Here is a 244,522-nt window from a genome sequence, read left to right as displayed (position 1 = left end):
TTTCTGCAACTTCCTCTCCAAAATTTCGAACAGTTCAGAGTTCTGTTAATCTATAGAATTTTTTTTTCACACAGTGAAGCCCATTCTGATGTTAGACCGGCCTCAGGCATAAGAGTCACTCCATGTTTTTGTCTGACTTTTTGATTATACTTTATACTACAGTGCATGTTTATCTATGTTAACACTGCCAACTTTGTTCTGTGTTTGCTTTAAAACACGTTCTGCTACTGTAACTGAACCTCTTACTGCGTTTTGTGTGTCTGCCTGCCGACAGTAATACTACCACGTCACTGTTCAAACTCTGTCTGCAAGATTTACTGTAAATGCACCACACAGCTGCTCGCTGTAGCTGTGTTTACCATCACCTCTGATGGTCCCAGACAGGTGACATATTTAAGGAAAATCCTGAACCTTGACATCCAATGGGTTTCCCTTCATTTCTCACCCATCTGCATATCTGTCTCAAGAGAGTTTAATGCATAATAACTTGCTGTTTGTGCTTACATTCGAGTTTCACTGGTCCCCTACTGTGGATATCTGATTCTTGTTCACATTTTGACACTTATTTTACAAAGATTTCCAAGAAGCTTAGGGAGATCACGTGCATTGACATTCACAATATACTCTTTTCTTTTTATTGCAGTTGAGTGTTCCTAAATGTATTGAGTTTTATTGGATGTTGAGCACATACACTGAGATGCTTTATCACTGGTAAAATATTCTCATGTTTGAGTAATGAGCTCCTGATTTAGGAATCTAAAATCTAACTCTCTTGATCAGAGCCCACTCACAATTCTTTCTGGCATATGGGAGGCTCAGTCATGCTTTTGTATACTCTGGTGTTTCTGTCACTCTCCAAATATTGAGAAGAATTGTTTAGAGACTGAACTTGAGCCAGAAGAGATATGAAAAACAATAAGGAACAGAGGCAAACTACAAAGGACCCCAGCTGCACAGAAATGGCCGGGGTCCTGCCCAGACACTCCTTAGTCTCTGCTGTGCACAGCTTGATGTATGGCTGCACCGAGTGACTGGATCACCACCAAAACACTGACTCTCAGTCATTTATTCACTTAAATATCTAAGTACCCCCTATATACTTGCGCAGGTGTTACTGCTGGAATTTCAATTTCAAGTCTTCCTAGGCAGAACTACTCAGCAGAGCAGAAAAAAAAAATCATCTTTTTATTTTGGAAAAAGGCTTCACTGTTCTTTTACAAAAACACAATACATTTCCAGCTACACAATTTCTATAATTTAACCAAACATCACAATCCAACACCATTTTACAAAGCGCTCTCTGTGTCGCAGATCTTCATTTCTGTGATAGGAATCAAAACCTGATGTCCCTTAGCAGAAAAGAAGAAAACATACAGGTATAAAAATATCTCCAGGTAACTGGCATGTCTGCCGACTGAAGCCTGTGTGGAGGAATGAGGGAGGGCGACCTGATATGACATGGCATTTTCACATGAATAAACACCTATTAATAAATTAAATTCGAATCACGTGACAACACATTTTCATTTGACACACGGAACATAACGCATGAGTAACAGTTCTTGCTTGGCACGAGAGGTGTGACGACTCAGCACAAGCTTTGGCACTGCTGACAAGGTTTCTCTTGAGCTGTTTTCAGTATTTTTTTTCAGTCAAAAATGTTTATAATGCACTAAGTACAAACAATCCCCAGTGAGTCAGACAACAAAACGAGACTGGCTATGCGTAATGCATCTTTGTGGACCATTGTACTGTACAACACTGTATCAGAAAGTAGGGCCAAAAGATGTGCACTGGCATTCTTTTAATGTTTTGCTATTCTTAGACATCTTCAACTTAAGAAGGACAGTTAAGCAATGGCAGCTCCTTTTTTCCTTTTATCACCTGGGGCCTACATCACCTATCATGCAACTTAACCAGCTCTGATTCAGTCAGTTTTGTCCCTGAAGTGATGAATATGGCCTCGAGCTGCCAGCCTAAAGCAGAGGTGCTACAGGATGTTTGGTCAGCTCTGAATTTTCAGCCCCAAACAGCAAATAGGCCTTCCATTAATTTAATTGTAGTTCTCCCAGAGACTTGTAAGCTGACTTTGATGTCTAAATTGTTGGTGTTTACCTCATTCATATTAAGTGCTTCACATATGCCCAAGATTTAAGTTAAAGTTAAATAATAAGTATTTCTGGGGACTCCGCTGTTTAAAATTTCATTTAAAGGAATACAGTTGTAGTTGTAGTAATCTGAACCACCATTTGGCACAAGTGGTACCTGGCAGAACCTGTCCACAAAACCCAAAACATACCAAGCCTTGAACTGTCTTTAAAAGCATCACAGGCCTAAAGAAAGTATCCCTACACAGAGACTTTTAGTCTCCAGCTCTTTTACTATCCTGTTCCTTTCTCTGAGGAAATGGCGGCGCAACTTAAAGGTCGCCTTTCTGCGTCCCGAGCACATGCTTAGTCCTGAGTCCCTGCCGCTCCATGATGTTCCACAGCTTGCGCAGGTTGGACTGGGTAATGACATCGTCTGGTTTCAGCTGGAGAGCTCGCAGGTAGTTAGATTCCGCTTCCGGATGTTTTCCATTCAGGTGGAGGATGGCGCCGAGGTTCATCAGAGCAGCTGGGTACTGGGGAAAAGAAACAAGAGGAAAAGGGATGAAGCGGCATAATGGACGACAAAGCAGTGCCTGACTAAATAAGAGTGACTTGCGAGGTGTTATGTTACAGGATTACCGTGCTTATTTGGGAAAACTATGTTTTGAATGTGTATTAAACTACCCATAGTGCAATGTCACGGTAGCAAGCATGGCCAAAGATGAAAGCATGTCCTTTGACAGTGCCACACTGAAACAAAAGGTGGCTGCAGATTGCCTGTAAGGCCACTGCTCAATATAGTTCATGATGTGGATGAACAAACCCTTTTACAGGAGTGTTTCTGTGGTCTCATTCATCAAAGGACCATCTTTTTTTTAAGTTGCAAAGTGAAACCATCTGGTCCTAAATATGGGTGAGTGGTGGGAATCTACAAATCCAAGTCAGAGAAAGCCGTAACTATCAAACACACCCAAATCTCATCCTAGAAGTCGTCTGCACCTCATCCCCCAGACCTGGCCTCGTTCCCAGCCCGCGTCCTCTCCGCATGACGTATGGTCAGCGACTTGGCAACTAGTTCAGTGAATTTTCTTTCCCCAAACACAACTTTTGGTCTCACTCATAAATGATATTTTACTGGTTTACATTCCACTTTTCAAGATGACTGATTATGAGAGCTGTTTTTCTCACCTAATATAACAAATGAAGTTGGGCAGCGCTAGAATATTTCAAAGGTAAACTCCAATTTTTCTCACCTGCTCCATCAAATTGATTCAAGTAGAACATATTATGGAAAAATCCCTTTTTCTGTGCTTGAGAGCATATATTTGGATGTCTGAAGTCACTACCAACTCAAAAATTGGGAAAATAAATAAATGAGCTATTCATGATCTACTTTGTTTAATATTTTATATTCCAACAAGGGGTCCATATGTCTAATTGGCGCTTTTTAAGTTTTTACATGTCAGAACTTAGAGATTGTGATTTCCCATTTGTCATAAATGCAAAATCAGTACATGGCCAGTAGCTGCTATTACACAAGCAAACATCAGTGAAAGATTGCCCATATAAGTGACACTTCTAGATGTTAGCTGCTTAAGATAAAAACTAAACACAGAAAAACTGAGCAACAGTGAAGTCCAGAATTTATACAGACGAAAAGCTGAAGGAGAAATTCTGACCTATGGTCAATGGTGTTATTAGCAGGCCAGCAGTCATTATGTTTGGTGTTGCATGTTTTAAAAACCTCTCCATTTAAAACATTTGCAATAAGACCTAAAATGATTGGTACCCTGCCGACTGTCCATGACCTAACTGCAGGTGGGGGAAATGCCAGTATTTGGATATAAAAATGCCAGTTAAATATCAGTTTGGTGTGTGATTGGGCTCTCAGGCTATTTACTGTATGCTCTTATACCATAATAATGTGCTCCAAAGATTATTAGGCAGTATTGATCTTAGAGGAAGACAGGGGCGGAGTGGAGTTCGGTGAAAAAACGCTTGAATTCAGGTGTAAATCAATGGAAGGAAAAGGAGCTGCTCTGTCTCTTTGTGATATTTAAACCAAAGCATCTCATACAAGTCTCATACAAGACAGGAAATTGTGTCAGCTTGCGAAAAAAAAAAAAATGGCATAATATGTCTTCCTTAACATGCAGTGAAACAGCTTGTTCTGTTTTATGTTTTAGTGAGAGCTATGTACAAAAGGTGACACATGCAGGGCCAAGCCAGATAAATGAGGATCCCTCTGTATTTTTAAACAACGGAAGATTGATCAGGTGAACATAAGCGATGGAACTGTTTTTACATAAGAGTTGCTGTTGTATCAAAAATCTGTGTCATGTGTGGCATGAAAGCAGATTAATGGCACAACTTAGTTTGGCTGCTCTGTGAGCGGATAACCCCGTTGCTCTTCGGTGGCTGCGCAAGGAATGTTTTCTGTATAAAAAAAAAACCTTGCTGTTGCTACGGAAACCACAAATGTAGCCATATGAACTACCATGAAGGAGCACAACCTTAAGATTTCTGAGAGAAATCGCAAAATAAGCTCATTTTGATCTGCAGGAAACAACTGGTAAACCCTTCCACAGTCAGTAAACATCACCCGCTCTGCTCATTCTAATTAGAATTAGAATTAGAAATCCCAGAGTGGGTAAATAAAGTAGTTTAGTGAGTAAAATGAAAAAGTCACAAATCCATTGCCTTTCTCAGCACGTAGAGGAAAAGCTGAATCTTTCATGACCTGAAAGCCACTGGATTAAGGTGATATTTGAGAGAGAGTCAGCAGATGTGTGCAGGGAAAATGTCAAAGACAAGAGGCACTCTGATGCTGACAAATGACGAGAGAAGCCGTCATCGTGTCTGAAAGTGCAGATGAAGGATTTCAGACTTTATGACTTTGAGGCAACAACTCCCACAACACAATCCAATATATACATAATTTTCCTAATTCAAACACACAAACACTATTCTTCTCTTCTTTCTGCTTTTAAGGCTTCAACAGAATATAAACGGGAGCAAAGGTTGAGGAGCAGCAATTACCCGCTTGAGCTCAGGGTCATTCAGAAAAATCGTACGGCAGTTTAGTTTTGATAAAAAAGCTGCCAGAAATCAGATAATCAGTTTAAATAAGTTAAGCCCCAAGTCCTACATAATGAATCTCCCGATTCAATTTTGTGTAAAAATATTTCATTATCAATTCAAAGAAATAAATTTGAGAGCAACATGTGGCGTAGATTGGAGGGGTGGGGTACTTGAGCTCATCTAACAGTCTGTAAGGTTATTTTGGACAAGAAAGGTTTGAAGAAACTGCAATATAAGACTGGTTAATACAATAGAGACATTAAGGTCTAACCCTGTTTCATTGGGACCGTTCATAAGTCAATGAGCAGAGCCTCGCAAAGGAGCCAAGCATAACAGATCACTGCAGGGAGCTCCCGCCAGGTCTTATTCCAATAATTCTAAATGACCTCTCTTGCAACGCACCTCCACACACCATTCCCCTTTGAAGTGAGACTGATGCACACGAGGCAGAAACAGGATATAATAGCTCCCAACCTCCTCAGCTGTGTGTGCTGACACTGAGAGACATGATATCCCCCAAAGGCTCGTCTGTTTAACTACACTGAGATGATCGAGTGTGTACTCTGAAGCTTGGTGTGTGACTTCAGCATCAGGCAACAACGCCCACTGAACTCTGTTTTTTGTGTTTGCTGAAGCACATCCAGGCAAAGTTTCCATTTTATATCGAGCTTTAACACTGTTTACCAGGAACAGTGCTATTACATGATGTCAGGATGATGGGTGATATGTTGCATGTCGTAAATTGCATTTACACTGCAGGCATGTGTGCCCATTTCCATGATAAGTGCAAACAGTCGCAGGTACTTACATCTGGTCTGAGGCTGGCTGCACGTTCATATTGCCTCTCTGCTGCCTCGTTTAGATTGGCCTGTCTGTGGAAGAAGACGAACAATGAGTAAAAAATGTGCACATAATAACATCATTTATATTAGCACTAATGTCGTTTTAATGGAAAACGGTGCTTATGATGGTATTCATTCATTGTAAAAAGTGCTTATCATGTAAATTGCTGTAATTACTGCTTGTCATTAATTAACAGTAAGTAAGGAGGAACTTAAACTAACCCAATTCAACTTATAATTTCAGAGATATATTCAGGGACTTTGCATGTTACATTTAGACAGGTTACCCTCACTGTTTTCTAGGAATGATGTACGAAGTTCGGACTTTTTTTTAACACAATGTACTAGCGTCATTCACACTGTGCCAGAGTTGAAGTAAAAGGCATAATGATGCTAAAACCAAAAACATTTCACACTGTTCTGCACAAACAACTTCCCAGAGTGAAAGTAAGTAGGCCAGAAAGTAAAACTGCATTTGAGTTACATAGATTTAGGGAAAGCAAGTCTGTAATATTAGGATTTGAAGGTTTTTTAGGTTGTTGAAGGCAATAATTGACTGTGAGCCACTTTGATGGGTCCAACACACCAATTAAGGAAAGAATTACAGTGTAAGAAATTATAATTCATAATCTTAAGATCACATGGATGTGTCTTACAATTCCTTAAGTGTGATGATGATGTTGCAGTAATAGACAGCCATAGTTGTTATGTACCAAAATAACAGACAGCTGTGCATAAACTGACCTTCTCAAAGAGATGAAAACATGAACAGGCGATGTGAATTTAGAATAGGTAGAAGCAGAAATGTGGCATGTTGGGGGTTAATCAAAACATTTGCATAAGTTAATCAAAATGCAGTAACAAACTGTATCGTAATAGCTCTGTCATTACTTTTTGGAAAAATAAATGACAAGTCTGAGAAGACAGATATGTTCCTTATCCAGCCAGAAAGTAATAAAAGGATACATCTGTTTGAGAAAAAAATGAATAATATATACCCTAATAAATAACAGCAGAATCTGTTGCATAACTTTCTTCAAATCCAGCAGCATTGAATACTTTATAGATGAGTATTTGAAATACTTAAGGTTAAAAAAATATATAAATATAACAAAATATAGTAAAATGTAGTAAGGGGACAGGTTTTTACTTTGGTATGTGAGCTTTAAACAACTGAGAAAATGTAACTTGCTCTTTGTGTTGTTACACTAATTTGACTTACTTTAAAGGTGACTGTATAGTTATTATTCAGAGTTTAATCAAAGACAGATAAGGAGCAATGAAACTTGTTGATTCCCAGAGTCCTCCCTCGCGTTTTATAGCATTAAGCAGCAACAGTTAATCTGCTCCATACATAGAAGTGAAGAGTACATGTACCGGACTTTGCTGTGCCAAAGTTAATAAATTTGAAGAGACCATTCCTTCCTGACATGGTAATTCATATTTATAAGGTTGTAATTTAAGTAAAATATGCCTTCAGAATACCGGGTTCACTCAGGTTTAGGGTCTGATATCATAGTCTTTTAGTATCCTTCCTTGGTTTTTGTTATGTTTGGGAAAGTAGAGAGCTGTTAAATGGCAGATAAAAATTGAGGAAGTCAGGTTTAAGGGAAATATTGTTATCAGGTGGGAGAGGTCTCTCTTTTTCTGAAAAAGAAAAATAATAATAAAAAAACAATAAAAAGGATGCTAAATTCTGTCACACTGCTCCCCCTGTGTGACTCAGATGAAGGTGTAGTGCACATATATCCGTTTGGTAAAACTGTCATCAAACTGGATTGTTTTGTAATTACTATCCTGCTAATGGTCAGCAAACAGCTGCACAGAAAGCAAGCCAAGACTTTCTGGTTGATCTTCATTATCAGCTGAGCAGCTTCAGTTTAAACTTTTTTAGATTTATAAGCTGCCTGTACATATTCTTGCCAAAGTTTGAGGGAAAACTCTTCCGTGGCCTCTTTACGAGCCCTCGACTGAAACCTCACCACAGTGGACTGAAACTGTATTGCTGTTTATATGCATATTATATAATAACGTCTGTGGCAGCTTTACCATTGAAAGGACATTTACCATTCTACAAAGCTGGTACAATTCATATTACACAGACTCTCATTAAAAGGAAATGGTTTGAAGGGAACCCACAAATGTTGAAGCAGCATGGCAGCAAAGTCAGTAAATGCAAGCTTTCCATAACGTTTCTTGAAATGTTTTTGCAAGTCATTTTTCTGTACTGCCACATTCTGAGGTGGTGTTGCCATGTGTCAGCAGTTCAGCCAACCTGAGCATGTGGGCAGCACTGAAGACCACGTCAAACTCAGAGTTGTCCAGCTCTGCAGCTCTCTCTGCCATCTCCGCAGCCTCGGCAAGACGAGAATGTTCCAACAGGAACTGACCTGTAGATAAAGAAAGGGAATACTTATTTTAAGGATCGTTTAGACACAAAATGATGCTGGTTTTCAGGACAAAACCTACTCGTCCTTACTGAAACGTCTGAAAGAATAAAGGACAGAAGATTTACTCAAAGGGCTAATGTGATTTCTTAACTTTTTCTTCTGCGATCAACTAGCGCTTTACTGTTAAAGTTTGAATAGATGATTAAATCAGTTCATAAATAAGTGAAAAATGGACAGCTGGACTACAGCAAAAATTTTTGATCATCAATCATGATCAATGATCAATCTTTAGTGCTGTCTTTTTGTTGCCGTGACTGAACAATGTCATGATATTTAGCACCCACATTGAAGTTATCATGAACTGTAAAACCTTAACACCATCATGAGGTCAAAATGTTAATTTTCTCCAAATACTGGTTAATGGGAAAATAACGACATTGCACGGTAGTAATCTCTGACTTTTGTTTTACTGATTGCTTCCTTTTCTTGATAAATGTAACGCTGAGGGTTTTGTCATAAGGGCCTCGCCTCTCAATGGCATGACGCACATCACTTTAGTTCACTCTAATGGAGTGACTAGAGCTAAATCCAGCAAATAAAGTAGAGTCAGATGACCCTCACTCCTAAGGAGGAGAACAATAACGATGTTCCCTCACAGGCACAAAGGGGATTCCTCTCTGTTTGATGCACTGAAAATAACTGTACAGCATTAAAGTTGACTAAAATTATTCATTTTTATACCATCTATTTTGGTATGTCATGTTTATTTGAATCCAGGTGCTCTCTCGCACAAAATCCTCTCGATCCTTCGACACAATCATTTATTTCGAAATAAACTTAATCAAGTCATCATGGGATAATTCTATTATCTATTGCCAGAACATAAATTGGTCCACTATAGTGCAGCCCTGTTGCATGATACCTGATTACTGATAAAAAGCTCTTTCATCTGGTTTCCTTCCTTGAGGGTTTAAAAAAAAAAAGATGATGAAAGCTAGTAGAGGAACACTGACGTACAAAGATGGACAATGGTTGAGAAAGAACAAAGATGACCATGAAAAGAGAAGTGTCGCAGGACAAAGAGCCCGCAAAAAATGATGAGATGGAGGTAATTCATGCATTGCCCTGTGGGAATTTGACCTCTTGGTATGGCACTCTTGGTATGTTTTTGAATTTTTGAAAAAGATGCTACAACTATATCTCTTTTTTTGTTGCTTTGCTTTCCAACTGCATCTGAATGAGTGTAGCACACTCCGGTTCATGTGAAGGACAGTTTATATAGAAATGTGTTACTGAGAACAATGGCCGGAAAGAGGACCTTGTCTTGGCTTTCACCCTCTATGTCCTCCTTTCCACGTGCTCTCCCACATGTGTGTCTTTGTCGTGTGGATCCCTTGTGTTATGATGTGGACAGATAGCATCACTCCTTACACACTCATACATGGAGACCATCCAGTGACCCAGAACAGCTAAAGCAGACAGATTTGAGATAAATGAAGGGAGCAGCCCAAATAAACATCACCTATACCAAGAGGCAACAAGATAACACAGAAAAAAGAAAATAGAGAAAAGATTTCAAAAGGGGAAACAGCTTGGTCCAAAGTCAGCAACAGTGCGCTTACCCCTGACCAAGCTAAACCAAAAGATACCAATGTAGAGAAAGCGCCAGGAGGAATTGAGAGAGATAAGGACGGGGAGAAAGGGACAATGCACAATGGCGTTTTCAGTGGAGCAAGACAGATTTCATTTCCTTTGAATATCCTGGAGATATTAATATGGAGCAGTAAGGCGCCTGTTCCTCCGAACTGATATGAAATGCTGCCCCAACGGCAGAACAGGGGGGACTCTGTGTCATGTTTTACTCCGTTATGAATAGTAAACACTGATCCTGTCTCCTCACTCAGATAAACAAAGCATGCATGTCTGTTTGCATGCATGTGTTCGCACCATCTGCAAAACCTCAAACAGTTCAAATCGAAACATCGAAAGCAACAGTAACGTAAAAGCAATGATAAAAGTAGAGCGGAATTAGACACATAATTACAGCCGTGCTTTGGTTCTTATCAGGATACTTGAGCAGCGAGCTTGGTCTCTGCAGGGGGTTCATGAAACTAATACTAAAGGGGCATTGCATGCGCATTTTTTGTCTTTTGAAAAAACACGGCAAGTTCTAATGAGAACAGCTCCACAATTGTGCAGCCAAAATTAAATTGTACACATGATTAAGGGACATTTGGTAAATAAAAAGTCTCTGTCCAAACATCAGGCCAGAAAGTGCCATTTGAGAAAGTCTGCTTCTGTCTAATACAATTCAAAAATTGAGTGTCAAAAAAGTAATGTAACAGTTATTTAGCTCAATTTATTTAAATACACTGAATTCATATCCATTTACATTTTGTGCTTTTGCAGATACTTTAATCCAAAGGGACCTACACCACAAATCACTTCACAGCAAAGCACATCTCAGGGCACTTCTACATAGAGAAACAACTAACAAAGTACTTGACAACAGTGGGGAGAAAAACAAAACACCATCAGGAATAAACCTGTCACAGACACAATAATGGTAATACTAACACACCGATTCAACATACTGCCAATGATTATCCTTAGGCATCAGTTTCAAATTAATTTGCAATGATTTAGGACTATATTTCCTACAAACTGTAATCGAGCCTGCCTGCCTTCCCAGCTGCTCTGTAAGAGCAGACGTTACACTATGCTACCCTCACACCAGCTGCTGGGGCTTGACTGTGACAACCACAGCTAATAGGTTTTTTTCAACAATGCAGAAACTGGATTTCCTAGTCAGGATATAAAACATTAGGGCATTATTAGCTATTTTTTTCCGATGTGAACGATAGAACAGCTGCTGAAACTTTGTTGTTAACAGCAAAGCAAAAAGCTAGAAAATTGTTAACACTTTGAAAGGAGATTGACTGCAGCATTATTTGAAATTAAAGTTGGTGGAAATAAAGATGGTGATGCTGGATAACTTTACACAGAGCTGGTGGTGTTACATAACATAGCCCCACAAATCTGAAGCGCTTACGGAGTGAGGTATTGCATTTGACAGCCCCAAACAAAGCGAGGAGGTTGTTTTATTGAACTTTTTGAGTTGAGTACTGAAAAGGATTTATTTTCAATTAGAAAAAAATAGATGCTTGAAACCTAGAAAAAAAAGAAAGAAAAGAAGTTCCAAGAGTCAAGAAAGATACATTTTCTTACCATAATGCATGTAGCAGTTTCCTTTTGTCGGGTCCAGTTGAATTGCTCTCAGATAGTATTTCTCTGCCTCTGTCTTCTGCCCCTATGAAGAACACAGAATGAAAATCACGGATTACACCTGATATCTTATTTATTAATTAATCTATTTCTTGTTTCTTTTTCATGATCAAGATGGTATAGCAATCACTGAGAAGGATCTACTGTTGTACTAGAATATAAAAATGTGATGATAGAAATTTAATACATTGTATATTTTTGCAATTAAAAAAAAAATAAAAAATTCTAAACTTAACACGAAAAATGACAAGATAGTAAGATGATAGTAAAATCTTCCAAGTATCTGTGTATGTGTATGCAGTATAACTACAGTATAAAGCATACCTCATGTGTAACTGGCCACCATGCCTTATGAATGCATATACAAATTAAACAAGATCTGCTCTGCAAGCAACCAGCAGGAAAAGGATGCTAATGAAGAACCCTCTATCACCCCTAACCATTCAAGGAAAACCTCCTAGGTGTTTGAGTGTGCGTGTGTGTAGACATGCAACCAAACTGAGGAAAATATTGCTTCCGCATCTCTACCACTTCTGTTTCATGCTTCAGCACTGATTACTTCCATATTGCCAGTGGAGCTGGCATGCAACGAGAAATGAGAGGGCCGGGTATATTAGCGTTGCCTCATTAGCTTCTTCCCATGTCTGTTGTTGCTCTAAATGATTGGGTGACTATAAGACTTGGATAGCTTATTTCATATTTTATTTGGCTCCTTCCCCTTTGCATTCAATTAGACCTCTTCTCCAAGCATCCATCAGAAGTGAAAGAAAGTTGTCATCGAGCGTATTTATGAAAAGTTTCAGGAGAACTTTATTTTATGCGCGCCACTCTACACTGACTCCAGCACAATAGCAGGAATAACATTACATCAAATAACTCTGACCCTGGCAAGAATGGGCCAAATGGTATGTGGAGAGATCCAGGACCATCGAGTTTTTACCTATTATCACACGGAAAAATGGAGCAGAAGGTCAATTTGAAAGTGTCGTACTCTGGGAAATACAGTCAAGGTTTCGCAGCATGATAGCACATGTTTGGGTGAACCAAAGTACAAGACTTCAGTTTAACCTTTCCTTCCCTTGTCTGTACTGTTGATTGACTTCGGCAGGTCAGCCGAAACTGAAGTGATTCAATAAGGAAGCAGAGTAATTGCATTATAAGCCCGTCCACTAGCCTATTGTCCAGAGTCCATCCAATCTCCTGTTTCTTAAGCCCTGTAGTCGTGGAGGTGGCCTCTCTGCGCGTCTGGGCTTTGTGTGAATCTGTTGTCCTCAGCCAAGAGGAGCACAGCAGATGTCCAGCCACACTGGGCGACTCAAATTTGGACCTATTTTATGTGTGTGTGCATGTGCTATGTATTGAATATCCTCAAATCTTTCAAACGAGAGAGGAACTATGGGTTAAAACCCAGAAGGATTGCAGCTGCAGGTGCGTTTCAGCTTGTGTGCACTCATATAGGTTGGTTGTGTCTTCACTCGGCACCCGGGGCTGTGGAAGGGAAGAGGTCAAGCATCTTCAGGAGGGTTACAAAGGGCACATAGTTCAGCTCCCACAGCTAAACTTGACTCAGCTGTGAACACATCTGGTGTCATGTGTGTTTTTGTTGTTATAGAATGGGAGTTGCGGTGGAAGCACAGGAAGTCTGAGGAAGTTCAGCAGGAAAAGCCGATTAGAAATGCAAGGTAAGATTTGTGAGAGGCTGGGTAAGTTTGTTTGGTCTTAGATGTCTTTTAACACTCAAATGTATATACAGATAACCATTCAGAGGGGAACAGAAAAACAAAACACAAAGATGACCTGGCACTCATTCACTCACAGAGAAACAGCTTTTATCCACACTAGGCAAACTCACAGAGATCTTCAGAGATCTTATGCAGTTTATCAATATAACAGCGAAACCGTCAATCACCTGAAAGGCCATAACCAAAAAAATGTCTGTCTTGATTTCTTCTATCACTACTTAGACTTACTTTACTTTTTTTGCCCTCAAATTTATCGTTGTGGAGGCCAAACACAATATTCACGAACGCATTAGAATTCCACCTTGGCTTCTCATCGGGGGAGGAGTATTTATTTAGCATTCACATTTCTTAGCCCGATACTTGCACCTAATAACAATTATCATACGTTCTCAGTCTCTGCAGAGGGATCAATAGGATGTGTTCGCCTTGCTTCAATGTCCCATAACTCACTCACTATACATTATTCATCACTACGCTCCGCCACTCCATGCCGTTTAATTACATTTTGCCACATGGTTAACCACTGCAGTCACGACTTTAGACGCTGCTTTGTCTAAAGCTTTTTCCATGTATGCTGGTGTGTGCGTTTGTGTGTCTGTTTTGGTACATACGATGATGGACAGGAGTTTGCCATAAGTGAGATGGGCAGGGATGTGGTCGGGCTTGGCTCTGAGGGACTCTCTGTACCAATGTCCTGCTTCCTCGAGCCTGTTCAGCCTCACGTAGGCCTCTCCTGAAACACAGAAGGACTTCACACTTTAGGGGCATGAAAGTGATTAACAAGTATAAAAACTTCAAAAAATGGCAAAAAACACATTCTTTCAACAATTCTATTTTTAACTGATAATTTCATCAATAAATGCAGAGATGAATTGCATTCATCTGACAATAGATGATCTAATTTGACCAGATAATCTCATTGCCTGCTACGGTCAACTGAGTCATATTACTTTCTGTTTAAAATACAACCACTTACTTTTATAGTTAATACTTTTCTTTATTGGTTTATCATCTTTGTACATTGTTATTCATTTTTTCTATTTAACAAAACCTATCATTTATTTATTTTTCTTAATCATTCAAATGATTCCTGATAAATCATGGTTATCATTATCATTATGTGCACATTATCTACTTCCATTTTGGACACCTTGTTCCTTTTCATGCAGTCTTATTTGCTAGTGTTTTTCTACTCTATGATTATTATGCCACTTCTGCTACAACATCCATTTTTCTTTCAGGATAAACAAATCTATCCACCCAACCATCCACCATCCCGGCCTTATCCAAATGCACAGTACACGTGTATTCTTTAAAATGTGGCTTTTGCTACGCATTTTGGCTTTAAGAAAGCTCATTAAGGAAGATCTGTTCCAACTCGCCTTCTCATATCTGAGGGTTTATTAGCCGCTCCCCGCTACTTTTTTTGCCACTGCTGTCTTCACATGCTTTCAAACTTGCCTCATTCATAATTCTGTCGCTGCTCTCATCCAAAGCTTTTGAGTGAGCCAATCAGTCGCTTCACCGAGATACATAAGAGTCTAATCACCAAAAAAAAAAGAAAAAAAAGTTTTACATTCATTCAATTTTGTTCCTTTCTTTTCTTTTGACCTCTCATTACTGAACATCTTCAGAAAGTTGGGTTGACGGGCAAAACAGAATTGAATGGCTTGATGCTAATTGCATGTCGTGAGGAGTCCTTTGCATCTCAAATCAGTTTAGAATATTTTTGATTGTACTGGGATTTATGTTTTCAAGTGGATGGGAGTTTTTTTTTTTAAAAAGGAGGAAAAATACTTAATAAATATAATAAAACACCTGTGTGCATGTGGAGTATTCATTTGTATTATTCATTTTTTCATGTGTGGCCATAGCATCAATAGCCCCGGCGGTTTAAAGCCGGGGCAGATCATGGCAGAAAGCATAGAAATGTGCTCCTATGTGTAGATCAAACTGAAAATACTTTCAGAGAACAGTTGTTTTTCAAATTTTTGATTTTGTTGGATCTCAGGACATACCGTTGGGCCCTGGGGTAATAAGATAGGTAGATGACATCAGTTTTTATAAAGTATCCTTTAGCCATCAGCACACTAATACAAATACTCGCCTTCCTTAACCCCTCCCTGCAACTGATTAAACATACTTCCTATTTTCATTCAGCCTGTCCCAGGAATTCATGCCGACATTCATCTGCAATCCCAACTATGTCATGAGGATGAGCCTCCAATAATGTAATTAGTGATAAAATAACAAAGAGGGGGATGAGATTTACGATGCGGATGAGCTTTTATCCTTCTCAAAAGGACAAAAAGTCTCTGCACACATTTTAAAAGCCTCATGGGTGGAAACAAACAGGTGGTTGAAGTCATTACTTTGGCAGTGAGCACCAGTCTATTTGTTATACTGCATTCTAAGCTCAGATAAAACGAATGACCAACTTTTGGAATAAGAAAACAAACATGTAAAATTAATCACTGAAATTTTTACAGACTTCATGGAACAATGAGATCATTGTTAATACAAATTTAACGGAAGTGCATCAAATGCTAATGTTGTCTTAGCAAAAAAAAGATAGTAATGAAGTTCTACTCGTGTCATTTCAGCTGCTGCGTTTTTAACAAAGATTCAGTTTGAAAAATGCTTTGACTCTGTAACTCACCCATCATGTTGAAAAGGCTGTGTGGTGCAAACTGTCTGGGCATTTTCTGCACTGCTTCTCTATAAACAGACAGGGCCTCCTACGGCAGAACAAGAAAAGTTCATTTTTAATTTGAATCACTGAAGCGGCTGAACCATTAGTTTTACTCCATGGATGATAACTAGATCATAAATGGTACTTAAAAGTAATAAAATCCAGAAAAAAGTTCAGACAATTTTTGGTCCAAGCCCTATTATTCACATTTAAACGAGTGAGTCACACGATTTGGCACAATTTAAATGTTTCTTTTTTTTTTTACCGCAAACTAGATACACTAACCTCCTGCTGCCCTTGTTCATGGAGCAGTTTTCCAAGGTTGTACAAGCAGCTTGTGACGGAGCTCTTGTGGGCGTGCGGATCCTTTAAGTTTTCATCGGGAATGTCAGCACAAGTAAGGAAAGTGCGTTTGGCCTCTTCCAGGTTACCCTGGTTCATTAAGATTATTCCCGTGTTCAAGTAAGCCGCTGTGAGTAACAGGTAAGAGAAAGAAGGCACAAGTTAATGAAGCCACCTGTACTTAAAACATAAAAGAATACAAAACATATTATCAGAATCTGCTGTCAGTTGTACTTACACCGATCTTTTAAAAGATCAGACAAAGGAGACTAAATCTAGTCTTTATTAATTAGTCTTTATTAATGAATTATTAGTTTTTATTAAACAGTTTTTTAAAATCACTCTTAACACTGTAAATCCTAAAGAAAAAGAACAAAATGAGGGAAAAAGAAGATGTGGCAGATCTACAAAGACATGCAATAAAGGCAAATACAATAAGCATGACAAAAGTAAGTTTTGTTCTCTATCATAAAGCCATCCCTTGGACAGTAAAAGATGGGCACTCATCTCTCATGCGAGTACTCAGGTGTGAGATTGAATCTCGTAATTTGTCTGTCAAGCGGAAATTGGCCCTTAGAACAACCATGTGGTCCAAGTACATCCAATTCAGCACAAAAATTAGAGTCTGATGGCAATCGGACAGATAATTAGACTGGATCTAATTAGCTAAAACAATGGCTCAGCTTAATTAAAAAAGTGAATGAAACATTTAACTGCTGACAGCTTTCCCCCTGACGCAGCTTAGTCAAACCCACTATTTACTGTCAAAAGAACAAGATTATACTTACATGCCAGAGTTGGCCGACTCGCAATAGCAAGTTTGTAATAATGCAGGGCCTCTGAAAAACGATCATTCTCTTGCAGCAGCAAACCCCTGGTGGAAAGGAGAATGTGGAAGACATTTCAAAATGCGGCAAACTGCTTTATACTTTCTTTTAAGTCTGAGAATAAAGTAACTGGGACGGTAGCTCATTAAAGTGATGGTGGGTGAAAGTTAAAGAAATAAACACACCGCAAATAGTGAGGCAGCTTTTGGCATAGCTTACCCAGTATATACTAATGATTAACCCCAATATATCCAAGCATTCATCATGTTCAAATAGCAACTCTCTCTTTAAGAATGACAAATTCGATTTGGTTTTCCCCACTCCCTTAGTTGCTTTGCCAGTTTCCTTGAGCCCATAACTTGAAAGTAGAAAGGGAGAACAAGAGAAGTGGATCTGCTGGAATTTTGGCACCTTTGACACCTGGCATTGCAGGAATAGAAAAAGCTGTGTGTTCTTCCACCAGCCCTACAAACCATGTCTAATCAAATCAGTGGAAGAAGGTACAAAGAGCCTCAAGGGACACGCAAAGTTATTTCCTTTTTTCGTCACACTCTTGCTCCCCGTCTCACCTACTTCTTCCCTGCTGTATAAGATCTATTTTTGTTTGCCTTCTGTAATTTATTTCAGTCTGCCGCGCAGCTTTTATTCCGTATCCCCTCTTCCTTTCTTGCGCTGCTGCTGCTGCTATTCTCAAGTGATGGATGGGAGGACTCAGAACTCGTCCGTGTCATGACTGTGCAAGCAGGGGAGGTGGAACGGGAGTCTTTAACACTCACAGGTTATAAAGCATGTCAGCCATGTTCCCCCGATAGTGAAGAGCATTTCTGTACGCCCTCTCAGCCTCCGCCATCTTGCCCTGGTTCTTAAGAACGTTTCCCAAGTTTCCCCAGGCTACAGGAGACATGTGTCAGTCAAAGGTTACAAAATAGAAGAACAGAACATTGGCATTTACTTAAACATAATCAAAATTGCTCCATAGCTCTTCTGCTGGTCAAACACTCTATAAGGTAGATTCAAGCTCGAAAAACAAAGTCCTTCAACTATGGAGGCTTAATATTCAGTTCAAACGATAACTGGCAGTCATCTCACCTTTTGCAGGGTTCACATTAATTCCAGACTTGTAGAGATTTTCCTCATTGCTCCAGTCTTTGTTTCTTTGAACAGTTCTGAGCCCATTTAGCAGCACTAGTCCCATGCAGAGACACAACAATACGGCTCTGCAGCCTCTAGTCCTCAGCCTGATGTACAAGGCTCTTGCTCCAGCAGCAACCAGTATACAAAAGCCTATACTGGGGATGTAAAGTACCCTCTCTGCAATAACAAAACCCACATAAAAGAACAGGTTGGTGGCTGGGATGAAAGGCATTGCAAGGATGCCTAATGAAAATAGTACAAGGCTTTCTGTAGGAGGAAGGGATGGCTGTGGGGAACAGGGGTTGAGTCCAGCTGACCCATTCAGATTAGTCTTTATCAACCCCTGATCTGTGTTATGGTTTGTATCAGTTGCATGGTAACCATTCCCATTTGTGATAGATTTCCCATTAGTTACATGGGCTTTCCCATTGGTCTCCTTGGCTTTGAAAGCAGGACCTCGAAGGCTAAACACAGCCAGAAGGATAAATCCACCATAAAAGGCAACAGTGTGAATGTTCCTCCAGTCAGCCAAAGACCTGACCAAGGGCACGGCGTCCATGGACCAATCGAAACTGAGCTTGTCAGGGCAGAGAAGGAGCCAGGCATTGGCAACGGGCAAGTGAAGGAACGTTAGTGTTCTCGTGAGAAAATGCGGCGAGTCAGCTGCTGGGTTGTCAGAGTTGGAGAAGTTAGGAGGTTTGTTTCCCATCCAGTAGAGGCGGGCTGAAAGTAGAATCACTCCCCAGGACGCCAGCACGCAGACACTCAGCCAAACACTGGTGTTCTTTTTCTGGAAAATAGGAGAAAAATCGCTGAAACAAAACAGATAAAATCAACATTTAGGTCAAAGCCACAGCATTTTGTCAGTTCTCCAGAGAACCTCAAGCATTTTCCACCCAGATACTTATCCTTGATTTATGTCAAATCTTTGATGATTAGGTCTGAATCACACCAACAAAAAAAAAAGTCTTATAAATGTATTTTTGATAATAGATCTCAGTATGAGTTTTTATGCTTTGATTTATATATCCGCAGGTGCAAAATAAAAACTTGACAAATTCCTTCCTTTGTCAATTGACTGGTAAATTATGAAGAAAAAATATTTATACCAAAGCACAAAAAAAATAAAAATGCACCAAAAGCAGAAGAAAATACTACCCTGACATAAAAAAAGTGAAAGACATTCTCGGGCATCTTTACGCTATAATGAATGTAATTTTATATAGGATGCCATAATTACGTCAAACTGAGTATGTGTAGACTTAATGTAGGTAGTGAAAGATTATGACTGATTTCACATTCGGCTTGCCAGTAAATTCTTCAACATCAATGAGATTTTTTGTAGGGATAAAAAGAGAAAATCCTAAAGTCCAAAATCAAAGAGAAGAAGAAAATCAAAACCCCTGACTAGCTTTCCACATATCAGTAATCCACACTCAGTTTTGACCTAGTTGTGGTCAACTTTGAAGAAAATTTGCAGCATTACTGCAGGCTCCGGTTGAATTGAGATTTTTCTGGAGTCTTTCCTTGTTTCCTGTCAGAGCTGCGGTAAATGTGACTGGTAATCAGCTTAAAAACTATTGTGTTGGTATGTACTGTAGATGCCGTTTACATCTTGTAAGAGCATTAATTCTGCAGCAGGATCACAATTAGTCTCTCTGTCACGCAACACCTTTCAGTGTCACACTGAAAATGGGCACTGTCAAGCTCTGTCAATAGCAGTACTGATACATCACACACTTGAAGGGAAACGGAGAGAACATTTGGTGAACGACTCAAAATTGGAGGAAAATATATTTTATCAATAAATTAGATTTAAATCGTGGGTCTGCTCCACGGGGCTAAAAGCAAAAGTGATGTCAGTTGCTGCACAATGAGTTGTACAGATTTCTTGAAGCCTACAGTTTGGGTCACAACCTTAACTTCTCAATTACGAATTAGTTAAATTAGAGTTATCGGCGGCATTAGGGGGGAGCCAACCAACTGACAACACCAACACGCTTTGTTTGCTTTTCTGTCAAATCTGACCCTAGACTTCTTCAATATAACCATTTCATATGATGCTCTCTAAATAAATTATTGCTCAAACTTGTGTTATTATGTTTTCTCCAAATAAATCGGATTTAATTCAACCCATTAAACAGTGATTAAAAAAACTCAACTGTCATATTGACACAGACAACCTGGTGCAGGCTTGAGCCAGAAGTGCTTCTTATTAATTTTGCTCCCCTCCAAGTTGTGTAAACACTAAATAACATAATGAGCGATGATCACAGAGATGCTGCTCACTTCCAATTTCTCAGTGTAATATGAACTCTACTTGAACTTGTCTTGGGGGAACTGGTGCTCTCTGTGTGCACACAAATGAACGCTAACGTGCTATAAGTTCTGCTCATACTGTGTGATATCACAGTCAGGGAATATAGAGCTTTGCATACTTTTAGTGTAGCAATTGAGATGTCAGTTTTGCCTTTGATATAATTGATATTTACTATCACAGTCTCACAGTGTTTCATTTTTTGCTTTTTACTCAATCGTATTAACAGTTTGCCCTCTGTGTAACTCACTCCACTGTGTCACGCACAATTCAATTGATTCTTTTGCTGTGAGCAAGCTTAAGTTAACTCACCACCCCATGCCAGGATTAGAGTAAGAGCATTACCATTGACTTTCTTGACCTACTTGGTGCCAGTTCAATGGTTTATTAAAAGAGATTCGGAATAGAAAAGCATGCTGTTGGAGGAGTTAGTTTACACAGAATGCATATAATGTATATAATTCCAGAAAGTCACCTGTTTACATGTGGGTTTATTGTACACAAACATTACTGCATGCATGTGCATCCAGTTTGAGAAAAACATTTTCATTGTCTGTGATCTTTCCAGAATATTTCATATCAGCATTATGGCCGTGAAGTGAGTTTCACTGGGCTCAATTATTTTCATGGCAGTTTATAGCCTACTTTAATAATAAGAAGAAGAATAATAATCATATATTTTTATTTTACTATAATAAATTTTACTAATATATTAATATACTTTACAATTTGCCACATTTTAACAGAACTGAACAAACCATCTTGACAGGAATAGAGACAGGATCTAAATTTCTCTGCATATTCAATTCAAGATTCCTTTATTGTCATTATATTAAGATATAGCAAAATTTCCAGCACCTCATGATAACATATTTATTGTGTAGCACAATCCAAAGTAACGATGTATTCTATTCAGTACCAGCCACTCACTCAGACTGAGCTAGTTTCTAAGAGAATGATTGCTTAATCATTTTATCATTGGGAATGTTAAACCGAAGGTAAATATTCAGTAAGTTTAGGAACTCGACTGTGAACATCAAAGCGGGCCGAGTGCCGCTTTCTGCCGCCTAGTTGCAGGTGTACTTCTGTGATGACATTGCACAGAAACCTATCAATAGTAAGTCAAAAGTCAAATAGTCAATAGTGCCAGCTCCAAGAGTTCAACATTTTGGAAGCTGTGAAGAACTGACTGTGGAAGAAAAGAAATGGATATTGACCCAGAGGCTCAAAAGTGGCACATAAAGACTAAGAGGGAGCGCCTTGTACACAAAAAGAGGGATGTGGTTATTGATGGATGAGCCCATATTGGCTGTCAAAGGAAGAATCTGTCTGAGAAATCCAATTCTGCTCGGAATTGGAAGATAAGCCGATTCCCGAAAGAGAGTCATTTGTGGTATTTTGGTGAATGAGCTTCATTCCTAGCTGCCTTGTCTATTTCAAAATCGTTCCTTAATTGACTTTGCGATCAATCACACAAACACAACTCAAGCTGCAAAGCAGCTTCACTTTTCTGGGATGAATGGTTATGAATTCACAATCTCACCATAACTGTACTTCTATAGTCAACTTAACCAAATTTCCTGATTGCTCTGTTACATCTACAACCACTACTTCTGACGTCTGGTATAACTTGCCTCACCACTCAATTAATTTCTCCTCAGCAGCCGAATCATTTCCTTTATTATGATTGAAAGATATGATTAAAACACCATTTTACAAAGCTGATGTTTTATTGATTTCCCAAATAATTCCAGCTTTTTCCTATTCTAAGGACACCATTCGGCATATTACACCCTTAGTCTAATCCATTTTGTGATTTTTGCTTTAAACTGCACAATTTCCCCAATGCTACTTTAATTATGTGCAAGAATATGTGAACAACCTAAAATGAAAAATCAGCCTCATCTTTAAGTATGTCTCTGCATGTTTTACTCAAATGAATCATATGAAACAGTTATAAAATACCTTCATATAACTTTGAATCTAATTTTCACTCCACACACTCAGGTGTAGCTGACTGCATTAATGACCTACATCAATGCCACATTAAAGTGTACCAATCAGACGTCTTCCTAATTAGGGTTATGGATTACAGCTGTGTGGTCATTAGCCTTCCCACTTTACATGCATGGAGCTACATGGTGGTGTGGGTTTAGTGCTGTGGCCTCACAGCAAGTAGGTTCCTGGTTCAGATCCCACTTGGGGCCTTTCTTTTTGGAGTTTGCTTGTTCTCCCAAATTATCCAAAAAGATTTATGTTAAGTTTAGTAGTTATTCTAATTGACCTTAGGAGTGAGTATAAGTGTGTGGTTGTTTGTCCCTGCGTGGCCCTGTGATGGACTGACGAACAGTCCAAGAATTACTCTCGACTGGTGGACCCTGAATTTGATTACGTGGGCAAACAAATTGCATTGCTGGAGTTTACACTCATTATCTCCAACAAGTAAAGTATGTTTAAGTCAGACTTTTTAAATGATTTTAAGAAAGAGGACATTTTGAGGACATCATCAGTGGTGAACAATTCTCCCACTCATGGTCACAATTTTGAAGCAGTAGCAGTAACGGAAGGATCGCAATTTTAAGCAATTAAGAGGATGCGTCGTCATTGTCAATGCTAATGCTCCTTTGTTAGTTAACAGTGGTGAGTAGCTAGTATGAACATTACATAATGTAATATGCATGAACATTACATGCATTATGGTAGGGTTTATTGTTTATTCCTATTAAACTGTATTAGATTATTGGTCTAAGATCCGAAAAATCTTTAAAAAAAAAAAAAATTAGCTTTATAGATTCAAAAGCTTGAGATTAGCAGTTAAATGTTCTCAAAAAATCCGCTAAATAGCCACCTTGGCTACATCGATCCTGTTAAAAATAATGCAATAAGTAGATTGCAAACAGTACATGCAAGTGGACTAACAAAAGTATCTGAATTTATACACTCAGGTAGGGAACTATAACTATCAAAAAGAATGATTTATGACCCACAATCCCTGTGAAAGTCAGTTGCCGCTGACATGAAATGAGAACCTTATGTGGCCTGCCTAAGGGCGGCCTACAGGGCATGGCCAGTGTCTCTGTTAACTTTAATAGCTTCCTGTTAGATCCTTCATGGGGGTTCACAACAACCAAAAAATCTCTGATGCTCTTGAAATTAAACAGAAAGTTTAGCTGGCCAAAGGATCCAGATACTTGGCAACTTGCTGCTTAATAAATTCCTTTTTGATGCCACTTCACGTGTGAGCCTCTACCTTGGGGAATAGTGCAAAGTTAGCACGGCCAAAAATGGGAATAACCAAAACATATATGGATTTTCCATAAAAATCAAAAGCCATGAATGTATGGGCTACCTGCAACAGTTTAAAATATCAAGTGTTGTAACTTCTGGACATCTTACATTACAATTTGTAAAGTTATGTATGCTGGATCAACATTTCCTCTTGATCCCAGCAAGAAAATGAAGAATTATTGGCAAAGAAGGGAATTAAAAACATTCTGATCATCAAAATTGTAAATTTCTCTTTTGGTTTCATCATTTTTGTATCGTCTTTCCCAAATTCCCGGGAAGTGGGTCCAACAATGACTGAATAGTGTTCATGAGATTTGAGCGTCGTCCATGACAGAAGGCTGGCATAATCCCCAGCCAACTGTCAAACGTATCATCCCACTCATTGAACCTATAAAGCTAGTTCATGTCTTACCATCTCCTCCACTTTGGAACTTCTTTTGGAAATTCTGCCTCAGTTGTGGTGTCTTTCCCTCTTTACTTTTCATTTTCCCAGTCTATCCGCTTTCTCTCCTGAGTTAACCCTTCTCTTGTTTTGTATCCAACTTTCTCACTCTCAAAAATGAACATAGAGTGTAAAACTCCTAAGCCTTCATCTTTAAAGTGTGTCATGCATTATTAGCTTTCACTTTATTGATCCCAGTGGTGTGTGGTCCACCTGTTGACACTGTAGCGTGGAGAACGTTTCAAACATGTCAGAAGAAACAGCGGGATACGGCTGACTTCATGCGTTTACTGTTTAAAGCTGCCGTGAACTGACGCAACGCAGCAGGGGAGCAATCTTCCGGACTTTTCTTGTTAAAGTCCTGTCCAATTTAAACTGCTCGTAACTTGTTCCAACATACTGGGCTAATCATTGAAAGCATTTTTGGACTGTTTGTTTGAGAAGTGTGAAAAAGAAATCCTACCTTGTCATCTTATGTACGATTAGAAAACTTTACGTTGAATACCAATATTGCCATAGAGGTCTGAGTGGATTCAAAATAAGAGACAAAACTAAATAATAACTTACAGTACACATTCGAAACATTTGATGTTTTGGACATAGTTTTTATACCACACATACTGCAACACTCACCGCGTTAGCAGTTACATGCAAAGTTGTGATGAAAAGAACAGTGAGGCATGCATCCAGTTCTTTTTCCCGCACTTTAATGTGGTTTGGATTGTGCTGACTTGGCACAAATCATCCAAGTCATCAGGCAGCAGAATAGTTAGCACTGAAAGGCATCACTTGGATAGAGCAACCCAATTACACCGTAGTTATCATCCTGAAAGCAATGCTCTTGCTAGCAGAGACCTGCAATCGATGCTACTAAGATGTCAAGATTTTTTTTCTAAATTTAGTCAACAAAAACACTTGTTGACTGAAGCTGGTGATGAATAGCTTACATTCCGCTTTTGTACAAATATTGCTACTGGCCTCTTGCAAAAAAAACACTACAAACTGAATAAAAATTGAGAGTCTTATACGTGTTTCAGGCACCATTTGCAAGTCAAATGCTTTCCATCTGCATAAAATGTCATTGAGATCTTTTATTTACACATGGCTACATATAATGTCTCCACTTGGTTTTCGACATGCGAAATGCAAATCAGTATGGACTCAATCCCAACTGGAACTAGAACCTGAAGCTGTTTGATGACATGACTGGAAAATGCAAGAGGATTCATTTGTGTACTATGGCAGTAGCATCGAGCAAGCAAACAAATATCAGCTCAAAGATATTGATATGGTAGGTTTTATCACGTAAATGTGCTCCATAATGCTATCTCATCCATACAGATTATTTGACGGAATAATAATCATATAAATGCTAACATTCTACATTCTGTCAGATCATATATCAAAAAACATCTTTCTTAACAGGCCACATCGGAATTTCAGCTGCCATATCATTCAGCTGAAACACAGTAAGCGCAATTTCCTCAGACCACTGACGATCACAATTATTTGTGAGTTTTAAAAAGCGATAGCTCTGTCAGCAAGCCACCAGGGAAATTTAGTCCAAATGAACCAGTAGTCACATTCCAAAGATAAAAAGGCCACTAGTCTTGAGCACTTTAATGTACTTGTCATAAGTTTGAGCTGTAATGAATGTTGAGAGGCATCTCATCCCCTTTTAACATTGACAGCAAGGATTACTGACACAGTAACTGGGGCATAACTACATAAAGTGCTTAGCTTCATCCCTCTTATTAAACAAAGTCTTGTGCTTGTCAAAATGTAGGTGTATTTCTACAGCATACATTATGGTGTATATTTCGTTTTTGCAGAGCCATATTTTACCCTCAAAAACTCAACAACTTAATTTTACACATAAGCAAACGGGAAGATAGAAGCAGCTAGTCGGCTTTAAGGCGAGCATTCCTTATTAGACATCTACAGCGACCCATGTAAGCAGCATATCCTTGGTTTGGGAATTTAAGTGCCGATTGCACGCATCATTGCATCAGCAAAACTACACCCAAGTGACTCTGTCCACACAGGGAAGAGGACGGGAAGGCATTTGTTTGCTAAAGTTTTTTTAGAGATTTTTTTTTGTACTTTTTAAGTAAGCACACACATCAGTGAAATCACAAACACAGACGGAATTCACATTTCTAATGTGAAATAACATAAAAATCAAGTAACTGATTTTTATTTATATAAATAAGAGTTTTATTTCACTACGAGTCATCAAATGAGTTATAAATTCAAGTCCTAATTGTTAATGTGTGACACAGATTTGGTTTCGTTTTGTTGTCTTTGATTTACTGCATCTCATAAGGTTTCGATTTGAAGCAATGAGTGTGTCATCGCAGAGGGGCTGCCGTTTGTAAACTCTTCTTCTGTGAGAGTGGAGCTCACATGCATACCAATGGCATCTAGTGATGAAGTGAAATATAATATCATGATGTTTAGTAATAGCAGCCATAACAATCACATAGTTTAACCTTCTTTGTAACGGTAATTACGTTGTGTTCACAATCAGAAACTTTCTCAATTTTAAATTCAAAAGCCAAAAAATACTCTAGACTATTTCAATTTTGCAACAGTATATTCATGATGAGTGCTGAGTCCATTCTGAGATAGTAGTTTCAGAAATGTTATGCAAACTGGAGTTGACCAGTTTACCTACGAAAAAGGGGTTTGCTGTAGTCTGATTTTACACAGCAGTACCTTTAGCTTTGAGACTTTTCAAATATTCGTCAAGCAAGAGTGTTATGGCATGTTTGTACGATCAAGATAATTATTAGAATCAGACATCAAACACTCTCAGGAGTAAGAATCCAAAGCTATTTTTGGCTCGCCACCATCCATAGTAATGCCAGCTAAATAAAGAGCATGCAGCAGAACTTGCAAAAAAGAACATCATTTCACAGCTGAATGCTTCTGCTGCAGGATAAGTGGCCCGACATTCATCAAGCCGTCAGCTAGTAACAATGAATTTAATCTGTGTGTCTGCAGTGCTCATTGAGACAAATGTAGGAGTAGGAGTCCATGATATTCAAACTGTAAACTGGTAAGAACACCCTCAAATCCCTTAATTGTCCGTGTGTCTCAGCTAAAACACTATATGTCACCTTTTATTTGGCTCAAGGTGCACGGCACTACAGTTGCAGTGTGAGATTCAAAGGGTGTAGACTAAAAAGGTATTTGGGAGGGTGGGAAAGTGGTTGTCTTTTCTTTGAGGTAGGATAGTTTTTTTTTAGCACCTTGGATTTAGAAGCTTTTCATGCAGGACTTCATCTGAAGAGGAATAATGACTGACATCTGCGCTCCTCAATGTAGTAACTGCTTAACATTCCAGCTCAACATTAAAACAAACACATGCATGCCAGAAGCTTAACAGATCAGTCTTGGCAGAGAAATCTTAATTTTTTTTCCTAATACCAACAAAACCAAACTGTTTTCCTGGGCCCTGTCTAATGCCTGGAGCTTCATTAATCAACAGGCTTGTTTATGCCACTGACAAACCAAAAGTGCAATGAACAAGGACACTATGCTCTTACTATCCTGGGACACTTATTATCCTGTTGTTTTCTCAACAGGCCGCTGTGCTAACATCCCACCTTCCTTTGTTTCCATCTATCACTTTCCAACTCCCCCACCATCTTAACCCGTCTCATTTGAAATCTCATCTCAGTGTGATTAGGGAGCTAATAAGATGAGAAAAAATGGAGAACTAGTGGGAAAACATCTGTCCTTTCTGAACACTGCAGCAGATTTACATTTCTCATTTGTGGTTGCACAAAGGCAGCAGTCAGGTGATGTCATTTTGAGAAGAAACTGTCATCTGCAGCAATCTATTGCATCTCAGTGTTGGCATACAAAACAGGTGAATACAAAGCCTTGAGTCCCAAAAAGTCCTCTGGGCAACAAGGGTGACAGACTAGGAGAAGATAGAGGAAAGGAAGTGAGAGCATAGTTTCCCTCGCCTCTGCGCAATATCTCTCTCGATATCCCTGTCCCTTTTGTTCTCCCATGCGTCCCGAGACGTCTGGCTCATAATCGAGGAGACGATTGGCCCCATGACTGGCCCCAGCATGTAATGAGCTCCCTGCCAAGATAACCAGGAGTGGGGCAGTAGAGGAGGGCACTGCCTGAGTGATAAATGTGCCAGATGTGCTGGCAGCAATGGTGGGAGGAGCTGGAGGATGTTGGCATTAAAGGGGAACTCCGGGGCATTTGAAGCGCATTTCCATTGCTAGAGGTTGTCAAATACTGATAGTAGGACACAGACAGGTGCAAATCTGCGCTCCCTGTGTGGAGATCGCGCTGTTCGCGCAGCCTGTCATGCGAGGCTAATACGTGGTGGCTAGGGGCAAGCGCTAACCCTTCCACGTAAAACAACAACTTGCACACTGCAGAAACGTCACACCACTTTATAAACCATCCGACAATAAAGTCACAAGCCTTACCATCAAAACCATATGCATGGTTCTCACATTACTGGCATGGGGACGTTACAAAACAACTTTATAAACAGCATGTAACTCACCGGTTAGTTGTACGCTCGCGCATGTGAAAGCCCAAAAGAGTCAATGGACGATAATCACATATACAAAACAATTATCTTCTCTAGAAAAACTGTGTTCAAGTATTTTAAAACATTACAACAATACATGCCCAGTAATATTGTTACAGATTCATAGAGTTTTCATAATGGGTTTTGAGAAGCGTGTTGGAATGAGTGTTGCGTAAATGTGCAAGACCAAATTATGATGGACCAGAACAAGTAGTTCATGATGCCTGTCAGGTGGTTTAATTTCCATGGCTATGTCTTAAGTTTCTTTTTTTTATACAGCAGCGAAAAAAATGGCATGTCGAACAAATACTGAGGGAATTGCTCTCCCGAGCTATTTCAGACTTTTTAACATCTGTTTTTTTTTTTTCCCAGACAGTGTTGGTAACATGGATTTTATACGCTAGGTCAGAAATCTCAACTATATAACACACTATGCTGTGACTCAGTACAATTTGAAAGGCAGGAGTTGTATTTGTTAAGGTCTCATGGTTGGGAAAGCACACATGCAAAGGCACACACTTAAGTCGCTCCTGCCAAGTAGAGAAACAGTAAAGAAATAGCATAATTGTAACTCTTTTTGTCTCGCCTTTCTGATGTCTCTGAGCCAGTCATGGCTAACACTAGCTGTTGGTTTTTATTCTGCCAAACAACTACTGCAGAAGCTGCCTCACAGGTATGGCAAAGCTTCATGTGCTTACAGGCAGAACGTATTTTCAAGATGTCTGAGACCAGCTGCACAAGGTTACATATATGCAAAGCCTGCAGCAAACAGAGGTATTTATAGATGTTTCCACAAGAAGAAATTACTATAAAAAGATGCTCTTGTACGCTCAGACCCAGACTGTCCTTGCTCAATAAACCCAAGGGGACTTTTTATCACACTAGTTATGCATTTTACAGCCCATCATGCTGACGGAGGAGCCATTTCTAGAATCAAATGTTAAGTGCGTGTCTAAGGAAGTTTTCCAGTCAAATACAATTCCGCATAATCAGATGAGTCACTGCATCGTGGTTGTCCTCCTTAAATAACTTGAGTTTGGAAGGGCAAAATGTGGCCCTGAAGAGCTTGCCTGCAGACACTGCACTCAATATGTTTGTGTGGGTGTGTCCGCATTTGTTTATTTTTGGACAACTCACTCTACAGGGGAGCCAACTTGAGAGGCATGTGTTGTTGTTTGTCTGCGCATACCTGTTGTCACCTTAAAATGAGAATACAAATCTCCCACAGAATAGCTTTGCCTACCCAAGTTCTGTTTCCACAATTGTACACACACACACACACACACACACACACACACACATTGTGGCTCAGATCCTAATTTAGATTTCCTTGCCAGAATGTTTATCTATTTACTGCAGAAAATGGAAGTAGTGGCAGCACAGCTAGGAAGTTGAAAACTTCCCTTTCAGAAACATCTTTTTCCTGTTTAGTTGAATCTAATGAGAAAGACTTTTTTTCATGCACCAACTGTGAGTCTGCGCAAGCAAATAGCTTTCTTAATTCCTCCTTGTAATGAAAGCAAAAAGAAAAAATGTACATAATCAAAAAAACTCTGCTACGTAAACACACAAAAGTGGAACTTAATCCAACGTAGATTCAACTCCAACAATTAACAGCTGACTGGCTCAGGATTGTGGGGAAGGAAGAGGAAACTGGATATGTAAAGATGCCAAGAAAAGAGCCAGTGAACACACACACACACACACACACACAAGCAGCATGCATTAATTTACCTTTCCTAACAGGAGGAGCAGTGCTTGGCGAAACCGGAGTCTCTGGAACACAAAAAGGTCGTACAAGGCTGACACAGCCAGCACAGTCACCCCCTGCTCCTTCCACAACATACTGGCAGCTGCACACCACAGGCTGCCCAACATCCACCCCCAGCATCTGGTGGCTGAGCTGCCACCACATTGCCTACTCAGAAAGGCCGCATGTGGGTCCCTCCGGAGTCCACAGTGTCTCACATAGCAGAGAAGAGACAGCAAGAAAAACAAAGCAGCGCCAACGTCCGCCCTCCCCACCACACCGGCGACCGCTTCAGTGTGCACTGGATGACAGGCAAAAAGCAGGCCTGCCAAAAGGCTCCACGGTCCCCCGCCAAGTAGTGGTCGACTGAAGGCAGTGACGAGGGCGGTGACCAGGCCGTGCAGGACAACGTTCAGCAGATGGTAGCCCCACGGACGCAGGCCATGCAGAGTGTAGTTGAGGCGGAAGGAGAGGGTGCAGAGTGGACGGAAGGATTTGTGGCTGCCGCTGTGCGTGAGCAGGGTGCCCCAGAAGTCATCATACAGGATGTTGGTCCACGGAGTCGCGGGGAGAAGGTCCTGGTTGGTTTTGATGGCTCGACTGAAAGAGCAAAAGAAAAAAAAAAATTGTTTCTACCAAACGAATGGCATATTTTCTATACTTATTGGGTGTATAGGTTGAGGGAGCATTTTGTATTTTTCCTCACAACAAGACACCATGCTCCACAAACAAGAAATCCTGCCCTCATTTGTGAGAGCGAAAAAAATAAGAAAATAAAAAAAATGTTAGAGCAAGTATTTTAATGTGCGACTGAACACATGATTTGCAGATGTCATCAACATGTATCATGTGTCTGTACAGTTTAGCTTCACTTGAAGTAATTTATTTTCCATCAAGCTAATAATCCATTCATAAGTAAAATTTAACAGACAAATGCCGTATGGATGCCAAATATAATGAACTTGCTCCGGGGCGTGAAGATAAATTACTGACATGTGCACAGTCCCAGCATGTGCACGTCACAGGTACCTGCACACAGACATGTGGTTTCACACCCTAAGGCTGCAGAACCTTCTCGTAATTAGCGGATCATTACAGAACATTTGTTTACACACAGACTGCAGCAAATGAGGCTCACAGCAGGGATGAAGAGTGATAAACTGAATGGCTGTGAGCAGTTTGGAAAGTTCCTATTGGAAAGGGAAATTTATAGGAACACGATAGAACTACAATAGGTACTGACTGATGGTACTTCAAAGTACACAGTCTGTTGGAGATGAGGGTTGGGAAAGATAAAGTGGAAGTGGTCATAGAAGGGTGTTTCCAACACATTCATAATGTCAGGAGTTCAACTTTTAAACTGATCTCTTTCTAAAGCTTAAAACTGTGCTGGTGCTGTTAACAGTAATACAATCAGAGAGAAGAAACTGAATATTGCTTTGTAATTCACTTTAAAATATATGTATATATATATATTAAGGGACTCCAATGTCAGTGAAAGTTGGTGTCACTGAGCCGCTTAATGATTACAGACTGTGGCTTCAGGTCTACATAAAAACTACACCCAGCTGTAGGCAATGCTGGTTAACGAGCAAGCACAGACTTGAGTGCAACAGCAGGCTGAAATGACTTTCAGTTGATCAATCAATTCCAGTCCCTACAATTGTTTCTTACATTTGTAAAAACACTGCAGGATTAACATTTAACTGTTAAGCTGTTGACTGGCAGATTCAGTCAGTTTCTAGCAGGTATAATGGTTGTTAAGAGCAGCCATTATGACGCAACATGTTAGGTGTTACTGGTGAAATCAACAATTTTGTTTTATTTAGGTACTGATATTCTTCATAACCGATCATCATTACAAAAAATAGGGGGCTAAAGGTATTGGGAAGTATCGGATGTGCTGAAGGACTTAGCTCTTTCACTGAGGTGGAAACCAGGCTAAAAGCAAAAAATAGCCTTTTCAAAAAACAGCGTTTGAATGACACTTCTTCTCAGCACAAGTACCCTTAAAGAAGCCAACGATTGTGCTCAAAAAGGAAAAAAAACAAGGGTTATGGAACCGCCTGGATGAAAATAAACATACAACAACAAAACAAGGCTATAAAATTATTTCAAAAGATGGTTGAAATGGTGCGATGGCGAGCTAATTAAAAGCAGCTGAAGGAAAGACAATGAGCAGTCGGAGCAGCCCGTCCTATCCTCTGAGGAAAACACAACCTCACAGATTTTCTGTTTAAACGAGGCCTCACGATTTCCTTGCATGCTTCATGAAATATGTGTGAGGCAAGCACGAAAGGCGTCAGCTTCGTATTTCCAGGATTTGATCACACTGACCAATCAAACTTTCTCAGGGTTTGATTAACATCGGCAGCGTTTCTTTCTTTGTCGGTAGTGCACCAGAGGGGTGGGAAGGACAGCAAAAAGGGGGCCAGCCAGGGACTTCCTTTGTCTGGAGACTGTAACTCAGAGCTGAGCGCATAAAGAAAAGAGATAGATTGAGCTGCCACTGCATGAGTGCAGACAAAATAAAAGACTGACAGTAAAGCTAAAAATAAAAAGATGGAGAGCTGCACATTATCCTGCTGCTTCTGTGTCAAAGTAATAACTGCTAAATGAATTAATCCAAGTGTGTTTTTGTCTTTTTTCCTACACGCCTACAGGCCTGTCATCGCGTGAGCCCCATTTCCCAGGATTGTTCTGCTGGGGAAAAAGCAAGCGTGTGTTTCTCAGGCTACAGCAAGCCGAAGTGGAACCCTTCCTTTGCTGATATTTCTAAGCACCCACAGCATTACATCATTCAGTTTACTTACACTCTCCCTCAGCTCACTGTTAACTCCACAGTGAGACATTATTCATAAAAATGTTTCACAAAGCGGAGTATAATGTGAGAGCAGGAGGACTCAGGATGCAAGAACAATAATCAACACTGAAGGTTTTATAAATGCTGGATGTACATTTAGTGCATTGTCCTAAAAGACAATAACAGTCTGGCATTAAAACCAGTTAAAACAGGTATATAATGCCAAAACTGAAACTGTGTCTCGTCCCTGCAGGCATCAATTTAGTACACTATCAAAGCCAAACACAGCTTGATTCGCCCCCTCCCAATTCCCATGTGTCCCTGTCCATGTGCTGGGTCTCCGTCCTCTGTGGCAATAAATAATTTAAATATTCAAATCAGCACCAACCACTCATCTCCCTCCCTGCTTCTGCACAGCACTGGAGGATGAAAAGAATGTATTGGCCATGAGGTTTTTGGAACAAGACAGTGCTTGTGCCTGTAAAGGCAAAAGAAATAAACGGTTTCGTGCAATGCATCCGTCTTTGTGTTTGGGAGTGTGTGCGCACACACACCCTGCGCTGATGGCTTCATTGAGGCCTGTCGCTGCAGTGGTGCAGATAGAGTGGCCTCCCGTAGTGACTGCTCTTACAGAAGGGGGTCTTTTGTATTCAGCCACCGTATGTGGGGCAGGCAGGCAGGCAGGCTGCAGGGCAATCTATTCACAATTCGCTAAGTACAGGATGGGTTCAGTCTTTTCAATTTCACTTTTTTTTTTTTTAATTGCTCCTTGGTGGAGGTAAAAATCTGAGGAACATCCATCATGTCAGAAATGACAGACAGGATCTTTTATTTATTTATTTTTTGCAAATGTCCATTGTGATGGAGTGAGGTCTTCCCTCACCTGTCTGCTGCTTTAAGTGAAAAGCAAATTGTGTTTCAGCGTTTGGGTGTGTGTCTTTTCAGTATGCAAATGAAGCACTCCACAGCCTCCTAAGCAATGATCCCAACCCTCATCTCTTTGCTTGTTAGTGGGCTGTGGCTACCAGACACACTAGGCCCTTTTTAAGAGAATACATGCTATTTAATTTTACATAGATTTAAAATATATATATATGATTGAGATATTATTGTGACTTTAAAGCAATCAATTGTTTCGTCCAAAATTGTTGGAATTATCAATAAAGCTGATTGAAATACATTTTTTGTAAAAATCAAAAGATAGAAAAAGATAATAGAAAAAATGTCTGTTGCTACCAAATGCTTTTGACATATTGTCTTCTTGATATATCTCTTTGAGGTGTTCTGTTGTTAATTTTTCTGTTAAAAGAATTCTAAAAAAAAAATTCTACGCTGGTTTGGATGTCATGGTGCTGGAAAGATTTCTGCTGGTAATACTGGCACTTTTTTAACGCCTGGAAAAAAACCCTGAATACAGATGAGTTGAAGAGGAAACGTCCAGGATGCAAAGCAGGAACAAAATGGAAAGAAAGGAGGAGGAAGTTTAAAACTTCATAAAAATCACCGTCATAGCAAATGCAAAATCACTGTCAGATAAAATATGCGCACCAATGAGGTTCCAGTGGGAATACTGGACAGGTAATAATAATCGTTTCACCAACACATGGCTGCAGGGTGGACTCGTATCACCTCTCTGAACAGATTTTAAACTAGATGCGCACAGAAGGGCTGCAGGGAGGTAGTATACACATGGACATGTAGCCGAGAAGGATCGCCTCTGCACACCAAGTGTTGAATTGTTGGCTGTGATGAAACCAACAGTTAAACCAGTGTTACCTTCCAAAGCTGCAGGTAAAAAAAAAAAAAAAAAACTAAAAAAAACACCACAATATCTGAAAATTTCAACCACACCTCTCTTTCTGATACACTTCAACTTTCCAGAAGTTTGTCAGTTGATTAAAATCTAAAAGGTGTGTATTCTATCAATTAAGCTTTTTTCCATGACAATTTGTAAAGCAGCAATATCCCCTTATTTTTAGTAGTATTTTTGTGCAGCAAGGCCAAAAGTAGTCTGCACAATTCCAAACACAATATTTTGTGTTCAGAACAGAACACAGCAGATTAAGTTACGCAGATGTTTCAGTAAAGCCTTCCTCAGCCTTTGGATTGAGTTCAACTAGACACTAACGAGCAGAGTTAATTAGCTCATCTGCAGCAGCTGCAATAAGTTGCATCACTGAAACCTTTTCACCAGAAACTTCTCACTAAGCCTCTAAATGCAGTTCTTGGCATATTGGTTTTTGTGGCTGCTGGGTGATCAAGTATTTCTATGAATCAATCAGGTAGCACTTTTGCAATCAGATGGGAGACGCTGTGCTGTTACGGTATTCAAAGCTGATGAAATCCTAACCCTCACAGTCCAGATGAAGTAAAGAGTGAATAAGCTACATCTGAAAACAATAAGCTCGTAAAACACTTAAAAATAACTTTTCACACAAGTTTTTGAGTGTTGCTGATGTAGATATGAGAAATGATGTACAAATACTAGTGCTATATTATGCCTGTTGTGTTTTTTCCTTACTTCGGTGTTATGCATTTAGCCTTCTAAGTCATTTTCAAGATATTTTCCATGCCAATGCGAATTACATTGTATGTCCCAATGCGGATCCCATTTCTCATATTAATGTACAATGACTACACTGGCTGTTTAACAATTTAAGTATTTACACAAAGCGGATAAAAAACAACAAAAGATATGTATATTTGGGGATTTCGAATCACAAAACCTGTAAAAAAAATCACCATATATTCCTGTAATGCTGTAAAATGTCCCAATATTAACCATATAGCCAAATGCTTCAAGTGTATTCCAAATAGTTGGGTTTTCACCCCCAACCTGTCCGTCTGCATTGTGTGCACTGGCCACTGAGATTCACTTTAATGAAAATCGAGTACAAACTGCCATCCCTTAACATAACCAGTCTGACTGAATAACCGCCTTTTGCAGCAGAGTGCATCCTCCTGGTCCCTGATGGCACTAATGGGATTGGATTAGCCAATCATCCTAAAACCACACTGTTAATGTATACTGGCCTGGCCATTATTTCATGGAAATCATCACCTCTTGGTTCATTTTCCCTTTCACTTCTCATTCATTTACTTTTATCATTGGCTAGCATTCATCCATTCCCCCGCCTCCATTTATTCCTTTATCTTCGTTTCGACTTCATATGAAGTTGGATGTCCTCCATCCATCTCTCTTTCTGTCTCCCTGCGTCTTTCTTCCTTTGTGCGACCATCCTCATGAACCATATCTGAACTGGTAGTTTGCTTCAGTGCCAGGCCTTTTACAATACCCCCCGTCTGGCCAAGATCTATTAAAGCTCCATCTACTTAATGAGCAAACTGAGTTCTAATTAAACAGACAAGACAGAAAGCGCCAGCAGACAGTTCGATTTACACAGTGATAACCACTGACGCTGAATGCTTTGTGTAGAAGTAGGAGGCACGTAGATAATGAAAACTCTATCCAAATCACAGAAAAGGGTGGAGTGTATCAATACAGAGCTGACAACCTTTACAAACCAGTAAGATCTGAATTGACAATTATCTGTTCCTTTGAACTCAGGAGACATCAACAGGAGTAAGATGAGTTTTCAAAGGCAAAAATTGAAAGGACATCCTGATTAGCTTACTGTTTCAGTGTCCTTCATCATTATCGTTTCATAAAAAGAAATGTATGTCACATTGTTTGACCCGATCTGTTAAATTTAAGATGGAAAGCTGGGTTTCGATCCAAAGGAATTGTTTCCATAAAACTGTAAAATAGTGAATTTCTGCTTTGCTTCCATTTACTACTGTTCTGTGATTGATTTTAAGAGTTTGTGTACCAAGGTGAGATAAAGGTGGCACGAGCTTTCCCACCAAATGGCAGATTAAGAGGGCGCAGCAAGTCCGTGTAATAGAAAGAGCGCCAGCCAAACACGCGTGACGGAATGCCTGTTGACAGAGAGCACAGTGGATAATGGAACATTTGGAATCTTTTGAACATCTAATTGAAGACTCTTGAAGAGTTTTCATAACAGCTCCGTGTACATTCCCAAGTCATGTGCCTTTTGTAGTGAATTCATTTGCTGAACCAGTGTCCTCTGTACTTAGTCATACTTACTGTATCTTTTTATATATACCGAGTTTTCCAGTTGTCTTGGAAGTGGAATTTTTTTTTATGATATTTCAAGATTTTGTGCAATGCATTTCCATCCAGCTGTTTTGATGCATGTTTTCAACCTGTGCATCACAAGAGCTGGAAAACAGATGGAACCACAACTACAGTCTGTAGTGCTGTGTGCTTTTGGAATCCGATTTGAAAACTTTAACATATCCCTTTAGTTTTATCTATAAATAAAACAGATGATGCTGTAGGCCCATATCACAGTCAATATCCTCAGACCTTCAAAATATCTTCAGTCAGTTGAGCTAAAAACTGAAAGATGATGGACGTGCACCACAGTTTAACATTCCTTGTTTCTGGCTCCCTTTAAAAAAAATCTAATCATGTTTCTCTCACTGTTGTCAATTCTGTCTGCTTCAGGGAAAATAAAAAATTTTATGAAGTACTCTGCAAACAGTAAAACTATAGATGGGGATGAACATTAAACTAATGCAAAACATCTGAAAACATAAGCCTGGATTTCAGTCCCCTGCAGTTTATATCTGCTTATCTGCTCCAGAAAAACTCAAATTTATTACGCCTCTGATGACGCAACTGAGTCAAAAGACAAACATTGTTGTCAGTAAATAGCAGAGAGCGATTCAGACACCCAGTTTTTCCTCAATTCTCAAACACGATTTGCATTGGAAGAGGACTGCTACTGATTATTGATTTAGTCTCCATTTAGATCCAGTGTCACATGCTGGGAGATAAACGCCAGTGTATCAAGGCGACTGAGTGTGGGTGAGGGCAGGGCAGATCTGGTGCAGATCACCTCTGTGTTAATCCAATACTACGAAGATTAGAGTGATCATACAGTGCAGAGTTTTTTTTTCCAAACATGCATAGAGGTCAGGGGGCGACAAGTAATCTGATAAGTGGCTGTGTGTCGGTGTGCTCACGTCTCTACTCGTATGACCACATGTGTAGTATGTGTAAGCCATGCAGTGTAGTGTCCTAATCCAATGTGGAGTTGCAGTTGGCAGGAAAACACTGCACAGGGCTTTGTTCCCAACTAAAGCCACAACTGGTTGAGGATGGAAATCGTATAAATTTCACCTCAGCATGAGGCAGCTGAGCACATGGAGATGGTGATCTGGGCTTTGTTTGTCCTTAAAATCCAAGGTACTTACCCATTCATTACAGTGCAAGGTTAAACACTCATACATTAAGGCATAATGCTTGCTGGCTGGACCTGAGTGATTCATTCACTGGCTCATAATCAGCTGCTACGATCCTGTCAGTGAATAGCCAAAGCAAGATGACAGGAAACGAGGAGATGGTGATGAAAATGAAAGAGTGAGATGCTCAGGGGAAGGAGACACCAGAACTCAAGTTATGATTTAATGTTCCCATCATTGTTTTTTTCCATCTTCATAAACACACATTGCTTCTTGCTCATTAAGTGATTGTGCTGCAGAAACAATGAAGTCATTCATAAAACATTTGTTTTTTTTCTTCAAAATCAACTCTCTGTATCTGTTTAGTTTGTGTATCTGACGGGTCAGGAAGTGATCGTTAAGGGTGTGTTCAAACATCCCACGTCATCTATACCGCTGGCAGAACAATACCCCAAGCAGCAGTGGCACCGCTACTTTCCCACACTCCGTCCCACGCAACCACGGCACGAAAACGCGAGGAGAGGGAAAATGAATAAATGTCCAGATAGCATTCACAAAACTCTGTCGTGCTGCCAGCGGCCTGGTTGTGAAAGATTTATACTCAGCTTTGCAGAGGCTCTTCCTTTTCGTGGTGTGCAAGATGAAGTTTGACATTAGCTTGGCAGATTTAATGCCCTGCTCACATGCAATTATTACCTTCTCTCCCTCGTTTGAAATGTGTGAGTGGTGATAAACTGCTGTTGGACGACGTCCCACATAGCCGGGCACTGATGACTTGACAAAATGAGAGAAAACTGGCAAGATTTTCAACTGTTTTTATACATAATTGGGTATTATATATAGTCATGAGAGACAGGATTAAGCTTACTTTGTATTCCAGTGTAATAAAAGCCTTTTTTCTCTCTTCCGCTCAGTTTGCTGGTTCCATTTTTTCATTGATTAAAAATAGCCCACCCCGGAGCTCCTAGCAGTTTTCCTGTGGGTGCAGAAAAACCAGTTGGGAGTTTGGAATGAACGGACAAGCTAAAGGACTTTAGCTTAGTTTGTTTATGAGCAAATGTGAAATAGCCGCGTCTTTACATTTACAAGTCCATGCACCGATGCACGTCAGCCTCTGAAGAAATGCTCGCTGATTTTAGTGTTTATCCTTGGAAAAAAATGTTTACTGCAAAAAGGTTACTGAAGTACCTACTGGTGGTGTGTATATACAAATCTTCCACAAACATGTCAAAGAAAACGGTGAATCACACGGTCTCTTCTGCATTCTGATAAATACTAAAGCACTGAACTCGAGTGACCCCCAAAAAAGAAGTACTGGCAGTGCAAAGACGCACAAGGACTAGATGCACAGTATGTTTCAGGTCTTAAAAAAAACATTTGTGTTCCTGTCTGCATTTGTATATTTTTCACTGGCAGAAATGTACTAAACTGATTATTTGTTGTTTCAACTTGGCATTTGTAGCATAGCTGCTCGCAAAAGCAACATACTGTTTGACCCTGTGTCTAAATGAGTCAAATACTTAAAGGATAAGACCGGTTTTTTGACATTGGGCCCTTGATTTCACATTATAACATGATGTTCTACTCACCCCTGCTTGTTGTTGGTCATTTGGAGCTGTTCCGAAGATATTCGCGAGGCGTCCGGCTGCTCTCTTGAGATATTCGGCCATGAAACGGTTTCCTATGGGCAAGCTTATACAGGTACAAACTATGCTGTTTATAATTTATTAATTACTCTACACCAGCACTGATAACGTGGAGGTGCGTCGCTTACTTAAAAAAATCCGGGTTACTAATTTTGAATTTTAGCCGAATGAATAAATAGGCAGCAGGTCTGTGGGCTGTCTGTGGCAGTAGCACGACGATGACGTCAGTAACACCCACTTTACGACAAAAAAATCAAAATTACAATAACCCGGATTTTTTTAAGTAAGCGACGCACCTCCACGTTATCAGTGCTAGTGTAGAGTAATTAATAAATTATAAACAGCATAGTTTGTGCCTGTATGAGCTTGCCCATAGGAAACCGTTTCATGGCCGAATATCTCAAGAGAGCAGCCAGACGCCTCGCGAATATCTTCGGAACAGCTCCAAATGACAAACAACAAGCAGGGGTGAGTAGAACATCATGCTATAATGTGAAATCAAGGGCCCAATGTCAAAAAACCGGTCTTATCCTTTAAGCAGGATTTGTATGTGAACCCCAATCATAGAAAAACAGTGTAATTGCTAATGGCCCCAGTGGAAATAGAGCAGGACACAAGTCAAACTTTCACTGGACTGTAATGCATCAGTATTCCATTAAAAAAACGGGCATGCTGTGAATATGATTTCTATAAAACTGTGTGCAAAGTGGGCATCACAAGTTTCTTAAATGTATTTGTTCACTTCCTTGAAACACAGATTCCCAATCTGGCAATCAAGTTCTACTAGTTCTTTTATGTTACTTGATGCAAAAGTTTTTAAACTCGATGAAAGACCGAGGATAATTACAAAATTGTCAGTAGTCCAATAAGTATTCATAGATGTATCTACACACTTCTGAGTAGTTACTCATCACTTAAGTCCAATTACTTTGGTTTCATCACCATTGGGTCCAACAGGTCGGCTCATAGCTGATTAAGATAAAGTCTCCCCTACATCCTCAGTCTGTCCGAGCCAGACAGCCAGGGCGAGCAGATTTCTTCCGGTGACTCCCGGCTTCAAAGAAGCAGAAACAGTCTGAGCTAAACGTCAGGAAGTTGGCTGCCTCTCTTTTTTTTTTTTTTTTCAGGCAACAGACCTGCTTTCATGTCCCGTGTGAAGCTGTTTCCTGATTAGCAGATGAACTGACTCCAAATAGGCCGGAGCTGGCTTACTGTGGTTAGCGTGAATGTATGCTATGCACTCGAATAGGCTTTGAACATAAACTGAGATGTATACGGATCAAATTAATTCGATATACAGTATTAAGGCCTGTTTCTTAAGTTCCATTGGTGAATATCAAACATTAAACATCAAGGCTTAATGAGAGAAGTTTCAAGCAGCCAAATCACACTTTGGTAAGGGACAGGCCAAAGGGCTGGTTTGCAGAACAGCTGATCAGACTTCACTAAATCTACTGAGTATATTCACTCGGAGTTAAGCCCCTGCTTAGACAAAGAGAAATAAGCCACTGTGAATGGAGTTCTGATTCTATGATTTACTATGGCAACATGTTAAAAAAAAAGAAAAATGCATCCAGACATATCCTGATGGGACAAAATGCAGATGACAGCAGCTTAAGACAAAAGGTATGGACCAAACATGTGTGACATGGTTTAATAATGGACCTCTGACTGCGGAATCTCTTGATTCACATTTAAAATCTTGCTCCACAGCATTAAAAGACTACACAGCAGGAAAAATTATTTTTCAGACTCATGTGCGCCTACAGCTCCATACGTGCTAGGTTACCATGGTAACTGACAACTGTGGGCTCACTGTTCACAGGGTCAGTTTTCACTCAACCCGCAGTCTTTATAGTAGGTTCAGCTTTTCCTCTTTCTAGTTTCACACTTAGAGGTCAGATAAGAGACCTTTTCTAGGTTTTGGATACTCAACTGAATCTCATATTCACTTTAAAGCCTTAGTGTACAAACTCTGCAATAAAAGCCACTTTTAACATACTGCAGTTCCACTGTAGTGGTTAAAAAATCATGAGCGGAATCATTAAGAGTGTGACTCCCTCATCTATTTTTCACCAGACTAATTGCAAAGCTTCTGTGTCCATCTAATTGACTGATTGATCGTTTCCCATTAGTTGGTCGCGCAAAATTCGAGGTGATGTGGAACCACTGCCACCTCAGCTAAAACGGAGACCTGGCCCTGCTGCTGCACTTCCTGAGTGATGTTGTCAATAAAAGGCTTTGATGAATCCTCAGCCTGGTAGATCAATTACTAATAAAGCAAATGCTTTGCACTCCCTCGGGGCAGGGGAGTCAGTGGGGGGTACTTGGTATAGATTTAAGAGAGTGAAACTTCAGACAATTTTGTATGGCAGGCTGAGCATAATACCCAGTAAAAAAAATGATGATTTGATTCAACAAGAAGTTACAGTTTCACACCTTTATCAACACCACAAAGACCCCCAGGAGCCCATTATGGAAAAAGGCTGCTACATAGAATTGTTTTTATTCCTCACACATCAAGATGGGAGCCCTTCTAACAAAATTTATAGGTTTTTGAGAAGTCTCACCCTATAAATACCCCATATATCTCAAAAACAGTACGTGGCCCAACAGTATTCACTGTGTATTTAAATGAGCTAATGTTCAGGATCACTGAGAGCTAAGACTTTTAGCTTTAGGTTTTCCCACACAGCCAACACCTATCAATGAAGAGAGGCCAACTTTAACACCCTCCAACCCTCCATCCAGTGAGATCCAACAAGAACAACCTCCAGCATGTTGCAAAAAAACAAATGAGCAGCCAATCAGTTCTCAATTTTCCATCGAGTATGGGTCTGACAGTTAATTACAGTGTCTGACTGCAGACGGGTAATTAGGGCGGCCTCCACGAGTCGCCTGCACATGCGGTGATAAATGTGACGCTTGATTAAAAACGGACAGAGAAACAATAAATAAATCATGGCTGTCTACAAGCTGGGGATAGAATTTAAAATGCCAGACATGTGCTGATAACACCTTGTTGCTTCTGCTGGAATCCATGCAGGAATGTATACACCCTTTAACTTGGTTCTTGAGTTACTGCTTTTCATTTTCCCATCTCCTAACAAAACATGTGACATATATATAACAGGGCAACCGCTTCTTTTCCTCATAAGTCAAATTAGTATTTGAAAGACACTTACATGTTTATGCTGAATACAATCTAAAGACTATGGTAATTCCCAGCAAGGGATGCTTTCCAGTTTACTGGATGTAAAATGTATAAAGAGATAAGGCTGCTTTTTAGCATCTGCCTTCTTCGATTATAAAGTACATTCATAGTGTAGTCTTAGTAAATCCTCCGTATCCATTACACACATAATAATACACTGTAATATGGCTGAAAACTAAGATTTCCTGTCAGCCACAAAACATTCTGTCGTATCTAAATGAGGGCAAAAGTGTTATAAGAGGCAACAATTTCTCCATGAAAACTATCCTTGTTCAAACTATTCCATCTCAACAGTGTCTTCTTTAATTACATGGCACAACTTCCTTTCCCTCTCTTCTCACCCTCTTAATTAATTTTACCTTCTGCTTCTACTATCAATTCCACTGGCCTAGTTCCAAAGAGTGGGTGTTGGCTCAGTGACCTACAAAAAAAATGCTCCCGCAACCACCTAAACTCATCATTATGAGACCCCCTCTCTCCTTACACACTCGGGTCCTCCGACGTCAGGGACAAATGTGCTGTCTGGCATTGATTTTTTCTTTTTCTTTTTAATCTAGAGGGAGTACATGTTGACAGGTCATGTAGAGTGATGGCTCAGAAAAAAAACTCGACTCAGTTTTCACCTCAGTGCAGCTGTTTAATTTGTTAGCGCATATGTTATAATTCACTCTCGCACATGCAGAGCACCAGGTGGACGTAAAGCCTCAACAACGGGCTCTCCAGAGTGTTGCAGGCCCACGTTATTATCAGGAGTCCACAGCCTGGCAGACCCTGGCAATGTCCAGCTGAGATTACTTCCCTTTGCCAAGGAAGAGGTTCCTCTACAACAAGAATGGGAAGTGCTGAATCGTTGTATTATGATGGGGTGCTGATCAAAAATGGATAAGAAGAGTCCATTTTTTCCTGGTACAGCAGAGAGAGGGAACTTCTGCTAAGACTTTAAGAACACTTCTGCTCACTTTTGATCTCCTGCAGAGATAATAATGAGGACAAGTTTAATTGCTGATGACAAATTACGGAGCCAGTGGATGGTCTGAGGGCTGCATTTCTGCCAAGGGAGCAGCTGGAGAAACAAAGAAGCATTCTGTTTCTGCTCAAAAGCTTTCTGTCTCTGATTAGGGGAAAGAACGGCACTTTAATGCTCCACCAGAATTGGTTTGTAATCCGAAGGCAGCGAAAAATGCAGCTACTTTGAAAATGTAAAGGATTGTAATCCTTACATTTGACATTCAGACGCAGTGAAGCTATATTTTCCTGCTTTGACAGCTTTCAGTGGTCAGATTCATACACAGCTTTTGTAATGGCCGATTAAAGCCACCACACTAACAGACCTTACAGGACTGTATCCAATCCAGAATAGGCCCTCCTTTCTTCCGCCGTGACCAGTTGTCACATTCCAGCATTAGCTGAAGAGAAGGAGTAGCTAAAGAGGGGTACCACAGGGGCCAACCCAAACCAAATCAGTCTTCTTTTCAAGGAGCTGTGCTAATTATCTGAGATCTTTTCAAATACTGAGCAGTGATCTGTTAAACAAGGCTAGTACAACGAAACCATTTGCCTTAACGCAACTTTAACATTGCAACCAGTGAAGTTATCCCAAAAAAAGCAGCCCTGTCCGTTTGACCCTTAACTACAGGCAAATTTAACTGAAGTAGTTCAAAGGTAACTTGGCGAAAGCCATGTTTTTATTCAGCTCTAAGATACCTTTGCAATGCAAATTCTATCAAAGGCCCTTAAGCAGAATTACCATTGAAATCCAGTGTCTTAAAAATATGTCAGAAGCAATCCCGTCCAAAACATAGCGCCTCGTTTAAATAAAGCAGGGAAAAAAATCAATAAAAAAACATAAAACGTATTGTATATAACAAAAAATACCACATTTCATTTTGAAATGGACTGGAGGAACAAGCAGGCATGATGTCATGGAACAACCTGAGGAGTACTGGGTTACAAGTGATTGTAACCAAATTTTTGCTTTTATTTTCATTGAAAACAGAAACGGTTGGACAGAAACTAAACATGACAAAGAACTGGCACGAAACTCTGCTTAAAGGTAAAAGGTTAGCCTGGCTTAGCATAACGCCTGGAAGCAAGCATTCTGAGAGTGTCTGAAAGTGACAAATTCCACCGAGTAACAAATTGTCTAATCCCAGACCTTTGAAGCGTTGTTACTTTCAGACAGAGCAAGGAAACTGCTGACTTCCTTTAGTAAACTTTGTGCTTCAACTCAATCATTTTGAACAGGCTTGAAGTTACTCTACTCATCTAAATCCATCACATTTCTATGTAAAAATATCTCTAATGTATAAAATGAAGACACCAAAATCTGAAAGGTTACTCTTTTGTCCCGTATCACAACAATCACAAAAAACAACCAAGGACATTGGGAGGACAAAAAAACAACAACCAGAATGGCTCATTTGACTTCCTGGACAAACATGTTTACCGTCTGTAACAAGGATGCGATATGGTAAGTTACTTCGACTGATAACGGCAACTTAGAGTAGTAATGGATTGACTCGATGCCGTGTCACAGTCATGAGCGAGCCTTGTGAGAATCACTATCTTTAGATGCAATGTCAGGGATAAGCAGGCACAGCCATACTCTGTGGCGACCTCTAACGTGTCTGCTCTTCACAGCAGAGATGCAAATTTACAACAATGGGGCTTCTTTGTCACTTTAGCTCACATTCACGAGAAAAAAAGGATTGAGTGCTTTGGATAGTGAATGTCTTTTAGAGCCGGGGCAACCAGTAATAGTATCGATGCAGTACAAGCTCACAGTGAAAGTGAATAATGTTCTCATCAAAAGCAAAAACACTCAAAATTCAGGCCTTCAACAGAGGGTCATTTGATCTAACAATGAAAAAAACACAATCAAATTGTGCAGTGTCATAGATTCCCTGCAAGTTGTATCAAAAACAAATTACAGCGTTGTCAGAGATCATCATGAAAGCCTTACCACCTTTCTCATAACCACTGATGCATGAATATCAAAATGACATTCCAACCAAAGATATGGTGATACACAATACAGAGACTGGTTCATCTGGCAAAAACCCATTATCAAATGCAGATTGTGCGAGTTCTCTGCAGGTCAAACTGACAGGTTTACTTAAAAAGCAATTAAACCATATATTCAGCAGGCTTACAGAACCCCCACCATGAGAATAGCTGCATAGATTTAAGGATCTCAGTTTCTCTCTGTGAAGTGGGCGAGCAGACGATTGAACAGTGCTTAAAAAAGCTTCACAACAGAAAAATGGCTCAAAATGGCCCCTGGTTTTACTTGAAGAATGATGTAATTCAAGCCTGAGTGACTGTGTTTCGAAGAAGATGCTGTACCACAAAACCCATGACTTTGGCTATATGGCGAAACAGGACACTACAATCTACTTTCTGGGTACGGCAGCATTTTAAACTACAATGGCCAGCACTTTCTATTTCAAAAGTGTCTACAATTATCACCCCATCTCCCTTCCTAAGACTTGTCTTCACTCCTCCAAACGGCCCTCTATTGTATCATAATGAGAGAACAGCTAAACAACACAACTGAACTGAGACCCCTGCCCTTCCTCTATCTGTATCATCTAGTGTGCTTCTCCAGTTTTGGTTGCTTACCAGAAGGAAGTGGGAAATGGAGACAGGTTATCTCCCTCTGCAGAGTACATGAAGTAGATGGAAATGATAACAACTTGCTATGTTGCTTCTAAACATTTATCCATCAAGCATGTGCTAACACAATGAAGATAGATGATAAAGACAATCTAAAATCCCTCTGGATTTCATGATGATCTTACAAAGGCTCCGCTTCAGAAACATTCTGAAAACAAGCTAAAAAATACACAGACTTCACACCACTGCAGAACACTTGATCCTCAAGAAACATCACTTCACTGCTGCTTCATCTCACGACCAAACACTTACCACTACAGCTGTACCTTTGGGTGAAGGTAGCAGAAGTGTCATGTGATATCTCCTGAGCCTTAAATACCTCCAGCCCTCAGCGCTCTCATTTTCCCCCTCTCAGGTTTTTATGAGGTGAGAATCAAAAACTGATTTTTCTTACTGCACACACCATGTATTCTGAAGTTGGCCCAGTTCTGACCCAAAATTCTTCATGCATATTGGTATATTTTACAAGCTAGGGTAGCCATGCGTGAAGATGGAAAGAGTTTGTGCGGCGCTCAGCTGAGGTTCAGTGCCAACGTTGCAGAGCTAATGATTCTCTATTGGTTTTGTGAGGCACTTGGCACCTAGAATAATAATTAAGGCACAGCACAGTCTCAGCAGCCCGCACTGAGATGAATGGGAGTTTCAGCACAGCTTGAATGGAATAAAGATTTTTGTCTCATCACATTTTAGTTTAAAAACATTTGGCAGTCAAAAGCCTTTCTCACTGTTTTCAGGAGCAAGTTCTCACAGCCCAGATTAATGCGGGAGGTGTCGGCAGGGGAGGGGGGTTAAATGCCTAAGTTAATCGTAACACCAGGCAGCTTTAAATATTCATCTCAACTTTATGTGCGGGCTTTATTGGTACCAAAATTCACTATCCAAAAGGTTGTAGGTCTTATTGAGTAAAACTCTTAACAGAATGATATATAAGCTTTATTTTTGGGAGAAGGGTGTTGAATTTTTTTTTTTTAGTTGCCTCCCACCACGCATTGTTTGGATATGGCTGTGGCATTTCTGTACAGAGTGTGCATGTTCTTCCTGTTCCTGGGTGCTTAGGTTTCTGCCCACAGTCCTAAGGCATGTATACTTGTTATTTAGTGATTCTAAATTGACAGCAGGTATGGTATGGTTGAGAAAATAAAATGTCTGTTTGATTTTGTCTGAAAAACTTCCTGTAAATGTTTCCCTATTGCTCTCATTCTAAGTTAAAACTCAACACAACTCATATCAGATGTTCTCACCCTCCGATCGTCTCACCTAACTAAAACCTCCCACCAAATCAAAAGAAAAAACCTCCACACACAGCTCAAATATCATACCAACCACAAAATTTAGACTGATCCATCAACCTGATCATTTTACACTGACAGCTTCACCATCGTCGGGGAAATTCTGTCAGCGGTCAGCACACACGAAAAACGCTTCCACATTCAGAAACCGATCCTTTCACATTGAGAGGAACTGGCTGCTGGACATCAGGACTTTCCCAGTCAGACCTGATGCTGTGTGGTGAAACATGAGTGCTTGTCAAGTGTGGCATGTTTGAGTTTCCGTTCTGACAGCTGTTCTGGGCTAAAGGGGGAAAAAAAACAAAAAAACAACTCTGCACTCACTGAAAGTCGATACTCAATGGCTATTGATTACAAAAGACAGAGAGGGTAGCTGCTCACGATTCGTGTGATCCCCGGCTTGGGTTTGGTTTTGTATTACGCCACAACTGCTGTAAGTTGTTTTGGAGGTCCACCTTGCTGTTTGAAGAGGGAAAGTGGATCCCAGCTTCTAAGTGAAATCCAATGCCACAAAAAGCGTTTTACTTTCAAAGTCACTTTTAGTGCACTGTAGTGGAAATCCAACCCAGTGTTGAACACAATTATGAAGGGCTTCAGTAAAAGAAGAGCATGGTAAACAAGCGTACAGCCGGCCAGATTAGAAATTCATACAACCCTTTATCTGCGGCTTGGAGGTTTCATCCTCCGAAATCTATAAAACAAATCTAGGGCTTTGGAATGTGTACGTTATGGAGTGCTGGCAAACTTATAAGTCCTGGATACCACTGTTTAGGGATACACATATGGTGTGTATACAGGGAGGGTCGCGACTGAGGTTTGGCGGTTGTGTTTTGGCAGCCGGGCGGGGTGACTGCGGCCTGCACAGCGCGAGGGCCAGCCAAAGGTTAGCAGCCCGCCTCAACCAGCCTCATGTGCCAATGAGATCCGAGGGGACAAGCAGGCACAACCTAAAAATAAACAAACTCATTCCCTCTGCTTGGTGGTGGAACCAAAGGCAAGGATGGTGCAATTTATTACATACATTTGCTTTACAATGTATCATACTAGTTTCTTAAAAGGAGTTCAGTTGCACTAAATCATATTAGTATACCATGATGAATCACGCAAAAGCTGATGTTAATTTTGACATTTTTACCAAATCAGTACAAACCTGTATTTCATGGGTTGAATATGGCTCAACACAGCGTTTTTAATCCATAACTGTTTTGCATCACCCTGATTCTTGCGAAACCATCGATGAAAAAGAGAGAGGCGTCTAAGACGTCTCTGCATCATGACCTTTACATAGAAAGGAAGTCCAGTGCCCTTTGATCACAGTTCGTTGGCCCTGCCTCAAACAGATGCTGATCTAAAAAAAGAGACTCATCGGTGGTCTTGAATTCTGGTCTCATTTTAAGGAATGCTTTTGTCTACCATCATAACAAGGGTACGGGATTACAAAAGTTTCGGAAACGCTCTGAAAGTAAAGGTGTAAAAAAAACTGGGACACTTAAGTAGAAGGAAAACCTCAGTTCAGCATGCTCCAGAGTCAGATGTTGAAGTTGGCACTCCTTGGAATGAAGATGATTCAGCTTATTACTGGAATACCTTTCATAGATGTTCCTGACTTCTCTGAAAGAAAACTCCTTGCACATGCCCCATTACCACTTTGTTATGAAGAACAAGCCATGCAAGGCCTCTGTTTGCCAGAGAACCATTTTCCTGCCACTGGAAGCTGGAACCTATTACGGCAGATGAAGATGGGCTTTAACATTCTGTCTTCGGCAGGCAGCGCTGCAGCCATTTACTACCAATAATGTACAGAAATTCTTATACACCCCCTTCAACACATACATGGTTGCTCAAACCTTCCTTTGGGACTTGAAAGCTATCTCAAAGCCACAATATCTACAGAGTTGACGACATAGTGCTTATGTTGACTGAATCTGCCTGTAATCAAGATGAGACTCTTTGTTCCCGCCTTGCTATTGTTTCAGTGATACTCAGAGCCATCCACCGTGAATGCGAGGAGGCCCACAGATGGCAGAACAAGACTTCAATAGTAACACTTCTTTTACCCAGAGAGTAAAAACACATGTTATTGCTTAAATATATTGGGACGGCGAATCGATGGTGACGCATCACAAGAGAAACTTTTTCAACACTAGACCGCACTTTTTATGGGGTCTGCCTCCTTCTCCTTGAAGACACATAATCCTATGCAAATCTGATTTAAAGCTTCTCGCCTCAAAACCATCTCAAATTACTATTCATAGACACTTTTCTCATCAGTTATCCTCGCCACACTGTTCATTTTAATTCTATCTTCGGGCAATCTGCAGTATAAAGCTCGGAGTGAAAACTCCTCCTGATAGACTCATGCCTTCGCACCCCAGCCGTTTTACTGCACACACAATGTTCTCAAAGAGATTCTGCTCACTCATTTCATTAGCCTACTTCTTCTCCCAATATTTATCTGCTCTGAGCGTATGCTGGAAATCAAACAGCCTCAATATAATAAGAGCATATGTATAACTGTTCCAAAAAAAAAAGAGCACTAGCACTCCTGGCACCATTTATTGCAGTCAACTGAAAGTGATAACAGTGAGCATTGGGGGTGCCAACCCATAAGAGATGATGATTATAAGCTGTTAAGAGATAATCAGACTGAGAGGTGACATATGCCCCTTTAGTTAGAGTGCTAATATTAAAGCAGCACTCTACCAATAACATTAAAGAACTGTATTCCAAAGAATTAGGGTCAAGCTTCAATTAGGGATTTTTTAGGAGCATTAATACAGTTGTGTTTTCAGTCAAAGTCAACGTTAGGCGTTGGTGCACTACTTAAAGATGTGTTGCACTTATGAGCAGTTGTAAATATTACAATCTGAAGTTTAGTAATTGTATCATACGTCTTCTTTCTTACTAAAAGCTGGCTGAAGCATTTGTTTCGTCAGTGCATTCAGTATGTAGTAGTGGTAGCTCAGTGCAGGAGGAGGTTTCTGCCGAGAAGCACACCTGACATTAAAGGAACATTCAGGCTGTGAGCTTTGTGATATTTCCAGTGTGGCCTAATGGAGAGCCTACAGTCGGGGTTGAGAAAAAAAAGCCTAGACATAGCTATGCGGTCATCCCCATTTGTTGATTTTCCTGTTAAAAGCTTAAATTTGCCATTTAGCCATTGTCACCTTGGATTTTTAGATTATTACCACCTAGAGAGTATAAAATAGATGGACGCAGTGGGCTGTTTGAGAGCTTAGTTCATCTCAAAACAAAAGTTGCGCATGACAAAAAACTGTGGAGACGAAGCACTGGTGGAGAACAGTGCAAGTGGTACTCATTCATGAACAAGAGGGTAAAGCAGGAAAGTGATGCTCGAAACTTAATTGTACAAACAACTTTTGAGGTATCTCAGATACTTTGAGGCTCAATATGTTTTTTTTAAGGATGGAATAATGTTCAAAATGACCTACAGCACACTTTTTAGTGTTTTAGAGGATGTGAATTCAATTCAAGACACCTTGACTTGTAAGACAAATACTCAAATTATTCAAAGAATAAAAAAAAAATACAGTGACCCAAAAAAACGGATTAAAACAACTGAACAAGGCAAAACTGTGTGGTATTGCCTATTGCTGCACCAATAACTGATGGCCGAATAAAAGTCATGAATCAAAGCAACGAGCCTGCAATTTGACTTGATCAGTGACGCAGACTCCCTGGCATTTCTGTCGAGACAGTCATGCCCCTGAACGTACCTCTCTATGATGCATTATACCAACTTAATTATGGAATTGTTTCCAGAAAACCACAGCATAATGATCCCAGGGAGTGAAATTGACTGATGACAGCATATCAGCTCGGAGGAACAATGTTTACTTAGCACTTATTGAAAGAAATTGATGGAAATAAAATGGGATTTAAAGCCAACACAGTTTGACACAGAGTAATTTTGCACTTTAAGATACTTCCTTTTTAGCTTTAATTTCCATACTGGGTGTCAATGTCCATTTTTTGATCCACAGTCTGTAAGTGAACACTTAAGGACAGTTGCCTATCAAAATATCAGCATATATGATGCAACATTGACATTATTTCCATTGGTGTTTAGCTCTGCTTTAGTCTCCATCAGCTCCCAAGGTGCATCCGAACAACAGATGTATTCACTGCTATTAGTGAAGAAATGCAATTACCTTTTAGATGAAGACAAATTGGTGGCCAAAAGCAGAAAAAACAGCCACGAAAACTGGCCTCCTGCTTTAAATTGATTGAATTTACTGCTTCTCTTATCTCAGTCGCTGCTGGTAGAAGCATACAGGCATTCCTGAAACAGCAATGCTTTTATGAACTGAGTATACGTGACAAAATGAGGGAAGCAAAGGAGGCTTTTTTTCATTTCATTGTGTGTTTTTATGGTCAAACAAAAAGAAATGCTGTTTATATTTGTACATTTTCAGAGGGCGCTAAGCAATGAGCACCCAATTAGCGTATATAAAGGCAATATATCAGCGCTCAGAGTCAAGGCACTCTGGTTTGAACTATGATTAAAAGGCACCTCTTGGAGACAGTCTCATCTTGATGCACTTATCGGCTAACCTCAAAAACCAAGCTAGAAAAGGAACAGATGCAGCAACCAACAAACTCTCTGATCAACTGCTTCCATTGTGCCGCTTCTCTCAAGTCACTACTCTGTCACCTCTGTTATATGTTTGCCATATTTAATTGTTTAAATGCATGCTTTACAGTGCATATAAAAAGACCCATTATGTGCCAGTCAATGAAATCCAATCCCCATCAAACCCCTTCAAACCGAGAGATGAAAATGTTTTCCTCCTCTGGGACAAAGAGGGAAGATATTTTCACCCAAATCCCCTGGGGAACCATAATGCAATTCTGAGTTGAGCTGTGACTGTGGACTGATGTTCCAGGGGTCACAGATGTTTCTGGAGACACAACTCTGAATGCTGAAAGCCACTCATAGGATGTGTTTCATTTCACAGCATTTATCTCCTCTTTTCTTAAATTGTGTCGACCTAATAATACTCTTGTTTGCCAAGTAGATATATCCATTCATCTACCGACTTCATTTATTAAAAATGTGGCAGTGGTTAAAAACCATGACCATTGGGGTCCATTATTAACCTGTCAAAAGCCTCACTGATATGTATTAAAAGGAGGGTTCAAAAGCTATGGTAAATATATTCCCCAGTCTATGACCACAACTCTCAAGCAAACAGTCAAACAAAAACATCAGCGCTGTGACTGACTTGTTTAAATTACGATAATAAAAAACTGTAAACCAGCAGACCATGTCTTGATTTTCTTTCCCTAGATCAAAAAACGGCCTGGCCCAAGTCTACTCCCAGCTCCCGTAAAACTTAGTCATTTCACACGCCGTGGCTTTTCATTGGGATTACGGTTGGCCCAGAGAGTGCTTGGCCAGACCCAGAGCAATGCCCAGGAAAAACACTTGACGTGATTGAATTAGCAGAGACCAGCCAGAACATCTCCACAACTTCCAGCGCCTGGACAAAGATTTATCTGCTTCACCGTCTAGTCTAGGACATTGAGCACTGCATGTGACATGTAACAAGGATTTGATTATGAAGTGAAAGGTCAGATAAGATCGCCTCAACCCACTGTAAGGGACAAATGCGGGAAAAAAAGTGGGTCAAGAAGCGAGTCCATTTTTTCGGACCAGAGCAGATTGATAAGTTGAACTCTCTTGCACTTCAATCTGTCTCTTGCCTTAACCTTTAGCTCATAACTCTCCTCAAATCCCAGAGGGAAGAGACAGGGAGCACACAACTCTTGACCCCAAGCGGGGACGTTGTTTGATGAACGACCATGGAAGGTCAGGCTTCTGATTGGTATTCAGCCTCCTCCATCCGAGAGCGCTCAACCAAAACACCAGTGTCTGTCCCCTGGAGTGTAAATTACCACGGTGACTTTGATAGATACAGCGCGCCGGTGGATTCTGAACTTTCTCAGAGGGGAAGGAGAGCGAGCCTGGGCTGGAACGGGCAGAGCATCACCCCCCAGTAATCTGTCACTGACTGGCTTTTTGACAACAGAGTCGTGGGGACAAATTTGATGGATGCATAACCCCTGGGCGTGTTACAGGGTCATTCACTGAGGTGTGATGTAACTGAAGACGCACACAGACCTTTCTTCTACCACCATCCCTGCTACTCCTCCTGCACACAAACACTTTCAGTGGGGTCACCGGTGGTGCAGAAAGGGAAAGTGAGGGAATATTTGACCTTTAAAGGGTGTCTAGAGATGCTAACCAGACAGCTTCCTCCGACTGAGCCGTGGACGAATAAGGGAGGCAACCTGTTCCTTGTCAGTTCATTCATCTAATGCAAAGAGAAATCTGCCACATACCTTGTGTATTAGTGGTTTCAACCCATGATTTAATTCTTGAGGATTTACAGCATTTTAAAATTTTTTTTGTTAGAGCAAAACCTCATTATGCCCATATTCAGTCTTTCAAGTCACTGAAAAACTACTTGTGCATGGACAATGGTTATTTTACGAAACGCATATGAATGACTAGAACACTTGTACTCTGAAATCTACCACAGTAGTTTTCTCTTTTCCTAACCTCTGTTTGTGGAATAAATCGTTGCCATGATGCACAGATCTGTCTTTGTCAGTGCTTCTCAAGCCTTCAAGGCATTTACCTACTCAGTCCAAGTTAGTCTCACTCAGATTTACTCTTGTGGATGATCTTAAATTGAATATTTAACAAGAAAGTGAAAGCATTTTTTCAAATCAAAGCTGATATTCTCAAGATTGTCCGTCTTTTTTTCTGTTTTCCAGCACATTAAACTGAACGTATTTTGGCTTTGGACAGAATAAGACCTCTGAAGAAACCTAGATGGATGCTTTACATCTGTTTATTTTTAGACTAGTCATATGAGCTAGATAATTGATCAGCAATAAAAAAAAAAAACAGAACTCAGAATACTGATTTAATATGAATGGGTACACACTGTGGTAAAAATCTCAAGCATAAAGTTAGTTAGTTAGTTAGAGCTTTATTTGTCCCCGTGGGGCAATTGTACTTGCATTACACTCGCTGGCACCAGACATGAGACACGATCAGGCATATCAAAAAACACACAAACATTGAACATAGAACACAAAACAGCTACTAGTACACACTACATTGGGTGGCTGGATAAACTACTGACCTCATTTAGTGCCTTTATCGCTTGGGGAATAAAAGAGAACTTTGACCTGTTTTTGGACAGGAGGGGGAGACAAAAACGACGTCCAGAGGGCAGGAGTTTAAAAGAGGAGGACAGTGGATGCTTATATTGAGCGATGATGTTGTCAGCCTTTTTAACAAGCCTCTCCCTATAAATACTCTCCATACTTGGCAGAGTGACACCAAGTAGTTTGCTAGCCGTAGTGACTGTCCTCCTGACCACCTTTTTTTGTGCCTCAGTGGCATTGCCAAACCAACAAATAATACAAAATGTTAAAACACTTTCAATAAAAGCAGAATAAAACATATGAAGCATCCGGTTGTCTACATTAAAAGCAAGCAGTTTCTTTAAAAAATACATTCTCTGCTTAAATGCATTTAAGCTGAGATAGACATCAGGGAAAAAGCACGAATCCTTGCGACAATCCGCAATTCAGCTCCTGTTTTGTTCACCTTTACTACTACAGAAGCATGCGATACCTTCCTGCCCACCAAGGCAGCACGAGTTTTCTCTGACCGGCCCTCCACAACCAGAAAATGTCAACAGCTTTTTGCAGCTGTCTGCAAAACAACTGCCAGTTTAAATTAGCTTTAGTCCCCAGAGTGCAGGGCATTGTTAGAACAGGCATGAGTGCTTCATCAACACAAAGAGCTTCAGGTGTACTTCATGGGCAGTAGGTGGTGGAAGGGAGATGCTCACAGTTCTAAACATGTTGAGCCTACCTCACCTTTTAAGGTGTAAGTGGGTCCTACTGTAAAAATCTCTCTGAGGGTTTTCATGAAAAGAAATTAAATGATTATTGTCAAAAGAAGCAAGCGCATGAAAGGATATAGATGTGAAGAATATAGGATGTATTACAATTCTCTAATAAACGTTTCTCAGGAGCACCAAAAGAGGGGACCAAGTTAGAATGATACACTTGTACAGATACATCTATTTGAGTATTATTTTTATAATTAGAGCTCATGTTTTAGTGCACTCCCAATCCTTCTCCATGTTTTCGTGCCTTTGACGAGAAGCGAAAAATAAGCTGTGATTTATTAGTCTACAGACAAAAGCACATGTAAGCAAAAGGGCAGGCGCAGCGACCCGTGCGCCCCCCCCCCCTACGTTTCCGCGCCGCGGTAACAAGCTAGGGTGACAAGTGGAGGAGCGGACAGTGATGCGCTCTGCGGGAGAAACCTACCTGTCATCGTAGCAGAAATCTGCGTCCAGCGTGTTCAGATACAGACCCACAGCCACGGCGGTGCTCACCAGCTCCGTGATCATCTCTCAACGCCAAAGTAGGAGAGGATAGAAATAGACTGTAATCGGGTCCCCTGCTGTCTCTCTCAAGCCTATTTTGTGCTCTCGATTCAGCCGCTCGGTAGCACAGCCCTCCAGTCAACGCAGGGCATTCCCCGTGTCATGCAAAGTGTGACAAAGTTTGCCATATCCCCTCTAACCCACTGCGGTCAGGGCTGATGAAGGGGAGGCGAAGCTATCGCCGGGTCGAGCTCGGAGCTGTGCGCATTTCTGAGCTGCGATGTCCTCAGTGTGCGCATCTCTCTCGCTTTGGCACTGAGGAGCCTGGAGAGAGAAAACGCATGTGGCTTTCAGATAGACTGAGCATGCGCATTGGGCTGTGCTCTGAAAAAGAGGGTATAGTGTAGGAAATACAGAGCTGTGGTTTTATGCGCTGCTGATGGGATGGAATAGGCTGTGAATCCATTTTAACTGGAAAACTGGGATAAAACAATAGTTGCCATGGCAACAATTTGTTTTAGCCATCGGCTGGTTCATTAATATAGAATGATGTGAGCTTTAAAGACGATGACTTGGAGTGTAGCCTATCTGTAATGATTGTGGTTTTGGGGTAAGTTTGTTGCTTTTTGTTGTCAGTCCAGGTCTCTGTTGCATTTATTTGGATATTTCATTGGGCATCTCCTTCATATTTATTTTGATTGTTCAGCCCTTTTTCTTCGCACTGTGCTCATTTCATGCATTTTTTTTCTCTTTACGCGGTAATTTTTTGTCTTTTCATTTGCGTTTCTGTGCTAATATTGTGTCACTCTTTGTTTTTCTTATTTTTATTTTTTGTCTTTGCTTTCAGCTCTTTGTTTTCACTTTGTGTCTTTTTGTGGTCATGCTGCGTTTTAAAAGTAATTTGGTATCTCCTAGGAATTTTGCATCTCCTTGTGATTATTTTCACTTCTTTTTTTTCCGTTTTTTTCCGTTTAGTATCCTTTTTTGTGTCTCTGTAGTCTCTTTATGTCAGTCTTTGGTAATTTTGCATGTCTTTAGTCAGTTTGCATCTCGTATGATTAGTTTGTTTATTTATTTTTTTGTTTATTTTCAGTCTGTATAGGATTTTGTTTCTCTTTGTGTTATTTTTTTATCTTTACATATTAAATTTGTCTCTCTTCGTCGTCATTTTATTAATCTATATGTCTTTTCTCTTTAAAAATTGCAAAATTTCTAGTCTTTTAATTGACTTTCTGACTCTAGGTTAGAGGCCCAGGGGCTCGTGGGTTTAGGGGACACTGACACATTTGGCCCTACGGTCATCCATCCGTTTATTTCATGTGACATCATGGATGTTGTAACAGTTACAGGTATGACATCCAAAGAGAGTTTGTTTGTACTTATGTGTAGGGGTGGCTGTAACTCAGGAGGGATGGGGCTTGTTTGCCAGTCAGAAGGCCGTTGATTTGATCCCTGGTTTCTCTGGACAAAATGTTGAAGTGTCCTTGGGAAAGATACTGAACCTGCCTCTGATGCATCTATCAGTGTTTGAATGTGTGTGATGGACAGAAAAAAGCAATGGATAGCCTGTAACACTGTATAGACTAAGACGTGCTGTATGTATGTGTGTGTGTATGTGTGTGTCTGAATGAGATGAATGTGGACTTTGGTGTAAAAGCGTTCTGAGTGGTAGACTAGAAGAGTGATATTCTTTTACAGTCCATTTACCTTTGACATACCTTGTATATATTGTGTAACACAACTATGATTTTCCTCATTTCTCCATATGCTTCTTCTTCTGTGATATTTAAACAATATCCAAAACAGCTACATGCTCATCACTTAATGGATAATTCATTTTCAACATTATGAGGTAGGTATCCAGCAGACCCTGCTGATTTTTGCTCGATAATCAATTTAGATTAAATCCTGAGAAACATGATGTGAGGATGCATCCTGCTGAAGGTCTCACATTATCATATTCTTACCCCAAATTGAAAATATTGATTAATTTCCCTTCAACAACCCCCACTGCCTCTGTGAAGAGGCTAAACTGAAGGAGTAGCGAGTGTGATCAATGAACTCTTGCACCTCACCCTATGGCGAGCATGCATATGGGCACCAGTTTGGAAATGCGCAGCCCGGTCCCGCTGACTACCAGCTGGGCCAACGCCTGTCCCACAGTTGGGGCTCTAGCAGGATAAATGCAGTGCAGAACAGCAGAGAAAGAAAAACAGATGGCTGGAGAAGGATGTATAGAGCATAAGGGCATTGGTTCACAATGGCAGAGACATTGACAAAGCATTGCAGGCTGAGGATCGAGAGTCATTTGTAACATTGACCCTGATTCAGAACAGAACATGACCTCAACCTCTAAGAACCTGTTGGATAATTCAGCAGGGAAGGCTTCTGTCTTTTTGTACCTGAGACTTATTTTAAGGTCCCTCTTCTTCTACAACATTCATCATTGTCTAAGGGTAACATATGTCTCTGTGTGCGTTGTTCATTCCTCTCAACACTTTAGCTTTTAAGTCTGTTTAATAACCTAAGATTATGGCCTCTTATCATCAATTGGAGGAGAATGGTGGCTTACGACTGTCACAACATGTAGTCAGATGAATCCATACTCTAAAACAATTACAGAGACAAATACTGTCCCCTTAGTCTGTCTCTTGAGGACATGGGTGATGTGTCTGGCTGCAGCCTGCTGAAGTGATTAAGACATTAGTGAGAGAAATCCGGAAAAATATTCCAATGGAGAGTATAAACAGGCTCAGAGCCAAACAAACACATACCAGGAAAAAAGCGTTTACTCTATTTGACTGATTTTCTGCTACATACTCACTACAGAGCCATGTAATGAACTTGTAACTTGCTCTTTACTTGAAGACAGGCAACAGTCTCCAATTAAAACAGTCATGAGTCATGCAGTTTTAATCATTAAGGGGTTAAGTAAGATGGGCTGCAAGGAATCTTTGAGCTGCAATGTTTGTAATTATGATTTCGAAATTTCCAAAAGTCTAATATTTGTCACTTTTGATTAATGTATTTTTCTTTTTTCATTTCCTCGTTGGTTTTTGTTGTTTCGGGAAGTGGCAATCACTTATAAAGCCTGTAATTTAAAGCACATGGGTTCGCTAAGTTAAAACACATTTTGTTTTGCTCATGGGCGAAGCTGCTTACATATTTGATTTGTGTCCCAGCTGGTTTTTTTCTTTTTTTTCTAAACAATATCCTCAATATGCACATATATGCTTTAAATATTAGCAGCCACTTTGCTCCGGATAAAGATTGGAAACACTGTCTTCCATGCAAAAAAAATAGCCTATCAGCACCTCTAACAGTCATGGACAAATTACCAAAGTAGGCTGCCAGGTGCAGGCCCAGAGTCATGAGGGCCTTGACCTTATCCCTTAAATATAATTTATATATGCCAGAAAGAGATAGGAAACAATCTAATTGAGATGCAGAGGAGACATAAAATTGAAAAAAAAAAAAGATAAATGACCACAAACAGCAGCAAAGAGGATCAAAATGATCACAGATCTATTCAAATTAAATGTTAGCAATGGCAGAAAGATGCAAACATAACCAATAACACATTCAAATAGACTTGAAGGAAAGCAGCAGCAGTATAATTTAGACAAATACCACAAAATAACCAAAATCAGACACAAAATAACCACAGATTAATGTAAATGTGACATACAATGACCAAAAAAGCAACAATAAAGAGATATAAAATGACTTGGCATTGACACTAAAAGAACAATGTGACAAAAATGACCATCAAAATCCGTGACATAAATTGATTTGCATAATACACAAAAGTCAGAGTCGGAGACACTCAGACAAACACATTGAATATATTTATGGTTTGTGCTTTTCAGTCGGGGTGTTTTCAAAGTCACAAAAAAGCATGCCATCTCTTGGTATGGTCAGCAAACCAAGTTTCACAACCTGCAGTATGAACTGAACTATTTGATGTCTGACAGCATGCACAAAACCAGCAGGGCAATCCTCAGCAACAACTGGCTTTCACTGATGCTCTTCATAACAGGCGTTCTCACCACTACAAGCCAAACAAAGTGAGTGACGGTCATTTCCACATGCTGTTGACTCCGGAACCACCGCCTCTTCACCCCGGCAGATAAACATCACACAGGAAACACACAATCACAGCTGGAAGGGGCAGGCTGGGCTGTGCCTTCACAGAAATGGATGCTATTAATATTAACACTGAAGCGGAGCAATCTAAAATCAGTCTCCATCCTCATTTATGGAACATCCGCATAGGGGACGCCACCTAGTTCTGTTCGGAAAGATCAGAAATCTAACTTTGTCTCCATTAAGCAGGAGTATGATGATTGTTTGGGTTTTGGAGCTTGAGTGCTTGTTATTATACGTTTACTGTTAAAACACACTAATGATGATGAATAGTGGTTGAAAGGGCTGACTATTGTTTCAGAAAACAAGATAAAACTGTGAAGATCGAATACAAAAACAAGGGAAAGATATATCAAAATACGTCCTGTCTAATATGAATCAAACTATGAAAGAAACTTCCAACTCAAGTTTCTATAAAGTAGGGCAAATATAAGAGACAAGATCCTAAACCTGACTGGGAATATTGATATGGAGCCTTTTCTGTTACCCTAACACTACTGAGAAAGCCTCATATCAATTTTTAATCTGAGTTGCGCTCCACTTCAAATCCGACCATCCAGAGGTCACATTCACCCACAACTTCAGGACAAAGTTTATAAATCTTGAATTTCAACGATTTATTCTGCCCACGTCTATAAACCATGCAAACGTTTCAGCCTGGTGGCCTTCATCAGTGCACTTCAGTTTCCTTCTGTCACATCCATTAAACAGTTTGTGCCAACATGTTGTGGCTGCCATAACAAAAAAATGTGTTTTACAGACGAATTTTGCATTCATATTTTCCAAACAAGTTGTCAAACATGTCAGTTAAACTCACAAAAAACAAAGCAGCTTGGACTTGACATGAATTTGTTTTCCAAATTCATGAGTTCGAAGTAGTGTTTTCCGTTGGCAGATGTATCTGATTGATCAAATATGATGGTTAAAAGGACATTCTGGACTGATGGAAAGATGAATCAGAGGGACAAGAATTGCTTCTGAAAATATGTGGTCTGCGTTTTATGTTGAAAACAGCAGATGTCAGTCCTCAAGTCAAGTGGTTCCCCTCTGTGCGACACCATTAAGGCTCAAAGTCAAACACAGCTTCATATGCCTGTTTACACTTCTATAGATACTGTGACAGGTGTAAAATGCATTTTGAATAAGTCTTCAGAGACAATGTGATATTAGGGTTTTTAATCTTGAACATGCTGGTTGAATCCCAATCCATCCGACAGAGGACCGATGTTGGACTGTTGGTGGAAGGGCAGGAAAAAGGCAGACTGGGCACCCTCCTCTCAGACGGCTGTCTGTCCTCACGTCCCTCCAAAAGTGCCACTCGGTGTTGGGACCGCTGAAACTGGCCAACATGATGAATACAGAAGAAATTGGGTCGAGAGCAGAGAACATTAAAAGGCAGATCTCTTTGGCTTCCTGACATTTTACAAATGATCACTTAAAGTGGCCCATGTCCTTCTCCTTTTCCTCATTTCTAAGTTGTGTTTACGTCTGATAAAGCCTGACACTTCCCTTCTAAAGTGTATCCTGTGTAACTGTGGAGACGTATGCACAAAATTAGATGAAGCTTCATCTCTACATATTCAGGCCTCCTAATATTCAGTAAGTTTATGGGACCCTAAGATGATTTTAGTATGGAAGAGGGGCCATCGTGAGAAACTTTGATCAAAGATAAAAGCCAAAGTGTTGACGCACTCCCCTCACTTCCTCTCCACTTCCTCCCATTCCTACCTTGCTGTGAAAAGTCACTGAAGGTGGGAATGCCTTCTTCAAGCTGGCTATTTGTGTCTCTGAAGCATTGGCCACATCCTGAAGGCCCTTTTCCTGTCTTCTGTGAAGTGCAAAGTCAGGAAATTGAAGTTTACCTACCCAGCTGCTTCACACTTCCACACATGAATGCACTGGCCTTTTGTCATGCAATTCTTTTTCTTTTTTTCCTGTCTTCTATCTGTACTAAAAAAAAAAAAAGAGACTGGGCCAGGATGAGCGTTTATATATACTTACATGCATGCAAACATGCGTGCAAGCATCAAGAATGAGGCAGGTCCAGAGGACATGACTCACTTGGCCACAACAAAACCCGGCAGTGTTTAAATCCCAAACAAGGCTCATTCACATCTTTGATTTGCTTGCATTCATGTCAGTCCAGTTTGGCCAATAAGGTCGGCTGTCAAGAATGAAACATGGTGCTGGATCCAAACAGGTCCCAGACACAGCCGAGAGCCCCACCATTTGTCTACACCAAGATAAAAATAAAAGCTTTGGGACACAGTTTGGCCACAGCAACGTTGACAGGACTATGAATGGGCTGCAGATGTGCCGACTGCTGCAGCTACAGCGACAAAGAGACGCACTGGAAGATCTGATGAGAAGAAATGCTTTGTGCCAGAGAACAGCATGTTCCGGTCATTCAGGTTCAGACTAATTTAGTTCACGATCGCAATAATTTAAAAAAAAAGAAATATTTCAATGACTTATGTTATTCTTAGCTAAATAGGTCAACTACTCAACAACCACCACCGCTTCCAAAAAAGTTGGAATGCTCTATAAAAAGTCAATAAAAGCAGATGCAGCTACTTGCAAATAGTTGACTTCCTAACCTTGACAGAAAATAGAACAGAGACAAAAAATCAAATGTTGAAACAGGGATATTTTGTTGCTTTTCTTTTCAGAATATTTGCTTGTGATATATTTTACGGCAGCTACATGTTAAAAAAAGTGTTTTTTTTTCATTAAACAACACTGTGTTTGGGGACTGAGGGGACTACTTGCTTTAGTTTTAAATGTCAAATGATGCAGTTCTATCTTGATATTCAGCTGCCCAACATGTTCTCCTTAAGCCTGATTTTTTTTTTTTGTCATTTTCTCACAATAATATATCAAATGTTTTCAGTGGGTGACTGCAAACAGGCCTGCTTAGACTCTTACCTCAGAGCAGGGCTATTGTAACACTCAGAATGTGGTTTGGCGTGGTCTGACTGACATGAAAAAGTCGTCGTCTGGATGGCAGCATATGTTGCGCCATAATCTGCATGTAATAGTTACACAAACAGTGTGCACCAGTGAACCCCCGTATAATCACGGCTGCTGCCTTTCAAACTTTAGTATTGAACTTTACAACTCGTGCGTTGCTTTTTTACGTCAGCAGTTCATTCTTTATGATTGGAAGCTGGTTTTCTTTTCAGTTATTCATCTCTCCTCCTTCACCTTGCTCTTGCTCTTATTTACCCCACGATCACACACCGATGAGCATTCTGGGGACAATGTGGGGTTCAGTGTTTTGTCTGAGCCACAGGCACAACATTTTCTTGGCCAACATTGTGTCAAAAGCTGAATTATGAGGGTCTATTTTCTGAACCAGATGTAGCTGCTCTTGCTGCACATATATATAAAGGCGCAAGGAAGCACACATCTCAGCTATCTCCTTGTAATAAAAAAGCACAGCGTGAACATCTGGTCTTAAAATGTTACACACGGAGATGAGCATTAAGCCTTTAACAGTGTATCTGTATGGTAAAAGAAAAACATGTTTGGATACTTCGAATCATGTATTTCTATTTGTCAAAAATACTGTGGAAGTAGTATTAGTTGAGGCCAAAATACAAAACTTCCTTCCTTACAACCTGAACTTGCTTTGTCTCGACGAGTCTTTTTCCAAACATTGGAAACAATGCAAGCTAAAAACCAAAAAAATAACTTAAACAAAACAGAGGTAAAGATTGGAAAAGGGCACCTCTTGGCTTGCCCCCACTTTCTTTAGTGTAGTAGACTTGAAATGGGCTTTCCAGACATGCTGAGGTGATCCAAGCCTCCTTAAATCCCACAATGCCCCTGGTTTCCCCGAAGGCTCCTTAAAAACAAGTGTTTTCTTAAAAATCACTCAAACATAAAGTCAGAAGGCTGCAATAAGATATAATTCAATCAGGCCAGGCAGTTTTTCCAGCTGTATTGAGTTGATCTCAAGGACTGAGAACTGGAAATGCTTCAGACCTTTTTTTCCCGGTAGAAAGAGTATTTACAAAAAAAAAAAAAAAGAGAGAGCGAGAGTTTACTAAAAAAAGAGACAAATGTGAACAAATTCTACAATCAGATAAAATCATTTATACGATTAAAACAAGCAGGTAAGAAGGCAGCATAATACAGTCTCGTTTAAATGAATGGTTTCACGTGTATTAAAGCATAAAACGGGCACAGCATCAGTGTGTTATCGTCATAAGCTCTTTAGCTTGTCATTCTCTTTGTAAGACTCTTGAGTCCGACGACTGCGTAACATCTCGGTGAGAGCAGGGGGTCAAACAGTTGCACCAGTGCAGAGAATGACACATCCTCCTGCAGAAAACAGAGAGACACAATGAGAAAATAAAGAGGTAGACAACAAAAACAAACCATGGGCATAAAAATGTTGATGTTCTCTCTAAAAAAAAGATTTCGTTGGAGAGGAAATATCTGTAGACATGTTGTCCAGGGCAGCCTCCTGCTCTGAGGCAAAACAACTTTGTCATCCTCTGTAATCGTTTGGTAGCACACCAACAACAAAGCAACATACAGAATTCTCCACCTGACCTGCATGTGTTCACGTGATTGAGGCTGAACATGCTTCAGCATATTCATCATCACATGGATCGCATGAACACACACCCGACGCAAACTTTTTCCCCCCTTGGGGGAGAGAGCTCTGAAAGCTGGCCAGTGTTGCTGATGTTACGTAGTTTGATTACAGGACCCTCATAAGGAAGTCCATCTGACATACAATCACATGTAATTGTAACTTCAAAGCTTTCCGTTTGCACTCATCTCATTACAATGACTCGAAGCAAAGATTAGCCTGTTGTCTTTGGCTGCAGAAGCACATGTCGGTAAATTGCAGGCTGGATTCAATTAAGCCGACACCTATATTAGAGTCAGTGATTCTGATTTCAGCTGACATGTCTGTGTGTTCGCTTTAATCATCCGGGATGAAAAACTCCAATCCCAATCAACGGCCTGTGAGACTCAATCAAAACGATGATTCCAGCTCAAGCACAGCGTAGATGGTACATCTGGGCCAAACCGTTTTGTTAGCTGGCGTCAGCTGATTCAGTCTTCTCGTGTTTAATTCTGGGATTGTGTTTCAGAGGATTTACTTTACGTTTCCATTTAAATCATGATCACTAAAGTTCAGGAAAGAAGCTTAAAAAAAACTCCATCTCCATCTACACGACTGCACGGAATTCAGGAGTTTGGGCACCCAAGTCCAACCCCATTTTTCCCTGAAAGGAAAGGTGTAGTGGTGACAGTTTCTTTTCACCATCTTCGATGCTTTTATAGTTTATCTATCTACCGTGTGTCTACACCTGCACAGCACAGCAGCTCACCACCACTCCACAGTCAGCCAAACTTCCCTGAAGGTCTTTTGCAATAAAGGTTTTGAATTGCCACTCCAACGAGCTGTTCTCTCAGGATGTTTTATTGACCTTCACCTTTCTGTTAAATGCCATTCCCTAATTATACTCTAATATAAGCTGAAAAAGTCATTCCTATCTATTTATAGACTTCTCTTGTTTTATTAATGTCAAATATTTTTGCTCGGCAGCAGTTAAGAAGATTTTCCGAGGAGTCAAAGCATTAAAAAAAGAACTGCCAATTACAGAGAAAAAGTCAAGGAACTAATTAAAAAGCTGATTAAGTTATGACACCGGCAACAAAAACTACTGTGGGCTGAAACTTCAGGTTACATTCTACTCACTTAACTATTCAGAGTTTCAGATATTTAGATCATGGATGCCTAAACTTTCATATAAACACAGTGATTTTACCTCCTCCTTCAGGTAGCAGAGGCGATCGAGCAGGATCAAACCTTCAATACAGGGAGCAAGGGTCACCTTCAGCTGCACAGAGGGTGACATGAGGAAAACAAGTTCATATTCATTTTGAATCATTTTTATCCACAATCAAAGTGCAAACTGCTATTGGAAGTCCTCCCTTTTGGACCACTTGCTGTTCTGGGACTTCATAAAAAGGAACCCGCCGTGACTTGTGTCCGCCCAGTAGCTTGTGGGAACTCCCCGAAAAGCCATTTTACTGCTTTATGTCAGAAAAGAAATGTTGTATGCTGGCTGACAGCACAATTAACAGCCCCAGAAGAAACCATTGGCTGTCTTTTTTCTTCTTCACTCTCCGTACGATCATTATCACGTTATTTCCCCACAGACGACAATAATCTCACTTAATGGCCAGTAATTTATTAGCATTTTGCTGGAAGTACAACTTAAAAGGCTTGCTGGGCAGGATGTTATGTCAACTATAAGATGAGGATGAAAACAAAGTTGCGGTGCAGGCTTGGGCGATGGGACTCACCATGTTAAAGGCACGCATCTCGTCCATTCGCACTCTGTACGTGTCATAGTAGTCCTGGATGTCGCAGTCAGAGAGCTGGAAAGGGAGAGCGTGGTGTTGTGTGTGTGTGAGTCAAAAGATGAGAACATTGGATACGCATCCAGGAGAATCAAACTGAAAGTTAACATGAAACGATGGAGGAAAATATGAAAACGGTCCATGTGCTTTTAAGAGTTAAGAGAAACATAACACAGACAGCAGTACGTCATCCCATTTCTGTGATTAGCCAGGGCTCATCATGACTGCGCCTGGCAACACCATGAGCCATGACCGCATCTGGAGAGTTTGCTGCAGTTACATTTGGAGTTTATAAATACAAATCTGATGATCTGCTGGTGAACATGCAAAAGGAGGTATGACACATGATCAAACCTGGGCTTCTCCCAGAGTTTTCAACAGTTTCTGGAAGGTGTTGCGAGAGAAATGCAATATTTTTGCTCCTGACCTTTGATTCATCCAGTTCCAGTCGGCGCAGAGCTCGGCGAACGTAGTCCACAAAGGATTTTGCCTTGGAATAAACATTTCCAACTCGCTTCTCACTGCGAATCAAGCACGTATCATTTCTCAGTTTCTGCACAGTGAAATAAACAGCCTGTCACTCAACCCCTCTCATGATGCGTCTCTCTTTTGCTTTTTTTTTTTTTTTTTTTTTAAATCAATAAATACATTTCCAAAGGACTCAAAAGTAATGAATGGGCTCTTTTAGATGGAAACTGATGGAAGCTCACTGCTAATGCTAGTCATTAAACAGAAGGTCAGAGGTCAAGCGGCTCTTAGTGTCCTTTAAGAATCTTTAATCGTGTCAGCAGTGCAAACATTTCATTTAACATTTAAGGGCCGATCTGAGCTCTGCTGCATTTCCTACTATTATTCTGTTCAGTCAGGCAGGTGAAATCCTTCACTGAGGAGCTGCAGAAATTGAACTCTATTGCTCAGAAATGAGCCGTTACTCATGTTTGGAAAGCAATGCTGGTCAGATGCTTCCATACCCTACCTTCGTTTGTAACACATGAGCTGAAAACAATTTTCAGATTTTCGATTTGATTGGTTTTTGAAAAATATCAAACCGAAAACAAACAGATCCACATGGGAACAACAAGGGAGATGTTCAGGACCGTTACAAAATCTAATGCAATCATCTGTGCACAAATAAACATAGAAAGACGCCGTCTGAGCATGAGCACCAAGCTTGGAACACACAATCCAGGCAATCTGAAGCTTTTTCTGTGTTCTTTATGAGATTTAATTCCTACATTTGTGCCCACATTTTTCAGACAACAGCTCATATGAAGAATTAAGAACTGACAACCCTAAATGGTCCATTCTGAAGTAGCTTAAAGCTGCTTGACTGAGTGCGCGGGGATTTTATATCCCTAGTTTGGAATACCAACAGCGCCACTAACAGCCTGATATATTTAGTTGTTATCCACACTTAGCGGCTCTTAGAGCGGCTGCTGTGCAATTTGGAACATTTATATTCCCCTCGGGTAGGCCTGCCACATTTCTGACATTTCACTTGACGTTTAACTGTTATACCAGTAATCAACAAGCAATTACTAATTTAATTTCCTCTCTGTTCATGTTTATGCTACAAACTCCAAGCATAAGCCCACTTGTAACAATACAGCTGAAACTTTAAGGGAATAACAGCCATTTATTGGCATCAAATACAAGCGCACAAATGAAAGGGATTTATGTCGGCCCTCTGGGTTTGGTAAACAGACCGTTGCACATGGCAGCGCAAGACGGAACGGATCTATCCGTGAAACTCGAGAACGGCGGAAAACGATGTGTAAATACGACATTTCCGTAGGTTTTATTCAGGTGTAAAAAATTATTCTGATGATTATAAATGATCGCGATTATATGATTATGTAATAACTGGAAAAGGCAGGATCCAGAGGAGTAACACTAAGGCTGTCGCTTTTTCCTCTTGCCCCACCATCAGCCTAAACTTTTTAGTTTTTTTACATAACGCCTCTGCGTTCAATATTTATAGTCAATACAAGAATGCTAACACAAAGCTAAGAGCGCAAAGTTCGCCAACATCATATCTGATCTAATGTTGACATCTAAATCAAGGCAACACGATGCTAATCTCATGCCACCATATAGCTGTAGATTTGTAGCATCTAAATAATTGACTGTCCACACTCTTAAGTTAAAGTTTGTTCCACCCGGAAGCTAATTTGAGCTCTCAAAACTGATTTGATATTTCACCTAGTCTGCAACTGAGTACATGTGGCTTTTGTCTACAAGTCTACGTTCATTTAGAGCCGAAACAAACCATGAAACAAAAACTTTCCCTTTCTGGTTCAGAACAACGAAAACAAACCCTTTGGACTGCAATGAAATCTCTGCGCCGGTCCTGCTCTGCATCATTCTCACAAATACATTTGTTACCGCGACCAATGATGGAGCAAACACCCTGAAACTGCCATGCACTACCTTTTATAGGCGCTGTAGTGGTCTCTCAGGATAACATGGAGGACTGCTCTGTAGAACAGAGACTCCATCTGAATCTGTAGAAATGTGAAAAAAAAAACATGTTTACTTCACTGCGGCTTACGGTGTTTTTCCACTTTTTTCCCTCCATTCTGCATGTGCACAAAAGGGCTGATGAATATTTCTGACACTTTCCAAACTTAATGCAACACTAGCAAGCAATCAAGCTTGTTTTTGGATCCAGACCTCTGTTCCAGCAAGTAATCAATCTTTCTGTGATTGCATTAATATTTATAAACATTCCATATTAATGGCAGCGGGTATCGTGTATCAGCTTTGGCCTGCAGCCTCCGAACTCCACATTACAAATAAATACACTGTAGTCAATCACGGACTTAAAACAATAGCAGAATTAATGGGCAGATTGTTTGAATGCATGCAGGAGATCTACAGTGTAGATAACGCAGTCAGGGTGATTGTGTTTGCCTGTGTTTGTAGGCTGAAATAAGCTGATGGATTTGTTTGGATGAGTTTGACGACAGATTCGATAATGACATTTACATCCTTGTGCGTTAATGGCAACTAGTTTATGATATTGACGGTGATAAGCATGCGCGCCTCACTTACCCCCTGGCCAAGTGAAACTCTTTCCAGTGCCTGTTTGGTACAAAGAGAACAAACTGTGAGGACAAAGTGCTTGCTGGAAAAAGTCCCTTACAGATGCAAAGAAAAGAAAAAGTTTTGCTCGACATTTGCTCAGGTCATCACGCCTGACCACAACAACTGAGTGCCAACTTAGAAACAAATAAATTCACCAGCTTAACTACATAATAACAATAAGTATTTGCATCATCTGAGAGTGGTGACACTGTCTTGGCTCATTGACCAAACTTAACCGTCAGCTTGAGGCCTCTTCTGCAGAGATGTCCCTGACAATACACATTTTTTTGTCCTTGACATCAGACTCACCAAACATGCTGACATCCTGGCGTTTCTGCCACAGAACCAGGACCGCTCGCGGAGGTACTGACTCAGAGGGAAACCACACGCGCTGTGCAAACACTCTGGAAGGAACACACAGAGATAAACTCTGAGTCTACTGATGGAACAGTTAGGCTCCCTCTAATTGTTTCCATTAGTGCAGTTCCTGTGCAAAACGTGCCAAATAAGCATGCATCGGTTTGCGTGTGTGTGTCGCCTGAAGTGATCCCGAGAAACTGAGCCAAAACACACATGGACGCACGCACACACACACACACACACACACACACACACACGTACGTACATCCATGATGTTGCCATCATGAACAAGAATCTAACTTTGTTAGGAGAGCTCTTGCGCTGTTAGATTAGGGCAGGAGACTACGTGTGTGTTGTAGACGGTACATAAAAGGGCGTTATGTGTTTTTAATAAAATAGTTCCACTGAAAACTGAACGTAACATTTTCCATACGTCGACTGTCCAGTGTAGCCCTGTTTTTTTTTTGTTTTTTTTAAGAGAAATAAAAAAAGTAAAAATGAAAAAGTGTCCACTAAAAACATTGTGTTTCCAAGTCTCTGATGTCTCAAACTCCATTTGCGAGGTCATACCTTCAGTTTGACTTTGTCCTCCTTTTTCTACTTAATCTGTTTGTTCCATGAAAACATTTATCAGACTTGAAAGGTAAAAGAAAGTATATGTTGCATCAGGTCTGAATGTTGCTCTTTTTTTCCTCTGAGCTAAAATGTTTTGGCCTTTTACTGACGGGATCCACCTGTGTGGTCTTATTCCTTTATGCCCAGCGCTGCATCATAAAGTCTCGTATTGTCTCTGCAATTTATGCTCGTCAATTCTGAAGCACAGCTTCCCAACGAAAGCTGCACAGAGAATGGCATATTTCTAAGCTCAGGAGTTCTTAGCACCCACAAACACACATATTTCCAGCGGGAGGGTGCTGAGCATGACTGCTTCCCAGCCTGCCATCCTTTTCATGTCATTTCTAAAGAGGTCAGCTACTGAGGTCAAGGCACAGTGAATCCGCAGGGATACAGTCAAAGGAAGCGCTGATAACATGTGCAGCTGCGGTCGGGTTCTAGCAAACTATTGTGAGCACGCAAACACATTAGCAGTCAGGCCAGCTTCCCTTCTGCCCCGCACACGGCTTGCTGACACAGACACTCGGAGGCAATTACAGACGACAAGACCTCCCTCAGTGCGAAGGTTAGAAAACAGTGTGCACTTAGAGCTGCTCAAAGTAGCTGGACTCCAGTTTACACGTAAATGTACCGAACGTCCAAAGGACAAACATTTCTGATATCTTAGAAAGGGACCGGACTCTCGGAAACTCGCCCTGCTGAAAACCAGCTCAGACGTCTGTTTGTTCTCATCTTTGAGCAGCTGTTGTTGTTATGGATAAATAGCATGAGTGTGGCCTCCTGATCCCACATAGAGTAGGCTACTTAGACATGATGATGCACTTAAGGGACTGCGTAAATTCCAAATGAGTGGCTTTTATAAACGTATAACTGCCTTCAGTAATGAAGCTTTTCAGCTCTTTAATTCCTTCGAACGGTGAGGCAGGCCACCGCAGGAGCTGGCCGGCGGCCCAGACTGCACTGCAACGGGAGCGAACGTGTGTGTGAGAACCAAGGCCTTTGTTCGCTTTGAGAAACAAGCGTGGAAAGGAGTGTTTTGAATTGGCTGTCATGATATCATTTTTCCGCTCCTGGCCAATGCCGAGACGAGCCCTGATGACGTGAGTGTCGAGGGTCGCGCCGTTAACAAGGGCTGATGTGATACCGTATCATCTGCAGAGAGGGCTCCTTCTGAGACATACGCAGAGGCTGCTGTCATAGCACGAGGACACATGTAGAGGATTTCATACCTCATAAAGTGTGGAGCGAAGGAATATACGAAGCGGGGATGATATCAGTCCTTCAAAGTGTGTCGTTTCATCTGCATTACTGTCAGGCAGTAGCCAGGCCCACTTTGAAATAGCCACCATGAAACACTGAACGCACTGGCCGCTCAATCGCTCCCTTCTAATCGATTCTCTTTCTAGACAAAAACGTGGAAAAAAAAAAAAATCTAATTTTCAGCGGCTTTAAACAGCCATCCTAAATCCATAAAGTCCCCATAATGACTCCAGCAGTGCGTCTCTGAGCTCAACTCAATCTCCAGATTGGTAACTTGGCCGAGTCTCCGGACTCTCAGCGGAACATTTGACTTGTTTCCTATAAAATGTGCATTTAAGTGTTTATGTGGCTTTATGCGGGATGATTAGTGTTAACGGCGCAAAATAACAGCAACGGAGCGCTTTCAAAGTTTAGATAAAACAACGACATTTTTCAACAATGAAAACATTACATAACTTGTGAGAGATTCGTGCGTTTTCCTCGATCACTGCTGACATCTCATGCTTTATTAAATCTTTGTTTAATTCGACTGTAATCGATTTAAAAAAAAAAAATTCAGTCATCAAAAACATTCATAAAAGGTTCAAACATGTATAAAGAAAGGTGGGCTGAGTCAGAAGCACAGGTATGTGTTTATAGTATAGATATTGTGCTTTTGTTTGCTTTTTTACTCAACTGCAATGCAACAGAGGCCTTCTTACCTCAATACACTCTTATTTTAAATAAAGCAATATATCGGCTGTCTTTTTAGTTTGGTAAAATGCTGTTTTTTTTCATCTTTTCTTTTTTCCTACACGGTTTCCTACACGGCGGGGACTGATGCGCGCCAACTTTTGGGGACACCCTGTGATGGGGTTAACACCCTGTGATGGGGTTAACACCCTGTGATGGAGTTAACACCCTGTGATCGGGTTAGGGTTGTGTGTTGTTACCCTGTCTGGCGGGGTCAAACTCCTCAGACAGAAGGTGATAGCAGCAGCCCACACTGCAGACGGCGGTCAGCTCCGGTTTGGCCACAAACATCCTCAGCGTGCTCGGACCCAAGTCTCCGCACGTGTGCAGGCCGACCAGGATGGCGTCCTGGAATTTGGAGGAATCACGCAGAGGAAAGAATGTAAGGGCCGGGTGAAGATCGATGGTAGAATTTATTGATGATGACACGCTGCAGCTTTGGCACAGCGGTCCCACCCCACGCTCGCTTCAGTAATGCAAACCACAGCCGCTGTGACGGGCTTGCAATTTTAAGAGCTCCAGTGGGAACCTCGCTGTGCTACTCCACCACCTGACACACGTTAAATTCAATCTCAACATTTTCTTTTGGCTTTTTTTCTTTTTCTTTTGACCTCACCTCCAGCTCTGTGATGAGCTCTCGCAGCTCGGTTTCTGCGGTGACATAGGATGTGAGTGGTGAAAACACGGCACCCGCCCCGTCCCTTCTGCTCTGCGCTTTCCTCTCCAGGTTCTCCCTCTTCCTCCTCTCCCTCTCCTCAGCACTGAGATGACTTGGGGGAATTCTGGGGGATGTAGACGGTACCACATCTGCTGACAGGGCATGAAGGAAGAGCTTCTCTGTTTCTGGATTTAGATCTGGCTGCGTTTCCACTGCTGCGTTGACATCTGAAGAGTTGACTGACACGTTTTCCTCCTGTGGACTATTTCCCACTGCGTCGCCATGTAAAACATCCTCATCTCCCCTCAGTTCAGGTTTTATTTTTACTATCTCCTCCTGAGGTGAGTGCGCAGCTTCAGCGTGCATGCTTGCTGTTTTTGTGTGCTTCTGGTATGCCCGGGAGAACTTCTTTAGCTTCCTGTTCCTCTCCTGAGCACCATGGGTGTTAGTGCTGGAGGAGTCGATGCCGTAGACTCGAAGGCCGTACTGCAGAGACAGGAAGGAGCTCAGGTAGCCCTTCCCTGAGCCCACATCTATCACCTGGAAGTTAAGGGATATTTTTACACGTTTCGAACAAAAATAATTAAAAAATTCAAGTTTTAAATGCAGTTTTCAAAATGTTACACCACCTGTCTGACTCCACAATGTTCTGCCAAACAGGCCACCACCTCAGACATGGACTGGACTTCGTGGGATTTCTTGGAATTCATAAACTCTTCTGGCTCCATCTCTGCACCTGGGTAATGGGGAAAGATCCACGTTAAAGCTTCAAAATTCAGAGAAAAGTAATAAATAAATGTTGCATTCGCCCACATCACACATCATCTGAGCTAAGCGTTCCAGGATGGTTCTTGACCGACTCCTTTTCTCAGCGTGAAGCAGTGTGTGCATTCTCCCCTACCCATCTCCGCTGATTGAGCGGCAGACTCAAACTGGTTCCCTCTGAAGTCCAGCAGTAGCTCATCTCTGCTCATACAGACTCCAAGGCCAGGGAGAGAGTGGGCCTTGGCCGCCTGCAAAAGTTCATGGGTATCAACCAGCTGGTTTGAATCAATGCAAAACCCAAATGTGGTCCTGGACTGCTCTGAGAAAAACAAGACAGATAGAGTAATGGCAATAAAGCTGCTTATAATTATGTTATGCTTTACGAGTAAACATATTTTAGTTTTTTTCTTTTTCACTCAATTTTCTATGTCCCTATAAAGATTTTAAGTTGCACAAGTTGCACTTGTACTTTGAACACAAAATAATTAGCTGTCAATGGGGAAAAGTACATTTTTGTCCTGAAAATTTGCAGCTTCTGATCAGAAGTTAAATGGTCAGGAGTTCAGATGTCAATAGGGTAGTATCATTTTATTATATTTTATTTTAACGGGAACCGAACCGGCACTCCTTTTATGACAGCTAAAGTTTCTGAGCAGTGTGTCAGCTTTTGAGCTGTTTACCTGTTTCTTTGCGCTCTGGCTCCCTCTGCTGGTCACTGTCTGAGCTAACAGCTGACAGGACCTCCTCTGGTGAGACCGCCATGAACCGTTTCCAAACGTCGTGAGTGTAGAACTCTACAGTGTGAGCATTAGCGATGCTAAGGGTTGCAGATAGAAACCGCGTGACTTCATCTACCTGTTGCTGAATTTCTTTCAGGCTGTAGGAGGAGGATTTCATGATAAAAGCGCTTGAAAGGGGACCTCAGCCGCATGTGTACAGTCTACTACTAATGATGTATGCTTAGGCATTAGCAGTCGAAAATAGTGCTCGATTATTTTACGAACGTTTTAATTTTTTTATTTATTACTTTTATCCCTATTCATTTTATATTTCAATATTTTCTTTATTAAATAGCCTAACAATACAATGTCACATATCTGTAAGCTTTGTAAGCTTGTAAATTTTAATTTAAAAAAAAATATATATATGTTTTAAGTAATGTCAATGGCATAAACCGCATTAGTTTAAAAAGCTTTATTGAACCAACTCATAAACAATTAAAAACAACGACGAAGAAACAAACAAAAAAACAACAGTTTTTTTAAAAGCAGATCTTCCGTAATTGATTTCTCACGTCTGCCTTGTCTACGTCATCACGTAGCGTCTGTGGAGGAAAGGCATGCTGCCTGAAATTTCGGAATCCCTGTAAACATACCACTTTTCCTGATAAGACTTTGCCAAAATGGGGCCGAAAGACCAAAAAATGAAGAACAAAAATTTTACAGCGAAAGACGGCACTTTGAAGACAGCAAAAAACACGTCAGCTGTCGTTAAAAACAAGAGGAAGTGGGTCCCCGAACATAAAGTATTTGAAGGCAGCGTCAAGGAAGGTAGGCTTCTGTTTAAACGTACACTGTATTAGTTACTGTTATACATCTCTCAAATGACTAAACTCTTCATTTCAAATTTTCCTAACTTTGTCACACTTCCTAAATGAGCTTATAAGTGTCTGTGTAAATTTAAACTGAATTATAAGTCTCCTTCCTCAATTTACGTATCAGCTTTAGCATTTCTGATAAAAACCTTTATCTCCTCTCCTCAGGTCAAGGGTTTGCTTTCAAAAGAAAGCAGAAAGTCAAGCATGAGTACAACAAACTGCTGCGAAAGGAGAGGAAGAAGAACCCAGGGGCCAAAGTGCTGTATAAGGAGGAGTATCCAGAACACCTCAAGCATCTGTACATGGCAGAGGCAGAGAAACTGAGGAATGAAGCCAGGGCGAACAGAGTGAACAGGAGTAGGCTGAGAATGAAGGGGCAGGAAAAAGAAGGGGAGGAAAGCGACGCTGATGCAGATGTTACTGTTGGATCTGAGCTGACAGATTCTGTGTCTGGGAACCCTGAACCATCATCAGCATCAAAGGAGGAGAGGTGAGGAAGTGATGGGTTCATTTTAACTGTTTGTGCACACCCCTGCTTTTAAAGAATTTCAGATGCTCAGCAGTTTTGAGCCTCCTTTGCCATCATGGATGTTTGCTTTTAAACTATGAGCGAATGGAGACTTTGTAGGTGTATAGAAGAATTATAGAATGTTTAATTTGAATTGTTAAAGCTGCTGAACGGTTCTCAAATTCACCTCACTCGCAGAGAGGGACGTCACATCTCTGGATCTTCTTCTTCTGCTTTTTCTTTGCATGGTAGATTTGAACTTGCTTTTGTGGATGCAGTCATGAGCTGTGTTCAGCATAAATGATTCCCGGAGGTCTACATGAGCAGTTATTTCACTCAGATGTGCACTTGTTAAATTGTGACTATGTTTGGTCTTGCAGTCTTTCACAGACTGATGAACTCCTCATCTTCACTTCAGAAATAGTCAGCCTCTCTAAGATTTTTTTTTTATATATGCAGTAATGTAACTGACCTATTGATACTAAATCTATTTAATGTGTTTCTGTGTTTTTCTTTTTTTTAGCATTACAGAGGTTTTCTTTTTGTTTTGTTTTTTAAACATTAGTAACGCAGCATCCTAACTTCCCTAGTCAAAAGACACCCAAAATTTGGAAATTTACAAACAGCCTTTGAAATCCTCATTCCTCAGCTGTGTATTTCGAACCGTTACAAGAGCCGCCGTGTAATTTTTTTCCCTTTAATTTATTTTACAGCATTCCAATAAGCAACCGTATGAAGAAGAAAATGCAGAAGAAGACATCCTACCAGAAGACAAAGGAAGAATTTGAGAAAATCAAAGAAAAGCGGAGAAAGAAGAAAGAGGTGAGGCGTTTCTCTTCCCCGCTTACTATCAAACAAGCTCGCTGACTTTGTTCTTTTGTATTTATTATTTGGTTTGATTTTGATTCCAGGAATACATGAAGAACAATCAGCAGAAAGAAGAAGCCATTCAGAGGTACAAACAGAAAAAAATGGAGACATTTCAAATGCTGAGCAAAAAGACTAAGAAAGGACAGCCAAATCTGAACCTCCAGATGGAGTATTTACTGCAGAAGATCCAAGGAACTGACAAATGACAGATTTGCTGTTTGAATGTGCTGTTTAAGACACGAAGAAGCTGTTGTGTTTTCACACTTTTTTTTTAGCAATCTAAGACGTGAAGCTCGCAGTTGTTGACTGATCAGACATTTTTCATCTTCTGTATAAAGTCCTTTTGCATTTTCTTGTTCTCAGACAAGATGACGCTGCAATACATTTTTATCTTGAACCACAAGATGGCATTGTTAGATATGAAGAGTTGTGCAGTTTTAATGAATAAATGCATTATTTCTTATACAGTGCTCTCATTTTAAAATGAACAATGCATGGCATTCTCAGTAAATGGATACAAAATAAATGGAGCAACAGGCAAAGTTTTCTGGTAGTAAATCTACTTTTGATCATCATCTCGTTCATCTTGTTAGCTTTTAATTAAACCCCTTGTGATACGGTATTATTGTTCAAGTCGCTATGAGTCTCAAGTCTGCTGTTGTCATATGCATGGTGGAAGCATGTTGCACACAAGTTCACTCTGCTGCTCTATGATCTGTGGGTGGACCCAGGCTGAAAAGCCTCAGGCTGCTTCCTCATGACATCACATGGTTGCAGAATGACTTGAACATTCATCTGTGAGGCAAGACTTCCTAAACTCTGATCGTGGTCAATGCCGTGTTGGTACTGAGAGCGAGGAAGGCTTCATGGTCTTGTGCGTGTCATTTTTAAAAAGGTAAGACCTTTTAGTCTGCGTTTCTGGCTAATTCAAAGATAGTTTGTGGTTTACTTTATTTATACACGTGATAAATGTGAGAGGGTAGAAGAAGCGTGCGTTTTGTGAACATTCTGAAACGTCTATTTTATCCTTTGGAAGAGTATAACCATTTGAATAATGTTCTAGTGAAGGTCAAATATGAACCTATATATGTAAGAAATGTATCTGCAAGAGAAGTGTTTTTAGTCATTTTTCATAGTTTCTTTGCTAAGCTCGACATCTCCACCTCAAAGCAAGGTCTTCGTTCCAGAATAACATGCACGCCTCTCAGTCAACTGTCTAGAGTTTCCTACAGATATGACACGACTGCGGTCCAGCTCCTCACGCTACATGGAAGACAATACTTCAAACTTCTCTTGCAACATAAAGTTAGGTTAAAGGTGTTACATTTGCTTCTTAGGAAACAGCTGCTGAAGTCTTGCAGGCATTATACCGTCATGTGTTCTGTATGGCGGGGTATTACAATAATCCTTTACACTGTGCTTATGTACCTTTTGTGAGATGCTTGTTCCTGGCTTACTTGAAAAGGGAAGTACTGTATAGTTGTAACTAATGTGGCCCTGTTGCATTAATGTTTATGTAACCACGTTTATCCATTAGCTTTCTTGAAGAATCCACATTTCCCAATACTCTTGTGCAAAGTATTTAGCATACCTGTTGCATTTGTGATGTTTCTCTCAACACAGAAATCCGAATCCAGTTTTTTCAGAGTTGTCACTGATCTCATCATCTGATGCTGCTTCCTACTTCTATCGTCATGTTGACTCTAAGGACCCCAGGCTCTTGACTGCCACTGAAGTGCATGGTGCTTACAAAACGGTGTCACTCAAGTGTCCTTAAAGAGGGTGCCAGTCATGGAGGAGGAGGAAGGCAAGATGAACGGCGTGGCGCTGAGCTCAGGGAGGAGGGGCTCGGACTGGGGTCGTATCACCCTGTTAGACAAGACCAAGGAGTTCTTCCGGACCTGCGACGTGGAGGGAAAAGGCTTCATCACCCGCACTGATATGAGGGTCAGAGAGATGGAGACTGTGTGTTTAGTTTTAAACTTTGGGTGTTTTACGTGTGAGAGGGGATGCTGAGAGCACATTTGTGACATCTATAGATTACTGGGAATCAGTGCAGTCCAGCTTACTTAGAGATATGAAAAAGTCATGATCTCAGAGCTGGAAACGAGAATTATTTGACATTTTAGAGGCGGGAACCCACAGATTGTCATGAAAATCATGACTGTCTGTAGGTTCCCGCCTCACATTTGTTAAATGTTACATGAAATCCTCTGGTAAATCAGTCTGATGAATCAGATTGCTAATGGGGTCATCTCCCTGTGATATTTCCTTCATAGCATGCAGGGCGGTTGGCTTTTCCTCGGTGCTCTCATTCTTTTATCTTTCTGAAAAAGACCCAGACGATCAGAATGCATTAAGCCTCCGCTAAGAACAATAGGTCATGAGGACAGGCTTTTACCTGTGGCACAATTTAGTGTCTCGTTACGCTTTTATATTAATGAATAGCAGACAGGAAACACTTGAAGGATTCTTTTCTTTTTCCATTTTATATATCGTTAGAGAAACACTTAACCCTCTCAGAAGACTGAGACTGAGAAGAGCAGGAATAGCACCATTGATGGAATATAATTCAGTTCACACACACGATTTCACAGGTCTCTGGTGAAGAACACAGGCAGGAAACAACACACACGGGCCCCTTTAAAGAACAAAGCACGTCTGAGCTGTGTTGATTGGGCCTGTACTCTTATAAGCTTCATGCATTCATTGATGTTGAATGTATTGAGGATTTCAAAGAAAGCTTCTATAGGGTGGAACATGCTGTGTTTGATTAGGGGTTTATTATAAGTCCTAAAGGTAAACGGCCTCTCATGACATCCGTAGCCAACATGTTTCATGTTGCTTAGAATTGATTTTTAGCTTTTTGAAGTCCTGTCTGTTTATTCTGTTCTCCTGACAGAGGCTCCACAGAGAGCTGCCTCTGTCTGCAGAGGAACTGGAGGATGTGTTTGACTCTCTGGATACAGATCGTGCTGGTCACCTCACACTGGAAGCCTTCTCCTCTAGATTTAGTAGGTTTTCTGCCGACACTTCTTTCTCCAAACTCTCAAACTTACTGTCCTTCAAACCTGGAGCAGATGACTGTAAAATGTGATGCCAAGCCGACACAAAAAGGGAAATTTATCTCCGATAGTTAAAAGGGAAAACATCTGTAACAATCCATTGGTTTCCTTTTTGAAGCATTTGAATGCTCAATGCTGCTTTCTGTAATACACAAACCACCATATTTTATATTAAAATGCATGTGTGATAGTGACACAAGGATAAGTGAGTTGCAGAATCACAAACTTAAAGTTGAATTTGATAACTTGAATAAAAATCTGACGTATCTGCTGCAATACAACTTAGACAGTTCAAAAGAATTCTTGAAGACAGTTTTTCCTTAATATATGGCCAAGGTAAGTGGTTCTGTTTAATCTTCCTCAAAGTTTTGTGTTCAGTTAGCAACTTCTATTTTATTTATTAAAGCCATGTCCAAGCCGGCCTGCACCGCTACCTGTTGATGACACTACACAACCTAGTTTGCTTCAATCCAGTTAATAGAAACAAGCATGGTGCATATATTCTACAAAGCAACATTTCAAAATCTCATCTCAAATTTGCTTCACATCTAGATTGTAAGGAAGCTACAACAGGTGTCAGTTACACCCTCCTCCACAGTTGCCATGGTGCCAAACCATGTCAGCCTCCTCGGGAGGGAGGGGCTTTTGAACTTTTGAGGCTGAGCTGAAGCACAGCAGAGAGGGAGATGCAGAGGCAGGGACTTGCGAACGTTTACTTGTTCAAATTCACAAATATACTCTGTCCTCAAAGTCAAACTTTTTATTATTATTTAAGTGCAGGCCTAATTTAGTGTGCATTTTGAGAACGGTTTAAGCCTTTTTGTTTGTAAGAAGAACCCTTTTTTAAAGAAATGGAATGGTGTCTCTTCTCCTATCTGCATATCCTAAGGCAGTGTCACTTTGCTATAATGGTCAGTGGCTTTCACCCTGAACTAAATGTTACATATGACATTGCATTTTTTTTTTATTTATTAGTCTCAACTTTAAATCCCAGATTCTGATTAAATATTGATGGAGAAAAAAAAAAAGCTGCTGCCACATCTCTGCTTCCACCAGGTCAGTTCCTGCATGGTCGGAGAATCTCTATAACCGATGACCAGAATCAAGCCCCCAGCCCAGTCTTTAAGGCAAAGGAAGCTCTTTACCAAAGCCAGTGGGAGGCCAAGCTGTCAGGGGTTGAAGATGAGGAAGAGAGACATTTCAGTATGTTGCTGGAAAGCCTGGGAGCCGGTAATGTGTTTGAAGAGTGAGTGTAACCACTGCGGGGCAAACGTTTGTGTGCTGTGCATATCTCTTTTGGCAGTGTTGCCATTCTTGAAGGACCTCAGTCATGACTGAATTATTTTAACCAATCTCCCCGTTTGTGTCTTGTATTTTATTTACAGTCCAGGCGAGGTGCGCAGTCTTTGGGCTCAGCTCCGGCGAGATGAGCCTCATCTCCTGTCCAATTTTGAAGAGTTTCTGGCCAGGGTCACGTATCAAATCAAAGAGGCCCACCAGGAAAAGAAAGAGATGGAGAGCGCCCTCCAGAGGTGAAAGATTTGGACACACATGGACACATGGCTAAGAATAAAAATAAATAAATAAATAAATAAAAACATGAATACAAGTAGGGCAAAGAACACTTTATGGTATGCATTAATCGTTTTGAAAAAATGTGTTACTAGTGAGTATAGTCTTGGCACTGAGGTGAGAGTTTGTAACTTAATTTCGTTGTTTAATGTATATTTTTTATACTATTTGTGCAATGACAATAAAACTGAACTTTGAACTTTGAGTCTACATGAAAAACACTAATTCCTCAATTAGCTCCCACACTTGAAATACTGAAGTGCTGCTTTTATGTACCAAGCTAGTATTTCAGTCCATTGGCACCAAAAGATTGGTGACATAATGGTGGGTTTGTGTGCACGTGTTTATATTATGGCCTTATGCTGGATGTACATGTACAGCCTTAGACTGTTTGCATGGATTTACCACTAATTCCCTCTAGAACAACCCCTTCATCCGAGTCAAGTGACCATTAATCTGGACGCACACTCTGACTTTTACCGTGGTGCAAACCCATTAATATCCCTGGGTGGACATCAAAACAAATTGAACATAACTGATTAAATATGTTTATTATTTCAGTCATGAAATAGAAAGCAACCTGTACCTGGTGATTAGTGAGATTATGTAAAATTGCAGGTGTATTTGTAAACAGCTTGAGCATCTATGGGATGTAGAATTTCCCACGGCACTGCATGGTACAGTGTCACGCTTGTTATTACTTTACATTTCACTAATTGGCTGTTAGGTTCTTAACAGCTGTCAGAGGGAATGTAAATACCAAAATACCCTGGGGGTATGAAAATGAAGCTCAGTTGGTGTTTTGTTTGTGTTCAAGTATTTGTAGGAAATTAATTACACTTGCAGAGGGAATAATACAACCGTAAGCTCAGTCTAGACAACAGCAGCTCATCATTCAGTATAATATTTTGTCACTGCAGGAAGGCTGCAACACATGACAGTGAGATTCGCCATTTGTATGAAGAGATGGAAGCCCAGATCAAAAACGAGAAAGACAGGCTACTGCTAAAGGTAAAAGACCACAAACATGAACAAAACCTGCCAAAGCAGCTCCCTCTCTTGGCATAAAAGAAGCTGGAAGAATTATCTACTGTTCTTTCAAAATTGTGAACATAATTTTGACATCATGCCTGAAGACCATTTCTGTGCAATACACAGACTTGTTACCTTGCTCATCTAAAGACAGAATGTGACACTTGAACAACTCTTTTTGAGACTACAGAAACCAGACGTGGGCCAGTCTGAAAATGACCCAAGCTGAATCCTCCCACATTCACCTTGTTGGGGTGTATTCAGTAATTTTAGGGTGTCCTGTGTCATATAGCTCACCTATGTTACAGCAGATAATTTGTGGTTGATCTCGCTTGTTCCGACACTTCCCACAAGTGCTCATTTTGATTCAATTTGGGAAGCCTGGATGTCTGATAAGAGTCAGGCTCTTTGTTTCATACCTTGCATCATTTTGTAGTATGACAGTGTAGATTCTCCAACTGGGGGCAGGTTAGGCTGCTGCTTTCAGGGAGCTGGGTTTCCATGGTGTGCTTGGTCTGGAACGGTTTAATTTCCTGTCAAAGTAACCTCCATATAAATGCCAGGACTTGGGAATTTTCAAACAACACGAGACGATCATTATTCCCTTCACCTGTTTGTGGCTGATTGGTGTGTATGTCTTGGAGGAGGTCTTTAGCTTCAACCATGTGCCACTCTTTACCCTGTGATCTCTAATCCTTTCTCTTCTGGAAATGCAGGACTCTGATCGCCTTCAGTTACGCAGCCAGGACCTGGAACACCAACTGCTGTCAAAGGAGAGAGAGTTGGAACATCTTTTCCAGAAGCAGAAAGGGGTGATTTGACATGTTCATCTTTCAACATTATTCAGTCATGGCAGCTGTAGATTCATTATTTATTATATGAACATATGTATATATTCCTTGTTGCAAGATTCCTGTATTGATGTGTTAGTAAAAGGAAACATTATGCTTTTTGGAGGGTTTACTTTTCTTTAATGTGTAGTATAGAATCTAAACGCAAGTAAAAGTTCTGAAATTTACAATCCAAAGTCCAGCCTTTGAATTCGTCGTTGCCAGTGCTGCCTGCAATCGACGCTTGTTCACATCACCGAGAAACACATTCATGCAGTGCAAACCTAGCGGTTGATTTGGGATGCTCTTAAACAAAGATACTGTTGATAAAATCAAAGCAGCTGTTTCGCAGCCCACCAATTTATCCTTGCAAGAGCTGCCTCTGATAACTGTAAGCCATGAGAGACAAACGGCAGTTGTTCTGTTGTTGGCTGCAAGAGCATTCAAACACAAGAATCTGTGAAGTCGCAGCATCTGAGGAGCATGAGACTCTGTGGACTGCTTTAAATTTAATAGCCATGTCACAGTGACAATAGGAAAAATCCTGTTGAAAAGATGCACAGCTTTGATTGGATGCCTACAGTCCAGAGCTATGTTCAAATTGTGCGGGGCTGCCAGAAAATGTGGAAAATTTTAGCTTAGTTATAAACCACTGAATGCTGGGTGTGGGTTACTGTCTTTCATGCCACATTTTGAGCTGTAGCGTAGCCTAACCTCAGCTGATTCTGGTTCAAAGATGTGCAGCTGAACTCCAGGGTTGTGTTTAGGGGTGGCAGATTGATCCAAATATTGAGGGTTTTGGTACCAACAGTTGTATTGGTATCTCATTTTTGGGATTCATACTATAGTGTAAGTTTTATCTCTACAACTAAAGTAATAGAAGGTTTTAAGACTGCAAATGATAGCCAATAACAGGATATTTTGTTTAGTTATTTATATTCTATTTTTAGAATACAAAACTTTATTTAAAAAAAAAAAAAAAAAGCAGGGAATTGTAACGGAATAAAGACATTTTATCTTTTTATTATTGCTTATGAATTAACTATCTGAAAAAGAATAATTCAAGGTTTGAAACCGCCAAGCCCTTTCACTGAACTAGGGTTACAGTATGGCATTATTTGGCCTTAAAGAGATGGGATCCAATACACTGTTTATTTTTTAATTGAGTAAACCTATTTAATAGATCCCAAAATATCGTATTGAACTTGTAAATGATTATACGGACACTATTCAAACATGATTGAATTATTATTGAACTGTCCCCTTGACTATATAAAAGTGGTATCACTTGAGTCGTGAGGAGGTCATTTAAACAATACTCATCACATTTGAGTTTCCCCTTCTGATATCTTCTAAGTACACTCACCCAGCATTAATGTATTTTCATTTTTGGGCATTCTTCTGCAGTTAGAGGTCCAGTGCCATGCTCTGAGCAGCGAGAAGCAGGAGAGCCACGTGGAGAACGTAAAGCTGAAGATGACCAACGATGAGCTGTCCAGAGCGCTGGAGGGCACCAGCCAGGAGCTGTCTCTGGCCCAGGAGCAGCTGACTATGCTGCAGGAGCAGGCCAGCCGGCTGCAGCAGGAGAAAGAGATGTGGGTAGACGCACTCTATACTCGCATTCAAGATGCTGTTGTGCAATTCCCAGTTAGTCTGAGATATGCCCACTCCTTAGTTTTAATTTCAGCTCTCAACTGAGCCTTAATTTGAAATAAACTCTGCAAGAAAGGAGGAAATTATGTTCCATACACAGCATAACTTGTAATTTTATGTTTAAATGAGAGTTTGTCTTTCTGTCTTGCTCAAGGGAAATGTATAGAGTAACTGAAGGGCTGCAGAGGGAGAAGCAAAGTCTCATGAAGCAGCTCGACCTCCTCAGGTAAGTGGAGGCCATTCACCGAGCACTTATCGGACTTGGGTAGTTAGCTTTGTTCACTCCGGCCTCTGTTGCTGTCATTACCTCATTAATCTAATGATACAGTGCAGTAAGTCAAATGTATTGAAATTTTGCCAGTTGAGCACTCATTCTGTGTTTCTTCTCATTCTTCCTAGAGAAATGAACAAACATTTAAAAGATGAGCGAGATATTTACAGCGGTGTGGTAAGTCTACTTGTTCTGAATGAAAGCGCATTGAGTTATCTGTAACCTTGAAAATAAAGCTGTTTAACTCCTTCTCTTTGTTAAAATAAGCCTCGAACTTCACTCCGAAAGAAGCAGAAGCAGAGGGCGGGCCTTGCCGACTTATTTGATGACCCCAGCCAGGTGGCAGAAAGGTGAATTATTCATCATATCAATGCTGTTTTTAACACTGTTTTTTTTCGTTCGACAAATAGGAAATTTATCTTCTGTGTGATGTGAAAATCATGTATCAAAGGAGGAAAAACAGAGGATACCTGATTCTAAACACTTACAGAAATCATAAAATCGGTTTTACTTTAGCTGTTACAAGAGTCTGAAAAAAATTTGAGGCCTTTGCCTAAAGATCGTCATCTCAGTCAAGTGAATTGATCCAGTTTATCCTCTGTTTCTCCTCTGTTCCCAAAGATCCCCACTGTTGGTGGACGGGTCCTTCCAGTGTCTGGAAGCCTTGCCTATAGAGCACCTTCATATCGTGTTTGTTGCTTCCTCCTCCTGTAGTGAAGATGACATGCTCACCCCTTCCTCAGTCGGGACTACCAGCACCCCTGCATGTCAACAAAGGTCTTCAGTGAAAAAGAACTTAAACTTGGCCAATGGTAATGTAAACCCCGCTCAACCAAAAGTGCACGACGTAAAGATAAAGGCCAGAAAGGCATCTGGCAAAATGGCCGTGACCAAGAAGGTGATGAAAACCAGAGAAAGATCAAGGAGAGGGGAAACTGAGAAAAAGCCAGGTGTAGAGGAGGAGGTCCTAGATGCACCGCCGGACGGGTGGCCCCTCCGCCGGGTCATCTCCATCGAGGAGGACCACCTGCCACATTTGCTTCACGGTGGACCCCAGCCCTTACTGCACCAGCTCAGTGAGGAGGAAGACGAGGTGGATGACGAAGAAAAAGAAGCACAGAGTGACACGGAATCTAGTGTCGTCATGCCTGCAGATTTCATTCCACCTTCTAGACGCACCCTGGCGTCCACGGAAGCTACTTCTGCAAGGAAGTCCCGCTCTGCACGAGCAAAGAAGACACCGTTGTTTCCAAGAGGACAGCCTGTTGGGAAGGAGATTCAGCAAGTCAGTCTACAGCTACAAATGTGTTTTAATGTATCATTAACCTGTGGGGAGGTTTCTGCAGAGCTAGTTTACAACAGTTTTTTCCCCCCCTATTTGCTCTTGTCTTATCTCCTTCAGAAGATAAAAGAACGAGCGCTGTTTGCCCCAGACCGTCTGTTTAAGGTTGTCCTGGTTGGAAACTCCAGTGTAGGCAAGACATCCCTGCTGCGCTCCTTCTGTGAAGGCCGTTTCCACCCATCAACAACTGCTACTGTGGGTGAGAAGAAAGGCCCTGCACTTGTGTTCATGTACAGTAACATTCAGGGGCTGTTTTGAACTATTTAGAATGGATTGCGTGGGTTTGTAGATGCTAACAAAGAAGACTGGAGGGGTGTGACTGCATCACATGAATGGGCTTTGTTGAAGTCACACTGCCTGTCTCAGAGCCCTGGCACACATTGCACAGCAGATTATGTCACTTCTGTTAAATGTTTCTCAGTGCTTTCATCTCTCCCATACCTCACTTGAGCCTTGTTATCACCCCCTTGTTTTCCCCTTCCCTCCTAAAACGGGCGTCCCACTTGGTCCCCCTAGTGGCCATTCATGTCATTGTTTGCCCTTCTAAAACGTATACATGCAATCATGTCTATACTCTTTCGTGTTGCCTTGTATTATATCATTCAGATGTGGGAAATAAACAAAAACCTCTTAATCAGGTATTGACTACAGTGTGAAGACGATAACCGTGGATAATATGCAGATAGCCATGCAGCTTTGGGACACTGCAGGTCAAGAGAGGTGAGTTGATTTCAAGGTGCATAATAATTCAGAAACCTGTTGGATGTTATGAGTCAAAATCTGTATAATATATGTCTATATATATGTCTATATATATATCTTATTAGTGATTGTTTACAAACTTGTACTTTCCCAGGGGCGGAGTATTAAAGATATTTATGTATTCTTGTAATGTTTCTGCAGCTCTGTGTACAGCTTAAGTAATATATACTTAAATATTACTTTTTCTGCACTTTATTTTAGACCAGTAGACGTGAGCTGTGTATATGAGTGTGTATTTATTTATTTTTTCCCGTAATCAAGCTACAAAAGAAAGCTTCATAACTAATTCAAAGGCCCGTGAAAGTCTCAAATTCCTATGTAATTGGTGAGTGTGCTGACATCACTCCCTGTCATTGACACAGGTACCGCAGCATAACCAAGCAGTTCTTTCGCAAGGCTGATGGCGTGGTGGTGATGTATGATGTCACAGTGGAGGAGAGCTTCAAGGCCGTGCATCCGTGGATCATCAATGTCCAGGTCAGACGTTTAACCCCTGAAGCCACGCAACTTTTTTTTTTTTTTTTTTTTTTTTAATATAGTGCCATGTTTATTCACAGGTGTATACATTTTATTGGCAGTTTTCTTTGTGTAACACTGCTTGCGGTGGTATTCTAACATGTGAATGAGCTGAAAATCTACCACCGAATTCAGTTCCAACTCAAACCTCCCAAAATGTGATGTCTTGACTTTGAGTAAAAGTATTTTGAATTGAAGCCGAACCAGATCTGACTGCTCTTTTTATGCCTCTCTGCCAGCGGCAGGCGGGGTTTTTGTTTTCAGTCCGTACATTCGTTCATCCTGTTATGAATTTATGAATGCAATATCTCTCAAACACCTTGAGGAAATATCTTCCTGGAACTACTAGGACTGTTCTAACAGTCAAAGGTTAAGTCTGGACAAACGGACACAGCCTGCAACTTTATCAGCTTGCATAGGCATACAGCTGCAAGTCTGCAATTTAGGTTTTTATCTGCCTCGTGAAAGTGACCCAGCTTGATGGGGGTACTGAACTGAATAGTTGGAGTGACCCCCCCCCCCTTTAAAAGTATTAACTAACCTCTTTATTTCCTTAGGAGGCAGCAGGTGAAGGGATACCCATTCTGCTGATTGGCAACAAAATGGACATGGAAAGAGAGAGGGAGGTGTCATTTAAAGATGCCGAGCAGTTGGCTTTTGTGAGTCTAAATGATGGCACCTGGATAATTGATTTCAAGTTTTAGTTGCTTCCTTTACATTCTTGCTGATTGTTACAATCGGCAATGCAATGCATTTCTTTGTCATTTCTGTTTTAAGAAAAATATGCTTGTGTGCATATCCTGTGTAGGAAAACAAGGTGATGTGCTTTGAGGTCAGTGCCTACACCGGCAAGAATGTGACGGAGTCCCTGACTCATCTGGCCAAGTAAGATGAGGACCTCTAAATATCTTAGTGTGTAAAATACCGATAGAGACCATATAAAAATTAAATACTGCTCACTGACCTTCTGATGTTGCGTTTAGTGCTGCTGACACCACCGTGGGCTCATGCAGTGTCTTCTCTTTTCCCTTATTTCTCTCTGCTTCTGCTCAGAGTGCTAATGGAGCAGGAGGACAAGGTGAGAGACCCCACAGTCATCCTCAGTGCTCAGCCTATAAAGAAGAAAGCCTGCTGCAAGTGAAGCAACAACAAAAAGATTCAACCTTGGAGGAATTCAAGCTGTACACTCAATTTACTGAGCCCCTTGATCAGTTTTTTTTGGACAGTGCATATACAGTGTTTGTATAACCACTGTTTATAAGATTAAAGTTTTGTGTTGGACTCATGTAACCCTCCTCTGTCCTTCCCTCAAAAGCATCTTTTTTTTTTTTTTTTCATTTTGGCCCATAAAGGCAGGGCATGCTGATGTCGACATGAAGGACTAAATTGCCCATAGGAGAAAACTGCTGTCAAGCTGGAATAATAAAATCTCAAAGAAGCTTTTTACAGTAAAAACAAGGAGTTGCAACAATTCTTGTAAATAATGCTGTTGCCAAGTCCTACTAGTACTGTGCATAAGTACATATATATATACATATATGTGTAGTTAAAAGAAATATGTATTGTAATTATTTAGAAAAAGAAAAGTCACCCAAAAGAACAATTTAAAGTATATTGTAGATTGTTTTTTCATGTGTGTAAGCTTTCAAATCTCATTTTCTCTGCCTTTGACTTGGTTAGTATGCAGTTTTTCTTATGTTGTAAAAAGAGTAGTTTTGAACAAAAAAAATCACATGAGAAAGATCTGACTGGCATTTTTGGACATTTTATTCATCATCACAGTCGACTTAATCCATTTTCTTTGTTCAACCAGTCTCCAAAACAAAGTGGCTCAAGACATATTGCATCCGTTTGATCTTTAGTGAGACGTTGTTTTCGCACTTTTTACTGGTGCCAGAGCACATTTGTTCTGAATGATGATCAATTAAAGAAATACATAAAGTTACATTTCACATCTTTTATAAATTAATTAACCAAAACATTACACATGCAAATATTAAATAATACCATAAAACACAATGAGTGTTTGTTCTCTCTGCAGTTATATGGTATTTAATAAATCTTCACTATAGAGCCGGTCTAGGGTTAGATAATAGAAAAAACAGAGCCACATGTAAAACAGTTCTCTTGGTTTAGAAAACATGCCTAAAGTTTGGCAAGTTGCTTTAATGATGATGCATTTGGGCGCACATCAGTACTCAAACAATAAGAATATTGAAAATCAAATGACCATCGAGTTAAAAACAAAGTTTATTTTCTTTGCTTCTTTGTCTTCATTGTTTTTTAACAATTCTATAATAATAATAAAGATGCTTGGGTCATATTAAAGTAGCTGTCATTTCAACATAGGAATATGTTGAAAAATATGTATTAAATGTGAAAATGTCCATTATAGTCCATTAAAAAGTTCTTCTGTATGATCATTTTTACGAGTTGTTTTCCTTTAGACTTTTTTAAAAAGGCCTGATTTTGATGCTACAGGCATAACAATATTCATGTCACTGGCAGGATTGAACATTTCAATTAAAAAGAAAAACAAAAAACTCCAGCATTGGTTGTTGACCAAAATAACGGCTTTACACATGGCCCTATACTTTATTCTTATTTATGTTTTCTCAGCTGAGCTTCAGGGTATCTCAAAGTTGAATAAACCATTAAAGAGGACAAAAAAATGGCTGCGGCCTTTCAAGATCACGCAGTTGCTGTATGTTTTCTAAACAGTAATTACAATGTGGAGACTCGAATGCTTTTCATTTCATAGTCGGAAAGAAAATCAATTACAAGAATCAGAGGAGAAGAAATCAAGTTGGTGTAGGATGTTACATTCAGTGATGTGTCCCTGTTGATCTTGTGACCGCGCTATTGCTGAGAGATACTTGCTTATTCTGATCGCATGACTTAAGATTCCGGCTTGATGGCATCCTATTAGATGCGTCCGTTTGCCCTCTCTGGCCAACAGAAATGCTTGTTGGAGAGCCTGTATACTCCCCTTCCCCCTCTCTCGTTGTGTCCAGAGGGGCTGAGGGTAGGTCCGCACCTGGGCCTTAGTTTGTTCCTAGCGCATTTTATAGTCGTGGGAAATGGCAGCTTCACACAGTTGTCCTTTAAAGTCTAGCTCAAGGGTGAACTCCAGGTCACGCTGCAGAAGGTAAAATAGAGAAATAGAGAAATAAATGTAGGACATGACCATTATGTGTAAAGAAACCATCCATTACAAAAAAAGTAGCTGGCCTGATTCTTTCTAGCCTTACCTCTAGGACTCATGAATTAACACAACAACTATACGATAAACTAAAGGAGAACATATGATGTCAGCTAAGCCCAGGATTCCCATCCTAATTTATTTTATTGTCCTCTTTTTGTTTCCTAGGGGAATGATTAATCAGAAGGTGGGTTAAAAAACATATGCATATGTTTTTTTTTCTTCTTTTTATACATTTTGAACCCACTGATCAAGAAGTATTAAAAACACACGGGCAGTATTTCTTCACTTATTTACAACATGCTTTTGTGGGCAAATAGCAATTTCATTTTCTAAAAAAAAGCAACATTATTACATTCTCTTAGACACCTTCTACCCGAAAGTGAATCATCGTTGTTTTGAGAAATATCGTATGGAAAAATACTATATGTAGTTCAGGAGTTATGGGAATTTAAGGTGAAATTCTTCCCTGGATGTAACTACAAAGCTAACTTGCATTAAGACAGTTATTTTTTTCTGTTACAAGGATTATTAAACACTAAGTTCAAATGAGGAATAATTTAAATATGCACTGGTTTGCATAGAGTGACTAAATGTCTTACAATTAACATCTAAGTGTGTTTTTGGGTGTTTTCTGTCCACTTGTCTGACAGAAGATACAAAATAGCAAAATAGCCCAAGATCTAAAAAATTGATGTGCAAGAAAAAAAACAATTATTTTTCTCACCTCTTGGTGTAAGTGATCTGAACTTGACGTTAAAAGAACCTTAAGTAGTTACAAAATGTAGACTCATATAGGGCCCATAACAATTTCTTGAAATATTGAATGGAAAAAGAATGGAATATTTAAAAAAAACATAATTCAGGAGGTACTGTGATGAGCATATCATTGTGAATCCCCAGTTTCATTCACGTTATAATGAAATTTGAAATATAAATTCTAACACCATAACCAAGATATTGCAGGTGGGAATAAAAAGGAGAAATGTGTCAAACTGAGATCCTTGTAAACTAATTGCACGTCTGTCTCCATGAGAAAAATAACAACAATTCAAGATATCTAAAGCCAATTCGCACGGGATATTACCTATGGATCACTGGTAATTCGCAACTACCCCCGCACCTCTGTAATTTTTTGTGGCGCATTCGGACGGGACAAGCAAAAGTCTGTAATTTACTGAAATCACAGACATCATGAGCGGATATTCCGTAATTGTCGTAACTTCCTGTTTTGCCCCGTTGTACCTGGTTGTACACATAGGTTGAACACACAGGTGTGCGTTCAGACGGGACTTAAATTACCACAGGACGTCTGTGTTTCGCCGAAATACAGTAGGTAATTCGCGGCGGAATTATTACCCCACAAATCACGGACATGGCGCATTCGCACAGGACTAAGAACTCAGACATTCTCCGCAATTATTCCGAATTACGGGGGGTCCATAGGTAATACTTATCCCGTGTGAATTGGGCTTAAGTAGCCTTTTTGAATTTCTGAGAATTCCATCAGTAATTTTCAATATTCAGGAATTTCCCATCATGGATATCAGCCTTTCACTTGACAGTATGACCAAAATAAAAAAATGTAGGCAGCTAAATATGTTTGAATGAATTAAACACCCGTGTATAAAAAAAAAGGAACTTGCAGTTTTTCGTAATGTGACATTTTTTTGGTCATTCCAGCAGCTTCTCAGAATTTTTCACAGTTCGTTTTGGACTTTTTGGACAAAGCTAAAATCACTGACTGGTTTTTGAAGGCTTAAATCTAAAGCACAAATATGAGTGGTTATCAATCATTTCTCTTACTCCACTGGCAGTAAGTGAAAATGCTCATTTTTCCCCAAAATGTCACAAATGTAGGACTTTCTTTTCTTTCTTATTTTCACACTACAATATTACCACATGACCTAAAGTAAAGGATCTAAATAACTTTAGCACTGTTTAAATCTAAACTCTTCATCCTTACTGTTAAGATGTGCTCTCATTTCATTTTGTTTGTTAACAAGAAACATGATGTGGTTTTGTTCTATTTTGGTTTCATTTTATGCCCCGTTTTGTGTTTGTTTTGGTGGCATGAATCACGTGACCCTGATTGGGGAATTGTCCGCAGGTGTGTCGTATACGCTGTATGTAATTAATAAAACAGGTGAGCCCATGGGTGCGGGTCTCTCACTCACTCAAACTGCAAAGAAGCTTGACTCATGTTATGTGCCACGTATGTGTGCTGTGTTAAAGAAGTTACCCTGCTAACACTTACCACATTCTTCTCATTGGGTCTGACAGTGATGCTTCCAAAGATCTCCTCGCCCTTCTTGACAGTTAAGTAGTCCTCTAAATAATACACTGTCTGCTTCCAGTGTGTGCTGGGAGCGTCTGGAGCTGAAGATAGGATGAGAAGGGAGAAACGAAAATGGAAATAAGATGAAGTCGATGGATAAGATCAGATAAGAGAGGAAAGTGGGTGAAATGAGGTTAAAGAAGAGCAGGTGAAGCATTAAAAGATACACAGGACAGTTCTGATGAGCCCTAAACTGCCTTGGGCCTGTAAATGTAAAAGAAATCTAAGTGAAAAGTGGCTGAAATCCTTCAGTGATGCTTTGCCTCAAGCCTGACACATGCAGCTAAAGATAGAACCTCCTCTACAAATTATTATGTAAGAATGAATGTATTAACATATTGCTTACATAACAGCTAAGTTACTTTCACTATAATAAGTGTCCTCAAGACCACAATGTGCTTGAGCGGTGATTCCGCTTTGAAGCAACAAGGAAGCTTGTTTGCTCCTCTGACGAAGCAGATACAGTACGGGGAATCAAATGGGGAATTTTTTTAATTATCGAGCAGGATAGGGAACTCCAATGCTAGAGAGGGCTGGGAATCTTTAAGTCCATTTACAGAGATGTGATTTATTCTATTCTCTCTTTGTGCGTGCATGTGCCCTGGTGGATGCCAATTTATATTTCCCTTTCTCCACAACACACGTTGAGAGCCTTGCTTCAGAGCAGTGTTTTAATCCTTGTGACACGGCATCTGCTGCAGGTTCATGGCTCCTCGTGTGTTACACAGAAAAACACATGCATAGGAGCTTCGGTCGTGGCTCACACGGTGTGAGTCACACCGAGCAGGGTCGACCCAAACTGAGTTTAGAACTGAGTGCAGACACACATACAGCACACAGAAATACAACTGAAAGAGAGCAAAAAACTGCTGCTGAGACAGTTAATATGATCATTCTACACGGCTACATTAGCATACAACTAATCACGTGTTTCTAAATGCTATCAGTAGATATAACTTGTTCCCCGGGCTCTGGCAACTTAGCCCCAGTCTTCAGGGGGGGGATTGGTTTACCAGAAGTTTGTGATTTTGAGAATGTCATTGGTGGGCTAAAGTTCTGAGGTACAAATGCTCAGCCATGGCGTTCACTGCTTGTATAAAGACCAACAAGTGAGCATGTTAATGAAAAACTTTTTTCATTCAAATCTTTTTTTTTTTCCTGCAATGGTGAGTATTTGTAATATAGAAATGAGTCTGTGTGCACTCTCACCAGTGGAAAAGCCAGTCTTCTTGTGGCATTTGGTGAACTCTATGTTGAAATAGGTGACCAAGGCGTGGACATAATCATTACGCTGGATCTGCAGACAGAAGGCTGAGGTGAAGGACAGGTCCTCTGGCTTCACAGTGTAGATATCCACCTCCTGGATGAAAAAAGAAAACAAAAAAAAAACACAGTCACAAACACAAGCGCATGCAACTTCTCACCACCATCTCCCTCACACATGCATTGCATATATGCAAGAGCTTCTTCATTATTCATCACGATTATCGTGCATGTGTGAGTGTATGTGTGTGAAAGCCCACAGGTTGAATCACGGCTGGCAAATGAAGCCTGCTCACAGTACACATGCTGTGTGGGTGTCGTCCCTCAGGGTCTTCTATGGAGGGAGATTTTGTGTGTGTGTGTATGTGTTATATCACACACTGCCTTGTGGACATAGCCACAGAGATCAGGAGGACTTTTTTGCAACCTGCTTGGCATCTCAGTGAGTCCAAAATAGAGGAAGAACAGGTTTGTGTCTGCTTTGCATGTAGATGATGTTGTATTTGAAAGCACGAGGAGAAATTTTACACTGCATCCTGTTCATCTTAGATGGCCATGTGGCGTCAGCATGACAGATTGGGATTTAACACCTCTGTCCTTTCCAATGATATCAGGCCCATATCATATACTGCAAATTGTAGGAGGTGAGAAACAAAAGTCCATGGGAGCGAATTTGTAATTTTAGTGTGTGGGGAATGACTGACAGTTTGAATTAAGACAGGGAGAGGTGGCTGGCAGCAGGGGGAAATGGTTGAACAAGCCCTGTAGAAAATGAGACAGGCAGTGAGAATTCATTTTCAAGACCAGCAGTCGGTTACTAACTGGTAACTAACCTTCCCACCTAACACTTAAACCACCTTTTTCAACATAAAATGAGAACCCTCGCTTATTGAAGTAACTGAAGAGCCAGTTTCATTCCCAGTGGTGACTCAATGACATTTCACTGTCACACAGAGGGAGAAACGGTGTGAGACCTCCCCATTTGTTGAAACTATTGAGGCCTGACATTGTTTAAATCAGAGGATGTGACAGAGAATGGAGAGAAAGAAAAAGCGAGTGATTAAACTGAGAGGGAAAAATGAAACCACAAAATGATAAGAGAAAGAGATAAGGAAAAAAAAAGGAATGGCAGTATCAGAAGATCCAGATGGGAAGAAACATGATATACAATGGAGAGAGAGGACAATGAAAGAGGAGGGAAGCAATGACAAGAGGAGGATGAACAAAAAAGCTATCACCTCTCTGAATGCTCTCATCCTCTGTTCATTTGTGAGATGAAAGGAAAGCCAGTGTTGTATCCTCAAGCATGGAAACAGAGCTGCAGTCTATTACACCTCAACAGAAAACTCTATTATGTACTTGAAAATAGTCTCAGTGAATGCTCAGGGGTACTGGAAGTGACAGCTGTCTGTGACTTTTTTGAAACTTTGTGTACACAAAAGATTAAACATGGAAAGGTTTTTTTTCGAGGTATGAAACAATCTGACACAAAAGCTAAAATGTGCCCACACACTCATCTCTGGAAAAGTACATAGAAACTAACCTTTAGGAGGCAGGCGTTAGTCACTACCTGCTTGGGATCGACCACATCCACAAGAGGCTCTTTGATGGCCACATTGCGAATGCAGCTCATGTCGAAGCCATACACGTTTTCCCACCCTGTGCACACAAAAAAACATAAGCATCTAACGCACATGCACACAGTATGTGTTTTCCTAGTTTTGGCATCTTGAATTGTGCTTGCACACTCTTTTCCTTATTTCTGCCCAGCAGTCAGCTCAAAAAGAGGTATCAAATTCCAGAAAGTATACAAAAAAAGAACACTTAACCCTGCCAAGAAGAACAGTCCTACACTTACTGTTTTATGTCCTATCTAGGCCTTATGTGGAGAATGACAAGTCTCCCTAAAAATAAACTCCATCCTCCTCCAGTATGTCTGGCAGCCTTTTTGTTATAATATACTGAAAACGCACCAAACAACCTTTCCCTCCCCCATTCCCTCTGTCCCTCCACTCCACCTTGTTTTGTCAGGGGCCCAAACACCAACTCTGGATGATGGAGGAATGCACCACCAACGCAGCAAAACTATAAATAAGAATGTGAAGGTTTGGGTAGACTCTGTTCTTTGGGGATTTGTGTGAAAGAATGTACCTCGGTGTGAATGCTTTAGATGTACTAAAACAAGAGAGGGCCACCTGAGAAGCAAAAGGAAACTCAGTGGGAGTCATTGACCCAGATTTAATACCGAAACAAGAGTAAATGGCGCCTTTAATATTGGCACCTTGATCTGGATCACAAGGTTGAGCTCAGTGCTCCGGCTGTGCGAACTACTTGAACACACCCAGTGAGTTTAGAGCAGTGAAAGTACAGCAGCATATGAAGGCAGGTGTTTCTACTTCACACCTGCTCTGAGAATAACACATCTGTTTGCCTTGTGTTATTAATCACCTTGCCAGATTGTTTATGGTCACCTTTCTCCTAGTGTGTTCTCTTGTAAGTTTTGGACCTCTCCATATTCATCTAGAACAAAGGTAACAGAAGTCAATACTCGCTCGAAAGGGAGTGAGATGAAGTAAAAATACTTATTTGCTCTCACCCCCATTCAAAAATTACAATTTGTATGGATGCGTCTTACATACATTGGCATAGTTTTTAACTTTCAGCCTAATTTTAACATATTATTACACATATCTTCTCATCTCTTATTTGATGTCAATCACAATTTATATGATGATAACATAATAGCCCGTGAATATACATTACAAAATTTCTTCAGTTTTGTATTTTGTCATTACTTCCACTTTATATCTGGCCTTGAACTGATGAATAGAAATACACTGCTTAAGTTGTTCCTTCAACCCATTCCAGAGCCGAACCCCAAACACAGACACACACATGCTTTTTCTGGTGGTTCTCACCGCTGGCACTTTAAATATTTTACATCCCCTTAGGTGATGTTCTCCATGTCTCAATTTAAAGAGTGTTTGAATATTATCCGGCAGAGTATTCATGCTGGCTTTGTACAATAATTGAGCTGTATAAAAGTTTACCAAATCCAGCAATTTGAAGTGTTTAGATTGCAGAAATAATGTGTGTGTGTGATCATAAAATCCAGCTTTGTGTATGGTTCTAATAGCCCTTTTTTGCAATTTCCAGAGTAAATTTAAGGAGCTTTTGTAGTTATTACCCCAGATTTCAATACCATACGTTAGATAAGGCAGCACAAGACAACTATACAACAGATGGAGAGCTTTATAATCCAATACATATTTTATTTTATTGATTATTGAAATGTTTTATTTGTTTAACTTTATTTTGTATGTGGCTGATATGAGCCTTCCAGTTTAGTTTACTGTAAATTATCATTCCTAAAAATTTGTTTTCTGAAACATTTTCAACTATAACACTATTTACTTTTATTCCCAATTCTGTGTTTTTACAATTTCCAAATATAATTACTTTAGTTTTATCTAAATTTAAAGATAATTTGTTCAGGTCCATCCATATTTTAATTTTTTCCATTTCCTGGTTTGCAATATTCATTAGCGCTTTATAATTCTCATGGGAAAAAATATATATTTGTATCGTCTGCAAATAATATCATATTTATTGCTTTGGATACACTAAAAATGTTCACATTGTTCATAACATCTGGATATTGGACTCTTTGTTACTTAAATTTTGCTTATCCTGTGTATATGTAGATCGCCACAGTGACTGTCTAGCTGATTTTGACCCTTTCTCTGCAAATAAACTCGCCTTTTGGATTTTATCATGCCTACATCTTGCGTCTGGGTCCTCCAACCTCAAAACAATTTGTTTTATGTGAAGGGGCCTCCTTGTAACTGTAAGCCTGCAAGCAAATAAAATATGCTGTGTGTTGGGATCCACTTACAACTGGGTAAAGAGCCCAGAAGTACATTTTTTATAAGCTGCCAAACTGAAAAACTGAACTGAGGAGACTAAATGAATACAGGAGTTAAGATGTGAAGGATCAGAAGGAGGATTAGGAAAACTGATTCTGACACATAGTGCGCAATGTGTGCACAGTAACATTTTGTCACAGGTAACCAAATATCCACATCATCTGGTTGGGATCTTTGTTTGGATCAATATCAAAGTACATAAAAAATACACTCCTGACGACAGAGTGGTATTACTTCTTCAGGAACAGCAAGTTAGGAGAAAGTGTAGTGAGACAAACTGACAAGTTTGTCAATAAACCTTTTTCTCTTCGACAAAGATGCTGTAAGAAATAGGTTGATATGGTCACATCCCATGTTTAAAAAGCTTGACGTTAGTGTTTCATCCCTTGGTTGCACATTGTAGTGTTGACTGTTCTCCAAAGTGGCGAGGGTATCATTTTTAAGTCTATTGTACACCGTCTCTATTTTTCTAAAGCTTGACAACTGAACAAAGAGATGACGGAAAGTTTTGTTTACTTTCAGACCACTTCAAGAACAATGTGCTGACAGGTTATTACAGAAGTTTGACCCAGTGAGACACTAACTTTGCACCTGCCAAAGTGTCAATAGCCACAGACCTGATTGGAGATTAAACTGACAAACCCATGACTTTTTCTAAATGAATGATTCACTAATTTTTCAGCACGTATTATGCAGATATTAATGGGTTATTCATGACCAATAAAGCCCCTTTGTGGTAATAATTGGATATGTAAAGTAAACATGGCCAGTTCATGGTGAAAATGTCACAAACCTATTTTGGTTTCATGACCCACAGCTAGTCTCAGATGCAAGATGCTGGTCTAAAATTAGATCAGTCCACAGTTTATGATTTGTCAGTAGCAACTAGTTGGTGAATTTAAGTGGAACAGTTAGCTTTCAAAGTATGATATATGTCCTTAAGGAATTGATGGTGGCCATAATGAAACTGGAAGAGTAGTTGTTCTGAGGACTTGCATAAACATGGAGGTTCTGATCCCCCCAATAACCTGGGAACTACTTAGTTTACCAAAACATTGTAAAGTATAAACTAGAATTCGAAAATTAAACCTGCAGAGTTGTCATTTAGCAATGCATGTCTGACAAAAGAAAAGACAAGAAACAGAAGGTCAACAAATCTATGATAATTACTCACAATGAATCTTAAAGTCCTTGTACTGTCTGTCTTCGATGGCTACCACATAGAGGGCTGCCCTGTCAGGAAACATCAGGCCTCCAGGTTTCTACAAAAAACAAAAAGACTTCAGGTGTCAAATACACACACAATAAGCTCACCCATCATCTTTATTGTCCACCCACCTGGCATGTAATCTAGGATCACATCTGCTGAGTTTAAAGCCTTCCGGCAGCTAGTGAGGTTAGAAACCATATCATTGAGGTCATTGACCTCAGCATATGGGCCGCAGACACAGGCAAGTAAGCAGCTGTACAGTAAATCCTCCCCTTCATCGCTGTAGGGTCGGTTTGCATTTCAATAGGCTCATTTGCCACATAAATACACACACACATTAAGCCAAGGCCTCCAGCAGCACCATCATACCAGCCACTTGTCCCTGGCGAAGATGACAGTGTTGAGCATGGATTCGTAGAAGAGGCAGTAACCCATCCACTCTGAGATGATAATGTCCACCTTCTCCACAGGAAGCTCCACCTCCTCCACTTTGCCCTTGAAGATGGTGATCACTGCAATGTGGAGAGCCACAAGAAAAAGTGGGCAACACATTTTTTTCGCAGTTTCTTCATCATATTAAATGCAAATCAGGCAATGACTCCTATCACAGATCACACTCTTTTCATGCTTTGTGACTGCCATAAATAATTACAGCTTCGAAAATGTTGTATGTCTTGGTTTCTGTTATGAATTCAAACGCCTTTGTGCTATCATATGAGACACAAGCAGATCTTTTTTTTTTTTTTTTTTTTTTAAAAAGACACGTCAAAGTACAGTGGTGAGTGGATCTTTATCAAGTCAGCTTGCTGCACAGAAATGGATCTGGATTTGTGTAACTGGATGGTAAAAGAAAAATAGAATAGAAAATAGAAAAATAGATTGAAACAATTTTCTTAATAGATCAAATAAATGCGTTTAGTTGTTTGTTGCTAATTAATAACCAGTAATACATCAAATTTGATTCTATTGTAATTGGCTCATTAATATTTGTGGTCAATTCGTTAAGTAAAGGTCTGTAAATTGTGGATACAATTAGCATTTGAGTTTTATTTCTTGATATCAACAGCTAAATGCTAGAAATCATAAATATAAATAATGAAATTAAAAGCAGTCTAATGTCAGATGTGGAGGTTATGGAACCCACAATCTGCTGCCAGTCCGCCATCTGTCAAGCTCAGGGGTGGCATCTCACGATGGAAATAAACCACACTAAAGGAATTCTGATTGATGGCAAAAATGATGATTATTTGACATCAGAGACTAGCTGTCAGTTAACCATCAGTACTGTGACTAATACTGTCCAGTGTGACCGTAATGATGGAAATATGTAGATTTTTCATGCTCCGTCAAACCCTTATGTCGTTGCACAGCTCTACATTCAGACAGATGGATGTATGGCACTCATAAACGGAAAATCGCCTTTAACTCACCATTGTGTAGGTGATTGGATTTGATGATCTTCTCTGAATATTCAGATATACTTGAACATTCAATCTGCAGGCACAAGGACAAGACCGCCCATCAGGTTAAAAAGTCCTCTGTATTTGAAACTGTTGAATATTTTGTGCAATATTTACATCATGTATGTACTTACATCATGTATGGCCAGGTTTATGTTTTCACGAAACACAATTCTAATCAATCCATCTATTCATTGAAATATTCCTGTCCAGCAAATATAATATGCCCCCCTTCCTATACACCACAATAAGGCTTATCTTTTTGGGTAAAACTTGAAGGATAAATTTAATCAAGCCCTGCTAATCCATCAAAACACTGTAACTTCTTCCCGCTTGCCAGAGCTTTCCAGTTTCTACATGAGACGAACTCTGGAGAGAAATTCTCACTCAGTCAATTCTGCATGTACTTTTAGATAACCTGAGCATAGTCAAAATGTCTTTTTATAAAAAATGTTTTTTTAACATATATGTTAGGAGAGATATATTCAATTTAACACTTTAAATTGTTAAAGTGCAGTCATATCTTGTTATGTAAAAGTTTATGGACTTCCCAACATTGCACAAATAATTTGTTAGCCATCAGTTTGGGCAAAAATCATTCAGCTAGGTAATTACAGCAAAAGGAAATTTAATTTATTCATTGTATAACTTAAGGTGCTTTTCTTTTGTATTTGTGTTTTGATGAACAATACTTAACGCTGTAAGGGTTTTTTCTTCTCTTGTTTAATCATTTGTATGCCAACTCTATATCTAATGCTCAGGGGTAGAATACTCTCTATCCCCTTTGTGGGTGACGTGACGAATAATGAAGAAGCAGAGTTAAATGTGTTATCCATTTCACGATTTTAATTTGAATATGTTCTCTCCCATCATAATTTAACCAAAAACAGTGAGTGTTTGATTAGATTACAGCATCTGTTTGTGGCCTGAAGGTGCATCTAATTGCCTCACCCCGTAAACGTGTTTGGCTCCAGCGTTAGCAGCAAACATAGACAGGATCCCTGTACCACTGCCAACATCCAGGACGATTTTATCTTTGAACACGTGCTTGTTGTGGTACATGGCATTCCGGTACGTCAGCGTCCGCACCTCATCTTTCAGCATCTCCTGCGTTAGAGATAAGAGTTCATAGCTGTAACACACATGAGCTACAACCCATTCTAATCTTAATAGTGTGATTCATACAAATACAGCTGCACATTGGCATTTGTTTTTCTGTGTAGTAACTATTTAGGCCAAAAGCCTCAGTAACAGTACCTGAGCTTCTTGAAATAGACAGGAGTACAACACAAAGCCTTTGGGGACTGCCTGATACCCATCTCCCTGAGCCCATTCACACATCCCACTTTCCCTCTATCGTGCTATGAACTCTTTAATCAGGACACTCTCTTTGTCTGCGAGCAGGCAAAAGGCTGACCCACATGCTAAATATGGATACCATTTAAAAAGGTCTATATGTCCCCAAACTTTTCCACCAGCTTCTTGTCACATTCCAAGGTCATTAGTTAGGCTATACCATCAGCAGTTCACTGCAGAAGGTTTTGAAAGACAAATGTAAGTCGTTTTAACAGCTGGACGGCTGATATTACCAAGCCTCTGGCATGTTTTGTGTGAGTTGGACGTAGAAAAGCCTCTTCTGCTCTCCAGTCACACACGCCCCATCAAGAAAAATAATTCTGAAACTCTCCATTTCCCATAAGATATCAGTCTTAAAGCATACAGTTTGTTAGTTTTTTGGAAGACGGTTTTTTGGAAGGTTGACTTGGGAGTTTGTTCATTTTTTAGAGGCACAACATGCAACTTCAAGCTTTAATCTTGGGAGAGATATTTTTTAAGATTGTTGTTTTATTCTGTGCCATTTATTGGATTTTTAAATCCATGTTTTGACAGAAATCTTAAAACCGTCGCTCCGTCTGGAAGTTTTTCATGCTGTTTTCAGCAGTTGTTTAGTTTAGACATAGCTTGTATACCGTCATCCAAAAACTCCCTGTCAGAGTCAGTGAACCAAAGCTTCAGAATTATGTATCTGTGAGAGCTTTTGTCTTAGCTACAGATAAAACATCTATACCACCAAGATATGGATCTCTAGCAAAATCCAAGACTCTCTTTCTGTGGACATCATAGTGTTGAATCAGCTGTGGTTTCTGACAGAAAGTCAGACTAACAGGGTTGAAACTCATTGGCAGATCTAACAGAAGGCATCTGGTGTCATTCTTTTACTCTAATCATACCAAGCCTCCTGCTGTCAGCCTGGTCTGCTTACCTCATGAATGCCAAAGTGGGCATAAGAGTCAAAGTAATAGTCCCGTGATGTCATTTCCTCCGGACTGATGAACTTGGCAATCTTGCCTCGTCCAGGACAGGTGGCCAGGGTTGCTACATGAGGCGCATGGGGGACACAGGGCACATGATGGGTAGTAGGCACTGGTTTAGGCAGTGAGGAGGGCTGAGCAGACTGCGAGTGGGGGGACATGACAGGCTGTTGCCGCTGTGATAGAAAAACAGCACAGAAAGGGGTTGAGTGAATTTGTGTTCAAATTTCCAGAATCCATTAGCAATTAGTTGGTGTCATGACAGACAATTACAGGGAGTCATTTTGTGTGAGCGGATGTGCCTTCCCGTTAATATGTAGACTAAATTAAATGCAAATCAAGATTTAACCTCATGATAAGCAGTCAAAATTTCATAAGATCATAGAGCCTTCATCATCACACATATATAAGACCATTAGTATGCTACTATTGCACACTGAGGGGAAAGCAGGCAGAGGTCGGAGATTCCGTTTCAGCACCAAGGACAGAGGACATAAGCACGTTCAGCCATGTACGTCAATGCATTCATATCATTTAGCCTGAATGTAAATGTAAACCATCTATACATTATCCCGACCACTGCAGTTTGATGAATCTATTCATGTCAAGACTGCAGGACATGCAGATCAGCCGTTAACATCTGCAGGACCCTGGGAAATACACTTTGCTCGCACACCACCACCGACATTCTAGATTAGGTTGACATTATAACAACGTAGATAAAGACATGAAAGAGATGAAATTCGAGTCAAATGTGTTGTCACCGGGAAAATAACAAGACCGTGAGTGCCCCGGTCCCGTTGATACCGGGTACAGGACACCACAAGGTCCCTACCTCCGAGCTGTCCGCCTCCGCCATCTTCCGCCGTAGCAGCAAACAACGTGATGAGTGCCTCAGTCCCATGAGAACCGACGAGATTTTACCCGCAACTATTTTAAGTGCACTGAGGCTCTGAAATCCTATAAGAAATGTGTAAAAAAAAATAACGCAAATCCTCAGAACATAACACGGGAGCACACGTAAATGTGAAACTAATGAGAGGAAAAGCAGTTTTTTCGACCAAATTAGGCTGAACCTATTTCCCCAGAAAAGTTCTTAGAATCATTTGCGCAAGGTGAAACGTTCGGCTATCCATACTGTAATTGTGAAACAGGTAGTTTTAGTGGGAGGACTCAGTGTGGCAGGGCAGTCTATTGGCTGGAGAGACCGTGTTGCGACTGGAATGTTGCAGGTTTGTCACAAGCAGTAGAGTCGGTCCATCCGTTAACACCCGAGCGCGCCGTTTATGTGAAGCTGCCGAGAAGATGCAAAGTGTTACCCACGACCAAAGAAAAAGCATCCAGCTGCGCACTGGGCAGAAAACTCCACCAATTGCTTCTCCTCCTCCGCTCCTTTAGCGGGTGAAAACAAATGGCATCTCAAAGAAGTGGGACTCGGATGCCAAAAGTCGAACAGTTGCCATCTCCCTGCGCTGAAGGAGGTCCTAGAAGTGTTTCTGATCCCGCTGGGTTCCTCGGAGAGAAAGTTAAAGGGGACTCTGACTGTGAGTGTGAAACACGAAACCTGCGGATGACATTAAATGAAAGGCAACCAACCATAAAGAAATAATAATAATAATTTTAAAAAAAGTTAAAAAATGTCTCCTCAAAAAGGAAGAAATCTGTGCAACATCACGCCTGACGCTCCCACAGAAACAGAGCCCACGCGCTCTCCGGAAACCAGTCGCCAAGCTATATGTTTCTAAGCCTCTCACTTACATAACAGGTGTGTTTGTGACAAAGAAAAGAAAGAAAAAAAAGACACGACATGCTGATTTTCTTTCTTTTGTATGACCACGCCGAGAAGCTGAACACTGAATATAGCACGTAGCATGTTTCAGTCTTTTTGGTAACACATTAATATTTAAAAATAAGTCCAACTGTTTTAACTCATCTATTCACGCCAACATTGATGCTACAGAAAGGATGTCATATCAGCCCAAGTAAAACTACAAAGTAGAACAGAACAGCAACAAGAGAGCTAAATGGTAATAATAATTAAAATGATAAAAACTGACATTGCCTTGTATTTCCTAATAAACAGCCTCTCAACCTCCCCCTGTTGAGTCTGAGCAATGATTGTTTATGCCCTGAATATTACACGTAGACTCCAATCAATAATGCTTTGCTTATGGTGACAATTTTTTTTTTAGCTGCTACAGCCAACACCATTGATTTGTCCAGTGTGCTTTGGGCACTGTGGTTTTTGTGGTGCACTGCAATCTGTGACTTTCTTTCTCCTGACCCACCAAAACACAACCTTCTCTGTGATCTGGGACACACTCAGCACTGAGCAGGAAAAACAAACCTGCCAGTGGCAATACTGTACATCAGCTTGCTGTGTATTTAATTGTGTAGCTGATGTTTTGGCTGACCCATAAAAATATGCATTACAGAAGGAGATTATTGTGCTATCCATATATTGGCAAATTGTGTTGTCAGTTTATGCCTCATTAGGAGGAGCAGGATGAAAGTCTGGTCTGCTGTGGCCAAATGAACAAAAACATGCATTAAGTGCATTTGTGAGTAACTAAAACACGGATGCTCTGTATTTTGTGCACCGAGTGTATTTGTACTTCCACGGTCCGCTCAGGCTCCACTCTGTTAAGTAGGCCACTGCTGACCAAGTGTGGGCATATAAGACTGTTAAAACAACACCTCCATCCATTCACATTAAAAGAAAATTAGAATGTTTTAGCTTCAAGTTGTATTCAAGCTGTTTCTACAACGATGCAGACTTAAGGTGTAACAAAGATTGTTGTTTTGAGTACTTCATAGTGTGCTTTTTTATTTCTGTTCTATTGGATTAAATATTGTTGTGATGCTGAACCGATCAGTGACACCGCTGAAACTCCTGATGGGTTAAGTGACAATATGTAGCATGAAGACACTACTTAATCTGAAATTTAGGAAAAAAAAAAATAAAAAAAATAATTCTAAACCAAAACTTTAGAACATGGTGTTGATGTGATGGCATTTTCACACTACTCAAAGCACAATTTGAAACCATCATCCTATTTCCTCATCCCAGTGGTGAAGCCAAAGCAGGTGCTTTTCATAGCTGCAAAAGTCAAAGATGCCCACGCTTTCATTACTGATCGTGATGCAGCTCTAAGCACAACAAGCTTACGCTTTGGATCTATAAATAACAGCACAATTGTCCATTTCTTATGCTTTTTTTCCTCAGAAGCATTCCAATAGTCACTGGCCTATCCTGGTGTTTTTTTAAGTCACGCATTATTCCTATTACTGCACCAGAGAGGGGGCGTTCTCCCACCCATTTACATCCGCCTCATGTTGGAATGATCCTAAAACATTCTTTTTCCATTTTGCACCTGTTTGCACGTGTTTGCCCTTGGTTGTCTGACACTGAGAGATATGACGAGCAGAGAATTTACTTGAAATTTAAGATGTGGACATGCCTTTTCATTGGTATTTTCTTTTCTAGATGAGAGTTCACTACATTAAACATATCTGTGCAATGCATACTGCCTTCCTTGATTTAAGTGTCTACCTAGGATGCTCGATTCCCACACTTTCTTGCTCACTTATTTCACCTTGCATCCAAGGATTCGGTAGTACAACCAACAAGACCTTTGCTAAAAGTATAGACTGTTTTATTGAAAGAGAAAACACAATGAAACACACCAGGTTTTAGTCACAGTTAAGGGTGAGCTCTATCAGTGGCGCCTAGGAACATCGGCCCACGCGTCACACTCATGCATCCATCACATGCACACACACATCAGCGTGGAGGCAGGAGCGCATCATCAGGAGTCAGGAGTGAAAGCAGTGGGCAAGCCTCACAAAGCTGTTAACATGACAAAAGATGCGAGCCTCTACACTGTCAAGATCCATTTAGTACCCACATTGTTGAAAACTGCGAACAGCCAGCATTCCCTCATTCATTTTTTTGCCGAGTGCTTTCGGAAGGTTTATAGACTCTTTTAAATCATTCATTTATACACAATTTTCAACAGATGCAAAGCAATAACAGCTTTTTATGGCATCTATTCTATGAATAACAAATGCCATCACTTGTTCTTCCTCTCCTCTCTTCCATGGTGCTATGGGAAGAATTTGTCCCAAGAACTTGAACAAAACGTTCAACTCAGATAAACCGTTGACAGAATATTGTTTTGGGAGAATGACGTAGACCTTTTTCCATTCATGTGTTTTCTCTCAACTAGGGTGGCTCAGGCAGCTTAATCCACTGTTTTCTTTGTTTCTATTGCTTTCTTGTAGAAACTTTTTCATTTATGGAAACTTAATTAGTAGGGTTAACATAGATTAAAGTTGCAAAATATAACATTTTTGACCTGCAATTTCCCAGAGAAGACAAGGAATCAAACTGTTACGTGGTGTTTTTCCTCGTACTTTGCATGTATGGAGGTGCTGTGAGACAAGAACCCTTGTCCAAAGCATTCACAGTAACAATTTTCCAGCCCCTTGGTTCTTGTCTGCGGAATCCTCTGTTTTGGACAGTTTGTTTTATTACATTGAAAGGATTGTTGCAGAGACAATGTAGGCTGAGCTCTTGATTAGTTGACAGGATTTTTGTCAGGATCTGTTTTCTCCTCGTAAACCGTTACAGACATGATTACCATTCTCATCTTTTGTAAAACAAGCATTAGGCTCTTTCTTTGATGAGGCCCGTGTGGGCCTCATACTGCAGTTTCCAGGTGAGCCTGACCACAAGATGTCAGACACAACAAGCAAGAAGGATTTCTCCACTCTCATTTGGTAAATTAACACATAATCTGCTTGAGAACAGCATAATTTAACCATTCTGATGTCTAAAACTCTTTGAAATAAACACTTTTTGGCAATTTGATTTGATTCTCTCTGTCTGCCTATTATTTCAACACATTTCCCCTGTGAGTTTACCATCTTTCTGTCCACTTAACAAGAGAGCCACAAATCCAAGCTAATAGATTCTGGAAAGCTAGATTCACATCCATTCAATGAATGGATGTGATGACCACAGTAACAGTGTTTCCTGGTTTCTGTTTCTTCACCGTCTAAAATCACAAATGCACACACTGCTGCACATCGTGTTTGCTTTCCCCTTAACCCGTTTGTGTTTGACATGCATACTCAGTCACGCCCTACCCCTAACCTCCCCTGTGGGAGAAAGAATAAGAGAGCTTAGCAAGCAACAAAAGCACAAGAGGTGATAAACTAACTCCAGCAGAATGAAACTTGGCACAAATGCACCGCCTGGGCATAGAAATGATTTGGCTTTAGGAAGGGGAACCTACAGTCTGTTACTTTGTGTCACTTTTGGGGAATTGAAAAGCAGGCATTCTCTAAATTTCTGAGCCATAGAACAAGAACTTTTTGTTTCATGCTCTGGCTAAATGAGTTTTACATGGGGAATATTTATCCTGATGGATGACTTCCTCTGCTAAGTAATGTTGTTTTGTTAGACTGATTGACGCCAGTGCAGGTGACCACTACATGCTTCGAGCCATGATTGACTCCTAATAGTTTGCATATTGAATTACTGATCTGTGCAAAGAGGAAAAAACTAACCCAGGAATCTGTTATGGTCAAAGACATCTTGTTGTAATAAAGAAAATGCAGGTTTCACTTCAACAATTGATCATATTTTGTCTCCTTTTTTTCTAGTTGCCTTTCCTTATCATTAACAAAAATACTTCTCATAAAAGTGTCAATAGGTTACATTTTTTTTGGTTGATTATATTATACCTGCAACAATATAAAGCAAGCAACTGCATTAGTCTAGACAATCCAATCAATCCAATCACCATAGTCATTTAATTAACAACTTTATATAATAGACAGGTCGAGTAAAATGGTAATTCTTAATAGGCTGTGCAGAGTTTCCAACGAGATATATCAAAATCAGTACAAACAGCAGCTCTCACACATTTCTTGATAGATTTCTGCACAAGCTTGCATCTGGGGACAAGCCTAAAATTGAGGCTTTTTTCACGGTTAAATGTTTTTTTATTTTCTTTAACTCTTTATCTTTGTTTACTCTTGCACACCTCATTGGGAAATACTTGAGGGGATGTGTGGTTACATTGTAACCAGGGCTGTGCTTAAATGGCACGTTTGAAGAAAGGACCTCCATCACCCTACCCGGTGCTACCTTCACAGGCCGTAAGAAATATACCGACCGAACACAATACATGAGCACTATTGAAGTTTTTTTTTTTTGTTCACTTCATAGTTTTCATTTAAAAACAGCGACAATTGGTTCACCAGCCCCTCCAGCACACATTATACGTTTATAGTTTATTTATTTACCAGTAATAATCAACAAAACTATATATTAGCTTCCACATATATCTTCGATGTAGTTATGTGGTTTTGAGTGTAAATCAAAATGTTTCTAATGCCCACTTTTAACTGGATTCCAGAAATAAAAGTCAGTGTAGCCTACAGTGCAGTCTAATTTTTTTATTTATCTTTTTTATTTTCTATCTTGAGCATACAATAAAAGCAGTTCAGTTTCCGCAAAGCTGTTCTTGTAATCGGTCTCTGTTATGCACAGAGTAATGCCTTGTTTCATTTGAAGCATTTCATTTTCATTTTAAGGCTTGCCCCCCCCCACTTTTTAACAAGACATTCGAAAAAACGGGCTGCCCTTAAAGGCACCATCTCCGCAAGCTGTTGGGATACCCTGTAAGCAACAAGCTGGACTGGACAAAACGCCCACTACTGCACCGTCGCTGGCGGCATTTTAAAGCGAATGGCAGCATAACAAGGCACTTTCTTCGCAATTCATGTTACTTTGGTGAGTAATTTTTCGATTATACACATTCGACATAGCAATATAACTGTTAAGGTTCAACTTTGCCCTGGGCATCAACGACGCAGGTGTTTTTTTGTGTGTGTGTGTGTTTTTTTTGCCCAGGATGCTACATGTCCCCTGCCGAGGAAGTTCGGAATAAAAGTTTGTATGAAACTGTAAAATACGTATTCTCTTTATTTATCTGTGGTTTATGACGGGGAAGGACGCGCACAGTGGCCAAAGTCCAAAATGTCTGAGGCAGGGCATATCATTCTTAGAGGACATCATGTCTGTAGCTGGCTTTTCAAATCAACGCATCTGGACAGACGTTTTTTTGTACGGCGCAGGGAGGCCTCGTTAACAAAAAGTTAATCGCGAGGTAAGATGCTGTGGAGTCATTACGTTAAAAAAAATCCCTGTTAAAAAGGGCAACACTTAAACTGGTGACTGTAAACTAGCTCGGGAATTCGGTTAATTATTTTTCATTGCTGTCAAAGTGACAGACAAGGGTGTAGCTGTGACTTTTGGTGGTCACAGGTGGTTTACCCAGATGAGGGACACAGCCGGTGATAAACCATGTTAGTCATCCCTGGTGGAAGGCCTGCCCTCTGACGCGGGAGCGCGCACACATTCACGATAGGCGGATCCACACGACTACCCTTCGTTTATCCCCCAAGATGAAAAACAGTAACACGTACATCTTTAAATTGATTTCATGAGTGTTGTTGTTTTATCAGTGAATTCTGGCAAAGTTGCTTTTAATCTACGGGACTCATAGTTAATTACATGATTGTTTTTGTGACACTGAAATGAAATTTGGCATACAATAAACAATCTCAGGTATTTATCTAAAAGCCCAAAGTGTCACAAAGGAAAATTCCTGTAATTCACATTTCTGTTGCAAATGATAGCCTCTTAAATGCTGCTGATTATACCGACTTCCACCTTCTTTAAGGTAAAATAAGAATCATAATGATACTAATGATGACAGTAATGCGTAGCTTTAATGTACGACTTTGAAGCTACCAGAGTGGACATGCAGTCCTCCATAAACTGTATTCTCTCACATATATGCACAGTTTTTTTTACATAAGATACTTTATTTTGAAAGTACTTCAGATCATGTCTAATTATTCTCGTCTAGATTTGTCCAACCATTTGTAGATATCTGGAATGAAACTCCTTTTTAACCTGCTGTCTATATGTGACGGTTGGTACGATCCCTCAAAACCTACACAAAAAATGAATGGTAGGAGGCAATTTTTTGGATAAACTTATCCTTTTTGATAAGCTAACTAGCTTGTTTCTTACCTTAGCTGACTGAAGCTTGATTGATATCAATATCTTGCAAAAAAGTCTATTTTTCCATTTTTAGTTTTGCCACTTGCAGTCTTTTCTCTGGTTGTGTGAACTGAAGGACAGCATAGATCAGTTTGCAGTAAGTGCTTCCCACTCCGTGGCCTTTTATTTACAGGACCGAAATGGCCCCCTTAATTAATGATTCAAGGGTTTATGGTCTGTTCAGGGCCATGAATAATGTAAAGATGTGATTTGTGATACATCAGAGGAGAGGATATTGCAAACATGGGTGCTATATGACGCATTACACTCCATTTGAGACCTTTACGGCTGTAAAACAAACAAAAAAACATGGAACTACTAAAATATTTGTAAAATGGATAGAGACTTAGAGGTTGCTTTTGTTGAGACACACGACAGACAGCTGGATTGTAAACAAAGTCACAATCATTGCCCTCACTTTCTTGGGCACACAGTTTTGAATTTGATGCGAATGGATGTTATTTCCACACCATTTTGGACTTCTTGAGTTACCAGGTAGTGTCTTTAGATCTGCAGCCATTATTTATTTATTATCTCGATTGGAGAAGCAAAACTTGACTGCTATCAGAGGAAGAGTGGTGTCATTACTGATTTTGTATTCATGATTTTATGAGCAAAACAAAGTTTTTCAGCACTGCCTTCAACTCTTTATCGGAATAAGTAGGCTTTGATCAAATGGTGTCCAAAGATGAACACTGCTGATATCACACTCTCGATCATGTCCTGACATATGGCATCGAAATAGAACATCTGTCGATAGTTCCTCAAAATCCTCTTTTATCCAATGATCTCCTCACAGCATTCAATATTATAACTGAAAGCTTTGAAGATTCTGCTAATAAAATTATTTCCAGCAGATGTCTAACTGATAATTTAGTGGCTTCCTACTTAACCGTCTTTGAATACTGTAGAGCACTCCCTCCCCAATGACAATAAAGCAGCCTCTTCATTGACACTGTTGCCCCACTTAAGAAGAAAGTTCTGTTCTGGAGTAGGTCTGCTCAGTGGTACACCTCACAACTGCACGCTCTTAAACAAACTTTAAGAAAACTCAAATAAACTAAACTAATAAAGATTTCTTTTTTAGACTGACTCGGAGCTATTTTGCCGCTGATTATTGTACCCCCCCCCAGTGCTTTTATACTCATAATATTGAATCTATATGGGAAAATGTTTCTCTGTTCCCATTGCCCATTGTTTGTCACAGATACCCCAGAAAGTGAAAGAAGTCATTTATACACAGTTTTATCCAATTATGAACCTATTCAGTAGTATTGTTATTTCTGAAACTCCTTTAAAAAGTAGTCTTTGAACTTAGTCCCCATTTGCAGAACAACAGCTTATTTGATGAGTTTCAGTTTGGTTTTAGAGTTCACTGTAGCACTGAAACTGCACTAATTAACGTTTTGATTGACCTCCTTATAGTCTCTTTTGCACTTTTTTTTTTTTACACTTTACAGTAGTTGAGCTGAAAGTTGAGTTGGGCAAAACGCAGTTTTGAAATTACTTACGAATGCTCAGATGGCTTTGTTTGACATTTAATGAATCTTGTTTTTTTTTTTAAATCTCATGCTGACACAGCCGTGGATTTAATCGCTGATAATGGAAAAATTTAGATCAGTCATTCAGTCAGGAAAGCCTCAGACTTATCTTCCATACTGCTTTTTAAAAAAACTTTTTTTAAAGTATCTTTTTTCAATTGTTTAAGCTTTTTGAATTAAAGAAAACAAATTTGCACTTTCAGAACTAACCTGGAGGAAAGAAGATGTCGGCGGCTTATAAAGAGGATCAGGAAGACTGGCAGACTGTGTGCCTCAAGTACCTTCTTTTTGTGTTTAACTTTCTCTTTTGGGTAAGTGGCTGTAAGTTACAACGCAACTTTTTTAAGCCATGTCTAATCATAAGCTCACGTTCATTAGTAAGCTGCAAAGTTAACATCTCATGAAATGTCAATGACCATGTCATTTGTAAAGTAGTCTGTGAAAAGCAGAATTTTTGCTTTGCACACACAGTTTGAATAGTGCTTTAAAACTGCAGGTCGACAGACAAAAGAAGTAAAGTTTACAGAACAGGACTGTGGAAAGTTCAACGTTTTAGAGGGTAGAGCTATGAACCTGGCCCACAGTGAGTTACTGTCCATCATTAAACAATGATGTACGATGTACCAAAGCTGCACTCTGTCTAAAGTGTAGAATGCTTACTTTCTCAAAGTCTGAGACAAAGTTGAAGAGAATGATTTGGATGGAGAGACAGATAGTTATAGGAGAGGTTTAGGAAGGAGATCAAGGTTTATATTTAGGCTTCAGCTTATGCTCTGTCAGCACTTTATAAGTCCTCACTAAAGGACTTGTATCCCTCCGTTCTGGGGGCCCCAGGCTTTCCTCCATGTCGTCCTCGCCCCATTGTAGCATTGAAACTTTGTTCTTTTGGGAGCAGTGCTGTTATCAGGATTTTGTGCCCTTAGAATATGTATAACAAGGAAACCTGCTATCACTTAATGAATCAAACTAATTACCACTGAGTTTTCTAATTACTAATGTGGTGCATCCGATCTGATGGAGACACAGTGGACTGAATCATATGTATACTCTAAATTTTAATATGACTTCATATTAAAATAACAACATAAGTGTTCTGAGTATGGTAACAATAACAACAGTTATTACTGTCATGAGAATTATAGTTATCTTTAAGTTGTTCTTATCATTTTTCTACTTATTGCCTTTGGCAGAATACTATTGTAGATGCATTGATTTATAACAGCATTCAACAAGGGTCCTCAGCCACATCTGAACTGGGACGCTCTAAGCACACGTTTAAAGTCAGTTTTTAGCATTTTTTTTAAAGATGTCTGACGTTATTCAGTGGACCTTGCTTAAACATAGAATTAAAATTTTAGCTGTATTATTGATTTAGATATGAAACAAATCCAAGTGGTGCCCCTTTAGTTTGGCCTGTGTTGCTCTGAGTCAGGAAAATCTTGCTCAAGACGGAAAAGGATGGGAGGATGAAGGGGAAAGACTCTCTAAGGCATTTCCTATTTGTCAGCCTGTGAAACTCATGAGATGAGAGGAACAGATCTGGACCCTGGGTCAGTTGCTCTGAATTGTTTGTGAGGAAGTAGTCATTATGCCCTGACTTGATCTCTGAAGTCGCACTGCTCCTGTGTCTGTTTTTGCGTCACATCCTTGTTTCTCCTCCTGTTTTCTCTCTACCCTCTTTTATTCCCCTTTTGTTCCGTCCTTTGTTGTTGTTCCTTTTTTCTTTTTTTTTTTTTTATATCTGTGACTCAGCTAATGGCATTGAACTAATTTCCTTCCCTGGAAAGTAGCGTTTTTTTCTTATACTTTTTTAAAGAATATGCCTTGAGTCATAACACTCTCAGGGCATTGGTCTTTCTTTTCTTTATATGAGTCCGTCAGTTTAATGTTCATGCTCTTTCGCTGCTCTCATCATTTCTCTTTGAAAGTCTTTCTGACCCCACCGCCTCCTCTCTTTCTCTCCCTCTGCCATTCCAGGTGGGTGGAGCTGCCGTCTTGGGTGTAGGAGTGTGGACTCTGGTGGAGAAGAGTGACTACTTGAGTCTGCTGGCCTCCAGCACTTTCGCTGTCTCTGCATATATCCTCATCCTGGCTGGCAGCCTGGTGGTGGTTACTGGCTTTTTGGGCTGCTGTGCTGTCATCCGGGAGCAGAGAAGCTGTCTGTCCACGGTGAGGCATGAAGGACATGAGACAGTCCTTGCCTTTGTATGTAATTGTAAAGGTGTGTTTTTTTGGTGGAAAGACAAGAAATGTATGTACTCGATACACAACAACTGTGAGTAATACTTAATCAATATACAAAACACTGATAGGCCTGATAGCAGTTATTGGTCCTTCACTGCCATGTTTGTACTGTAAAACTCGAGCCCCACCCACTTGTACATCAAGCTTTGCTTTCTCTGCTTTGCTACATAACAATGGCATATCGTGGATCTCATCTGTGTCATCCCTGTTGTAAGCTCTGTCACGAGATGCTGACAAAATGACTCTGACGGGGCCCTTGCTGTCCTCATTATTTTGCAGAGACAGGGCCCAGTGGGAGAGAAAGAGAAAAAGAGGTGAACCTTCACTGCCGCAGGACTATTTATAGGTCTGCCTATCAACTGTTGATAGATGGAGCAATAGGAGAGAGCAAGGGGCTTGCAGGAGTTAAGCGGTGGATGTGCAGAGTATTTCAGATCTGTAGTGTAGTTTGTTTCAACACTTAGCTGCATTGATGTACTATTTATAGATTATTATGGCAAACTCAATGCGTGATGCTTGTATGCACAGTAAGCGTATGTGTGGAAAAAAGGGTGAAGTGAGCATTTTGTGTGGGCAGCATGCTCACAGAGACGGAAGGTTTTTTTTTATTTATTTTTTTTTTAAATCATGTTACCAGGAGACACAGAATGAGATGTGAGTCTTAATGACACATTTACTTTAATTCCTGCATTCCAAAAGAGAAACATAGATGTTGTGCTGCCGAGTGCAAAAGAACCATCCTCTGCGTCTTATTTCTCCAAGTGAAGGAACGGAATATGAGCAGTTTCCAAAATCCAGGTGAAATCAATTTTGATCCAGCCATCACTGGGGAGCCAATATAAACAAACTGAGTGGTATAAGTTGCCCTTTTACTCTCTTTGATTGGTTCATGTTGTCAAGTAAGGCCGGGCGATAAAATGATCTCAAAATAGAGGATTGAACACGTGTGGGGGAGATTTGAGTAGACCCGATAGGAACCACAAATACAGGGGTGAGACCAAGACTGAGAGTCAACTTTCATTGTTGTCTCAGCACTTGAACAAATCGTTCTACAACCTTTAAGGGATTATCTGTGTTCTCGTGTTCTTCACTGTGAAAAGTGATTTTCTGTATAACAGTCCTGAAACGAGTCCTATTGGTACTGTGGTCGCACCGTGTGACACCGTGTGACACCGTGTGTGGGTGTAACTAGCTGTTTGTTTGTATTACATTGCGTGGTGGGTATTTGTTCATTTTTCTTTTAATGCTTTAAGGAACCATTTCATGAATAATGAAAAGTTATGATTCTAGAAAAACTTGCGTCTTTATTTTGCTCATTAGTATGTCAGAGTGGGCAGTTTGTTTGCTGCCCAGTTTATTTGTACAACAGTTCAGTTTTTGCTAAGATAGTATTTTTCATTGCAGAATTGAGCACTTTTGAAAATATTCCAGAAAGAAATCGGATTCCTCTGCCTGTCAGATTGCATTCTGGTTGTTTCATTTTTGCACAGCATTGCCATCTGTGTTACCAGTGATGGATGCGGCAGACTGACAGTTGTTGGAAGTTTTTGTTGAGCTGTCACAATTTGAAGCAGCTTGAGTTCACACTGAGTTACTTCAATTGACAACTGTACATGATTTGAAGCTGAAATGACTCAATAAATTCAAGTCTTAAGCCAACTGTATTTAACTGCTTTCTTTCTGCCTCTTGCTGTCATATTTGTCATTTACAGTATTTCTTCTGCCTGCTGTTGATCTTCTTGATCGAATTGGTGGCAGGAGTACTGGCTTATGTGTACTACCAGAGGGTAAGTGATCAATGCTCATGATTGACTTCAAGCTGAGTGATGCTTTGCAACAGAAGCACAAGCTAGTGGAGGAAATTCTGTAATTGAATTAAAGGTTCAGTTTGTAGGATGTAGTGACATCTAGAAGCACAAATCACAAGCAGCTAAATACCCACCCACCAACCATCAGACTGAGGTGGCCTTGAAAAATGTTTGGTTTGTTCCCTCTGGGCTACTTTAGTGAAGGGACAAGTAGGTCGACTTGTGATGTTATCAACAGAAATTGCTTGTTCTAATGTAAAGAAAACTCACCAAGTTGTCCTTTCAGGCAATTCTACACTAATCAAAACATAGCAATGAATATTGGACTTCCAGTGTATGATGAGTGATGATACAAATATTGTAGCCAGAGCCCTCAACATCAGTTTGCTGCTCTCCTTCTCTCCTGTATTTTCATACAACTAAATACAAATTTAAAAAAAGCTTTTATTTCCATGTTTTTGTTTCTGTTATCAGACAGCAAAGTGAGTCAGAAATAGTGACTGAAATGCTGCCTTGTAATTTCTGCTGTATTTACACTGGGAAAGCTCAGTGGACCACCACAGCTTGTGTTGCCTTCTCAGCTGATTAAGGGGCTAACTTTGAATGCCCTGTCACAAACTGTAGCAGCTAGTCATGTGACATTGGATTTTTTATGAGCTATGATGGAGGTTTAAGTATGAGATGACTGAGACAGAACAGCAGAAATAAAAAGGCTTGGAAGACTTGACCAATCAGAAATGTGCAGTGTTGCGAGCCCCACCCTAATGGCTTTGTTCAATCTCAAAGGTTACCTCCTCATTACAAGGGTCATTTTTTGGGGGTTAAACATAATCCATATAACTCTTTTTAGCCAAGATTCCTGAAGTCTGAATGGGGAATGTAGGGGGTTAAGCAGAGAATAGGTAGGTTATCTTCCAGATAGCACTGTAAGGAACCTTATGTTATCTGCAGACAAGCTCTGAGAGTTAACATTATGCCAGATTTTAGATAATATAATCAGTTAACAGGTGGATGCTTTCAAATTTATACAAACATCAAAGGCTATATGTAGCAAAGTTTTATGTTTGTAATGTATTGATGTTCCTCCTCTTCAGTTCCAGCACTCATGTATGTGACCTCTTTTATTATGACCTAAACCTTTATATTGTTTCCATATTTATTTTTTTCCTATTCGACACTTTCCATGTTTCATGTAAATTAAGCAGCCTGTGGTATGATAAAAAAATACGGATGCTCGATTGACATTGCATAATGCCTCTAATAGATTTTGTGCTCTACTCAAAGATGCCCCCTTTTCAACTCTTTCACTGTTCTCATTGTTTACTTCTGTCTTTGTTCTTCATTTCCAGCTGAGTGAAGAGCTGAAGCTGCATCTCAACCAGACTATGACAGAGAATTACGCTCAGCTGGGGAAGGAGGCCATCACATCAGCTGTTGACAGACTACAACAGGATGTATGGAACATATGTAGAAAATACTAATATCTTTCATTTATGTCGGAATGTATGATTTCCTCACCTGGAAGAGTGGTCTAGAACACCAACTGAAAATGTATTTTGCCATTTTTCCGTCTGCAGCAATACTTAAAGAAGTACTTTAAGATCATGCCGAGATGTGATAGAGGGCATTTGCTACAGCTCGGTGTATTCCATTAGGGTTTACTCAAAGAATTGTTCTGAAACTGACAAGTGATGTTGTCAGAGCAAAGTACTCCTTGTAATGGGGAGAGTTGAGGTAAAATGATGTTTCTTTTCATCTACAGGAACTGTTGGTTTTTCACCACATCTATTCCCATAACCAAGACTTTGCCTTTTTTTTTTTTTTTGCCTCTAGTTCAAATGCTGTGGCAGCAACAATTCCCAGGATTGGCTGCAGAGTGTGTACATTTCATCTACGCATGCAGAACTCAGGGTGGTGCCTGACAGCTGCTGCAAGACCATCACCCCTCACTGTGGCAAGAGAGACCACCCCTCAAACATCTACAAGGTTGAGGTCGGTTGACTACATGCTTACAGTAAACAGATAAATGGCAACAATCAGATTGAGCTGATCTGTTAGGCATTTCTCACCTTTAATAGGTTTAAATCCTGACGGAGGGGAAAGAGAGTGAACGGTTATCACTTTAAAAATTTTTGAAAGTGTTGAAAATGATAATGGTTCCTTAATGCATTATCAAGCTCCTAAACAGACTATAAGTACATGTAACAGCTTGTTGCAAATCGTGTCCTGCAGAACAAGATCTAAAATTTTTGCGATGGTACATGACTGATACGACCTCCGAGAAAGATGGAGGCAACGGTCAAAGCACGACAATTATCAGGGTGATTACTTAGTACTGCTATATATTGTCATGCTTTGGTTTCTCCTCTTTTTGTTGCCCCGCCAGATGGAATTGATGTTTTATTGATTCCAGTTAGGGATGCACAACACATAGAAAGTTTTTTGTCATTGCAATATCAGCATGTGCATTATCCGTATAACAAAAGACGGCTTGGACTGCAGTAACTTGTAGACTATTTCCTGATTTGATTTTCATTTCATGAAAGGCTTCCAGGAAGTTATATATTTGTGCATGTTCAACGACTAAAGTAATTGTTTACACATGGAAAGTCTAATAGTCATTGCGATATTCAATATTGGTATTGCTTGTTTTCTAATATCTCGCATGCGTACATCCAATTTCCTGTCGCCAAATGAGAGAGGAGCCTTGCATTCTCAGAATAAACTTCAGCTTTTCCCGTCATATTTTTTTCCTGTGTTTGTGAGATTCCCACTCATTGATGCAAAGATGTCGTCAGGCAACTTTGTCAATGCTGCAGGATGACCAATTTGTTTGTTGAGGAAGTGTAACGTCGCGTCGGGTATAAGTTTTAAGAGTATTTTGGGGCCGAAGTGTTGGAAATGATATCGGCAGACTACTTCTGAGATTTTCCTATAACTTAATATTTATAGAGTGGAAACAACAAAGAGCACTTGAGTTAGAAATATTTCCCTCATAGAGCGAGCTCTCTGGTAATGAATAAAAAATGAGGTTGTGAATGCTTATCCATGCTGCACAGGGAACATTTTTCCACCCCTTTGTGTCAAAGCCTTCAGTTTTCCTCTCTTATCACTCACAACGCCTGGATCATGTGTCAAGGCAGAAACATGCATATATATACTATATATTTTTATATATATATATATATATATATATATATCCTGAGTATTAAAATGGTAATGGATGCTACAAATGATGATAACGCTGTTTCTGTAAATTATTCTAAACAGTGGTTGGGAAACAGGTAAAAGTCGTCTGAAAATAGATTCAGAATAAATACGTTTGCACTTAATGAATCTGTGTCTCCCGCAGTAGCTTTTCTTGTTTGCTGCAGTAGTTGGTTAATTTTTAGCTGTGCCAAAAATGCTGATGAGGTTTTGTGTTACATCTATAAAATGGATTGCTATTGTGAAATTTTTCAAACTTTTTCCTCTGCAGGGTGGTTGCATCACAAAGCTGGAGCAGTTTCTAGCTGACCATCTGCTGGTCATTGGTGCTGTGGGGATCGGAGTGGCCTGTCTGCAGGTAAGAAGGACATGAAATGTATTAATGGTGGCTGAAGCAGCGTAAAACGACTTTGCTTTATTCCGGCCCAAATATCATTTCAAGAAAATGAGAACCCGCTTTTACATTTGTGATGAACTGCTGACCTTGGTTGAACTTCCCTATTACTGAAAATGTACCATGGCAGGTGAACAAACTCTAAATGGGCACTTCTTTTCATATCCCAATGGTCTCTCTGTCATTATTATTTGATTTAGTTAATTCCTGTTATTTGATTTGTCCCAGTCTGAGATGGCCTCAAGCTTTTAAGCCCTACAGAGGCCAATGATGCATACATCCTATTTGGCTGTTCTGTGCAGGCTGACCGCCCTCTCTTTCTGTAGCTGTGGAGCTCCTTGTACATTATCATGAGAGAAACTTGAAACCAAACTAGTCTTTCCGGGAATATTTGTAACCCTGATGGGCATTCCAGTGCCCACCATTTTGCATGCTGCTCAGTTTTAATTAGGCACCGGGGAGCTGAGAAAAAAGACGCGCAGGCCCGATTTCTCTGCCATAATTATCGAAAACAGCAAAATGGCGAAAGATGATATGACCACTCATATAATCTCTGGGAAGCTTGCTGCTGTTGATAAGGGAATTAAAGAATTTAGCTTTTCATAAAGTATTACTGTAATGAGACAAAGCTCATCATCTCTAAATGATTTGAAGGACCACATAAATGATAGGCTGCATATACAGAAGAATCCTAAACAGAAGCATATAAAATGTTATGAGAGTGTTAAGTTTAAAGACATTTTGCCCTTTAAAACAAGCAAATACTTGCTTTTCATGTCTCATCAACTGTCAACATTTTCTTAAAGTGTAGCTGTCTGTGTGTTGAGATGAATGTTAGTCCAGTAATAGCTTTAATCAGAGACCTGGAGCTTTAACCATCTGATGTTCCACACTAATCTATCTTTGGTGCATTACACTGTATGTCCTTGTGTGTGTGTGCGTGTGTGTGTTTGGTCTCACTGTAGCTGGCTGGGGCACTCTTGACAGCCTGCTTTATCTATCAACTCTATAAAGAAGAGGAAGAGGACTTTGGTGCTTTGTAATTTGGCGTGTTGGTGGTTTTAATCAAATGGAGAGACGAGGTTGGAGGGCATTGTGGATATTTGCATGTTTGTCCTTGTGTGACTGCTGGCTACATACTAATTGTGAGATGTGCAGTCTGCATGTTTCCTTTTATGATCTGTGTGCAGTTTGAAGCATGCATCCGCTTGGCTTTGGCTGTACATCACAGGCTGGTGCTATGCATGTTACGAAAATGGGCATTTATGGAAGATAAGTATGTGACAACCTGAGAAGGGTCAAATACATCTTGTGAATAGCTTAATTAATCACAGCTGAAATGCTCGGCTAAGTGGTTCTGTGTGTGTCTTTACCCTGCCTGCGCAGTGAAAATTGTACTCACTCCAGGGTTTTACTCATTGTGGAGGTAGAGAAAGGATAAAATGAGCTTTTGCTTTTTGCTTAAAAGTTTATAGCAAAAAAAAGCTTTCCTCAGCTTTATCAACAGGTGAAATACGTCTACATGTACAAACAGAAACGCATCTTAAACTTGCTTAAACAGAGATGGTGATGAGTCCATACGCAATGCTGACTCACTCTCGCAGGGCTTTTAGCGACTCAAAGATAGAATCTGGGCACTTGCCTGTTGGTCCATCAAGCCTGGTAGGGCCAGGGATGTGGGTCCGTATCTGTTCATGCTGCTCCTGCTTTGGTGTAGTTTTTTCCAGGAATGGCTTATTTTCTGTAACCATATTTTCAGGAATATTTTCCTGCCACAGGTTTTCATGATTCTGCTGTACATGGATATTTGTGCTGAACCTAATGTCAATTTTTTTAGGATTTGTCGCAGTTTTAAGAAGACGTCCTAATGGGGGTTCTACTCATCTTCCCTTGTTATATCAGCACATGTTGGAGCACGCAGTTACAATATTGCACTATTAATTTCTTCTACGAAGAATATATAATACTAAATTAAATTATAACAAGTGGAACAAACTGCCAGTGGAGATTAAACTTTCACCAAATGTAGACATTTTTAAATCCAGGTTAAAGACATTTCTTTTCTCATGTGTCTATGCATGAAATATCTTTTAACTTATCTAGACTGTTGCCTGTTTTTAAATTCATTTAAATGATTTTATTTGTTTCTCTTTATATTATTTTATGTATTTTTAATGCTTCTTGCACTCCCTGCTGCAATGCTTTTATTTTATGTAAAGCACTTTGAACTGTTTGTACATGAAATGTGCTATATAAATAAATTTGATTTGATTTTGATTTGATCTGTGCATGAATGTGCTTTTCACTCCACTGCAGCTTTGATTTGTTTCCGCAAGTCTGAGCACAGATGCCGTTGCTGCAGTCATGGCTTCTTGACTCCTAGCATCCCCATAGTAACCAGCTATGTACTTCCCAGTGGGTCTCTTAACTCCATCACCTTTAACCCTTCTCTGCCTCACAGTCAACAGCACTCAAGCTTCCTACATTCTTCCATTGGGGGTTTTTGACCCAATATTTACTGCTTTCAGATCTGTGGGATGGTGTTCACCTGCTGCTTGTACAGAAGGATCAAGACGGACCCTTACTGAGCACACCAGGACCCTAACACACCAGTATCAACAGGCCGAGGGAACATGGCCTTCTGACACTCGACTTCAATTTCTGAATCTTGAATTCTTAGCTGATGATCTGTGTCAAATTCACATACATGTTTCAAGCTGCCAACATTGCAGTTAGAAACCAGTCAGGCCGTGGAGAATGGCACATAATAGTAATCTGTCTTGGGCTTCATGTCTGGTTACATCATTAGCTTAGATGCATGCTTTAAGTTGAGTAGGACTGAAGTAATGTTGCCTTCTGCACAACTAATGCAAAATAAACTAAACATGTTTTCAATTTGCAGATTTATTCAATGTGGCTGTGGCTAATTTAAGACTTAAATAAGCTGAATATAAGCACTGTGTATATTTCTGTTTATGTAAGAAAACACAAGGTTCCTTTTTTATGACTGGTGTTTAATAATCATGTAGTGCCTGAAATCTGTAACAAGAGCTGAGAGTACACTGTTGAACTGGAATGAAATCCCAATGTAAATGGTTATATTTATATTTATGCCTTTTATTCCGGACAATAAAACATTTCCTTTATACAGTCCAACATAAATCAAAATGAACTCGGTAACCTAGGAGTCAGTCATTTTCTTAAATGGCTGCCACATCTGTAGGTTTAGAGCTCCACCTAGTGGCCTTCACTACACATTTACTGCTGTGATATTAAGAAATACTAACTATAATACTATATTATGAAATACACATAGAATAGTAATTTGAGCATTCACACATTTAATCTTCTGTAAATATTAACATAATTTTAATCATTCTCTGAAATTTTGTTTTAGAAGTCGGTGAACATCCTATGAGCCAAAGAAAGAGAGCACAGTGTTTATGTTTAGTACTTAGCCTTTATTTTCATTCATTTTATTGCCTTGTTGCCACTTTAGTATCTATGCTGGTAATATAAGTATTAAAGCTTCTAAACAAGATGAATGCATACTATTTGGATTTACTCTACTCTAGAGAGGGAAACCTCCCATTACTTTTTGTTTACTATAGTTGTTAATGTCCTGATTGTCGCCCTAATTATATGTGCTAATTTATATAGCTAGTTGTTGATGACATATAACACTTATAATGATCTAAAGGCCCTAAATAAAGTTTAAATGTTAACCTAAAATCTTTGCATTTGGTTAAGATAGAGTGATGTTATGCAGTGATTGCAGTTTGGAAGCTCACTGGTTTGTTAGTGGGGGCAAGATGTTAAGATAAATCAGGACATTCAGAGACGTTTTAAATTTTTGCATCGCATGTTCATTGTAATTCATTGCACCTGAGGAATGTGTCAACTTGAGCTTTAACCACTAGGTGGCGACAAAGAGTTCCCATTTGCAGTGTTCTTAGCTTGTAAAGTAATCAGTTTAGCTGCAGATGACCTGACTTGGACAAATAGATTATTTAGAGTTGCTTTTCCAAATAGTGGAATATTCGCTCCTAACCCTAGAAAATGACTGATTGAACTTCTGTATTCGATAAAGACTGCATGTGTGTGTGTATCTATGTTTAGTCACTGATGGAATCAACGTTTTATACATGTCAGCATGGGTGCTGGGTTTTCTTTGGGGGTTTTCCTCTGAAAATAAGTAGAATAATGTCCTGCTTTTTGCTTATTTTTAAGCAGCAAATTGAAATGTTTTGCATAGGAAAGATATTGGAGTTTATTATATAATAAAGTATAGCCCTGAGGCAGTCTGGATTGCTTTCACATACACAGAGAGACATATATTGGTTCATCTTATCACATTATCACACTTATGACATTATCTTTGCAGAGTCAAACATACAGACTCTTGCTTATTATAAATGTTGATCTGAATAACACCTTACATTCAATATCTATGTAACTAATTCTAAACCAAAAAGCAGAAGCTGATTGTGAAAAACTGAGCACATCCCATGATTCACCAGCTTGTACAACCACCTTTAGCCACATTTCCTTGAAGGCTGATATGGTGTACGAGAAATGCATACATTTATGATTGTTTTGATAAATGTATACATTAGATATGTGTAAAACAAGCTTTTCTGAGTTGTAATGATAATAAAAATGAAAAAAAAACACATTTTGATGGCCCATTTCCTCCAGGCTACAAACTCAACAAGCAACAGATATGCTAAGCTGGCTTTACTAGGTCACCATGCTTATGTATTTGCTTCCACTGACCGTGATGTAGCCGTAAAATTAAGGCGAAATGTATGACTTTGTTTGTGTCAATGCATCTTTATTTTGATTCTGAAGTTCATTAACAATGAGGTAAAAACATGGTTAACACCTGTCAAATTCCATTCAGGCCTAAATGGTGTGGTTAGACCTGCCGCCTTACAGCAAGAAAGTCCCTGGTTCGAATCTCAAATTTACTCTGGTTTCCTCCTGCTCTCCCAAAACATACTTGGTCGGTTAATTGGTGATTCTAAATTGTTTGCCCCTTGGAGGCGCTGTGATGGACTGGTGACCTGCCGAGCATGTACACTGCCTCCCGCCCAGTGGCAGAGGGGATAGGCTCCAGCCACCCGTTACCCTGGAGTTTAGAAAGTGGCTGCAGAAAATGGATGGATAGAGGAAGTTATGTTCAGCTTACTTAGGCAGTAGATGGCCTTAGGTTTGACTTTGGGAAGAAACTTTGGGAAGTCTCCCAAGATATTATAAACTGGAGTGAGATGTCGGAACTTGATAAAGTGCTCGTTGTTCTATCATTTTTTACATAGTGAAATCTTGTATTTTTCCTACTTTAAACCTCTTTATTAATATTCTCTTTATAGTGCAGTGACACTGCAGTTCTTATTCACTAAATGTCTCCATATATTAAACGCTGGGCCATGCGCTAAGCTTATTTATGCGTTATTTTGTGCTATTTTGTTGCCTCATGACCTAGCTATTTGTCGTTGACACACAACCTTTCCATTCCTCTTTGTTTGCCTGCTCCAGAAAACTTATGAGACTGTGTTGGTTCAGAGCGATCCATCACCGTCACCCATTTAGTTTAGAAAAAAAAAAGAGTAAAAGGGAGGGAGTGGGGGTTTAAAAGAGACTGGATATTCTCCAACATTTTGGCTTCAGTAAGCCTATGAAGCCTGTCAGTCCCTTTGTCTTCATCAGCTAAAGGAGGATGGCTCTCAGTTCCTGCAGATGTCACACATATTATAATTCAGAGATACTGAGGAGACTGAAACACACAGACACACACATCTATGAGGCTCTATGCTTTAGCATTTGGTTTGCTCCCGTTGCCAAGAGAGACCCATGAGAGAGAATTGAGAGCAGCTTGAGATTCACCACTCCCCTTGTGTTTAGGCCTGTTTGCATCAGAGGCAGGCATACATACTGCTTAGCCCCTCCATTCTCCTGACATTGTAGCTGCAGGGATAAAATTTCATTGGAACAGGCAAAGGAGTTACCCAAGAGCACACGTTGCACTATCTTTTGTCTGCTGACCATGACTTTGTTAGCATGCGCACAGATAACTCGCATAAAAACCTCAAGCGTTAGCGACTCAGAGGAGAGTCTCAGCTCTTGCATGTCAGCCTGTTACGACACATTTGAGTTATGGGTTTTTCTTTGTTGTGTTTTCAAACATATTCTGCAGGCCTCAGGAGGTGCACCTGTGTTCAATATGTGCCGAAATACTTGAGGCTTCAGTTGTGGTGATTGAATGCCGCTGTTCCTTTGGCATAATTGATATCTGGGGAAAGAACTTCTGTAGCACATTTTGTGTTCAAAGGAGGGAGCTTTAAAGTGTAAAAGACTGCTTTTAATGATTAATTGTGCAGGCATGGTTGTTAAACATGCCTCTGTTTGTATGTCCTGAGGACAATAAATGAAACAATGGTTATGTCACCATCAGAGAACAGGGTCTTATCCAGGCTGCTGCAGCTAACTCGGTCTGCTGGAATCTCAACAACCGTACAAACAAACGCTATTCATGTGGTGAAGTTTATATCACAATTGTAGACTATGCTACAATGGTCAGCTAGCATTTATTAACTATCAAAAGGGCTGGAAAATAGACTTCAAAGCAATTTGACAGTTCAGTAGTGATGTTAACTGCTGCTGCTTTTGTGAAATTGTGCACAATGCTGCAGAATACATTAATCTTTATGCAAACACGATCACCTTTGTAACCACTCACCAGCTGGTAGATCCAACAATGTAGTTTAGCTCTTAACGTTCAGTATGAAATACTAAAATTAAAGTAAGGTCCGAGTCTACAGCGCCCAGTTTCGCCAGGATCAAATCCGCTTCTGTGTTTAATTTGGTCTCCAAATTCACATTGGCCTTCATACTGTGACTCACCTCTCTGCAAGTTCGCATCTGGCCTGCAACACATTAGCTGTGGCCACAAATGTGTTTGACAGATTTCTGAAGTGATCAAAGGTTTCAGAGAAGGAAGTGGCGTGTTGAGATAGCTTCAGCAGTGGACATTTAGACTTACGAGACTGAGGACCAGCACGCCAACATAAATCCAAACTTATTCGCTGTTGTTATTGAGCAAAAAATATACTTTTATTGCCATTTAGGAATGAGTGTAGGTGCCAATGTGAATGTGAGCTACCTCTGGGCATGTATGAGTTGCAGTGGGCTCAGGATGTAGGCTATAAAACATCCACAGTGCACTAAATCAACAGGAGATCGCTTAGATTTTACCCAGAAGTACAAAGTCAGTACCATTTTGAAACTACGACTTCTTAGTTCGCGCCCAACATGTGAGGATAAGAGGGGGGAAAAAAGGAAGTTTACCTCTTGAAGTGGATTTGGTAAGACTAAATCCCCCGACTTTTATAGTGTTATTTAACATATTCAACATGTCACATAGCGATTGAAAACTGAGGCCTGCCCTAGATACCGCAGTGTTTCTTACTTGTTTCCCAGTACCCCCATAGTTGAGAGAGCTGTGGTTTCTTGGGTATCTGTGTGTATGTTTCATTGTGTGTGGGAGGGTCTTTGTTTCCATCTGAACTCATTCTCCCATGGACCAACTTCAGAAAGTGTTTCAAGACGGCCTTTCAAAAGCCCACTGTGTGATAATGATGATGAGAGTCATGTTGATGAGGGCGTTGATTGATACCAAACAGATGTCCGGGGTGGTCGCGAGGCTTTCACGGCTAAAATGCGATGTGTCAAACCTGTGATAGAGCAGGAATTTGTTGGGAAATCCTCACAACACGCTGCACCCGGTGACTCTTATTGTGTACTTGACCGGCATCAAACCTTCTGATAAATTCTGACAGTTAAATTAACGTGCTTACACAATCTCGGTTTGTACATTAGTGTGTTTGTGTAACGCCCATTCTTTGTCCTGAATAGATTGTTGGGATTTGCGGTATGTGATCAAATTTTGCTTACATTACAATGTACTTAACGGACGTGTTTCCCAGCGCTAAGTCAAAGAGATGCTGTCCTTGGGATCACAGAAATGGATCTCAAAGTGATGGATGTTGTGTTGCTTATATGTGGCAGAGAAGGCCAAAAAGTGTGGACAAGGTGCTGGCTTTTAACTTTACTTCTTTGGTGTTCACCGATGGTGTCAATACTCTGTAATTTATTTGAGCTGAGTTCTGTGTCTGTTTAAAAGTAGGGGTTGGAGTCTTTAAACTTTCACAAGCTGGCTGAAGTCTGTCTCCACCTCCTATGTGAATGTTGGTTTGCACGCACGAACAAAAACAGCAAACTCAACAATATGATGTTCCGTGTGGAGCAAAAATCCCACAGAAGCAAAAGCAGCCTTGTTGCAGTTTAAGGTAGAAAATTTTGCAGAAATGCCATTATCAGGACAGAACGGTATTTTGTTACATCTGAATGATTTGTTTGCCTTGTGCAGTTTTGTTGTGGTTAAGTGACGCACTTGTATGGTTTGTGGATGAGGTTTCCACATGATATCGATACTGTCTACCTTTCCAGTCAATGAAAAACATGACTGACAGTCTTCCTTAAATGGAGAGAAGTGGTGTTGGTTTAAACAAGAGCTATGAGCTGGAAAGGATAAGACCTTTGTAAACAGATTAGGCTGTCAACCTGTGTTTGTTTATGCTCCGAAGATGAATAGAGGAGGAAGAAGTGGTTATGATATTTGCAGGGAGAATGTATTTGTCATTCGCGAAAAAAGGGGGGCACAGGAACAAAATAGCGTGAGAGGAAGGTCTACTTCTTCCCGAGAGATTGATGGCATTGAGGAGAGCATGGGAGCAACCTTGACTTGGTCATGAGAGCGGTCTGAGCTCTCAGTTTTCAAATGCCCTTTTTGAGGTGAACACACAAACACGAGATACTCATGCTATTGTGGAGTGTGGCCTTGAGAGTTAAGATAAAAGCAATAAAGGCAGATGGCAAATTGGTTGAGAGGAAAAAACAAAATTCATGAGCACAGATGAAATCATCTGGCAAATGTTTTGCATACCTTTGGGCTCATAATGACACAGCCATGGAGAGATTTCTGCACACTTCTGCTTATATTTAGTGTGCAGTAAACAAGCTTTACTTTTTATACTGTGGCAGGACGTTTTTTCTCTCTTTTGCCTGGTTCATTTTAAAAAGTTATTAGACCATCAAATGCAAGTTATTGTTATTACACCCATGGATATGATCAGGAGTTGCCCTACACCTTCTATGACTAAATACACACTTAAATGCTGAGAGGCCAGTGGGAGCACAAGCAAGCAACCATATTCCCCCCTCCCAGGTTTGAGTCTGAGCTATCATCAGTTTGGCTAGGTTTAAGTAACAAAAGATCAAAGTTAGCTATGTTCTTCCGAGAGAATCCACCAGCATGTTTGTGGTAGCTGTTTACATATCGACAGATGTGAATTCAAAATGAGCGCACAAAAGCAAGTGTATGAAGTCATCGACAGTGACAAAACAACAAGATGACTCTCTTTTTTTTTTCAACATAGCAAGTTGTACTGAACAAACAGTTCTTATTGTTGACCTACATTTAATTCCACCAGCATGTCATGATTCCAACAAAAGGAAGAAATATCCTGGACATTCCTGACGGTCACAAAGCTCTCCCATTTCGGCATTTTTTTGTCCATGTTGTCCTGCTCGTTACAATTATGAAAAACGATTTTGCTTTTGTTCAAATAGTTTCAACCCTGGTTATTTAAATGACATTTTTGTACCATCTGTTTTGAATATTTTGAGTCACACACTGAATTTTGAATCTTGGAAATATTGTGTTTAGGGTAAAAAGTGACAACAGCTGACATTTTGCTTACACTTACTAATTCACACATCTACAAGATGAGATCTGAGTTGCCTTTATTTTGTCGCACTGTTCAGAATGGATTACTAAGACTTAGTAATGAGCCTATTAAGAGGTGTGGAATGGCCTCTACTGGCCATGTCAGTGGGAGTCATGGCAGGTGATAAGTCCATTTAATGGGATGATAAGATTTGAAGCTCATGCCAGGAGCTGTCATCAAGGAGTCAGAAATTACTAAATGACTTTTTCCCCTGAATTGATTCAGTTGGTATTGTATTTAAGGCTGAATTACCACATGACTATGATTACAATATGTTCCTCTATATAATAATAAGTTAGTTAGATTTAGTTACACCTCAACATCTTAATTGTTTATGAACCCTGCTTCAGATGTGCATGACTGTGTTGCAGTGTGTTGTTACTGCTCTCCCAACAATTGAAATTGTCTTCCCTAACTTCTCCAGCATCTGTCAACGCTCATATCAGTCTTAACAGCCGGAATGATCCCTCATTCTTTTGCTTAAGTCTTAAATACTTCTAAAACAGCACATAAACCGACTACATGGCTTTCCTCATGCTGCCCTGCAGACCAGGAAATTATGTATTTACAAAAACTATTATCCAAATTGACAGTTTGACTGCAGCAGTGCACTTGAAGTATTTATCTTCATCTTTGACATTTACGAATCTCTCGCTCAGGTTAAGAAATATAAACAATGCATGAAGTGTCACGGTAGTGTGATAGTGTTTATGCATTAGTCTCTTAAAGCGTCAACCTTAATTTCCTCTCTTGCAGGCCGAAAGGTGCGTGTAAGGCTTAAGGTGTGCAGCTGTGGAAGCATCCGAGTCTCTTTGCCTGGGGATTCGTTTCAACATTTCTCAGATCAAATGTGCCTCAATAAATCAAGATTTATCCACCGAACATGATTTTGAACGTTGTTGTGGTCAGCCCCGGTGTCTGATGTTTCCCATCTGTGGAACGTATTTGCAAATATAATGATTACAAGCTGATGCGATTTATAAACAAAGCTAGCATCTGTTTCAAGGTTTCACAGGCAGTTCTCCTAGAGGGGAAGAACACTGTACAGCACACTAGTATCAAGAAATCTTGCAGGACCTATCCTCGATTTATATGATTTAGGCATAAGAAATAAATCGACTTTCTTACAAATGTTTGCACTATTCAGTCTTTCAAATGTAAACTCTGCACTGCCTAATTCAAACAATCCCTTAGTTGTTCTTTAGAAATAACACCACATTTCAAAGGTATTTTAGAATTACACTGGACAAAGAAAAACACAATATTACATACAAATACTAAATGTGAAAACGGAAGAAGATAATTGCTTGAAAATATTGTGGAAAAACACTAGATCAAGTGAAACTGGTCACTTGCCATACACACCATCAGAGATGCAGGTTTTTGACCTAAAAACAAGCTGTTTGATTCTTTTTCTCTTCAGTTCAGAGGATGCTGTGTCCATGATTTCCAAAATGAAGTTAATATTTTGACCCTTCTTTGGACAGAACAGTTTTCCACTTAGCCTCAGGCCATTTTAAATGGACTTTTGCCTTGAGAAGATGGTGGCATGTCTGGATCATGTTCACATAAGGCCTCTTCTTTGCATGATAGAGCTTCAGCCTTTATTTGTGTATGGCAGAGTGATCTGTGTTAACTATGATTTGTGGAAGCGTTCCTGAGCCTCTGCAGGGATCTCCATGACAGAAACATGCCCGTTATTAATGGAGTGCTGCCCGAGGGCCTGAATATCAGGAATATCCAACATTGATTTCCCGACATGTACCTTGCACACATAGACGTCTCCAGATTCTCTGGATCTTTTGATGATTTTATGAACTGCAGATGATGGAATATTTAATCTTTTTATATTATAATTTTATACTGGGGAAAAAATGTCTCTGAAATTGCTGAAAAATTTGTTGACCCATTTTATTTTTGCAGATTGTTGAAAATCCGCCCATCCTGCCTCTCTAAGGTGAACCTTTTATAGCCAATCATGTTACGAACGTGATTGCAAATTAACCTGGTTAGTTGCAACATGACCCTCCAGCACTTTCGTACCACATTCTTTTTCAAGCCATTTGTTGCACCCATCCCAACCTTTTAGAGATGCGTTCCTGTCATACTTGAGTCGAGTTATAATTTTTCATGAAATAGTAAGATGTCTCATGTTGAATAATTGATATGTCATCTATGTTTTGTTATGAATAGTATATTGGCTTATGAGATCTGTAAATCATCTCTTGAAGAGACAGGAGCTCAAACGAAAATGATTCAAAGACAGGAGGTTCAGCAGTAAAGTACAGTATGTGAAAAATAATGTTTCTTTTTAAATTAAACTATGCAGATCATTTTTTGTAAATCCCCAAAATAAAATAATGGACTTGGAAATATGTGCTCTTTGACATTTGGAACGTTTCAAGCACATGCTTTTGAGAGTCAACCCCTATATGTGGTTTTCCCTCTCAGGTACTTAGGATACTGCTAAAGATGGACATAAGATTTATTTTCGACAGCTTGAACTCCGAGTGTGGTTTGGTGCTCAAACAGCTCAGCAGACACTGGTAAGACATTTCTTGTGTGGCAAGAAACATTTTACTAATACTGTTACCACAAGTGTGTGTGTTTCTCTTGTGTGTACGAGAAACTCTTGACGGCTCCAGCACGCTGTTGCCCTGACACTCACTTCATTTCTTCTGCCAGATAAGGATTCATGCTACACAAACGTTGGTTGGAGCCTGAACAAAAATACTGAAAAAGAATGATGTGATTCTTTGTTTATCCACCAGATGGACTCGGTGGTCTAAATGGATATTTTGGCTCAGAGCAGGCAGGCTTCCCTTTGTAGTTTCTCTCCCTGTAAGAAGTGAAAAACCTTCAACTTGGTCTGTGTGCTGATGGGTTGGATGATGGTGTGTATCAGTGGGGAACATGAGCGATTTTATCAGCAAAACAACACCAGACTTTAACAAAAGATTGCACGTCTCCCACAGAACTTGGGACTGTTTGTTCCCAGTATTTATTTGCTGGTGTTATATTCTGGCCACAGTATTTATTGTTCTCTTTTATAGTGCAGAAAATGAAAATAGTTGTGTGGTTATGAATAAGTTATTGTATTCTTTTCAAACAAATGGAACAAACTGAAACAGATGCAAGTGGACAAGTTCATATGGGCACTAAAACAATCACCATGGAGACCAGAAACTAAGCGTGTTTGTGTGTGTATATGTGCTTTGTGTGGTAAGCACATGCGTGTGCAGGTTCATGTGTGATGTTCTACCAAAGCTGGTCTGACATCTATTAGAGAAGTGTCTGTCTGTGTAAGGCTGAACATGCCTCCATTTGGAGAGCTAAATCATCCGTGCCCATCTCCAGCCAACTGGTGCTGTGTGACAATGATGAAAAACAGGGTAGGTGTTAGTTATCATCACACACGCATGGAAATGGGATCTGAAGGCAGTATCATATTCATGAATAGAAATAGCCATGAAAATTCTCCCATAAATATACTCATTGGCCCCAGTCAGAACTCAGACTTTAGTCGTGCTGTAAAACGGACTCTTCTAAGTAATGATGCTGTAACAAGTCCTTTACAGCACAAACATATTACAGATACAGTTAGGGAATCCTCTCTTTAAATCGCATCTGCCAGACCGTTATTGACACATTTCCGTTTTAATTCAATATAACCGCGGTGTGCCTCAGGAGACAAAGAGTGTCACCGCCTGCCGCAGATTTCTGCCAGTGCTCATTATGCAATCCTAAGCTTTGATAATTCCTCCAGTGCACCGTTTAATTAGAAACACATGGCCCGGAGATCGCAAAGGAGTACAGAGCTCCCAGTGTCTATACAGCCTGCGCTATGAGTAATTGTTTCTCCCTTTGCTTGTGCCGAGCCATTTTTTAACCTGCTGACAGTCAGCAAGCAGGAGGAGGAAGAGGAGGAGGAGGAGGAGGAAGGAGAGGGAGATGAAGATGAGAAAAGAAAAGAAACATGAGATAAGAATGAATTGAATGTTTTTTTTAAATTGTTGATATTTTTTTTAAGAAAGTTAAGAAGTAAGAAGCAGAAGCCGTGAATGAGGAAGCCAGCTTTATTCTTTTTTTAATTTCCTTTTTTTTCCCCTTCTTTACTCCCAGCCAGGAGTTGTTAAGAACAAGGGAGGTCCCAGGTGAGCTGGAGACCAATGGAGGCTGACATCATGACAGGACACTTCATCAAAGCCTGTGGAGGCTGTTTGGATACCTGCCCGGGCTAAGGAAGAACTGTGGTAGCTTCTCCTATATGCTGCCAGGCAGTGCAGGAACACTTCCACTTCGCCTGAGATTGAGTTTGGGATGGGATGTAACATGTACGTGTGGGAAAAACACAAAGTGCTCTCTCATTTTCCTTTTCTATACTCTGTCCATTTCAGGATTTCATGTGCATGCATTCTTTTTTCCAGAGTTCCCCGTTTTCTCAGTGCTAATTGATTTGTTGCCATGGGTATGATATTACTTTTCAACCCTTCCTACTTATTAGAGTGGGTTTTGCTGAAAATCTTCTTGATTCAATTTATGGCCATGTTCTTAAAGGATAAATGATTACACCGGAAAGGAATGACGGAGTGAAACTATAGTCTGGTCTTAGATAACTTGAGATGAGAAAGACGAGGAGCAAACTAATTTATTTCTGTGCTTGGGGGCATGTATCTAGGAGTCAGCACCAACTCAGAAACGTAGAAAAAACACTTTGTTTTTGGCTCCATATTTCTGAAAATGTGTCATTCAGTAAACCATTCAGATTCACTGGGTACACTTTGAAAGGTGGGGAAGTTCAAACTCTTTTGCTCTTGCTTTTTGCTTTGCTTTAATAAAATATCATCTTTTGTTATAAAGTTTGTGTAACTGAAGAAATAGAGTAGATAATAATGCTCTACCAGTATTTTATTTAATGTTTCATATCTCCATATAAGCAACGGTTCTTAATGTTAACCACTAAAAATAAACGAAGAGAACAAATTTGCCAATGAAGTGTTTTTCTATCAGTTTGGTGAATGATCTGAGCTCTTAGGCTATTTACTGTACACTTTCTCATTCTGTAACAATGTGCTCCAGGTCCTATATTTAGTACCATATATCTCAAAAGAGGCAGACCCTTAGAAAGATCTCAGGAAATTGTGTAAGCTTGTAAAAAAAAGACGTAATATATCTCCTTTGAGTAATTTATACTTGATGAACTAATCAGCTGACAGAACGTTGTCATTCTAGCCTCTTAATGTGGTGACCTGCTGTTTTACTCTATTCTAAACTGTAACAGCTGGTGGTTAAAATAGGATATTGAGCATAAAACACAGAACCTGAGAAAGCTCTGGAGTTTCTGGGGCAAGCTTCCCCCGTAATGCCTCTTACTTCTGGTGAATTTTGAGGAAACAATTTGACAAAGAGCAGTGGTAGAATGTTACTTTTATTCAAGCGCTGAACTTGAATACAAAATTTAAATACTCGCACGGTAACTTTCTTCTCTACTACACTTCGAAGTAAAAATATATGCAAACATACATATCGTACAGAGCAGTCATTTGTTTCAGAAGAGTATCGAGATGCAGAATCACTAGAATTAATTAGAAATTATTCTGTGTTTCAGTCATTTTTAATGTGAAAACACCTGGTATAAGAAAAGCTAATTTGCCCCAGTTGCCAATTGTACAGGTGCATTTACTTATAACTCATCCATCAATATAAAGCCTTCAGAAATCAATGGGTGACATGATAGTGGCTACGACCTTCTTTTAAATGCAGTTGAAGTAATGTGCAGTTATTGTTGCCATGAGAAAATAAATCATGTGTGTCCTTTGTGGCACTGTTTCATCTACCTCAGTGGAATCATCCTGATTCTCTAAATATTCATAGCACAAATTCACATTTTTGGAGCACAAAGTCAAACAGAACAGCTTGAAAATATTTGTATGAGCTTGGAATGAAGACAATTACTTATCACTGGCCAAATTAATTGTTGGTTAACTGAACCAGTGAAATAAAGGTTACAAAAAACTATATTTTTCTTTTTTCCTGTCAGTGAGTAACACTGAGGACACAAGGTTTTAGTCTTGCTGAGCACATTTCTACTTGTCATTCACCCATGTGTCGAACTTTTCCGCGCTGTGTTCCATGCCTATTTCCCTCTTTGTCAGATGTCCGTCATTCCTGGCCAGCGGGGGCTGCCCTGCTGGGTGGTGCGTAAGCCGAACTCAAATACCCGCAGCTGTTCACAGCCATTTTAGATGGAAAGACGGGGAAGAATTCAGAGAAAGAGAGAGGAGAGCAGAACCTGTGAACTGTCTCTGTGTTTCTCTCTGCGGCCGGTGCAGAATAACCATTAGGTCGTTGTGGTTGGAATCCCAGCTCACATGACTCAAATCCTCCTCTGTGGGAGCTAACTGTTTGGCATGTTTCACTCAGGGGCTGATGTCACCGATCTCTGGACTCCTTGTGGTTGCTCAGAACGCCGATGTCACAAAATTGGCTATGTCGTAAGCTCGAGCCGGTGATGGACAGCTTGGTGTGTTTATATGGCGCAGATGGTTGGCGAAGGAAGAGGAGGAGGGACTCGGGTGCCAGCGTGGAGGGTGGCAAAGACACTTCTTATCAAGTGGTGCCACATGCGGGCTCTGATGTTGCATTGTGACAGGACGTTTTTCTCCTTTTTCATCTAATTCTGTCTCCTATTGTCTATTTTTCTCTCTATTGATCCTCCTCGCAGCATGCTTCTAAAAGTCATTAATTAATTTTCTGTGGTCTGTGGCTTTTATGCGCACTCATGCCTTTTCTTTGTCTTATTCTCTTTGTCTTTCTGTTTCTAGTTTGCTATCTTTTCGCTATCTCTTTCAATTTGCCAGTGTGTTTGTGACGCTTTATCTAACTCTCATCAGCGATCTGTTCAGCTTTTCCCTGCTCTCTCTTTACAATTTACTAATTGAAATCCTTTTTCAGCCTCCTCTTTGTCTATCACTTCCTTGTATGTTGTTTCCCTCTTGCCCTCTCTTCCTCAATCCTTCCTTCCATCCCTCTTTATTTGTCTGCAATTGTCTTTTTGTCCTTTGTGTGTTCTGACAGGCCTCTTCCTCTCATTGATGTTGATGGCAGGCTCAGCGTCTCTCCATAATGCTGCCGATATTTTTCCCACTAGAGACCCCACTGTTGCTGCTGCTGCACCCCTCACTACCCCTAAAAATGGACAGACACCCCTCCTCCCTCCCTGTCCATACTTTTCTGTTTCCTTTAACTCTGCCAAGCTTCTACTATTCAGCAGGGGAGCAGTTCAACAAGACGGGTTTGTTTTGGAGAGTCACTGGGCCCCAGCCTCATAGAGATTAATGCTTACACAGACGGGGATGACATTTATGAGGCATAGACTGGAGGAAAATATAGAAGAGAGGGAAATCGTACTGGTGAATGGTGTTGGATCGAATGTTACCCTTTGCTGACACACACTGCCACTTAAGAGTGAAACCTTATGAGAGACAGAATGAGGACTAGTCTTTGTTTGTGAGGCTGAGAAAAAAAGCAATGCATCAGATGAAGTCCTCATCCAAGATGAAGCCTTTCCTGCCTTTGCCACCTCGGCATCACGCAAGGAATTGCTAGCAGTCATCCTGATGAATGGTGACAAACTGATTACTAGCTGAGTGTTAAAGTAACTTAATCAAATAACTAATTTCCAAGCTGTTTGCTCAGAGTATCCATTAATGCGAGTATCGACATAGCCTTCAGTTAGAAGTAATCACTGCACTTGAACACACACACAGCAGGCACAGATCCATCCATAAATGTCTCCAATTATATCAGCCTTTAGCAGAAGGAGGAATACTGTTCAATGGCTGTAAAATAGTGTTTATTCTTTCCTTTACAATGGCCTACACAGCATAGTGCTACAGAAGGTTCTGGGGTAGATGTTATCAATACAGGGCCAAATTAGAATGGATCGGAGTGGAATTAGAACATGCACACTGCACAGTGCACCCCACACCCTGGTTCATCACTCTTAGCAGCCTTGTGATCAATGGGCCTGAAACAGTGCAGCCGAGCTGCTTTCTATTCTCATTACAGACGCTGCCATCCTCTGCTGTTGCTGGTTTCTGCTTGTGGTCGGCCAAAGGCTGAGAGAGAATGAGTGTTAGACATCTGTCGAAGTGGATTTGTGATACTGTTGAAGGGAGCTTTACAGTTGTCATGCTGCTCACAGTGTGCAGTCTTTAGCTCAACTGCAGTCTTCATGGGGGCATCACAGTTGGTCAGAAGATACATTTCTTTTTTGGCAGTAAAACTAGATGCCTTCAAATTTGAGCCACATTTTCATGGCTGAGCGTTGGTGGGATCTTCGTTTTGACCTTTTTCTGAACAAACACACAGTAAATATGGAGTAGGTGAATCGGATGCAGTTAAATACAACAAAGCTTCAGTACTTTGTGATGCTCAGATGGTGGTATCATTCTTGACTTCATTAAACTGAGAGGTGTTTCTGGTTTTATGTTCACTAACCTACACAAGAGGTCCAAAATGTCAGACACTGCAATGAACTGCTGTCCAGTACAACACTCTCATAACTGTGAAATCAATATGACATCATAGCTATTAATCACACCTTTAATAGCCATATCTACCAAAGCTGTGTAAAGCATAAAATGGATGATAATTATACGTTCTGCCTTTGTTACACCATAAGAAATGGGCTTTTAACCACTCAGCCAAATTTTAATGCTTAAGAAAATAGGCAAGTGCATGAAATGCATTTCAAAATGAAAAAAATGAATAAAAGAGTTCTGCTGTGAAATGATTGGGTCTGGTCTGCTGAAGGTGTGCATTCACAGCTGTAACACTAGCCCAAGTGAACTGTATTAACCAGGCAAAAGGAGCAGACTTTGTTTTATTAGAGCAAAACAGGTTAGACTGCAGTGGAAACTATAGGCAAGAAATATTTCCATCATTTTACAACTGTTGGACTTAATTACCTGCAGCCCTTAGCAAACTTGACTTAGATTTAAATTTTCCAATTCATATGAAAAAAAAAAAAACGTAAATAATTCCTGAAAGGGAAACAATATAGCTGCAGTATCAATTATTGTTAAAGACGTGCTATTGCTATAGGTATATATACAAAATTAAATATAAATCAGCTGACAAACGTAGAAAATTGTATAGGAGAAAGATATCTGGTAGATATCTTCAGAGGTCACCATCAGTGGGTTGGGATGTTGTTTTTGTAGCTTTGCAACAACTATTATTACTATTAACAACTATGACTATGATACCATATAGTCTTAAAGTCAAGAAAAGAGGTGTTAGAATTGTCCCTGCAGCTTTTTATGAAAAATGCCTTTCTGATATTCTTGTTGTGTCCTCAGGGGTCCAAGCTTGTCCATTTTATGAGCTTGTGATCTCACACTTCCCCTGATGATCAAGAGAAGTAATGGCTTAACCCTCTTTAACCCTTTTCTCCATTTTGTTCCTGCTCTGCATCCTGACGTCTCCTCTTCAACTCATCTTGATTTGGGGTCTTTTGCAGACATTGCTTTGGCTTTGGAAAGCTCAGTGAGTCGCTCCAACAGGTTAACAACTTTCCTGTTGTCATGGTTGTGCATCATAACAGAAGTAGAACATTGCAAGCGTTACCTGCAGAAGTCCTTCCAGCAGCTCATCATACAACCCAGCACAGAAAAATGTTTCGGAAATCTGTGTTTTTTCACAGAAAATAGCTCAGGAGAAAATCTCATGAAGCTGCAAAGAAAAGCACAATATGTCCAGAGCTACTGCAGCTAGCTGCCTGCCTCTAGGGCAGTGCTATTCTCAAATACACTCACTCATGGATACGTACTATGAGATGGAGTGAAAGACTGTTGGGTCATGTTAATCATTGATAGCAGTATATCATTGCTGTGAAAAAGTATTCGCCCCCTTACAGATTTCTTCTGTTTTTGTTTTATTGTTAAACTTAAATGTTTCAGACCATCAAGCAAATTTTCAAGTACTCTCTTAAATAGAACCTGTCTGACAACATGAAGTAGACTCAAAAATAGATCTCAAAAGGTAACACATAATGCCCTGATCTAAAGAAATCCCAGAGCGAATATTACCGCAAACCAAAAAGAAAACAAATGCCAACCTCTTTGCCAAAAAACATCTTTATGATCCCCAAGACTTTTGGGAAAATACTCTGTGGACTGACTAGATAAAAGTGGAACTTTTTGGAAGGTGTTTGTCCCGTTACATCTGGCGTAAAACTATCTGATCTGGGGCTGCTTTGCTGCGTCAGGACCTGGACAACTTGCCGTAATTGATGGAACTATGAATTCAACTCTCTACCAGAAAATCCCGTAGGAGAATGTCCAGCCATCAGTTCGTTAAGCTAAAGCGCACTTGGGGTATACAGCAGGACAGTGATCAGAACCTCACCAGTAAGTCCACCTCTAAATGGCTTTGGAGAGGCCTAGTCAAAGTCCGGACTTAAATCTGATTGAGATGCTGTGGCATGACCTTAAACAGGGTGATCGTGCTCGAAAACCCTCCAATGGGGCTGAATTAAAACAATTCTGCAAAGAAGAGTGGGCCAAATTTATCCACAGCCATGTAAATTACTTGTTGCCAGTTATCGTAAACGCTAAATGGCAGTTTTTGCTGCCAATAACCAGTTATTAGGTTTAGGGGGCAATTACTTTTTCACCAAGGTCAAGGTTGTATTGGATAGCTTTTTTTCCCTTAATAAATGAAATCATTATTTGAAGACTGCTTTTTGTTTTCATTCAAGTTATCTTTGTCTTTTATTTGAATTTGTTTGATGATCTGAAGTGTGACAAAAAAGCAAAAACAGAAGAAATCTATAATACTTTTTCACAGCACCGTATTTGTTAAAGCTGGCTGGCTGGCTTTTTAATGAATCTTTCTGAAATGTACTTGCAGTAGAATGTATGTACAGGTCTACCTATCAAAAAAGACAGTCTTTGTGTTATTGCTGCACCGTTTCTGCAGCACATTTCATATGAAAATGGCTGCTTGAAATGACAGAGTTTGCAGTTTCATTCAGAGCATGCGAGGCACATGAATGGGCTAACGTCAGTGGCCTTGTGTGCTTCCTCAGTGAAGTCCTGTGGAGTGCAGATTATCATCAGCCCCTCTTTAACAGACATTCCACTTTCTTCTGAAGTAAGCAGTTTCACAGACTAAATTATCCATCAAGTAATTTCTGTCGCACAAGGAGGAATAACAGAGGAGTACTAAAGTGGGTGAACACATTAAAAAAACAACAACAAATGCACATCTGCATTTTTGTGTAGAACATAGTCAAACAAATGAATAATAAGAAATACTACCGTGTCTGGGAAAAAATGTCTACACCTGGATTTAACTAAGCAAATATGTAACTACTACAGTGATTGATATGTTTCATCTGGAGGTTATTCAACTCTTAACTGATGCAGTGAGTAGACTCATTTCTTAACAACATCTGAGGAGTCAACATATCATATTGTGGAAAAGATGTTACTTTGTTTCTGAAGGATCAAATCATTGGTCTGCATCAAGCAAACAAAGCAACTAGGAAGACTGCAGAAGCAACTTAAATTGGGTGAAGTGCTGTCTGAGGCATATAATTGGAGATCACTTAAATAGCTTGAAAATGTTTGAAAGACTTCCCTTTGCTTAGGAGCAGAAATATCAGACTCCGTATGTTTACTGTGTTCGATAGTGATGGGAGAATCAGGATAAGAATAGCAGCAGCATGCCTGGTGACTTCTTTACAAGCTTGTTGGGGCAGCGTTATGGTAGGTATATTCACATGCCGAGCACAGGCCATGCAGATGTTCAGTTAAAGGTAAGACACAAATGTTTGCACACACATGCACACGTTCTTTAACACTTCCACAATGCAGACTGTTGATCTAACATCGCGGGAGCCACTCATGTCAGAACACGTGATTCATCTTTTCACACTTTAATTTAATTAGTGTCGAATTCTAAATATCCGTGCTTGTTTTTCTTGGTTGAGTTACATATTCATCATCATTATGTCAACTAAAATCCCCACTCGGCTTTGTACAAACTGCTTTATTGTGAGTCGGAAGCCTTTGGGAAGCGGAGGAGGGATGAGGGTAATAAGATTGAAGGGGTAAATCATTTTTCTACTAACACATCTGAGTGCTGTTGTCATGTATGAAGCTAATTGGATTGGGGGCAAGAGACATAGTGTCGTACTTCCTATGACAAGAAGACTTTAGTGTCAGTGGTGTCTTGTGTTGTGAATCATGGTTCTTTCCAAACAGCCACGGACGTTTGATTTGAGTTAAAGAATTCAAGTATGACAGGTGGTTTGGTCCTCAGGGCTTTGTGGGCAACTCAGTCATGCCAGAGGCTGTGGGAATTAAGAATTGTGAATGTTCAACACTGACCTATCTTTTCTCTGCAGAACTTTCCTGAAGTTCAGATAGTATACTCTTTTTTAGCAGACATATAAGTGACCTTTGAAGCACAGCTTTTGTGGTGATTCATATCTCATCCTCGTTGCACCTGTGAATAAGGCCAATATCATTTTTCACCCAGGAGACAGAGGAAGTAATGAAATCTTGCATCTGTGCATTTCTAGCAAAAACAAAGCATTAGGCCCAGCTCACATACTGTACAGTACATAATATCATATTGTGTTGTCATGTAAATATTTTCAAGTAATCCGACAGAATTCATTTTTTATTAGTCCCAAGTGAATAGTTATGAGTGAGAACAGGCCACAGAGGGAACAATGAGAATGAAAGGGGATATCGATTTTGATGAATGCCAAATGTGCACTGCTGGAAATGGGAGTAATTTCACAAGGGCTGGGGGCTACATTAAAGCACAGTGAGTCTCTGGTTTCAGCCAGTGTTCATTTGGGAGGCGCTGCATTCGATTCATTTGTCCCCGTGTGTCATTGCATAGACAGGGCAGGTTACTGATGGCTGTAGAGGCAGAACAGCCCTGCATCATCGGTGACGGCAGTGACAGTAATGCAGACTGTAGCTGCTAATGGGACCGCTGGGACTTTCCACTGTGTGCGACATCAATCAGGGTCCTCAACACGCTCACTCAAATGGCCCTCCTCACTCACTCAACACGTAGCAGATGTCCCACTCTGATCCTCCAGCACACAGATAAATAATGCCAAATGCATGCTTATGCCATTGTTCTATGGCATTGGTGAAACAATTCCAATCATGGCTGCATTGGCTGCAAGGTGTCGAGTGGGCTCTTGCATCCTGTTTGTTGCTTTCTAACAAGGCATCAGAGCTTTTGTGGCAAATTTTGATATTCGTTTAATTACAATAAAATAAAACATGCTTTTTATTATATCATTATTTAATGATATTCCTCTCCTGCCTCTGCTGGCACATTACTGGATTTCCTGCTTCAGTTCCACCACCTGTAGATAACTGGAATAGTGTGAAACCATTGAGAGAATGTGTAAATGTGACAAGAAAACAATGGGGAGCCACTTCCAAAAATATTTCTCCATACTGGTGCTGCTGGTCAAATAATCCACTGGGCACCTTTTTCAGTGCCTGTTAGAGTTTCTACTGAAAAGAAGAATGCAAATTGTCTTAATAACAGGAATTCGTGGTAGGTGGTTGACATTATTAGGTGTACTGCAACCTTAACTCAAATAATTAAACTTGGTTAGTTGGCAGTAGATTGAATTTATGATGTATGGTGTTAAAGGATAAGACCGGTTTTTTGACATTGGGCCCTTGATTTCACATTATAACATGATGTTCTACTCACCCCTGCTTGTTGTTGAACATTTGGAGCTGTTCCGAAGATATTCGAGAGGCGTCTGGCTGCTCTCTTGAGATATTCGGTCATGAAACGGTTTCCTATGGGCAAGCTTATACAGGTACAAACTACGCTGTTTATAATTTATTAATTACTCTACACTAGCACTGATAACGTGGAGGTGCGTCGCTTACTTAAAAAAATCCGGGTTATTGTAATTTTGTTTTTTTCGTCGTAAAGTGGGTGACGTCCTCATCGTGCTACTGCCACAGACAGCCCACAGACCTGCTGCCTATTTATTCATTCGGCTAAAATTCAAAATTAGTAACCCGGATTTTTTTAAGTAAGCGACGCACCTCCACGTTATCAGTGCTAGTGTAGAGTAATTAATAAATTATAAACAGCGTAGTTTGTGCCTGTATAAGCTTGCCCATAGGAAACCGTTTCATGGCCGAATATCTCAAGAGAGCAGCCAGACGCCTCGCGAATATCTTCGGAACAGCTCCAAATGACCAACAACAAGCAGGGGTGAGTAGAACATCATGTTATAATGTGAAATCAAGGGCCCAATGTCAAAAAACCGGTCTTATCCTTTAAGCTATGACAAGGTCCCTCACGGTAGGAGGCAGTAAATCAGCCAGAGCTGTACCATGTGATTAATTACAGGGAATGACAATGTATTTTGACTCTGGAGTAAATACTGGATAAATAGCGGAGGCAGAGGCTAACGATACAGCAGAGAAAAATCCTGCAGCTTATGTTGTTACGGCAGAGGAGGATAACGTAACAGAAAAACCTTTAGGTATGTTCTCTGTGATTTTGTTCTGGATCTTTGTAACCTTAAAAACAATAATCTTATCAAATACTAAGAATATTACCTCCCTGAATACAAGAGTTGCTGGTCTACTGCTGCCTCAATTTGATTGTTTGTCATTGTGTGCCTTTCAGCATTTAATACTTTACTTGAGACACTGGTTAATACTCTCAAGTCACACATTAGATTAGGTTTTTTAACTCTCTGACAATAAGCCAATTTTGAAAAGGTTTTGAATATAGCCACTAAAAAAACCTGTTGTTCAGATTTCTAATGGTAGTCCACATTAGCATATTCATGTGGCAAACACCACCATTTGCTCTGATTGTGGATCAACAGGCCAGAACTATGTCTAAAGGGTCAGTCCAAAGATTTTCAACTTTCACAACTAACTTGAAACCAATACAGAAAAAACTGTGTCTTGCTTGCTGTTTTTATGTCACCTTTTGTGCAACAGCTTGCTTTGTGTCAGCTCTTTACATCTGTTTGCTCCTTTCTTTCCTTCTGTACTTTCATTTATCAATGAAACTCTTCTCAAATTGATAATGGAATGAGTTAAAAAACAAACAAACACACAAATACAGCCCATTTAGACTACATGTTAACCAGTTAACTTGCAAGCAGATCTTTTTCAAAGCTGGCATTCCGCACTGGAAATTCCAGACTTTATAACTACACCATTAAACTGAAAAAAAAATAACATTGTGACCAGGTTAAAAATGACTGCGTGAGAATTTTACTATATTTAAATGATCATCGAGATGTGACTGCCCTATTGGACTCTCCCTGAAAAAACTCTCCCTGTTTGAATTCAGAGCTTTATATACTCAAACAGCATGTGAGGACAGGACTGAAAAAACAGGGCTATGCAAGGATGTCAATAGCCTGAACCATCTATGAGGTATCTTTGAGCTGACAAATACTGAAAAATGTAAAAATGACTGAAAAGGGGCCTAATGTGCAACCCTTGATGCAAATGCTTGACTTGGCCACATGGATAAATCACAATAATGAGAGAAAACAAAAGTCAGCTATTTTTGTCGGTTACATTTGTTTTAAATTGGTCTGAACTCTTGCATTTGTTTTCAAGATGGTCACATATCCAACGAGGGCCAACTGAAATTAGGTCAAAGACACTGATGTATAACCTAAAAAAATGTAATGGAGTACTTGTTATCTCTTAAGGTCTAAAATGAAGCCTTTATGTTTTCACAAATACTCAATCAAATATACTCTAAATGATTTTGATTTCCTTGTTTTTTTAGTGTATCCCTGATGACAATTTGTGAAGTTAGTTTTTGTTCTTCATAGTGGCCCCCGTGTGTACTTGCTTTTAACATCAGTCATTGTTAACAAAAACAATATAATGGCATGCTTGAAGGAGAATTGTACAGGACCAGGAATGTGTCTGGACTCTTGCATTATATATTTTTTATTTTTACCTGATTAGTAATCCACTAACAGACGTGATCAAATTAATCAAATCTTAAAATAGTTGTCGAGTTGCGGCCCTAATTAAAACGCAACGGATATTTGAAATAGATTACAGTATTGAGCTGTTAAAAAAAAGCATCATAAATGTATGATTTATACATACCTATTAGCAAGCAAAGTGTTGTATATATTTGCCTTAGCGCTGCAGTGCTGATCACGCTGTAGCTTGCATTAATGCAAGTTTCCATCGAAGGACGGAGCCAGACTGCAATGGTCCCTTGGGTCCCAACACGCAGAAAGATCACCTTCACATATAGGGCCATAAGTTCTTCAGACTTAGTTGAGATGTCACTTTATTCATTCCCATTTACCTTGTGCCTCCAGCCTGGTGCTGAATCGACACACCAGTGTTTGCTGGAGCGGAGCATCGATCTCTCCCCAGCCGGCATGTCCTCAGGGAAGAGAGTGATATGCTTAGAGCAGCAGGGCCCTTCTTGTACTAAAAATGCTGAGACAGAGAGGAGATGCGCTGATCTGTGTAAGATACACCTCTGAACACTACATGATGGACGCAATAGACTGTAACCTTTTGGCAAAGTTTCAAGGTGTAACTGTAGTTACATCAGTGTGAACAGCTTTCAATCTTGTCATGGCTCTTGTTGCAATTGAATTATCTGTATGAAGGTCAAACTGCTTCTATTTTGACAGTGAAACAACTGCATCCTGCTTCCCTGTTTTTTTTTTTTTTTTACACACCAAGATTCTGCGGCCTATTTCAGTGCTACCTGCTCTTTCTTTCTTGTATATGCTCTGTTATGCCTTTTAAGTACAACATACTCCTTTTGTCTACATGTACATGCTCATTTCCTCCATTTCCACAGTGACACTGGAGGAAAGCCCAATGATTTCCCCCTTTTTGTAGTTAGTCCTGCCCCATGTAGGCTGTAATCACCCTGAGAATGGGGTAATTACGGCCACTGTAGGGTAATTACCAGAGCTTGAGTTGTTTAATTACGGCCTTCTGTAGAGCTGTCTGATGCCAGTGACAGTAGAGACGCCACTCACTGATGGAGTGATTTCATCCTCTTGACTGCAGCAGCCTTTGAGGGACCAGGCGAGGAGACGCGGTAATAGAATGAGTAGGCGTGAGTGGGAGGGATTGCTGGAGTTAAATTGAGTGGGAGAGAGGTAAAGGGAAAACGAAAGATCCTGGTTTGATAAATGTACACGTCTACAATGGTGAGGGGAGGCAGCAGATAACAAAACAAAAGGTCCTCTCTGAACAAGACGCGTACCATTGTATAGTATACCCTGTTGGCCCTGCCTGTTTATCTATACTATTCTATTTGTTGAAAATAGGATAGGAAATAAAATGAAAATAAAAAAAGCAACTGCGAAATGGTGTATTAGTATTGTAACATGTAATATATAAATATATATATATGAATAATATAATATATAAATATCTGCATTTTAAGAAGTGTAATAGTTATTGAGAAATATGAAATAAAAACCATATAGTGAATGAAAAAGTCTTGAATTTTTCTACAAACAGTAGGGGGCAATATGGCCTCCCAGTGACAGCGTAACAAATTCCTGTTTTAAGAATCGCACATGAACGCATGACAAAAAGAGCTAGCCCCTTGCTTTCGTCTCTTCCAACCAGCCGTGACGACCATCCTGGACTCCAACAGTAAAGGACCTGTGGACCTGAAGATTTGTGGGGCAAAGGGCAGGGTTCAGTCCCTAAACCAGGGGCGAAGGAATTCACCCAGGCAGCCTGACATTTCCCCCACACTGGAAAGATGATTCTGTCTGCACACAGTCTCTGACCAATCCCAAAATAGTGCATAGTGAGAAGTTTCCCGCCACCCACAGATCATTATCCAAACATCTTTATCAGGCATACATTAATACGTGTGAATAAACTGATATCTTAATATTTTGACCAGATGCACATGTTCATCCAACATAACATTTTTTTTCTTACATTTAAGCAGGATTAAACTAACCCAACAGCAACAGAAAGAGTCTGCAGGACATGTTTGCAAGCATGTTTGGTAAACATCTAACTCCAGAGTTTTGGTCTTTATGACTGGTGATTGAGAGGCTCTTTGATGGTGCAATGACCTGTTAAATCCTTGTTAGGATTTCAGTGAGTTGCATGTGAGCAGTGTTTGTGTTTCCACTGTACCAAAGACCCTCATAACTCAGAACACCAGATGAAAACACAAGGGTTCAAAGTATTTCCTAACAAATGTGTCGATTGACGGCGACCCTTTCACCTCTTGAACCCTGACCCCCTTACCTCTCTTCCAATTCTAGCATAAGGTGTTTAGTAAAATTGCAATGCATTTTTATAAAAATAAAACCTACAGGTGTTTTTATGTTGGGTGAAGAAAGCGTTGAAGAGTTTTCAACAGACCTTGGGCTATAATTCTCCCTATTTCTAAAAACTGAATGACCGGCATGTGTTTCATATACTGCTCATCAAGCAGAGGAGTTACAGTTATGTGAATGAAGCAGATGTGACATACTATCAGTCTTTAAGATGTTTAGCATGGTGCTTGACAGATGTTTAGAGCATGACAGTGGAGGTCTGCAGGGGATAAATGGTGATAGATGAACCGGCTGCTTTCCCGGCTGACGAACCGCAGTAATGCAGGGAATCACTTCTGCTAGACGACAAGGATGACTGACTGTGGCACCTTTGTTTTAAAGACCTTAAACCCATGACCTGCTCCGTATTTCATTGAGCTTTTATTTGTTTTCAGAGGGTGTATATTAATACTCTGTGAATGTCAGTCAGGTGGAACCATTGGTCATATGAGTGTAAAACGAAGCGACACCAAAGGCTTGTTTGGGACTTCTATTTCCAGACGGCCTCACCCTCCCTGTCGTACGGTCATCCTCAAGCATCTTTGGCACTCTGCACTCACTATCTCTGTCACCAAGTCTGTTAATGTATCTTCTAGGATGTAGTGACTTTACAATATGTGGTGGGGTGTATCTTCTAGATTTTGTTTCCGTAGCTTAGGGGTTTAATTTTGAGGCAGGATACAGGAGCTTTGTAGAGACGAGCAGTTTTCTCTCTGTGGTTCCTACCATGTGCTTTTGATTATTTCTGATGTGTTTTCCATGTGTCATATCCTCGTAAATTAGAGGAAAATTCAAGCTTTGAATTCTTTGTAAATTTATTAACTCTCTTTGCTCTGAAAAAGTATTGCAGTCACCAAACTTAAAAAAGTTGTTTGCGACTGTGACTTTGATTGGCCGACGATAAGCAACGTATAATTAGTTGCCTCCAGCATAGTTACTCTTTCAGTGCCGAAGTTCCCACACAAAAATAACTCCACTCTATTTAGAATGAATCTCTTTTGCCAACATGTTTGCTGCTTGGTCACCTGGCAGATCTCTCCCAGTTCAGTGATATCTTGCTATCTCGTGGGGTTTTCTACTTTGCTCAAACTAAACACAGCCCTTTTGAAACAATTTCAAAGCATTTGAAAGAAGAATAGGAACTTCAAATTAGTGACCTTCCTCTGTTCCAGCTTCCTCCTGCATCCTGGATCTGTGAGTCTTCTATCCAATTAGTGAGAGAAAAACAACCGAGCTCTGAGAACTGAGACAAATCCACTCGTAGAGTGAAATAAAGCAGCCTCGGTGTTTGATCTCTGCAGGCAACAGCACAAAGAAAGCCTTCACTGAAACGTGTTATCTTCAAGATAGACTGCAGCCTCACCTCCTCCACCTTAGTGACCCTGTCATTTGGCTCTCCATCTTATCAGAAGAGGGAATGATGTCAGCACTCATCTCTTCTCACCATAACAAGTGGTGAAACCAGACTCCTGCAGCTAGTCCGTTCAAAATAAGTGGAGGTTCAGTGATTTAACAGGAGACCACAGATCGATAATATCATGTAGCGTGAAGACTGAAAATGCTGGGTACGTTTTTGCAGAAAATAAAAGTAAGATTTAAAAGCCCTCTCGATGGATTCTGATGTGTTTCCAGCATCACATGAGGGTCTGTGTAATGCAGTTGGCTGCCAAAGTCTGGTTTATAATTGGCTCCCTTGTGTTGATCAGTGGACTGTTCACCTCTGGACTCCTGAGCAGCACAGTCCTACAGCCTCGCTGCCTATTAGAACTGACAGTTTAGCATCCATCTCTTAATGTGCCCAATTTCTCATCGTCCTGTCTCAGAGAGAGAACTCAGAGATAGCCAGGCTGCTTTCTCTTGTTATTTCTGCTTTGTTGTCCTTTTGTTGAGATTGTGTGGAGGTATGCTGAATATCATTAGCCCCATCTTCTTGTGTCTGTCAATCAACACAGCGCCTGTCCATTGTGCATCGCGTCACTTTTTCCAAACGCCTTCAGCAGAGATGAAAAAGCCACCTGACCTCTTTTTTTTTTAAAGTGGAGCTCTGCTTGCAGCCCTGTGATCGCTCTACCATTTGTGGCCTTCCCCATGGTTTGCATTTGCCCCCACGTTTCATGGCTTCAGACACTCTCACTGAGATCAAACTCTCAAAGTCCCGACCTCCTGCTGGGACTCCCTCTGAAAGTGCTAATGACCCCGTTTGTCTGAGGAGCCAACAGCTCCTCTTCTCTTGTGCCTGCACTATCCCCGACTCATCCTCATTTTATAGTGATTGCTTTGCCACTTGTGCGCTTCTTATATGACCTTAACTGCTTAGAGGGCGGAAAACAGCTGAGCTTTCACTGCAGGTCAGTGTGGGAGAATAGTGCTAGTCTAGTTTTGTAGGGTATAGACACTGCAAACACCTGCTGATTTTCCAGTGACACAGGTGCTGACATGTCAGCAAACACGTTACTTAGTGTAGATTTCTGTATTAATGTGTGTTTGGCCTACGGCTTTATATCAAGATTTAGTCTGGAAAATTTTAGCTGTGACAGTTTGATACGCCCACAAGGACAGAAATCTGTCAGTGTGAGGATTATTAAACATTAATGACAGTTCTGGTGGGATGTTCACACCCTGAAAATGAATAAGAAAATTCTGTGTAAATCAATCCTGAATCACAACTTAACAAAGAAACCAGCTGGATCATGTCAATCTGGCCATGTTTCAACGGCACTAACAATTTAAGGAATCTGATACAAGAGCTGTGGCTGCGGATCCGGTGTATTGCAGTGATGCGTCTTTCCTCTGTGTCAGCGGTTAGGATCGCAAAGAGAGATCATCTGAGCCGTGATGACGCTTTTCTGGGATCAGGCCAACTCTACGTTATCCAAGAGACATGATTTTACTCCTCTCTACCCCCTCTGCTCAAGGCCTCACATTACCATGAGCCCACAAAGTAATTTGTAGACAGACAATTTCAATGACCTTTGACAGCATATACACACTGTTCAATGCATCCCCTGTTTGGCAAAATTGCTTACAAGGGTTCAGCTCATTGCTGGTTTTTCGGGGGAGCTGGCAAGAGTGCATGTGGTAGCCTAATTAGTGGTTTTGGCTGATGGGGCGGGGGATCAATGTTAGTTAGCAGAACATAATGATGTGCTTAATTAATCTGTTTCCACAAAAGCAGGAGATACACCAGTGAAAGAAGATGGCACATTTTAAAGTCAAAGGAAGTATGTCCAGCCGGTTATGAGAGGCCTGGATGCAATGAAAATCTCCTGCTCACATTGCAGAAACAGAGAAGCAGTAATCAGATGAGAACTCGGCCCGAGTTCATGCGTCAATCGCTTGTGCAGATGCTGTTTATTTTTTCAGTTGTAATCTTGAAAGCTGGGTTTATTTGTGGACCTCTCACCCTGTTAGAAACACATGTGAACTCTTCATTGGGTACCTTATCAACTCCAGCCCAGAATTTCAGCTGTGGGGGATAGTAGAGACTCAGGTTGGACTTGAAATGTGAAAAACAATTCTACTGTCAGTAACCAGTAATTGATGTGGCTATGTGATCCCGCATAGAGGGTTACCCTAATCTCTGCCAGTAATGGAGAAGAGCACATGTGATCGTTATTATTTTCAGTTTCTGACATTGGAGAGAATTTCCAGTTTTTTCCCTCAGGCTTTTGGTGCTGTGAGCAGATTTTGCAATGGGAGTGCCAGTGAATCTATCATTCTTTCTTGGACAATGGCTGTCATGGAAAAATATTCATCTCTCTTTTTAGATGTGAAAAACACAAAACGTCTGTCTAGAAATCCATAGAATAGTATAAAGAATAGCTGTATTATTTTAAGTGAATAAAGAATGAGTGAACATTTGAAGGAGAAGTCAAATCATTGAGATGACAGAAACTTCACATGTCAACTGAATGTCTTAATGTGCACCACATTCCCTTTCCTGTTAAAGCCGCGTGTAGTCTTACAAGTCGGACATATTAACATTTACGTTTCAGTTTAAGAGTCTTAACCGCGTGCAGTCCCATTAACAGAAAGGCACACCAAAGTAGGAACAGGTTAATCTAGTTTATGATCTGCTTTCCAGATGAATCATACAAATCATGCTATTAAATCTGAAATCAGCTCGATACAATTTTATGCATCGCTTTTACTCACATTTTACTGTGCTGTTTGCACCCTCACTTTTCTGTCTTACACTCAAAGCAGACATCAAAAATGTGGTGATGAAGACAGTAAATCCAGGAAATGGGAAAGATGAAATGTACTCTAAGTCCAATATTAGAGTCCTTTATCACACCACCTATTCAACAGCTTATACAATGTTGAGAAGCAATATCATTAGCTGCTGCCATCCACCACACAAGTGACCTGAATGTGGACTGAAAAAATATGTTGTATAAACTAAGTTAACTTGTTGTTATATATTATAAGTTATAGTTCATGTGAAATTAAATGATTTGTCATTGTTTTTTCATTCATAATTAATGTTTTGCTAGAACTTGTTTACACTTTTTGTTGATGGCTGTATTTCTTTTGCTACATGACTAAACATTTATTCCTTAAAATACATCAACCAAAAATGCCAAGACACCTACCTTTGTGAGTCCTTTGATTCGCCAACATCATCTTCCGAAAGTTCTTTGTTTTACGTAACCACAATACTTGACATTTTATTGATGTACTTATGTAATTTTATTTATCGCTTGACTGTTATTTCTAGGCTATGCAACACTTACTTATTTACCCTATACTCTTGTAACATTTTTGTGGATGCTTTTATGTGTGGGCAGAGTTGCTCTTGAAAAGCCAGCAATTTCTTTTTTTATCCCTCTCTCAACATAGTTCACAAGCAGTCACACAGTGGTCTGTATAAAGTTGCAGCAGATCCACATTGAGCATAAAGACTTCATTTTAAGCATAGAACGGTATGGGAAAATTCAGAAAACCAGTGACTGGAATGCCTCTTGGCAGATGCACTGATTTTGCAGTAAACGGCTTGTGAATGAGTCAAACTTGTTCCTCATTGCTGCTTCGGTACCTGTGAGAAAATCCCTCACTGTACTCCTCGTCTCCTGTCTGATTAGTCGAGGGTCTGGGTTAAGTGCTTCAACTGCTTGTGGTTTTCAATTGACAAAGATCCAGATAATCTTACGGCAGTCCCAGAATAACTTCTCCACTCAGTGAAATCTGCAGAGGCAGAGACGTCCAATCGTTGATTCCATGCCCCTTGTGTAATTAACCAATCACAGTCAGTGATGAGCCATGGAAAGAGTAAACCCTTTCTTCTACACAACAATGTAACCTCTACTAGCCAAACTCTCAGATGATTTCCCCCTGTCAAGATGTTTTTCATCTAATTCCAAACCCAAATTATTTTGACAGTGTGATTGATTCAGGCTTGATGTATAATTAGATGAAAAGTTTACCTTTAACACATGTTCATTCAGTTGCTATATTTAGAGTAGGAAATTTGAACTATGGTTTTATTCCAACATATTTGATTACTTAAACCCAATCTGATGCATTCATGAGAACAAAGCCTTGAAACTGGGCTTTGTTTAAAAAAAAAAAAAAACTTTTTTTTTTGCAGTGCAAAGACACATCAGTTGCCTTTCAGCAAAATAACTTTCTTTTAGGTGTTCTCATGAAGATTCTGTGTATCCTCTGTACAATGTTTTGCCCACTCTCATTTTAGAGAAAGAAAAATATTGTTCTCCTAATATTCACTTACAGGAGCAAGCCTGTTTGAACAGATACTGTTGGGTGCTATTACTAATGAATTTGACAATTTGGAGCTTGCAACATTAAAAGATTAATATTGTTAACTGTCGCTCCCCCTTGTGACACCAATCCATCTCTGACCCATCAAGGTGTGGAAAGACCACTGTCATCAAGGAATACCATGAAAGGGGTTTAGCTAATTCTTTTTCACTCTATCTTAGTCATCATTAAAGGCCCTGACACACCAAACTACAGTCAAGGAGCAGCAACAATCTGCCTTGTTCATGACACCATTGACTTGCTCTGTTACAGCCTTAAGGTTTCCTGAAATGTATAACTCCTCTGCTCACATCAGTCAGCTTTGGGTGACCGTGACCCTGTTGCTGGTTCGCTGGTTTTCCTTCTAATGCACCCACTTGTGGTAGATCCTCATATTTAATCCTTGTCAAAATTGTTTAGATGTTTACATATTGTCCTTTTTCCTGCTACCAACATATCACAGTAAAGCAGTTGTTTTGAGCTAAAATCGCTGAAAGCAACTTGTTAAATGTCATACCTGTCTTGCTGGACGTAAATAGTTGGAAGATATCAGTAACAGGGGAAAAAGAAAACAAATTGTGGTCACAATATGAAAACAAGAATTTATTGACAATTATTCATTTCATACACTTCAGAAATCATGTAATTCAGTAAAAGATAAGTCACCTCACATTTGCTATTGGTTTAACTTGATCAAAAGGATTCTGCTACCTGCTTAATTTACACGTAACCGGCACTTAATATATGATTTACATTGTAAGAATATTACATCGAAAGAAAATTTTTTTTTTCCTGAAAACAGAGATAGTGAAGAAAATTAGTAGATACGTGAGCAACAAATTTAACATCAGTTTTGTTTAGTTATTTGTGCAAAATTTTCACCTGTCTGAGTTTGATGGTAAATCAAACATAAAAACAACATGTTTTCTTCTTCTATTGCTTCTTCATTGATCTGAGCAGCAGAGAGCTCCCATCACAGCTGGAATCAATAACACTTTTCTAAGGAATGTGATGCGTGAATAGATAATTACAGTCTCCACGGCACAGTGAGAACGTCAATGAGTTTCAAGCATTCCGTAATTACTCTTCAGTATGTAAAATAATGTGCCAGCAGTGCAGATACTAGTGCTGGGAGTGTTGGTGTTAAAAGGTATCTGATAATGCCCGCAGAGTCACTGCGAGCTCTGACACAAAAGTAGGTTACAGATTGAGAATGTGAGGATGAGCTTCAGTACTGACAGTACTTCCACCTTATGGAGTGAAACCAACGCCAAGATGGTGCTTTAATGGCACAAAATCCTTTTTTTCTGCTCTGTTTTGGTCAGATTTATTTTGGGTCTTGTACTCGAAATATGCTAGAACTGAAGTGAAAGCTTGTCTCTTTCGTCTTTAGTTGAATAGAGAATGGTTCATCCTTGTTTTACTGTTCTCCATCTTTCATACGGGGTGATTCAGAGGTTAAGGATGAACTAGAACTGTACAGTGAGCCATTAGTCATAAAAAAAATCCCCTTTGTGTGACTAACTATAAGTGGTATTAGAAAAACAAGTTATTGACTATCTAAGTATCAGGCCCTTTGACACAGACATGTAGTTGTTTTCTTTTACGTTTGATGAAATAGAAGGACATCAGCTGAATGTACATGACTGTTTTTTACATGTGTTTTTCATGTTTCAGCACTCCAACTTGAGCACGGTGGCCAAATCCAACCACATGAATCCATTACATGGAAAGAGAGGCTGATTTTAGACATGGCTCTACAATGCATGCATGAATGGTAACCTTTTAGAAACCAAGGATGTTATCGTCTGGGGCCTACTCCATGCCTACATGGTGTGTGAGCTGGATATTGTTAAGAAAGAGAATCTAAACCTAATTTAGTGCTTGAATTGCTTTTGTTCAACAGAGACAGATTCTTCCCTGAAGGTATAAAAGTTCACTTTCCAACATTATAGACCCTTGTTGTTGGTGTGTTGTAGCTGTACAGCAGTATAACATCTCATCCTGTGGGACACTTCTTGAGTTTGAAATAGGGCAGGTTAGACCTAAGGTACCTGAACACGTCTAATGGACCTGCAGGGCCCCCCCAAGGGGAAGCTGGCGAGTTAGGGTCAAAATGGGGTTATATTTACTCAGTGGATCTTGGAGCGTGCCGAAAGCCACGTGGTTTCGCCATGTCCCCTTTATTCCAGTCACCTATTCTTTGTCTTCAGGCCTGAATTACTGTGAGCCCAGCTCAGGCCACATCTGGATGTAATTCCCCTTCAGGCTGATGCTGAAAGATCTGACTGAAATTCATAAACTGCGGGAAGAGTAGGGAGATTTAATATGACCAAAATGGAAGGAGGATGAAAATGTAAAATGGAACCGCTGTTTTAAATTCTTTATCTATTTGTTTTCTCAGTACAACCTGGCGTCTGTCAGCCCTAAACGATTGCTTGTACTGTGAGCTGTCAAATCTGGAGATTTAGACAAATGTGATATATTTATATGGATATTTGCAGTCTTGCGGGATTAGGTGGAGGAAGAACAGCCTCATATTTGAGGCCTGCTTAAAATGGGTAGTCACATTTCATTAAATCCAACCAGATTTTCAGATTTTGGAGTACCTGCCAATAGTTAACTCTGCTCTTTATGAGTGATGCAATGGGGAAACAGAGCATGCATGGGACAAGCGAAATATGGAACCACATGTATGACAAGAAGAAGAAGGTGAAAGGGTTGACCACTTTTCTATGCAGCAGTCTCGACTGTGGCTCTGCTTCAATAAAAGCAACGTAAAATCCTGGCACCCATCTGAAATGTAAAGCCATTAAGCTATTATTAAGCTTCCAGGTTTATATTTTATCAATGCCTGGAAGAGAACTCAGTGGGAAAATGTGAATGTGTTTTTCATTAAAAATCCGTAACCCTTCTTTCTAAGTCAAGTTGGTTGTAACTTGCTGCATAGTTTACAGTCCTTCATAAAATTTTATGTTTTGCACTAGTTTTTGTCTGCAACAGAAATATCATTCAGTGAAGCATGGTAATAGACACATTCTGCTTTTTAATGTGACAAATTGTATCAATCTTTTGGTCTTAGTTCAATTGTAATGGCATGCATGTGGGGAAAAAATGGTTTACAAATTCACAAATAGTAAGCTGATGTATAATGCTACAAAAAAGACCTCATCATTGGGATTCAGCTACTCACACTACCCATAAAGAGTGGCTTAGAGCTGTTTTAATGTGTGCTTTCAAATATTACTTAAGGTCTTAAAATAGCATGGCAAATTTTTGTTCCACTATCGTTAAAGCAAATCTGAGCCTTGCACAAGGGCAGCCATACATGTGAATTTGTTGTGATGATGATGAGGGAGGTAAAGAGACCACCAGAAGCCACCAAAAATGTCTAGCATACTCTGATATCAGTGATGAACAAACACACTAACAAAAAGATGAGGCTTTCGAATGTGCAGGATGTGTGAAATCAATACATGTGCAGCCTTTGCATTTATATATATTGTGGATTGCAAACTAGCAGAGAACCCTTTTAACAAGTTGGAAGCTTCCAAGACTTTGACATGAGATTAGCAAACAAGAACTTGATGCTAGGAAGGATGTTAGTCTGAAATATAACTGAGGTGGTTAACTTCATCTATGAGTTAGAGACCATAACAATTTAATTGTAATTTACGTTTCATCTCCAATACATAACATAACAGGGATGAAAATGCTGCTGCCATAATATCATATGCATTTCCTGTTAGCCATGACACAGAGCAGTAAAGTAAATGTCTGGAGTACATAAACGTGTTGCAATGGTGTATTTTACATATAGATAGTGTTATGCTTAAACAATGGCACATGAAAGTTTGACTCTTATTATGTTTCTGTCAATTATTTCATGACAGGAATCAACCAGTGCTTTAATCTGTTCTGATTTATAACATATGCAGATTAGAGGAAGAAGTGTTTGCAATCTTTTCATCATAAACCCGCACATCAACAACTTTACAGATAAGCAAAGTAAACACAACATGCAGACTAAATGGTTATTACTCACCAGTTCAATAGCAACAAGACTAAGTCTGTATCCATCTGGCCTTTTTTTTTTTCCCTCTGAGTTCTCTCCAGCAAATTAAACCCTAATTGATGTTTACTCTTGTACTTTCATTTGCTCTTCCGCTTCTTCACTTTTTCCTCTTTTTTTGTTTTTTCAAATTAAACTTTAATTTGTATGGCGAAAGTGTCTTATAATTATGTTTTTACTTAACATGGTGCCCAAAAAAAAGAAGCTCCCTCGCTATGTTACCATGTCTAGACTTTCCTCATTTACACAGAGAACATTGGTCTAACTGTAATCAAATTAGGTTTGCTCATAATGCTAAAACAATAACTAGTATTCTACCTGCAGCTATTTACTTTCTTTAAAAGCTCTGCCAGTCTGATTTAAAAATCAGTTCGATGCTCATTCAATTTCTCCAGTAATTTCTTCCCATTTTTCCATGTTGCAGTAGTTTCATCAAAAGTAACTGTTGCTCAACATGTATTAGATCCCTCTATAGTCATAGAACACTTCTCAGTTACTTTTATATTTAGTTTCTATTGATTGAAGCAGTGTCAGAAATCCAGGGCTTTGGGGGTCTTAAAACTGCAGACTCACTCAGACGCACGCTCCCAGCTCCCCAGAAGACTACATGTTGATCATGTTGAACGTTGAAAAATAAACTGAGCTTCCGAATCACTAGTTCAGAGGTGTCTCAACCTCTGCTAGTCCACTTTCGTAACCTTACAAACAAAATGGCAAGGCCTGATAAAGTCGCAACAGTCCGCTCTTGAACAAGCTCTGTGAAAAGGGCTAACGTCAGAGACTGTGGACCTCCCCTCAGAAAAAATGTAGAAAAAGATGCCCCTTGAAGCTAACTTTTCGTGTTTCAGGCATTTTCCTAAAACAGGCCTGATTTGTTGGAACAATCCGATTAAGTCACTACAATGTGTTCTCAATAGATCAAACTTAATTTGGTGCCAAGATATTTCTACTCCACGTCTGTCAGAAGCTGGTGGCTATTCAGTAGCACATAGGCTGAGTTATTGCTTGTGAAAGCTGTTCATTTGCATTGATGGGCTGTGAACTTCCTCTCACCCTTAGACCTGACAGCTGAAGAATGTAACTCCAATTGACTTCAAATAGAGGTATTGACTTAAGGCGAAAATCCCTCTAATTTGGAAACGAGTAGATGCCGAGTTCTGAAATATCCTTTGACACTGAGCTCTGTTAAATCAAACAATATGAAATGTGCGTAATAACTAATGCTGTTCCTTAAACGGTTGTTTTCTGTGATTGTCTTGGGGGAGTGTTGGCTTTCTTATATCTCAGTACACATGCATGTCATTAGTCTCACTGGTATTGATCGTGAATGTGTGTGCGCACATGGGTGTGTGCTCATTCAAGTGCATAATTCAGGGACGAGAGTGGTCAAACCCCAATGCTCCGCTGGGATTTGCAAGGTATCATGTTCAAGTTTTGTAATCCGGTGTAAGATGCTGACTGACCTGCTAAGACAGCAGAAAAATCAAAACCAGCTGGGAGACGTCACTCATTGTTTACTGATATTTATCTTTGACTCACACTGATTACATGAGCACTATCAAGGAATTGTAAGCTGGTGATGTGGAATCTGTTGGAGAGAGGTATCCGACAGGAAGGATTTTGTGAAAAAAACAATGAGAGAGAAGGAAGTGGAGGAATAGAGAATATAGAAAAGTAATAAATCTGAAAGATGAGGGAAGTGATAGACCTCAGGTTTAGGATTTACTCATGAAACCTATATAGTATTTCTTTTATTTGTTGACATTTTGAGATCACTCACTAAGATTTTGCCACAACTCAAATACAATGGAGGAGCATGGAATTCGTTTTTGATGTTGAGAGGAAGTTCACCCAACTAAATCAGATGAAAGTGCTGATATTTTCTCGTTACAGATGTATTGCTTTTAAATTTCATAGATATTTGTACTGTTACATACCCAGCATGCTGGATTTCCAGAGAAATATCTGAGACAGATATATGGTTTCGGTGCTTAAAACAAAAATGCTCTCAGGGTAAGCAAAGCAGAAAAATTAACCACCAGAGTTTGTGGTAAAGACCATACATCCATTCATTAAAACATAAAAAAATATATTATGGGATCTTTTGCCACTGACCCCAACACTGACGGGAGCAATAATAATGAATAATCTGCTCACGTTACACACGGTAATTGCCTATTTAGTGGACATGGTCCTGCTGTTGCTAATGCAAAATATGGTAATGCATGCTTGCTCATTCTTTATTAGCTGATGCTGCCTAAATGTCTGTTATCACTTAATAAATATGTGCATTTCAGTCAAAGTAGCATTGTAATCAAAAGATTATGACGAATAGAAATTGACATATGCATAATGTGAAATGTTGTAGTTCCTAATTCCAGTGCTCCTGCCAATTTGCATTTTATTTAGTTGAGGTAAAGTGACACGTAGAGACACAGTTATGTTAAAGCTATAGCTTAACTAAGCCAATTCATTTGACTGCTGTCCTTGTGAAAGTATACAATCATTATTTTTTCTTTTAATGAGATGTATCCTATCCATTGTAGTTATTCACTGCCGTTGATGGATTCTTCTTCTTCTTCTGCTGTGTACCACCTTCCTCTGTTAACATTGTGTAGGTGTCCCTTGTGCCACCAGAACAGCTCTCATTGTTAGAACATGCACAAAAGATCTATGGGTTTTAGTTGTGCTCCATGAATAGTTTGCTGTAGGCCAACACGTTTTCCTTCAGTTTGGGAATGCTGTTACCGAGATGATGAGAGTTAAGTCTCTTTACTGTTCTTGTCAATAATTTTGATGTGTTGTCTTATTTGTCTAGTTGTCAAATGTCAAGATTACCAATGTTTGAAAATACTAACTAAAGAAATATTAAAGTAAAAAATAATGAAAAATAAATGGTAAAGAAAAATGATCCTCTTTCCCCTTGGATGAATTGCCCCTCACAGATTCAGCCCTCAAACCTGCTGTTCCTCTGCCGTTGCAAGTTGGGAAAGTATTTCCACCCACCTTCTCAGCCTCACCCTCTCGTCAGATCATCAGCACAGAGGTCAAGGGTCCCGATCAGAGCATTTCTTCCTGCTTTCTTCCTCGTCCTGTCCAGACCTGAACATTATCAGGTCTGTCAGATTCACAGACAGCAGAGGTCTGGGACCCTCTTCCTGACCTGCCCATCAGCTCTCAAAGGAATTCCACTAATGAGGCACTATGGGGAACAGATGCAGAGAAGGCCGCCTGGGCAAGAACAACCTGCCACAGTCACTTAATGATCACACATACGGTAATGTCATCAAGGCTTTCAGGATGGATTGTTTGTATGTGTTTGAGTGTGATAATATCTGTTTATGTTTTTCCATGACTCTTCATGCCATGTGTGTGATGAAGTCTGCAGTTTAACTCATCCACTGTGTTGGATGTCATTGTCTGTGATGACTCGGTCGATTGGTATATTTGTCTCCACTTTATTGAATATCACAAATATTTTTACTCAGCCTGTGTCCTACTCTTTATATGAGGCATTTTTAAAGGCATTGCATCTGAAAAAGTGAAAATTTGCAATTCAATATTGTTGGCTTTTCTGTTCATATCAGACAAGAAAGATTCCCTCAGCATGTGGTGTATAATTTCAGGAAGGGCTGTGTTGTCCAGAATGCTGCATCCATTCTTTGACAACAGACGAAGTGGTTTATTATTACAGTACGGAAGTAATATCAGATGTGATGCTTCCAACCGCCAAGAATAATGCCCAGAACATGCCTTGAATCACACATGGTCACTGTTCAGACTCACGCATCTGCACTCTGTGCGCCCTGGGGAAATAGGCTCATTCCGACCCTCTAAGGTTTCAGGCCTTGACTTCCAATCACTGCTGTAAATGTTAGGACATGTTTGTGTTTGTGCAATAGCCCAGTGTATACTCCAATGCTTCGTGTTGTTTGCATGAAGCGTGGTTAGAAAGGATTAAAGGGCCAGTTCACAAAAACAAGACGAGGCTGCCAAGAACAAACAAGAGAATGAAAGGAACAGAATCTGTGCCAAGTACTTACACAGAGGACTTGTAGATGAAACTCTGATGTAATTAGTGTAGGTTTCTTTCTGTCATCGACAGTCAATTTACAGTAGGCATTTATTTTATTGAAGTATAACTGAACCGATATCCAATGTGTTGTCTGTTTTTTAACAGGGTCGCTTAATGAAAGGAATGTCGAGGAAGTTAGCTCCATAAGAGAAAGAGCTCGTGTTTGCCCCATGAAAGTGTTTACGCCTTGTCAAGTTTTTTGGTCATGTACATGAGGCCTTTCCTCTTTGTCTCTATCTCTTCACATCTTCCCTCTCTTTTAAATGTCTTCCTCACTCTTACTTTTCTCTGTCCATTTTTTGCCAGTTTAAACTTCTTCCTCTACCTTGTACTTCTACCTTAGAAGTCTACCCCTTTTCTTTCCATCCAGAAGAGATAGATCATACAGACAATGGAAATGAGCACACATACCAGCTGTTGGTAGCTATCAGCTCGCACTTACCTCAGTCTCAGATCAGACCACATATTTAATGCAAAACAGAAACTCCATGCTAACTGCATCTGGATGCTGATTCCTTTTTGTGAGTAATCCAATCACTTTTGGCATGGCTTCAGCAAAGGCTCCGCTTTCATGAACATATTAAGATTTATAAAGTTCCAGCAGACGATTAAACCCTTTAATAGCCATCAACATGTAAGGATTGTGGAATAAAGAATCGTAAACTAGTTATTGTCTTTCTTGATGACGTCCAAATCTGTTGTTAACATGGATGGTGCTTCAGAGTCTAGTAATTCTTCATGGTCTGACCAGAAAAAAAAAAAAGAAACTTCAGATTTTATGACATCATAGATTTCTAATAGAGGCTATATCAAGTTTACATTTCCTCTCTGACCATTCTCAAATTGTGGTTGTTACTCCCTTACCAGCAGAGTTTGTGTGTCTAGACACATTCATAATTGTTTGCAGCACCTTCCACTTAGAGCTAGCTTTAGCGTTTTCCTGGCAGGAAACACGAGTTGAAATGCCAACTTGACAGTGTTGAACAATGAAATCTGTCCCAAAAAAAACTGCGCCCACCCGAATCAAAAGTGTTTAACAATGTGAGAATGGGGACGTTACACAGAGGGTGCTCTGTACTCCAGCATCCACTGTTGTTTTGTGCTAAAAGACTTTAAAAGTCTCAGGGGAAAACAAGAGCACTTAAGCGAGACAACTCAGGTCTCAATGATTTGGAACTCAATAGGACAAATTTTGTGATTACGGTTTAACTTGCACAAATAGGACAAGTTCCCCCTGATTAGCCTCCATCTAAATCCCTGGACGTTACTTGAGCAGACCTCAATGACTGACAACTTACAGCCACCCTCTCAAACCACCCAGTCAGCACATTTTATTAAGACTCGGCAAGTGTGTACGGATTTTTAACAGCCCTGTAATCACATTGATTGGCCTCCAGGTCTGAGGGTCTATATTGATTGAGTCATGAATGAGAAGCATGTCTTTGGAAAAGGGATTATTGTAGAAACGGCTGATGAATTTGAACATTTGGAGTGGCTGGCTTGAGTCACCATGAACTTTGTGGAAGACTGGCCTGAGGGTTGGAGTAGACTGACTTTAAAACTATAATCTCAATGCCGATGAGCTGGTAGGTTCAGGTCCTCGGCTGAAGAATCGAGGATGCACCAGGAGGAAATGAGGGAATCAGTTTTGAGGGAATTGGTTTTCAAAGTAGAAAATTCAATATTGATTTTCATTAAAGTGCCTGGCCACATGCAAGAGACAAATAATTGGTAGGAATTCTTTAGGTCAGTCTATGTGCACTTTGCTCTTTAGTGTCTCTTTTCTTATTTTGGAAGTTAGTGCCATCTCGTCTGTTGCATTGAAATATTTAACTTTTTCCTAAATTCTATAGTTTAAAAGAAGTGAATGATGAGGCCATTCTGTCTCTTTGTGTTATGTTCTGTCACCTGTTCCTAAAAATTTGAAACACTGCATATTTTGCCTTTTTGAATTTGTTGCCTTCTGTGACAATAATTCATCATGATTAACTGTACCACTTGTTGTTTAAATATACGTGATCATTTTAAACTTATTAAAATTCCAACTATCACAGCTTTCCTTTACATCTACAGTTCCCATCTTTCAAGTGCTTTCCAGGTGAATGGAGCATGCTTGTCTGCAAGAAAAAAATAATAATTAGACAAGACATTTCTGTGTAAAACTCAGAGATGTCAGAGAACATTATCAGACTGCCTCCTTAGGTTTCTAATCTTCAAAGGCTTGACCTGGATTCCTTTGTGTTTTTTAGAGAATATTTAGTGTCTGCGAGCATTCCCACCTCTGTGTCCGGTTTCATGTTTCCATCCATTATGAAAGCTCCCTAGTAGCTGAACCTGAATGTCGGGACAGTGCTAATGTGAGATTACTCAGACTGAAGCCAGATCGAATCTCACCGTGTCATAGACAGTGCACATCACAGTCTTGAAATGTCTTCATTGTACATTTGGACAGATTATTATCAAAGACATGCTTCTAATATGAGGCCAGTACAAATACAATGTGCCCTCTGTGTTTTTTGCTTGTGTGCAGCGCTTTCCTTTAAAGCCAGTATCAGTTTCATTCATAGCAGGTTCACTTTGGATGATTTTGATCCAGTGCTGGAGCGACACTTGCAGCCCAAGGTTATGAGGAGTTTTTAAGCCAAGATGTCACCTTGAATAAAACGTTTGAAATAGATGGATGGAGGTTTTTATGTATTTTAGCACTAACCCCTGAGTTCTAAGTGTTTGCTTATAGGACTTCATAAACCTGTTATTGAACTTGAGTCAAAGTGATAAACATCTTAAGAGGAATGATGAAACAGCACCTTCTGACCTTCTGGATTGTTCAGGTCAGGCTCTGATTTACTATTGCAGGAGGATGTAAGTCAAGATGTCAGGTTCCGTAAGCCAGGATCCATGCATCTTCTACTACACAAGAGCTGTCCACTCTCAAACATGTTGACCTAAGCACTAATACAGGTAGCACCCTTGTAATACTGGTATTCAGGCAGCTTTGAATGTAGGTATTGAGAGGAGAGCCAGACAAACAGAAAAATGCTTGGCTGAGGCATGGGAATCAATGGCATGGTGGACAGAAGGCCAATGCAATCAGGGAGCCGATGGGGGCAGACTCAAACCCTGCTGAGCCAGCACCGATGCAGAGGGACAGTCATTTGGAGCGGGATGCCTTCTACTTGTCCTCTGTGCAAGCACAACAAAGCTACAAGCAGTACTACAAGCATTACAGTTTTTCCAACAATTAATCTCGGTCAAGCATACACAGCCTCGTGCAGGCTCTCATTTTTACAGTCAAGCCATGGCCTTTCTGTATTTATTAATAAGAACCCCTGAGACAGAGATGGATGTGTTCCATTTTGATTTCAGTGCAGTTTTATTTGTAAGGAAAAATGGCTGCTGCAGAAAAAAGAAGTGAATTTAGTTTTTTTCATAGACGATATGATGTGTGCAGAAAACTGCTCATGAAGGAGAAAAAGACTGCGGTAGTTGTAGGTTGTGGTCACTCAGACTGTTTCTGTCCAAAGTCTGTGTGTGACGCTGTGTGTGTTTTTTGCCTGTGTGGTGCATTCTGCAGAGGCTTGTAAAACACAAGTCCTCTGGATTTCCCGGATCAGTTATGAACATCAGCCCATATATGCTCCACAGCTGTTAATTCCCTCCCTTAATGCGAAAACAGTGTTTGAGGACTACCTGGAAAGTCTCAACAAAGAAGCCTGATGGGGACATTCGTTTCACATAAGGCCCCAAACTCTGACACTTAGATTTTTTTTTTTCTCAGAGCTTTCACTTAAGGGTGGTCCAGTCAGTTGCAGTGAGGTCACTACTTTCATTCATGTCCAATGAAAGCAGGGCTTGTGTGGTTATTGTAGACCACAAACAGTAGTAGTTACTGTAAAATCAGTCAAAGACTAAACAGGTCTTGCTGCTTAACAGCAAAATGGCTAATTTGGGCTCCCATGGTTGGAATAATACCACACTGTTTTCTTTTTGAGATGTCGACCGGCTGGCGAACCTGCTGGCATGCTGTTCTTCTTTCAAATCTTTGCTGGTCCCATTGTGTGTGTGGCCTCATCTGTGTGCACAGTGGGATCTTTTTTGTCCTTTTTTATAAGCTGTATGTGCAATAAGGAGAGTCTATGTGACTATGTGACCTTAAAGATTTGCCTGTACAAGGGGAAATGCGATATTTGTCCTTGTTTTGGGCCATGCCCTGACCATGGGTAGGAAGAGCTATTGTTCTTTTGACATTTTGTAAGGAAATAAGAATTTATGAGAACAAGTTTCAAGACAGATAACCTATGGAGATACCAAGAGTGAGAGTCTAATTTTAAACTCAGTGACATTTCCCTCACACTTGACCATTTGGCACAAAGAAATCTGACTTTACCACAAGTTAAGTAGACGCGCAGCTTTTTCATTACTTTACCAAACAAGATTTTAGATGAATATTTAAAGTTGGTGGTCGCAATATAACAGTTTTGTTTCTAATGTGTTTTCACCAGTTGAAACGTTTGTCTTTAGCGAGACATATTTTGTTTTGGCATGGATATTTTAAAGGGAAACAAGTACTAAACTAATTGTATGTTGAGGAACTTTTACTACCAAAACATTCCACACTTGTAAGGGGGTAAGGTTTATTAACTTTTGTTTAAACCATAAAAATCTAAGAAAGGCTTTAGAGTTTGAGTTGACTGTTTTATTTATAAGTTTGCACAATTCTGATTTTATTTTTCCATATGTAGTAACTATGGAACATCATTACTAGTAATTAAATGATTGGACTCTGAGCCTCTTTACATACTGCACATTAAAAACAAATATCGCACCTAACACTTGACTGAAAAACAAAAATGATAAGTTATAGTAATATGTGACAAATCAAGGTCTGCAGTAAACAATGGCCATGTCAGCCTATTGAAAATCCATATTAATGTTCCACTTACCTAAAGTTGAGGGCCGCCATAGCTCCTGTGCTTGAGTGGGCTGTCCACTAATTACAGGGTTGCAGCATTCACTGGTTGATCCCCAGCCCCTTCAAATGCCAAAGTTACCTTAAGCAAGACACTAATTGAACACTAATTTGGCTCTAATGGCAGGGGGAACCTGTGTGTTTTAGTGTGAATCGGTGGACGAGAAACTTGTTGTAAAGCACTTTGTAGAACGTCGCTAAGGTGAAAAGACTGCATGTATGTGCCGACAGTTAAGCAGTCCTGTTACAATCCATTTTTCTCAGCTCCAAACCAAACGGTGTACAACATCCAGATAAGTGTTATCTTGGAATCTGGGCCTATCAACTGTTTATGAGTAATCTAATCATTTATGTCAGCATGCACTCAGCAGCTAAGTTCTCTCTCTCACACACACACACACACACACACACACACACACACACACACACACACACACACACTGCAAAGAGAGAGTGGGAGACTCTTGCTTCCCAAAAGTAAATTACAGCCAGGTAACTACTCTTCTTAATAAAACTTGGGTGTACTTAAAAAAGTGACATTTGGTTATAATTAGTAGTTCATTTGAAATAAATTGTTAAAAACTACACAAACCCTCATTTATGCATTTAGCTGACGCTTTTATCCAAAGCAATTTACAATTAAATAAAAATGTTGCCTCAAAATAGTTTCTCGTAACAAAGCTTTTCAGCCAAGTTGCATTTAGGTTTGCGTGTAAGAGCAAGTGTGTGTGTGTGTTAAGGAGTTAGATGACCAACTGGGCAGTATAAAAGTGCATTGTGGTAACTCTACTCAGGTCAAACTCTCTCGAGGGACTGGAAGTGGAAAGTGAATTCTGCCAGTTTGGACATGGGGCTATGACAACTGCTCTCAGCAGCATCTCAACTGACAGACCTATTAGTACAGATGCCAACACACAAACCCAGAAAGAGTGGTCAGACTCACAGGCATGTAAACACAGGGTACAGTGCAGTACAGTAGAAAGATTCATTCTGCAAAACAAAGTTTAGGCAAAAACTTTGACAACTCTCCTCTCCTCATAAGTTTAGAAACTCACACTTGGCATGCAAGGAAAGATGTCACCAGTAAAGGGCACTTTTCATATGGTGCCTACTTAAACACAACAGAAATCTCAGACCACAGAGTGAGAGACATTTGTGTTTCATTTCCGTTCATAAACTGTGTCCCAATGGTCACTTTTTTCGCCACAAAGAGGAAATTGAACTATCAAACCCCTACGATTATCCAAAATATAATAAATTTCAGCTGAAGTTTAACATAAAAATATGGGCACTCTTGTTTGAGGTGTAATTGGAATTCATGAAGACATACAAATTAAGAAATATCTGGTTACACAATCCAAAATAGCTTGCAACTGAGTGCAGTTAGCTAAAATTGCCCATGGCACTTTAAAATCTTGGCTTTACCCAACACTTTGCTTAGGAGTAGTGTTTGGCAGCACTAGCCAAGGATTAGACCAGTTCCAGCTTTTCTGTGTTTCCTCTGCTCCCATTGATTGTTTTCTAAAGTCAACTCTCCAATGAATTCAATCAATTTTGGTGCTGTCACAACACAGATAGAACCCAGGGCCCCATTTTAAGCATTTATATCACAAGATTTTTTTACTACATTTCATTTGTGCACAAGCCTCATTTGATGCCCCCAAGAATGTCGCATTTGTTAATGGCCAGGTTTTGTTGAGATAAACTTGGACCTCATCATTTATCCTGACTTGTGTTTTTAACATTTGCTACTTAGTATTTGATGGATGTGGTAAATTTTCTATTCTTCATATTGTATTTCTTTTGGGTCTTTGATGACAAGTTTCAGGTTTCATTCCGGCGTCATCAACTCAGCCATTCTAAACAGCTCCGGACTGTTTGATCGGAGGTCCGTGATTTGCTGCCTCGCTTTCAATCATCTCTTTTAGCTTTGATTTGTGCAGCTGATGTTTTTGCTCAGACACCCAGGTGTTTCTCATCAGTTCCGTAAGAGGGAGTTTACTACTCACCTAAACCTTTCCATACGTAGAGGTGCCCTTTTTCCTCTGCTCAGGTTTCAACTTACTTGTAGTGATGGGACTCAAACAGAGAGCTCTGATAGCGAATGTGAGGGGTTTTAGAAAGAAATCTAAGAAAGTTGAAGCTATTGTGAGCTGTTGCAATGTCTTAGAAATGATATTTCTGTAGTTTTAGACACTATAGTTCACAGTATTTCTTGGTTTAGACAATGCTGTCTGAATTCCTTTTTGAAAGCTGGTAACTACATCAGTTATATTTGTTGGGAAAAAAGCTCTCATATCCTAAAAATGGTCCTCACCTCAGCAAGTTTTTGGTATTTTCTCTGTTGTCAATCCAATGTGTGAGTCTGAATGGGTTAAATGATGATGCAGATTTTTTTATCGGACATCATGAAATCGAACGCCAGCTTTATTTGTATAAAAGTAGTTAAAAGAGTCTCACGTGATTAAACAAAGGGACAAACATGAGTTCATACATATAACCATTTAAATATGAATACATTTTCATACACATCCAGCTCAATAGACAGAGATTAACTGGAGGTGAAGAACATTTTTTATGACAAAGCAATCCCACATTTAGGACCAGATGCATAAAACCAGGCAAGCTCCTAACTATAACTGTGTCTATGCACAAAGGCAAAAATGTGCATGCTTTCTTTTCACCAGGTTTGTAAAGCCGTGCTTGTATGGTTCTCTTTTATGAATCTCAGGCATCATCAAAATATATACACGTGCATTTATTCATAGATGGATGTGAACCCTCTCCTAGTTTTCATTTGCATATAAAAAATATTGTTTGTACTGAAACTAAATCGGTACGATAATGAGGGCAACAGCAAACAACAAGCACCATTTTACTAAATTTAAATTTGAAACACTCATCAGTAAAAGTAGAGAAAACTGAATCTGTTTTAATTGGAGGTCTAAGTTCAGGATATGAAAGAATCTTATGCAAGAAAAATCAGGCTCTAAGTACTAATTATCTTTTCTGAGCCATTGCACATGACCTTGATGCACGGTTGCTGTAATTTATAGCTCACACAAATAAATCAAATCTTATGCAAAATTAGTTATAAAAATCCCTATCATACTGACACATGTCAGTGAAACTGTCTGTTTTGTTCCCAGAAATTTTGCAATGGGAGCATTTTGTCCACACGTCAAGTAAGTAGTAGTTTCACAATCCAAGCTTAAAAATTGACAGTGTTTTGGGAGGCAGTGGTTTTGCATAGCATTGTGTCACATGAAAGGAACCACGACCAACGGGTATTAAAGGGTGTCGTCCTTGTCAATATATAGTTTTCTAACCTTAACCGTGCATTTTTTTTTTACATCTAAACCAAAGCATATACGTTAATTTTCACCCTATCCATGTTGTTTTGACTTCTAACCCTAACCATGAATGAGTGGGAGCGAAGTGAGTTATTGCGGAAGTTCAGTGGAAGTTGAAAAATGAAACGATAGTGGAAAAAAAAGTGTAGGATGAGATTTGAACCATCTTCTTGCATCTATATTCTTACAATCCTACATCTACATTCTATAATTGTAACATGTTTGCATAGGGTGCAAAATGTGTAATTGTAAATCTACATTTTCAAGAAAAATGTTACATGCCTACATTTTCCTGACAAATTGTGACATGTAAACATTTTGATATACATAATATTGCATGACTATTACTTGATATAACGTGTTCACATGGAGAAGAGAAAGCAAAGTTTTTGGCCGATCAGATCAAATCTTGTCCAAAGCCTTTCATTCTTTTACTTTGTTGCCAGTCACAGAAGGCTGGGGCAGAAGAAATTCATGGCTAGGGTTAGATATTAACAAAAACATGGGTGATTAGGCTTAAATATTAGACATGGTTACTGGTTCACATCATGTTGCTTCTTCGCTGCTTTATACAAACCAACAGACAATATAAAACTCAAGCTGTCACATCTAGTCTCTGCTTCTTTATTGTGACATTACTACATTTTGGGCACCTGGACAAATGTACCTATTACACATTTTAATGTGAGACTGGGCTGCTTATAGAATATCTTTGTAAAGGTTTTACCTTGAGTTATGCCTACTTATTTCTGTCAAATATTATGAGACAGAATTAGTCTGCCATGTGTTCTAATGCTTAGCAGACACCTGTCAGTAAAACACCAATCAGAATGGTAAGAGAGGGCACTCAGCCTTCACAGGGGCCACTGGCCAGCACTTCAAGTTAATACAAAGCCTGGCTGAATTCACGCCTCTCCGTTTAAAAGCTCTTGGCCCCTCTTGTGGGAAAGCAGGCTGGTCTTTTTCATTGGTGCACCTGGAGCAATTTTATTTGGCTCGGCTGGAAATATTCAAGGTGCAAGGAAAAGGGACATTTGTGGCGTCGTGGTTGAATAAGTCTCTTGGCTTACATTGTCAAGAGCCATGTCAGAGCACTTTTTTCATTTCTTCCTCAAACAAATTATTTTCTGTTGCTCAGGCTGGTTTTAACCCCGACAGGGTGAGTCGTTCTGAATAAGCTTAATTTAGTTGCTGTGGGAGAGTTCTCTGTTATAAGGACAGTCAATTATGTAAGACGGCTGTTTCATGGAGGTCATCTCAGGGTGAGATTTCCTGCCCATCCTTTGTGAGAGTGATGTGAATCCAGAATGTCAGGTTCTCCTCCCGTCTGGCCTGTTTCTCCCGAGTCAAGAGAGCCCTTTTGTATAAATTCTCTTCCTATTATTCCTGTCCTTTACAAATTACTTCACTGCCTGCGGCTATCTCTTTAAATGTTCTTGCTCTACCCGTCTGAATCATTTTATTCTGTCTTTTAATTGTACAAAACATACTTTTTTTACAGACCACAAACTCTTAAAAAGATCACTAGTTAAGCACTGGCATTTTTGGCAGTCTTGATCAAGGACTGGACTGGATTTACACACACACACAAACACACACATACTCTTGTTTATATGCCCATGGGGACTCATCATTGACACAAAGCAGATCCTTAACCATCACAATTGAATGCCTAACCCTAATCCCCAAACCTAACTATACTTCAGACCCTAAAACAAAGTCTCAACCTTCAAAAATCACTTTGTACCCACGGGGACAAAATTGCAGTCCCCACATTTCCAGGAGGTCCCCAGAAGTTGGTGTTCATTCGGGTTTTGATCCTCATCATGCTGTTAAAAACAAGTACACACTCACACACATTCATGCACACATCTGGTTTCAGTTTCAAATGCCTTTCCTTATATATTTTCCTCGTTCATCCTCACACATACAATAGCCTTTTTATCCTTTCTAAATCGGGCTTAGCCTCACCACAGCCACCTCGTCAAAATAGGCCAACGAGTCGCAACATGTCATAAGCATAATTAAGCCGTTTAGTGCAGTAAACTGAACGTGTCCTGCATTTATTCTGTGTTTACCGCATGGAGTAGGTAAAGTGTTTTAGTTAGTTGTTATGAAAGGTAAAGAGGAAAGGAAGTCTTCGATGGTTGTTGCATTTCACAAAAAAGCAATTACCATCAATCATGTACAATTCTGTGTCAAGGTGGCCTGGAGTTGATTCCTGTACCATGGGGAAAGCATTTTGACAATGACATAGGATCCTCTATTGGCCACAAGCAAGCAAGTAGAAGATGAAAGATTCTGTTGGGCCTAATGGAGGCCATGGTCTGCTATGTAATGCATGGTCATTGACTGCCATTATGCCCTTGAAAAGTCAATAAACTGCTGTAGGACGAGGAGCATTATGTATGCCATTAGAACTCAGCTCAAAGCCTTCATCAAAACACATTAAATTATACTGCATTCCCTCTAACAACCAGAGCAGATTCTTTGGCAATGAAATGGAACTTGTCATTAAAAAAGAGTGATGTTACTGAATGACATCACATGCAGAAAGACAGGGAAGCAAGCCTATTTGATCTTTACTAAATGCTTACACAAAATTCCCTGTCAACACAACTACAATTAGTTGTCCTTCCTAAACGCTTTCTCGTCAACTGTTTTCTCCTCTACACTTAGCCCTATCACTGTACTTAGTAGGCGATTGACTGTACACACACAACGGTCACCTGTTTTCAAGTATCTTTCTGCGACTGTTTACAGTCTCGGTGAAGGGAATTGACCGAGCCCATTTCTGGTTTTCTTGCCTGCAGCACATAGCATTCCAGTGCTGTGCGTAGGTGTTGGCTAATTAGTCTGCTGACCTTTTAGGTCAAAGGTTGCTGGTGCACCTAGCCCCAGGGGAACTCTGTGATATTTTAAGGAGTTTTGACTGTGGACACTTAAAACAGAGAAATACCCCCAAGGCTCCATAGGCTGTTTTAAGTGCATTACCTGTGCCATATAATGACAGGTGATGGGTATCAGTTTAGAGCTGTTGTGTTTCCTTGACCCCCTGATGCTCTGCTTCCCGAAATCTCTTTGGTAAGGCCTTGTACTTGATGATGATTCAGGAGAGAACAGGCAGTCCTTCAGAAATTGACCTGAACGTTGCTTTGGGCTTGGGTTGGGAGTTGCAGCATGTCCCCTGCCTGGGCAGTGAAAAAACTGTGGAAACAAATCAGATAATAGCTGACCCACACGAATCACAGCACTATCTCTGATAGTTTGTCTCACCATTTAAATGCGGTGAATTGCATATTTTTTTTATAAGTCTTTATAAGATCCTTTCTTCCTGTGTATGTGGTTCTCTCATACATTGTCTATGTTCAGCGCATTTAATGTAATGTAATCAAATGAGCTAAATCAATAAGATCCCTGTTCATTGTTATTGTTGAATCTTTAGATCTTGTCATGACAACTATAATATGATTAAGGTTAGAATCAAACTGTGGTAATATGACAAAGAAAATATAGGCCAAGCTTGGTAACTAAAACCCCTTTACAATGTAGTGGTTATAAATGGTGACATAGGGACAGGTTCTCTATAAAGTGTTTTCCCATCACATGGTAGTTTATGGCATGGCTGTTACCCACTTCATTTCCACTGCAGACTGTATCCTGTCGACGTGGGACAGATCAGATGTTTCACATCGTATTATGTGTGAATCTGAGGCAACACAGAGACAAGACACAACTTCCCTGTGTGAATTTATAACAATACATTGATCCTTATATCCATAATGACTTACAATGGGGTCGTCGTAACATGGCTGCGCGTGTTGCTGCTCACCCTGGAGCTTTTTGTCGCACAGAAGGCAAGAGAAGAGAGCCAGAGAAGACTCCTGGCCGCCAGACAAAAAAACAGTATTGAAAAGTACCGGAGAGTTTTGTTACGAGCTTAAAAAAGACGACGTTTGGAGGTAAGCTAACGGTTGCTAATGCTAGCTTTTGTTGTCCGCGTTATGACGCTTCCAGTGACGACACTCATCACCCAATCAGTGGAAGGCAGTCGGCTGACGTCACGTTTTTTTTAACGCGCGGCCCGCTTGGAACCAGGGCTGAGGTGATACGGAAAATCGTCCCGGTTGCAGGTACGGCGTGCTAGTGGAAACACGCAATAGCGCGCTGCCCCGCGCCGAGCCGAAGCGAGCTAGTGGAAAAGCGCCATATGTCTCTCGGCTGGCCTGGCAACGCCTCTGGGTCCCCCCGTAAGAGCTAGAGGAAGTGGCCGGGGACAGGGACGTCTGGGTTTCTCTGCTCAAGCTGCTGCACCCGCGACCCGAACCCCGGGGAGGCGGTAGATGATAGATGGATGGATGGACTGAAGGAGTTTGTAAACTCAGCTGAGGTAGTACCAAAAAAGTATCAGTACTTCCTAAAATGAAAAAAAACTCTACTGTAGTAGAGTAAGTGTAACTTGGAAGGACCCCAGATACATGACATCGCTAATTGTCTTTATAACTACCTTTACACCACAAATTGTGTGTTTAACTGGATTTTTGAATGTGGGTACACCAGCTTAAAGATGCTCATAAAATCATTTCCCTTTGCCAGTGGTAGTGTGTTAAACCTCCAGAACCAATGCTTCTGGAGGAAAAGCTAAAAAAGTATGTGGGGATGGCATTATACTGTAACCTGCAGACTATGGTGGGACACAGTCTAAGCATGACTTTCATGAGAAATTACACTTATTTCTTATTTCTAACTTTGTGACAGACATAAGCCTCACACAGCTACACTATGGGTGAGCTACCAAGTGGAAAGTAGGCTGGTAAATTCAATCAGCTTCATATATTTTTGTAAGCGTTTATTCAGTTTCAGAGCCTCCATGTGAAATTTGGAGACAGGTAGTCAATCTGTCTTTAAAGAAAACTGAGCCGTGCCTGCTTATGCAGCCCTTAAAGCAGGACCCCCATTGAAAATTAGCATTTGCACCTGGGTGTTATGATCCCATGACTTCTGATTGGAGGCATAGCTGATGAATACCTGTGGATAGTGTAGAGTCGTTTGGGATAGGACTGAGGCTGCGGCTACACGAAAACGTTTTTCACTGTAAACGATACTTTTTCTTATCGTTTGGCTGTCGCAGCCACACGGAGCCGGCGTTCCCACTACCCCAAAACGATAGTTTTTGAGAACGGGTTCCAGAGTTGGAAGATTTGAAAACGAGGTTGTTTCGTTTCCATTGTTACAGCAAAAACGTTTTTGCGTCAGTCAAACGTTGACGCTGTGAGACTTCTCTATTGTCTCACAGCGTGGCGTGACACAGTGGCGTGTGTACTGCATCGTTTCATCCGTTTTCATCCGTTTTCGTCTGGACCTGAGTCTATACAGCAGCGTTGCCGTGTGGTCGCAAGAATTTTCGTACCCGTTTTCAAAAAAAACCTTGTTTCGTTTTCGTGTAGCCGTAGCCTGAATCCCCATTAAACTGTTATCCACTGCACTCAATAACCAAATATTAATAGGCATGAGCAGTTTTATCATTAGTGTAAAAAGTGCTCTGGACAAATAGGATTCAAAATCCAAAGTTTAATTAACATCCAGGCTGATGGGGAAGCAATCAGCTGCGCAGACATAAAGGCAATGACAGGCAAAAGGAAAAGTCCATGAACAATTCCTAAAACACTATATTGAAATCACGGAAACACAAGAAATAAAACTTTAAAACTGGAGATGCAAAGCTAAAAAATGGCATTAAAGCTTGACTAAAGTGTGAAAGTCATTCAGAGGAAAAGGGAGAGTGAGTGATTATTAACCGAACGCAGTCGTGGAGAGCAAGGCAGAAAGCAAGACCGATACAATTTACCAAGCCAGAACATTTGAAGATGGAACGGGCAGAACCTTGGTAATGATGCAAAAAAGTTTATAACATAAAGCGGTCATCCACCACATAAATTTCTCTGCACTTCTGCAATGGCACTGGGTGTAAATCGTGAGGTGTAGCATTGTTTATACAAATGGAATGCAGAAAGATTCTTAGCTGTTAAAATGATAACACACAAAAGTTGATTTTTTTTCAGTGTTTCTTACAAAACCCAAAGTCACCCACCATATAAACACATAATTCAAACCATTCATTGCAATTTTACTGTCATTGTTTTAGTTGTGGAACCATTAAAAATTAAATACATTCGAAATTGTTTATGATTAAAACTTACAAATGCTAAATTCACAGCTTGATAGGCTGCTTAGCTATGACCAGTTACACATTTTAAGTGGTGCTATAACTATAAAGTATATTCAGGTTAATGCAAGGGGAAAAAAAGACAAAAGGAAAAATAACTTTATATGTCTACGGTCGTTGGGTTCAAAGAAACACCTCACCTCCAAAGACTTCAGCAGAGACATTGATTGAGTAAGAGAGAGGGCAGGTGTGACAAAGAAGAGAGAGCGCCTCATCCCAAAAATATGGTAACCCCATTTACAAGTTCTGGCCTCTTCATTATTGATCTCAGCCTGCATATCTTCCCCTTCTTTGACAGGTGATACCTGACATGCATAAATCCATAACAATCTTTCCCACTGATCTCCCACTGACTGTACCTTTACAGTCCACCACCCAGTTTGAATATATCTTGGAGTTCTTTGAGTGTGCACTTTTAACCACTATTTTCCCCAAGGGTTTTTCAACATAGTCCAGATGACCTGTCGCACTGTTAAACTCACCACGCTTTCAAACTGCTTGTTTGATTGTGCCGTGTGAAAGTGCAAGTTGTGATTTACTCAGGCTTGCCCTGGTCCATTAGTTTATGAGCAATACCTGTGCAGTTTAAAAAGATTAAGTCATTTGGCCATACATAACCTACCCTTTACTTGTGTGATATTTTATTCAAAAGAGAAAACAAGGGGCTCTATGAGCCTTTTTCTTAAACAGGGCTATACAAAGATGCCCAGCTTTTCTCACTTGGTATTGTTACCTGGAAGTGAAATGGATTGAATTTTCTTGGAGTATTAGTCCATCATCACCCACTAGTTTGCATCTGAAAGTGGTCTTTCTGGTGTAGGCCTAGGGGATATGTGTAAGGAAATAAAAAAAAAGTTAAATTCACCTTTTCTGTGCTGTTGCATCCTTAGTAACTGTCTTGTCTTGTTGCTGCCACCACAGTCTGTCTGTGATGACCACAGTGCAGTACATGATTTTATTTTCTTTTTGTTGCATGTCCTTTCAGTTGATGAATCCTCTGACTTAAATAGAAAGGGAAAATTACATTTAAAAGCTGCCTGATTCAGAAGTCTCTGGATGCAATAAGTTAGTCTTTACATTATTAAAGACTCTACATATTAAATGTGAAATGAAAACTATTTTCTTCATATTTGTTTTTCAGTTCATATTTGTTTCAGTGAATTTGTCACCACAGAATATTCCAATTTGCAAACTTGGTTGTTTCCCCCCTGCTCTGCACTATAACCCTGGGGTTTGCCTCCCACTGTTTCTAAACCCATGTTTTAAGCAACGGTGTTATTGCATAGTGAGCACGAGCAGCAGGAGGTTTACAGAGTGTGTAAAGCACTGCGAGGCCACACAGACAGTAATAAGTCTGCTCCATCCTGACTGATGGGTTTACTTTATTACAACAGCTAGAGTGCTGGAGTCCCCTCAAGGGACACATACCTATCTGCATGATGGATGAAGATTTTGGTCACAACAGTACCCCCTGTTCGCTTCGGGGGGGAAAGTCAGCCACTTTTACTGAGGAGTATTTTTGTGCTGCATTGTTTCGCCAGTATGTGAACAATTAAAGTGTGAGTAGAAAGTCAAGAGTTCAGGTAGATAAGAAACCTTGAATTTGGGGGAGGAAGGCTTTACCGAGTGGTTTCCTGAAGTGAATAAGCTCCACTGTGCACAGAGGCCAAGCAGTTAGGAAGTTTGGAAAGTGTGAAAGTAAGTTGGAGGTGCTAAGTTGTCAACCAGCCATCAGGCAGCAGGGTGGATGTAATGAGGTCTGTGTGTGGACTTGAGTGTGCAAGACAAAAGAGGTATTTCTGACGGTGTCCGTGTGCTTGAATGTTATGCTTTAGTGTGTGTGTGTGTGTGTGTGTGTGTGTGTGTGTGTGTGTGGTCAGAGGTTATTCCTTCTTCACATACTCACACAAGTCGCTTTACTTAATAATAAGAGAACAAAACAGCTTATCAAACACAGCACAATTATCAAGAATTACTACTTAACTCTGCCTTTGTTTGCTCACTAATCCCTAGAAATAGAGGATCAATGAACACCATTACAAGTCATGCTGAGCTTTATTTCCTGCTTCTTAAAAGTGACCTAGTGCATAGTACATCAATACGTAAAAGGCCATGTTTGCACAGAGGTGGGTCTGTGTTGTGACTGTTTTGAGGTCCTTGAATGGAGGTCACTGTTGTTGATCGAGAGCAACTCTGTGTATTGACTCCGGATAACATCTGAAAATGTGACTTATCGATTGATATTAGGTTTGTAAAAGTCCATCTCTGATGGATGGTGCAGCGTGGTTTAAAAACAGGCCAGTCTGCCTGATGGATGTTTAGCTTGGGCAGCATGTCAGTATTGATATGCGGCAGTTGAGGAATTCTCTGCTAAAATATTTGTGTGTATTGATTAGTTGATGCAAATGAACCCAGCTCGAGGGTTAAAGTGGGCCCTCGGGGACCATGGATGTGTCAGTGTGAATGTCAACCAAGGGTAGATGCAGTCATTCAGCAACACGTGTTTAGAAAGGGCTGGGGGTAATGTGAGTGTGCGTGGGTGTGTAGCATTGCTTCATTGTGGGGCATCTTAGTGTCTTTTAAACAAAGTTTAACAGATTGATACTCAGCACGCACATCTTTTGACACATTGTATTTGAGTGTCTCCTCTGAGAGCACAAAAACAATTTCCTAGACCTTTTTGTCTTCACAATCTATCATTTCCTACACTGTAGTAATACATGTAACTGCAGAGACCTGTGGCATGTAGCCATAATGAAATACATTTATGGAGATGCTTTTTCATATTGTGGTATACAGGCTGTGTCAAGTGTCATCTAAATTCATCTGAACTGAAGCTCTAAAATCCATCTAAAGTTGCATTATTCACATAGTTTATATGGCTGTCAGTAACGTGGTAAGCCTCAGTGTTTCCAAACCAGTGTTGCTGACTGCCTCTTTTTAAAAAACACAATCATAAAAAAAAAACAATAGCTTGCACTCAACATGGTAGCTGCTGTCAAAGAGAAAAAAGATGCATAACCATCAAGACCAAGAGGAATTTTCCATGAAGTGCTCTTAAAGTGCTACCTGTTTTCTTTGATTTCTGCTGACATCTTATGTTGCTGACTGATTCCTGACTGCTTAAATTTGAACCAAGCCAGCCCTCTGACTCCTGGAAAGTAGACTTTCATTCCGCAAAGTAAATAGTCATATGTTTACATCGAAAAAATCTGTTTTGGTAAAAACCATGAAGATATATACAGTACTGTGCAGAAGTCTTTTCTATAATCTTTTCAAATGGTCTTCAGCAATAGTGCTGCAGGTTTTCCAGTTTGCTTTTGGACATTGCTTGCTTTTTCATTTATTTTCAGTCATGTCCTTGTACCCTACTGTTTTTAAAGGACAACACTGATCTAGAAGTCATTCAAATACACATAGGGCTCACGCTGTGTTGAAGAATGATGCTGATCATTTCACATATTGACTTATAATCTTGTTAGAGTTGTACAAACTCTGAATTTCTTCTTCTTTTTTACATGTCAGTACATCGTTGCTCTCCTTTCCAGCTTCCCTGGCAATGTGAGTAAGTGAGGGGTAGCTCAAAACTTTTGCACAGTACTGAAGAATTCAGCACAGCCAAAGACATTGTGTTATGGGCAAATATGCGTGATTCATGTTTCATAAATAGAAACGAGATTTACATTTGTGTCTGACAGGCATGAGTAATTTGTGGTGTTCACAAATGCCTTTTTTCCAACCCCATAAACAAATACCAAGGGCTACCAAAATGAAAACCACATGATGTTGGAATATTTTGTGTGAAATATACTTTCTTAAACATGGTCTGATGAAAAGGTGACAGGTTTCCCACTCCCACATAAATACATTTGGGAGGCTGTGAAAAGAATACAGAACTCATAGACCTAACTCAGTCCACATGTGTAAGGTAACCAGCGCGCACACACATTGTATAATCTGTAAATAAATATATAAAGACTTCAGACATTTTCAATGTTTGCGTTTATTTTTTCTCAGCTGGCTCAGCTTCAGATGACAGCTGACTTCGACAGTCTTCATGCTTGACCTGCTGCTCCCACTTCTCATACCTCTGTCCCTGTCCCATCTTCTGTATTTTTTCGTGTCACTATAATTGTATTTGATTGTTAATCCACCATGTTAAAGTGTTTTCTCTACTTAGTGATATTATTTAGGCAGTAAGTTAACCTCCCCTCACACACAGAAATTGAAATGGTATTACATAAAAAGGTAGTGACATAGAGGTCTCATGCCACACAAAGAAAACACTGAGCATTACATTCATTTGTATCATCTTTACAGTGGTAGGTGAAACACTACTTTTAGACACACTTGTAGATTTTCCAGAAAAATCACTTTTTTGATCACTTCGATCGTGGAATGTCTTCCATAATATCTTCCCTTACTTCAACAACTATGCGAGTGAACTGCAACGGACCCACATAAGTACAGTTTCAGGATGTTTTACTGTATGTAAACAGTTCAGGTTCTTTCTTTTTTTCCTTTTATGGCAAACCTTTTCATTGACAATGAAGTTATAGATACACATATCAGCATCTCATCAGCAGCTTGAGTGTTGTATACAAAAGCTGACTAAAATCTTACAAAAAAAATTCTAATTTAGGAGAGTAAACAAAAACAATAATAGATACATTTTTAAAATGTTAAAAAAAGAAACAAATGATAAGTGATAGGTAACAGCTCATATTTCTTCAAATAATTTTTGCACATTACCAACAGTACAGCAGCACTTATTATTTATTATTTGTGTGTGACACTGAGCACCTGCACTAGTTTAAATTATTAACTAAAAGTGTAAAATCAAGCCTGCATTCCACTTGGCTTTATTTTATCTGAAAAACGTTACAAAAAATGTACATACCTGGATTAGAAAAATACGCTTTCAGCCATAAATTACCTAAAAATGATCTGGACAGTATACGGTTTCAGTATGCAGTTTCATTTTTGGACTAAAAAACAAGAAATTTCTCTTTGTACTGACATTTCCTTACTAATGTTAAAATATCTTTTTTTTATTGAAAAAGTTGTTTGAACATTCTTAAATGTAGCTCTGTAATCTTTGTACTCACTCTAGATAAAAGAACAAGTGTCTCACCCCATTTGTCATTATCTGGGTTTCAAAATCTCAAGTGCGGTGTAGATTTTCCCTGATTTCTTGTCTCTGTAATTGCTAACGGAGTAATCTTTGTCACTAATGTTATAGTTGTCGTGTTAGTTTTGTCACCATATAGCTATTAATCTTATCGAGACAATCCTCTGGTGGATGCAGCTCTGTTAGATATCGTCATTTGATCCTGGTGATCTCACTGCTTGGGCTGCCATCAGCTGATAACAAATCTTAATACTCTATCCAATGAACACAATTCCTGTTTGGACAGTATGCACAACATGTCCAGATGGTTTGAATAATATTTTGACAGTCAGGCCACACAGAGTACTTGCTCTGTTATAGATCACTTTTGTCTTAAATACCTTTGAGTCACGTTTCCACTGTGTGAATCTGACCTAGCAACCTGAACCGTGGCATATTTAATACATATGGGTACCACAGTGAGTTAACCTTTTGACTGTGCTCCAGCCTCCACTTTTGCATGCTATTTAATTTTCCAAAGAGAAATGTGCCGTGCAGCGTGCTTCTCTCATCCTCGTCCTCACACCTGCACTCACTGTACAGACGAGAGAGGGAAACACAGAGGTGGATCACATGTCTTCATGGCTGTCCAACAGTAAATTAAAACGAGGAGCAATTTCCTGAGGCGCAATTAGCAGAAAATTGGTCCTGTCTGTTGGAGTGACTCCCTCGGGAGGAGGGAGAGCTGGTGGGGGAGAGAAAGAGAGAAGGCACACTGCTTAGATTGCTGCTTTATTGAGGATGAACTGGCAAAGACGTGAGAAAGATTTGACAGGATGTTGATTTGACAGGAGAAAAATAGATTGTGTTGACATTAGAATAAGCAAGGCTGACTAAATTTAAACAGGAAAACATGGTAGAAATAGACTTTTTTTTTTTTTTTATCTCTAAACCATCATCAATGTAATCTTGTTCTGGCTTCAGAATCACTTATAAAGATGTCCGAAATGTCTGAAAGTTGGGAAACAACTTGAAACCTTTTATTGTTCTCAGGTGGAATCAAATTGAAACTAAAACTAAAACACGCTTTAATAGCAATATCTACGCTTTGTTACTTGTCATACATGCATTTAAAATTAACTATCCCAAAGTGCATTGAAAAGCCATCTTTATACTTTACTCTGATGCCACACAACAACCACATGTTTGAGCAGGAATACATGTTTACATACTTAGATTAACCAAGTGAAAGTAAAGTGACTTTGACAAAGAAAGAGTGATTCAGTCTCCGGGATGTGTTGTTTACACACTATGAATTTGTTTTCGCTGTTTCGTTACCATAAGTTGTAGGGCAGACGGATGAGAGGCAATGATTGACACTTAAGGTGAGTCTGCATCCTGAATTCTGCCTTCACTTAAGTGACACAACAAAAGCAGTGGAGCTTGGAAAAATACACAGTTTCTCGCTTTTATTCACAGTTTCAAAGCCAAAGGCTGAATATTTCTGAAAAGCTTTACCAAGTGCTCAAACATATGAATATAGAAAAAAAGATGAACTGTCAGGGTTTCTACATCATGAGTGTTTTCCATAGAGTCAGAGCATAGGACATATGCCGTTTTTATTGTATAAAATTCTACCTTCTTGTTGCTTAACATTTCAGCACTGCAGAGCCACTGCACAAAAAGAAGTGCTGCTCATTCAAATTGGTTGGGCTGCTTGTTTTGACATGTATAAGCTAATATCTGCTCTGCCTGGAGATATCTTCTTCTTGTCAGTATTTGGTAATAAAATGCCATGATTAGTGAGGGAGTGTTGTGTATATTAACACTTTGATTTTAAAACAACTATTTACACACAATTATCATTTGGCTATTTAAATGCTGGTATCAAATATAGTCTGAAAATTCTATCAAAAAGTCTAAATATTTTAGTCTGGAAAGGTATCGGTATAGTTTGAGACTTAAACAGATGTGAGAGTTGCACAATCATATATTGTCTTGTAAGGGTGGGTAATGTGGAAAAGTGACCAATACATTCTTCAACATTCTGCAGTGTTGATTCCTCTAGTCTGTTAAGAGTAACAAAATTGTAGTGGCATAATGCTGAAACGCTGAGAAGTGTTTGTTTTTGCACATTAGTAGCATGTAATCATCATTTCTATGAGACCCACTTAGCAGAATCTTAAAGTAAATCAACCAAGAGTGTGAGAGGAATGCTGTAGGATGTGACCAGAGCCACGAGGAGGCTGTATTTACTCTTACTCTCAAAACAACAAACACTTCCTCTCTTTCAGTCTTTTCCCGCTTTTCTGTGAGACAAACTCAAGTGTGTTTTCACTCAAATCAAAGAACAGCCACATAACTAATGAGGCGAATTGTTTGACTGGCAATCTGCTGAGTTTTGATTCAGCTATAATGGAGAATTGACAACAGAGAGGCAACAAAGATGGATGTGGGTTTTTGGATCCAGTCCAGTGCCTCTACAGCTAATAGTCTGCATGTGCTCCCCATGATCAATTTGTGCACATTTTGCCCCCGGGGCTTTGGCTGTTGATGACAGTGGTGATGGACTTGGGTAACGCAGGACTCATGCAGGAGGGGACCGAGTCAATGTCATCGCTGGTTCGGGATCGACCCATCTCAAACGCCTGCCACTCAGCGTTAATGAAAATTCGATCGATCCTGACGTCCAATTCTGTCTCTACAACAGGGCCCTCCAACCCAGCTAAAGTCACCGAGCGCCTTCGGCCACTGATGGAGTTATTGTTCTTGCTCTGGTAATAGAGTCAATATTTGTCTTGGCTTGTCTTTTAGATTTTTATCCGAGGAAGAAATTCTGAGAAATCTCAGATATTGCTATCAAGTTATGTTTCTACAGCAAAAATAAATGTTTTTGGTGTTGCTTTTTAGAGGAGAGATTGAAAATATTTTTTAAAACTTTGATATGTTATTAGACAGTTGGATTTGATTTAAAATAACTTTCTAGACTCTGAGATTTATATATCTTTTATTCCCTCCAGATGGCATAAAATAGCAACTTTCATAAATGATTATTTATTGCATTATGTATTCCTATATTTTACAAAACTCTCTGTAGCTTCACCACTGAGTTAATCCAATAAGACAAATTTGCCTTATTTACGACTATTGAGTGTTGGTTTAGTGGTATTTTTGAAAAAAAAAAGATAAAAAACAGTTCTTTGGAAACTGGAGTTTCAACTTAAAGGACCTTAATCAAACTCTTTATTCATTCATCCTCCTCCTTTCATTTAAATAAACGATGCTCTCTCCCTGTTACCCAACTGCCTCTTATCAAAAAATCATCAGACGGCTCTCTGGACTGAATTATGTTCTCATTAATCAGGGCGAATACTGGTGGCCGGGGGGGTGGGGGCAAAAACTCAGCAATCTCAGTCAAAGAAAACCAAAAAGTGATACATTTTACAACTAATGGTACATTCACATTATGTATTGTAGCAATAAAAAATTTATTTGACAGCATGTGAGTAAGGCAAATAAATCAGAAAATGTACACAACCCAAGCAGTTTTGATTTTGGTAAACTTAAATGTCAGCTCTAGTCATACACATTTTAAAACGAGCCCAAACAAAATGTTCACAAATTGTTTGCAGTCGTCACGCCAGATTTAACCCCACACTGAATGTGGGTCTAATGAGCATGTGCCTCTGTCTATCCAACAAAGAGAGTGGGACACAGTGATCAAATATTGCCTGCTTCCTCCTGTTGTCCCTTGCTGATAAGATTCAACTTTGTATCCACTCATCCATCTAATTATCTGTCTACCTGCCGGCCTCTGTCCATCGCCACCCTGCTCTATTGTTATTCACTGCAGGCAAGACAAACATGACACGCTGACCTCTGGCCATTAGAGACCTTCTAAGCAAAACTCTTTTTACCTATAGTGTTCCGGGTCAGCGAATGCCACTGTTTCAGTGTAACATGCCTTTATATCATTTGATGGAAGGATAATGGCAGTTTGCTATTGCCAAGTTTCATAGCCGCAGCTCGACTGAACGTCTGGCTTCAAACAAGACAAAAGAAAGATAACCTCGACTGAAACTTGTTGAAACCTTACCCTCCTTTAAACACTTAACTTAAGGATGTATCTCCTGCACTTAGGGGTTAATATATAATCATATGCTGAAGAGTTTCCTCCAAGATCTCAAAGACACTGAGGAGGGTTGACCTGGATTTTTGTAAAGCTCTAACTCCGGGCAACAGTCATAGTATTCAGGGATATCAAGTCTTATCATCTTTTTTTTTTCTTGGAAGGATCGCTTACTTTCTTAAAAAGCTCGGGCTTGTAACAATAGGTCTTATTCTCTTGGTGATTAAGGGGCAGCTTTATGCTATAGCCCTTGATGCATTGGAAGGTAATTTCATGGCTCCTTCCTGCAGACACAAATCAGACACTGTGCTCTATTATCAAGCTCTGGGTATAAGGCTGATAGGTAGGGGCTGGAAGTGGAGGGGATATTAAGCCTCATAGTGTGTGTGTGGAAGAGAGTTGGAGACCGAACCAGAGAGAACGTGAACACATGTGGTCTTCAGGAGGCAATACAGAGGGGTTGGTGAAGGTGGTGGTGGGGGGCTCTTCAGCACTCATCTGGATGATGTATCACATTGCCGACTGTGCGGCTGCTGCCATCGTATCCGAGAACAAAGGGGTGTTTATGTCAAGGTTGACTGATTTAGTTTTTATTAACATCTTACCTCCCTTTCTCCTCTTTGCCATCAGCTTCCACATGTCTCTCCCCTCCCCCCATTATATTAACTCCAAACGGTGCTGTACAGACCACGGTTCTTTTGCATTCGTCTCCCACTCTGCAACACACACACTGTGCAGGGTTCGTGTGCGACTCCTGTGTCAACTGGGGCCTCTCCTGAAATGTGCCATGTATCCTCCCCCGAGTGGGTGAAGCGCACAGGCAGACTTTCATTCCCAATTGACTTCCTCTCCCCCCATCTCCAAGCCATTTACACACTGCAAAAGGTTAATTGCTTCAAACACCAGCTCTGTTATTTCCTCCTATTCCCGAAACATTGCCTTTGATATCAAATGGACAAGGAATTTGTGTGATCATAACAAAATATACGCAAACTGATTATTTTTACTTTTCAATGAGACATCATTTAATCCATGAGATATGTTGATTAAATACATTTTGTAAGAAACACACAAATAAAGAAGCTGAATCGCAGACTCTTGTTTTTGAATGTATCTAAATAGATGGCAATCGCATTCAGGAAAACTGCAGAGAGGAAGCTCAGGAAGCTCAAAGCCGATCCAAAAATCATTTGCAGTTGAATTTCCCTTTACTCTCAGCTGTCCTCACCCATGAGTGATGGGTCCATGTGCGAAGGGATACTCTAATCCCTTACGACTGCATTGTGCACAGTATCGTCACCCCATGAAGATCCTTAGCATCATAGCTGTGGGTGACTGATTTCTACAGCTCTGGGTCAGCGCTGGGTTTATTCTCAGGAAGCAAGAAGAAAGAAAGAAGTGGAAGCAAGTGACATTATTAGATGAGAAAAAAAAAGAGGACAGACTGAGACAGAGGGATTAACTGAAATGAACATTTAGGTTGATAAACCAGAAAAAATGTTCAAAAGATTCAGCCAACAAAAATGTTGATAGCTACTGTCACCAAAATAAATTGTTAAAATTACTCCTGTCTAGTTAAGGCTGTGCTGATCTCTGAAATTCCTGCAGCAGCCACAACTACTGAAAGAGTTACAGTAATAAAACATGATCTCTTTACAACAATATAACATTTTGTTACTTTGACATTCAATGTGAGCTTTCCTCAAGCTCCTCAGGTTTTATTCTTTGGACTGCCATATCCAATGTCAAACCTGAAAACAATGTAACAAAATCTTATGGTTTAATGTTTCTTTGTTGACAAAACATGTTCGTCCTGCAAAGCTTTAACCTGCATTTGTGAATGGCACAGCAAACAATGTTCACAGACAATTAATTCTGGATGTGTTTCTGAGCCCATACAGTGATTGCCATGACAGGATCATGTCTGTTTTTAATGCAGTGAGGACGCCTGAGGACCTGAAGATCGCAGGCATCCAGTATTGTTTTTCGGCCTTGTCCTTTGCAGGCAGAGATGTCTCCTGATTCCTTGAATCTTTTGATGATATCGTGTACTGTAGATGATGTAATATTAAAAGTCTGCAAGTTTTTGCTGAGGAACAATACTTTTTTGGAGATTGCTGAACGTCTGCTCATCTTTACTTCTGAGAGACTCTGCCTCTCCAAGGAGCTCTTTTATACCCATCTATGTTACTGACCTGTTTCCAGTTAATCTTACAAGTTTCAACATGACCCCACTGCTGTTTCTTTTAAGTACCTCTTACTTTTCCTGCCGTTGTTGCCCCTGTCCCACTCTTTTTGAGATGTGTTGCTTCCATCAACGTCAAGATTCAGTAATGTTTTTCATGAAAAATTTGAATATTCATGAGATTAAAAAACATTGTACTGTCCTTTTATGTTCATTATACACAGCCTCCCAATGTTTTTGGAATTGGGGTTGTTTATATTAGACTATTAGATATCTGTGATGAACAAATTCTTTAACATTTTTGCTGTAGGTTTAAACTTGCATTAGAAATACTTATAATCAGTAAATATATCAGGCTATGGGGTTTGGATCTGTATGTGAGTGAACGCAGTACTCAACACCATACCAATATTGTATGGTATTTCTTTTAACTTTACTTAAAAGTAGGTTGACATGCATGTCATATATGCACTGAGTGGTGGTAAGTACAGTTTATTTAGCATATTAACATGCTAACTATTCATATGGGAATTAATTCCAAAGAGAAACTGCAGCATTAAATTATCAGAACGTTCCCAAAGTATCAGAATCCCATTGGAAAGGAATGAATGCAAAGTCAGATGTAATTTTTTGTTAAAATTATTTCAACAGCTGTTGAAATATTTTATTCTGGACCAAAGGGGTATGTAGTTATACTGCCATCCATAGAGCCATACATAATATATAATAATAAGTATCTAACATTATAATAAGCCTTAAAAGACATTGAAAACACCTTGTTAATTATTAATTTTCAATATATTTTTTTCTATTCAAGGCCTCATCTTATCGTACTGTTTATTAAAACCCAAGGTTATAAATGCTGGCAGAACCAGTGAATGCCTGGCCTCATGAATTAGTTATTTTCTCTGCATTCAGCTTAATAAGTTGTACGCTCAAAGGAAAGAAAAATATGCTGCACACGTGTACTGTGTACATGTGATTCTGTGAAAGCACATTAGACGTAAGTAGTGTCAGAGAGGCTAGCATCGTCAGACAAATCATACAAAGAGTGAGGCATTCCGTGCTCTCAAACACATTACAGTGATTGAGTCTGAGAGGCAAAGTGTGGCATTCTTTAAACACACTGTGTTTAGGGAGAGGTGGCGCATTCAAACACATTATGGATAAGAGAGATGGGGTCATGTAGCAAAATGCATTACAGAGTCTGTGAGGTTGAGCGAGTGCAACATTTCTAAACACATTATGCTGGAGCGGTGATGGCATGCTTTAACAGAGTGTTGATGGAGAGTGGAGAGAGAAGGGGTCAAGAGAGTTTCTGTTTTATTTCGGTGAGGTGTGTGTGCTTTGTCTGCCCATCGAGTGCTGACTGAGTTTTGACATCAGCTCAGCCTGGGTACACAAACTTACCAGAGTCATTCGTTTCTCCTCGAAGCACACTTATTTATTGGATCGCATCGTGTCATGAACTGACAAATCCACATATGGACATAAGTCAAGCATCCAATAAAGTCAGCGTTTGGGAACACTCCCAGAACTACCCTCATGACCCCAATGATGAAACCCATCATGACAGATTAAGCTCAGATCCAACAAAACACTTAAGGACATGTGTACCCCCCTCCCACTTCATCTTGGCACTGTGTCCAGTGCAATTAACCTTACAAGCAGGCGGTTTTTCATGTTGCCAACTCTGAAGCAGCAGGGGCACCTCATCCTTGGCATTTTTGTGTGCCTGGCAACAGAACACCTTGTACAATGCTGAAAAAATGCAAAAAATGCTGTATTTTCTGCTCCTCTGGCGGCACTCAGAATGAAACTTTTCAATTAGCCAGGTTGACTTTGCATGGTTAATTAAGTCCTCATCCTTGATGAGCTGTCTGACTTCTCCAAGCCTCTTACCGTGGGCTTACAGTCCCGCAGGGGCCACCAGCCAGACGGATTGTTGTCCAGCTGGAATGGGATTAACAGCGAGCCAGGGGCCTAAGGCCCACAGTTCCTGAGCCTTTGTTTGAATCTGAAGTGTCGACTTGGAAGGGGAGAAGCAGAGAGAGAGGATTGAGGTAATCCTCTCCTCTTCAGGACTGCTCCCCAGAGGAGCGAATCCCCAGTAAACCACTGAAGGCTGTCAACCACCAGCCACCATCCACCAGCCACCATCCGGGCCACTGTTTACTCATCTCACCACAGCAGGTAGAAGGCCATAGAAGAAGACTTCCCCGCCCAGAGATGAAGTAATGTATGTTCTGACGGGTAATGTTCACTGGCTGTAATCAAAACATGTTGTTCTTTGGCCAAGCGGAAAATATAGGAGTTGTCTGGCAGGATTAGAGGCTTCATGCTGTGTAGCAGCAGGATGGGAAACCCACCTAGTCCACTGGGACTTTGTTTGTTAGACTCAGCAAATCAAGTTTATTTTTATCATCAACTAAATGCCAATCTGAGTAACTTTGTTTAAAACCAGATATTTTGGAATAATTTCAATCATTTGAAATATTCAACACTAACCCTAACCCATATGAAACGTGGCATACAGGTGCTGGAAGACATGTTTTTGCTGCAAAGCTTATTCAGTCTGTTTATAAAGTGTTGGGGCAGATAAAAAAAGATGATTCAAACGATAGGGATCTTGTTTAAAGGCATGTCTTATTTTGTGATGTTGATTTTTTTCCTACATATTTGTCCTGACAACTGTTGTTTTTAGTTAATCCTGTTTTTAGAAATAGAGGTCATGTTAATCAGAAAAAGCTTTGCTCCAGAGGCTAAACTTGTCAAGTTTGCAAAGTCCTACAACAAAGAACACGGTGACTGATTTGTTTTAAAAAAACGTCCACATTTTTAACGGATTAGGGGAGAGGAAGGCAAAATTCAGATTTGCGTTAGTCACTGCAAAATCAAGCTTTACAAGTACAAACTGGTAAGTTTTCCTCCGTTAAGGTGCAGTTATTAAAGTAAATCCCCATTACTCAGCTATTTTGTGTCATCTCCTTTGTGAATGTTTATGGATGTACACAACAAGAATATGTATGGTTTGCATTCAGAACAATTATCATTGAAGATGCAAATGCAGTGTAAGGCTCAAGGCCAGTGGTGTCAGTTCTCCTCCGTCATGTTGCACCTGTGCTCATGAGTCAGCTTCAGCATTGGGCCAATACCAACAGGCTGTCTTTCATCACAGAGTGACAGAAGCACATAAGATTAGAGCAGTATCCACCCAAAACAACCATACTGAGCTCTGGGATAATCCAGGGCCCAAACATCAGAGGGAAACAGGAGGACACTGCTTCATCTGTCATCCAACAAGAATCCACCCCGAAGAAAAACACAGGAGCGAAATGTGCCACTATTGTCCAACCTAGCTGGCACAGGAATAACAGGATGCTAAGAGTTCAGTGCCTGAGGTGACTGGTGAACCACAGTGGCACCAGCCTGGAAACTTGTGACGTTATTGGATTAAACAGTTGTTTGAGTCATTCATGTTCACATAGAAATAATTATTTCATTGTCTCTTGCTCCATTTGGAAGCAGATAAGTGTTTTAAAAAGTTGAACCAAATGTATCTAACTCGTTGCACTGAGCTCTGAAAAGATGCCGTACTTCAAGGCACTTTGAAAAGTTGGAGCTAAAAAACTATGTTAATAACAGTGTACCATTATGCTATTCTTTGCTCAGGTGACTGATGTGGTTTCTGATCGTATTGGCGACCTACATCTTATTTACAGTCATCAAAAAGGCTCTACTTCAAAGGTCTGACACAATGCCAAATCTGCAATACAGCTGTTTGTGACACTTAATACATATGTATCATCTTAAAAAAAAAAATCTGACACACATAGCTCCCTACTTATGCATGGTATCATGTTGTTTCTACCAAAATCCATTATGGCTTCAGTACAACTTTATGTATGTGTGCAGTGAGCTTTGCCCAGTTCTCACCAGCAGGACCAGAGACTGTTTTTAAAGCGGCATTTCTTGCGTCAGTTCTTTGAGACATCAACACTGACGGGTCAGAGAAAAGGAGCCTCTGCCCGAAGAGGAATGAGACTGATCCCTTGCCAGACAGCCTCAGCTGGGGGCCACCATCCACTTGATTTTCTCCACCCCCAGAAACCCTCCTCCATCTTCCTACGATCCACCCTCCCCACATTTACTTCTGCCTATGCATAGATAGCAGAATTTCCAGGGAGCTGTCCAAGCAGTTTTGAGTTGTCATACAGAGTACGGTTGCCTCTTCAATGTCAGTACTTTAACAGGCAGGAGAGGGTTTGTGACACTGAGTGATGAAACAAACTACAACTCAGTATTTCCCCAGTAAATTGATTGTGTTTCTGTCTTCTGTCCTAATTTGCCAGATGCCAGGCAGACGCTTAATGCTTGTGTTCCAGGTCCCAGATGGACTGCGCTGTGCCGGTCGAACATAGCGTCCAAATGACACACTGACTTATCTTTTTTAACAAGGATTATTGCACAGACACAAAATTTTGACCTTTATGTTCCTTTTCCGCTCCTTCTGTCATCCTCTGTCAGTCATTGAGGTCATTTCCCCAATCTCTGGACTCTGGTCTTTTTTTTTTTGTTCTAAAACATTCTTTATAGACATTTATTGTCAGCAAGTAAAAAATTATGGGGTGTTTCATTTGCCATAATGAAACCTAATCACCCTGAAGACGGTGCTTTGAATCTGTCCGTCCATCTGTTTAATAGTCTGAGTTGAGCCGTAGGACAGAAAAGCTCTGTAGTCTGTAAGGGAAAGTGGTTAAGGGAAGGGATTCCTTTACTTCTAAAAAAAAATTGAAGGATGTGCATGATGATGAGATCAGTTGTATCTGTTTTTATCTCAGGGAAAATCAATTCTTGCAGATGGTGGTGAATCCCTTAAGAAGGATTTTAGGGCAAAATGAAAATAGTCATGCTACTGTAATGCTCAAATACATACATGTAGTTTAATGGCCTCATTACAGTTACCTTAAAGTGAAAAAAAAAGAAAAAAAAGATTATTTCTTTAATATCAGGAAAGAAGTACTATTTATACGAACATGTATCAGTGGTCTCATATGGAAAAAGGATTTGTTGTTGATTGTGACCAGGCTTATAAACCTCAGTTGTGACCATGTCACACATAAAGTTCTCATGTGAATCATTAATGTAATGACAGTAACACTGGCTTGACTTCAAAATCTCCCATTGAGCTGTTGCTGTATTTATTCCTCCTTCTTGAAGTTTTAAAAGTGCATATGAACCTTACTTTGCATTTCACTGTACTTCCAAGAGTTTTCTATTTAAAGTAAGCCTGTGATATTTGCCAAGTGAGTGTGAAAGATAATTGGTCACCTAGGAGGTTTAAATGGAACTGCTTTGATGGAGTCATTTAGCTGCACTGCTTTGCATTTCATCACTTCTGTCTGTCAATTATACTTGATTTACAAGGTATCTAAAGGACAGTGAATGTGAAGCATCAATTTTTGAGTGGCTGATTGCTCTGAGAGAGGGGAGATGGTAGGATATATCATTCATTAACATGGCTGCTGGTCCTTCAATTATCCCTTGTCGAATTGGAGTGAGTCATTAGTCTTATCGGGAATGACCTCTCCCAGGTATAAAGCAAAAGTCCACACGAGTGTGCATGTGTGACTTTTGTAAGAACCACTTCAGAGGAGCTTCTCAGAGGTATTCTACTTTTGTACAGGTGGGATTCATCGCTCACCATACAGACCTGTCAGAAGTCTGTGTTGACACAGATGGTTTGTATTCACCCAGAGCCCTATATGAATGTTGTAAAGCCAGAAGAATACGAGGATTTGTCTGCCTTGTAATGAAAAGAGAGTACATGACAGTTTTGTTCTCAAGGTTTCATGACACAGGGTCTCATAAAAAAAAGTTAAAGGTGACAGACATGGACCGCTTCCCCCACACAGACTGGGGCACAGAGGTTGTCTGAAGTTTCCCATTATGAGGCCTGATAACTTTGAACTGATAATATTGTGCTAATGGTTTCGAGGGAAGACTGAGACAATAAATAAGAGAAGGTAATTACGGTTAAAAGGTCAAAAACAAGGAGCCATAATTCTGATTAGGTGTGTGGTTTTTATCTTGAGGAAAAACAAAGTTCTAAGTGATGAGAGGTGAAAAATGAAGGTATAAGTAAGACGAGAAAGACTGTTGCGTGCCTCTGATGACTTTTGTTCTCTTGATAAAACACATAGAAAACTTTTTGTTTGGGCGTGGAAGTGTTGGTCTGTTCACACAGCTGGAGCAAATCACAGTGATGAAATACTGAATGTGATGGCTGAGTGGCCCACATGCCACAACGTGTCTATTATATTAAGCAGAGATATTCAGCATGTGAGTGAAAATAGCACGCAATATTACTTTCAGATAGCTTTTGGTAGAATCACATGGTAGTGATCAAAATCAGGCTTGCTTCTGAAAAAAGGTTGCCATTCATCATTTACTTACTACTTCCAAGAAGCAGTGATTTCCTACAACACATTTGTTACACTCCTAAATTGGGAAATAGATCTTCTCCTGCTACTAAAGATTAGGATAACTCCGATTACTCTCTTCTTGTCAGTGATCAAACATAACCAATGAAATATGACACTGCAGACATCCAATATGGTTAAACATAGGAAAGTAGGACTGAAAATACTTCCACCGTGAAAAATAAAGTTATGTATCAAACTTTTCAATCCATCTGTACTGTGAGAGAGAGGAGATACAGCTAATGATCATTTACCGGCCGTGGTGACATGATTTTACATAATTCATACAGATTACATCCATGCTTCTTCAGGCCTTAAAATGGGACTGAATTAAACTTTGTCAATGTAGTGCTATTGCTGGTAATTAAATATTCATTCGTGTGCTACAGTGCTGCACAACACTGAGAAATAATTAGATTATGACTAATGTGCATCTGCCAGCCTTAAAAGAAAACACGATTGGCATTAAATCCACAGAGGTCCACACAGTTGCTGCATTTTGAATGATGGTTCTGTTTAAAAATAAAACCACATTCATGATGGAAGCAGAGACGTCATGCTGGCCAGAATCCCCTTAGCTAACTTTTCTGCACATAATATATTTAATAAGTCAGGGATGTGTTACAGAAATACGTAAAGGAAGCTTTCTCATGTGGGACTTTTACAAAAACAATAAAGTAAGTAACTCCCAGTCGTCTCTCACACATTTGCCCAGCAGTATTGGTGTCTGTATATCTAACTCCACCTCTTCTTACTTAACACGCATATTCTTGGAAGTGAATGTGAGCCATATTAAATGTGACTCCTCTGCTGCGCAGTAATGCGAGCACCGGCGGTTAGTTTTATATGTTTCACAAGCGTGTAAATATTTAATAGAAGAGCGCAATGGAGTGCTGTGTCACTGTTCCTGCCCCGTCAGCCTTGCAGATGTAGACAGAGGAAATACTGAGAGGATTTCTCCTTGTCAGAAGAAGTTTATGGAGGAGCTAAAAAATTAATATACTCGTCTAATTTGTCTTCATAGTCACATTCTTGGATCAAGTGACACAGGCATGGACAAGCTGTTTATGGTTGAAGAAGATGTAAGTTGGTATAGATGCTGATACCAAACTTGATATGCGTGAAATATGATGGGTAGGTGGTGGGAGGTGGCGGGGGGTGGAGTCCATTCATAGTTTTGAAACCCACAGATCTTGCAAGCATTTAAATTCCTATTTAGATGCATTGCTTGAAAGCCATATCAGTCAAAAAGCTGCAATAGGTCAAAGCAGTGACAGAAATGTAACTTTTTAAGTAAACATACCAAACATTATTTGAGGAAAGCCTCTTTCAGGCAATTACTTTTCTGTGAAAAGTTGCTACAGCAATCTTTAAATATCAACTTTGAAAAATTTAGACATTAACACTGAAATGCATGCTGCCACACAAACAGTCAAATAGGTCGAAGTGGGGTTGTCAAATCCAGGTAAGGCCAAAGATAATGTTCATCTTGAGCAGACAAAAACTACGCTCCTCACACCACCTGATCAGCAAGCTTTAACATGTAAGCTATATTTTTATCTGCTCCCACCTATCATTGGTGCGGTTTACTCAACCACGGCACACCTGTCACGCTAAAATCAATTGTCTTGACAACATGGACTTGATGTTGTAAGAAAAGTCAAAATATTGCATGCACCATGCGTTTCTCGTCACAGTTATGGATATGACTGAATGAAGCTGTGATGAACACCGGAAAAATGACCACTACGAATAAAAGAGGGCTGTCACTTTGACAGGTTGATGAGGATGCATCCCATATTTGAAAAGATTTTAATCGTTATGCTAAACTGAGTTTCAGAAATCAGCATTTCTTATTATTTTAGCCTTTCAGAGGAAGTTTAAATCAGCACAGTTGACTTTATTTGATCATTTATGCACCACAAGGTTTAATTTGGGGAATTCTTAAGTATGGTCTTTGATGATAATGCCAACTGCTGACGAGAATAGTGGTAGCAAACTGTGTTTGTGTGTTGATACCAGCATGAATGAATAAGAGAAACAATCTGACTGTTGGAGGCTGTGAGGACAAAACCTCGACCTAACAGATTACATCAGCCCTGTGTCACACTGTTAAAGTTGGACTGAAAATGAAAGCCCTCGCTTATGGTAAAACATAAAACAGGATCTTTTTTTGTATTTTTGTGAGAGCACCTCCATGAACTTTTGATAAGAGTGAAATGGATTTCTTCAAATGTAATCTTAATTGGAGCCGTTGAGACGTAAACAAGGTCCTTCGACCATGCTTTTAGTCTCATCTTTACTCCCACACTTGAACAAATCTTTACCTCTTAAATGGACTACCCATTTAATTTCAGTGACCTAGCACAGAAGCTAATGCTCGCTGAGAGATCTTTCAGAGCTCCCATTCACTTGGACTCTGTAAAGATGAGAGAAAGGGGATGAGGGCGTGAGGATTTCTAAGAGTCCCATAAGCTCCCTGCTTTAACCATATAGAGGGAATAATGAGATTCTTACTGTTGTTTCTACCAGAATGCTGACTTAAGTCCTCCCCCAACAAACTTTCATTCACAAATGCTGTGTTTTGCATTTGCATATACATACAATATAAAAGAATCCTTCTTCTTGGATTAGTTCACTCACCTCATTTGGTCCTTTCCACATCACTTATGCTTCATGATGAGCTTCCTGTGGATTTAAACTAGTTAGAAGTCTTTCCTCTCACAGTTAAAAGTGATTAATTTATTCCTCTGTAACATTATACTTATTGTCAAGCCAGTTATGTAATCACACTTACATCTTAGGAGGAGATAACACTTGTGCTCTGGACATTTTTAAAGTGTTGCTCAACAAGTGCACACCAGTTTATGTCAAGAAAAACTCTTGTCCTCCCCCACGTGAATGTCAGCAGCGAAGCTTTTCAGGAAATGATCTGATTTTATGAATCAGTGTAACATTTCAGGGAAATTTGGTTGCTTCCTGTAAACCAGTCCTAATCTGCATTGTACCACCGTCATCAGATAAAAAAGGTTGACACATCTGGGTGAAGCAACGCTCCACGCAAGACTTCCGTCACCAGAGGATTGATGGAAATGCATCAGCAAAGAACAAATACAGCCAAAACTTCCCTTCATTCATCCCAGTGCAACAGATGTTACAAGTTCTGCAGTGTTTTCTTTCCCATGGTGCAATGTGGTTCCCCTTTTTTTTGTTTATGCTCTCATTCCCATCCTTGTCTTAAGTGGATGCGGAAATCTGAATGTGCACGCATGGAATTGTGGTTATGTATGTGGAGGGCTTTGCTAAGAGATTGCCAAAGCTCCGTCATGCCCCTGATAGGGTTGTGTGACCCCATTGTAAACCTGGAGGCTGACCCCTGACCTTTTGAGAAGCGATGAAATGGAGGGAAACCTCCCATTTCCCTCCATCAGGGTTCCAGGCTCCCCTGGAAGCATTGTTAATGAGCTCTAAGATGGGTTTTTAATGAAACCACCGCTTTGTTTGAGAAGTAAAAGCGGGGCAAAAAGATCATGCAAGAACAGAAACAGGTGTCAACACTTGACTGGACAACTGAAAACATGCTATAGGGAGTTGATTTTATATCTTTTGTAATTCTGAAGACTTAGAATGAGGTCAGCGTGCCACATAAACACCAGACCTTGTTTCTATCACACTCAAAATGTCTTCTCTCTTAAAACGAGCTCTTTTTGTCTGGAATTTAGGTTATTTTTTTATTTTTTTTATTATTAAGGTGACGCGGTCACAGAGACATACCTTCAGGCTTTATAAGTGTGATGTATAGCTCACTGCGTAGCTCTGACAGAGGCGCACTGTTTAAAAGAGTTACAGTGATGATTGTCTACACAGATGTCCTTTTTTTTCTCTCCCATGCCCACATTTTCAAGTAGATGTTTATATGTGAGATATCACTTGTGCAGCCGGTGATAAATTGACTCTTTCCAGTCTAATGTTTTGTTACAAAATACTCAAGAGTTGCATACTTATCTTCTTAAATTATGGTCCCATTCTCCTACCTTTTGCAAAAAATAATGAATAACTTTTGCTGATATATACGATTTTAAGAAACAAGTATCTTTCCTTTTCTTGTCAGTTGAGCAACGTCAGGGTCTTTGGTTGGCATTTCATCGGAACTACATACTGCTCTGTCATAACTGGCACAACCTGCTACTGCTCTTACTTGGTTCCTCTTCCTATCTTTCCTGACCTTTTGTTTCCTTTGCTGACTAAGGGGCTGCTGTGTGACCCCAGTTAACATTGAATAGGATGTGGTGTTTGGGAACAGGAAGGGAATAGGAAGAGGGAACTCCCGCTGTGTCAAGGAAATGATGGCTGTTCATACCTTGAACTTCACGTGTCACTTATGGAGACAGCAGTTATTCTGCAATATTCTCAGTCGCAATGGCCTCGGGAACACGGGGGCAGTTATGATGTGAGCTGGGTGGTCTGCAGGCGTGTGCTGAGGAAGGTCAAAGGTCAGTGCGTATGCAGTACAGGGTGGAACATTTCCGATGTTCTGTGTAAAACAGACATCATGGGTCACATTACTGTAATCGTTTTCTCAAATGCACACACAGAACATTAACAGCACACAGGATGAAGATACACCATCATATCGGTAACAGCACATTGGCACACTGGCCACACACCCAGACCTGCCTGACGCCTGTCCCCCATTTGCCACGTTCTCATAAGCAGGGTGTCTCATGTCCTCTATTTTTACCATCAGGCGCTGAAAGCCCGTGGAAGCTCCTTGTCAATGGGCATCTCACTCCACTGCCAACGGCGTGTCACCATTTATTAAGTCATCATTACTCAGGGCTGCTTCGGCTGCCGAGGTGCCAGGGGGTGTCGCAAATAGATTGGCAACGATAGGCTGGACTGTTGCTGCACTCCCTGAAGGGCAACCCGAAATGGCGTGTTCCAGCACATCTCACTCCACCGGTGAGGATCAATGCAGGTAGTCAGGCAGCTGTTAGTTCGGCTAATGCAGACAAATGGATGGAAGCTTGTGGATCAGGGCAGCCGAGAGAGACAGAGGTCGATGGAGATAGGCTGAGAGGTTGCTTTCATGCGTCTGTCCACACCACTTTTTGTTTGGGGTAAACACCTAAAAAGGCTGTTTAGACTAAAAGGGTGATGATATATGAGGCAGGGGACGACATGGTTGTGGAAGTGATTGCACAATGGAAGGCATGACTACATGCAGACACACTTATTAGGATCAGCAGGATCAACGCAAACACATAGAAGAGCTGTAAATAAGCAAACTTTTAAATCAACGGATCAGTGTCATCAACATCACAGAGGGTTAGATGACCACAGGGAAAATGAAAAAGAATCAGAGTGATGAAATGCATTCAGTGATTCATCACTGTGATTCTTGGATCTGATTTATATTAATGAAATCACCAAATTGTGATCTGAGATCAAAAAAACATCCTGAGATCTGCTGAAACAATGACATTTTTATGATCCAACAAGCTGAAAAAACATTTTACATCCAACCCTAAAGTTAGAGGTGAAATGGAACACAAACACACCTGAATTGTTGGTAATTATCCAGTTGAAATCAGCCCATAATCTATTATAGTGGTTCAGTAATTGTGAACATTTATATTGGACAGTTTGGGTAATATTTCAGTACGAGATCAGTGCTTCCCAAAGTGGGGGTTGGAACCCCACTGTGGGTCATGAGACACCAAGCTGGGCGCCTGGAGACGATTTCTAGAAATCAAGTGAAATATAAAAATTATTGCTAATAGCATATTTTCACCATAATTAAATAAAAGAATAAAGATAGTATTATGATTGTTGGGACTGGTTCTGTTGTCAATATGCGCAAGTTATAACTGAGTTATTAGCAATGTTTGTGTATTTAGAGCAGTGTTACTGGGACTAATAAGTCCCTGCCACTGTTATATTGTGAGTCAGAAACTTTGGCAACCCCTCTCATAGGTAACATAATGGAATACTGGGTTACTTTTAGCAGTATCAAATTTTTCTTATATTTTTTTCCAAAACAGTAAGTAAGTGTGGGTGGAAGTGCAAGATTATACAGGTACCCTCATATCACAAACATGAAGTCACATGCTTACTATCTCAGCCCAGTTCTCAGGTCGTTTTCCATCAGTATCTTGAAGTGTGTGTGTTGACACATCATCACTCCTGTTTATCAAAGCTTTTATCACCTCACCACTACTATGTCACCCCTTAGAGGAAGCAAGAGGTGCGCACACACACATACACACAAACACACACACACACAGGCCAGCACCTGCAAGGGCTGGCTGTAGTTAAGAGGAGGGGGTTGTTGTTGGCCTGCCTCGCTGATTCAAATGACTTTTCCAGAGACAGGATCCATCTCAGACCATACAGGTCAACTAAATGTGTTTGCCAAACCTGGATACGGCAAAAGTGATGCTTTGTATTGAAAAAAAAGCATATTTTACTGTTCTTAAGATATTTTTTAATTCTCTTAAATGAGTAAATATATATATAAATAAATAAATAGATACATGTTCTGACATCTATGCAAGTAATGTTACTTGTTATGTGCAAAGCTGAAGGTGTTGTTCAGGTGTACATGATCTGGCCGCTGTCGAAAATGTTTCTCTCTGAACTTTTTTCCAGGATCATGACTGCGATTTTGGAACTCTGAAACTCTTCGGAAATCTGGGAGAAAATAAAAACAGCATTCTGTATAATTCTCAAGCTAATAAGGGGCAAAAACTTTTGATACGCCTGTTGAAAAATGTAAAATAGACAAGCTTTTGTCAACTGGTGTGAAGAGGAACAAACTTTTTAATCCAAATGATTAGTGGTGTTTTGAAGGAGGAATCTGTGTACATTCTTGCTGAATTCAGCTGCTCCACAGTCACATGTTGTTGTCTGATTCGCCTTTTCATGGTGCATGATGCATTTTCAATAGGAGACAGATTTTATCTGTATGTGTGTTTGTCAAGCACACACACTCTGAATATATGAAGCTGCGCTGTTGCATATTAAGCAAAACAAATTCTAGCATTGTTCTGCTGAAATGACCACAGACTCCCAAAGGAAAATATTTTGCCTTGATGGTACAGTAGAATATCTCTAAATTGTCCTTAGGAGTGAGTGTGAGCGTGCATGGTTGTTTGTCTCGTATGTCTCTATGTGGCCCTGCGATGGACTGGCGGCCTGTCCAGGGTGTACCCCGCCTCTCGCCCATTGACTGCTGGGATAGGCTCCAGCCCACCTGCGACCCGATCGACGGATTCAGCGGTATTGATAATGGATGGATGGATGGTACAGTAGAATGTCTCTCCGAAATTTCCAATATGCACCTTCCCATCAATTGTACCTGCACACATATACAAGTCACCAATGCCATGGGCACTGATATATCTCCATAACCATCCCAGTCACTGGTTTTTGCACTGCTGATAATAGGCCATGAGGTTTTTCTCATCTTTGGCATGGACAACCAGATGTCAGTTTGTTTGTTTTTTCCCAAAAATCAGCTGAAGCCTGGACTCTACTGACCACAGTGCACATCTTCACTGCCTTTCTGTCCATCTGAGATGAGCTTGAGCTCAGAAAAATCTGTAGCCTCCCCGTGCAGAGTTGATATACATCTTCTTCCGTGTGGAAAATAGTGGTTTACATTCTTAGCCTATTTGCACTAAGACCTTCGCAGACCCTTTGAGTGTGACACAAAGTTATAGCCATAACCTGTCCCTGTTTGGGTTGTGAGGACACTGAAATTATTTTACTTTTTAATTGTTTTCATTAAATACATTTTCCAATGTGTTAAACAAATTATACATAGAAAGTTCTGTTGCAGCTCAGAAAACTTCACAGCTTTTCTAGACATGGGATTTGTAGGTTATGGCCCAATTTAGAGAGGAATCGATAGTAAAACAATATATGCTTTTGGGTGTAACTATCTTTTTTTCAAGAAGTTATCCTATTGATATGCTTCCCACATCCAGTTTCAAAAAGTCAATGTGGCGATGGCTGAAATGTTTAACTCAAGACTTTAAAACACGGGTCTACTACCAAGTGGCTAGTGCCATTGTAGCCAAATCCCTTCTTTGCTATACTCCATGGGTCACACAGAAAGTCACACATTCATATTTATATTACATACTATCAAAAATTACAAAGTTACCTAAGGGAAATCCTTTTGAAGATATAATGAGGAATAAAGGAGTAGGGAAAAAAGATTACTAACAAAAAGGGGAAACGGGAACAGATAAGTCAACACTATAAATCCTGAACATTCACAATACTTCCTATCCACTCCACTCATCACTGCTCTCAAGTCATACCCCCCTCCCTCCAGCACTCCCTCCCTCTCTCTCAGCTGCTCTCCCTCCCCTCCCCTCCCCTCCCTTCCTGTGGATGGTGTAGCTCTCTCGCCGTCTGTTGGAGCTGCACACAAGGATTAGAGGGTTGCTGTGAGTGTCTGCTCAAAAGGAAGAAGCCAGAGGACAGAAAAATATATTTTTTTTTTATTTCTGTGAAAAGGATAGACTTGTTATTGTGGATAAGATCTGTGATTCACCTTTACACAGCCTCTGCATCTTATCACAGTCAAACCAAACTGAAGCACTGCTGAGCCTTCACCTGGGGGAGGACAGATAAGCCTAAATTGGGACTAAATTGTCTGGACCTCCACACCGGGAGCCATGTGAATGGCACCCCACCACCGGCTTCACACTACAGAACTCCCCCAACAATTTGCACTCTGAGCTGTGGAGCACAACCAGGATTTCCCTCCTCTCTCTGGAACATCTACTTTCAGAGCTCGTGTGGAGGGACTCTCCAGGCTCAGCATACCTCAAGGGAGGACACTCATCTCGGGGTCGGGCTGTGAGTGCCCCCTGGTCTGGAGGCCAGCCAGCAGCACTCCAGCGCCATGGATTACCTGCTTGGGATTGTAGTGCTGCTGTGTGGGGCGGTGCAGCCAGGGAGAGGAGTTGAGCCCATGCACAATGTACCCAGACTAAAGCTGTCATACAAGGGTAAGCCCATTCTCTGTTCTCCCTGACTTCAGGTTATATCGGCTCGCTATGATAGCTACTGCTTTTAACCAGGACTAGTTTTATTTTTCTTGCCTGTGGGTGCTCTTTTCTGCTTTTCTTTTCATCTTTTCTTTGCCATGTTGAATATCCCTTTTTCTTCTTCTTACTCACTGAGCCTATTTCTCCCTCTGTGTTTGGCTCTTCCACTCCTTCTCTCTTGGTCAGCATACAAAATCTAACTCTCCCCTTAACCTCCTCTCCCATTAACTCACTCCTTCCCTCTTACTCACACTGCCTGTCTCCTAGAATTCACTATTCTCCTTACAAATAGTCAGATTGTTTCCATATGCTGTGGAAATGCCCCTGCCTGGAGTTAAATGTATATATTGGCCCCTGTATCAATTTTCCCCTTGTGCTGTCCACTTCAGCTAGTACTGTACATCGCTGTTAAGTGCTCTGAAAAGGTAGCAGAGCCTCTATTTTAATGTATTCTGTCCAAAAACCTTTAAAGAAAAGAGGGGGGTCTGCTTCAGTCATGACACAGAGCCCTTCTTCAAGGGGCCATGCAGGTTTCTCAATTTCTCATTTCTGTATCCCAAATGGATCCAACAGTTGGAGAGTATATTTGCATTTTGATTTAACGCTTGTGCATTAAATTGTCTATTTGCAGGTATTACCAGAGAATGGGAGAGAGCTTGTCCTTTTTTTTTTTAATTGTGCACGTGTACATTTTTTGACGTATATAGCAAACATGTTATTCTCTCTCACCCTGTGTTATTTTGAGGGGAGACTGCGGAGCGCCGGTTCTTCCTCTCCTCCTCCCTCTTTCTCTCTCTCCGTCTCGTCTCCTCTCTCACACCCTATACTAAATCAGGCTCTTTGTAATAGCAGACTTTTCATCTTGGCCAGAAATAACTGGCAACATTTTTGCCATATTTTGGGAATTTTTTTGACTGAAAGTATATGGCTAGAAGTGTGGTCTCTTGATTCTTTATTTTAGTCCCGTTTACCAAATCACACCCTCTGGAAATTTATGAACAAGCTGATTTGCAGCTGAAGCATGAATGTGGTCGAAAATCCCCGTATGGGTTTGATTATCACCCGATGCTTTGGTTCTTCAGGCGATTTAATCCATTCTGAGGACGAATCAAATGTTGCGCTGGAAGAAGTGGTGACTAAGATGTTTGTCACTAATCCATTCTCTATCTTTAGACGAAACGTTTAGTATAACTTATGTTTAGAGGCCTGCTATATGACATGCTTTATTCTTTAGATGGAGTGAAAGTTATAATTTTGAGGGTAGTATATTTTCCTTTATCACCCTTTCAGCTTCCAAATAAGTATGATTGCATGTGTTCCAAATCTAAAATAAAAATGTGATTAACAGTTTTGTGTGGTGGGCATATCGTGAAGATTTTAAAGTGTGATGACATACACTCAACATGTGAAGAAAATAAAGCTGGAAAGAATCATAGCTGAACTTACCTTCTGCAAGTCATATATCCCCTGGGCTCTATCATGTCAGTTCACACGAAGCGAAGCTTATAGGCATGATGAGAAAATGTCATCCCTTCTTCACGCAGGACCATCTGTTTAAAGAACGTGAATAGAGTTCCCTCCTGCCCCCTTTTGTGATCCTCTTCACTATTTAGTCTGACAAGTGAACACATTGCTGACAACAGTGCAAGACAAGAGATATGTCATCAAGCATCAAAGTGCGTATTAACTGTACTATGAGTGAGGGATGTACATCATCAAACTGAGAGAGCAGGTCTGCTGAAATGGTAGCCTGTCTCCCAATAGACGTAGTGTTGTTCTTAAAAAACGTTTGCGAAAAACTATGTAGTTTGTGTGTTAAGTGTTTGCGTGTGTGTGTTTGTGAATGTTCTTGCTACGTCTTGGTGTGAGGACTCAACACCCTCTCTTGTGATTTCCTCCCCCTGGACTGTAAGTGGTGTCTCGGCGCGTGTGTTTTAGCGCGGCAAAAAAATGTGTCAGGCCTTGCGTGTCCTCACATAATTAGACACCTGGCTTTGTGCACGTGCGCGAGCGCACGGATCAGAAACTTGTATTGTGCCAATTAATTTTCTAGAATGAAATTGCAGTCTGCTGTTTTCCTGCATTTTTATGCGCGTGAGTGTGAGCGAATGTGGGGCATAAATGCATGAGAGGGAATCATGTGCCACTTTCTCCGTGTGTCACTGCTCGCCGTCGTCTCGTGTGTCTTGGGCCCACAGGTGTTGGACGGCTCTCTGGATATCTGTCAGGAGACAATTCTCAGTTAACACCCACATTGTGAAGGATGGTGGTGGTGTTGGGTGGGGGAGCGGGATTTGCTTTTAATGAAGGCTAAGCTGGCAGACATACAGTAGATGACGCAAAAGGAAGGGAGGCTGGTTGTTAAGTGAAGTGTCACTCATCCCCTCTCCCTGTGTGAAGCCGGCATAGTAATTAAGTCAAATAAACAACAGGGAGGAATCCTCCTGGGAAGGACAGTCAAACAAGCAAATCTCCAGAGTGGGGCCCTGAAGTAGGGCGATCACATTCGGATTCCCAGGACAGACAACAGCTTGCAGGGTCTGTGATTTGGGCCAGTCAGATAAACACGAAGCATGCAGGCAGAGCGTCCCCTCATCTCATCCAAGCAGAGTCCCATGAAATCGTTCTCAAATGAGAGCTGATGACAACCCCCCAAGGGACTGATCATCACATAGAAGTGAGCGATTTTCTGAAAAGGACAGACAAACTACTGCAGAGTGAGCAGTTTGCGACTGAGAAATGGAGACAGGTAGATAAAATGACCTCTCCAGCGACAGCTGGCAGAGGAGAGTAAATGATTTCCCAGTGGGGTCAGTTAGACAGTCAACTAAAAGGTTGCGGCTTCATCGGGGACAGAGTGATGATCACAAGAGTTAATAATTTTCTCTTCTCCTTGAGACTAAAATAGTACTAACTTTTCTCACATTGACTAATAAGAAAGAGGTATAAGGAAGGAATAGAGTGAGACTTGTGTTTAGTGACTCATACCGGTATTTTGCCAAATATGTGAACAACCAATGAAAACATGTATGTTGTGTAATGAGATCTGCAACAAAGGAAGCTGACTTACAACTAAAAGTGAGTCACTTTCACGAAGGATCAATTCAGTCATAATGAAACCATCACTTTAGCTTTCATCCATTGATCTCTCACACCTAAGACGACTCTGTAACACTGCATGCATGCCGGCACACAATCACATTCCTGAACACGATCTGGGCACAACATACTTGTAAGCAGCCATCAGGAGTAACACTGACCCCTAAAGGTCAACAGCGGCACATACAGCTCAGTAATACAAACAGTGAAGAGGGCCATGTGAGAAACTGTAAAACTTCACCCTGTTTGAGTTGCATAAAAAGAAGTCAGAGAAAAGTATTTAAAAACATTAAAAAAAAAAAAGCTAATAGTTACCCTGTCTGTGAGTAATCATGATGCCCCGTCGTATGAACTCTTCATGCATCACAGCTGACTCTTGATGGGTGGAACTGAGGAGGAAAGACAGAGTAAAACTGGGAAAGAATCAAGGACTCTGAAATTGGCCTTCAAAATAGATACTTGGTATGGAACCACACTTAGAAGAGTCTGGCCTGAGCCCCATAATAAGCCAGTGTGTGTGTATGTGGGCGTGTCTAATTTTCTATAAAAAATATGTACATTTGGCATGTTTGTTGGTATTTACATGTGTGTTGCTTAGTCTTTCTATGTTTTTCTCCAATCATTCTTTGATAAGTGCATTAGCATCTGAGTGCCGTGCTTGTCTCTGCTGTATCTGTCCGCTCTGCGGGCTGCGGCTGACAGAGCGGATGTAGATAATTACAAGGTGTTCTCACAACGCACCAACTTTGGAGATGCCAGCCTCCATCTCCCTCCCTCTGTCTTTCTCATAGTTCTTTTCTTCCTCTCCCTCCTCCCTCTCGTGTGGCTCAGTCGCTTCTCAAGGAACCTCAACACCGCAAACCCTAAGTGCAATCTTCAAGCAGACTGTGTGTGTCTTCTTTTCCTGTCCTTTTGATTGCAGCTCAGTTGATACATATCTTTTTTTTTTTGTGTATCCTTCTTTTCAACTCTATGTGGAGGACACCCACACACTGAACTACCCTCATCTTTGCTCCCACACAGAAACATTCCAAAACATGTAGTAAAAACCAATGTTTTGCCGTAGCCTCCTTTTCAGATATGCCCCCATGTTGAACTTGAATTTCTTCCATTTCCTTGCCCTGACTTACAACCTAACCACAGAGTTTGTTAAGCTCCCACCACCCTCGTCCACAAGTTGAAAGATGGTAGAATTGAATGTGTGTGAGCGTATTTGTGCTAACACCCGTTGCCTCACAGATAATTGTGCAATGACACATCCCCACTTGCAAAATAAAAGGCCATTCATCAAGGCGATTAAATCTGCCACTTGTTTTCATTGCAAATTGCGGCTCGAGTGTATTAATGTTACCCTTCATGTAATTTGTGAGTTTCATGACCTTACCTTTGCATGTGTCTGTGGTTTCCACTCTGAATTTTGTTTTGGAATGCAACATATTTCCACTGGTAAACACTGCTATTTGCTTTGAATAGTTCAGTTTAAACAAAAATGATCAAAAACAATCTCAATGAGCTCAAATACCACAGAACGAGGCAGTGTCAGAGCAACTGACGTTTGTTCAGCGATTACTGTGTGTGCGCGCAGAGCAAGTTTTTATGTTCAATGTACATTTTTGTCTGTGTGTACGTAAGCGTTGTACGAGAGTGCACATACGAAAAATATCCTGTGTCTTTGCATCTGTGTTTGGGACTTGAGGCTTGAGTTACAACATGGTGCAGATTGCAGAATTGCGGGTATGAATGGGCCCTGCCACCTGCTAAGTCTTGTCAGTCAGATGGAGAAAGGGTGCAACGTTCGATCTGAGCAGAGTCGTGTTACAAATGAGGGGGACATCTCTGTAGAGAGACGGATGGAAGAACCGATAAAACAACAGACAAAGAAAGGGGACAGGCAGAAAGTAGAGAATAATTTTTTCCCCTATTTTTTGGGAAGACAGGATTGACCATTACTGGTGCAGCTAAGGATTGGCAGCAATTTATTATAATTAGAGACAACGTGAGTGGTTTTAATATAACTCCACCAATTTTACTGGTAAACAGCGAATAAGGACAACTTTGAATATCAGTGCTTTAAACATTCTGCAACTTTGGACTCAATTTGCTGAAATGTTTTCCTGTTGTAGATGACAGAAGTAGCTCGATATATAATTAATGTTTTCTAGTGCAAATGCATTTAATGAGATGCAAACTGTATTTTACAAGCAATTGTAACCCAAGATCCTCAAATAATGCCATACACGGCTGAGATGGGTGTTTTTGTCTATGGGTTTATCTTTAAGTGGCTCTTTTGCTTCAATGTGTTTGCTGTCACACTTTGACTGGGATACATTGAGATCTGGAGCCTTGCCTCATTAATTTGTAATAGAATGGCAGAGCTGACATTCAGCTACACCGTACAGCTGACAGGCTGCACTAACAGGCACTGGCTCCAGACATCACCACGATAACCACAGCCTGGTTCCTCTCAAAGTTCATTCATCAAACTGCCTAGTGGCACCACTATCTTCCTCTCTCTGCAAGAGTGATATTATGATCTGCAAGTGTGTGTGTGTGTGTGTGTGCGTGCATGAGCACACACACACTCCACTTTGCAGGTTTGTTATGTCCAAAGAGTTAACATGGGTCATTTTTATCTACATACAAAAGCGAATTTGCATGTGTCTGTGCCTGTGTGTGTTTTCCTCAGAGTGAACCAGAACCAGAGAGACTCTACATCCTGGTTATAACATGCGCATTTAGCGGTTTGTGAGTGGGCTATCTGCGGCAGGCACAGCCAGGCCTCGAGCCGTCTGTGGTCACAGCGCTGGTCTGTGGTCCAGCCGTCCAATGACAGGAGGAGACATACACTAATGAAACGGTTCCATATTCGACCGCCTTTGTTGTGTGAGAGCATTTTTCATGTGTGCTCATGTTTCCGCCCCAGTGTGCTGTCATTATCCATGATTTCAAGTATTTGTTGCCTTTATCTTTTAGTCTGCTGCTGTCTGCTTTTCTTATCCTGTCTAATCTCCTAGTTCAGCGCGTTCTTTTATTCTGTATCCCTTCGCACTCTATCTTTCTGTCTTTTTCTCTGCAGGGGAAAAAGGAATGTTGCGAGTTCACAACAAAGTCCTGCATTTGGGTTGAGGAAAATAAATGGTGAAATTCAACCCGTACTTAAACTTTTCAGCCAGTGGGGTTTGGGGTGTGGTCAAGTTTTCCTTGTTGGACCCTTTGATACATATCCTATGCATGAACATACACTAGTCGTGGTCACGAGACAGAATAGAGTATTAATGGAAATGATTTTTACAGTAGTGGCTGAAAATTAGGAAATCATGTTAAATTGAACTGTGTGCAAAGTAATATCATTGCTGCTTTAACATATCTACATATTATAGTGGTAGTTAACCATGAAACAACACAGTTAAATCACATATAGAAGCTCCTCAGTTGTAGAGTTAATGGCAACGCTGTGAGGCAGCACGTTTCCTGTCAATGCTGTCGCTCGGCTGCACCTGAATGACAACTCCATTGGCCCAGGTTGTGTTGTATAGATCGTCACCATGGAAACCAACCCACACCTGCTACTGTGCTTACAAAGAGAGAAACAGAGAGGGGAGGTGAACTTTTGAGGCATGTGTGGGTATCCTTGAGCTTAAGATAATATTTGAACACTTTGTCAAGCAAAGCTCTCAGCAAATTTCCATGGAGCGGCAGTCTGGTCTTTTTTCCTGACACCTGTGTTTGTGGCCGTGGCTATCATGGGAGTGGCAAAATGTATTCAACACCACACACAGAGGGAAAAAAAGAAAGCATTAGGAGGACTAACCAAACCACTGGACATATTGCAGCCGGTACGTATAGTTTCTGAAGCAAGCCTGAAAGGTGTTCAATTGGCTGCGCTAGTACCTCTAAAGCTGCCATTTTCTTTTCCACAGTTTTTTTTTTTCTAGCACATCCGTGTTGTAGCTCCTTAGTGATTAGCAGACCTACATGCTCTAACAGACCACGGCATCTGAAATAGAGCAGACGAACAGGTTACAAGCGAGTAAAACTTGTGATACAAATGCGTTTTTTACATATTGAAAACTCCTCTGCTTGTTGAGCGTTCGTTGTAAATGTGAGCAAGAAAACCCTTTTCAAAAGAGCTGCATTATTCTAATGGAATATTATCTGTCTGTTGAATCTCAGTCAAGTGTTTTCTGCAGCAAGGCTTTTATGTTTCAAGTCACTCAAACACACACTCAGGCAGCCTCACATACACACATTCAGATAAACATAATTTAATGCCCTGTCGCCTTTCTTTCATGCAGATTCATTATTCCGCTATTGCGTGGTATGTAGGCGGCTAAAATGCCTGCCTGTTTGGAGAATGGGGGAGTGAAGGGTACTCCATAGACAATTGCACTTGAATTTTGAATGCAGCTTCTTTTTCTCCCTCTCTCTCTCTCTCTCCTCGAAGTTTTGTGAGACAAGAGACAGATTATTTTCCATAATGGAGGATGAGAGAGGGATTAATGGTAATTCATGTGAATGAATGCCATTTTTAGGCCTTATCCTTGGATATACTGTGTGTTTATGAAGTGAATTTGAAAACAATGAGGCATGAGAACCCCTGGTCAAAATCTGTGGCACAGTGAACAGATTAGACAGTGGAATATCTCTAAAAGGTGTAAAATGAAAGACAATACACTCTTTTTAACATTTTACACAGTATCAGTTTGTTGGATTTTTTTTTTTTCATAATTGTACTATTACAGAGTGCAAAAGAGATTTAAATTCCTGCATGCCATTAACCAAACTCTTAGACTTCTGTTTACATTCATCATTCAAAAAGGCCAGGTGAAGTAACCCTCAAAGCTTTATAAATACCCTGACTCCATGAACCTCCTTCCCACAGTTAGCAGTCCTGGGCTCCTCGAAGCAGCTGCCTCTCACTGTGAAAATTAAAATTAGTGATGCCGACAAAGCAGAAGATAGCTATAAAGGGATAGCAAAGCATTTTCAGGTTCAGAAAACCAGTCATAGGATTGATAAACAGACGTGTAAGCCCTAGTTTGAGTGCATACGGCTACAAAGATTTAGCAGACTCTGAAAGGGTGTAGAATTACAAATATGAAGGGTCTGTCATATTTCCTGTGTCCTCACCACAACTAGCATTTTAAGTTTGTGAATGAACATCTCATATAGCCTGGTGCATTTTTATGCAAGTTCTTTGTTTTGATGAAATTAAAATAAAGCATTCTGGCCACAAGTATGGGTATTTTAGGAGAGGAAAAGAAATGTAAAGCCTTAAGGATAGAACACCTTTTCAACTGTTAAGCATGGAGGTGAATCGGTCCCATTCTGGGCACGTGTTGCAGTCAGTGTCAAACGGAAGAGAATGGCTTTTACAACAGGATTTTGATCCTAAACAAACCTCAAAATTCACAATTGACAGCCTTAACAGGCACTAACTGAAGGTCTTGCTGCTATCCTCAAGTGTATATTTTCCTAAATACGATTGAAAATCTGTAGACAGATTTCAACAGAGCAGTGACTGCAAGGCTCAAATATCAAATAGATACAACAACATTTTATAAGAGGAATGAACATAAATTCCCTAAAACAACAACTGAAATTTCAGAACCTGCTACGAGCTGGGATACTCACTAAAAACAGGATGCTACAGGATGTAGATTTTAAACAAATCTTATTTTGGCCTCTTGGAAATCAGGTCACCTTTTACTCACTTTCTCAACTATTCTATTTACAGGTATTTTGACCAGGATGTCCAAACTTTTGGATATAGTATACCACATCTGTAAGTCTTTAGTTAGCTATGAATATATGGGTAATGGCATTTTTAATGCCAATGAACAAACTAAACCGAAACACAGATCTCACAGAATCTTGCAAATAAAGGTGTGATGAAATTTTTGCATCTGTGGGATGGCGTTTGAATGTGTGTGTGAGCACATGCATGTGCTTGCATGTCTGTCTGCAGCTGTTCACATAGACCATTGTGCCTTCAGGTTATATGTGTGAAAGTCAGAATGTGCGAGTGAAAGAAAGCAGACAGAGGACGTGTGTAATGGGAGAAAGTGGGAAGCAGAGACTGAACAGAGTGTGAGTGTGTGTGCATGTGTGTCTAAAGTGTGTTGAATACATATGCACACATAAGTAGATGTGTTTAAATATATCTGTTCGTTTGGTGGGTAGTGTAAGCAGACTGTGTGTGGTAAAGGGGCACGTGGCATGGGTATGAACACACATTCATGAGAGGAGTTGTGTGTCTGTCGGTGTGTGTTGGGGGATCCGGGGCCAGAGACTGTGTTAGAGGTGAAAGCTGCTGAGTGCGCTCAGTGTTCTACAAGTTTATGCTGTATAAGCGAAAATGCTTATTGGGTTAAAGCTTAGATTGTGAAGACCTGCATGCGTGTGTATTCAGGGAGAACTAGTCTGGTGTTCACATTGAAGTCAATATTAATATATGCATGTCGGTCTAAGGGTTTGGTAGTTGTTTGCATTTTAAAAATCGCTTTGTGAATTCATATTGAACCTCCTTTCCCTTTGTGTATATGCTGTATGTATTCACTAAATGTGTGTATGCATGTCCTCTGCTTGGTTACTATATTTTGTATGAGCTGTGCTGCACGCTCTCTTGTGCTCCCATTTCCAAACGAGCGTGTCTGTGTTTAGGTTGGAGGTCCTTAGGTGCTCACGCCCCAGTTCCTCTCATTTTCCAAACCACAGTAGATCCCAGCCTAGATAAAGCCTCTCTGTGTGATTTTGTCTGCACAGGCCACCTTGTCTTTGTCAAAGATCACCACATGTTGAAAGATGTGTGTCTGATATTTCTTCCTTTTTCACATTTTTTTTTTATTTGGCCCATTTAGAGGAAACCCTTCCTGACAGACCTCATATTGGACCAACTGCTGGTTTCAGCTTTCATAAAGGTCATTGCATAAATATCTAAAATGGCAGGGAATAGAAGTCACGAAAGAGGAAACTTCTCTTTGTCATCTGGTTTGTTCATTTGCTATTGCTCTATTGTCGTTATGTCGCAGTGTCCTTTTGATTTTAACAAAATCTAGTTATTCCAAAATTATTTATTTTTCATTCCATTCCCATCTTTATCCCCTGGTTGGCTTTCTGCCACATCCATTCAACTTTTTCATTGCTGAAACATAAAGAGACCTCCTGGCGTTCTGTCGACTGGAAAACACATTTCCTTACTTTACTTTTTGGACTAATTTCCTGTGCCTGCTGCGTCACATCTCATTCGTAAACTGAGAACAGAGGGGTATGTGATTGGCTGCCACTTAATGACAAAACGATTCTGAAGATACCTCTTAAAGTGCAACTTGCAGTTTAGAAACCTCTTAAACTTAAAATGTGGGAACATGTAGCAAGATCTAGGTTATGTATGTGTATATATGTATAAATATATATGCATGTGAGTTACCAACCTTAGCTAATGATTGCTAATATTTATCAATGCTGTAAAGTTTGCCATAATGTGTCAGAGTTTAGCGAAAATAGAAAGGGGATATTTACTACGGGAGTATTAAACATGACCAAAAACAAAATCTAATTTAAAAAATACTGTTGGCCTGTGTCTAAGTGCAGTGATGATCCTGATGCAGATGGAGACATAAGGTAGAAATACCTACATGCAATGAACTATCTGATGGTTATCTTGTACAGTTCCGCCAGCTTCTAGATCCCATCTGGAAAGCCATAAATTCTTCAGGTACATAATCATGCTATCTAAAAAAAAGTGTTGGTAGTTATTACAGAAGCGTCAAGTCTGATTCTTCACCTGTACAAAATAAAACCAAGCAGGAATTATAGTATTGTTGGTTCCTGTAATTCAGAAAAACTATGCACTCAGTTTCTGCAACTTACTCTAAAATGATTTTCACAGTGATGAAAATGAAAATCACAAAAAAAAACAAAAAAAAAACAACTTGAGCACAACATAACTTTGTCGAATATAAAACAACAAAAAAAGGTATTTTTTTCAGAATGTTTGCCTTTATGCCTCATGAACTACATTCATTGTTTAGGGGCTTTTGATAAAACACAGTTCTAAAAAAGATATGTACATACTTGTGAATAAGTCAGGATGCAAGTTGTACTTACACATTGAATTCATTGTCATCATATTCTGAGCCTTGCAGAGTAGCTTTCCAGGGGTGGTGTATAAATGTGATTGCCAGAATGTCAGTGTGGAAAGAATGGTCAGAGTAGAATAGATACCTACTCATACCAAAACCCACACACATACGCTCAACCCATCTGTGGTACAGTAGAAATACTCACACAAACTTCCAACCACAGACCTCCATTCATGCCCACATCCACCCACTCCATTTCCTTTGCCTCAAACCGAAATACAACTGACATAGATGAGCTGCAACCGTCTTTATTAGGTGACGACCATTCCTTCTCACAGCCCATGTCCACCCCAGTGGTACTCGTACTCAGAGAGGTTGGACATACTATTTCCTCCACCTCCCCTTCCATCAGTTCTTTATTTTATGTGGACACAGATGTCCAAGATCTTACACATGGGTGAGTGGGCGCAGATGGCTCCTATAGCAGCCCGTCAATCAGAGCTTTGTAGGGAGAGCAAGGAGATCACAGTCCCTCTGGACTGTACACTTGTATGTGTATGAGTGTGTTTTTGTGTATGGTTCTGCTTGTTTCTATATCATGTGTCCATGTGTGTCTGTGCTATGTGTTGACACTGATGATGATGGATGATGTTGTCTGATCTGAGGCTCATGCATCAGTGTACTTTACCTGTAGTGCACATTGAAAGCACATGCTGTGTAGTTAGAATGCTAACAAATTCAATTTAGTTTCACATAGTTACAGATCAAGTAATCTTGATTTTGACTACATGTAGCATTAAAGGCAATTGCTCAGCTTGTATTGTCCACAATGACTATATCTATCGGATATTTCACAAGGTTTTATTGAGCTGAAATGCAGCAAATACTCACATTTGAAAAGTTGGAAATGGAGAATGTTATTTCATTTAAGTGTTTAGTCAGCTTGGTGGTCTGTTCACGTCAGCTTTAGTTTAACAGACTGAAGAACAATAGATAAATTGGCTCTTTCACAGACTGCACTGGAAGTTTACTGGCTACTCTGTAGGAAGTTGTGCCAGTGGAAACTTCTGCGCAGTTGTTACCAAATAGTTTGGCATCTGCTGAAAGAGGCTGACACGGTATAATGTTTATTTTTTCCTCATACCATACATTGCTGCTTCACCTGAGCATCTGTCTGAAACATTTAGTTTTAGCTTCCACCTCTTTATGGCCTGACTTCTGAAAGAGCGTATTGCTCATACATGGTGGAGTAGAGACAGCTGTTGATTCTTTGTTTTAGGTAGGGCTGCCATGATATTACATTTTCAGTCAACAATTATGATGGTCAAAAGCATTTACAATTAATATATTTTCTCAATTTATATTGAACATTTAAAAAAAAGCTTTTTGACAAATACATTTTTGTTATTTTGTTTTGCAAATGATTTTCAAATATTCCTGTGTTGACCTGCTTTCAAGAGGGAAGTGATGTCCTTTGTTAATGTACTACTATTGCTCTTGTGATCGCTAACCTTTCAAAGTTGATGGAATTCAACTCCAGTGGTTAAAATTTAACTGACTGCTAGCAGTCCGGCTTGTTTTTTGCCCGTATGAAGAATATCGTCTTGATTTCCTTTTAGCCTTGTCACATGTTGTCAGCTCATACCTGAAGACTCTGTACACCCTGAATGAAACTCTGTTCAGAAGTACATGTGCAGTCACAGACTCATTAATGTTGATTTACATAAAAACCTATTTGCAGATATGCGCACACACCCACACATACTTCCTTACACAAAATGTCTCCACTGCTCCTGACTTTGTATGAATTATTCAGTCAATCATACGGCTGAACAGTTTGAACTGTGTCCCTGATTGGGACATGCTGTGTTCACTTTAAATGTCTCACGGCATATGTGATTGACATGTGTCTGCATTCAAGTGTGTGGAATTGTTCGTGTGAAGCGCTTAAGGAAACATGAAATTTCCTTGATTGTAATTTCTTACATCAGGGCATCATGATCAGGAAAACATTACATATACATATTTAGATGCTGTCAGCAAAACAAGCCAAACGTGCACTGTTCAAATATTCACTGTTTATTAGGAAGTGTTTTCCTTCACCTTGTTCTTCTCTTTTTTCAGAAATGTTAGAATCCAGTAACCTCATCACCTTCAATGGGTTGGCCAACAGTTCAAGCTACGACACTTTCCTATTGGATGAAGAGCGAGGGAGGCTACTGGTTGGAGCGGAGGACCACATCTTCTCTTTTGACCTCGTCAATATCAACAGGGACCACAAACAGGTTAAACTGAGATGCCTTACTCTCTAACAAAATTTTGGTTATGTTTGTCGGGGTTAAATAAAGTCAAGTTTCCTCTTCTATTCTGTCTGCTGCCCTCGCCTCTGGAATCCATTACTCCATCTATTTCTCTCCTGCCTCTATCCCTCCCACTGTCTGTCTTGGTCCAGACACGGCTGTTCATAATTCCATTACTCCACCTGGACTAGGTTAACAGTCTTTTTATCTGATTGGGGCTGCTATCATAGACACACTACACTGACACAGACTTGCCTGTAGGCTGTAGAGAGCTGCACAAGGGAATGAAAGTGCTGAAAAATGCATAGTCAATGCAGAGAGGGAGCGTGTCCCCGAATTCCTTTGCCTTAGGCTCGTAAGTGCCTTTTTTTTCTTTTTTGTCGCTCTTTTGTTCTAATTTCTGCATCATTACAAGATAAAGACCAAAAAGCGGGGAATAATCAAACCTAATGTAGTTTTCATAGAATGTACAATGCATATTCCCGTGACAGCAGAACTCAGCTAATCTAAGAAGAGATAAAGTAAAGCAATAATCTGTGAGTATCATAAAGGAAAAATAATACATGGACACGCATGTGCATACATTTCCTTTGTCTGTCAACATCTGTGTGGCCAGAAGCAAAGAAAAAAGAACTGAGCTCTGTCTTTCCCCAAATTTGAGTATATAATCATTCCCTTATTTATTACAGCTCACACAATCACACACTCATACTCTCCATGTGGGTTTAAAATTCATGTGACACAAGGGGCCACAGATGGATGACAGTGAGACCTATCTCATCCAAAACAAAGTTTCAGAACCATGTTTTTTTCTTCAAATTTGAAGGGAAAAGTACAACCTTATGCAACCCGGGGAGGGAGTTCAACTTTTTGTAATGCCTAAATTTTAACATAAAACATGACTATTTTAACTAAGCAAATGCAGCACATTCATATTGGATTTATATTTGAACACATTTCCTTTGATTTTACATAAATTAGCTATATTTTTGAAGACTTTGTTACCTTCTAATGAATAAATCCTTATGTTTTGTTCATTCGTTTTAAAAGGCTGTCCCTTATTTATCACATCAACACGTATGACTATTTTGGTGGTATCAACAAGAATGCAAAGAGGATTAAGGAACTGAGTTAACAAGGAAATATTTATTTTAAACATGATAAACCGAAATTCATTAAATTGGAATTGACTCACTGCCTTCAGGCATTCGTTTCTTGAAGTGACATGTTAGTCCTCCTCCCCACCTCCAGTGTAATGTTAATTTGTCATTCTCTCATTTGCATAGATTGCGTGGCCTGCCACCCCTTCCAAGAGGGATGAATGCAAGTGGGCAGGAAAAGACCTCGGGGTAAGTCCTCTTTCATGAGGTCATCAAGGTCTGAGCTCTTCCATGTGGTGTTTCCCTTTTTTGTTAACCAATGCAAATAGCTTCTTTTTCTTCAACTTTGTGAGGGATTTTCTCAGAAATGTCGTAATTACAATATATAGCAGACATAGCCGTCTGTGCCCAGCAGTTTTAATGGAACAATGGGACTGAAAAGGAAGAAAATTAACTCTGATAAAAGCTGTGTTCCATTTCACCTCACATCGTGCTCTCTGTGGGTCATTCTCCAATGACAACTAAACACACGAACACTCACTCTGTGGCAGATGTTCAGTCACAGTAAGGTACACACAGTGTGGCAATGGCACACGGACAATAATGCAGAGGTCATTTGCTTCTCTGGTGTACTGTTTAAATTTTGGAGTATGTTTATGTTTCTGCCTCGTGGGATTGTGCATGTGTGTGCGTATTTATGTGGGAGTGTTTTGTTTGAGTTCTTCTTATCTGGTGTGACATATTAGCTCACATGCCCAATTCTGCTTGAGCACATACTGCTACTGACTTTATTTGTGTGCACACTGCTGTTGGTGTATCTTATCTTTTATCTCCGTGTTGTATCTGATCTCAATTTCATGGCTGGATGAGTCTCGAGTTCAGGGCTGCAGGGTTTCAGGATTATCCAGAATTACATTCATCATTTCAAATCAGAGGTTCCACTGGGGTCCAGCTCAATACCAGCTTTTTCGTGTTTCACTCGAAGTCACGTGCTGGGTCAGCACTACACCTACACTCTGTCGCACAGTGGAAAGAATGCGCTCCGGCAGCAAAGAATCACAAAAAAATACAGTGATGAGGTATTTGCGTGCTGTGAAAATGTTTACCCTTGAAAATGAGGCGGTGCGAGCAGACACAGAGTACTGCACCGGGAGAGGCCTTGATTAGGACATTACTAAAGCATTCAGAGCTCCCGAAGTGATGCATTTCTCCAAACCACAATTTATAGCCACAGAGCAAATGTAACAGCTGCCCCCCCAACCCCTCCCCATCCCACAAAATGCCTGAGGTCTTTATCACTTTCCTTAGTAGAGTGACTGTAACATGGCCTGTGTTGTTGCATTTTGATTTGGTGAATCAAGAGTTTGGGAACTCGACTGTAACTTCTTGTTGAAATGCCTGATGTCATTCCCGATTGGCTTCCCAGCTATTACAGACAAATCATAATAATCCAGTACTTTTCCTACATTTTCTGGATTCACACAAAGACCCCAGTATTTACCTAAATTCACTCAACTCGCTTTAATACTTACAAATCTGTCCACCCATTTCTCTGATGGAGATTGATCATTAATACCCATTCCAAAGCTAGTGATTAATTTGATCCAATAATGACTCATTTATCCTCTCAGGGTATTTTGGTTTTCTTATAATGACATGGTTTGTAATCGAGGAACCCATTTCTCACTTGAGGGCAACACACAGCTGAACTCGAGTGACCCTAACTAATGCCTGTCGGTGTTTAGGTGCAACCTACCTACCACATAGCTAATGAGTCCAACTTAGACAGCCATGTAAAGTCCTTAACAGAGCTGACCCTAGAGGGTTTTATAGTCGTTGATGAAATGCATATAATCAGGGCGTGAGAATGATTTGAAGAGGGACATTCGCTCCCACAGTTCAACTGTAGGAAACTCAGAGGGTAAAGTCATTAAGTTGAACAGTTTGGTGCAGGGTTGGAGTCAGCTGCAAGACATCGTGTACGTTTAGTCCTTCTCAGTGAACTCAGCAATAGTCGTATGAATAGTGTGTGTTGACCTTTTTTAAAAAGTGGGTCAATGATAGCACGTATAGTAGAAAGATGTAATATAGTTGAAATAAATGAAAAAATGCTATGACAATGTTTTCATCATATTAAAACAGTGAGTCTTTAGACTGATTTATTTAACCTTTGGGTAGTGCCAAACAAGCTTACAAAATAGTTGAGCTAGCCAGCAGTTTTCTCACTCTGTTTGCTTCAGACTGAGCTAACAGTGAGTGGTCTCGTTTTTTACATCCAAATCTCTGCAAGAGACCAAATCAGAATGTCAAACTTTCCCCTTAAGCAGATTACTGGGGAAAAGAAACAGACAGAGCTGAAAGTTTCTGCCCTTTTGAATAATAGCATAAAATTCTGGATTTTGGAAAAGGTTTGCAGTTTGTGATCCCAGTCGATTTAAGCTGAGCTGGAAAATGTCATCACTTCAACTTTATGCCCTGCATCCATTTGTGTCTCATAGAGGGACATCATCACATCATCAAAGTGTGAGCTTTAGAGCTGATACTCGTGTTGAAGCGAGAAAGAGAAAAGGGGTAATTTGGCTGTCATGTAATGTGATGTGATGTGTGCTGCAATGCCAAATCCCCTTGCAAATGTGTACCTTATTTGTTAGGTAGATATACAGCATGTAGCTATAATTAGCCGAACCCCAGCCTAATCTTTTAAACACATGTGCCCAAATCAGCTCCTCAAGGCTGCTAATAATCCTCCTACATTAACCAATCCCATTGATTAGCACTCTAATAAACAGTCTTACACCACTGGGACTATCAACATGCAGCAGAGAGCCAATCCAAATACCCTTGGTAAATTCAGACGGATCATTAAAAGATCTGTGGCAGATTTGCCTGATTTGGCTTACAGGTGGGATATCTTTGTCTTTTCCAAACCAACTGGAAAGTCCCTGCTTAAAATGCAATTTCAACAACGCTTTTCTCGAAGCCCTATTATTCTCTCCGTTCTATTAGTTTATATTTTCAGCTGAATCACATCAAAAAATTCTACATGTCAACTTTATTTTTGTAAAGGATAAAACTTAATTTCAACCTCATGATATAGCAAATTGGCAGAGTGAGAAGCTGCTAACATATGCAAGCTCTTTCATAAACCTCCACAAAGTTTCATTTTCTTTGGAAGACTGTACAATATGCCACACCCGTTAGGATTACAACATAAACAGAGACAGCTATCGCATTTGCAAAATGTATTCAAATCTATTTGCCAGCTGTTTGTCTTGTTGAGTACAATTATCAGTAGCTTTGAAGCTTACTGTTCCTTTTCTTTATTTATTTTGCAGAAAGAGTGTTCTAACTTCATCCGGGTCCTTCAACCGTACAACCAGACCCATCTGTATATCTGTGGCACGGGCGCCTTCCACCCCATCTGTTCTTATCTGGAAATGGGCAAGAGAGCAGAGGTAATACATTTGCTGCTTTAATGTATCTACATGTTGTGGGGTTTTAAGAAGTAATATATATGCACAAGATTATTTAGATCTTAATTGAACTGCCATGAAATATGAGAGCAGTGCTATTGTAAACTGATGAGAGAGAAAATGCACACATGTTCACAGCAGTGTATATTCACTTCATCGATTTTCTTCCCATCAATGTTTTCTTTTGTGTAAAGAAGTGGGGAGAATGGCTGAACTCATTGTTCAATTACAGCTGTTGGATATTAAACAACCTCCCTTCTACATAAAAGTTTAATCAGTCATCTTGATACAGGTCCACAGGTTAATCAGTGTACCAGCATGGTTTCTGCAAACAGACAATGGGGAGTGGATGGAGGGTTTGCACCATGTAGTTTTTAAGTATAGCTGACCCTGTGTAAGTTCACTTGCGCTTAAAGTGATGTTTTCAGGAAGTGAATAAGCTGGGTCTCTCTTGTGTTACTTTTAATGCATTCAGAGATGTTGCAGATAATGTCTTCTATGATCCTACTTTCCTCCTCATTATTTATACATCTTTCTGTTTCACTGTTGCAGAAACTGCTATGGCCAATGCCAAAAGTCAGCAGTGTTAAAAGGAAGAGAAAAAAAAGAGAAGACATTACTCATAGTTCATGTCAGGCTGAATTTGTTTTACATCCCAGCCCAAAATAGCATGCTATAATGAGAATACATTGTAACTTGAGGCACAAGCTATAAAGGTACTTTTAACCAGGCTTAATGTGGCTTTCATTGGCCTCACGTTGAGCTTTGACCCTTTCCACCCGCAGGACAACATCTTTCGACTGGCCTCACTATTTGAGAATGGCCGCGGGAAAAGCCCCTATGACCCCAAAATGCTCTCAGCCTCACTTCTGATTGGTGAGTTTGATCGCTGCCTTTATTAGTTCCAGGAAGTATACATTCACTTTGGAGCTGGTCATTTGTTCCTGACTATCACCTCTCGCTGGCAGATGGAGAGCTATACTCTGGCACATCTGCTGATTTCATGGGAAGGGACTTCGCTATTTTCCGTACGCTGGGGGATCATCACCCAATCAGAACCGAGCAGCATGATTCAAGATGGTTGAATGGTAAAATGTAGTTTTTCTTCAGAAATTGAGTAGTTCAAATCTGGATTATGCTGTGCACTAAAATACATTGCCGTTATCCGGTTTTCAAGGGGCTGTTTGCAGTGGAGGATAAAAATGTTTAGTACCGTGGCCTTTAAGTACCAAGCAACACTGGACAAAGCACAATCACAACACATAAAAAAACAAAAAGTGCAACTAAATCTCAGAAAAACACAACATGTAGCAGAACGCAATAAAACTTCCCAAAACACTACAAGAAAACCAAAGACATGATAAACTTTCATTGAACGCAGCATGTCATGAAATCCAACACAATTTCTGTAGATTTCTCAAACGAAACCAAATTTCACAAAATATCAGAAAACACTACAATGAAACAAATATCCCAAAAAGTATTAAAGTAAGCCCAGTAACAGAAAAAAAACAGTAGGATTTGGGTTTTTTTTAAATCACAAAAGTACTTCAGAAAACAACAAATATAAAACAAAAAATATATATTTTCACCTAACACAACATTTCGAAAAAAGAAATTTTATCTTGTGTTTTGTTAAATATTTCTGTGCTTTGCTTCTTATTGAAATGTTCTATTTTTGGTTTAGTTTTCTCTCCAGTTTATGTATTTATAAAATGATTTATTTATTTATCAGTTGTTTGTTTTTTTCAGATTTTTTTTATTTCTGCTTCACCATTCGATTTTATGAAATGTTTTCTGTTTCTTTTCGGTTTCTGAAACACTGTCATTGTTTTGGTTTTGTTGTTGTGCTTTATCCAGCTTTGATCTGTTTTTATTTGTTCTTTTTTTTTTTACTGAGTCGTTTCGTCATTTTTCACAAAACAAACTTCACTGCCAGGTGCTGTGCACTTACACCTTTTCGGTAAAAACTCAAAGTAGAAGTATATCACTGGTCATTATTTGAAGAAAAGACATTGTTGAGCTTTTCATCAGACTTTGAAGCTTTAAATTTTCCTCCAGGCCTCAAGTCTCTGATCATTTCCATTCATGTGCAGACATCAGATATCAGAGCCCATTCACAAAGTCTGTGGATTTGCCTGTGCTTGTAAGATTAGAGCTGAAGTGAGGGTTATTGACTGTTCAGTCTGTCTGGCTATCTTTCGGCACCGCAGAGGACTTAGGGAGCCACAAAAGGTCGATTTGAACCTTTCCCTCAAGCTGTGCCATCCCTTTTTCCCCTTTTTCCCACAGAACTAATCCGCTCTCAGCTGTTTTCCTGTTGCGGGGTCAAATTCTTCCCAACTCTCCACAACCATCCGCCTCCCCCTCAACACCATCAAAACTCACAAACACTGGTCTCTGCAGTGCTGATCACTATGACATATTAATATGGGCCATTTAAAAAGGAGAAGTCTTTGTTATGGGCGTTAATCCCCATCGATCTTTCACCTTGTTCAAACAAATACGCTGGGGATTGTAGTCATTCGGCTTTGCAAAATCCAGCTCCTTCCTCACAAAGAGGGGTTTGTAATTGCATGGATTACTGGGGAGGTGATATTCTATCGAGCCTTTATCAACAAGGTTACATGGTCCTCAAATGTAACAAGAGAGAAACTTGGGAATGAACCTGTAATAGCATATTATTGTAATAGGATTTAGGGTTAAATGGTAGTTTTGACATTGGTAGTTTTTTTTTTTTGGTGGATTTGGATTTTATTTACACGTCTTCACCTTTTAATACCCCCTCACTCATATAGACCTTGGATTAAAGCTTCCTTTGTACAAAGTGGCCTTTTGTTGAGAATCAAATGTGATGAATGGAATGACCTCAGTGGTTGGCAACATCAGCAGCAGCAGCCTGTTTTTGTATGAGATCGCATGCTCAGATGAATTTATGAACTCGGAGATTTAACGGCACATATTCACCATATAAAGCCTGTGTGGGGTACACATGATTCATTCCAGAGGTCTCGCACCCGCACAGCACTTATAAATCTCCTTCCCACTTTGGCCACACTCTCCTTTTTCACAGCTACTCTATATCCCAAGCGTCCATGGAGGTGTAACATGGCACTGCTTGTTTCTCCCCAGCTAACCCCCAAGATTTCAGACGCAGGCTCGTTTTACGCGCGATGACGCCTCAGTGACTGTGGCCACTTTTCCTCACTCCTTATGCCCCCTTTCATTGCAGAGCTATCTCAGCCCTGAGGCCTTGGCTTCTCCGCTTAGCTTTGATTTCCTCTCATGCTTAAAGTCACAATAAATTTATTCAGGCGTTACCCAGGACAATCAGAGCCATGTGTGTTTGCGAGGATGTGGTCTAGAGACAGGGTTTATGTGGGATTTGGATCTTGAGCGCTCGCTTGAGGTAAAGTCAGATACTGTAACAGCGTGGTGCAAAGTGCTCGGCTGTTATTACTGAGCTGTGACTGGAGGAAATGGTGCAGGATTGGTTTCAAAGGTGTAAAACAGGGTGAAAAGATTGTCGTTGCAAGAGAAGTCGGATTGTAAAATGATCATTTTGTATGTTTGTGTGTGGTTTTGTTACCTTGGATGTGTCTGTGCAAAGTTTTTCTGCTTTACTCACGCTGACATTTTTGCCGTAGACCCCAGGTTCGTAACCGTGCACTTGATCCCTGAGAGTGACAACCCTGAAGACGACAAGATCTTCCTGTTTTTCAAAGAGAACGCCATGGATGGAGAGCACACCGGGAAGGCTACTATCGCCAGGATAGGACAACTGTGTAAGGTAACAACACGTACGGTGAAACAAAATCCTTCCTCTCTGTCTTTTAAGCGATGAGAAGACCGATTTTGAAGATATCTCACATCACTCTGATTGTGTTACAGAAATAAGTACACGTAGAGCTCAAAGAAATGTTTTGATGTTGTTGCAGAATGACATGGGAGGCCACAGGAGCCTTGTAAACAAGTGGACCACTTTCCTGAAAGCCCGGCTCATGTGTTCAGTCCCTGGGGTTAATGGCATTGACACACACTTTGATGAACTACGTAAGTGTGTGTTCTTCATTTCCATATGGAGAAAACAACCTCACATTCCTCTTTAGAAAACTGCAGGAAAAACTTAACCCTCTCTCATCGTTGTGTCTCATTTTTAGAGGACGTATTTCTCATGAGCTCCAAGGACCCAAAGAATCCAGTTATCTACGCTGTATTTACCACATCCAGGTACAAACCTGTTCAGATTTTTTACATATTGACCTCAAGAGTATTTTGCGAGGGCTCAAATTCTCAAATAGCGTGACAGACGCTGGTTGTGTCATATTTGTTTTGTTGATTTGTTGCTAGGAGATCAGAAGGATATGCAGTATTTTTTATTGGGTATATCTCCTGAACAAGCTATTTTCTCTGTATCTGAAAAACACATGCTCCATATCTCCTTTCAAGAATTCATTCTTTTCACATCCTTTATTTCATCTTTTTTAAGAAATCTAATTTCCGAGGCATTTTAAACGACACCGCAGCATGCGAGCAACCAAGTGTGCCGCCGTCAAATTCCCAGACAGTGCTCCTGTAATCCACTTACAGGTGTCCTATGGTTGCTTTCTTTTCAGATGGAAACCCTCCCCGTGTCTCAGCTTTGGGATTGCTTTTATCCGATTGCCCCATTCCTCACTACCTGTCCCCTATTTCATTGAAACCCTGGCAGTCTTGTAGGGAAATCAGATTAGGGAGCAGGAGGGAGCAAGAGAAACATGATATTCACTTAGCAGGAATGCCCCAGCCGTGAATGGGGTTTTCAGAGGCCGGGTGTGGCTCTGTCGAAGCATGTGGAGAGGTGAAGGCATAAGGAAGGGCAGATAAGAGAGCCGAAATGGCACAGATGGTGGCACTTATCATGATGATGATGAATTTGCATTTGGGAAGGAGGAGGAGGTATTTTTTGTCCAGTGCTCTGTGCAAAGTGCTTTGAAAAGAGGACAAACACTTCACCATCAATCACAGCGAATGATAAGACACGCTGAATAGAACAGCAGTGCGAGCTAACGCGTATGGACAGGCGCCTCGCATCACCGGACTTTTATGGCTTTTCTCCGATTTCTGGATTGGATTCAAACCGAGAGCTTGGTGCACTTTGGCGGGCGTCCACCCACGTATCTGCATGTCTGCCGCACACACACAGACACATGTGTGCACTTTAAAATTCAATTATAGGGCATTGAGGAATTAGAGTGGTTTAATTGGTTTTTCTAAGTGGCCGGTTTTCAGAGATGAATAGAGCAGAGATTCAGAGGAACCAGCTTTTAATATCACTGCTTAATGAGGCACAGAGAAGCTGCTACTGACAGATCAATGTTTGATTGTGCTCCGATGTCTGTGTGTATGTGTGTGTACATTTTTCTAGGGTTGAATTCACACACCCGTCTCCTTCTAAGTGTGCGTGTGTGTATGGGCACAAATACATAGTCGACCTTCTTCCTAAGCACAGATACTGGAGTGTCTTTTCTTGCCCCTGGAGTTAATTGAATTTCTCTGTAATTAACATTTTCAAATGCTAATCCATTCATCTTCCATGCTTTGGTGAATATTGTCAGATGTGTGTATGCCAGCCACATCCCTAATTAGTCTGATACAACTTCCCATTGCAGTCAGCAAGACAAAGGACATCTTGAATCTTATTGAAGCATTTGGTCCCTGCAATTGCAGATTTGCTGCCCAAATCAAAATGTGCCATCTGTTAAAAGGTGACTCTAGGAAAGTTAACAAACAAGCTTGAATTTTTTTTAAATAATTAATAAAACAAAACAAGTTATTTATTCTTAAACTTATGAAATACATCTTGGTATACATTGTCAGAGGTTAATGAACTCAACAGAGAACACAGATTACACACAGCCAGCTAACATTGTCAAAATCTCCACGGCATTATGTTATTAACTCATGTGGAATCTTAGAATATTTATGTGAATGTCCCAATATCTTCACTTAGACGAGTCAGAGCTCATACTATTATCATCCTTTTGACCTGGACAGAGTGTAAATTGAAAGAAAATCCATGTAATGTCCCCTTTTTTCACACAACCGTTCGACCTTGCCTGCTCAAATCTCGTCTGGATAAAGAAAGCAAAATCCATCTGGCTCAAGCAAGGGCTCGCAAAAATACTGGAGGGGATTTCAAATACGCTCTAAACCAGGTCTCCTGTTTGGCTGGTGGCGTGCCCAAATTCCTGTCTGTTCTCAAGAGGCTGGAAGCAATCAGAGAGAAGTTCCAATCTGTCATTCCTGTACTTAGATAATGACAGCCTTGCTCCCCTCTCTTTGTACTATGAAGGGTCATTTTGTTGTCTTTCCTCAGTATTTCACAAGCTCCTAATCCCTGTCTTGTGACCAATCATTTATGAATCCCCCTTGTTAGTCAGTTGTCTTTATTCCACTTTTTCCTTCTCCTCATTTTTTTTCTTTCTCTATTTCACCCTTTCCACATTTCTTTCTCCCTCCACAGTAACATCTTCAAAGGCTCAGCAGTGTGTATGTATAACATGGCAGACATCAGGAGGGTCTTCCTGGGTCCTTACGCCCACAGAGATGGACCCACCTACCAGTGGGTGCCATTCCAAGGGAGGGTGCCCTACCCTCGCCCTGGCACTGTGAGTCTTGATATACAAACCTTAAACTTTAGGCTAATGCACTGAATGATCAATAGACAAAGTCACACTTGCAGAATGACTATGCATAATGCAGGTTCACATTCTTAAATTTGTTCTTTCTTGACCCAATCTCAGTGCCCTAGCAAGACATTTGGTGGGTTTGACTCCACTAAGGACCTTCCTGATGATGTCATTACCTTCGCAAGGGGTCACCCTGCCATGTACAACCCAGTGCATCCAATAGGGGGACGCCCCATCATGGTGCGGACAGATGTGGACTACCAGTTTTCTCAGCTGGTGGTGGACAGAGTGGAAGCAGAGGACGGGCAGTACGATGTTATGTTCATTGGCACAGGTATTCTTAGTTTTCATGCCAATTTGGTCAAATAAAAGCTTTTTTTTTTGACGTGTTGGCAAATAGAGACAACTAATTTTTTATGTTTCATCATATTACAAAGCTCTAACAATAGATTTTGATCTAAGTCTAAGATCTAGACTATAAATAAGGCACACACACATAGTTCAATGTGTGGGACTAAAACCGTAAATAAATAATGGACTCATTTTGACGAAAAGTATCAGGACAGTTAAAAAAAAGGGTCCCGGGAATATTCAGCAAATTAAACCAAAAAAGTAAAAAGCTCTCTTACTGCTGCAGGCCTGTTTAAAGGAGGGAGTGAGCTTCAGTTCCATTCACACAAATCCTGGCAATTTTGCACCTTCCTACAGGGTTGTTTTAAGGAGTTTGTTTGGTGCTTTAGCATATAGCTGCTGCGAAACAATCAGAAAAAAAAAAAAACAGTTTATCTCTCTGCTCTTTTCCCATTTTTCTCATGACTGCTGCTCTATCTCCTCATTCTTTCTCAAGCTTGCTTGACCACAGCAATTCCCAGAGCACTGTGAGTTCCTGAGTAGAGCATTAATGGTGGCCAGCAAATTTTTTTGTTAGTTTGTTTGTTTTCTCTTTGCTTTAAATTCCAAACAGTAATAACAAACTTTAATTTAAACAAATTGTATGAGCTGTGGTGGAGACTGACCATGAGTCTGAAGCACAATGATAAAAATGAAGACAGCTAGGGGTACTCAACTATTCAGGATTGCACAGAACTGCAAGCCACCAAGTTACTGATAAAAGAGAGTTTACATTTGATCAACACAGAGGACTGTATGTACACTTATTACATGTGCTTGTTTGTTGTCTTTCAGATATGGGAACAGTGCTGAAGGTGGTGACAATCCCTAGAGAGAGCTGGCATGATTTAGAGGAGGTTGTGCTGGAGGAGATGACTGTCTTTAGGGTATGACATTAAAAATTGAGTGTTAACAGCTATCTGTGAAGCAACTCATTAAAAAATACGTACTGTATTTCAAAGATGTGGTGTTAAATGGTCGTTATATGTTTTGCACAGGAGCCTACTTCCATTACTGCTATGGAGCTGTCCACCAAGCAGGTAAAAACTTGATTTCACTCTTCGTAATTAATCAAAAAAGTCTAAGTGAGACAAATAAAAGTGCGGTTGTGGGTCTTTGACCTGACACAGACATCCCTAAACAAAGACATCCCATGTGCCTATTGAGACTTAAACCTACAGCAAGCCTTTTTTTGCCGCAACATTTCCAGCTAACCCACACAGGAGGATTCAATTTTTACATCTTTGCTTTTTCTTTCACTCCCACAGCAACAGCTGTACCTTGGCTCAGGACTGGGTGTATCACAGATGTCTTTACATCGTTGTGAGGTGTATGGGAAAGCTTGCGCTGAGTGCTGCCTGGCCAGAGATCCTTATTGCGCCTGGGATGGTGCTGAATGCTCGAGATACTTTCCTACCGCCAAGAGGTAGGACCCTGGATGCATTTAACGCCCTTCCTTTAGATTTATTTATCCTCAGAGGGCTTACTGAGCCTGCATTGCTCTTTTCTCAGCAAGACCTTGCTTTTGTGATAATGTTATAGTCACACCTGGGAGTTATCAGTACACCTGCATTCTGCTGATGCAGTTGGCCTTAAAAAGTTGAGTTGCCCTGATGTAATACCTTGTTTCTGTAGCTACAGACCTCCACTGGCCTATTAGCAATTACAGTCTATCCAAAAATTAGACACAGATATATGACGCATGCCAACACACCCAAACATGGAAGTAATCAGGATATTACCCAGGCACAAAATACAGTCATTAAAAACACATATGCACAAGTTTGCATTCCAAGAAATACAATCCAGCAACCTGGGTTAGTGCTCCCGCCAGCGTAGCAGTTGTTCTGAGTTGTGAATCCATCACCCCACTGTCAGGATGCACACACACACATACAGACACACATGAACATCCACACACCACCAGCTCACATGCACTAAATTATAACCAACAGGAGCTGTCTGACCGCTTCACCCCGCAGCCGGGAGGTATGAACATACACACCCTCAAATTACCCTCTGCTGTAACCAGCAGGCTTAGGCTGACCACTTCAGCCCTCACACAAACATAGCACTACACCCCTGCATCTCATTCATCCAGAACTTCTCACACCAACAGAAGTAGGCCAGTGGGTATACTCCAGCTTGGCAGGGTTATAGAGGTGGTGGCACACCCCATGGTTAAAGGCCAGAACCGTCTCCTCTCAGCTCTCATCTACACTGAAAATATTTTCCCTCGCAGAACGAAAACCAGACACTGGGCTCTGCACGTGCTCAGACAGCCAAAAAGACTGGAATGTTAGCTCAGGAAATGCACAGAGGATGGACAAGAAAAAGAGGGAAAAGGAAGTGTATATAAGCTAATATTATTAGCAAAGCAGTTATAAGGAGAGGGTATAAATTGTAATAGTTTGTAGAATACGCTCGTGCAAACTAACCACTTTATTCAAGTCTTTCTTCTCTACTTTTCTCTACCTGCTCTGTTCCATTCTGTCCAGCCCTCATGTTCGGCTCACTATTACATCATTTGTCAGCCTGTCAACAGTTTTAAACCATGGCAGCTCAGAGCAAGGGATATCTTCGTAGCTAGACAGTAAAAACCAGACAATGAAAATGCCTTGCTGTCATAGTAAAAAAAAACAAATGACACAGTGGAATTTCATAGAGAGGACAAAGGTCGAGCCTGTTTTTTACAAGGTTTTTCAAGGGAAAAACAATTCAGCATGTGTTTCATAATTACGGCTCATTGGACAGCAATGAAGCAAAGCATCTCACTGTTCAGCAGATTTATGTTTCTCTCATTCTTCCAGGGTTTTGTGTTTTTTTTTTCTTTTTTCGTCCAAAATAAATTTAGCAGTGGAGTAAAGGTTGCATAAATGCTCCTTTTCTCCAAGGCATAATATTGCCCCCTAGTGGTTCAAATCAAACAGTACAGAGAATATCACACATTATGTACTCAATGTGTTTAAATCGGATACCTAAATGTGTTAAATTAGTATTTAGTTTTCACCACCTACATTCACTTTGACTGTGGTTCATCCACAGGAGAACCAGGCGACAAGACATCAGAAATGGGGATCCTCTCTCCCAGTGCTCAGATCTTCAGCATCACGGTAATCAAAAGGCCGCACACAAACACACGCACATTTTCTGTCTCTTATACATGCCACAAAAGTCTCACCTCTCTGACTTTTGGTTTGTTCAGATGATACGGATGGCATTGCAGGCAGCGTGGAGGACAGAAGTGTGTTTGGTGTGGAGAACAGCAGCATGTTTCTGGAGTGCAGCTCCAAGTCTCAGAGAGCGCTCATCTACTGGCAGCTGCAGAGGTCCAACGATGATCGCAAGCAAGAGGTCTGTATTTGTATGTGTTTATGTGTTTTAGAAAGAACTTATTCAAATTATGTGAAAATGCATGGAATGTGTACATTCTGTGCTTAGTAGTGTGCGACTATATCGTTGTTGAATGGTTTTTCATTACAGATTCATTCACAGCTAGACAATTATAAATCACAATAAGACTAAACTATCTATTTCACATTAATTAGTGTTTTTTAGACAAATCATCTCTCTTCCCAAAGCTATAAACTTCCTGCCCTATCATCTGATGACCTATGACTCTGTTAATCTTTATCCTCTTAAACCTGGAGGGGCAAAAAGCTTTGGGTGGGAATGTTTAGATTCACTTTTGACCCTTGGACGTAACCGGTTACTTTTGCAAGAATTTGCTCCGTGGCTGTATTTTTCTAGCTGTTCCTTGAGAGCATGTTGTTTCAAATACCAGTGAGAAATGGAAATACGACACAGGAAGTGAATTTGAGCTATACATCCACAAGTCTAATGGCTTATCAGATGCAAAACACAGCAGTTTCACAAGTTTATCCGAAAGGAAATGACCAGCTTCACAGCCACATATCTGATTGGCCATGACAGCTGCTTGATAATTTTGCTATTGCAAATTGCTATTGCTATTGTGCCATTTTTTTTACTTTTCAGCTGGGAAGCCCTGCAGTTTTTTGTTTGTTTGTTTGTTTTTTTGTCCTAGGTCAGTTTCTGTTGACAATATGGACACTGATGTAGTTTTCTTGCAGTGATGTTGTCTGTGTGGACGTCAGATGCAGCTGAATCTCTTGGTCAAACTCTAGATATGTGGACGATGTTTGGAGTTCTGTGTTTATTTCTTTGGCTTGAAGAAAAAGATATCACCATCCCCTTGAGCCTTGGCCTGGTGGAAGATGTGCTTTCTGAGGGCTGTTGTTTGTTTGTTTGCCCAAGCAATCAGTTCTCTTAAAATTTAAAAAAGGACATTTGTGTGTGGACAGTGAGTCTTTTAGTTATTTGTCTCTCAGACTGTCTGAATGAGGAAATGTAAAAAATAAGCCGGCGGTTCAAATTATTACAACACATATTCCACATGAGGTCAAAGTAAAAAATGTATAAAAACAATAACAACTGAAATTAAAGTTAGTGTCGAATTATTGCTTGGTTCCTTGGAACTAATAATAGTCTACACTCCACAGATCTCTCTTGGAAAGTTCACAAACTGTAGCTCAGACTGCAGACTGAGCTACAGTTTGATGCAGCTCACAGGTTGATGGACAGTTTGGCCAACCTGTCCACCAACCTTTTTCTAATTTCTCACCTTTTTTTTACTTCATCTTTTCAGATCAAGCTGGACGACAGGGTGTTGCGTACAGACCAGGGTCTGCTGATCCGCAGTCTGAGTCAGTCTGACACAGGTGTTTACCACTGCCAGGCAGTCGAACACGGCTTCATTCAGCCCTTGCTGCGCCTCAGCCTTCAGGTCATCCCTACCCAGAAACTGGCCGACATTCTGCCAGGACTTTCCAGTGCAGGAGGTGGCTTAGGTCACTCAGCCAAGCACAGGGTGTGGTACAGAGATTTCCTGTCTCTGTTAGACCACCCGGAGCTAAACAGCGTGGAGGAGTTTTGCGACAGAGTTTGGAAGAAAGAGCGCAAACAGAAGAGAGTGAAGACTCCCAACAGTCAGGGTAAACCTGACATCAGCTCCAGCTCAAGCTCTGCGTTGCGGCCCAAAGCTCTTGCCCCCACTGCTCAGAAGCAGCAAGCCAGTCCATCACACAGCAGGCCATGGCTTCAGGCTGGAGCTCCAACAGTGGAGGGGCCAACGCGGAGCCAAAATATGCAGAAAGGTCAAACAAATCTGGGTATGCTGGGCGGCCAAACCCCTAAAAGCAATCAGAAGACACAAAATGGCCAGAAGGTGCAGAGCGGCTTGGCTGCTTCTCAGGTTGCAGGGGGATCTCGGGCGAGCAGCCAGCATACAGCCAAATGGAGACGGATGCAGGAAAATAAGAAGGGGCGCAACAGGAGGACCCATGAGCTCCAAAGACCCCCACGTAGCGTTTGAGAAAAAGTGCAGAGATGCGCACATTCAACCAGATCTACACACACACAAGCACAAAGTCATGCGTCCACATGAATACATAAACTCATGCTATAAGTTGTGAAATCAGTGACCTCTTCATAGCAGCAGCCAGAACAAGCGAAACCATCCAGCACAGTTTTTAGGCAAAAATACACGAACTGCACACATGTAAACAGTACTCATTCAAAGACGCACACAAATGCACATAACCTGTGAAAAATACAAAGATGATCAGAGGACTTATAAACCGGAATGCAAACTGTAAATGCGTGAGGATGTGGCTGGTTGCCTAGGATACTGCTTGGCAGACACTTCAGCCTCCTCCTGTACATAAGCTACTAAAATAAGACTGGGACAGAAATGTTTAGTGAGGTATTTGTCGGCAAGCAAATGGACTTAATGTGCTGAGAGGACAGTTGTGGAAACCTTGATAGATTCACGGACATTTATGGAAGCAGAAATTATACTGTCCCGTTTGACCTGTGCATGTGAACTAGTGTACATGGGAATGGATTAAAAACTCATTTTTTGAGGAATTGAGGAGAAAAGATCATCTAGTCTTTCATGACAAGCAGAGCAACAACAGCGCCCTTAAAGGAGGAAAGATAAGGGTTGCAGATCACCTTGACGTGCGCACAACTTGCAGCGGTGACTTTCATTTTGTTTTCAAAGAAACCGGAGTATTGTTACATGAAAAAAAAAAAGAAAAGCAAAGTCATGCCACTCTGCAGATCAAGTGCTCCATCATAACCTTCTCCACTGAGGCTGGGAAAGCATTGTGCATGTTGTTGTCAAATTAATGTTTTGATAAGCTAATTATTTTATAGAAAACCACAGGCTTTGTTTTTCTCCTTTTTTTTTTTTTGTTAAATGTTACATTTTTTTCGTTCATATTTACTTTCCTTTCCAAACATGTGCTTCAGTTTTTGGGGCAAAAATTGCAGGCAGCATAATAGCCTTTATTGTGCATAATCCCCTCTGCTCCCGAGGTTTTTGTGTAACTTATTATGTTGATGCTTTTTCTGGGATCTATTGAATTTGGACACAAGTCCCAGTTTCAGGCTATGCTAAAAAAAAAAAAACGGTCTGAAACAGGGCTGCCACTTGTTTTGTGTACATATATACAACAATCGTAACTCTGTGTATATACAGTACATTTACAGTACAAGAGCACCACTTGATTATTATTTATTGTTCATTGTTTTGTGAAAGGGTTGCATTTATTTTTGATATTATGGTATTTTTCGCTCATCAGTATATTGGAGAAACCATGGCAGCAGCAACAAAAATGCTTTGATGGACCAACTGTGTTAGAATTGTGTCAAAGTGTCCCCTTTTTGGGGATGTAAGGGTTGATTAAGATTAGGAGCACGGCTGCATTCATTAACCACATTTTTGACAACGATAAGCACAATTTTGTCTCTTTTGCCTTCCATAGCGACTCATTTCATCATGCCCTCCTTTTCCCCAGATCCATCCGTCTTCTTTTCATCCAGTAGCTATTATGTGTAAGATAATTCCCCAATCTGAAAAACATTAGCTGTGAATCTCTGTAAGAAATAGTGGAGAAAAATGTTAAATCTAGTCTGAGGAGAAGACACAATATACTGCATGTGAATGCTACCAACAATAAGTGCATCTTTTCTATTGTCTTTTTACGTGTTTTGTGTGAGAGGTAAGATTCCCTTAATTAAAGCAAAGTGTGAATTAGTTTTTGTCCTTTTGCCAAAACAGTGATATTAACAACTTATGATACTCTGGCCAAAGCTGTTGAAGATCCAAGCTCCTCTATCTTTGATTCAACAACAGCACCTCCCGTCTCCCCCACTCCTCAATACCTGACAAGAGTAATGTGTCAATGCAATAAATTAGAGCAGAAAGTGTTCCAACACTCAGGAGTTTGTCTCGCCCTCAAGAGTAAGAAATATGAGAGAGCTGGGAGTTACCGTGGCTGTAACACAGCTCTTTCTGGCATGCATTCAGTTGTCTAAATAAACATCTCCGTTAAAAAAAAAAAAACTTTCCTTGTTCTCATTTCTGAAAAAGAAACCTTCTGCACAGAATGTACTCACTCTTTGTATGTTTGAGTGATTGAATAATTTCAGTAGTTGCATATGGTGCTTTGTAAACTTATATTCAAACAAGAGCATGTCCACATCTCCTGCCTGAGGCTCAAACACTAAACTGTCATAGATTTAACTGACGTCACCTGGTAAGTGATTGAGAGCCAGAAGCTGCAAGAGTTTGAAGAAGTTTGAATAGGAATGAGACAGGACTTTGGAACATATCATGCAACTTTCACTGTGCATACACATATGTCATGGGTTTAAAACAAAGTAGCCTGTTGGATCAGATCTGATGAAGGTACATTTGAAATTCATTCCCATGCCATAAAAGACAAATTACTTACACACAGTTTTAGCTATCCACCCATCCATTTTCGATGCCCGCTTAATCCAATCCTGTTCCAGCTCTCACTGGGCGAGAGGCGGGGTACACTCATCACAGGGCCACACAGACGAACGAGACAAACAACTATGCACTTTCACACTTACTTACGAGGTCAATTAAGAATCAGCATTTAACCAAACATTCATGTTTTTGGATGGGAGGAAGCCAGAGTACCTGGAGAGAATCCACACATGCACAGGGAGAACATGCAAACTCCACACAGACAGCCCCCAGAACCTTGGAACCCTCTTGCTGGGAAGCGACGATGCTAACCACCACACCACCGTGCAGCCCCTACAGTTATGAATCACCTATTTATTACCTATGAATCACCTATTGACCAGTGAACTTCTTTTTTTCTTGTTCATTCAGCCTTAATGCTTCCAGGCTTCTACTGATCACATGTTTGGCAGCTTGATTTATGGGTTGCTGTTGGAGAAATGATGATGCATATAATAGCATGATGAAAAGAAACCAAAGGCTGAATAGGAAAAGTAGGCAAAATTGCCATGTTGAAGTCTCAATCATTTATCATCATCTTTGTCTCTAAGCAGCCAGGAGTGACGATATATGGACAATATATCTATATGCTAAAGAGTGATATTTGCAACCTGATTGGACAATAATATGTATCTTTGAGACCAAATATCAAGTTACTAACTTACTTATCAAAACACCATTTCAGAAATTTCATGTGTCTCAATCTAATGTCTTGAGTGATGTCACCAATGTGACATTTTCTGTTGTAGGTGGGTGGTTTCAGTTGGAAGTTGCATTCAGATGAAAATCAGATTCAAACCACTTGGAATAATGAGTATGAACTGTCAAATCTGATCTGTTTTAAATCCGAATTGAGCAATGTGGCTAAGAGGAATGTAACCTTGGAGACAAAGATGTTTTGGAGCCATTGCCTATTGGACCAATCAGTTGAATTACACTTTAAGGCTCTTCATTAGTTGGCCTTTTGTTTCAGACCACATGATCATGTTAAGATTTTATATGGAGACTACTGTTTAACATTGGTAATAACTTAGACAAAGTGTAAAGAAAAGAAGAATTATTACAGTCTTCAAAATGCCTGTATAAAAAAAAGTCCTTGGGAGACCACTCAGCCCTCACAAAGAAAATGGTAAAATGTATCTAACTCTGTGAATATGAAAGTTAGGATGTGGCTCATGTTTCCACAGCCATGCTAGTTGCTCTGCAAGGCTGCCCTGATGACGGCATCCGAGGAAGCTAATAAATTCATCTGAGAGAGAACTAAGAAGTGAAATGAATTTCATAGCAACCCCAATCACTGGTTTTCAAGACATTTGATGCAAATCCACGCATGCAAAAATCACAACACTCTGAGAAAATGCTCATCTCAACTTGTAGGTGGCATCCATGCTAAGTGTTGTCAGCGTATAACTTGTTATAAGAAGCATTAGAAAATGCCACAGGTCCATTGTGAGTTTTTGGTGTCCACAAACACCATAACCCATAGTTTGGACTTTTCATGATGGCTACAGATGATGAACGTCTTAACCTCTGTGAGACAAAGTTTGCCAGTTCATTACACATTTATTGAGACTCTTGGAAATTGTTTGCTCCGTGTGTTGGCATACACAAAGTACGACAAAAATTTCCACTGAAACATATCAACCCTCAACTACAGCCTTGATCATCCTAACAGAACACGCTGACAACAGATGTTATTTTGCTATGAATGTACCTATTTATCCCAATAAGCTCTTTTTTGTGTAAACATGACTCTTTTTAATGCAGATATTTTTGGTATTCATGGTTGGAAAAGCACAGGGGTGACTGAAATTGTGACAAGTAGAACTAGATGCTTTAAAATGAGAGTGTTGTGGGTCACAGAGTGATGATTCCCATAAGATACCACCAGAGGTCGCTGTTGTCTAGAAGGCTTTGCAGCCTTCTCTCTGAGGCTCATACAAGTCCTTGATATTTTGAGTCCCTAGTGTGAACTGCAACACACTGACATGTTGTGATGTCTTGCTTTCAAAGTCAGACACAATTACCTCAGACAGCAACAAGTCCAATTCTCAGAAACGTCACAGTGAGTGTGTGTGTGATTCTGTGTAAGCTGAAGTGATTAAAGTGCAATCATGTCCCCTGCCCTCAGGTTTCATGGACATTATGAATTTGCTGGCTCTGTTACCATGACGACTCTCCTTGAATGTCCTGCGCGTCTGTCTGAGTCTTTAAAACACTCACTTCTAGCTGCAAAGCAGGGATGTCTTGGACAATTTTTTGGAGTGTTATGATAGTGTACTTTGCTTCAGGACACGCTTTCCTCTGATATCTGCTTCTTACAGCAGTACGTCTGTTCTAAACAGCTTTTTGTTGCTCTAATAACCCTTACCTGACATAAAGAAAATTTTAGCTCATAAGTTAATGGCCAATAATCAACCAATAGTCAACACAGAACATGTGATCGGTTGAATTTTTATCATACTGCCATGAACAGAGCTACTGTTTAGTGTTTATAGCATCACAATGTGATGTGAACTTATTGCTGTGGGCTTAACTAATATCACTTGAATAATGTACATGATATGTGTATTGTGCATGCTGTGTATATACTCTTTATATCTATGCACATCCATATCTCCTCACGATTATTGAAAGTGAGTTCTGACTCATTCCTTCTTGCCCATGAGCTGGCTGGAGGGATTGTGGGAAATCAAGTCTGTGGGCAAGCAGTGAGGAGGAGATTTAGGTCAATGGCAGGACAAGATAGAAAGCTGCTGCCCACACTTTATAGAGAATTATAAAAGAAAATACACAATCTACCGTGTTATTTTGCAGATTGTTTAATCTGTTCTCTAGTGTCACAATCATATCTGGCTATCGTTGTTTTTTGGTTTCTGGGTCTGGGCAGGTCTTCTGGGTGTCTTGGGCTCTAGGACTTGATTGTTCCTGCTACACACATGTTCCTCGTTAAGAGACACTTATAGGAGCTGCAGGAGCAACCAGTCTTGTTCTTACTTAATTGTGGTAATTCGGCCCACTCCAGTGGTCCATTGTGAGTTTGTCGTCCCAGCGATACCTTACCTGAGTTTGTGTCAACCTTGTCCACCCTCTGTGTCCAAGCCTCATCTCACCTGTTCCACCCTCCATAGTCGGATTCCCAGTCTGCCTGTGCCTTAACCTAAGTAATTATGTTGGCATCCATGGCACTGCATTGAAGTGGTTTGCATCTTACTTGTCCAGTAGAACCTTCTCCGTTATGGTTGGTGACCTGTTCTCTTCCAGTGCTCCTCTCTCCTGTGGAGTCCCTCAAGGATCTATTCTTGGCCCTATCCTCTTATCATTGTACATGCTACCACTTGGGTCAATTATAGCCAGGCATAACCTTTCTTTCCACTGTTATGCAGACGATTTAGAAATGTATCTACCATTGAAGCCAAATAGTGACAGTGCACAATGTTCTTTGTTTAATTGTATTGCTGATATTAAGCAGTGGTTGGCCCAAAATTTTCTTCATTTAAATGATGACAAAACTGAATGCATTGTGTTTGCCCTTTGTCTTCAAAGCTTAGTTAAACTGTCAGAAATTTGGGAGTGACCTTTGACAGTCATCTGAGGTTGGACAAACAAATGAACTATGTCTTCAGGACTAGTTTTTTCCAGTTGCGTCGCCTGGCCAAAGTTAAAATGGTTTTAAGTCGTCATGACCTTGAGAAAGCCATCTATGCCCTAATAAGTTCAAGGTTAGACTTCTGCAATACACTTTATGTTGGCGTCTCCCAGTTATCTCTCAGTGGCCTTCAACCTGTGCAAAACGCTGTCTGGCTGATGTAAAAACATCTGTAAAGTTGTTTCATCCTTATTTACAGGCTCCCTTACTGTGTAAACTACTGTGAAAACCAGAGACACTTACATGTGTGCACAAACTTTATTGTGCAGCATTTTACTGCAGGGAGCTGCAATGTGCATTACGTTCACTTTCAAGGGATCCCCTAATTCGCAACCCTGCAGGTTTGGTTAGTGGCAGCTAAAGCAGAAACCACCGCAACTGGAGTGGGATCTGATACAGAATATCTCTCCCTGATGACACATGACATTTTCTATCTAGACTGCACCCTGACGTGTTCTCCAGGTGCATGTTTATTTTCTTATTCTCATACTGATAGTGGTTACTGCATCCAGCATAGTCTAGAAACCTATATTAATAAGGTATTATCATGGGTGGGTAAAAAATTAAAGTAAAACATTTCAGCTAAGGTCCACTTTTCCATTGATTCAAATCATTGCCATCAGCTTTGTCCTGGGTTAAAACTATTCTATACTGAGTGCTCTGTTTTTGCTTTCTTTTTCAGGGCCCCTCCTCCTGAAAATGTGAGACATTTTCTAATCCGTTGGTCTGGTCCTTTTACCATAACCGCTGCATGAGTCAAGTGATGGAGATAAAAAACAAGGGAGCGGTTGACTGAGCGAAATATGCTTGGCTTTGGACAAGGAGGCATCACCTTCAAACAGCCATAATCTGTCAGAGCATTGTTGGTGTATTGTGTCATCAACTGCTGATAAGAATAATATGTGAGTCAATGACTATTCATCCTTTTAAAGCTACCTTGTTGTTTAGCATCTAAATAATCTTGTTGATTGAGGTGGACATGTATGACAGTTGATAAACCAGTGCACCACTGGTTGCTGTCAGCATGAAAATGGTACAAACCTTCGAGGCCTGACAAATAATAACTTGGAAGCCATTATGCAAACATATTTTATGATGGGAAGGAACAGAAGAGCTTACCATGCTTTTTAGACAGATCAGGGGCAGTTATTTTTGTGGGTGATAGATTCTCTTTGGTGAAAACCTTTGGCTTGTTTATGTGCTAGAAAAGTTATACTGCTCACAGAAAGAAATGACCTCCCAAAAGTGTATCAAAATCCCTTTAAAAATGTATCGTTCCAACTAAGCATCTTATTTTTGATGGAGTGCATGACATTTAATTCATGAGAAGTGAGACATAATTTCATCCCAAAATGATGATAGCAACTCACATTCATATTTGAGCTGAAATAAAAGCTAATCATTCATGTCAACCATTCATTTTCAGATAATTTGTCTTTGTTGGTCACATATTACTAGTGGGGGTATATAACGAGCCCTCAGAGAAGGAAAACTGTGATATACTGCTGTGATCCTGCCTCTTTGATGCTGAGCTACAACTTTCATAAACAGAAGCGCTTTACATGGCTGTACAACCAGCCACGTGTTTACTTGGCAGCTTGAACTCACACAAGCTTCACTCACTGAGTGCTTAGGATTGATGGAGTGATCAATGACCCAACTCATTCCCTCTCTGGAGAGAATACAGGTTCTCACTAAGCTGCAGGGTTACATCCAAGGACTTGGTAAATCATTAAGGACTGCCAAAGCTGTCCAGCTCAAACGTCATCTTTGATTTTATTTAAGCTGCGTCAGAACTTGGAAAGTTACCCCAAGGCACAAAGAAACAGTTGGTTTAGAAGTATTTTACATAACCCGCTTGGTGGCTTCATAATATGATGAGTTTGTTTGCACATGTGCGTTTGAATTGCTGTCACTGTGACCCATCTGTTTTTGGCCTAGCTGAACACAAGGGACTTCATCCCTCTTTGTAAAGTGATGATGTCCCAGTCTGTGATGCACTATCTTGACAACAGGCTGTGTTAAAGATTAA

The 244,522-nt window shown here is 40.2% G+C and overlaps 7 protein-coding genes across 12 annotated transcripts; 4 read left to right on the top strand and 3 right to left on the bottom strand.

The window, feature by feature from the left end:
* Positions 1-1,164: 1,164 nt before the first annotated feature.
* On the bottom strand, positions 1,165-57,432 carry tmtc2a (transmembrane O-mannosyltransferase targeting cadherins 2a). Its single transcript, XM_075471721.1, has 12 exons — positions 57,070-57,432; positions 30,774-31,389; positions 18,381-19,215; positions 18,068-18,182; positions 17,253-17,338; positions 16,408-16,592; positions 16,090-16,168; positions 14,042-14,163; positions 11,632-11,713; positions 8,289-8,403; positions 5,980-6,043; positions 1,165-2,623 (listed from the first exon to the last, which is right to left on the bottom strand). The coding sequence occupies exons 1-12, from the start codon at positions 57,150-57,152 to the stop codon at positions 2,420-2,422; spliced, it is 2,586 nt and encodes an 861-aa protein (XP_075327836.1). The 5' UTR covers positions 57,153-57,432; the 3' UTR covers positions 1,165-2,419.
* A 7,917-nt stretch (positions 57,433-65,349) lies between these two features.
* On the bottom strand, positions 65,350-76,094 carry mettl25 (methyltransferase like 25). 2 transcript variants are annotated; one of them, XM_075471719.1, is made up of 12 exons: positions 75,822-76,094; positions 75,278-75,460; positions 75,006-75,112; positions 74,335-74,916; positions 73,919-74,066; positions 71,061-71,155; positions 70,719-70,748; positions 70,095-70,168; positions 68,092-68,185; positions 67,608-67,682; positions 67,067-67,138; positions 65,350-65,600 (listed from the first exon to the last, which is right to left on the bottom strand). In XM_075471719.1, the coding sequence occupies exons 1-12, from the start codon at positions 76,036-76,038 to the stop codon at positions 65,493-65,495; spliced, it is 1,785 nt and encodes a 594-aa protein (XP_075327834.1). In that variant the 5' UTR covers positions 76,039-76,094; the 3' UTR covers positions 65,350-65,492. The 2 variants fall into 2 exon arrangements, 1 of the variants encoding a protein (XP_075327834.1); XR_012770156.1 differs by lacking the exon at positions 65,350-65,600 and having other exon boundaries at positions 67,114-67,138; positions 67,608-67,760.
* Positions 76,095-76,317: 223 nt separating this feature from the next.
* On the top strand, positions 76,318-78,579 carry ccdc59 (coiled-coil domain containing 59). Its single transcript, XM_075471720.1, has 4 exons — positions 76,318-76,691; positions 76,904-77,228; positions 77,960-78,068; positions 78,158-78,579. The coding sequence occupies exons 1-4, from the start codon at positions 76,544-76,546 to the stop codon at positions 78,320-78,322; spliced, it is 747 nt and encodes a 248-aa protein (XP_075327835.1). The 5' UTR covers positions 76,318-76,543; the 3' UTR covers positions 78,323-78,579.
* Positions 78,580-79,757: 1,178 nt separating this feature from the next.
* cracr2ab (calcium release activated channel regulator 2Ab) lies at positions 79,758-91,551 on the top strand. Of its 2 annotated transcripts, XM_075471716.1 has the most exons (17): positions 79,758-80,063; positions 81,019-81,130; positions 82,238-82,427; positions 82,567-82,713; positions 83,674-83,764; positions 84,502-84,597; positions 86,023-86,210; positions 86,423-86,494; positions 86,668-86,716; positions 86,807-86,889; positions 87,254-87,824; positions 87,942-88,080; positions 88,520-88,601; positions 89,006-89,120; positions 89,717-89,818; positions 89,968-90,044; positions 90,213-91,551. In XM_075471716.1, exons 1-17 carry the CDS (start codon positions 79,908-79,910, stop codon positions 90,298-90,300), a joined length of 2,358 nt encoding a protein of 785 aa, XP_075327831.1. In that variant the 5' UTR covers positions 79,758-79,907; the 3' UTR covers positions 90,301-91,551. The 2 variants fall into 2 exon arrangements, 1 of the variants encoding a protein (XP_075327831.1); XR_012770155.1 differs by lacking the exons at positions 89,717-89,818; positions 89,968-90,044; positions 90,213-91,551 and having other exon boundaries at positions 87,942-88,076; positions 89,006-89,087.
* prmt8b (protein arginine methyltransferase 8b) lies at positions 90,909-106,583 on the bottom strand. 2 transcript variants are annotated; one of them, XM_075471718.1, is made up of 10 exons: positions 105,699-106,583; positions 104,822-105,093; positions 103,510-103,665; positions 102,529-102,592; positions 101,468-101,610; positions 101,063-101,150; positions 97,506-97,621; positions 95,909-96,059; positions 94,619-94,740; positions 90,909-92,298 (listed from the first exon to the last, which is right to left on the bottom strand). In XM_075471718.1, exons 1-10 carry the CDS (start codon positions 105,772-105,774, stop codon positions 92,215-92,217), a joined length of 1,272 nt encoding a protein of 423 aa, XP_075327833.1. In that variant the 5' UTR covers positions 105,775-106,583; the 3' UTR covers positions 90,909-92,214. The 2 variants fall into 2 exon arrangements, with proteins under 2 accessions (XP_075327833.1, XP_075327832.1); XM_075471717.1 differs by having other exon boundaries at positions 104,822-105,046; positions 105,706-106,582.
* A 4,968-nt stretch (positions 106,584-111,551) lies between these two features.
* On the top strand, positions 111,552-126,504 carry tspan11 (tetraspanin 11). 3 transcript variants are annotated; one of them, XM_075471713.1, is made up of 10 exons: positions 111,552-111,675; positions 111,796-112,051; positions 114,758-114,865; positions 116,532-116,723; positions 118,511-118,585; positions 119,956-120,060; positions 120,440-120,598; positions 122,085-122,171; positions 123,173-123,289; positions 124,736-126,504. In XM_075471713.1, the coding sequence occupies exons 3-9, from the start codon at positions 114,779-114,781 to the stop codon at positions 123,248-123,250; spliced, it is 783 nt and encodes a 260-aa protein (XP_075327828.1). In that variant the 5' UTR covers positions 111,552-111,675; positions 111,796-112,051; positions 114,758-114,778; the 3' UTR covers positions 123,251-123,289; positions 124,736-126,504. The 3 variants fall into 3 exon arrangements, with proteins under 3 accessions (XP_075327828.1, XP_075327827.1, XP_075327829.1); XM_075471712.1 differs by lacking the exon at positions 111,796-112,051; XM_075471714.1 differs by lacking the exons at positions 111,796-112,051; positions 123,173-123,289.
* A 78,737-nt stretch (positions 126,505-205,241) lies between these two features.
* On the top strand, positions 205,242-238,400 carry sema3aa (sema domain, immunoglobulin domain (Ig), short basic domain, secreted, (semaphorin) 3Aa). The gene is made up of 17 exons (XM_075471711.1): positions 205,242-205,824; positions 219,171-219,331; positions 220,633-220,695; positions 223,782-223,901; positions 224,705-224,795; positions 224,888-225,007; positions 227,567-227,709; positions 227,858-227,972; positions 228,080-228,149; positions 230,425-230,569; positions 230,705-230,924; positions 231,776-231,867; positions 231,979-232,020; positions 232,249-232,406; positions 234,026-234,093; positions 234,186-234,334; positions 235,647-238,400. The coding sequence occupies exons 1-17, from the start codon at positions 205,719-205,721 to the stop codon at positions 236,370-236,372; spliced, it is 2,589 nt and encodes an 862-aa protein (XP_075327826.1). The 5' UTR covers positions 205,242-205,718; the 3' UTR covers positions 236,373-238,400.
* The last annotated feature ends 6,122 nt before the right edge of the window (positions 238,401-244,522 follow it).

The sequence above is a fragment of the Odontesthes bonariensis genome, chromosome 8, assembly GCF_027942865.1.
Source record: "Odontesthes bonariensis isolate fOdoBon6 chromosome 8, fOdoBon6.hap1, whole genome shotgun sequence".
NCBI lineage: Eukaryota > Metazoa > Chordata > Actinopteri > Atheriniformes > Atherinopsidae > Odontesthes > Odontesthes bonariensis.
This window is presented reverse-complemented; position numbering and strand designations above follow the sequence as displayed.

Excerpts from the sequence above, each read along its gene's own strand:
- ccdc59 (XM_075471720.1), top strand. The coding sequence starts at position 76,544 with ATGGGGCCGAAAGACCAAAAAATGAAGAACAAAAATTTTACAGCGAAA. Across the intron at positions 76,692-76,903 it reads TGAAGGCAGCGTCAAGGAAG|GTCAAGGGTTTGCTTTCAAA; the intron begins GTAGGCTTCTGT and ends TCCTCTCCTCAG. Across the intron at positions 78,069-78,157 it reads AGCGGAGAAAGAAGAAAGAG|GAATACATGAAGAACAATCA; the intron begins GTGAGGCGTTTC and ends TTTTGATTCCAG.
- tmtc2a (XM_075471721.1), bottom strand. The coding sequence starts at position 57,152 with ATGATCACGGAGCTGGTGAGCACCGCCGTGGCTGTGGGTCTGTATCTG. Across the intron at positions 18,183-18,380 it reads TAATGTGAACCCTGCAAAAG|CCTGGGGAAACTTGGGAAAC; the intron begins GTGAGATGACTG and ends TGTCTCCTGTAG. Across the intron at positions 17,339-18,067 it reads GCTGACATGCTTTATAACCT|GGGTTTGCTGCTGCAAGAGA; the intron begins GTGAGTGTTAAA and ends CCTTTCCACCAG.
- sema3aa (XM_075471711.1), top strand. The coding sequence starts at position 205,719 with ATGGATTACCTGCTTGGGATTGTAGTGCTGCTGTGTGGGGCGGTGCAG. Across the intron at positions 223,902-224,704 it reads AAATGGGCAAGAGAGCAGAG|GACAACATCTTTCGACTGGC; the intron begins GTAATACATTTG and ends TTCCACCCGCAG. Across the intron at positions 231,868-231,978 it reads AGGAGATGACTGTCTTTAGG|GAGCCTACTTCCATTACTGC; the intron begins GTATGACATTAA and ends TGTTTTGCACAG.
- prmt8b (XM_075471718.1), bottom strand. The coding sequence starts at position 105,774 with ATGGGACTGAGGCACTCATCACGTTGTTTGCTGCTACGGCGGAAGATG. Across the intron at positions 105,094-105,698 it reads GGACAGCTCGGAGGTAGGGA|GAACACAAATTCACTCAACC; the intron begins CCTTGTGGTGTC and ends TTCTGGAAATTT. Across the intron at positions 94,741-95,908 it reads GAAGACTGGCTTTTCCACTG|CTCCAGACGCTCCCAGCACA; the intron begins GTGAGAGTGCAC and ends TCCTATCTTCAG.
- tspan11 (XM_075471712.1), top strand. The coding sequence starts at position 114,779 with ATGTCGGCGGCTTATAAAGAGGATCAGGAAGACTGGCAGACTGTGTGC. Across the intron at positions 116,724-118,510 it reads AGAGAAGCTGTCTGTCCACG|TATTTCTTCTGCCTGCTGTT; the intron begins GTGAGGCATGAA and ends TGTCATTTACAG. Across the intron at positions 120,061-120,439 it reads TTGACAGACTACAACAGGAT|TTCAAATGCTGTGGCAGCAA; the intron begins GTATGGAACATA and ends TTTTGCCTCTAG.
- mettl25 (XM_075471719.1), bottom strand. The coding sequence starts at position 76,038 with ATGAAATCCTCCTCCTACAGCCTGAAAGAAATTCAGCAACAGGTAGAT. Across the intron at positions 70,749-71,060 it reads CCAGGATGTCAGCATGTTTG|GCACTGGAAAGAGTTTCACT; the intron begins GTGAGTCTGATG and ends TGTACCAAACAG. Across the intron at positions 65,601-67,066 it reads TCTGCTACCTGAAGGAGGAG|GAGGATGTGTCATTCTCTGC; the intron begins GTAAAATCACTG and ends TGTTTTCTGCAG.
- cracr2ab (XM_075471716.1), top strand. The coding sequence starts at position 79,908 with ATGGAGGAGGAGGAAGGCAAGATGAACGGCGTGGCGCTGAGCTCAGGG. Across the intron at positions 81,131-82,237 it reads AGCCTTCTCCTCTAGATTTA|GTCAGTTCCTGCATGGTCGG; the intron begins GTAGGTTTTCTG and ends TGCTTCCACCAG. Across the intron at positions 88,081-88,519 it reads ATCAACAACTGCTACTGTGG|GTATTGACTACAGTGTGAAG; the intron begins GTGAGAAGAAAG and ends CCTCTTAATCAG.